The sequence below is a fragment of the Tenrec ecaudatus genome, chromosome 13, assembly GCF_050624435.1.
Source record: "Tenrec ecaudatus isolate mTenEca1 chromosome 13, mTenEca1.hap1, whole genome shotgun sequence".
In the NCBI taxonomy this organism is placed as follows: Eukaryota; Metazoa; Chordata; class Mammalia; order Afrosoricida; family Tenrecidae; genus Tenrec; species Tenrec ecaudatus.
This window is the reverse complement of record NC_134542.1, coordinates 105,398,533-105,686,890: the sequence shown is the minus strand read 5'-3', so window position 1 is coordinate 105,686,890 and position 288,358 is coordinate 105,398,533. Positions and strand designations below refer to the sequence as shown.

At 41.6% G+C, this 288,358-nt stretch overlaps 1 pseudogene; it reads left to right on the top strand.

Moving 5' to 3' along the window:
* The first annotated feature begins 147,870 nt into the window (after nucleotides 1–147,870).
* On the top strand, nucleotides 147,871–279,092 carry LOC142424057 (small ubiquitin-related modifier 1-like; annotated as a pseudogene).
* The last annotated feature ends 9,266 nt before the right edge of the window (nucleotides 279,093–288,358 follow it).

The window sequence follows — 288,358 nt, the reverse complement described above, 5'->3', positions numbered from 1 at the left end:
GGCAATATATGGTTCATGGCTGGAAGGTAGACTTTCTACCCTTTTGTTTGGGAATTAGTCTCTAAGACTTGCTTAATTGGTGTCTCTCCTTATAGCAGTGGACTCATTCAATATTTGTCCTTTTGTAATTAACTAACTTCACTTGGCATGATGGTTTCCAGGTCCTTCTGTGTTATGTGGTGTTTCCGGCTTCCATCACTGCTTTTTAGAGATGCATAGTCTTTCACTATGTGTATGTGCCGTAGTTTCTTGTGGTGGAAAGTCCAGCCCCCCACAACTAATCGTGGGTTCGATAGGCACAATTGTATGGTTTAAATTACTTATATATATGGAGCGAGGATGGGGAGAGGAAGGGGAAGCCGACGAGAGGCCAAAGGGAACCTTTATTGCTAACCAAGGCTTATAGATGTTTGGCACAGCAGGTGCAACAAAGGGCTCAGGCATAGGAACAATTATAAGGATGATGCCGCACCACGCAGTGCCCTGTTATGATGTGCATAGGCCATTTTGAGTAGGAGACAGCTTGATGGGAACGAAGAGCTCACAGCAAAGAGATCTCAACCAGTCCATCAACCATCAATCCCATAATTTTGGAGAAGCTGTCATCAGCTTCTCCTCACACTAGGATGTTTCAGCCTTAAGTCAAAGGGACTATATCAGTTCCTTAAATCTGTCTCAAGTGAGTTTGAGGTAAAGTCCACTTAATGAATGGGGTTTCCACATGGAATCCTTCTAATGTGTTCAATGAAGATATTAAAGATTTTTCTAAAAATAAATTACAGTTGTGTGCTATAATGCTTGTTTTCTTATGATTAAATTTTCTTGATAAAATATTTTATTTATTCATTTAAACTTATAGAATTTATTATGAAAAAATACCAAATTAAAATGTGAACTATCTAAATGAAATTAGAGGAGTCAATTTTCATAATTTTACATTCATTGTTGAAACAACTCAGTTCACGGAATCATTTACTTTTCTAGAGATTTTCTGTGGTAGAAATTATGGTATACAATTAAAATCTTAGGACCCCATATCCACTAAAAATTTTAGAGTTCAGTTAATCTCATTCCACGAATATACCATATATTATCTTTTCATTCCAATGTAAAATTGTTAAATAATGGTTGAACTTTAAAAGAAATTTTATCAACCCCCTGGACCAGGTGGCTTCTCAGGAGAATTCTGCCAAGTATTCAGGGAAGAACTGATAGCAATCCCACACAAATTCTTCCAGAACATAGAAAAAGGCAGCAAGCTCCTGAACTACTTTTACAAAGCTACTATAACTCTGATACCAAAACAAGGCAAGGATCCCACAACAATCAAGAATTACAGACCAATATTCCTAATGAAAATCAATGCAAAAATCCTTCACAAAATACTGACCAATAGAATACAAAAGTACATAAAACAAATAATTCACCCTGACAAAGTAGGATTCATACCAGGAATGCAGGGGTGGTTCAGCATATGAAAGACCATTAGTATCATTCGCCACATTGATGAAAAATTGTAAGAACCACATGATAATAGCGATAGATGTGGAAATATATTTGACAACATCCAACAATGATTTCTGTTTCAGACACTCAAGAAGATAGGAATGGAATGAAAATTCTTCAATATAATACAAGTTATACATGAAAAAACAAAAGCCAACATGGTAGTCAATGGAGAAAAGATTAAAACAATCTCACTGAAAAAGGGGACCAGACAAGGATGCCCCTTGTCCCCACTCTTATTTAACATTATATTGGAGGTGTTAGCTAACAGCATAAGGCAAAGAAAATACATCAAAGGTATTCAGCTGGAGAAGGAAGAGGTGAAACTATTGTTATTTGCAGATGATATGATTTCATATACAGAAAATCCCAAAAGCTCCACAAAGGAAGAACTGGAAGCAATAGAGGAATATGGCAGAGTGGGAGGATACAAGATCAACAAACAGAAGTCTATCAGACTGTTATACACATTGGACAAGACCACAGAAGAGGGGATCAAAAAGGTGGTACCCTTTACAATAGCCAAGCACAAATTGAAATATCTAGGGATATGCGTGAATAAAATATCAAAAGATGTATATGAGGAAAACTACCAAACACTATTACAAGAAACCAAGAGCGACTTCAACAAATGGAATAATATCCCATGCTCCTGGATTGGAAGACTCAATATAGCAAAGATGCCAGTTCTGCCCAAGGCACTAAATAAGCTTAATGCAATTCCGATACAGTTATCATAATCTTTCTTCAAAGAATTGGAAAAACTGATAACCAACTTCATATGGAGAGGGAAGAAGCCCAGAATTAGTAGATAACTCCTCAAGAAGAAGGACAGAGTGGGAGGGCTTGCTTTACTAGACTTCAGCACCTATTATACAGCCACAGTGGTCAAAACCACATGGTATTGGTTTAATGACAGATACTCAGACCAATGGAAAATAAAATCATCAGTATACACACAGTTGATCTTTTATAGGGCCAAAAAAAAATCCAATGGAAAGCAGATGTCCTTTTTAACAAGTGATGCTGGAAAAAATGGATATCTACCTGCAGAAAAATGAAACAAGACCCTTATCTCACTTCATGCACAAGAATAAACTCAAGGTTAATCACAGGCCTGGAGGTAAAATCCCAAACTATCTTGAGAAAATGTCCAAAGTATGTGAGACAAACTCTATCCATCATCAGTTCCAAGGAACATTCTGCCTGTGCATCTTCCAAGATAGAGTTGATTGTTCTTCTGCAAGTCGTATCATGGACTTTCAATATCCTTTGCTGTTGTTAGGTGACAATGAGTTGGCTTCGACCCATAGCAACCCTAGCCACAACAGAACCAAACCGTGAATACTGTGCCATACTCACAATTGTTCCTGTGCCTGAGTCCATTGATGCAGCCACTGTGTCAGTCCATCACATTGAAGGCCTTCCTCTCCTTCGCTCCCCTTCTACTTTACAAAACAAGATGTCCTTCTCCAGGCAACGAGTCCAAAGTATGTAAGATGAAGTCTTGCCATCCTCGTCTCTAAGGAACATTCTGACCTTGCGTCTTCTATTATAGATTGGTTTGTCCTATTAGCCGTCCATGGTATTTTCAATATTCTTCTCCAGCACCACAATTAAAACACATCACTTCTTCAGTGTTTCTTATTCCATGTCTGACTTTCAGATGCATGCAATGCAATGGAGAACACTAGGGCTTGAGTCAAGCACACGTTAATACTCAAAGGAACATCCGTGCTCTTCAATACTCTGAAAAGGTCTTGTGCAGCAGATTTACCTCAAAAGTAAATCCATCCATATTTGGACTGCTGATGTTTGACTAAGCACCAAAATTCTTTAAAGGAGAAAGCTATTGTCTCTTTAACAAACGATGCTGGCCAAACTGGATAACCATTTGCACAAAAATGACACAGTATTCCTATCTCATACCCCATACAAAAATTCTCCCTTGATGGATCAAAAACGTGAATATAAAATCTAAGACTAAAAGTCACCAAACAGAAAATAGAAACGAACTCAGTGGTCCTAATAGATGATGTAAACACACTATCAAATACAAATAATATTGCACAGACAGTAGAAGATAAAGTGGGCGACTTGGACCTCCTAAAAATTAAGCAGTTATGCGCTTAAGACTTCACTAAAAAAAAGTAAGAAGATAACTGGGGGGAAAGTTTAACAACAGCATATCTGTCAAAATACAATCTTCAAAATTTATGGAAACCTTTAAGACCTCAACGACAGCAGAAACAAGCAATCCAATTAAAAATTGGTAGAGGTCATGAACAGACATTCCACCAAATAATATATTCAGGCAGCCAATAAACATGAAGCAATACTCTTGGTCATTCCTTTCTACAAAACTCACTACTATTGAGTTAATGCTGACTCAGTGGCCCTCTGTGGGCTTTCAAGACTGTAACTGGCTATGGGAGTAGAAAGCCCAGTCTTTCTTCCGCAGAACTGCTGGTGGTTTCTAACTGCTGACCATGTGGATCACAGCCCAGTTCGTAACCACTACATCACCAGGGCTCCTGGAGACAGGCAAATACAAATAACAATAAAACATGATCTAATCCCAACATTGGTAGCAATATACACACAAAAAATCCAGAAAACAAATGCTGAAGAGGATATTGAGAGACAGAATCCCTGTACATAGTTGGTGAGACTGTAAAACTGCAACTACTCGGGAAAACAGTGTGCGCTTCCTTTAAAAGTTGGAAATAGAAATACCATGCGATCCAGCAAGCTCACAGCTAGGCATAACCTACAGGAACAAGAGCAAACACATAGACATTACACACCCACAGTCATCACAGCACTAGGCATGACAGCATAAAAACGTAAAACACCTAAGTGAGGCCCATCAACAGATAAGTGGATGAAGAACTATGGCACCGCACGCCGTGCTAAAGCATAACCGAATGCGCGAAACACCGCAGAGCAAAGAAACATGAAAGACATTATGTTCAGTGAAACTGTCAACCACAACAGGGCATGGGACTACCATATATCAAAAAGTCAACAAAAGTGTTTTACACGGAGAGAAACATTCTTAGATTCCTGGAGATGGGAAAAGAAAGAAGGGCAACTGCCTGATTAGAACACTTGCTAATTTGGGTGAGGGGCAAGCAAGCAAGATACAATAGAGAGAGAGGTCAGCACAAAAAGATGATGGCAAAGAAAGACCCCGAGGAACTCCAGTTAAAGGCAAATGTCTTTACATACACAATCCTGTAACGGCAATAATACTTATCTAAATGGAAACATAGACTTGCAAGGTGAGCAGGTCAGAAAGGGCTATTGAGAGTATACTCACAATGATATATTTCTACATGTGTGTAACGTGTGTTGTAAATATACACATGCACATAGTAGAACATACAACGGAAAAATTATGAAAATAGCAGGAACCAAACACTTTGAGGGAATGAGTCACTTATCCTGGGAGCTCAGGATTGGAGGACATCAAATTTACATAGCACACCAAGAGAGTGTTCCGTGGCCTAACCTGGTAAGCAGCAACTGGGGTTTTAAAGCTCATGAGCAGCCTTCTAAGGTGCAATGACTGGTCTCTCCCCATCTAGAAGGACGAAAATAGAAAGCCACACAGGAACATTTAGCTCAGTGGACTAATGGGGCAGCCACACATCAGTCTCCATAATGCTGAGACCAGAACTAGATGCACTGTCTTCCGATGGTCCACTGCGATGCTAACACTCATATGACCTTGGTTTGATCCAATAGTTTACATTGAAATGAAAAAATATTCTATGAAGCAGTATCAGTATATCTATAATTTACAGGCATAACCATTTCTAATTTGTAAATACCTTCACTTTCTATATCATAATCATTTTTTTTACTACAGAAAGAAATGGATGCAGAATTTGAGACAAATTCTATTGTGTGTGTATTGCGGTCCGTGAATGTAACATTAAGTTACCAGCACAAGTTGCACCCAGTAAACTCTAGCATTCTATAAGAGAAGCCTCTCCTGACACACTGAGTTTTTAAAAGGAATTTAATTTGGGGGATGTCTTTAAAAAAATCAAAAACAAACTCACTTCCTGTGAATCAATTCTAACTCACAGTGACCCTATGCGACAGAGTAGAACTTCCCCCTGGGTGTCTGAGACTGTAGGTTTAAGAGAATAGAAAGCCTCCTAACTTCTCCCTAGGGTTTTAACCACTGACTTTGCTCGTAGAACCCCAACACAAATCACACCATTCCATGGAAATAGCTTTAGGAATTTATATATCCTTTTCTTGTTATGTTTTGCAAGCATTTGTTTTGGCACTTCACTTAGTTGTTGTCATTTCACTTTGACTAAGTAACAAAAGTTAGGCCGCTTTTAAAATTCAGTTCTACCATAGCAAATAAAATTGAATAATTAAAAAGCTTAAATGTATAAAGAAGTAACATTTATAAAATGTACAGATTTTTACAATGGTACAAAAATTTACATTTGAAAATGACTAAGTAGGAACACATTTTTGGAGAGCAGACTTGAAAATAAGTGTACCTTCAAGGCGGTTAGAAATAATTTCATTCATTTGCCATGCAGTCTTTGCTAGCGGGCCCTTCTCAGAGAGGCTTCTCATCGCAAATGAACACTTAAAATCCGTGCCGTCTTTCCGTGCCTTGATGGTGAGTCTTCACAGCTCACTAGACAAATGTGGATATCAGACAGACCAAGATAAACTCTGGACGAGCGGATCTATAGACACAGGAACTGGACCAATAGCTCCTGGGGTGTTTAGCGGGAGAAGTTGGGGCAGATGAAGAGCCAATAACCAGGAGCACAAGAGGGAAGAAAGTGGTCTAAAATTGATTGTGGTGATCATTGTACACCTCTTCCTAAGATTATTAAAATATTGAGTTGCATGATTTGTGAGTTGTATGACAATAAAACTCTTAACTTAAAATTTTCTAGAAGCATGATACAATTACAAGGTCATGCTGAACCTGAAGGTGCACTTTGGTTCACTTAGCAGACGCAGGTGAGTCAAACTCACCTGATCATCATGCCACTGGTGTGCTCCTATGTGACCAACGTGAAAGGACTTAATGTGAAATTCAAAAGAAACCATATAATTGTTATCATGTACAAAATTTATAAAGTGGTGCCAGTATCGTTTAGTGCCGTGCCAGTTCCCTTGTATTATAGCACTCACTGTTCCTTATAGCCTGTCTGCTCACCTTTATGAACCTTTGCTGTGGACAAGGAGTGCCGCTATTTTATTGGTATATTTAAGATACTTAACAGGGTTACTGCATGTACTGGGCCAATGGTCCCTGCTTAACATGACTGAAGGGATGGACAAACAAGAGATACGAGGGGTACCAAAAAAGTGGGTTTTTTAAATCTATATATTTACATTATTTTTACAAACCAATCTTACGACCTTCAAAGTACTCTCCATCACACTTGAGATATTTATCAAATCTGCAATTCCATTCTTGGAAACACTTTTCAAACTCATCTGCTTGTATGGCTGACAGGACCTCCCACCTTTTTTTCTTCACCTCTTTACATCATCAAATCACTGTCCTTTCATGTCCCTATGCATTTACCGTACTAAAAGAAGTTGCATGGAGTGAGGTTAGGTGAGTAAGGTTTGTAAGGAAAGAGAGACATGCTGGGTTTTTGTTTTTTTTTTGCCAAAACTGGTGCATGACCAGGTGCATTGTCGTGGTGGCAAATCCAGTTCCCCATCTGCCATGAATCAGGCCTTTTTGTCCCACATTTTTATGTAATCGTTTCAGAACCTCTAAATAGAAAGCTTGATTAACAGTCTGACCTTTGAGTCGATATTTTCATCCATTTGGGAAGTTAACACACATCCAGAACCAGGTTTGTTATCAATTGACATTTCACCTGTTTTGAAATGAGGATTGCCTTCTTCCCATAGTGCTATCTTTGTAAGCTATGTTCAAAATCACAACAGTTTCTGCAGCATTTTTCCTGAGCAGGAAACAAAATTTCACAGCTGCAAGCCTTTCTCTTAAATTGGCCATCACAAAAAAAATGAGGTTAGAACAAAACTGCTGTCATGAAAAAGTTCACTGTGATCAAAGAAACTTCCCAGGGAATGCCACTGGGTGCACTAACTCAGAGCAAGTTGCCCGATGCTCACCTAGCAGGAAAAACACACACTATGAAAGGTCTGCCCCACACAATTCCAGTTTTTGGGGGGTACCCTGTCATATGTGTAGAAAAGCCTATGTATAATCATGAGAGACTATTCTGTACTGACTGACCATCAATAACAACACCAGGCCAAATATCTGGGAGGAACTCAGACCTGCTGGTTTCCCCTTTCTTTTTCCTTCTCCTTCATTTATTAGGATATTGTTTATCAATCCAATTTAGAGATCTTTATTTTCTCACAATGAAATATGAAACATAGAGTAGGAATTGAAATTTAAAAAGAAACTCTGTGCAGATCAAATAAACCTACTTCAGGCCAGGCTGGATCACCTATATTTAACTGTGGAAATAAGTTATGGTTCTTTTTACACAGGTGAGAAATTAGGTCATTTGGGTGTGTGCTAGTCCAGGTTGACTAGAGAAACAAATCCAAGGACACTTATAAGTGTATAAGAGAGAACTTTATATCAAAGAGCAATTGTATATTAAGAAAACATAACAGCCCAGTCTGGACAAAGTCCATAAGTCTGATATTAGCCCACATGCCCAATACTGGTCTATAAATTCCTCTTCAGACTCACACAGCACATGCAATGATGCCAAATGCAGGAAGATCACTGGCTGGTGGGTGTAAAGTCTTACAGATCCAATGCCAGGAAATGCTTCTCAGCACAGGCTCCTCTGGCTCTCTGAGTGTGGTTCCTCAACAGAAAGAGGAAGCTGAGAAAGAGAGTGTGTCCCACCTCCTCTAAGAAAAAAATCGTATCATTGTGAATGAAGAGGAGTGTGGAGTGGAGACCCAAAGCCCGTCCGTAGGCAACTGGACATCCCCTTACAGAAGGGTCATGGGTAGATGACGAGCCAGTCAGGGTTCAGTGTAGCACCAATGAAGTATACAACTTTCCTCCAGTTCTTTAATGCTTCCTCCCTACCACTACTATGGCCCCAATTTTACCTTACAAATCTGGCTAGACCAGAGGATGCATACTGGTACAGACAAGAGCTGGAAGCACAGGGAATCCGGGACAGATAAACCCTCCAGACCAATAATGAGAGTAGTGATACCAGGAGGGTAAGGGTAAGGTAGGGGAGAAAAGGGGAACCAATCACAATGATCTACATATAACCCCCTTCTGGGGATGAACAGCAGAAAAGTGGGTAAAGGGAGATATTGGCCAGTGTAAGACTTGACAAAATAATAATAATTTACAAATTATCAAGGGTTCACACAGGAGGGAGGGAGGAGAGGGAAGGCAAAAATGAGAATCTGATAGGAAGGGCTCAAGTAGAAAGAAAATGTTTTGAAACTGATTATGGCAACAAATGTACTGTACTTGATAAAACGGATGGATGGATGAATTGTGAGAAGAATTGTATGAGCCCCCAATAAAATGATTTTTAAAAGAGAGAGAGAGGAAGTTCCCAGAATCCTCATGAGAAGGTCACACCCACACAAAAGCACCATCGGCTACAACCTGATTGACAGACTAGACTCTATCCCTTCACTCATAATACCCTCAAGTTGACTCGAGATTACGTAACTACCACAAGGTGTTATCTCCAGAATCACCTTTTCAAAGGTGGTCCCCAATGGAGCCGCTAAGTGTTCCTTCCCTCAATTCATCTCTCTTCATTCCAAGTTATACTGTTAGTTTTTACTTCTATATAGTGTAAATTACCATGAGAAATATTTTGACCAAATTCCTCCATATTTTGAAAGCAGGGTCCTAGTTGGCTGCTCACTTCTGCCCCCCCAGAACTACAGAGTCTGGCTTGGCTGACAGTGTCAACTGTGTGTGATATGCACTGGCAGCATTCCATGTTCTCCCACCATACACACAAGCCTGAACCTAGCCATGAGAGATTCTGGGGAGTTACCCTAGTCAGCCAGTCTAGAGTCTACTTCCCTGTGTGTGAGCCACTACTTGCTCTAGAACTAAAGCTGTCATGCAGTTCTGACAACACGTGTTGGAATGTATCTCAGCAGTGTCAGTGCTGGTGTCACCAATACAATTATGATTGTGAGACACTCTGGGTGGTCTTCCTTCCCTAAAGCACCATTTGGTGTGGGAAGGACACCATGGTGGATTCAATGCCTCTTCCAGTAAGCATCCCCTCTGCCAGATCCCTGGTCTTCTTTCCTACTATCATCTTTCTAATTTCTCCTTTCAGACAACGGAACTTCAATTTCCAGACTCAATTTGCATGAAATAAACAGTCAACAAGCCCCAAACCATGTATTTGTATGATAATGAGACCTTCCCACTGGCAATCCCTATGGTCAGATTATGAATTGTCAAGCCTGGCCCGATGGGACCAGAGCTCAAGTCAATGATCTAGCACTTCCTGGAGGGCAGGCACTTCAGACACAGGGAGTAAGGAGGTAGCTGAATAACTGGATGAGGGCTCATGGGGTCAAGTTTATCAATTTTCCCCAATGAGTATGCTAACTCTAAGTCACTGTCCTAGGAGAGCTACCCAGGACCGAAGTTGATATCTTTCTCTTGGGTGGGATTAATTGCTTAAAGTGGGTTTCCTCAGGTGCTACAAGAGGCCTACCAAATCCAGGAGTTTACTGTTCACACCTCCCTATTGTCTCCTGTTCCCCCAACTCCCATCCTCACCCATATTAAAGAAAAGAACTTGATCCCCCCGTTCTGCTAGATGGTGAATTATATAAATTAAAATGAGTATGCTCTCTACAGCCCTGGAAGACATGGCCTGCTGTCAATAGAGGAGCAGGAAGAGTCACTATGTGTGTGTGTGGCCAAGCCTACCTTCAACACCAACAGTTGTTGGTTCCTTCTCTGAAACCAGGTGTCAAAGCCAAACTCAAAGAGATCTACTGAGCAACCCAGGAAACACCAGCAACAGCTACAAATAAGAAAAGCATTTTGTACCTTGGCTGTGATCAGATGAGGTCTGAAGACCTTCACGTGGAGACCTATAAACCTTGACTACATGCTTCTAAGAGTTGCGGAGACGAGAGACAAGAGCGCTTCTGTCCCAGAGAAGAGGGGACCACATAGGTGCCAGGAGAGAGTGTTTAAGTCCATCCATCTATTATTAGTATAAAAAGAGTGAATGTTAATGGCTTCTATCAGCAATCCATGTTCATGGATAAAATGCAATGAAAAGATAATTGAATTTTCCCATGAATTTTTTTCAAGGCCCCTTGTATTTGTATTTTAATTGTGGTTGCCTTTGATAAGCATATGAAATGCCAAGCGAATGCCCAAATAAGATGGACAAGCTTGAAATCAAAGTGTCCTTTTGATAAAATGCATCATCATTGGACCTGAACAACACACACCCTCTCTGTTGGCCCCACTTTCCAGAGCTGAGGCAGCTGGGACAGAGGTGCAAGGTCTTAGCATCATCCTTCTCACCAGTCCTCATGGAAGCAATAGGGACTTTCTTTGAAAAGCAAGCCTGCTGTTTTTGTGGGTGCTTTGAGGGTAGGATAGCCTGTTCTTTAGCATTTTTCTATTAAAATGAGATATAAAATATGATAGGTAAAAAGTATTGTTAGTAGGGTTCCAATTCATATACACATGAGTTTATTCCAAACAAAATATGTTTAAACATGTCTGCAATCAGTGGACGGCTGCACCTGAGTTCTATCACTAATGCACTCGTCTTAGTCTTGTTAGGGGCCCTCTGAAAACAACGGGCCAATCAAAACAGTGTCTTCAGAGGGGATTGGCTGGACCAGTTAAATGCAAGCCAGAAAGGTGTATGCTCAGAAGGTGTTTTTGTTGTGGAGTTTTTTTGAGGGGGGTGGGGGGAGTCAACTGATTGTTTGTTTGTTTTTAATTATTATCTTACTCCAAAGGTGTAATCTTGATAGATTTTTCTCAAAGAATGCAGAATGACTAACGGGGTTACTATAAAGACATTTGAAGAAAATTAAAAACTGTCTTGGTAAGAATTTGCACTGATAATTTTTTTGTCCATCACAAAAATAAACCTGCTTATTTTTTAAGGATGGCAAAGCCTATTTTAGGGTCATATTGTTGGAAAGCCCTACATCTACCCCTCAATGCCATCAAGTATGATGACTCATAGCGACCCCCTTTGTGTTTCAGAGTCTGTAACTCGATTATGTAGCAAGCCCAGTCTTGCCCAAGATTCAGCGCATGGAAGCCAAGACTTGCATGGCCATGTATGAGACAAGTTTGAGAATCAACTCAACAGCCACACCAGACCAGAACCACGAGAAAATCAAACCGTTTGCTATTCAAGAAGTAAAGAGGCAGAAACAATGAGAGAGTGGCTCAGCATCAAAAGCATGAACGTCAGATTCAGGCTCATCAGCGACAGTGTGAAGCCAGTGTTCGAGAACCGCATCAGCTGCAGAGAGCAATATGTCACCTGCTAGTGAAACTAAAGGAGTTTGACAAGGAACACAGCTAAGAAGGAACAGAATGGAGACAGGGATCTGCGGGAACAGAACCAGGGAGTCTGGATGCCTTAGCCCTTCAACACAGAGCCGGATTTCCAAATGCTATCCTATCCTCAGTTTGCCTTTCACTGAGTCCTAACAATGGGAAACTTTGGTGACTGGATTTGGCTTTTTAAAATGTGTCATTCTCTTCTCTTCAGCTTATGCCACAGTCTTAGATCAGCTAGCTCAGCGAGACGATCGCCTGCCTGCCTTCTGGGTGTTTTGCATTTGTGTGCGTGTTTGATTTAAAGAAAAGGCGAAGGGATGGCTGGGCCATGTTGGCAAATGGCATCTTGCAGTAATTCCCTAAGGTGATTCTGTATATTAACCTGGAAACTTTTGTTCTTTAGAAACTGATACTTGAGCAAGTGTTAGAGAAATAAGGTTCAATGTGATTAAACAAAACAACAACCAAAGAACAATTTTTACATTAAAGGATCAATAAAATATCCTGTAACCTGGAAAGTAATAAAGAAAGCCCAGTATTTCTCCAATGGACCCTATATCCCTGTTACTGACACTTCAGACTTTTTCCCCCAAAAAACATAAAGAAATGGAAAAGAAACGTGGTTGGAGTGGCTCAAGGGTGCCAACACCGCCATTTGGATGTGGTGCAAAAGGAAGAAGGCGGAAGTCTTCAGGGAAGGGTTAGGGAGATTGAATCACGGCTTTCAGAAGTGAGCAGCTCTAGAGGAAGGAACAAAGCTTCACAGTTTAGTCTGATGAAGGCTTGGATGAGTTTGTAGCAATGGTTTTCACTCACCCTCGTGTATAATAAAGAAGATTTAGAAATATCGTGGCCCATTAACAGTCTGCATTTTAAATCCCATCGCATATTTCAAAGTGATGTATTCTCCAATAGCTGAAATTCACACTCAGAGGAGGAGGTGCCATGATTGAAGACGTGTCTATTCTGCTTTCATAAAATGCAGCGGGCACAGATGGTGTTGGACAAGAGGGGCAGGCCGGACCTGGCCAGACTGGCTCTCCAGGGCTGCCATGAGCAGCAGCATCTACACTCACTGCCATTTCTTTCCAGAGAGTGATTTGACCCTCTGCCCAAATGCCCATGTCCTTCAATGCAAATGTAAAGTTCCAGACAGCTCTCTGAAAGGCACTGAGCCTTTGAATGGCGTGGACTCTATGGGTTTCTCTCTAGCTCAGCACCGTAGCCTGCCTCCCACCCAGCAGGACTGGTTTACCCATTGTGTGTATTTCCCAGAGTAGTCTTGGTTACGCAGACAATGGGCCTTTGATGGGGTCTTTCTGGGCCCTGTCTGTGCTCCCGCCCTACAAGCCACTGCCTAGGCCCCTCCCCTTCACCTTCCAAAGCCACCCCTTTCAGCCACTACTGCGAGTCACAGTGACAGCAATTTCAAACACATAGTCTCCTTTCCACAGTTATAAACTGCACAAGACTCTGGACTGAAGTTTTTCACAGCTCACTGGGTAGTAAAACCCGTGCTGAGCTGGCGTAAGTCTATTTACAATGTATATGCATCCTGCATAGGATGACTATAGTCCCATTTCCCTTTAACATGTTTCATGGCTGGCGGGCCCCAGACCCTGTTGTAGGTTCCATATGCAGCCAGAGAGGACGCGTGCATATACTTTTCTAAAATACGAGAACATCTGTCTTCGGAAACCTATCGAACCCCAGGAGTTTCAAACAAGGGACATGTGGGACTGGTCTAACTTTACACTTACTGCGACTCCGAGGGAACTTCAAAACACTTCTGGGGAAAAACATCATCTTGTTTTTCTTTTTATGAAAACCTTTGATTATAAATTAGGTGACGGTTTCCTCAATCATCGTGCTTACATTCAATACTCTGTACACATTTTGTTTCCACTGCTACAGTGGCGTCTGCTCCACGCACTATCACTTCTCCCACCTCCTCCCTGGGCTGCTCGCTTCCTCACCTTTCTGTTCTTACCTTCTGAACCTTTCCCTTGGCTGCATGCTGCCCTGTTAGGGGTGAGGCCAGTTACAGAGCTGCATGGTGAGCTCCTAAGGGTCTTTAGAGGGCTCCCACCATCGGTCTCTATTCAACAAGAAAATCTAGTTTCTTTTATGGTTTGGGGATTTGTTCCTCATTGTCCTCCCACTCTGTGTGGTGTTTTTAAGAAAAGATCAGAGCAGGCTCCATGGAGTTCTGGTTTGCGGGGTGTGCAGGCTAAGGATTGCCTGTTCCTTTAGTCTACTGGACTCGATGGGTCTTCAGCGTTTCCTCATTCTGCTTTCCTCCCAATGAGGAGAAACGACTTGTTTCTCTTATGGGGCTGCTCACCAAAGTCGGATGTGCAGTAGTGTCTCGCGTGGCCAGCGTTGTCAGTTGACCCTGCTCGTTCTCTTCCCAGCTTTGGGGGAGGTGGCAGACTGCTTTCTGCAGGGGGAGTGCCTTCCACAGCAGCCAGGACCTGTGCTGAAGGACCTTTTTCTGGAACTGAGGAAAGGTACCTGTGCTCAGACCACAGCGGCCAGGAGTCTTCCTCAAAAAATGACTCTTGGGAATTGAGTTAGGCTCTGGAGAAGCAAAACCAGTGATGCTTGTATGTACATATAAAGAAGGACATGTATATCAAGAAAGTATTTCACACAATTATAGCAGCGTTTGGCCCGGTCTGGTTCAAGTGTATGGGTCAAATGTCATGTTTGAGGTTTTTCTCGATCATGTAACTGCTGGGACTGATGAAACAGAAAACAAGAAAATGAACTAATAAGCAGGAAGACACCAGGCCTGTAGAAGAAGTAGATCAACCCATGATCAATAGAGCAGGCTCATGGCTGCAGACTCAATTGAATCCAAGGCTGGCAGGCCCTATGGCAGGCCACTCATAACGCCCAGGGTTGGCAGACAACATGGTGAACCACTGGTACCCAAGAACTGGAGAACAGTGCAAGATCAAGGCCAGCAAGGAAAGAGGCAAGTCTTCCCACTGAGTTTGCCTTAACAGGAGTAAGCCACAACCCTGAGGAAACTTTCTTTTAATTGTAGCAGTGCTGGGACCTGAGTAAGGAAGCTGAACTCTTTGATCCTCTCACAAATGTTTTGCTACTCACCAGCAGACTATACTGTGGAGTTGTTTATATTATTTTAGATCACAGAGAGGAAGCCTCCTCTGCCAAACAACTGACAGTCCCAGCCCAGCCAGGTTGACACAAAACCTTTAGGAATTAGCACACAGACCAGAGATCCCTCTCCCCTCAAAGGGCCAGCAGGCATAATTCAGAGGTGTGACTGTTGTGTCATTTCTAAAAAGTTCTACGTTTACTTGGAATTATATCCTAATTTTCCCATGTGGTATCAAGTTTAACAGCATGCCCTATGTTGGTGGCTTCCTCTCCTTGCATTCAGCATCTCTTTTTCTCTAGGGCAACCTGAAAGAAAGAAAAGAAAAAAAAAAAGCCAAATCCTGTGATTGTGTCTATACACCAATTCATGTTTACTCCACGTGTCCAAAGAAATGCACCAGAGGATTTTATAGGACAATAATCTTGCAGAAACAGATCAGCAGGACTTCTTCCTGAGGGCTGCAGGATGGGTTTGAATCACCAACCTTGTAATCAGCAGGCAATCTCAACCTGCTTGCTTCCCCCAATGATCTCCAGGTGCTCCTGAGACCTTCTACAGACAAAATTGACCCTGACCTCTTTGTCTCAGAGCATGCTCTAAGGAAACCCAACTCTCATCCACAAATCAAGTATAATTATGACATATCTGCTTCAACTCATTTTTTGAGGGGGGTGTTAAGCTGTGGATGTTGGGCCTGAGGTCAAATATACTTTATAAAAATCAACATGATATTTTGTTTGGTTTTAAGAAAAAAGTTATTATTTCATTTGAGCTTATTCCATATGCAATGTGATTAGTGCTGTCCTCATTTCCATGGAAACATTTTCTCAAGCTGATTGTGGAGGGAATGCTGCTGAGTCTGGAAAGATTCCATCTGCATATAATAGGAGTAATTAATCTTGCATCACTCCTCCAGCAGGCTTATAAATATCCATTACTGAAGCACTAAGGAGCAGTGCCTGCTTCAGCAAAAATAACATCCAGGGCCAACTCTGATACTCTCCAATGAACTGTGTCTGCTTTTCGCTTGAGTAAAATAAAGGGCCTTACAGAATGAATTTCATACACTTCTAGGGAAACCGAAGCACGCTTCAATAAGCGAAGTGCCAAAATAGTAGCCCTGGCTGGGAGAATTAGCAAGGAAAATGAATGTGACGTTTTGTGGGCTCTGTGCAGAGTGGGCTTCAGCCAAGTTGGAACCTCGGGGCACAGACAGCTGAGCTCCAGCCAGAAAGGAAGGTACTGGGCTCTAAAACTATTCAGAGGTTGACCTGGTTCTGAGATCTTTTGTACCTTCTGTGTTTACATTTACACACTCAAGCATTTCAGGAGAGTGATAAGTTGCTCAGTGACGGGAGCTTCTATGGCCCCACTGCCTGTGAAGGTCTGGGAATGCATGTGGGAATCCAGAGAAGGGAGGAAGCAGATGTCCTCCTCTCCGTTCACATACCACCACACGGAATACATAAATGCTGAGGGTTATCGATACATGGGGTGGGTTTTCTTTCATGCACGAGGCACCACTGAAATGAAAATTCAACCTTTGAAAAATAACTAATTTCTAACAACACTGTATTTGCATGGTATAAATTATACTCCACCAGAAAGATACAGCAGTCATTCAGGAACTAGCAAAGCTGTTTCCCCAAACCAGAGTGCTCAGAATTATGCAGAGTAGTAGACAAATCTGTGATAGTCTGAGACTGGACATGATCTTCTGAGAAAGTAATATATCAATAAAAACGTTAGGTCGACTATTTTGACAGTTCCCAGGTTATGAATGAGATTCATTCAAGTGTATTTGGAATTTATAGGTAGGGCAGATTAGGTATATATAGTTCTTATTTAGCCTTATGCTAGTGCAAGAAAAGGTTTGAAACCCTATTCTAATATTTTAAATGCTACATGTGCAAGTGAATGTGATTATGATGATTAATTTGTTGCAAGTAGAGATTTGTTCAATCATTTCAAAGTGAGAGCAAATTTGCATAACATTAACAGCAAGCAAGAATTATTGAGAAACTGAATTATGTAATCTGTATGTGCCTTAAACACTAAGATTTTAACACTTTACCTAGTATTATAAATGTGTACAACTATCATTTACCTGTATAGAAGTAAATTCTTTTCAAATATGTATCAAAGATTTGGAAACTGCTGATGTCTGTTAGGCCAGGTTGCCTACCAAAGGGGTTGCGACTCACAGGTTGAAAACTGCTGCCTCACAGGACTTGGAAGCCAACAAAGGCTAAGGGGCATGCTCCAATTCAAACTAGGTCAGGTGGGTAGGTATACCTGGGTTGGTCCAAACTAAGCCATGTGAGCTTAGTTCAACCAATGGGGTCAGCCAATAATGTTGACACAGGTCCCAACCAAAGACCTCAATGCCGGAACTTTGAGAGCACTGCTATTTTTTTCCCAGCTGCTCTCCTGCCTTCTGTTCAGCTGTGCTGCAGTCTCTCTCTCTCTCTCTCTCTCTCTCTCTCTCTCTCTCTCTCTCTCTCTCTCTCTCTCTCTCTCTCTGACCTCAGGCCAACACATGTGGGTGTATAGTGCCATGAGGTTGTGTGTGTTCAGTGACTGTAAAACCTGAGCCTTCTGTCTGCTATAAAAACCCTCTTGAGCCACAAACTAGGCGTCAGTGTGAGTTCTTTCTCATGTGAAACCAAGAACCCAGGTATTTCCCACCCACTGAAGAAACCTAACAATCAACATGCTTTGAGAATTACTGGTGATTGGAAGGCAAACGTTGGAAACAACGAGGAGGAGCAGGAGCTGGAAAGTCAGCCTTTGTGATAGAACCAAAGCTGGAGATCATATGATGGAATTTTGCAAAAACAATGACTTGTTCACAGCAAATCTCTTTTTCCAACAACACAAAAGGTAACATTGTGTTGATACACATTGACTTCTCCAGAAGGAACACACAAAAATCAAATTGACTACATCTGTGGGAGAGACGATGGAGATGCTTGATCTCAGCAGCTAAAACTAGACCAGGGGCTGACTGTGGAACAGATCATCAATTGCTTGTCTATAAGTTCAAGATAAACTAAAAAAAAAAAAAAAGTGGAAACAAGTCCACAGGAGCCAAAATACGACCTTGAGTCTATGCCACCGGAATCTGAGAGCATTTCAAGAACAGAATTGCTACACTGAACGCTAATGCCAGAAGACTTGATGAGCGGTGGGAGGACATCAGGACTATTATTCGTGAAGAAAGCAAGGGTCTTTAAAAAGACAGGCAAGAAGGACCAAAATGAATATCAAAAGAGACTCAAACTTGCTCTTAGTAATCAATCAGTAGCCAAAGCGAATGCAAGGAAGGAGGAACTCCAGGAGCTGAATGGAAAAGTTCCAAGGGCAGCTCAGGAAGACGAAGAAAAACATTATAAAGAAATGTACAAAGACCGAGAATTAGAAAACCAAAGGGGCAGAATACACTCAGCATGTCAGCAGCACTGGAAGCATTCCAAAACTTCTAGTCCATCTCAAGAAATTTGGAAGGCAGCCATCCAGCCAATCAACTGGAGGAGGTCCATGTTTGTGCCCAATCCAAAGAAATGTGACCCAGCAGAATGCAGGAATTTAATAATAATATTAGAATCACATGCAAGTTAAAGTTTGTGAAGATAATTCAAAGATGGTTGCAGAGTACATTGACAGGGAGGGAGCTCCTAAAAGTTCAAGTCGGATTCAAAAGAGGATATGCTAGGTATATATCACAACATTCTTCTGTGGTGGCTAACATTTTTAAATGACCCAACGGCCCAGGATAACAGCTTTAGACAAGTCAGACATGACTCAAACTCTAGAGGACCCAGCCACAGGCATCAGGAACTGATCCTGTTGTTCAGCTCGTGATCTGGCTCTGACCAGTCAGGTGACGAGAGCAGGACCAGACAGAACCCAAGACCAAGTCCAGGGACATTAACACAGAAGCCCTTCCTCTTGTTCTGGGCCCAGTTCTGGGCAAGTAAGGGGAGGGAGCATTTGCATGAAGCCATGACTGCAATAAAAGAACCGAATCTCAGGGTTAGAGACAGTGGAATGAATGTCAAATTTCTAAAAGAGAGACCGAAACACAGAGAGGAAAATAGAGATCATTTGATGCAACCGAGATGATAGTTTGCATTGATTGAGCAGTAGGAGACACCTGAGTTATGTGTAAAGAACGGGACGCAGGGTCGGAGTCAGATATACACCCCCAATGCCTAGGTGGGTCTGAAAATCTTTGCAGTCAGTGTGGCCCCTTAGAACCTGGGAGAGCAGGGCCCACAGAAGTCAAGTGCCTGCCATGATGACAGGGAGCACGCTGCCCAGCTGAGGAGAGAAGGTGGCCCCTCAGTATGCTCTTTTCATTTTATGTTCTACATTGTCCTTTGTATTTTCATCACTTCAGCCAATAAATGCTTCAATAGGCCAACCGTGCCAATGTAGAAGCAAAGTGGATGCTACCAGCATGGGTGAAATTAAGCTTGATCACATACCAGTCTTTCAGGTCTCTTTTAGATCTTCAAAGGCTCCATCTTCCTGTTTCATCTAGGACATTTAAAAACACACCCAAAGAATATTCTTTCAAGTATACTGCCACTGCCTCTACGTTATCATTATCCTGTCTATTAATTACTGTTATGAGTCCCATTGGCATGCGTGCTCCCTGTTTCCATGTGCCATCCGATCCCGTCCCCAGTGCCTCAGCTGTGCAAGTACTGCTGGAAGCAAATGTCCACACACAACTGCAGGCACGCAGATATCCATCCCAGGGCAGTGCCAGCGCAGATCTGAGGGTAACTGAGCAGGTTGAGGAGCAGGTGAGTCGATCAAAGGCAGATACACAGATTTATCTCTCCTGAAGGATTAGAAGGCACTTCCCAGGAGCTTATGAGAAAACAAAGGGCAATTAATGCCTTCTCTCAGTTATGCCTAAGGAGGTTCAGTCTGAGAAGAACAAAAAAGGGGCGAGTGCTTTAAAGAGGAAGGCTGAGGCCGGCACGAACAACAAAGGCATCGGTCACCTGCTGTGATCTGAGCGAGCACACTCATAGAGTGCTCCAAAAGAACGGAGCCAACAACCAGAATGTGCACCTGGACCCGACCAGGTCTGGCAAACACCTGGGTGGATTTATTTCCTACAGAACTTAGTTGATAGTCCAAGTGCCAAATTTTCTACAAATCACCTTAGAGTAAGGTTTCCCCCCTTATGAAGAGGCAAGCACCACCAAGACAGAGCCCAGGTCTAGCTCACCCCCCTGAAAAATTCCAAGGCCCAGAAGACACCTAACCTAAAACATAAGAGGCTTAGTAAAAACGGAATTGAATTAAGGACAAAAAGGAAATCATTTTAAAGACCCAGAATCTTAGCAAATTGGGACTGATGAAGCCAGCAGCTAACTGAAAATGCAAATGGGAGCCTGGCAGAGTCAGAATTCTGAAAACACAGCCCTCTCCGCATTCAACCACACTTCCTTCCCGTCGATGCTGAAGGAGTCCCACCGTGGTCCAGGTCTCCTGGCCCCCTACACTCCATGTGCTCCGCGCAGAGGTAAATCTTGATATTTGTATTTTAAAACATGTATTCCTAATTTCTAGAAGTTCTTTAAAGGAATTAGGTGAAAGTGGGTTACAGCATACCTGAACAGGAAGAGTAGCTGGGATGGAAGGTTTGGCTCAATGCCAGGGTACAGAGATGTTTATTCCTGGACAGGCCTGTGGGTAACCTGAAGCCATAGCTACCCCTCTGCACTAGGAAGGAAACTCCAGGTCAGAGGGGACTAGTATTAAATCTGTAGAAATAGGAACAGTATTTTCAAAAACAAAACTATGAGAGGCAAAACACAACTTAGAGTATATCCCATCTGAATTTGGGGGCCATCTCAAGAATAGATTTAGCACATGGAACACTAATGACCAAAAAACAAATAAATTGTGGGATGATATCCAAAAAAAAAGTCATACATGAAGAGACAAAAAGATTATTAAAGAATTTATTGTTTTTTACTTTGTTTTATTTTATTCAGTTTTTGTATTTTCTTCTAACACTTTTGTTTATATCTAGTTCTCTCCCACCCTCTAGATATTATGTATTGCCCCAGGCAAAATCAGGTAGGCTTGTAGATTTGGGCACACCCACCACAACAAGGAGTTTTTCTCCTTTTTTCCACTGAGTACGCAGATCTGCCCACACTTACACTACTATAACAAGAGAAGTCAGGCCCCCACACCCAAGCCATACCTATTTTCTCTCTCATTCTCTTCCCTGCACATCCATACTTTCTTGTCCTTATTTTTCTCATCTTTTCCTTTCTTGTGCATCTTTTTCATTTTCTCTCCTTTTCTTGCCTTTTTCTTCTCTTTTACTCCATTCTTCTTTAATATAGTTATTCTTCTAAGTATATGTACAGAAATCCTCTTCTGGTTTGTATATTTGCTTATACTTTTCTCCTGCTCTATATGTTACCTCTTTCTGTTTTTTCTCTTTTTCTTTGTAAAATATATTTCCATGAAATCTATTTTATTGTCTCTCTTAAAATTCATATTCCCATATATTTATGGATCTGTTACCCACCCTGGTGGCTGCTTAATATTACTATCATTAATTTTGTTTTAGTCTATCTCTTTTCACTTCCCCACTTCCCTCATTTCCTCAGTCTCTCCTTTTTCTTCATTTCACTATTGTATGTTTACTGGATCCTATTAGACAGCCCCCATATCACCTGACAGAGGTAACCACCCCAACACGACACAGCAGATTACATACCACTAATCCCTGCATCACACTGCCAAGGAAATTAGCAGTCAACCATAGTAAACACAAATGATCAAGACAAACAAACATACACAACCCCAAGCCCAAGAGAGTATTCTGAAAAAGAGACTGTGGAACTCTCAGAAACAGAATCCAAGAGAATGATGTTTAAGATGTGGGAAACACTCATGAGAACAATGGAAGAAATTGAAAGGCCAAAATTCTAAAAACAAAAGGAATCTCAGAATATAAACTGAGATAAGAAAATTAGGCAACATAATAAAAGACCTGAGGAATAGAATGAGAGAAAAGAAAAATAGCGGCAGTGAGCAAAAAGACAATCGCTCTGACCACAGTCTATGAGAAACACAATAAGCAAAAAAGAGAAGGAATCCAAAGAAGTCTGGCAATGATACGGGACACTATTAAGATGAATACTTTTCATCTCATCAGAGACCTAGAACAAAGGAGGGAAATCCATGAGAAAGGGAGGGAAATGCTATGAGAAACCATGGAAGAAACCTTGCCCAACATCACAAAGCAAAGGAAATTATTCAACAACCTGAGATAAACCCAAATAGAATAGGTCTCAAAAGTAAAAATCATGACATTTTTTATAGTCAGACTCTCCAATTTCAAGGGAAAAATCAGAATCCTGAGGGCAATTAGAGGGAAAGTCATCTACAAAGGAAAAGAAACAGAAGACCTAATTATCAGGATTGGAGATGAAAATGGTGACATCGCAATGGCTCCAAATGTAATAAAAAGAATAAAAGTACACTATTATGAAAGACGACTCCAACTTTGTTAATATAGAAGAAATGGACTAGTATCTACAAACACACCGTCTACCCAAATTAATGCAGGCCGATGTAGAAAACCTGAACAGACACATACCAATAGAATAAATAAAGAAGGCCATCAAGTAACTTCTTAACAAGAAAAGCTCAGGACAAGCTGACTTCACAGGGAAATTCTCCCAACTATTCAGTGAAGAGCTGTCACCAATTCTATACAGATTATTCCAGAATATATAAAGGGACAGCAAATTTCCAAACTCATTCTATGAAGCAAGCATTATCCTGATACTGACACTAGACAAAGATACCACAAAGACAGAAAACTATAGACCAATAGTCCTCATGAATATAAGCACAAAAATTTTCAACAAAATTCTGATTCAAAGGATCCAACAACATATCAAAATAATAATTCATAATGACCAAGCAGGAGTCATGCCAGGGATGCAAGAATGGTTCAATGTTTTTTAAAACAAGTGCTTTAATCCACCATATTAAGAAGACAAAGAATAAAAAACAACCTGAGCTTACCAAAAGATGTAGTAAAAGCATTTGACATTACCCAACACCTATTTCTAATTTTTTTAAAAATTCAATAAAATGGGAAAATCATTAATATATTAAAGGCAATATACTAAAATCCAATGACAAACATTATACTCAATGGGGGAAAACTGAAACATTTCCTTGAGAATAGAAACTACAGAAAAATGTCTCCATAAACACTCTTATTAATCATAGTACTAGAAGACTTAACCACAGCCATGAGACAAAAAAAATTAAGTGAATACAAATGGGAAAAGAAGTGAAATTCTCACTATTTGCAGACAATATGATTTTATAGCGAGAGAACCTTAAAGACTCAACCAAAAAAAAAAGGAAGAAGATAGAAAGAAGGACTGTTAGAAACAATTGAGGGATTTGGTAATGTAGCAAGGCACAAAATTAACAACCAGGAATTAATTGGTTTCCTATATACCAGTAATGCAAGCTCTGAAAAAGATACCCCGCAAAATACCATTTACAATAACCACACAAAAATGAAATTCTTAGGAATAAACCTAGCCAAAGAAACAAAAAATCCACACAAGTGAAAATGCAGAACATTATTATAAGAAACCAAAAGAGATCTATACAAATGTAAGAATATCCCCGTGTTCGTGCATACGAAGACAAACTACTGTGAACATGCCAGTACTACCTAATGCTGTCTACAAACACAGCGTAATTCCCATCCAAATCTCAACTTTATTCTTTAAAGACATTGAAAAACTAATTACCAACTTCAGATGGAAAAAAGTCTATGATAAGCAAAGTCGGAGGCCTTGCACAATCTGACACTGGAAGTGGCCCAGAGTGTTCCCCGTTTTTGGTGGCTGTGAGGGATGGGGTTTATACTCGAGTCCCCTATCCTGTACGGTCTCCTAGGTGATTGTGTTGCCGTAATACATACATGGTTGAATAGTCCTTTCTGGTTGATAACTTCTTATGTGACTTTCTATCTCCCAAGGTATGAGAAATGCCTGCAGATGAAAGGAAACCATACCTAAAACTAATGTGTGGAAAATTATAAAATACTGTCATTTCTATGTTCATTTCTTGGGAAATCTCAATTAGCAATAGAAATATTATCCTATTCTTAAAGATTATCAAGCTTGACAAACATACCTCAGGTAGAAATTATTTCTCAGACTATGACTTTGGATGAAAATAATAATCAGTTATTTATCAAGGGTTCATGAAAGTGGGTGGGGGAGGGATGGAAAAAAGAGTAGCTGATACCAAGGGCTCAAGTAGAAATAAAATGTTTTGAAAATGATGATGGCAACATATGTACAAATGTGTTTGATACAATTGATGTATGGATTCTTATAAGAGTTGTAAGAGTCCTCAGTAAAATGATTTACTGTATATACTCAAGTGTAAGCTGACCTGAATATCAGCCAAGGCACCTAATTTTACCAGAAAAATTGCATAAAAAGTGTACTGAAAAACTTGGTTTATACACGAGTATATGTGATATATTTTTTTAAGAAGAAGAATATTACTTTGGAATATTTTTGGCTTTCAACATTTCAAAAGGCCCAACCAATTTAGAGGCAATTAATCAGCATCTTCTCTCTGATTCTAGTCCAAATCTCAAAGATTGTCTCATTGAAAGTCTAAAAAATAACTGTTCTAAAATCCATTTGTCAAAAGTATTCATGTGAATAAAAAATGACCCAAGCAAGACATTTTGAAACTGTGGGGTGAATTTGGATCTTTAATTAATTCTGAACCTTGTTCCACTGAAGCCAGATGGTAATGTACTTAGGGAAAGACTAGAACTAAATTAACATTAAGTTCCAAAAGTACAAAAGAAACCCTGTCCTTTTGAAGAGTAAAGAGCTTAAAAGTGCCCACTGAGCACCAGCATCTGCTGTATTTTGCCTTTTTGTGGTCTGCATTGTCATCACACACATCACACACAAAATTAGACTCCAGTAGTGGTCAGATGAAGACAAGTCCCCAAAATGAATGTGCATTACTTTCATTCCGATTCTGCAAAATTTGTGTAGAATATACAACACATAATAAGACACCCACTCCTGGCCTGCACCCCAGTTGTTCTCAACCAGGGTAATTTTGATCCCAGGGAACATCCGGCAATGTCTGTAGACATTTTTAGTTGTAACTATTGGGGGACTGTTATAAGCATATAGACTAGGGGTGATGTTAAACATTCTACAACGTATTTGGGGTGCTCTAGCCGAACCTGACAATTATACCAAGTGTGAAAACCAGTCCTGGAAACCTAAGATGAAGTCAAATTGGGTGGAACAAACCTCGTTCCACACAACAGTTGTGACCTATGCAAAGTTCATCTTCCTTTCCCTTTCCGAATGGCCTTTGAAAGCTCATAAAACACAAGTAAAGCTCATTCTGATATTATTTTTAAGCCAAGGTCCACCTGATATCATCAATGACATGTTTTGTTCCACAACTCCTGAATGGGGCTTGAATTTCTGGTGGCTCCCTGTCAATATATTCCTGTCATTGTTGTTGCAATCTTCAGCAAAATTGTACTTGCATGGGACATTAAGGATATTGTTCTATTATATATGCATTCTTTGGGGCTACCTTTCTTTGGAATGGGTACAAATATGAATCTCTTCCAGTCAGTTGGTGAAGTAATTGTCTTACACATGTCCTGATATAGTTGAGTGAATGCTTCCAGTGCTTCATCAGCTTGTTGATACATTTCTATTGGTATTCCATAAATTCCTGGAGCCTTGGTTTTGGCTAATCCCTTCAGTGCAGCTTGGACTTCTTCATTCAATGCCATTGATTATTGATGGAGGCTATCAGATAATTAAACTCCCTGAAACTGGACTGGATTAACAACAGCACAAACATCTATATTATATATGTGGACTTTCCAGAAATCAAAGTGGATATGTCTGTGGAAAGAGAGAATGGGGATGCTCAATATCTGCAGCTAAATCAAGGCCAATGGCCAACAATGGAATAGACCACCAATTGCTTATATGTAAGTTCAGGTTGGAGCTGACGGAAATTAAAATAAATCCACAAGAGCCAACATGCAACCTGAGTATATCCCACCTGAGTTCTGAGAACATCTCAAGAACAAATTTTACACATTGAACACTAATGACAGAGAATCTGATGAGCCATGGCAGGAAATCATACATGAAGAAAGCAAAGGTTCATATAAGAACATTTAGTCCTTACATCATGGCCCTGCTTGATATTCGCCCTCAGGAAAGGAACACAGAAGATATGGGTGCTCTAGTAAAATGTGGTGAAGAAATTAGATGGTGCCCAATTATCAGATAAAATAATTTCTGGGGTCTCAAAGACTTGTTTCCAAACAAGCAGCCATCTAAGTTTGATGTTAACTAAGTCCACATTAAAGAAGCACACCACATCAGTTACCAAAGGACTGTAAATCATATATTCTAAAGTCGAAGGAAGGATTAGTATTAGAGCCGAATTTGTCAGAATCTGGTTTGCAGAAGGCTATAGTCGACAGTAGGAGCCCAAGATACATTTGTGGGAACTGCATAGGAAATCTGCCTCTGGTGATTTCCCTCTATACAGAATAGAGGGATGGGAGGAAAGTGGTTACTAAACAGTTTACATTGGAGAGATGACTATAGAAGATCAAAAACATAAGCCTGACTTGAATGGTTAAAATCTTGTCAGTTGAGTTCCACCCTCTGATATATGTTAGGCCTAATCTGGTTTTCCACATTTTCTATATTTGTTGTTGTTGTTTGTTTGTTCATATTGGGGTTTATCTCAGATGTGTTATATCATTGGGGGTCACCCTCTTGAATTTGTGTTATGTTTTTCTGTTTACAATATATCAAACCCAGGATTGATGAACCTATTGGGACAGCAGGTAGAATAAGGGTTTCAGGGGTACAGTTGGGGGGGGGGCAGAGGTAAAAAGGTGGCCAATGTCAAGGAGTTCAAGAAGAAAAAAATGTTTTGAAATTGATTGTGGTAGCAATTGTACAATAGTGTTTGATGTGATGGAACTATGAAATGATATGATATCTTTATTAACTCCAATAAAATGGTTTTGAAACAAAGAAGAGAATAAAGAAAGAAAGGACAAGTATGGATGTCAGAAGTGACTCTGTGACTTGCTCTTAATCTTAGAGTAGCTAAGGTAAACGGAAAAAATAATGAAGTAAAAGAGCTGAACAGAAAATTTCAAAGTGGAGCTCAAGAATTAAATTGCAAAGAATTAGTTAGAAAACCAAAAAGGAAGAAACCCCTTCCCCCCACCAACCAAAAAAAAAACTAAAGAGAAAATTCAAGCCTCAAGTGGCAATATTGAAAGAAATTGTGGTAAAGCATTGACCAATGCAGGCCACACCAAAAGAATATGGAAAGAATACAGACTCACTGTACCAAAAAAAACTAGTTGACATTCAACCATTTTATGAGATAGCATATGATTAAGAACCAATGGCTCTGAAGAAGTCCACAATGCACTGTAAGGATTAGCCACAAACAAAGCCCCAGGCATTGATGGGATGCTAACAGAAATGTTTCAATAAACTGGCAAAGCACTGGAAGCATTTACTCATCTATGCCAGGAAATTTGTAAGACAGCTACTTGGCCAGGTGACTGAGGGAGATCCATATTGGTCCTTATTCTAAGGAAAGGTGACAGAAAGTTCACATTGTAGAACAATATCACTGATGTTACATGTAAGCAACATTTGGCTGAAGATCATCAAACAGCAGTTTCAGCAGTACATTGACAGGAAGCTGCTAGAAATCCAGGCCAGATTAAGAAGCGGCTGCAGAGCAAGGAATACCATGGCTGACATCAGGTAGATTTTGACTGAAAGAGACTCCCAGAAAGAGGCTTAAGTGTGCTTTACTGAATAATGCAAAGCCAATAGATGTGCAGACCATAACATACTATGGATAGCCTTGAGAAGAATGTGCATTCCGGAACAATAATTTGTGTTCATACAGAACCTTTACTTAGATCAGTGGTTCTCAACCTTCCTAATGCCGTGACCCCTTAATACAGTTTTTCACGTATGGTGACCCACAACTATAAAATTATTTTCATTGCTACTTCATAACTATAATTTTGCTGTTATAAATCAGGCAAGCCCTGTGAAAGGGTCGTTTGATCCCCCAAAGGAGGCGTGATTCACAGGTTGAGAACCACTGACTTAGACCAAGAGACAGTTGTTCAAACATAAGAAAATACTACTTGGTTTATAATCAAGAAAGTTGTGCGTTGATGTTGTATCCTCTCATCATAGTTTTCGGTCTGTATGCTGAGCAAATAATAAAGAAGCTGGATTATATGGATTGTAATGTGGTATCAGATTGGAGGAAGACTTGTTAACAACATGCAGTTAGCACAACCTGGCTTGCTGAAAGTGAAGTGGACCTGAAGCATTTGCTGATGAAGATCAAGGATTGTAGCCTCAGTATGGATTACAACTCAAGGTAAAGAAAACAAAAATTCTCACAAATAGACTAGTGGGTAACATCATGATAAACTAAGAAAAGATTGAAGTTGTCAAGGATTTTGTCTTACTTGGATCCACAGTCAATGTTTATAAAACCAGCAGTCAAGAGATCCAATGACACATTGCACCCAGTAAACCTCTTGCATGGGACCCCTTTAAAGTATTGGAAAGCAACGATGTTACTCTGAGTACTAACGTGAGCCTAATCCAAACCATGGTGTTTTTAATCACCTCTTCTTCAAGTGAAAGTTGGACACTGAGTAAGGAAGACTGAGGAAGAATTGATGCACTTGAATTATGGTGCTGGAAAAGAATATTGAAAGTACCATGCACTGCCAAAAGAAGAAACATATCTGTCTTAGAAGATATACAACCAGAATGCTCCTTAGAGCCAAAGATGACAAAACTTTGTCTCATGTACTTTGGATTTATTGTCAGGAGAGACTATTCCCTTGAAAAGACATCATACTTAGTAAAGAAGAGGGTCACTGAAAAGGCACAAGACCCTTTACAAGATGGATTAACACAGTAGCTGCAATAGTGGACTCAACTATAACAACAATTTTGAGGATGGCGCAGTACTGGGTAGTATTTCGTTTTTTTGTACAGAGGGTCTCGTAACACTAGTAACTGGAACCACCTCGAGGGTACCTAACAACATGAGCAGATTTGCTTGAAAGGATTCATATAGTTAACTATATTATCCATTATCTGGTAATACTGGTCACAGTATTTTCTAAAAAATCTCCTCTTCAAAATATTTTCTTGTTGATTTAGACTTCCTAACACTCTTTTGGCCCCTCTTCAGTGCTCTTTTTTATGACTCAGTTGCCCAGTGGGGAGAGCTCAGGTATCAACCATTGGGCCTGCTGTGGTTTCATTCGTGTTTAATTAATTCAAGCTGTGGACCGTTTTCAAGTTGCTGCCCATGTTGGCAGACTGTTCCTGGGCCATCAAGTCCTGGGGCTGGGAGAGTCCTTGAAGCGATATTTCACATGGGAAATTCTCCTTCGGTGTTCAGAGCCTTTCTCAGTACAATATCTTTTCCCCATATTGCTATGTTTGAGAAGACCTGCACTAATGGTGAAATGTTTACTCACTCACAGTTGGCAGATGGCTTCTGTAGGACCATGGCCTGGGCACTGAAGCATGCTTCCTGCTCCTGTTAAAGAATGACAGATGTGTACAAATGTACTTCACACAATTGATGTATGGATGGATGATGATAAGAGTTATATGAGCCCCAATAAAATGATTAAAAAAAAGAATGACCGCTGTGTTTGTGCATCCCAATTGGGAGCTGCTCACACCCACAGTATCAGACAAGTGACCCTGAAGGCACTACAGACCAGTCTGAGGGATTGCCCCTCCCGAGTTTACCTCTGTCACAGCTCACTTTCTAAGCCAGTGTTTATGCCATCTGTCATCGCTTAGATTAAGGAGCCTGTCAGGGCATTAGAGAAGTAAATTCTGAAAACCTTCCTAATACTAGGCCTGCTGTTTAAGGCTGTGTGTCAACTTGGCTGGACTTTGACTCTCAGTGGTCTGCCAGTTATGATTTCTTCATCTCCTGTAACAAAATCTGATATAAAACATTTCACCTCCATGACGAGGTCTCATACGCAATCAGTTCACAGACGGTTTAGTCATGTGTGGGACTGGCCCCCAAGGTAGAGGGTAGGTAACAATATATTGCTATACCATTAATGTTAGGTGCCCTTGAGTTGGCTCTGATTCAGAGTGCCACTCTGTAACAGAATAGACACTGCCCGGTTCTCTGCCATCCTGTGTTTGTCCATTGTATGTCACTGTGTCAAGCCATCTCATTGAGTATATTCCTATTTCATTTACCCTCTGATTTACCTTTCATAAAGGCAGTTCTCTCCTAATAGCATGTTCAAAGTATTGGAAATAAGGTCTTCAAATCCTCGCCTCCACACAGCATTCTGGCTGCACTGCCTCCAAGACAGATTTGTTTGCGTCTCTGGCAGTCCATGATATTTCCATATTCTTTGCCAAAGTAACGGACAGGGTACCCTTTGCTCAGAAGTAAGCTCTCTTATGCTCATTGCAGCATAGTTCACAATCATAAGTAGCTAGAAACAGCTCAAATGTCCATCAGTAGAAGAATGGGTAAAGAAATCCTTGTAAATACACACAATGGGATAATGTGCATCTCTGAAAATCAGTGATGAAACCATAAACATGTCATGGCATGGAAGAACCCAGAAACCATTATGCTGAGTGAAGTTAGTCAATCACAAAAGGACAAATATTGCATGAGTTCCTTCTAGAAGAATAAACACCAAGATGAAGGCAAGTTTTTGTTCCCAGGTTATACAATCGTCTAATCCAATTTCCCAAGCAATACGGTAGAGATTGCCTACTGCCCATGAACCATACATCAGCCTCTGTATACATACATCTTCAAAACAACTTGGACAGAGGAGACAACACCCCAATGATTGGGGAGAGAGAGAAAACAATCCAGTTGCCACCATATAACATCATTCTAAGGTCACCATAAATCAACAGACACTCCTACAAGAGTTATCAAACAAACCTTACTAAAAAATTAAAGACCAGGGAGGGGGCATGAACGTGTCCGAGAATGCAATTAGACTTCTGTTGTTGGGTAAACTTGGTGGAGCAACTTCCCAATGGGGAAAAGTGCTTAATAATACTTCTATATAACCCAAGGGGGAGAATATGCCCGGTCCTCTGGTACTATGGACTTAATAGAACACTTTTGACAATTTCTCTCTAGCCCTTGCTAACCTAGGTCATGTGCTATATATTACTGGGACTTTAGACTCTGTCCCTTGGAGTCACACAACAAACTACATAGGCCACACAAGAAGAATTCCATGTGAAAACCCCACTAAGGAAACTGGGTTTTGCCTCAAATGCACCTGTAGTAGATTTAAGGAAACCTACTCCATAGGACGTAAGGGTGAAACACCTTAGTGTATGAAGAAGCAGATGACTGCTTTCTCAAGATTACGGAATTGTTGGTCTGTGGACTTTGGTTCAGATCTCTTCCTTTGAGGATGTTCAATGAATGGTGCCGGGTACTAGATATATTTATGATTCAATGCCCTCCTTGCTTTCTTATGACATATATTAATCTGGTAGGCATGGTCTGACTTGGTGACTATTACTGAAAGCTCCGCATTGTTTGTGAAAATAATGTCTAGTCACTTAAGATTTTAATGTGTACAAGAATTTACGTCTTGAGATATGAAGCCCGCCTATATTTGTATAATTTCCTTTTCTCAATAGTGTTTTAAATTCTATACCATTGACTAAATTAATGACACTATCAATAGAATCAACTTATGTTTCAGGGGCATAATTGATAATGTTCTCTATCATAAAATGAAAATGATGTCTTTAAACTGACTCAGAGACATATAAACTATAGAGCTTTGGATGGATTTGGGCATTTAATTCTTAACCCCAATCTAAGAACAATTCGTTTTTCTGACATGACCCTGCTTGATATGCTCTGCGTCATGAAGAGATCACTGAAGATATGGGTTCTATACCAAAGTATTGTTGGGGGGGAAACAAACAGATGGTGCCAACTATCAGAAAGAATAGCATCTGGGATCTTAAACGTTTGTCTTAAAACAAGCAGCCATCTAAGTGAGGTGTCAACTAAGTCCACATAGAAGAAGGACAACAACCTTTGTTCCAAGGATTCCTATGATCCAAGGATTATAAATAATAAAATCCAACTTTAGAGGAGGGAATGGTACCAGAGTTTAAATTGTGAATGCCCAGTTTGCAGAAAACTATATATGACAGTAGAGGCTCAAATTCCATTTGCAGGGTCCCCATGTGGGTTAAGCTTTCAGTGAATTCCTTCTGAACAGAGCCCCGGGATGTAATGAGCCTTATTATCAGACAGAAAGCATTTTAAACTCGACTATGACAGAAGTTATTGTTATTGCCAGGTGCCAAGGAGTCACTTCTGACCCATATCAACACTATGCACAACCGAATGAAACACTTCCCAGCCCTGAGTCATCAGCACAATTGTTCCAATGCATGATCACATTGTTACAGCCACTGTGTCAAACCATCTCGTTGAGGGCTTTACTCTTTTTTTCTGTCCCTCTGCTTTACCAAGCATGATGTCCTTCTGCGGGGACTGATCTCTCTTGACATGTCCAAAGTACATGAGATGAAGTTTCAAAATCCCTGCCTCTGACGAGCAGTCCAGATATACTTCTTCTAACATAGATTTGTTTGTTCTTTTGGCTGCCCATGATACTTTCAATAATCTCTGCCTGTACTATATTTCAAATGCACCGATTCTTCTTCACTCTCCCTTTTTCATTGTCCAACTTTCACATGCGTATGAAACCATTTAAAATACCATGGCTTTACACATTAGTCCTCAAAGTAATACACTTACTTCTCAACACTTTAAAGATGTCTTATACTCCAGATGTAGCCAATGCAACACATTATTTTATTTCTCTTTTATTTTTTTAATCTCTTGGCTGCTGCTTTCCATGAGCATTCATTGTGAATCCAAGCAAGAAAAATTCCTTAACCACTTCAATCTTTTCTCTGATTATCATATTGCCTATTGGTCTAGTAGCGAGGAGTTTGGTTCTCTTTATATTTGGTGGAAATCCACACTGAAGGCTGTATACTTGATTCTCATCAGCAAGTGCTTCAAGTCCTCCTTACTTTCAGCCAGCAAAGTTGTGTCATCTGTGTACTTGGATTGTTAATAAGACTGATACCAAACCTGATACCACACTCTTTTTCATGTAATCTAGCTTATCTGATTATTTGCTTAGCATTTAAATTAAATAAGTATAGGAAGAAGAAATAATAACTCCGATGCCCACCTTTCCTGATTTTAAACCATGGAGTACCCCGCTGTTGTGTTTGCACAATTGCCTTTTGATCCATGAACAAGTTCCATCTGAGCACAATGAAGTGTTCTTGGACCCCATTCTTCCAAGGCTATCCACAGTTTGTTCACAAAGTCAAATGCTTTAGCATTTGATAAAACACAAGTAAACATCTTTCTGGTATTCTGTGCTTTCGGCAAAGATCCACCTGTCATCAGCAATAATGTCCCTATTCCACATCCTCTTCTGAATCTAGCATGAATTTCTGGTAGCTCTAGGTTAATCCACTGCTGAAACTACTGTTGGATGATCTTCAGTAGCATTTTACTTACTAATGATATTAATGATGTTATTCTATAATATATGCCTTTGGGGGGAGTCGCCTTTCTTTGAATGGAGTAGCAATATAGACCTCTCCCAGTCAGTTGGCCATTCTTTCCAGCAAAGCAGCTGTGGGTTTCAGATTGCTACCCTTGCAGTTAGCAGCCCAATGCACAACTTACTATGCTACCAAGTACCTGGAAAAAAACTTCGATGAAGGACAGAAAACTAGATAGAAACTCAACAATGACAAAAAGAACAAAACAATAAAATCAATGTACTTGACCTCATAGACATACACAGAATACTCCACCCAACAATACACCATGCATTCTTATCTAGTGCATATTAAACATTCCCCAGAATCTACCAGGTGTTATGCTACAAATCAAGCAGCAATAATCTTAAAAACATCAAAATACTACAAAATTTCTCCTCACGTGGGAATATTAAATGGGGGAAACATTAATTATATGGAAACAGAATATCACTCTGCTTTAAAACTACTGAAAGAAGAAAGTAAAGGGTGAAAAATAATTCAATCAAACAAGAATGAAAACACAACATACCAAAATCTTTGGGACAGAGGAAATGTAGTTCTCAGAGGCAGTTTGTAATAATGAACACACACATTAATATAGAAATAAAGAGCCAAAATATAAGACCATGGCCCAATATCTCCAATCATTAGAAAAAGAAGAGCAAAATAAACCTATAGTTAACATAAAAAAGAAAAAATGAAGATTAGAGCAAAAATGTATGAAATAGAAGAACAATATAAAGAATCAACAACACAAAAAGTTGGTTTTACTAAGGATTAACAAAATCAACAAACCATTGGGAAATCTAAAAAAACTAATAGAAGATGGAAATGAGACAACTAAGAAATGAAATGGACAACATTATAATAGAGCCAACTGAAATAAATATTACAATAATAGAATACTATGAATAATTCTATGAATGATACAATAAATTTGAAAACCTATAAGAAATGGATAAATATCTGGAAACACACTGTCTACATAAACTAATATCAACTGAGATAGAAATATTTAACAGCCCCAGAATTAAGAAAAAATTAAAGAGCTCATAAACCCTCATCCCCTCAATCCCTCTGGCTCAGACAGCTTCACTGAAAAAGTCTGCCATACGTGCAGAGAAGAACTACACCAATTTGGTCAAGCTACTTCAGAATATAGAAAATGATGTTACATTCATGAATTCATTATCTGATGTGAGCACAACCCTAACACAAAAGCAGACAAATACATCACTAAGAAAGAAAATTAAAGCCCAATATCTCCCATGAATATCAATACACAAATTCTGAACAAAATTCCAGTGAAAAGAATCCAACAACGTATTTTTTTAAATACATCATGACCAACTGGGATTTGTACCAGTTATGCCAGAATATACTACCATTAGGAAATGAATGCATCTAATGAAGAAATGCTCACGATCGTTGGTCAGTTGAGAAAGGCAAATTAAAGCAACTATGAGATGTCGCTTCACAGCATAAATAGCAAAGTTAGAAACAAGTGTTGGCAAGTGTGTAGAGAGACTGCTAGTGGAACTGTAAGCATTACAACCATTGTGAAAAGTAGTATGTTACTTCCTCCAAAAGTTGAGAACGGAAATACCATATAACCCATCAATCCCTCCACTTTGTACATAGCCTACATAAGAACCATGTCACGAATAGAGATATGCGCACCCATGTTCACCACAGCACTATTGACAGCAGCAAAAAGATGGACACAACTCAAATATCCATCACTGAAAGAATGGATAAAAATCTCTTGTCCATGGACACTCTGGAATTCTACATGTTAATGAATTAACAAGGAACCTGCAAAGACCTTATAACATGGTTGGAAATGGTAGACAACATGCTAAATGAAATTAATCACAAAAGGACACATATCCATATTGTAAAATACCACACTAAATAGTGGAGGACAGATACATATTAACTCAGGGGAAGGGGAGGCAGAGGGAGGTCGGCAAAAAAATGACCAAAGGTTGTTTTATGTCAACTTGGGTAGACTAGAATTCGCCCATGATATTACCTAACATAATGTGGTCAACTCCATGATGGGATCTTCTGTGAAGCAGCCAAGAAGTGGTGGGGCTAATAGACCTCCTTAATCTGGTTATAGCCTTGATACGAGTGAGGAGGTTTCATTCAGGGTGTGGCCTACTCTAATTATAAAGTGAGCAAACTAGCGCATTCCTACTGCCATATTTGGATCCTGCATCTGGCTCGTCAACATCCTGTTATACTGCCTGCTGATCCTTGGAGCCATCAGCATACTGCTACCCTGGGATTCATTCCGCGGACCTCAAATTGATTCAGCTCAGAATCCACCAGCCTGTGCTCTCGCCTCATCTTTCTACTTCCTTGTGTTAGTCCGGGTTGACTAAAGAAACAAATCCAAGGATACGAATACGTGTATAAGGAAGAGCTTAATATTAATAAGCAACTGTATATCAAGAAAATGTCACAGCCATCCAGATCCACTCCATCAATCCGATATTAGCCCATATGTCCAATACATAAATTCCTCTTCAGACTCATGCTGCACATGCAATGATGGTGAATGCAGGGAGATCATTGGCCGGTGGGTGAAAAGTCTTGTGGATCCAAGGCTAGTGGAAGCATCTCAGCGCTAACCCAGGTCTCTGCCACGTGGCTCACTCAGGTCTCCATGTGGCTCCCCATAACTTGTGAACAGGAAGATGAAGCAGAGAGAGAGAACGTTTCCAAAATCCTCAGGATAAGACCATGCCCACAAGGAGGCATCATCAGGCTGTGATCTGACTGACTGGCTAACTCCCCCCACCCCCTATACTTATTTATCAAGTGGACATGAAATTATGTAACTACCACATTCCTGTTGGCCAGCTCCTGCACTTGAGGAGTCAGAAACTTTCCGTTTTCATCTGACCCAAGGACTTGAACCTCACTGGACTTACTCATTTCTGCAATGGTGTGAGTCATCTCTTTCTGTATGCATACAGCACTGCTTCTGCTTCTCTAGAGAACACAACCTAACGCAATGATGAAGGAAAAAGAAGATTCTGAGAAGAGTACAACAGCGAAAAGCAGCAGAAGGAAATACTGTTTTGCAAGGAAGCTCCAACAAGTTCATGGGGAAAAATCATCTCATTCCATTTTTCCATGAACTTGCTGAAGCTCCCTTGCATGCACAATACTACACTAACAATAATCCACAAGTGGGTATATAGGTAGACATGCAAGACTATACCCACATATATGTATAAGTTTCACAGAGGACATTTCTGTATATGTGTTTACCTAAGCTGCAAATATATCCATGAATATGGCTGAGTAACTAGGGGCTGAAGTTATAACAATGTCTTAACTATAACTAAACACCCAAATTGAATGAATCACTGGGCCCAAGTCTTCAAGAACATAGTCTTAGGGAGCACCAAGATCAATTGGCATAGCATCACAGAAATAGTGTTCTTACTCTTATTTTGGTAAATGGAGAATGGGGTCTTTAAAATGTGTGAGCGGTTTTGTAAAGGACAAATATTTGTTCCTCCCGCTCCACACTGAAGAAGAATAGAAAGAATTGAAGGCCCATGAAAACAATTAGTCCATTTGAACCTCAGCTTTCACAACTCGAGGACAAAAAGAACTAGATGATACTAACAGTGACCACTGAAGGACACTCTGAAAGGCATCTCACTGGCAGGTTCTGGATAGAGTGGGAGAAAAATGGAAAACACAATTCAAGATCATGACAACGACTAAGTTTACTGTTCAGAGAGAGACTGATAGTCATCCTTCAGGCATGGAACTAAACTTGCACTTCTGGCTCAATTTTTAACCCAACAATAGCAAAGTCTATAAGGCAAACAGTAACACTAGGGAGGGACCCAATCCATAGAATAATCAAACACTTAATCTCAAAGGGGCAGCATTTCCCCCAGGACAAAGTTCAGAAGCTTGAAAAGGGTAGGAAACAAGGAAGAATGAAACAGGAAATATAAGAAGTGGCATATTGCTTACTTTCTGTGGATTGCAATCAATGACATGGAGAAATAGATATATAATTATACACAGACACACACACGGGGCCCCCCCAAAATGGACAAATCTATGTATTTAATTTTTAATATAACAACCTTATAACCTTCAAAGTACTCTCCATTATACTTAATACATTTATCAAATCTGTGATTCCATTGTTGGAAACACTTTTCAAACTCATCTGGAGGACTGACAGCACCTCCTTCATTTTTTTCTTCACCTCTTCTAAGTCATCAAATTGCTGTCCTTTCATGAAGAAAGCAAGGTCAGATAAGGTGGTAGGACAAGAGAGGCATGATGTTTGTTGTTTGTTTTAAATCATTTTATTGCGGGCTCTTACAAATCTTGTTATAAGCCATATGTCAATTGTATCCGACATATCTGTACAAATATTGCCATTGTTCTTTTCTAGACATTTACTTTCCATTGAGCCCTTGGGATCAGCTCCTTCTTCCCTCCCCAGCCCCACCCAACCCTTGTGACCCCTTGATAGATTATAGATTGTTATTTTTTTCAAATCTCACCGACCACCGTCTCTCTTCCCCTCTGGTTCCTGCTGTTCTTCCCCATGCTGTTTTTGGCCCCAAACTGGCGCACTGAGATGGCTGCTTGAGCAGGTGCATTGTCCTGGTGGCAAAACCAGTCCCCCATCTGCCACAAGTCAGCCCTTTTTTGTCACACAGTGTTATGCTATCTTTTCAGAACCTCTAAATAGAAAGCTTGATTAATAGTCTGACCTGGTGGAATGAACTCCAAATGAACTACAAGTAGACATTTTTGTCCATTTGGGAAGTTGATGGATGTCCAGAAAGAGGTTTATCATCGATCAATATTTCACCCTTTTTTTGAAATGAGAAAACCACTCATACACTTGAGTTTTTCCCATAGTGCTGTCCTTGTAAGCTGTGTTCCTGAGGCATTTTTCCTGAGCAGGAAACAGAATTTCACAGCCGCGCGCTGTTCTTTTAAATTGGCCCTCCTAAAAAGCGAGGTTTGAGTGAAACTGGGTGCACTACTCAAAGTGAGTTGCTCGATGCTTGCCTGGTGGGAAGAAATGCATACTAGGGAAGCTCCCCTCAGCAGAACCATTTTATCCCTCGTGTGTGTGTGTGTGTGTGCGTGTGTAACTCTAGTATGCTCTGTAAACTTTCACCCAATTCATAAACGTTTTTAAAGAATTGGGAATTAAAAGTGTGAGCAACAGAGAAGGGAAATGTCTCACCACAAAACCCACAAACAGTTGAGAAAACAATGGGGTTTGTCCCATGCTCCAGGCATGGATGAAGATGCGCATTCTCTTGTGGTGCTATGAGGTGAGAGAGTCGGGAACATGGATGACACTACTCTCCTACAGACAAGAACAAACACAAGGAGCAAGTCTCTGAGACTTCAGAACATGCAGGAACTCCTTCACGGCACCTTCTTTGATAAATCTAATTCTCTCTAACATCAAAGTGGCTGCTGGTTTCCCGGGAGCGCATGCTCTCAGTGGTAGGAGGCACACTGCATCACCCAAGGAAAATTCCTTCTGTGAGAGGGGTCTCTGTCCATACAGAACAAGCGACTTATTGTGTTGTCGTCGTCAGCAGCAGCAGCAGCAGCAGCAGCAGTAGCAGCAAGAGCACCCAAGTCATGGACAAAGTTTGGCCATTTGAAAAAAAGGAACTCCTCTGCACCTGTCACACCGTGCACCTGTCACACCGCATGTCTTCTTCTGTTTAGCCACTTTAAACTGGTCTCAGACCACACAAACTCTGCGCACATGTGAAGAGAGTGCCCCCTTTAGGAATTCTTGCTTTCTCTTTCATAATAGTCCCACAAGTTATTTGGGACTAGGTACCAGCCAACTTGAGCAAGGGGTCCAGGTGGATGTCGGGTTAATGCATTGTTGTTGTTGCTGCTGCTGTTAGGTGCTGCCCAGGCAGTTCCAATTCACAGTGACATCATGCACCATAGAAGGAGACATTGTCTGGTCCTACACTGTCCTCACAATGGTTTGCTATGTTGGAGGCCACTGATATGTTGTTGCCCATGGTCACATTACGTGGTTACCCACACTCTGCTAAATATCCCATATTGGATTTCTTATGTGCCGACAATCTCTTTATTTGTGAATTCTCCATTCTGATTTGGGTGAAAGTTTACTGAGAAATTGGCTTTGCTTGAACAATTCATACACACACTAAGTGCCACCCCCAGAGTGCAACACACGCTTCCCAAATCTTCCCTGTGGGTATGCTTCCTTTCCTGGTGTCGGAGATTTGTCCCTGAGAAAATGCTCCCTTTTTCATCTTTTTCAGCTTGATAATTCTGAGGAGTATTTACCTCGCTGGTGATATTGTCACCTAGTGTTGTTGTGGTTAGGTGCCATTGAGTCCGTTCCAACCCACAGTGACCATGCTAGCATCAAGTGGATAAGATGACACGCGCTGTGCCCTCCTCTTTCCTCTGCCACCCCTGTTATCGCCCAATGGGCACATGAACAGAGTGGATATGGTGGCAGGGATGGAGGTTATGCATGGGCACAGCAACATGGACTTCCACTCACCAAGGCTGACTTGGCCACTACCACTGCTGAGTGCCCCATTTGCCAGCAGCAGAAACCAACATTAAGTCCAATATATGGGACAATTCCTCAGGGAGATCAACCAGCAATTGGTGGCAGGTTGATTACAAAGGACCACTTCCATCATGGAGGGGACAGCGTTTTGTTCTTACTGGAATAGACACCTACTCTGGATATGGATTTGCCTTCCCTGCACGTGATGCTTCTGCCAAAACTACTATTCGTGGACTTACAGAATGCCTCATCCACTGGCATGACATCCCACATAGCATTGCTTCAGATCAAGGAACTCACTTCACAGCAAATACAGTGCGGCAATGGGCCCATTCCCATAGAATCCACTGGTCGTATCACGTTCCTCATCATCCTGAAGCTGCCGGCTTGATAGAACGATGGAATGGACTCCTAAAGACACAATCAACTAGGTGGCAACAACTTGCAGGGCTGGGGCAATGTTCTCCAGGAAGCTGTATATGCTCTAAACCAGTGGCCAATATATGGTGCTGTGTTCCCAATAGCCAGAATTCATGGGTCCAGGAACCAAGGGGTGGAAGCTGGAGTGGCACCACTCACTATTACTCCTAGTGATCCCCTTGCAGCATTTTTGCTTTCTGTCCCAGCAACCCTGTCTTCCTCAGGCCTCGAGGTCCTGGTCCTTAAGGAAGGAACTCTCCCACCTGGAAATACAGCACGGATTCCACTGAACTGGCAGCTGAGAATGCCGCCTGGTCACTTTGGGCTTCTCATGCCTTTGGATCAACAGGTCAGGAAAAGTGTCACTGTACTAAGTGGTGTGATTGATCCTTATTACCAAGTAGAAATTGGACTGGTGTTACATAATGGAGGTAAAGAAGAATATATCTGGAATCCAGGAGATCCCATAGGCCGACTCAGTGCTACCATGCCCTGTGATTAAAGTAAATGGTAAGGTACAGTAACCCAATCCTGAATGAAGGTCTGGGTCACCCCACTCCTGGTACCAAAATGTGTTAGACAGGGTTCTCTAGAGAGACAAAACCAGATTGCTAATAATTTTATAAAGATAGACAGATATATAACACAAGAAATGAACCATTAAATTATATTCAGATATATATATATATATACATATATATATATGAAATGAACAGTTAAATTATAAAGCAGTACAAGTGTCCCAGAGCAACTCACTCCCATGAAAGAGTTGTGAGACACTGGCAGTCCTTCAAGTCTTGAGGGCCACCAGGTAGTCTTCTGTAGAGAAATTTAGGCTACCCGGCCACAGGCAGCAAACAGCAAGGCAGGTCACCAACCGTCAGCCAGGTCACCAACAGTCGGTCTCCAGCTCCAGAGATGTACATTCCAATTCTCTGGTGAGGCAGGTCTTAAAGGGGCCTCAAATTACAGTGACACAGTCCACAGGTTATGTGTCCCACAGGTAGTGTAGCTTGCAAATTGAGGCACGGAACAAGGAAGGCAGCCTCACATTGGTCCGATGATCAAAGAGCGAAAGACAAGAAAGGCGAGGCTTGCCAAGCCATTTATCTCTCCACTCTTCAATTAATCTCACATGTGTTCATCGGCCAGTCTGGCACAATAAACTGACTATCTCAGTGACTCTATGCACAACAGACGAAACACTTCCCAGCCCTGTGTCATCCTCACATCTGTTCCTATGCTTGAACGCACTGTTGCAGCCACTGTGTCAATCCATCTCCTGCAGGACCTTCCTCTTTCTCACTGCCCTTCTACTTTACCCAGCATGCGGCCCTTCTCCAGGGCCTGGTGTCTCCTGACAGCATGTCCAAAGTATGGAAGATGAAGTCTCACCTTCCCTTACTCTAAGGAGCACTCTGGTCCTACTCTTTCCAATACAGGTTTGTTGGCCTTTTGGCAGGCAAGGTGACAAAATGGTTATGCATTGGGCTGCAAACTGCAAGGTTACCGGTTCGTAACCACAGGTCACTTTGTGGGAGGATGACCAGACTTTCTACTCCCATAAAGAGTTACAGTATTACAAATTCACAAGGGCAGGTTTACTCTGTCCTATAGGGTCACTATGAGTCAGTACCAACCCAACAGCAGTAAATTTGTTTGTTTGGCTTTGGTTTTAACAGCACACGATACTTTCAATATTCTTCTCCAGCATCACAATTCGAACACATTGCTTCTTCTTTGGTCTTCCTTCTTCAATGCCCAAATTTCCCATGCATATAAAGCAAATGAAAACACCATAGCTTGACTGAGGCACACCTTAGTCCTCAAAGCAACACCTTTGCTTTTCAAGATTCTAAAGAAGTCTTGTGCCGCATATTTACCCTGTGGTATTCTCACCAGTTCGGAGAACCAATATCTGATTTTTTATTGAATTCATTGAACCAGTTGTTAGAATGAGACCTGTAGTCAGGATTCTCTCTAAGGTGGGCATCTGGGCAGCCCTCCACTATGGAAATTACAAATTTACATTCCTTGCTCCTTTTGAACCTTCACCAGTGCAACTGCTAAGCACACATAGTAATGTTCATTACATTCATGGGCATAAAAAGTTAGACAGAAATGTTTATAATATTTATTCATTTCATAAAACTTATTTTTGATGAAATAGTACATTTTTATTCTTTTGCATTTGTTGTCTGAGTAAGAAAACATATTCTGTACAGAGCAAAGGTGCCAAACAACCAGAGGGTGACATACTGTCAACCATTTCAGTTGTATGTTACATCCCAAGTTCCCACAAGGAACTACGCAATTCCTGACAGTGTTCAAAGAGCTAAAAATATTGTCAAAACAATTACTGTAAGTTCAGCAAAAGTTGAAAGGAGCTTTCCAAAGATGAACACAATGCGTTCAGAGAAGAGAAATCATCTGTTTCTAATATAGCAAACACAATGACCATTGTCTAGTTGGCTTACCTCCAAAGGAATAAGATCCTGCTCCTCCAGTGAAAAAATGGTGCAGGAAAAATCACACAACTGATGATGTTTGGATAAAAGCGAAGAGTCTTACAATTGAGGATGCCAATCAAGAAGCAACATGGAAATACCTTTTTTTTGGTAATCATTTTATTGAGGGCTTTTACAATTGTTATTTTAAGCTATACATCAATTGTATCAGGCATATTTGTACATACAACGCCATCATTCTTTTCTAGACAATCACTTTCTATTGAACCCTTGGTATCAGATCCTCTTCCCCCACCCCACACTCATGGCCCATTGATAGATTATAAATTATTGTTCTTTTCATATTTCACACTGAACACTGTCTCACTTCCCCCACAGTTTCCATTGTTCTCTCCCCTGGAGAGGTGTGTGTGGTTGTGTATTGATCATTATGATCAGCTCCCCCTTCTTCCCCTCCCTGCCCCCCTACACACCTGGTATCGCTATTCCCATTCCTGCTCCAGGGCTGCATGAGTCGTGAGCTCTTATCTAAGCCTGTGTACATGCTCTGGTCTTGTCCAAAGTTAAAGGCATCACTGGGACCATGGTGGTGGAAGGTGGAAATATCTTAAATAATAGTTTTAGTGTTTTTGTTCAGATATTATTTGATATATTTTCTTTAATATTTAAAAATTTTCTTATATCAAAGTCTAGTTTTGCGTATCTTTTTTATTTCTCTTATTAACTGTATGGAATAATAAACTACCTTTTGGTGTGTCTTTTTTTATACTTAAAACAGTCCTTAGGACAGCAGACCAGTTGTTAAATTATAAGAATCCCACCACTGGATTTACCCAATGTAACATGGCATTTGACCTACAGACTATTGTTTCCATGAACATTAATTGTGGATCCAATCAACTGTCCACAATCAATTGATTATCCACAATCAATTGTCACCTTATAGACCCATCTATTATTTGACTGAAAATTGAGCTACTGGAATGAGTTCAGTTCTGTGCCTGAAGGGTGTCTAAGAGTCATACAGTTTCAGACACCTCATCAGTTTCTACAAGACCAGTAAGTCTGATCTGATTTATTTTTCTGCTGTTGGTCCACAGTGTCTTTCTGCTCTATCCAGAACAGTTTACTGTGCTCCCTTTCAGAGCTGTGAGCAATAGTAGTCAGGCTCCATTTAGTTCTTCTGGTTTCAGTCATAGGGTTCACATGGTTCATTCGTCCAGTGGACTAATTGTTTCCTTGCATTCTGATTTTCTGCACTCCTCTTCGTTCTGGATGGGAAAAGACCAGTAGTGGCACCTTAAGAGATTCTAGGATTCCATTCGCCACTCACCAAAGGTAGAAGCCCCTGTACTATTGTCCTTGCTCATTCTTCATGTCTGGAATGGAATTCTCCACTGTGGTTCAATTGTTAGCCTAACAATAGGCAGGTCTGTAGGTGAAATAGTAACACTATTGATGTGTGTGTACGCATACCTTAGAACAATTGATCATTTGGGATCAAGGAGGCAGGACTCAAGGACAAAGTTCAGAAAGGTTAATGTGTTGGCCTGGGTAGACTAGGGAAACAAATTCATAGACACTCATGTGTATAAGAAAGAGCTTTATAAAATAGTAATTGTACATTAAGAAAACATCCCAGCCCAATCCAGATCAAGTCCCTAAGTCCGATATTAGACTATATCTCTGAGACCAATCTATAAAGATCTCTTCAGACTCAGGAAACACATGTAATTACAGCGAATGCAGGAAGATCACAGATCAGTGCGTGGGAAGTCTTGTGGATCCAGTAGTGCTGTAAGCATCTCAGCTCTGGCAGGGTCTCTTCGTGGCTCCTCCAGCTCAGGGGACTAGCATAGCTCCATGTGTCTTATCAGCTGCAATTTCTCCCAGAGAGTGATCCTGCATCTTACTTCCAGCAAGCTATTTCTCTCCTAAGCACCTCCAAATGAGGTCATCAATTTATGACCTGATTGATGGGCTAAACTCCTCCCCTTCACTCTTAATCCTCTCAAATTGACAATAGATTATATAACTACCACAGTGAGGAAATAAGGAAAAATGGAGTCAAAAAACAGGAAGGAGGTAGGATTGGGTGATGGTACATTGAGAGTATTAAATAAATGAGATGAAACAAAATGTGTATGAATCATTGAAGATAAAAGCATCTATTCTGTCAACTTTCACTCAGTTCACAATAAAGAATTAAAAAGGTAAGATGTAGAACATTTTCTTTGTGGACTGTGGAAATCCAGTTGATCTTTGTGTTCCCCAAGACTACAATGACTCATTCCTCAAGTTCCTGGGTTATAGCTAGGCTGTTTTCATAACTTTTCCCCCATACGCTCCACTGTAGTCATGAATAGATTTACCAACCCCCCAATTCCGCTGTTCTAATGTATAGTGACCCATCAGCTAGAGCAGAACCGCTCCTTAAAGGGTTGGAGGCTGTAAAATGGAAGCTCATCACCTCATTTTTTCCCAAGAAGCAGCCAGTGAGTTTCAATTGCCAAATTAATCCACTGTGCCAATAGGGCCCCTTAAATATATGTATAGCACATATGAATACATATGCAACAATATTCTCCGTCAAGCCTAAATGTATTTGTGGATATAGTTCCATTTGTCTTCCCATCCTTCTGCTTGCAGGTCACTCTATCTGCTCCTAACCAGCTGCTGCAGTTCTTGCAGGATGCAACATGCGATAATATGACTTTCGTTGCTTTAACGTTTGTGCTCACAGTGACTTTCCTTGCCTTCATACTGTTGTGCTGACTTGCTCCTTACTGCCTTTCCCATTGCCCAGATTAATATCTGTCTGCATAACAGCTTTTACCTAGTTGATGACTTCCCTCTCCTTCCCCCACTGCACACCACCCCACCGCCCCTACTGACCTTTAAAGAATGTGTCTATTTCTGTGTATGAGCCATTTTTATCGTAGCATCTCATACAATATTTGTTCTTTTGTCGTTGACTAATGTCACTCAGTTTATTGTCTTCTGGGTTTATCTATGTTATGGGATTTTTTTTACACATTCAATTTTATAATTTAATGATGTGTAGTGTTCTATTGTGTGTATATGCCATGATTTATGTACCTACTCATTCCTCAATTGGCTTTTTGGTCATTTCCATCCCTTTGCTGTTGTGAATAATACTAAGAAGAACATGTATATGGATATATTTGTTTATGTCACAGCTTATTTCTCAAGATTCATAGCTAGTAGGCTAGTAGTGGTATTGCTGGATTATATGGTCATTTCTTATCATTTTTTTTTAAAGATCATCCCATACCGGTTTTCAAGTGGTTGTGCCATTTTGGAGTTCTGACAGCCCGGTATGAGGGTTCTAGTTCCTCCACACCCTCACTAGCAGGTGCTGTTTGTGCATTATTTTTGAACTTTGCTATTGATGTTGAGGTGAGATCTCAATTTTAAATTGATTTGCATCTCTCGGCTAATGAAGTCTCTCTGGTGGCATAATGGGTTACGTGTTCAGCTGCAAATTGTAAGGCGAAGGCTCAAACACATCAGTTGTTATGCAGGAGAAATTTTAGGCATTCTGCTCCTGTGAAGATTTACAGCCTCAGAAACCCACAGGGGAATGTCGACTCTGCCCTACAGAGTTACTATGAGTCAGAATCAACCCACGGCAATGAGAAAGGATTGCGATCATTTCTTCATATGTTTCTTGGCTGCCTGTATATGTATCACAAAGATTATATAATGTATCACAAAGATTATATAAAGGAGACGATTCACCCAGTTGGAGAAGCAGCCAAGGTACAAATCCATGGGTCAGATGTTATGATGGAGGTGTCTCCTCTCTTGCATATCTGAAGGGGCTAATAAAGCCAAAGTCAATAGGAAGACAAAGGCTTATGGTTGAAAAGTGAATATAATGCAAGGTCAGCAGATAAGATAGCAAGTCACTTATGACACCCAGAATTGCCAAGTAATATGGTATGTCATTGATTCAAGCCAAAGAACTGGAGGTTAACAAACCAACTGCAGAATCTAGACAGAGCCAAAGAAAAAGAGTTTTTTCATAGCATCTACTTACTATTGGAGCAGAGCTCATTGTGGGGAATGTCTAGGTCTTAACTGCCAAATCACTATGAATCTTGGCCCAGACAACTCAATATAAAACTGCAACTATTACTCTTAGTATAAATCTCATTACTCATGATGTATTTTTAAAACATTTTTTTGGATTCTATTAGCTAGAACTTTGTTGATAAATCTTGCTATTTGTTATGTCTACAGCTAACTTTTTAGTTGTGTGTGTATGTGACTCATTTTGATATCGGGGCTGTTTTTCATTCATAGAATGAGCTTTGGTGTATTTTCTCCTTTTCTGTCCTCTAGTTTTAGTAGAATTGATATGAGTTCTCTGAATGTTTCGTAGCGTTTATCAGTGAAGCAGTCGAGGCAGGAATACTCTGTTGGAATTTGTGAGGTGGGGGTGTTTTGTTTTTTTATGACCTATTCAATTTCTTCTGTTGTGATGGGTTGACTCAAATTATCTACGGTACTTCATATTGCACTAATTTGGGTAGATAGTGTATTTCTAGGAATACATTCATTTCTTCTGCAATGAGGCAATTCTGATTCATAACAACCCTAAAAGACAGATAAGAACTGCTCTTTGGGGCTTATGGGAGCACACAGCCTAACCTTTCTCCCACAAATTTGTTTGACCACAGTTTTTTACAGTGTTCTTTATTAACCTATTTATTTAAATATATAGTATTATGGCATCACCTATTTCATTTTTCATTTGCATCAGTCATTTTTTCCCTTAGTTGAATTTGTGTTTCATCAATTGTATTGTTTCTAGAACCATCTTCTAGTCTAGTTAATTCTATTGTTCACCTGTTTAATTCATTTCTGCTCAAAGTTTTATTGTTTCCTTTCTTCTCAAAATGATCCATAGTACATGTGATAGGTTTATTGTGCCAACCTGGCCAATAGAAACATGTGGGATCAATAAGGTTAATTGGAGGTTTGATTGGAGGGCAAAGAGATAAATGGATCAGCAAGCCCTCCCTGTTCTCTCTCTTGCTCTCTGGTGATCAGACCAGGATGTAGCTGCTAGTTCTCTGCCTCAACTTGTGAGCTACATTACCCATGGGACACCCAACCTGTGGATCATGTTGCTAGAGCATGAGGTTCCTTTGAGAACTGCTTTGCCATGCTACTGGTGTATACATCACTTGAGCTTGGGACTGTCGGATCCTGTCATCGGCTGAGTGTTGGTAACCCATCCTGCTGTTTGGTGCCTGTGGCCAGACTGCCTACATTGCTTTATGGAAGATTCGGCCGTATGCTTTTTTGACCTTGGGCCGAGTAACCTTCGTGAGTTTAAGGACTGCCAGCATATTAACTGTTCCATGGAAGTGAGTTTCACTGAGCCCTCTGTACTGTTGTGTGGACTGATTAGCTGTCATATTCCTTTGTGATATAAGTGCCCTGGCTTTGTTTCTCTGGAGAACCAAGTCTAGCATAGTACAGAAAAGGAAAAATACATCCAAGCTCATTCTGTGATGACTATAGACTTCTTGGCTGTTCATTTCTCTAATTATTGGAGTTGTTAGGTTAAGTTATTGATATTACGTCTTTATTCTTTTTTGGGGGGGAGAGTGTATTTATTGCTACAAATTGTCATTTGAACATTGCTTTTGCTGTGTCCCAAAGATTTAGTATGTAACGATTTCATTATCATTTGATTCAAATAATTTTTTATCTTCTACTATCTAGTAGTTTTTAAGAAGGGTGTTATTCCATTTCCACATATTTTATTTCCTTTCCTTAATTCCTGTTGTTGATTTCTAAATTATAGAATTGTGATCTGATGAGATGACTTGTAGTGTTTCAATATTGTTACATCTATTGAAGCTTGCTTTGTGGCATAGTGCATGGTCTCTCCTAAAGACTATTTCATGGGTTATATTGTGCGGTGGGTTCTGTATATGCCTATGAGGTCAAGTTGATTAGTTGTGTTATTTAGATCTCATGTTTCTTTGGTTACTTTCTCTCTAGTTTTTCTAACCTTTGTTGGAAGTAAGGGGAATCCCAAAAAGGAACCATAAAAGGAGGGGAAAAAAAGAAGAAAGACAAGACAAAAACAGTGGGGTGAGAAAAGAACTAAGAAGAAGGAAAATACACAGAGAGAACAAGAGAGACAGCCCAGTACTGATCACTAGCAGCTACATCAGGAACGCAGTATTCGCTCCATGGGAGCAAGGACCAGTGATCAATAGAGGAGGAAGTAAGCATCTATTGCTAGTAGAGGAGACAGAGGCACACAGGATAAAATGGAAGGGAGGGAGGGAAGGGAAAGAGGAAAGGGGGAGGGGAGGGAGGGAGGGAGGGATAAAGGAAAGAAGGAAGAAAGGAAGGACCAGAGGGAGGAGAGGAAGGGCCAAGAGAAATGGAGCAAAAAAGTGATGATAAAAGGGAAAGAAGAGGAAAGAAATAAAAAAGAAAGATAAATTGAAAAGCAATAAGGTACAGCACTGGCAGTTGGCAGAGGTGGCAGGTTAAAGGATCGCTGTTTGTGGTGTGCTGTAGTGGGTCGCACAGGGAGGTGCACATCCTTGATCACGGGAGTCCTGTAAGCTAATGGGGGACAACAGATCTCTTTGGTCACAGACTACTGATGTCATTGCTAATGCAGTCCTGGGTGAGCAGAGCTGGTTAACTGCTTCCTGCTCTGACCGGAGTGCTGCTTGCAGTAATACAAAATGGCCTTTCTGTTTCACGGGGCAGTTGACCATTCCTTCTGCTTCCTTTATTGCAGTTTTCATTTAACCTCTCTCTCTCGTTGGTATTTTATCTACTTTCTTATCCTTTCCTTTGGCACTCTGGGTTCCAAGATTGGCATCCACATCCATTTCACTTAGATATTGGAGTCTTCGTTGTAGAGGGTTGGGGTGTCCTGGTTCATTGCCTTGGATTCTCTGCTCTGTGATTATTTCTTCAGAGCTCCAAATGAAGCAGAAACTATCTAGAAAGAGAAGAGCCTAACTAACTACAACTCTCGCAGCAGACATCATGGCCCACCAGGCTGGGGTCCTGTTTGCCAAGGAAGCCCATTGGATTATTACCCTGACCTCCTTTGTTTACTTTTTGCCAGCTTTAGCAGAAATTCATATTGAACAGAGTTGGCCAGTCAAAGGCAAATATTCTCCACAACCTCAAATCACCTAGAAAGTTCTATGTTAGGACTTGTCTCTGACTAGTCTTTTCTGTTATTTCCCCATAAAAATGAAAAGAAAAAAAATTATATTGTGTTAGGATTTATGAGGTAAGTCTTGAATAAATCCTTGAAGTTACCCAGAATTACTCAGAGTGAAAACATCTTGTAAATACATATTTTAAGAGGATTTCATGATTAATCCCAAACCCTTATCTTCAATGCTGATTTCTCATCCAAGCCTAAAACCTGTATGTTCAACTCACCCTGGGTATTTCCACTCTGATTCTAAAGGCCCAAATAAAGTGCATTTCTTTCCATACCATCCATTTTCTTCCTTTGGGTTTCCATTTCATAAATCGAATCTCCATTGGCCCACTTACTCAAGCCAAAAATCTGGTCATCATCTTGAATCTGATTCCAATCAATCCTCCAATCTTGTCAAGTTTGCCAGTCATCTACTTTTTCTTCATGTTCATGGTTACTGTCTTAAAAAACAACCTCTACTCTCTTCCTTAATATAAAAGCTTCCTCACCAGTTTCTCTGCCTCCAGTCTTGGTCCTTCCCTTCATTTTTCCATACTAATGAAGAGTGAGCTTCCTCAAGCAAAAACTCTTATCAAATCATTCCATTTCTCACAACATTGGGGTTCTTCAATGTTCTCCTAATGACCAAACTCTTAATGTAGCTCTTGGGCATTCATGAAACCAGTATTGTTGAGCCTCTTATCTGGGCCAGGCCCTGAGAATTAAGGTTCCCTGAGCAGACTTACCATACTCCTCACTTCGTGAAGCTCAAGCTATTTGGGAGCTAGAACTAAACACACAATCGTACCAAATGACAGCTAATAACAGGCTGTGATCAGTACGGTAGGTGGAAAGATTATGTGAGTGAGAGTATGTAGCAGGAAGGGTCAGAAGAACTTTGCCAAGGAAGTGAGGAGATGGTGGGAGGTGTTTTCTAGGCAGAGAAAACATAATTTGTAAAATCCCTCTGACAGGAAAAAGTATGCATTTGAGAAACTAGTCCCCCCCCAAAAAAAAAAATCCAACAAACTGAAGTGGAGAGGCAAGGCAAATGATGGTGTGTGGTTACACTACAGAGGTAGATATGAATGAGAGCATGTTGGGTCACGAGTCATAGAGAAAAGATTGTCCAATTGTCCCTCGTGAGCAACTGTAGAATTGAGACTGGCTTTCTGGAGGATATTGAGATTTCAGGAGTAAGGGGGCTTCAGAAATTTGGGGGAAAGGTGCATTTACACATGAAGAGTTTGAAGTCTCCATGTATGAGCCTGATTCTTGGACATACTGAATTTTCAGTGGTTAGGTTTACCCTAGAAAATATTCACAATAGTCTGCCAACATGTCATATGGTGGAGGCTTGCATATTGTTGGATGCCAGGGTATTTCAAAGAGTGGGCAGGTTTGGGCACAACTTCCAGGAAGAAGACAAATGAGGAAGAGGTAAAAAGTGGCAGGCCATATCCATCCCAGATGGAGCAGAAGGGGGGTGTTTGGTTGATTGCATTGGAAGATCATTTTTCCTCTATTTGCTCTTGAGTAATCTCGGGGCATGACATGGAGATATTTAAGTTCACGAGAAAGGGACTCCGTTTCTATCTCACAGTAATAATGGCTGACCCTGCAGCAATACCTAGGTAGCAGTGTTTTAAGGACATACGAGCACAACTTCATTCCATCCTCATGACAGACATTATGAAGTGGGTGATATGGAAGATAACAGTCTGAGGTGACTCCATGTCTTTCCCAAGGTCAGCTCCCTCACAAGTGGCAGGGCAGGGATTGTCACTTGACATTCAGTTACAGAGCATATGGAACGGCAGCTCCCAGGCCAGTGGACATGGCTGTGGCAAGCAGCAGCACTCAGTTCATACTACTCCATCAGTGAAGGAGGCTCTCACGTAGCTCTCATTCTGTGCCTTTACTGACTCACCCTTAGATTTCACAACGCTATCAACATCGAAACACAATAGGAAGAACTAGTACAAGCACAGCCAATATTAGAACTGGCCCATCAAACAGTATGACAGGAGTCTGTTCTGCTCTGACACCAGCAATAGTCACTTTGCTGATTTTGATGGTATTCATGTGAAAAATGCCCCACGGAGGCTTTGGAATTTGATCCTCTAAGCCAGACCCTTCAGGAGTCTTCAATGTCCTTTAATAGCCTCATGCCCCAGGGGGGGATGAAAAAGCTGGGGGGTGGCAGGCCTCCCTCCTCCAGGCAACTGCCCCAGACAGTCACAAGGAGAGAGCGAGACTGCCTGGGACCTACAGATGACCTTACTCAGCAAGACTCCACACTTTCACTGCGTTCATTAAAAGGGCCAATTTTTCACCGAAACATCCCTGGGAAAAGATAACCAAAAGGCCCATGCTTCAGGTTGCCCAGGGAACCATAAGCATGTGTGGCATCTGTGGGAAGTGGCATATTAGTTGTGCAGGACAGAGAAATGTTGCTGGGCCTTAACCACTCTGTCTGTGGCATAGGGAGGATTGTAGAGGTCCTGATACCTTCCCGAAGAATATTTGTTCTCTTGGAGGGTAGACGAAATGGGAAGCATGGTGGGCAGTTCGCAGCAGGTGCACCCAGACAGGCTTCCCAAGTTGTAAACCCATAATCATAGGTCACCGTGTGGGGACTCTTTGAAGTGAGGGGCTTTCTTGTTGCTCCTGTAATGGATACAATTTGGCTGCGATAGCAAATGCAGATAGTAAAATTTTAATTAACAAATCAAAGCTTGTATCTGGAGCCTTTAGAACTCTGGCCAACAGTTTGCTTGGATCTCAAGGGCTATTGTCAGAGCTGAAGAGAAGACAGCACAGCCTTTGTACTGCACACAACTTACAACTTCTCCCCGGTGATGGTGCTCCCCGATAAGACTCCCAGGAGGCTGATTGTTGGGGAAGAGGCTTTTAGGCCTCTCAGCAAGAAAGCAGCCTTTCAGAAGGACCTTTGACATGTTTGCTACAATTTAACTCCATCTTCAAAGCACACGTCAATTCTCACAAAAGTGACTATAAGGAGATCCCATAACTGCTTAAGTTGGCAGGCAACACATCCAAGTCCAAAAAAATAATCAACCCTCATTTTTCATTGGAAGCCAATTATAGACTCAGAAGTCCCTGGGTGATAAAAATGGTTAAATGCTTGGCTTCTCACTGAAGGGTAGAAGGTTCACACCTACCTAGAATTACTTCAAAAGAAAGCCCAAGCAATTGTGTATTTCAGTTCTAATAACACACACAGGTGAACCATGCATGAGTCGGGGTCAACTCACAGGGAACGATTAACTTGTAGGTGTTTAAGCTGGCTTAGTTTCTTTGTATAAAGATGGCTAGCACATACATTAAAAGATGGTCTATATCATTGGTCATTACCCACTGCTGTGGAATCATTTTTGACTCATGTCATTTTTGACAGAATAGAGTTGCCTATAAGGCTTCCAGGGCTACACATCTTTACGGAAGCAGATTGCCGCATCTTCCTCTCAATTAGCAGCCAAGAGCTTTACCCACTGTGCCACCAGGGATCCTCGTTAGTCTTTAACTACCATCTTCCCTTCCCTCCAGCCGCCCCCACCCCCAAAACTAGAAATAATCATTAGGGAGCTGTAAATGAAAACCAACATGCGATATCACTTAAGCCCTACGAGAGTGGCTATGAAGTCCCTAGATAGTAACCCATGAGGCTGCTACCTGAAAGATTGGCGAATAGAGTCAATCCTGAGACATCTCAGAAGAAATTTCCTGATAATCTACTTTAAAAAAAAATCAACGATTGAAAACTGTCTGGGATACAGTTCTACTTATGAGGTCATCATGAGGCAATTAGTTTTCATTGTAGGCTCAGCCTTATGAGAGACAGGAAGAGAAAGTAACATGAAGTACTGACAGTAACAACTTACTTCCATACAGTCTTAACAATTCAACAGAGAAACAGAGTAGATGTTGTCATCCACTTAATTGCAATTAGGAAATTTGTAACTAAAGGCTAAGAATATGCTTTGACTTCTGGTTCACATGGAACTTCTGTGAATAAAGCAAGAGGAAATAATAGGAACCAAAACATAACTGGTATGTAATTAAAATGCCCGTATCCAAATTATATAAATCTATTCAAAATTATCAAGATGAAATCTCTGGTTATTTTCATGTCCTTTTTTATTATTTGCTCGAGCTTTAAATTTTTTTTTACAATTGATATAATACCCATTTACTACAGCAATTAATTGATCTCTTGAAGACAAAGACTGACTAATCCTGGTGTGTGTCTCCCAAAGTTAATTAACTCAAGGTGTATTAGAGTGGGTTACTCTGGATGGAAGGGAGGAGGAATGTGCTTGGCTGGGTTTCACACAGAAGATGAAGTGGGCCTGAAATAGAACTACGTAGAACAAGGGGTTCGCCTCCAGGAAGCATCTACAAGACACCAACGCAGGAGTGCAGGCAGTTGACCTGCAGACTTCTTGATTGGAGGGGGATGTGGAAAACGCTCCTGTGGAAAATGCATCATTGCTGATTTCCGTTTCCTAGGATTCTAACTCTTCTTCTAGAGTCTGTCTGATTGTATGATGTTCATGAAGACTCTGCGGTCTAGAGAGGATAGGAAGAGGCAAGAATCCAAGAGCAACATTTTTGCAACATTTAATTAAATGTAAATATATGTACATATATTAATAACTATGAAAGTAGAGAATAAAAACAAAAAAATTTCCCTGGAATTAAAAATTCAGGCGTTATAAGGTTTTAAAGAACAAACCTACTCTGACTTGAAGGGAATGTGCCTTGCAGTCTATGACTCAGTGGGTCCTGGGTTGTACAAATAGCTCAAGCACTCACCTGATCACCAAAGACATAGAGGTTTGAGCTCACCAAAGGCACCTCAGAATCAATCCAGGTAGATCTACTTCCTAAAGATCAGTCATTGGAAACCCTATGGAGCAATTCTACTTTGACACACATAGGATTGCCGTAAATCAGAATCAATCTGACTCCATGGCAAATATATAAATGAGACTTTGATGACTTTAATCAACTGTGTGTGGGCGTGGGCAATAGTATGAAAAGTGAATTAGGCTGGATTGGCTAGAAAAACAAATTCAGTGACACTCATATATGTATAAGAAAGAATTTTCTATCAAGAAGTCATTATATATCAAGAAGACACCCAACCCAGTCCAACTCAAGTCCCTAATTCCAACACCAGTCCATAAATTCCTCTTCAGACTAATGTAGTCAGATGCAATGACACAGAATGCAGGAAGATCTCAGGCCATGTGTCAGTGGAAATGTGACAGGCCACTGGCAGCTCTCAGGGTCAGTGGCAGAGTCCCAGCAAGCAGGAAGGTGAAGGGCCAAAGAGATGGAGATTCCAAGTTACCCCCACTTAAAAGAAGGGCACACTCTCAAGGAAGCATCATCAGGCTGTGACCTAATAGGTTAGATTTCAATCCTACACTTTCACACAAATCCAAGTTGACATAAAATCATCTGACTACCACAGACCACCTCTTGTCAACTTGATACCTTTACATGACTTAACTATACATAATCTCATTACAAAGACAATAGTAATATCATATTTTGCTTAACAGGATACAATTAACACATGAAAATGCACCATCCCCACTTAAATCTTATATTTCATAAATGAACAAACCAAAAACTCCTGTACCTAACAATTGTAGTTCTGTGAACACCTACACTTGAACCCTATCCTACTATCAATATCTTCCCCAACCTATGAAAACCAATTCATGCCTTTATATCCCCCCATTTGGGGTATCCAATTTCTAAATTGCCCCTTTCTATCAAACTACTGCTCTGAGGAGATAAGCATGTTCTTTGATGTGAAGAATCTTCACTCCAATTTCCTCATCCAAAAGCAAAGTCAAATCAGGGCAGGGAATCCACCAAAGTCAGCAAACAATGGCACCAATTCACAGGCTCAAAAATCTTATATTCCTCAGTTGGGTTCTGGTCACCTCAATATTGACCACATTGCCTCAGGACCACAAGCTGCTTCACAGAATCTCAATGACCCTGCCCTTTTGGGTTAGGTTATGCCTTAGACTCAATTCCATTCAATTCTTTAAATTTAAGACAGGAAAGCCCATTTTCAGATCTCATCTAGTCCTTGTGAACCAGGTACACGGGTATCAGTGGCCAGACTCAACTTGTCTCTCCAATGCTACATTTCCACCACTTCCATTCAACAAGTGGATCCAAGTGGTCACCTACCAAGCATTTCAGGACACTTGAATGCCCCCTTTAATGTTCAATCCTAGAAGGGGGAGTTCCTTTAGGGTTCCAGACTTTCCGAGCTTAGGGGGAAACTTGCTACTCAAAATTCAAAAAGTGAAATAGCCATGTATTTTCTTCAATGGTCCAACAGCTAAGTCCTTCAAATGCAAATGTCCTTGCATTCAAAGCACTGGGTGGTGGTTACCTTTCCTAAGCCTTCTTCACAGGCAATTCCTAGTAACCATTTAACAGATACAATTTAATGTCTGAAGGCAGGGAGCTTGCAAACTCTCTGTAATTCTTACTAATAGTCATTTCTATCACATGTTATCTCACTAACAGTAGGTAGAAGAAATCAACATAATCCTTATATAGCCAGATCCTAAACACAATTTTTAAAAGTCAAATTCAGTCCTTTCTTATCTAAATTATCCCATTCATGTGAAACATGGCCTTAAGCCTCTGGCAGTATTAACCTAGGGTTAGGTCTTCTGTTAGCCTGTCAGGCCTTTTGACAAGGCAGCATTTTGCAGTCTAACCTTGCATTCCTCCAAGGGCTCACACACACCCTTTATTCTTTGCCAATCTCCCTCTCATTATATACTACCCTGCCTTTCACCCAAATTCTTGAAACCTACTTGACTCTCTATTTGAAAGTCCTTAACCACACTGTTCCCTCTTTTTACTTTGTAATTGTATTCATTACAAATTGATATCGCTGGTTTCCTATTTTCAGTTTTGTGGGTTTGTTTTACTTTGGCTACATCTACATTTGGGTTAACATCTGGCCAACTTTGTCATATTTTCTCCTAACTTCAGGTTTACTCCTATTGTTGGTTCTCTGCCCTAAGAACTCCCTTTAACATTTCTTGTAAAGTTGGTCTGGTTTTTACAAATTCTTTTAATGTCTGTTAATCTTGAACTATCCTAATTTTGCCATTGCATTTTATGAAAATTTGACTATGGATATGGTTGCTGGTAAGCCCTGGTATCACAGTGGGACATGCATTGGACTGATAACTTCAAGGTCAGGAATTCAAATCCTCAACAGCTCCAAACGACAGGATGAGACTGTATGCCCCTATAAATATTTGCAGCTTCTAAAGCCCAAAGGAGCTGTTCTATGTCTGATAAGATCACGAGTTGGGATTGACATGTTGCAAGTGGGTTTATGATTCTTGGTTGGCAAATTTGTTCTTTCAGCGTTTTATATATGTCATTCCATCACCTTCTTACTTGCATGGTATCTGCTGAGAAATCAGAGGTTAGTCTTATTGTTTCTCCTATGTAAATAACCTTTTATTTTTCTCAAACTGCTCTTGGCATTTCTTCCCTGTCTTTGGTCTTAGAAAATGTCTTGCTATATCTTGGTAATTTTTTCTTGGATATGTCCTGTTTGAGTTCTTTCTATTCTTAGATACATATTTTCGTGTCTTTCATGTCAGGGAAGTTTTCTTCTAACAATTCCTTGAAAATTTTCTCTAATTTTTCTAATTGTTTGCTTGTTTGTTTGTTTGTTTTTTCTCCTGCTGTCTTAGAATTCCAATCACATAATGTCATTCTTCTTGATTGCTGTGTTAGTCTGGGTTGACTAGAGAAACGAATCTAGAGACACTCAGATATGTGTAAGAGGAAGCTTTATATCAAAGAGCAATTGTATATTGAGCAAACACCCCAGCCCCAGCCAGATCAAGTTCATAAGTCTGATAATAGCCTGTATGTCCAATACTAGTCCATACATTCCTCTTTTGACTCACACAGCACATGCAACGATCCCAGAAGCAGGAAGTTCACAGGCCAGTGGGTGAAAAGTCTCATTGGAAGCATCTCAGCCCTGGTATGGTTCTCACATGGCTCCTCCAGCTCCAGGGCTCTGGCTGCCATCAGTGTGGCTCCATGTGGTTTGTCAACAGAAATGTGAAGCAGAGAGAGTGGGTCTGACCAGGGAGGAAGAGGAAAACTCCCAGAATCTTATGAGAAGGACACACCCACAGGAGACATCAATAAGGTTGTAACCTGATTGACAGGCTAGACTTCACCCCTATAACCTATTTAACAAGTTAACATGAAATTATGTAACTACTACAATTGGGTTCCACAAAATTCTTATTTTTCGTTGAAGCTTTTTGTTCTCTTTTCTTATTGTTCCTCTAGCAGATTAGCATAGAGAGATCTATCTTCAAGCTCACTAGTTTGACCTTCCATGGATCCAGTTCTACCTCTTTGCCCTTTCAATGTATTATCTAATTCTGAAATCTTAAGACTAATATTTTTCTGTGTTTTTTAATTTATCAGTTATTTAGTCAATTTGTTCTTCTAGTGTTTTCCTGAGTTCTAATTTTTTGACAATTTCCCTTGACGTCTTCTGCAGATTTTTAAAAAATCATTTTATTGGGGGCTCTTACAACATTCTCATACATTAATTGTATCAACCATATTTGTACATATGTTGCCATTATAATTTCCAAAACATTTTCTACTTGAGCCCTTGGAATAAGCTTCTCTTTTTCACCTCCCTCCCACCATTGTGAATCCTTGATCAAACTTATTTTAACATATCTTACACTGTCCATTGTCTCCCTTCACCCACATTTCTGTTCTTCATCCCCTTTGGGGGGAGGGGTCTATATGTACAACCTTGTGATGGGTTCCCCTTTTCTCCTCCTTCCCCTCGTGATATCGCTAGACTCCCACTACTGTTCCTGTGGGGGTTATCTGTCCTGAATTGCATGTGTCGGGAGCTCTTATCTGTGCCAATGTATGTACTCTGGTCTAGCCGGATTTGTAAGATACAACTGGGTCATGGTAGTGGGGGAGAGGAAGCATTCAGGAACTAGAGGAATAATGGGTGATTCACTGGTGCTATACTACACCTCGGTTGAATCATCCCTGCATTATAACCCTTCTGTGGGGGGATCCAGTTGTCTACAGATAGGCTTTGGGTCTCCACTCCAACCCCCTTTATTCACATCAATATACCATATATACTCGAGTAAATGCCAACCCGAATATCAGCAGAGGCACCTAATTTTACCACAAAAATGGCATTAAAAATATGCTGGAAAACTCTGCTTATACGTGAGAATACATGGTAGTTTTTGTTTGGGTACTTTTGATACCTGATACTTGATCCCGTCAACACCTCATGATCACACAGTCTGGTGTGCTTCTTCCATGTTGGCTTATTTGCTTCCCTGCTAGATGGCTGCTTGTTTAACTTCAAACCTTTAAGAACGTGGATGCTGTATCTTTTGATAGCCAGGCACCATCTGGTCCGTTCACCACATTTGCTTATGCACCCATTATGTCTTCAGTGATCGTGGCAGGAAGGTGAGTATCAAAGAGTGTCAGGTTATCAGAACAAAGTGTTCTTGTGTTAAGGGAGGTCCTGAGTAGAGGCCCAAAGTCCATCTGCTATCTTAATACTTAACACATAAATATATGTATATTGACCTCTATTGCTTTCAATATAAATTAATATATTTACATAGATACATGCCTATCACTATACCTCTATAAATAGCTTTTGCCTCCTACTTCTTTCCACTATTTACTTTCATCATCATCTGATCCCACTATCATGCTCACCCTCCATTCGGCTCTCAGTAGTTCCTCTTGGATGCATTGCTCTTGATCAACCCCACCTGGCATTATATGTCCTCCTCACCATCAATTTTTTATCTCTTGTTGTTCCCTTATCTTTGAGTTTGTGGCTCCCCACTCCCCCTCCCTATCCCCTCCTCTTCTATGTGCCCCTGGAACTGCAATCCCATTGTTTTCTCCACAGGATTGTTCATCCTGACTATTTTATATAGATAGACATAGGGGAAAATAAAAACAAAAATATAATAAAACAAACAAACAAACCAAGAAAAAATAGACAGTTCCAGGTCTGTCTGCTGACCCTTATGTATGTTTTCCAATCAAGTCTATTGAGGTGCCAAGTCCTCTCTCCCAAGTCAGAAGTCTCTTTTCAGGATTCCTGGAGACTTGGTTACTTTGCTCCCCTTGCTGCCCCGTTGCACTCCTTTCTACAGATTTCTTGATCTTTTCCTTAATCCATTGAAAGAGTCAAAAGAAATTATTTATCAGGTAACAACAGTGCCATTTCTTCCTCTCAAAAATATTCTGCCTGTTTTTTGATTACTTGTTTGCACCACTTTATCTTGTTTCTTCATGTGAACTGAAGCTCTGTTTTGTCCCTGAGACTGTGGTTTTGTTGTGTTTGTATTTAATTGATAATGTATGCTGGTGTGTTCTTAGGGACTCACCACTTGTCTCCTTGTGGCTGTGATAGAGAATGTACATTCATGCTTAGTTCTTTGCTCACTGTTCATGTGACATTTCTGAGGGCAGGTTTGGCTTGTACCTATCAATTATTAGGTTGTACAGGAGCAGTTAGTGGCCATTGCTTTGTTTCTGGGGTTGCAGAAAGTACAGGTATGGCTGGGCCTTGTAAAAGCACTTGCTGTCACCTATAAAGTGAGACAAGAAAGAAAGAAAGAAAGAAAGAAAGAAAGAAAGAAAGAAAGAAAGAAAGAAAGAAAGAGAAAAAGCCACAGCAAAAACAAAAATAATAAACAAAAGGCAAAAAAAAACAGTAAGAAAAAAAGAATTTGATAACTAAAAGAGGAAATAAAGAAAGGAAGACCCGCAAAAATAGCCCAATTCAAAAAATCAGAAAGCAACAAGTGTTGGAGGGGCTGTGGTGAGATAAGCACTCTCATCCGCTGCTGGTGGACCTGTGGGTATGTACGGCCATTATGAAAATCAATTTGGAAATTTCTAAAACTGATGGAAATTGAGCTACCATGCGACCCAGAAATCCCCCTACTGGGCATATACCCAGAAGAGGCAAGAAACAAACCACGGCCAGACATCTGTGCTTCAATGTTCATTGCAGCACAGTTCACAATGGCAAGGAGTTGGAAACAACCCAAATTCCCATCAACAGATGAATGGATTAAAAAGCTGTGGTACATACATACAATGGAGTACTACGCATTGCTAAAAGCAATGATGAATGCACAAAGCATGTCACCGCATGGGAAGAACTGGAAGAAATGATGCTAAGCGACATAAGCCAAGCACAAAAGGACACGTACAACATGAATCTGCTGAGGTAAGTTTATATATATATAAAGGAAGAACAGAAAGGTAAATTCAAAAGGGGCACAGGGAAAAAGCTACTGTATACAAACACTCCAGGGGTGAGGTCCAGGTAGTATGGCAGGGACCAGACCAAATCCAGGGGAACATATGGTAGCCAACTAAAAAGGAGGGAGGGGAAAGGAAATGGATTAAAAAGAGAGATGTATGGTGTGGGAATAGGGCACTAATCCACCCAAGGGGAGGGTATTGTTTGTGTCTCCACAGGGAAAAGGGAACCAAATTAAATCCGGTGTTCTGGGATGTGAATGCAGCATGTCAGCATGCAGAGGGGAGCCAATGGAAGGGCCTGCGGGCTCCACCACAATATTAGCCATATGGACAACTGCCCCTCTCCCTTGAAGAATTTACGTTAGAGGACGACTCTGAAGCTACAGCTAGGGACATGTCTGATCACTGTCCTGTCCAGCAGGACATCATCAACGTGGACCTGAAAGAGGGACTGGGAATGAAGATGGGCAAGGGCGCGAGAAATGGAGGCAAGACAGGAATCTGATCAAGCCTCATTTATTGAGTTGAGAGCAGAGGTTTAAATAGCCAGCGAGGGGTCTGGCACCATTACGTCACATGTAAAATAGGGTACAGCTGAGGTAGCCAATAGTTGTGCATCTTTAAACAAGGAAGGGGTGGCGGGCAACTGATCAAACAGGTAAGTATGCTAATGAAGCATTCCTGGTGAGCCTGGGGGGAGATGCCATCAGTCATGTATTGACCAATGGGCATAGCAGCTGCTAGTGAAAGATCACCAATCCTAGCAAGGGTCAGGGCAGCCACCTTCTGGTGGGAAAGGAACAAAGGGCAGAAAAACCTCTGGGCAGTTTGTATGGCGAGAGTAGATTCAATGGCTAAAATCCAGGGTGGGGAGACACGCAGCTCCCGACAGATCACAATACGTGGGAGCAAATTAATGGGAAGGAAGAAAGAGTGGAGCACATCCTGGATCCCCAGGCCTGGAGGACAGTATCCCCGCTCCAAACAACCAATGCACAGTGTGGACCACATGGTTGATCCCACTATGAGACACAATGTCCCTCACTGACCCATGACCCTACAGGGGACAAAACTAGTCCAGTCTGGCCCCACAACACTGAGGCAAACCACTAAAGGTGTGCGGCAGAACCACGGGGGGAGCAGAGCAGGGAGCTCCCGAGGGAGTACAAAGGATAGACTTTGGGCCCAGAGTGTGACACCCCATCAGAATTGACTGGAGGACACGCCTAGAGGTAAAAAATCAGACCTTGATTTATGTTCTTTTTTTAAAAAAAAATCTTAAAATTAATTTATGCTTCTCTGTGTCATTGGTTTTCTTTTTTTTAATCATTGTTGTGTTCTCTTTTGTCGCTTTGTCTTTCCATGCCTTATTTTTTGGTGCATATTATTATATCTGCAGATCGATCTAGATAAGATAGACTGGATGAAGAGTCTGGAGGAGAAAACAATGGGACCGATGGTTCTGGTGGGGACATGGGAGAGTGTGTGGGAGGAGGGAAGGAGGTGGTGCTGACCAACCCAGGGACAGGGGAGCAACAAGTGATCCAAAATTAGTGGCAAGGAGGGTGTGAGAGGCCTGGTAGGGATTCAGCAAGGGCAAGGTAACCGAGAGAAATTACTGAAACCCAAATGAAGGCTAAGCATGATAGTGGGACAAGAGGAACGTAAAAGAAGATAGAGGAAAGAACTAGAAGGCAAAGGACATTTATAGAGGTATAAATACAGGCAGGTACATATGTAAATATATGTATATAGGATGGTAGGGAAATACAGCTACATGCATATATTTATAGGTTTAGTATGAAGGCAGGAAACAGACATTGGACCTCCACTCAAGTACTTCCTCAATGCAAGAACACTTTGTTCTATTAAATTGACATTCCATATTGCTCACCTTCCTCACACGATCCCTGAAGACAAATGTGTGCATAAGCAAATGTGGTGAGGAAAGCTGATTGTGCCCAGCTATCAAAAGATATAGCATCTGTGGCCTTAAAGTCTTCTAGCTCACAAGCATTAAATCCCACATGGAAGAAGCACACCAGCTTCTGTGACCACAAGGTATAGAAGGGACCAGGTATTAGACATCAAACAACAAAAAATCATATCAGTGGGTGTCCACCTTCCTGATATGATCACTGAAGATAAATATGTGCATAAGCAAATGTGGCGAAGAAAACTGATGGTGCCCGACTATCTAAAGATATAGTATCTGGGGTCTTAATGGCTTAAAGATAAACAAGTGGCCATCTAGCACAGAAGCAGCAAAGCCTACATGGAAGGAGCACACCAGCCTGTGTTACCATGAGGTGTCGAAGGGATCAGGTATCAGGCATCAAGAACAAAAAATCATATCATAGCAAATAAAGGCGAGTGCAGACTAGAGACTCAAAGCCCATCTGTAGGCAACTGGACACCCCTTTACTGGAGGGTCACAGGGAGGAGACGCACCAGTCAGGATGCAGGGTAGCAACGATGAAACATACAACTTTCCTCTAGTTCTTAAATGCTTCCTCCCCCCACTATCATGATCCCAATTCTACCTTACAAATCTGGCTAGACCAGAGGATGTACATTGGTACAGATAGCAACTGGAAACAGAGGGAAACCAGGACACATGAACACTTTCAGGACCAGTCATGAGAGTGGCAATACCTGGAGGGTGGAGGGAAGGTGGGGTAGAAAGGGGGAACCGATTATAAGGATCTACATATAACCTCCTTCCTAGGAGATGGACAACAGAAAAGTGGGTAAAGGGAGACATAAGACAGTGTAAGATATTACAAAATAATAATTTACAAATTATCTGGTTCATGAGGGAGGGGGTTGTTGGGAGGGAAGGGGATAAATGAGGAGCTGATATCAAGGGCTCAAATAGAAAGAAAGTGTTCCGAGAATGATGATGACAACAAATGTACAAATGTGCTTGACACAATGGATGGATGGATGGATTGTGATAAGAATTGTATGAGCCCCCAGTTAAATGATTTTTTAAAAAGAAAATAAAGAACAAGAATGTAGAAACGAAGAAGAAAGGAATATGAAAACAATGGAAGAGAAAAGATAAAGGGGGAAATAAAAAAAGATGGGGTAAATCATTACCACTGGACCATTGTGAGTCATAGCAACCCCATAGGAAAACAGAACTGTGCTGGAGGTGGTTTCCGATATTGTGCCTCTTTATCAGACTAGACGCCCTCATCTTTCATCTGTGCAGAGGCTGGTGGTCTCAAATGGTTGACTTTGTGGCTAGCAGCCCAGTGTGTAGTCCACTACGCCACCACGACTCCTCGGGGATCAGAAAAGAAAGTAGAAGAGGAAAATTAAGAAACAAGGGAAGGGAAAAAAGAAAAGCGAAGCCAAAGCAAAGAAAGGAACATGGAAGCAGAAGAGAAAAGGATAAGAAACAAGAGAAGGGAAAGGAAAACAAAGAAGAAAACGGTGGGAGGAGTTCTCTGCTTTCACCTTCCTGCTGGGGAGCCATGCTGGGACCTGCGAGCCCTGTGATGCTTCCACCGCCATTGGATCCACAAGACTTTTCACCCACCACCCGGGGTCTTCCTGCATTCTGCACCATTGCTGGGGCTGCATGCGTTTGAACGGGATTTATGGACTGCTATCAGAATTATGGGCTTGATCTGGATGGGGCTGCAATGTTTTCCTGATATAAAGCTACTTCTTGAAATAAAGCTCATATATATATATATATATATATATATATATATATATATATGAGTGTCTTGGGTTTGTTTCTTTACTCAGCCCAGCTTAACACATTTGGTAGCTTGGGAGAAGGGTACAAGAGAAACGAATCATGAAGGTGGAGAGTGAATGCTTGTTTGACCTCTGCCTTGTTTCAGTGTTTCTTCTTTGGCTGGCTGGAGGTCAGATATGTGTGTGCAGTTTACTGGGTTGTTTTCTGGAAAGAACTTGGGAAATTACAGTTGGTTCTTTGATTTGGTTGTTGTCTTTACTTTATTCCTATTTGAAATGATGAAAATGAGTGTGATCAATGTAAATTTTGAGCAGAGAGGGAACAATTACCCTTTGAACTCTGGGAGTTGCTGCTTAGTCCAAATGGCTGAAAGAATGATGCAGCCAGAGGCCCAAGACCATATTTCATTTGAATGGGATAGTTTAGATAATGATTGAGTTTGATTATTTTAAGAGTTCAGGATCTGACTCTACTAGGTTTATACTGATTTCTTCTACTTACAGTTAATGATATAATGTGTGTTAGAAATGATTATTGTGAAATATGAATAGCGAGTTCGCACACCCACTGCCTTCAGACATTAAATTAGATCTTTAAATAGGACACACCTGCAAAGAAGGCTCTGAAAATATAAGCTTCACCAGTGCCTTCAGTGCTTAGTACATTTGCATTAAAAAGACTTGCTGAAATAGCTGTTGACAGAATGAAGAAATAAAAAGGAGAGCTCTGCTCTTTGAATTTTGAACTAGGAATTTGCACCTACAGCTGGAAAAATCTGGAGCCATGAAGAATTTCCCTTCTCTAGGACTGAAATTTAAAGAGTAGCTGCAGGCAGTCTGAAAAGCTCACTCAGTGACTACCTGAACCCACTTGTTGAGTGGAAGTGGGAGAAATGCAGCAATAGAGAGATGGGTTGAATCCAGCCGCTGACACCCGTGGACTAGAGAAGACAAGAGTGGTTGGCTGGTCTGCACTTTAAAGAGATATGTGGAAGCTGAGTCTATGGCATGACCTAGCCCCAGGGGGCTAGGGTTGTTGAGATTTTGTGAAGGAACCAATGGTCAAAGGGTGAGGCAGTCAATGGGTACACTGGTGAGGCTAAGTGAGGCAGCCCACCCCCAGTTGACCAAAACCCGACCAGATGCAGATGAGATTTTTGAGCCTGTGAACTGGTGCATATTGCCGCTGACTTTATGGATGGCCTGTCCTGATTTGACTTTGCTTATGGATGCAGACTTCACAAGGGTCCAACTGGAATAAAGATTCTTCACATCAAAGAATATGCTTGCCTCCTCAGAGCACTGGTTTGGTATAAATGGGCAGTATAGAAATTGGATACCCAAAATGGGAGTGAATAAAGGAATGAAGTGGCTGGCTTACAATCTTTCATGGGTAGGGAAATACGTTCATAAGATTATAGTTTTATGGTGTAGGTGTTCACGTAACTGCAATAGAATGCCTTTGTCTTGTTCACATAGGATGTTATGTTTAAATAAGGCTGACACAGATTGAATTGTACGCATTTTAGTTTTATCCTGATAGGCACAAATATAATTTTACTATTATCTTTGTTTTAAAATGTATGCTAAAGGGTTGTGTAAACGTGTCAGGTTGTTAAGGGGTGGTCTGTGGTACTTACATAATTCCGTGTCCCCTTGAAGATATAAAGTGTAGGGGTGGAGTTTAGTCTGTCCATCAGGTCACAGCCTGACGGTGCCTCCTTGTGGGCGTGACCTCCTCATTAGGAAGGTCCTGAAAACCTCTCTCTCTCTCTGTTTTCCACTTCATGCTGGCAAACCAAGTTGAGACCTGCAAGTCTTGTGATGCTTCCACCACCATTTGATCCTCGACACTCTCACCCACGGCCCTGTGATCTTCCTGCACTCTGCATCATTGTTTGTGATGAGTCTGAGGTGGGATTTATAGACTGAACTAGGACTTATGGACTAGTATCGAACTTACGAACTTGATCTGGACTGGGCCTGAATGTTTTCCTGATATATAACTACTTCTTCGTATAAAGCTCTGTGTTAGGCAAGGTTGACTAGAGAAACAAACCCAGAGACACTCATACATATGTAAGAAATAGCTTTATACCTATATCCTCTCTAGTTGCTTTTATCCAGATTATCCTTCTGATTAATATTCAATTAACCTCTCTTTCTTGTCCTCTGAAGCCCAAGGTCCCAGGATTCTCATCTATATATATTTCCTTTGATCTCTAGTATCTCTCTTGTAGAGGGTATGTGTCTCATGTTTGCTGAATTTGCCTTCTAACTAGAAGTCATATTTGCCTGTTTAGTACAAAAGAAACACACACTATTTATCCTTTTGTGACTGATTCCATGTAACAGTGTTTCCAAGGTCCATCCATGTTGCCACATGTATCAAGACTCATTTTACTTTATGGCTCAGAAATATTCCACTGATTGTTTGTAACATATTTTGTTTATCCATTTATTTGTTAATGGGTATTTGGATTGTTTATTCCTTTTGACTAGCATGAACAATTCTAAAATGAACATTTGTATACACATTTCTGTTTGTCTCCGGCTTTAATTGCTTTGGGGGGATAACGCTGCTGAGTCGCATGGTAATCCGAACTTTAATATCTGGAGAAACTGGAAGACTATATTCCAGAGAGCCTATGCTATCAGCATTGGGTGTGTTTTCCAATTCCTCCACAGTCTCTCCAACAAGTCTTGGTTTCCTTTTTTTTTTTAATCATAGCCATCTTAATGGGAATGAGGTGATATCACATTGTGGTTTTGATTGTAACCTCCTTAACAGCAAATGCCTCCAGTAGTCACCTCATGCTTTGGTGGCTTGCATACTGCTGCAATGCTGAGAGCTATGTGATCAATATTTAAAATACCAACAAGATTACCTGTGGTTTCAGCAGAACTTCCAGACTAAGAACAGACTACCCTGGAGAAAGAAGAGGTGGCCCACTTCAGAGGGATTCAATACTGAATACCTTATGAACAGCAACAGAACACTATCAGATCTAGTGCCAGAAAATGATCCCTGAAGTTGGAAAGGATTCAAAATATGATTGGGGAAGATCTGCATCCTTTCACACAGTAGAGTTAATGTTAAAGTTGTAGATGGAATAAGCTTTCCAGACCTTCATTTGCTGATGGGCCATGAGTCAAAATGAGCAGAAACAGCTGCAAAGATCCATTAATAATCAGAATTTGAAATGTATGGAGTATGAATCAAGGAGAGTTGGAAATCATCAGACGTATAGAACCATAAAGCTGGATATTTATAGGCATTAGTGAACTGAAATGAACTGGTATTGGCCATTTTGAACCAGATAATTCTATGGTTTAATATGGTGGGAATGACAGATTCAAGAGGAATGGTGTCACATTCATGCATCATCAAAAATAATATTTCAAGATTTATCTTGAAGTGAAATGCTGTCTGTGATAGGATAATATCTACATGCACACAAAGAAGTCCAGTTAATGTAACTATTATTTAAAATTATATGCCATTCCCTAAAACTAGTGATGAGTACATGTAAGAATTCATCCTATTTCTTCAAAGACGCAATGATAATTACTGGCAACTGAAACGCAAAAGTTAGAAACAAATAGGAAGTAGTTGTAAAATACAACCTTGGTGATAGACATTAAGCTGGGCATCATGTGATAGAATTCTGTACAACCAACTTCTTCGTTGCAAATACCTTTTTCCAGCAAGATAAATGGCGATTACACACATGGGCCTTGCTAGAGCAAGAACACAGGAATCAAATTGACTACATCTGTAGCAAGAAGTGATGGAGAAGCTCAATCTCACCAATTAAAACAAGACTGACTGTGGAACAGAACCTCAATTGCCCATTTGTAAGTTCAGGTTAAAGTAAAAGAAAATTGAAAGACATTCACAAGAACCATATTTTGACCTTGAGTGTGTCATACCTGAATTTCGAAAATATCTCAAGAACAAATTTGGTCTGTCTCTCATCTCTTTGGGGATGTGCCCAGCAATGGTATTGTTGGGTTGTTTACTATTCCTATTTCCAGTTGTCTTAGGAATCTTTCACGGTGGTTCTATGTATTTACAAGCCCACCAGCAATGTGTGAGTGTTCCAATCTCCCTACACCCTCTTTAGCATTTGCTGTTCTGTTTTTTTATTATATATTTTAATTGGGCTATGATTGTGGCTATAAGACGCTATCGCATCATAGTTTGGGTTTGCATTTCTCGAATGGCTGGTGAACAACAGCATTTCCTCCTGCTCTTGTTGGCCATTCTGGTGTCATCCTTTGTGAGTTGTCTACTCAGGTCATTTGCCCACCTTTGTGATTTGTTTTTTGTTATTTTTCTTGTGATAATTGAATGGTTCAAACCTTGTCATTTGATATCCCTTTGGATATACTTTGAGCGTATATCGTTATAATAGTAGCAGTTACATAATTTCATGTCAACTTGAATATATGTAAAAGTGTAGGGTGATGTCAAACCTGTCGATCAGGTCACAGCGTGGACATGGCTCTCCCATAAGGAGCACCCTGGGAACCGCCCTTTTCTCTCTCTGCCTACACCTTCCTGCTGGCTGACCCTGATTCCTGCCAGGCCCCTGGATGTGTCCACCGCCACTGGATCCACACAAGTCTGCACCCATCAACTTATGATTTCTGTGCATTGTGCATCATTGCTTGTGACTGTGTGAGTCTGAAGAGGGACTTACAGACTAGTATTGGACTTGGGGACTTGAGTTGGACTGGGCTGGGATGTTTTCTTGATGTATAATTACTTCTTGATAGAAAGCTCTTCCTTATACTGTTACTGAATGTGTTTCTCTCGTCAACCCCGCCTAACATATTATCACAGGTTGGTGGATGCAAAGTTGTGGGTGAAGACCTCTGCCATATCATATTCTTTTTTTTTTTTAAAAAGTTTTTATTATTAAAAGATCATTTTTGGGAGGCTCTTACAAATATTGTCACAATCCATACATCAATTGCATCAGGCATGTTTGTACATATGTTGTCTTCATTCTTTTCTAGACATTTACTTTCTTTTTTTAATCATCTTATTGGGGCTCTTACAACTCTTATCACAATCTATACATCCATCTATTGTGTCAAGAACATTTGTACATTTGTAGCCATCATCATCCTCAAAACATTTGCTTTCTACTTGAGTCCTTGGTATCAGATCCTCATTTTTCCCTCCCTCCCCCACCCTTCCTCCCTTAAATATTTATAAATTATTATTAAATTTTCATATCTTACACTGTCCGATGTTTTTCTTAATGTAGTAGGGAAAGGTATCCCCAAACCGGAGGTCCTTTCAGCATGCTTTCCTCTTCTGGATATGAAAATTCTTACTGTACTAATAGCCTGTAGTTTCCTTCAAAGAGATATTATGCATTATGATTTGCCCAAAATCATGTAACCAGTTTAGGACAGAGTTGAGGTTAGAACTCAAGGCTCCTGTGTTCTAAGCTCTTTCCCAGGGTCAGGCTTCTTGTATCATTTCTAAGGCAGTAAGGGAGGAGGAGGGACGCAGAACTCCCTATGGAGGGAAACTAGATGTGATGGCCGAGGAGGAGGAGCCGGGGCAGAGAGTGTAACCCCTGGAAGTCCGGGCGGAGTGACACAATTGCTTCCTTACTTAGTCATCTGGAGATCAGGCGTCCTGCTCTCCAAGTGTCTGCCTGACCAAAGGTGTCAGCTTTTTCTGCAGGCCGCTTAGAATTTGCAGGGTTGACTACAATGCAGTGGTTACGTGTTGGGCTGCAATCCACATGGTTGGCAGTTTGAAACCACCAACAGCTCCACAAGAGAAAGACTTGACTTTCTACTCCCGTAAACAGTTACAGTCTCAGAAACCCACTCGGTGGCAGTGCGCTTTCCTGTCAGGGAAAATGTCACGTCAAAGAGAAAAGGCTTTTTGCAGTGCGTAAGTGAACAACGCTATTATCCAGAGCTATTGTGCTGAAGGAGCAAGCTCTAGAGTTCTAAGAAGGAACCCTGTGACCAGCTTTCTTTGAATCATCAGAAGTAAAGAGGGATGAGGATGTAGACAAATCTGAATGAATATGGTGTGCAATGCCATGGTTTGTAGGCAAGGGAAGATTGTCCAGTAAATAAAGGTAAGCACGAGTTTATGTGTGCTTTTTTATGGATCTGTTTTTCACCACATATTTGATGTTCATGGATTATAAATTTGTTAGAAGGCTTTGACTCTGTCGGAAGGTGTTATGGGGTTGGGCCAAAGACAGATGCCAACTATTCCTAGAAGCAGAATCTTTAATGACGTGGAAAAATGTGTAATTGTTCATCCAGAAAGAGCTTCAAAATGTTTGTGAGGAAATTCCATTATCTTTTAATTCCCTTTTCCCCAAACGTTTTGAAGCTCGCTTATATCAATTTGTAAGTAAACAAAAGCCTGTGCTTACCTTCCTAATTGGATAATCAAACACCGATTGTAGGGTTTTGTGATGTTTATCAAATTAAAGCAGATACAACAATACACAAAAGAAAGAGTGTAGGTAAGTAGAATTAAAATGTCCAATGTTGGTGGTTCAAAACTACCAGTCCTTCTGTGGGAGAAAGATGGAGCTGTCTGCTGTCCGCTGAGCTAGTCTCAGAAACCCTGTATAAGTTGAAATTGACTCATTGGAAGGGAGGGTTAGAATTTTGGGGAAAAATCCCTTCCTTGTTTGGAAAAGAGTAAAAGAATTCATTTATATTAGACTTTAAAAAATTGAGGAAGCAAACTATAATTTATATGACAGCTCTTCAAAGAACAGTAAAACAGCATGCAACTAACAAACTGATAAGGGTAGGAAGTGACTGAAAAAAAGATGAACCTCAAAAGAGCAAAAAAGGCAAAGAAAAGGAACATAGTGAGGGGTGCAGTTAGAAAATAAATCACAAAATAGTGGATTTAACCCAATCTATTATTAATTGCACTAAATGTAAGGGGGTATTTCCTTTAAAGGCAAAGCTTATCAGACTGAATGAGAAAAAATTCTGATGCTGACAAAAGACATTCCAAGTGCCAAACAGTCGAAAGAAAAGAAATGGAGGAGTGGTGTCTTATACACAGCAGCCAAAAGAAAGGTGAGACTGATGCACCAATAGCAGGCACTCTACGGCAAGAAGAACCCCAAAAGCTAAAGAGAAATATTTCATGATTCATAAAAATTATTAGTTTCATTTCTCCCTTGCTTTTCTTTCAATCAGGAAGGAAGCAAGCCACAGGATGAGTAAAGATAGTTGCAAACATCTATGTGACAAAGAACATTCAAATCAGAGTTATATAGAGAATGCCTACAGGTAAGTAAGAAAAACACTGACAGAACCATCAAAAGTGGGCAAAATCTGCCAAAGCATTTCCCAGAAACATGTATCCAATGGCCAGCAAACATACACAAAGGTGGTCAATTTTCTTACTCATCAGAAAAAAAATTCAAATTAAACCAAAATGGCATCTCAGCCTCCTCACCTCAATAGCTAAACTTAAAAAACCCGTATCAAGTGTTAGCAAGGACTGCAAGCAATGGAACCCTCATGCCCTGCTGGGTGGGTGTCTCTATTGATACAAAAGTTGTGAAGGCTAGCTGCGAGTGTTTCCCAGATTTGGACCTGGACTTACCTCTTGATTAAGCAACTGCACCCCAGGTGTGTGTCAACAGAAATCTGTGCATGCGTTAGGCATGTTAACAAGAACTTAATTCATAGTACTCCAAAGTAGGTCATCAAAGTACCTATTAATTATAGACTGGATAAATATATCACCGTATATTTATATAATGGAACTCTGTTCAGAAATAAAAATGAATGAACTTCTATAACATGTGGAAAACTGAATGAATCACAGTGCTGCCACCTTCAACCTCCCAGGTGGATCTCACCAATGTGTGTTGAGCAAAAGAAGCTAGACACACAAAGAACACATACTGTGTTATTACATTTATTTAAGTTTAAAATCTGATGGTGGTAAGACAAGAGACTGATTACCTTAGGGGCAAATAGGACACGAGGGCAACTTTGGGGGCATTCTATTTCTTGTTCTACAAGCTGATGACATAGGTAAGTTCAGTTTGCTAAAATTCTTTGAGCTATTAAAAAAAATCCTCCCAAATCACTGCCACTGAGTCTCTGCTGACTCATAACAACCCTGTAGGACAGGGTAGAACTTCCCCTATGGGTCCAAGACTTCAACTCTTTATGGGAGTGGAAAACCCTGTTTTCTCTCCCGCAGAGTAGCTGGTGGTTTCAAACCATTAATCTTGTGGATCACAGCCCAATGTGTAACCACTAAGCCACCAGGATTCCTACACATATATCATTTTCCTGTACAGATGTTACCCTCAAATTAAACAAACAGTTATTTTCAGTAAACCTAATGTGATATTGCAAGAAGTAGGATCCCTAGAAACCAACGCTTCTTCATAACCAATGTGAGCAACCGGAAGGCTAGGTCAGCCTTTCCTCCAAGGAGCATGGACGTTCTGAAAGCTTACCTTCTCAACCACATCCCTGAACTATCACTTCCACTTGGATTCATGTTAGACCAGTCATCCGGTCCTGAGACTGCAAGTCAAGCCAAGTCTGAGGAAAGTGAAGCTTAATGAGTAGATATTAGCAAAAAGTCCAAGGCTTTTTAGTGTAGCTGTACTCTATTTGGAGGAGGCTTGGTGGTGCAGTGGTTACGCATTGGGCTGCGATCCACGTGGTTGGCAGTTCAAAACCACCAGCAGCTCTGTAGGAGAAACACTGGGCTATCCACTCCTATAACCAGTCACAGTCGGGAAAACCTACAGGAGGTGCTATAAGTCAGCATTGACTCGATAGCAGTGAGTTTGGTTTGGTTTTTGGTATTCTCATTTGTGTTGAAAAAGTCTCCAGTAAATGAATGGAATGGAATTGCCTCTCCAGTAAATGAATGGAATGGAATAGCCTCTGTTAGAAAATGTAGTCATAATTATGACTCTGACTTATAGTCAATTAAGATGACCCTTACAGCCATAATTCCTCATGTGATGTACTCTAATTCTGGACTCTATGCTTGTGGCTATGTCCCCCCTTTGGAGGGTGTCCTCTACTGCACAAATGGACAGGATTAGGGATGGATTATGATCTGAATGTAGTACAGTGTCTGAACCAAGCCACACCTTTTGTTTCCTTGGAGCATCTTTAAGACTATGCACATGATGGTATGACTACAGACACCATCCATTGTTTCCCTTGGATGGCGTACATATGCTGGTATGGCTGTAAAGTTCTCGGACATATCACTTGGAAAGTTTTTCCTCTATTGCCTTACTGAGCTTTGGCAGAAAAAAACCTGCTGTGGTTTTGGAACATTTTCGGCTTCTGGTTCTGGACTCTGCACTTAGCTTGCCTCTGCCTGACCTTTGGACTTGGGACAGAATAACACCCAACACCATGTCAGACATGTCCTTAAAGTTTCATGAGTTGCTGAGTGACGCTACAGTGAATCACAGAACCCAGAGACGAGAGGGAATATGGTCAAGAAAGAGGTAAAGGAAAAAGGGAGAAGAATTGCATCTTGGAAAAGTTGGACATTTGAGACATTTTTATCTCCAACTCATTGGAACTAGTCTAGTATTAATTATTCTCAAAGAACTTATCACCGCAGCACCTGTGGCACATCTAAGAATGGTTTTCTTAGCCCACTTCCTAGCACTTGTTTACTAGACAAGTGGTCAAGTTAATGACCTCAACTTATTGAAGTATAAAACTCTATTGGGAATTGGTTTGGTTCCTTGATTGGCTAGGTTTGGTGTGGAGTCCGCATTGGGGAAGAGAATTTGATGCCTAAAGCCTACCTGGCTGTGGTCTAGGTGGTGGGCTGAGGGCTCTGGCTGCCATGCCTAGATTTTTCCAAGTCAGTCTGCAGAGCTCTTAAGGTCACTCTGTAGCACAGTGGCAGTTATAGGACTTCATTGTATTGATCACTAGAGACTCAAGCTGGGCAGCTGTGTCGATTGTGATGTGGGTCCATGGACATTTGCTATGGTTCTTCTAGAGGAAGTAGGCAGAGTGCCAGGGAATTTCTTCTACTCTTTGCCCAGAGTCCTAGGTCATCTCTATCCTGTCCAGTTGAACTATACATTTACTGCTGGGGCTGCTCTCTCAAGACCTACACTCTCGTCAATGGCAGGAGTGCCACAGTTTAGAAGCAAAGAGACAGGGGGGAAATTCCAAGGACCCTGGTGTGTCAGCACTGGTTGAGGTTGTAATGAGGATGGGACAGGGCTCTATTGCATAAAACAACTCAGAGCGACAGGGTACAACCACCCCTTTAGTTTCTAAAGCTGGAAGTCTTTATGGGAACACAGAGCTCCATCCATCACCTAGGGAGCAGCTGATGGTTCTGAAGTGCCAGCCTTGTGTAACCTAACATCTAACCCATCACCCCACCAGGTCCCTCCTCATCAACAATCTTGCTACCAGAACAGGGATTGTGTGCTATAAATTTAAGGAACTCCATCCTAAATCCAGACCCCCTCTCTAGACCCAGATCCCCAGGATTACTGCCCTCAGAGTTTCCCCAGCTATTATTAGAGTCTCTGCACTAGGCAGCTCAAAGGGTATCTAGCCATGATCCCTGCATCACTGTCAAAAGTTTGAAAAATGTGACCCTTACCCATCTGGATTTTAAGCCACACCCACAGGTTCAAGTCTGCACTCTTGTAGTCTCACCTCCCCCTGCTCCAACACTGGGAAGGACTGCAATGATATACTGACTGGTCATAGCCTCTAAAAATGCCACATGCTCTCAGAGCCCAGGGTCTGCTATATGCCCTCAATCACCACCATGTCCACCTTTCACCAGATGAAGTTTGGCTCCAGCCTCGCTAGCCACACTGCCCTGGTTTCATTTCCTTTGGGCAGAGTCATCCCTATTATCTTGAGACAGTGGGAAGGCATTGAAAAATACAAAATTGATTACAGCCGTTCTTCCGGACCCTGTGGAGCCTGGTCCTTGACAAGAAGGGTGGACAGGGATCGTTGAAGATAGAGGTACAGGAAAGGATAGGGGGATAGCAAAGGAAGGGCAGTGTCTTTTTATAAAGACATAGGCTTTGATGCCAGAGCCAGGACCTCAACCCCATAACAAAGGACTGGAAGGCAGAAAAGTGCGAGGCAGAAAAGAGGGCTAGGCTGAGTCTTGGCTAGCTGAAGCAGCAGAAAGATGTTCTAAGAACTTCGCAGTCTTGCTGTTTCATTAAGCTTTGTGCTGGGTGAGGCTGCAGTTGCTGCTTCTATGATAGCCTCAAGTCATTGAGCCTATCACCTATAGCCTAGAGATCAGAGGATGCAAAAGGCAAAACCTATTGGAACAGGAGGTGCTTACACAGGCCAGTGGGGGAAGGGCTGTGACCCCCACACTGGGGAAGCCCCTAAGTCCCTTCGAGGATATGAAGTAGTGACTTTGATGGCTGTGGCAAAGATTAAATGGGAAAAAAACATACAGAAAGTGCTTAGCACGGAGCCGACCTAGTAAGGGAGACAGAGTGTATCTCATCTGCTCTTTGAAGTCTCTTCTTTTAGATTCTCCCTTTTTTATCAAGTCTCAGATGGTTAAAAAAAATGTCTGTCTGTATTCACTGACAGAGTTGTCCCCTACTGGAGTGGTGCTCAGCCCTGCCTCGTGGAAGAGTCCTGCTTCAATCCTTGAACTCACGCTGTGTCTTCAGAGCCAGTCCTTCTCACACTTCATCTAAGACCTTGACAATGCAGTGGTCTGTGAGGGCATGGAGTGGGGGCTTGGGGTTGAACTGCAATGAGTTCAGCGTAGATGAGGCAGATGAAGGGCTTTCTTAGGCAGCCCGGTACCCAATTTGTGGTCCATTGGGGACACGAACTGGCATTCAGCTGCTAACTGAAAGGATGGTTGCTTGAGTTCTCAGAGAGGAACCTCAGAAGAAGATCCACTTCTGAAAGCCAGCCATGAAAACGCACTGTGGACCCAGCTCTATTCTGACACCCATCTGGTTACCCTGACCAGGATTGACTCAGAAAGAAAATGTATAAATTATCAAGGGTTCAGGAGGAAGGCAGGGGCGAAAAATGAGGAGTTATATCAAGGGCTAAAATAGAAAGAAAATGTTTTGAGAATGATGATGGCAACACAGATGTATGGATTGTGATAAGAGCAGTACGAGTCCCCAGTAAAATGATATTTTTAACTACTGGTTTGGTTTTAGGTTTTGGTGTAATGGCTAATTAGGATGAGAAATCAGTGGACCCACAAGAAAAACATTGCAATAAAGCCTCCTGTCTTTCAAATCTTGGCAGAGTTGGACCTCTTTTATTCCATTACAGCTTTGCGTTTCAACATCATGCAGCAAAGTATCAATGAAATTCAAAGTATTCTAAGGTAGAACCAAATGCCCCATAACCTGGTCAATCTGGTTTTATACTTTTCAGGAATCTGACCTTGAAACAAGTCCTCCTCCTTGGGTCAATGCTTTTATTAGGTTGACATCAGGGGATGAAAAGGGTTGGCTACATTATATTTTCTGCCTGCCAGGGAGTCTGTGAAAACCATTTTCATCTTTGCTAAGAAGTAAAATATTTATATCTTTAATAAACACGATGACTGAGGCATAACCATGCTTATAAATAGCTATCGCAGAAATGTGCATACACACCCCACTGAAATAAAAGTAATAGGAGGACTTCAAGCACAAGGCTCTAATCCTTTGAGAGCCCTTGCCTATGAGGTAACAGATCACAGCCCCATAATCTTTGAAGCAGCTCTGCCCTTCCCAAAAGTCCCCAGGTCACACTGAGGTCTCTAAAGCTTATATCACTACCCCTCTTTTCCCCATCAACTATGCCTGCTTCACGTAAGAGGTCAGCGGCATGTGGTTGTCCAAGTGCTGAGTGTCAAGCAGAGAGGTGAAGGCATAATGACCAGGGGAGTGTGAAGCTGGTTGTGTTGAAGGCAGAAGTATTGGCTTGTGTGCCTTTCCAGTATAGACACATTATCTAGGATGGTCAGAATTTCTAGGTCCTAACTGTAGCATCATTTAAACATCTATCCCCCTAGCCTAACTGCTCACCTGCCAGGGTAGGATAAAGCAGCAACGGAACCTAAAGCATCACTGGGGATCTCAGATTACAGAACTGGAATCTGAGTAAAATGTGAAGGGCTCAGGACACTTTTACCCACAAGTCTCCACTCTTCACTGCCATTGTTCATAAAGTAGAAGAAAATGTGTGTTGGCACCAGAAACAGTATGTGACCCAAATCCTCTGGGCTCAGCATTGCAGTCCATGCTGGATAGAGGCAAGAAGCTCTCAGGATACAGGCTCTAAGACCACTGGTGTTATTTACAGAGACATTTCACTGTCATGGAGTAACGGGTAAACACAGTTCACTAAAGAAGACACCTGCTTGTAGTTCTTTGGGAGATGGCAAAGTCCCAACACACTTCTCTACTTATGTGTGGTATTGAGTGCCTGCTCCGGTCACATGAACACATCATCTCTCGAGACAGATGGGGATAAGTCCCATAAATCCCTCTGGTTCCCTGATTTATAGGTAGAGCAGGCTTCAAGGTGACCTTCATTCACATCCAGAAATTGATCTTGTGCTTTTTCATATGTGATTGAGTGGAGTAAGGGGTGATATAAAGAAACTCAAACCATACATATATTAACTGACGGAAAATAAGAGAGTAGGCTCACAAAAACCCCAGTATTGCTACTAGGGTTCCATTTCAAACATGCACAATGTTGTTTGTTTAATGTTTAACACATTTAAAATCTCATTAGACCTGTAAAACACCTCAAAAGATGGATGAACCTGGTAGACAGTACGCTGAGTGAAATTAGTCCATCGTGAAAGGTCAAATGCTGTATGAGATCACTATTATTGAAAACCAAGCAAATATTTTCCCACTGAAATAAATGTTCTTGGATGGCTACCATGAGTGGTGGGGCAAGGAACAGGAGGTCCCCGGCTATGATAAGATGCTGTTGTTAAGTGCTGTCAAGTCCGGTTTGGCTCACAGGGATACAGCAGCACAAAGCACCCTCGAGTCCTGAGCCATCTTCACCAGTGCAGTGTGTATACTCATTGTTGCAGTCGCTGTGCCGATTAAGCTCCTTTTTGTTGTTCTTCTGCTCAACCAAGTATTTACCTGCTCTGAGGACTGATTTCTCCTGATAACATGCCCAAAGCACTGGGATGAAATCTTGCTATACTCACTTCCAAGGAACAATCTGGCTGTTCTTCTTTCCAGATTTGTTTGTTCTTCTAGTGGTCCGTGGTACTGTCAACATTCCTACACCAGCACCATAATTCAAATGTGTTTATTCTTCTTGGGTCTTCCTTGTTCAATATCCAACTTTCACGTGCAGACGAGGTGATTGAAAATACTATGGCTTGAATCAGGTGTAACTTAGTCCTCACAGTGATGCCCACTCTCTTGAAAACTTCAAAGAGATCTTGGGGAGAAGATCTGCCTAAAGCAAAGCAATATGTCGCTTGATTTCTTGACTGCTACCTCCACGATTACTGATGGTGGATCCTAGCATTATGAAATTATTGACCACTTCAACCTTTTTTCTGTTCATCTTGATGTCTCGATGCTACCCATTGGTCCAGTTATAAGGGTTTTGATTTTCTTTACATTAAGTTACAATTAATACTACAGGCTATAATGTTTTATCCTCATCAGCAAGTGCTTCAAATCCTCCTCACTTTCATCAAGCCGGGTTGTGTTAGCAGCATATCAAAGGTTGTTAATAAGTTTACTTCTAATCATGATGCCACATTCTTCTATAGTCTAGCTTCTCAGATTATCTGTTCAACATATATATTGAATGATTAAGGGTTACAACCCTGAAACACACCTTCCTGGTTTTAAACCATTCAGTATTCCCTTGTTCTATTTGAAAGATTGACTTTGGGTCCATGTAAATTCTATGTGAGCACAATTTAGTATTATGGTATCCCCATTCATTTCATGGTATGCATAGTTTGTTATGATCTACACAGTCAGGTGCTTGTGCATAGTCAATAAGATATAAACGAATACCTTTCTTATGTTCTCTGCTTTGAGCCAAGATTTATTTGACATGAGCAATAGATCTCTTATGCTGTGTCCTCTTTTGAATCCAGCTCAATTTTCTGGAAGCCCTCTGTCTATGTACTGCAACAACCATTGTTGAATTATCTTCAGCAAAATTTTACTCACATGTGTGATTATGTTGGTCAATAATTTCTGCATTCCATTACATATATTTTAACTTGGGTGAAGAGGAAAACAATATACAATAAAAAAGAGAAATTGGTGGAAATGATGAATGGAGGGAAAGCACTAGAAATAGCATAAGAGTTATAGGAAAGAATATAATATACTTAGTACACTCCTGTAATATTTTTGAGTTAACCTATAGGTAGGCACAAAGGTTAAATGGTGTGGAAGGGAGCATGGGAGTATTTTTACAAACATATGAAAGTTTGATAGAAGATCTTTAGACATGGGCATATACCTTTTCTGCAACTATATCAATGAATGTGGCATCGCATGCAGCAGGCCAAGTTTGGAAATCTCAGACATAACCAAACACCTTGAGTGAAGGAGTCTTGGCCTGAGGGATTTAGACCATTGTATTGTGTGTGTGTGTTGTGGCAGGCGGTAGATGGGGTGAGGTGGGTAACTTGAATCAATTAGTATAGCATGAAGACATTATTATATTCTACTTTGATGAGTTATATCTGGCTTCTTGAAGGTCAGGAGCAATCACCTAAGATGCAACTATTGGTATATCACTGTCTGAAGAGAAGAAGAATGGTGAATATTAAAGACACGAATAACCCCAGCTTCCCTCTCAGTGATTCTACACACAGCTAGCCTGCCCTGGTGTCCTACATGGGACTGTAGGAACACCCACCCACCCACCCCCACTGTAATGCTACATACAGCGCAAGGCAGCTATACCAGTGAACTCCACCACTCAATACTGTGGTGGGACCTGACGTCTGGCTGCTGTGATCTTGCCTTTAAGAGTAATCCAACCCTGCCTCTGTGGAACCCTACATCAAGTAGGCACACCACCCTACTATCTTGAGGAAGAGTTGGATCTCCTCCAGCCCCACGGACAGGCGATCAAGCCCCAGTTATCTCCTTACCTACCACTCTACTTCTTCCTCCTTTATTCTCTTGCCGGTCTATCTTTCCCACTGCAGTCGGTCTCAGTGGGCTCAGGTTTATTTTGTTTTTTCTCTTTCTTTCTTCTTTTCCCTCTATTTCCTCTTCTCTTCCTCTCTTTCCTGTCATATGCCACTACTGGCTTCCAGGCCACTACCCTCCACCCAGGGAAAATCAACCCAAATTGCAGGGGAACTCCAGCCTGCCCTCTATGGGAGTGCTGCACACCACACAGGCAGCTGTAACAGCCCTCTACAGTGCTCTGTGCTGTTGAGGAAACCTCTGTCGGAGCTCTATGGGGATCTTGCCAACTAGGGCAATTCCACCCAGCACCACTGGGTCCCTGCACCAAAAGGGCACACCAACGTGCCATCTTGGGGCAGAGTTTAACCCATCCTTCCCCACACTTAAGCAATCAGGGATCAGCTATCTCTTTATTCTTTATATTCCTTCTCTCTTTACCATCACAGCCAATCAGTGAGCACAGTTGTTTTTCTTTCCCTTTCTTTATCACTTTTTTCTTTTTTCTTTCTTTCTTCTTTCTTCCTTTGTTCTCTTATCTCTCTCTGCTTGTATGATTCTCTGCTCTCCCTCTCTTTCCTTCCACATGCTACTGTTGGATTCCAGACCCCTACCCTCTGCCTAGGGCAACTCTGTCCACCCAGCAGGGAGAGCTCCAGCCTACCCCTGCGACAGTGCTGCATAGGGCACAGCACAGGGTTCAGCAATATCTTTATCTATTGTTATAAATTTTCCTTCCTTTGCTTTTTCTTCCTTATTTCTTTTTGATGTTCTTTTACATTTTCTTCTTTTCTCCTTTTCTTCTATCTCTTCTCTCTTTCATGCCACAGTCTCAGCAGATTCAGTTTTCCTCTTTGCTGTTTTCTTTTTTAGTTTTCACTTTTGTTTAGTCTGTGCATTTTGTGTGTGTGTGTGTGTGTGTGAATGGGTGTTAGTTTGCTTGGCATTCTTGCTCCAGTCTTTGTTTTCTTCTTTCTCTCTTTTTCTTCTCCTCTCCCTCTCTTTCCTTTCACAAGCCACAAACAGCCTCCAGGCCACTCCCCTCCACCTAGGGAAAGTCTGAAGGCCCAACTGGGGGAGCTCCTGGCCACACTTGTTGGCTTTGCACACGGTTTGGGAAATCATGCCAGTCCTCCTACATACACCGAATAGCAGGGGACTCTCCCCTTCAAACGGTGGGGGACCTCCCCCCTGAAGGAAAGGCCCTCCAAGTGACTGGGTGGAAATCCTGCCCACCAGTGGTGGAGATTCACCATGCTACAAGAACATCCACCCAACCTCCAAGGCCATCTCTCTGACTAGGGTAATTCTGCCTGAAAGTTACGGTGATTTGCACCAAGGAGAATATATCCACATGCTCTCCTCAGCACTCCAGATGCAGAAGGAAACACCGCATGCCACCCAAGGTGCTCCAAGCACCTCAGTACAACTACCAGCAGGTAGTTTGTAGAAGCAATCATATGAGTTCCCTAAGAGAGATACCAGTGATCTTTGACTCTGAAAAGTGGCTCCAGGATCCCCTAAAACAACACATAAAGAGCAGCCAGCCCTACCACTCTCAACAAAAAATCAGTAGAAACAGAAGACAATGCTGGAAGAAGTCATAAACCTAACAATGTACATAGAAGAAGCAGATATTGACCTGCCACATAGAGAAATTTTCAGAATGCTGCTTGGAGTCATACAGGATATGAGGGAAGCAGTACAGAAAAAGGATGAAATGATTGAGGAAATAAAGGCAAAGCACCAAATGGAAATATAAGACTTAAGGAATGAAATAACAAAATCCAGTGGCAAATTGACAGACTTTGTCAATAGATTTAATGAGACAGAGAATCACACCAGCGACCCAGAGGATAACCAAGAAGACCTCAATAAATGGGAAAAGCAGTCAAATAAGGCAATTGGAGAAGCTCAAGAACACTTGAGAGCCATGACTGATTCTATGAAAAGGAACAATATTGAATAATTAGACTACCGGAACAAGACCCAACAAAGAAGTCAACATAAAAAAATAGTGAGGGAATTCTTAGAGGAAAACTTCCCCAGCTTAATAAATGAAAATCAAGCAACCTTTTAGGGGACTGAAAGAACACTAGCCAGACTGAGTCCCTAGAAGAAGTCACCTAGACACATAATAGTCAAATTATCTTATTATGAGAAAAAGGAGATCATAAAAGCAGCTAGGGAAAAGCAAATAGTCACAAATAAAGGTACCCCAATAAGAGTATGTTAAGACCTATCAGCAGACATGATGAAGAAGAAGAGGGAATGGAGTTACATTTTCCAAAAATTGAAGGAAAACAATGCAAACCCAAGAACACTATGCCCAACCAGATTATCTATTAAGATAGGTGGAGAAATAAGACTCTTCCCAGACAAGGAAAACTCACAGAATACATAAAAAGAAACCCAGCACTACAAAAGATCCTTGCTGATCCAGTACGGGCAGAAGATCAACACTCACCAAGGGCAAATAAGAGAGAATCACATAGAATAACTCCACCCATAGGGGGACAAAAAGAAAACAGCCCTCAGGATAGCACTGGCTCAATAGTAGAAAGAAGACAAAAATAAACCACACACACAACACAAGCTGATAAGATAGGTAGATAGAAAACTACCCAACACAAAAGGTACAATATGACATCAGAGTCCACAGATGGATGTACTAGCACTGAAAATCAATGGCCTGAACTCGGGCATTAAAAGGCAGAGGCTAACAGACTGGCTCAGAAAGCACAAACTATTGATCTGCTGCCTATAGGAGACACATCTCAAGCTTGCAGACAAAAAAACAGGTTGAGAATTAAAGACTGGAGAAAAATATATCAAGCAAATGGAAATGCAAAAACGCAGGGGTAGTGATCATAATATCTGACAAAATTGATCTCAAGATACAGGCCATAACAAGAGACAAGGTGGGGGTGTATATAATGCTTAAGGGAACAGTAGACCAAGAACCAGTGAGCATAATAAACATATATGCGCCCAATGAGAGACCTGCGAAATTTGTAAATCAAACACTCCAAAAGATGAAAAAAGAAATCACAGGCTTAACAATTATAGATGGTGACTTTAATACACCACTCTGAAAAAGACAGATTACTGGGTGGGGAAAAAACTCAACAAGGAGGCTACAGATCTAAGTAGCAGACTTGGAAAACTTGTCTTGATAGATATTTTCAGAGCTTTCCACCCAAATGCAAAGAATTCACATTCTTTTCAAGCCCACGTGGCACATATTTGAAAATAGACCACATGCTGGGACACAAGTCAAATGGGTAAATTCACAAGTCAAATGGGTAAATTCAAGCACATAGAGATTATACAGATCTCTCTCTCTCTCTCTCTCTCTCTCTCTCTCTCTCTCTCTCTCTCTCTCTCTCTCTCTCTCTCTCTCTCTCTCTGATCGCGGTGCCATATGGCTGGAAATGAACAGAATAGTGAAGGAAACAAGGGAAAACAATTGGAGGATGAATATTCTCTATTGAAAAAGAGTGGGTATGGACCCATATCAGAGATGAAATCAAGAAGTTTCTAGAAACCTATGAGAATGAAAACACGATGTACCAAAAACTGAGGGATACTTCAAAGGCATTTATCCGAGGAAGGCTGATAGCAATAAATGCACACATGAAAAAAGAAGAGAGACTCGTGGATGATACACTGGCACAAAACTTACACCAGTAAAAGCAGAGTCAACAGAACAATCCTACTAATCACAAGAGGATAGATATAATAAAAATCAGAGCTGAGATACAGGAGAGGGAAAACAAGAAAACTATGGGAAAAATTAATTCTGCTAAAATTTTGGTTCTTTGAAATAATTAACAGAATTGATGAACCGCAGGCAAACCTAACCAAAGAAAGGAAGGAATTAACAGCAATTGCAGGGATGAAGGATGAGACGGGACATCACAATGAACCATAATGAAATCAAAAGGATAATTACACTGTACTATGAAGGCCTGTACTCTAATGAATACAACAACTTGGAAGACATGGACAAATATTTGGAAACACAATCCCTTACTAGACTATCCCAGATGGATGTCAAGAACCTCAACAGACCCTTACCATTGGAAGAAATAGACAAGGTTATTAAGGGATTACCAACCAAAAAATCCCCTGGGCCAGATGGCTTCACGGGAGTATTCTACCTAGCATCCAGGGAAGGAATGACACCAATGCTAGACAAATTCTTCCAGAACATAGAAAAAGATGGAAAATTCCCAAACTCTTTCTATAAAGCTAGTATAACTTTGATACTTAAAGCGGGCAAAGATCCCACAAGAATTGAGAACTACAGATCAATACCCCTAATGAACACCAATGCAAAAATCCTTAACAAAATACTGGCCAATAGAATACAAAAACATATAAAAAATAATTCACTGTGACCAAGTGGGATTCATACCAGGGATGCAAAGATGATTCAGCAGACGAAAGACCATCAGTATTATTCACCACATTGGCAGGAAAAATGAAAAGAAACACATGATAATACTGACAGATGCGGAAAAAGCTTTCGACAACATTCAACACGCATTCCTGTTTAAGACACACAAGAAGATAGAAATAGAAGGATAATACCTTAATATTATATAATCTATATGTGTAAAACCAACAGTCACCATGGTATTCAATGGAGAAGAGACAAAAACAATTCCAATGAGGCGACCAGACAAGGATGCCCCTTGTCACCACTCCTATTTAACTTCATACTGGAAGTCCTAGCTAACAACATAAGACAAAGAAAGACATCAAAGGCATTCATCTGGGGAAAAGAGGTGAAATTATCATTATTCGCAGATTATATGATTCTATACATAGAAAATCCCCTAAATTCCACAAGTGGAGTGTTGGAAGCAATAAAGGAAAATGGCAGAGTTACAGGATACAAGATCAACAAACAGAAGTCTATCAGTCTGCTATACACATTGGACAAGACCACAGAAGAAGGGATTCAAAAAGGGTTACCCTTCATAATACCCAAGTACAAATTGAAATATCTAGGGATATACCTGACTTAGAAAATGAAAGATATACAGATCCCACTTCTCTATTTGTGACTCCTCTGTATTTGTATCCTTTCCTATTTCTTGTAGCCTATAAAATTATAAAACATTACTACAAGAAATCAAGAGTGACTTCAACAAATGGAAGAACATCCCATGTTCATAGATTGGAAGACTCAATATAGCAAAGATGTCAGTTCTGCCCAAGGCACTACATAAACTCAATGTTATCCACATACTAATACCACCATCCTTCTTCAAAGAATTGAAAAAACTGATTAACAACTACATGTGGAGGAGGAAGAAGACCAGAATTAGCGGAGAACTCCTCCAGAAGGACAAGGTGGGAGGGTTTGGCTCTACCTGACTTTAGCATGTATTACACGGCCACAGTAGGCAAAACAGTGTGTTATTAGTATAATCACAAATATTCAGACCAATGAAAAAGAGTTGAAGATCAAGAAATAAAAACATCATCATACAGACAACTGATCATTGATAAGGGCCCCCAAAATATCAAACGGGAAGCAGATGTCCTCTTCAATAAATGGTACTGGAAAAAATGGATATATACCTGCAGAAAAATGAAGCAAGACCCTTACCTCACTTGTGCATAAGAATAAACTCAAGGTGGATCACAGAGCTTGAGGTAAAACCCCAAACAATTAGGGCCATCAATGAGAGAATTGGGACAAACTTGAGAACCTTGGCACAGGGATTACATAGGCTACAAGAAATAGGGAAGGATAAAAATACAGAGGAGTCACAAATAGACAAGTGGGATATACTAAAGATAAGTCACCTGTGTACATTGAAAGAATTCACCAAGAGAGTAATAAGAGAGCCCACTGACTGGGAAAACACCTTTAGCAATGACACATCAGACAAAGGCCTTATTACTAAAATCTACAATACTTTTCAAGCTTTCAATAAGAGAAAAACTAACTACCCACTGAGGAGGTGGGTAAAGGATTTGATCAGAAGTTTCAGTGGCTGAAATCTGAATGGCCAATAAACATATGAGAAAATGTTCCCAATCATCAGCCATAAGAGAAATTTGCAAATTAAAACAACTATGAGATACCACCTAACACCCTCAAAGATAGCCCAATTCAAAAAGTCAGAAAGCAACAAGTGTTGGAGGGCTGTGGTGAGACAGGAACTCTCATCCACTGCTGGTGGACCTTTAGGTATGTACAGCTACTATGGAAATAGATTTGGCGATTTCTGAAATAGATGGAAATTGAGCTACCATACGACCCAGAAATTCCCCTACTGGGAATATACCCAGAAGAGGCAAGAAACAAACCACAGACAGACATCTGTGCTCCAATGTTCATTGCAGCACAGTTCACAATTACAAGGAGTTGGAAACAACCCAAATTTCCATCAACTGATGAGTTGATTAAAAATTTGTGGTACATACATACAATGGAGTACTAAGCATTGCTAAAAAGCAGTGATGAACGCATGAAGCATATCTCCGTGTGAGAAGAACTGGAAGAAATTATACTAAATGAAGAAAACCACGCATAATAGGACAAGTACAGCATGAGTCTGCCGAGGTAAGTTTTTTTAAAAAGAAAAGAAAAATGCAAAAGGGGCACAGGGGAACAGCTACTGTATACAAACCATCCAGGGGTGAGGTCCAGGTAGTATGGCAGGGCCAGACCAAATCTAGGGGTACGTATGGTAGCCAACTGAAATGGAGGGAGTGGGGAGGAAAGGAAAATAAAAAGAGATAGAGATGTGTGGCGGCGGGGATAAAGCACTGACCCACCCAAGAGTAGGTTATTGTTTGTGTCTCTACAGGGAAAGAGGGGCCGGACTTCAATCCGGTGTTCCGGGATGCCAATGCAGCATGCTGGCACGGAGAGGGGAGCAGGTGGAGGGGCCTGACTGCTTGGCTCCAATCCTAGCTACGTGGACAAATGCCCCTCCTCCCCAGGAGTATTTACTTTAGTGGATGACATTGAAGCTGCAGCTCGGGGAGAGGGACATGTCTGATCAGAGCACATGGGAGGAGAGAGAGTGGAGCACAACCTGGCCCACCAGGCCTGGAGGATGATATACCCATTCTGAACAGCCAATGCACAGAGTGGACCATATAGCTGATCCCACTAGGAGACACAATGTCCCTCCTTGATCCATGGCCCTACAGGGGACAATACTGGAGACTCAGTGTCAGGATTGGCCCTGTCTGACCCTACCACTCTGAGGCAAAGCACGAAGGGCATGCAGCAGAGTAATGGGGGGACCAGAGCAGGGAGCTTATGAGGGAGTGCAAAGGATAGACTGTGGGCCCAGAGCATGGCATCCCATCGGAGGACACACCAAGAGGTCAAAAATCAGACCTTGATCTATTGACAGGCTTTTTTTTATTTCCTTTTTATTTTTGTAATTAAAATATTCTTTTATCAGTCATTGGCTTTCTTTTTTGTTGTCATCGTTGTGTTCTCTTTTATTGCTTTGTCTTGCTATGCCTTGTTTTTTGGTACATATTATTATCTCTACAGATCTATCTAGATAAGATAGGCTGGATGAACAGTCTGGAGGAGAAAACAACGGGACTGATGGTTCCGGGGGGACATGGGAGAGGGGGAGGTGGGGGAAATGAGGTGATGTTGACCAACTCAGGGACAGGGGAGCAACAAGTCATCCAAAATTAGTGGCAAGGAGGGTGTGAGAGGCCTGGTAGGGATTCAGCAAAGCCAATGTAACTGAGAGAAATTACTGGAAGCCAAATGAAGGCTGAGCATGATAGTGGGACAAGAGGAAGGGAAATAGAGGAAATAACGAGGAGGCAAGGGGCATTTATAGAGGTCTAAATACCGGCATGTACATATGTAAATATATTTATATAGGATGATTTGGGAAATAGATTTACATGCATATATTTATAGGTTTAGTATTAAGGCAGTAGATGGCCATTTGGCCTCCACTTAAGTACTTACTCAATGCAAGAACACTTTGTTCTAATAAATTGGCATTCCATGATGCATACTTTTCCAACATGATCACTGAAGACAAATGTGTGCATAAGCAAAGGTAGTGAAGAAAGCTGATGGTGCCTGGCTATCAAAAGATATAGCATCTGGGGTCTTAAAGACTTGCAGGTAAACAACCAGCCATCTAGCTCAGAAGCAACAAATCCCACATGGAAGAAACACACCAGCCTGTGTGACCATGAGGTGTCGAAGGGATCAGGTATCAGGCATCAAAGAACAAAAAAATCAAATCATTGTGAATGAGGGGGAGTGCAGAGTGGAGACCCAAAGCCCATCTGTAGGTAACAGACACCCCCTTACAGAAGAAGTGTTGCAGGGAGGAGATAAACCAGTCAGTGTGCAGTGTAGCAAAAATGAAACATACAACTTTCCTCTAATTCTTAAATGTCTCCTTCCCCCCACTGTCATGATCCCAATTCTACCTTACAAATTTGACTAGACCAGAGAATGTACACTGGTATTGATAGGAACCAGAAACACAGGGAATACAGGACAGATGATCCCTTCAGGACCAGTGGTGAGAGTGGTTACACCTAGAGGGTGGAGGGAATGTGGGGTAGAAAGGGGGAACCAATTATAAGAATCTACAGATAACCTCCTCTGTGGGGGATAGACAACAGAAAAGTGGGTGAAGGGAGACATTGAACAGTGTAAGACATGACAAAATAATAAAAATTTATACGTTATCAAGGATTTATAAAGGAGGGGGCCCGGCGAGGGAGGGGAAAAACTGAGGAGATGATGCCAAGGGATTAAGTGGATAGAAAATGTTTTGAGAATGATGAGGGTAACAAATGTACAAATGTGCTTGACACAATTGATGTATGTATGGATTGTAATAAGAGTTGTATGTGCCCCCAATAAAATGATTTAAATAAATAAAGACACATGGAGACATGGAAAATATTAGACCAGCAGACTAAAGGACTACACAAACACCAGTCTCCATGACCCTGAGACCGGAAGAACTAGAGAGTGTCCAGTTACCACTATAAAATGCTTTGAAAGAAATAGCTTTAGACAGTTCAGGGAAGAGTTTGAGAAAAATATGTTTTAAAACTTGAAATCATAGAATATTCCTGGTTTACTCATTGGATAGACTCATGAACCTCCAAGACTATGGCTTTCAGTCATCTTTCAGGTTTGGAAATGAATTCACCCCCATAGCTTAATTTTCAGCTAAACAATAATCAGGCCTATACTGTAGAATCCTATAGGCAAAATACTCAATGATATGAGAAGCATCAAACAAAGAGGGAAAGAATACAGGGTCACTGTACAAAAAAAGAATTCATCAATATCCAACCATTTCAAGATATATCAGCATCTTATCAAGAACTAATGGTACTGAAGGAAGAAGTTCAAACTTCACTGGAGACAGTAGTCAAAAGTAAGTCTTCATGTGTTGACAGTGCATTGTTTCATTAAACTGATACAGCACTTAAAGAAGCACTTACTCATCTATGCCAAGAAATCTAGACATGCCAGAAATTCAAGATGGATTCAGAAGAATACATTAGAGAATACCAGAAAGGTGTTGACTTGTGTTTTGCATGTGATATTGATTAGGCAAAGGCATTCAACTGGATCATAACTAATTATGGATAACATTGCAAGAACGGGAATTCCAGAACACTCCACTGTGTTCATACAGAAACTTACAGTGACCAAGAGACAATTGTTTGAACAGAACATGAAAGTAAATAAAACCATAAATACTGTATTGTTTAAAATGAAAAAAATAAGTGTGTGTGTTTCTGGCTTATATCTTCTCACCATACTTAATCAATCTATATATGCCGAGCAAATAATGAAGAAGCTAGAATATACTATATATCAGAATCGAAGAAATCTTATTAATAATTTATGATATGCAGATAACTCAATCTTACTTACTGAAACTAAGGAGGCCCAGAAGCACTTACTGATGGAGATAAAAAAAATGTCAGCCTTCAGTATGGATTACAACTCTACGTCAAGAAAACAAAATTGTCACAACTGGACCATCAGACAACAAAATAATACATGGACTTAAAACCAACCTCTGCCATGGAGTGAATGTCAACTCATAGCAACCCTGTAGGACAGGCTAGAACTGCCCCCTTGAGTTTCTGAGACTGTAACTGTTTACAGGAGAAGAAAGTCTCACATGTAAGCATTCATTTAAAAAAATTAAATGACATATTGCATTGGGAAATGTTGCCATGCAAGACTTCTTAGAAATGTCAAAGAGAAAAGATATCACTTGGAGGATTAAGGTATGTCTGACTCATGGCAGGATATTTTTATCATCTCATACACATGTTGTGGAAGTTAGGGATTGTGTCAACTAGACACTTCTAGCTAGGGTTGGGGTTAAACTTGTCAATCAAGTCACAGCCTGATGACATCTACTTGATGTCCTAAACATTGCGGCATAAGAATGAAAGACACTGGGAATTACCCTCTCTCTCTTGCTACTTCATCTTCCTGCTTGCTGGAAATCTGTCTGCCTGAAGGGGTGTTTCCATGTAGGCCGCCATGTTTCCACTGACTTTGAAGTCACATGGCTCTGAACCCACTGGCCTGTGCTTTTCCCACTCACAAGTGCATCGTTCGGCATCACTTCATTTGGCTACCTGATTCTGAAGAGGAGCCAGTGGCATTGTATGCAGTACAGGGCTCTGGCAGCAAGAAGTGTCAGCCAGCAAGAAGCTGAAGGCAGAGAGGGAGTGGTTCCCAAGGCCCTCCTTATGAAAGAACCACGCCCACAAGGAGGCGTCATCAGGCTGTGACCTGCTTGACAGGTTGATTACCACCCCTATGCTTTTATATCTTCAAGTTGACAAGAAATTATATAACTACCACATTAGCAAAGAAGAAAAAATGGAAATTGAAAATACAGGGATGGAGTGGGGTAAGTGAAGAGACTGCAATGAATGAAAAAAAATTTAAGTGTATGAATTATTGAATGTAAAACTGATCATACACTCTGTGAATATGTATACAATTAAAAATTATAAGTAAATTTCTTAATTCTATTTTTAAAGTTTTTAAAAATTATTTTACTGGGAGTTCTTAGAGCTCTTATAACATTCCATATATCAGATTTATCAAGCATATTTTTCATATTTCCATCATCATTTTTGTAAACATTTATTTTCCTTTTGAGATCTTGATATCAGCTCCTCTTTTTTTTCCTCCCTTCCCTTCTCCCAACTTTATGACCCCTTGATAAATTATAATTTATTATTGTTTTCATATCTTATACCAATAATTAATTTTTAATAAAACATGTTTGTACATGTTCATTAAATTAGTGGATGGCTACAGACAAGTTCTCTCAGTAATGCACTATTTTTGTCACATTAAGGTGCCTTTAGAAAAAGAAAAAATACTTTGATGCTACAGAAATAAATTGTTTTGAGGTCATGAATAAAATCAAATTTATAATAAAACTTAAGTGGACATCTTCCTAAATCATGGAAGCAAATTTATACGATGGCCGCCCTACATAAAACAATAGTGATTTTAGCTGGATTTGGCCTTTTCAGGAAAGCTGGGAAGACATCAAATATGAGCCAAGATAGGGAAGATCATCAACCTCAGTGAAGCAAGAAACTGAAAAATGAAGAAATTGTGATTGGAAGCCAGAAACCATTGGAAGAAGACTGCAGGATTACTATTTATGTGATTGTTATTGAAGTTGGGGATCTCAGCGCAACATTTTCAATGTTAATTTAACATCTTGGTTTCAGCAAGCTATCAACTTGATGTATGCTGAAAGGGTGGCTCAAATTGCTGATATTCCAGACATATTTTAAACAAGGTGAAAGAAAATGAAGATGAGTTTTTGGAAGGGGACAAATTATGACAAGGATCTTCTTTATCCATAGGCTGTGGGAGCTGGGGAAGCCACGTCAGGTGGTAGGCTTCAATTCAAGTACCAAGAGTTGGAGATCAGACAGAGACAAATCAGTTTAAGGTCTGGAGCCAGAAGTGATTAAATGTCTAAAAGGCCATGCAACTCTCTTTGCTTCTGCGCATGCTCAGTCAAGACGGGGAGGTCACAAAAAGAATGGCTTAATGGAGGTGTGGTTTTTGCCTTCTGCAGACCAAGAAAACAAAAGGTGGGGACTTTAGTCTCATCCTTTCAGGAGGTAGAGACTCAAAATGCATCCATCTCACCTCACTGCTATGTATTAGCACAACAGGATTCGCTCCAAAATGGGATTATAACCACAGGCATTGAGCCTAGAATCTCATAAATTTTAGATGCTTGAGTATTCATTAAGTTAAAAACAATTTACTTTTGTTTGTTGAACTAACTGAATCTAAAATTCATCCTTTATAGCTTTAGGTAACTCTTAGACTTGTTCTCCCTTAACTAAGGAACATGATTCAAATTTTCCTTAAATTTAAGTATAATTGAGAAGAGAGAGAAATACAATAGGTCACAGAAAATTTGGAAGTGGTCAAGATAGGTAGATAGCCTGGGTGTTGAAGAAACTGGCATGGGGCTACATCTGACGCCCTTCAGCCCCCAAGAAAGATTGCCACAAGGCAGAGGTCAGATGTGCCTCTATCTACCACCCTTTTTACAGTATGCTGACACTCTGCTTCTGTGACTGAGTTCGATAATTCATTGCAATGACTACACAGAATTCACAAATGATGCTGTGTTAGTCTGGGCTGACTAGAGAAACAAATCCAGAGTCTCTCACCTCTCTATCTATCTATCTATCTATCTATCTATCTATCTATCTATCTATCTATCTATATGTTATATATGAGAGCTTTATATCAAAGTGTAATTGTATATTAAGAAAGCATCCCAGCCCAGTCCAGTTCAAGTCTACAAGTCCAATATTAGCCCATATGTCCAATACCAGTCTATAACTTCCTCTTTAGACTCACACAACATACGCCATGATGCCAAATTCAGGAAGATCACAGCAATGTTTGGAAAGTCTTGTGGATTCAGTGGCGGTGGAAGCATCTTAGCCCTGGTGTGGGTCTCCACATGGCTCCTCCAGCTCCAGGGATCTGGCTCCATCAGCGTAGCTCCATGTGGTTTGTCAGCAGGAAAACAAAGCAGAGAGACAGTGTGCTTCCTATAGGAAGAAAGACAGGAGTTCCCAGAATCCTCAGCAGAAGGCCATGCCTACACAGAGGCATTAATGACTATGACCTGATTGACAGGCTAGACTCCACCCATTTGCTGAAGTTGACAGGAGAGTATGTAACTGCCACAGATGTTTATGACTATGGGGTTTATTTGGAAAGTTTTTGTTATTGTTAGGTGCCATTGAGTTGCTTCTGACCCATATTGACCCGATGCACAATAGAACAAAGCACTGTTGGTCCATGCCACCCTCACAATTGTTCCTATGTTTGTGCCATTGTTGTAGCCACTATGTCACTCTTGAGGAACTTCCTCTTTTTCACTGCCTTTGTATCATACAAAGCATGATATCCTTCTCCAGGTACTGTTCTCTCCTGACAAGAAGTCCAAAGCAGGAAAGTTAACAGATTACCATTCAGGTGAGAAATAATCAGGATACAGTCAATCATTCAGGACAATTTCTTCTCTGCTGTGCCCAACGACAGTGCTCTCTCTGACCCTAAATCTTTTAGCCTTTGTCTTGCTCAGGCAATGCTATGGAACTCTTTAAAAGCTGCCAAAAGATGTCTAATGGGTATATGATTTCACTGGAAGACTCAACAAGAAGGCACTCAGTTATAGCTCTGTGCATCAGTAATATAATTCCCCGTTAGGTGTCCCCAATTAAGTTCCTGGAGGAACCCTACTCCACAAGCTAGCCTCTTTCCCTAAAACACTCCGTTTTCCTTGCTCTGTGGACTGGGAAATCCACTGCTTTCTCTCATGCTCCAGCTTCTAGTTCTGCTACCATTGATGCTCCTCTTCCACTCCACTGGAGTCACAGCTCTCTGCTTGACCCAGGAGGTTCAATACCCAGGAATCTCAGGTCAAAGTGTGCACTACTCTCCTGGCTCTTCCTGTTTTTGGCAAAGAAATCCCCCTTTCCTGATTCTGATATAACTCATTTTATACTCTGGAAGATGATGATCAAAATTAACTCTGTTAACAATCACTTACAGCTAAATCACAGAATTCATTCAATATACTACTGCCCCCCTCCTCTTCTTGCCCAAGAAAATGAAGGTCATTTTGTGGGAGTATCACAGGTTATGGCTAGAAGATCTATATTAAATAATTCACTGCATTCTAGTTTGAATAATATTTCCAAAGGTGGGAAATGGTGTTCAAGACCTTATCAATGAGTATTCATATCAGCCACCAGATGACTAATCTACCCAGGGGAAATTGGTTAGTATGAAAATAACAAAAATGTCAAGAATGATAAAATTAATTAATAAAGCTTATTGAGAATTTGGCATTACTGGTTAGTGGACAGCCAAGCAACACATAGTTTCAAAGAGAGAGGTTGTAATATAATCTTATCCAAACTATCTCAATATATTAATTTATTCTCTAGCATCCCTATAGAAATTATCCAATGTATACATTAAAAGCAGTTCATTCTATATTTGAAAACCATGTACTTAGCTATTTATTTTCTTTTTTTAATAAATTATTTTACTGGGGGCTCTTACAGCTCTTACAACAATCCATATACCAATTGTATCAAGCACATTTGTACATATGTTGTCATCATGATTTTCAAAGCATTTTCTTTCTACTTGAGCCCTTGATATCAGCTTCTCTTTTTTCCCTCCCTCCTCCCCCATACCCTTGTGAACCCTTGATAAATTATAAATTATTATTTTCATATCTTACAACACTCTCTGTTTCCCTTCACCCACATTTCTGTTGTTCTGGGGTGGGGGTGGGGTGTTGTAAGTTGATCATTGTGATCAGTTCCCTTTTCTCCTCCTTCTCCCCACCGCGTTCCCCCTACCCCCATGATATTGCTACTCCCATTAGTATTCCTGAGGGGTATATCTGACTGGATTCCATGTGTCAAGAGCTCTTATCTGTACCAGTGTACATGCTCCTATCTAGCTAGATTTGTAAGGTAGAACTGGGGTCATGCTAGCAGGCGAGGAGGGGAGGAAACATTAAAGAACTAGAGAAATGTTGTGTGTTTCATCTGTGCTATACTGCGCTCTGGCTGACTTGTCCCTTCCTTGTGACCCTTCTGTGAGGGGATGTCCAATTGTCCACAGACATACTTTGGGTTTCCTCTCTGATCCCCCTTGTTCACACCTAGACATTTCTAATACATTAATGCAATGACTGAGGGATGCAAACAGTTAATGCATTCAGCTGCTAATGAAAAGGTTTGCAGCTCAAATCCATTAGCAGTGCCTCAGGAGAAAGGCCTGGCAATCTACTTGCTAAACATCAATAGTGGAAATTCAAGGAAGAACACTTCTACTCTAAGAAACAAGTTCTCATGAGTCAGAGATGACTGTAGAGCAACTGTTAGGCATTTCTTATATAGAGAAAATTCTCTCTCTGAAATGTTACAAGGGAAAAAGTTTAGTTCCTTCTTGGCTAGAGTCTTCTGTTTCAATATAATAGCGCATATTCCTTCCATTGTCTGCAGACTAAAATTCATTTCTGTTTCCTCATCTGATTTGGTTTCAAGAAGCCTATCTCATTCCTTCATTTTGCTTTTGAGGTTGTTAGTTAATTGTGCCAACCTGACCAATAAACACATGTGGGGTTAATTGAAGGGTGGAGGGATAAATGGCTCCGCGAGCCTCACCTTTCTAGTTCTCTGGTCTCTTGCTTTCCGATGGTGGGCGGGTGCAGCTACCTTAGCTAGTTCCCTGCTTCAGCTGGCATGGCTCACTTCCTGCAAGACATCCCCAAGGAGAAGCCACATGGACCTACTCAGATACAACCCTGGGTGCTGGAGCAGCCCTGTGGAGACCCCTGCCAGTGCTGAAATGCTTACACATTCACTGATTTGACTTTCCTCCTGCAGTCAGTGTCATTGTGTGTGTTTTGTGAGATGGAGGAGGACTTTGTGGGTATGGGTTAATGTTGAAATAGTGGGCTTGGGCAGCACTGAGTTGGGATGTTTTCTTGATGTGCACTTAACCTTTATATAAAACTCTGTCTTATACATGAGTTTCTGTGGGTTTGTTTCTCTAAAGTACCCAGACTAACACAGCTCTTGAACTCATACCATCCCTAGAATTGAATTCAGTAATCTGACCCACTCAGAATGTTCTTCCTACGGTCTAGAAACATGTCCAATATTAATAAGTCCTGGGTTGATCATCTGAGAGAGGCTGTGGTTGGTTAAGACTCCTTTATATAAGTGAAATGAGAACAATTCTTTCTGTCTTTCATGTGTACTGAATATGTGGACCAGGAGACTTTTAAAAATATGAATACTTATTTATGTTTAGTTTGATTTACTAAAACATTTCTAAAATATCAATAATCTTTGTAATTCAAGTTCTTAAGTAAAAAGCAATCCTGTTGTCTTCTGTTTGCATAGTTGTTTTAATATTAGCAAATTAACTGTAATATTAAAAAGAACTATTAAACTATCTGCTTAATTTAGAACCTTGTGATCGGGTTATTCAAACATGATAAATAATTCATTTTGACATAGTAAATATGCGTTAAACAAATATTTATGAATACTCTTCCTAGTTATTTAGGAATATGCATTTATGAGTTCCACATTTCTAGACCTTTAGTAAGGAACTTGGTCAGCTGTAAGAATCTTATGTAGGGACGACAATAATCCTATGATTCCCTTAGATGTTTGAAAAACTGTAGAAGATTATCCCAAGAAAATAAATGTTCACAAATACCCTGGACTTTTAATTAAAGCGATCAACTTTCCTGTTTCTCCAACTCTCCAAATTCTGGGTCCTGGCTGGCCAGGGAAGTCCATGGAAAATGACCTGTAGTCAGTCTAAGATATAAATGGGGAAAGAATAAAAATAATAAAGCATAGGGACAGGACACTGTGGATATCTTCTCTTCCAGATGGCCCTCTGCTCCCAAGTTCCAAAAACAAGGGAGCTTTACGTCTGACTTATTTCCGGACCCTCCTTGTTGAACTATATTAATAGATAAACAGATTCTCCCAAAGGTTAGTAACTCAATGTTACTCTTGCTTTTTAATGCCACATTGCTAATTATGAACACAGCACGCTCAACCTCTTTCATATGTTGCCAAGATCAGTGTTGGATAAAGGAAAAATGCGCCCACTCACTAGTTCATTGATGTTCATGACATTGAAATACTGAGTTTTGTAAACCACATTCAATAAAATAAAGTGCATTCTGACATCTTGTGTAGACAGTCTATTCTTGTTGCCATTGTACTGATTCTGACTCATAGTTACAATAAAGCCTTCCACAGCGACAATTGCGAGGATAGCGCAGGGCCAGGCAATGTGTTCTGTTCTACATAAAGTCATACAGGACTCCATGTTTTCTGTATAAATTGCATCATTTGTTGTATAAGGCTTTTAAAAATAGTTTTATTGATATATAATTTATGAACAATATAATGAATGAATACATTAAAAGGAGTTGTGCAAACATCTCCACAATCGTTTTAGAACATGTTCTTCATTTTTGTACTCATTATTAGCTCCTCATCTACTGCCCCCCCAACCTCCATAACCCTTGAAACTTTTACCTAACTATTGTCTCTGTAGATTTACCTATCTTAAATTTCCTGTAAAGAAAATCATACCAACCATGTGCAACAATAACAAAATACAACACAGAAATCCTTAATCATAAATAAATCAGAAAATAACAAAAACTAGAAAAAATGTATAATGTATTAAAAGGAAAAATTAATAAGGTGTTAAAATATAACCTAATTATATGTGCAGGAATTCACTTTCTGATGCACTCTGGCTGAGGGAAATTCTACTCATATCCCTGGTATCTGGGAATTCAAGAGGCTTAACCCCAAGGGGACTCTGAAAATTTGGACTTTGTCGTCCATAGCCTTCTGCAAACCAGGTGCTCAGAATTTAAGCTTTCATATGATTCCCTTCTCTGATCTTAGGTTTTATTATTTACAATTCTTGGATTACACTATCTGATGTGCTGCTTCTTCGTAGGCTTGGTGACTCATATAAGTTCTTTATGACAGGTTGTTACGACCCCTTTGATATTATATAACCTTCATAATCCTGAAGAAACAGATATCAAAAAGGTAGCCAATAGGTGAAAGGTCACACAGAAGATCAAGGATTAAGTCAGTTTTAAGAGGAAAGGTTCCAATTTCATTATTTATTCCCCAGTGAGATTACAGAGCATAGTGTAAGATTCTGCTACATTTAGATTCAAATTAATATCTATCATTAGCCAGTGGAGCAATTACTTTTATGTGTCAGTTTGGCTAGGTTATGGTACTCAGTTTTTTGGTCAAACAGGCTTTGTTAAGATATTTTGTAGATATGATTAACTTATATAATTATTTGATTCCAAGTAAAGGAGATTACCCTTGATATTGATATTTTGTTGATCAAACCTGTTGAAAGCATTAAGAGCAAAATCTGAGATTCTTGGCAAAAAAAAGGAATTTTCCCTCAAGTTAGTAACATGAAAACTTTGCCTGAAATGCCAACCTGCTCGCTTTAGGTGACCATGTGTTCTGCACTCCAAGGCTTCTTTCTGAGTGAGCAGCATTGCGGTTAGCACAGCACGTTAGCTGGGGTCTGTAAGCTCCTTCATAAGCACAAGGGAGCTCAAAGTTTCCAGTAGACAGGAGAGATTTCACTTGAACCGATCACCAAGATTGCATAGCATCACACAACAAGGTTAGAGCAACGGTCTGTTTATTATAATTTGTCAGAAAGTAAAATAGGTGGAAGCCATGCACTAGTTCCAGGGAGGACAAAAACCCTTAAACCAGGCAGCGCTCTCAAACCAAACTGTGTGGAAGCTGTGGAGAAGCCAGGGATAGAGGCCATCTTCTGTGGAGGGCTGGGTAGGGATGTCATGAGTTAACCAACAAACCATCCATCCAAACTTCTACCTCAGGATGCTTACAAAATCCCCAGGGCATGGGCACATGAAACTAGCTGCTTTGAGTCATCAGGTCCAGACCTCGAAGATCAAAGATCTGTTTAGGGCAAAAGGAAGTTTGAATTTGACAGGATTTTCCTGGACATGTTCTAAACAGGAATAATGTAACAGGCCAGGAGCAACAAAGTCTACGGCCTGCAGCCCTTAGGAACACAGAGGCTAGGTACATTGGGTACATTCTTCAGGGTTCACAGTGGGGTTGGCTTAAAGAAAACCCACAAGAATGCAAGCCAACCTGCAATACAACAACCCCTAAAGCTGGGGTAAGAGTTGGAGTGAAACCGCAGAGCAGAGGAGACCTGTCGGAGATTAAAGTAGGACAATAAATTCCTTGCTGTGCACCTTGTGTGCGTTGACGCTTTGACAGGAAGAATCTGCTGCAGTATTGTAAAGGACTATCTTCACCCCACAGGTTATGGGGAAAAGAACCAAGGAGTTCAACGTGAAGAATTACCTGTTATTGCTGCCTTATGTGTGAAGATTCTGGCTAAGGATTAAAGACAATCCCAAAGCTGCCAACAACCTACAGTAAATGAATCATGAATCCACAAGAAGGGGAAGAAAGAATTTCACAAAGATTTCCTCTATCATTCTGGGACCCTTTGTAGGTAAAGCAAAGTGTGAATACATGTGTGATACCAAAGGGAATCTTTGGTGCCCGACATGAAAATCTTAAATACGACTGTAACTTTGCCGTGGTCCTAGGAATCTCTTTCTGTGGACTATAAAGGACTTTGTCTTATTAATAATTCTATTTCTGGCACTAGAGAGGGACCAGCCTCAAATCATCCAAAGGAATTTGATTGGTTGCTCGTTTGCTTGCCTACTTGAACCCAAACGCTCCTGTACACGTTCGACAGAAAGCAAAGAACTGAAGTAACTGTTGACCCAGCAGACGTAAGTTCTTGTTCCTGGTGATAACCCCCGAGAAGAAAAATCACTCCTCAGAAGAGGCAACTGAAATAGTTTCTGAGTTTTCCCAGCCTCCCCAGAGGATAGACTTGATGATGGCCTCGTTTTGTTTCCCTTCTGTGGTATCCGATGCTGTGATCTCTCAGCTGAAGACTATTATTCTAATGAAAAACACTTCCAGGAAATCAGTCCAAGTCAGACTTAATTGGACGTGGAAAAGAATTCCAAATGCACATGGTGTCCATCGGAAATTATGATCGGCTTCAGCTTTCAACTACCCAGATCTGAAGATGTCATAGTGCTTTGAAGGAAAGAGGGAGGGCTGGTTTTTGTTTTTGTTTTGTTTTTCAATTTCTTATAAGGATAAATAAAAAAGAAGAAAGAGCCATCCTTCCCCTAAGGGTAGAAAATCATTCTGATCCACAGAATTACAAATTGTGAGTGGGCAGCACCTGGCTATGCACCGAAACTAATGAGGCCCGGGCTCTGGTGGCCACATGCGCCTCTGAAGTTTCCCGGGAAGAACCCAGTCTGAACAGGAAGGGATGCATCAGGCCTCTGGGAAGGGCCCTGAAGCTTGAGCATGGGAGGTCCAGGGGGGTTCAGGTATATCCTCCTAAATCCACCTCTCCTCGTCTCCACCTGCTCACAAGCTTTCTGCTGATCCACATCAAAGTGCAGATCCACATCAAAGGGAGGAGTCAGATCCTTCCCATCTGACCTCACTTGATTTTTCAAGTCTAGCTTCTACTCCCACGCCCAGCACCAAGTTCCTCACCTTAGAAATGCTTTACCCCTTTCATGGCCAATCTTTCTATCTACCCCTTCTGCCCCAGGAGGTAGCAGAAACCCAGCTTCTTGGAGCAAAACAAGACATAACCCGCACCACTGCTGACTTACAAGATAAAAATAAAATGTTCTCTGTGATACCAAGATATGAAAGCTTCCTCTCTCTCAGTTCTCAGAGGCCCAGCAAAAGCCCCTCCTGATTGGACCTTTTACTGAGCTTAACATTAAAGATGAACAGTTCAGTCAGGCATAAAGTTCCCTCACAGTCTCTGCCACCAAGCCGATTTCAACTCAGAGAAGTCTACAGACTATGAAGAAATACCTAGGTAAATGTTATCTTCTCTTTGGGGTTTGATGAATGAATTCTTCCATCAGAGGCAACAATTTGTGCAAAGAAGTTAAAGTATAAAGCCATCTCAGTAGCTCTAAGGCCCTAAGGTAGCTTCAAAAGGCTAGTAGGGAAGGATGCCAGAGGTGAGGTTACAGAGTATAGTATCAATCATTCGCTAACCACTCATACTATTTCCACCTTCTGAATGGACTTAATTCAAGCGTGACAAATTTGCAGGTATTGGACAAAATATGATTGGTTCCTGGATTTTCTGTCTTGCCCACAAGAACAGAGAAGGAGGAAATCCCATGGCCTGTCAACAAACTGGCCTAAGTCTATCTGTCCCTCAATAAAGAGCTCAAGGAAAGGAAGGGGGGTTCTAATATCTCAGGAAGGCCTTCCGGTGCTTCATTTTTAACAGTCTTGTAGCACACACCCAGTCAAGAAAATGACAAAAGCTGCAGGTAGAAAGAACAAGCCTTCTGCAGCATCTGCTTCATAGATGAAATCTGCCATGAGACCAGCTAGATTGGAGGGCACACACCATGAGCTGAGGCAGAAAACACAGGAAGAGGATTGGGTTGGGGGAAGATGATTGATGCATTTTCAGAGAAAGACTGAAAGAGGATAAACTAGGGCTGGTAGTCAGGGTTCTGGAGAAAAGTCAGATTTGAGAGAAAAACATGGGCATCAGCGTGCCTAGAAGTGCCTGAATGGGCAGTGGTTTTAGAAAAGAAAGAGGATTAACACCAGAATTCTGAAGAATCCCAACATTTAAGGGATCAGTCATCAGACAGAAGCCGCAGGACAATGTCCGAGCACCTCAGAGATGGAGCAACAGTGTCAAATACCCGGAGTGCTGGCACACACCAAGAATTCTGATGACTCTGACCATTGGAAGGACTACAAGATCTCACATCAGACTCCAGGGAGCAGTCACACAGCTGTGTTTGAATGATGAAAGGGAAGTAAAGAAGCAGATTAAAAATGATCGTACATGTAGTAACAGATGAAACACAAGGTCACAGTGTCCATTGAACAATAAATAAAGGAGGAAATAAACACTAGGAAAGAAGCAACAAGAAATCTGTCATGGTTGAATCTGTGACCATCTATATTAAGATCAGGAGATAGGCATATTTACCATTGAAAATCAGGTACCCCAGAAATCTAAGATTATTTGAAATTGAAGAAACACTATTCAGTGATATAATTATAAAGTTTCTCACACAATGAATGCAATAAATCAGATCATTAAATACACTGAAAAGAAAGTATATGATACTCTGGCTTTAAATTTTTGGTAATCTAGAAAAATAGAACTTGTTCAAATTTTTCAGTTTTTTTTTTCTCACAAAGCTAAAGGAAAGACCAAGAATATAAAAACTTCTGGCTCACTGTGTTTAACCACAAGGATTTTTATCAACAGAAAAGACATTGATGATGAAAAGATTAATTAAGATAGATTATCACATGATTCATGGGTTTGTATCCTAGAGAATACAAAATTCAGAAACCTCCTTCAACCCTCTCAGTTTCCATGAGCTAATGAAAAATGATTAATTCAACTCTATGCCCTAGAGGTTAAGAAAAATGTAATAAAGAGAAGAAAAGTCTCCTTCAAAACAAGCTACACATCCTCACATGTTTATCTTCCACTTGAGTTCAAAAGGTGGATTGGGGAAAGAAGAAGACTTCGTTTTCAGAGAGAGACTGAAAAGAAAGAAGCCAGGAGTGATGGTCAGGGCTACAGAGAAAGGTCGGATTTGAGGAAGCATTGCTGGGAATAGGGAGGTAAATCTTGATGGATCAGCTGAGCTGGAGGTTCTTTCATGGTTTTGGCACTTAACGAGAGAGAGAGCTAGAAATAGGTGTCTTACATTTCTCAAAGAAATAGAAACAGATATATATTTTATATTTACATCCAGATTCATATTTATCAGGGAGAAGGAGATAGGAAGAGAGTAGATTTTGCAAAGAGAGCAAGCACTGTACTTCAAATAATTGGCACATGTAATTTGGGAACTGGCACATGTAAATTCCATTGATCACATGATGGGCTCTCAATTCCTAATATCATTAATCCTAAAATCCATAGGTCAGGCACAGGAAGAGTGTACAATGAAAAGAAAGAGAGCTAGTTATGTCAAAATATCTATTTATAATCTGGAGGCCAAATGCACCCTAAGTAACTTCCATTTTCAACTGACTCATTGGTTATATTACATAGAATGTGATTATATTGTAAAAAGCAACTAGTCTAATGTTTTGGCCAAACCACTGGCAATCATAGCCTAGACAATTTGATACAATAAATTAACCATCAAAGAAGGTGATGATATTGTTAGTTGCAGTTTAGGTAGATTAGCTCATGATTTAATGTATAACAGAATGAGGTTTTCCTGGTCCTGTGCCATCTTCCTGGTCATGGCTATCTATGTTTGAGTCCATGATAGTGGCCAATGTGTCAACATACCTAATTGTGAACTGCATCTATTTTGGATCCTCTACTTTACTACCCATGATGTGTTTGTATAGAGATGGGCCTTTTCCAATTACATGTCCAAAGGAAGTAACCCAAAATCTCATCATTCTTGCTTCCAAGGCACATTCTGGTAGTATTTCTTCTAAGACTATTTTCATTCTTCTAACATCCTATGGTAAAAGGGATATATTCTTTGCCAACCCCGCAATTCAAATTCTTCCTTTTTCATTGTTTAGCTTCCACAACAATAAATAGCAAGGGGATTAAATAGCAAGGGCTTGAGTCCTGCTCAGCTTAGTCATCAGAGTGATATCTAAGCCTTTTAATGCTTTAAAGAGGTCTTTTGCAGCATATTTGCTCAATGTAATACATTGTCTGATTTCATAGCTATTGTTTCCATGGATGTTGATTGTTGATCCTAGTAAAGATAAATAATTAACAATGTGGATGCTAGCAATAGATAAAAGATCCTTCCAATTGGCTTTTCTTCCCCGAAATTCCCTGCCTAGTTCCATAATTCTGTTCAGTTATCTTCCCTAAGATGCTCTTTTCATGCTGTCACTCTGCAGCTCTAACTACTTCAAAGAAGATCTGTTTCCATCCAAACTTCTAGTCCCAGCATTAAAGAGTCTCCAAATTCTGTGGATTCTTTAGTCAACTACACTGAGCTTCCCATCAACCCCTCTAAAACTCCATCACAGGAACTTCCGGAAAGATGACAAGCTAGGTAAATGTGCTACATAGACCCTCTACAACAAAGACACTGGAGACCTACTGAAACAGATATAGTTGATCATTTTGGAACCCTAAGCTTCAAAGGAAAGGATAGATGAGTAGATTAGATACCAAGCAGGAGAAGAAGCTGAACAGAAATTGCTAAAAAAAAAAAAAAAAAAAAGGAGACATACAGGTGACTTGTCAGATAGCCTGGTATTACATGACCATCTTGAACTTTCGTAAGCAGTCTTCAACCAACACACTGGAAGCTAACAAGTAGAAAGACTGGATCTGTCCTTGTTCCCCACCAGAAACATGGTCAGCCTCCACTTTGATCCACCCAGTGACCAGTGAAATCTCTCCCACCCTCCTGCATCGTCCCTGTTCTGCCTCAGGATGTACTGCGTGTTCCTGGATTGGGAGATGAATGCACCATTCCTGCATCAGGAAGCATGTGAACTCTCCCTTATTATAGTTGTTGTTTGTTAGGTGCCATCAAGCCAGTTTCAACCCACAGCAACCCTATGCACAACAGAACAAAGCATCGCCCATGGCTGCACCATCCTCACAATTGTTCCTATTCTTGAGCCCATTGTTGCAACCACTATGGCAACCCATCTCATTGAGGACCTTCCTCTTTTTTGCTGCCCCTCTACTTTACCGAGCTTGATGTCCTTTAACAGAGACTTCCTCTTTTCATTTAGTCTATCCTTGTTTTCAGTATACTTTCCTTTTTTATTTCTTCTTTTTAGTTATTAAATACTTATTCCTGATACTGTTTACCTACAAGCATTCTCCTGCTTGTTTGTAAAAGTTTTTATACTTTTAACTTCTCTTTTGACTGTTTCCTAAATTTTTTATCTTGTCCCATATCCCCATTTTGGCCCACCCATTGTGAGACATAAACCAAGCACACATAGTCTAGACACATGTATATCTCCTGCAGCCAGACCTACTGGGAGAGATCTGCTACCCACTCTTATACCACCAGATTATTGATTGATGGCTGAAAATATCAACTAAAACTTCTTCACATGTGTTATATGGACAGAAATCAGAACAATACGCATTCACATTCTCTACTACACCCACCCGGGTGGTCAGAAGTTAAGATTTAACCAACATGCAATCATAAATCAAATGTAAGTATACAAACATCACAATTTCTAAAGCACAGTAGACAGTTTCAATTCACAAGAAGAAACAAGACAAATCAACTGTAACAACTGTTACAAGCAATACACAGAGCCAGAAGACTTCTCATTTGCATTTAATGATATTGGAATATAATCGAATTGTATTAAGGTTCCTTTAATATATTGAGAGAAAGGTTGACTGAAACCAAAGGAAACAAACAAAACAAAAATCTTGAGAAACATCCAGGAACAAACCAGAAAAAATAAATGAAAAATTACAAAAATAGTAACTAGAAATCTAAAGATTAATATTAAGACTTCAGAAATAGATGATGCACTGAAAGAACAAAGAAGCAGAGTTGAATCAATGAAAAGATAAGCAAAGTGGCTTGAAAACAAATTGCTCGATACTAATCTGCTAGAAATACAATCCCAAAATTATAACAAAAAAAATCTAAAGCAAGACTAAGAAATATGTGGAGCAGTATGAAGTTAGCTGTTGCGTGATAGGGCTTCCAATTTTTTTTTAAAAAAATAGAGAAAATTATATGAAAAATTGTTGAAAGAAAACTTCCTTAATATCATGAAAGATGAGAAGTTATGCATTCAAGAAGCTGAATGAACCCCAAACAGGATAGCCCTCCAAATGAAAATCACCACTACATATCATAATCAAACTTGCAAAATGCAAACCCAAAATAAAAATCCTGAAAGCAGCTCTGGAAAAACAAAAAGTTTCTTCCAAAGCAGAACCAATACGACTAAGCTCTGATTTCTCAGCAGGGTCACCAAAAATTAACAGGTTTCAGCATAGCTTCCAGACTAAGATCAGACAATAAAGAAGGGTACAGCTCCCCACTTCTGAAAAAGAAGCCCCTGAAGACTGTATGCATATGCCAGAGGGAAAAAAAAACAATTACATACAATGGCCAGAAATTAGAATAATCTCAAATCTCAGCAGAAAGCATGCAAGAAAGAAGATAATGAATGGCATGTATAAAGTCCTGACAGGAAAATATTGTCCACCTAGAATCTGGTACCCAGAAAAATTATTTTTTAAAAGACTATCATTAAAAAAAATACTCAAGGAAGTACCATGGCCAAAAAGTCAACATTGCACAAGTCTCAAACCAACATACCAGACAATTCCTCACAAAAAACAGCACATAGAGAGCATCATCCAAAACAACTAAGGAATACAGGCAGAAACTGATACAAAGAAATTAAACATGACACACATACACACTCACTCACAATGTGCCCCAAAATGGCAGTAATTAAGACATACAAATCAATACTCTCTATAGATGTCAATGGACTAAATGAACCACTAAAGAGACAGAGTAGTAGAATAGATAAAAAAACAAATCCAATATGCTACCTACAAGAAACATATCACAGAAACATAGACATGAACAGACTAAAAATTAGAGGCTGAACAAAAGCTTACTAAGCAAACAGCTGGAGTAGAAATATTAATCTCTGAGAAACTAGACTTCAAGGCAAATAACATAATAAGTGACAAGAACAGACACTACATAATGATCAAGGGAACAATAGTCCAAGAAGATACAACTACAATAAAGATATGCACCCAATGAAAGATCCTCGAAATATATCAATTAAATCCTCACAGAATTGAAAAAGGATGTATATATACCTTGACAATAATAACAGGGGATTTCAATATGCCACTCTCAAGGAAAGACAGACATCAAGAAAGAAACTCAATAAAGAAACAAAGGAGCTCAGCTGCACAATCAATAAAATTGACCGCATAGATATATAAAGAATGCTCCACCCAACAGAAATACAGTATACATTCTCCTACAACACACACGGAACGGTCTCAAAAACAGACCACATCCTAGGCCACAAAGCGCCAACAAATTCAAAGACATTCAGAATCCTACAACCCATCTTCTCAGATCATAAGGCTATGAAACTCGAAATCAACAATAAAGCCCAGAAAAACATAAAGACAAACACATGGAAACTGAACAACATAATACTCTGAAAGAAAATAAAAGAGGGGAACATCCTTGAGACAAATGAGAATGAAAACACACCATTTCAAAACCTTTGGCACACAGTAAAAACATTAATCAGAGGCCAATTTATAGCAATCAATACACACACACATGAATAAAGAGGAGAAATCCAAAAATCAACGTTTTAACACACCTTCAAGAGCTGGAACAGAGACAACATAAACCTCCAATAAAAGAAGGAATTCATACAAACCAAAGCAGAAATTAAACAATATAGAAAACAAAACACAAAGGGAAAAAATCAACAAAACAAGGAGTTGGGGCTTTGAAAGGATTAACAAAATAGAGATACCACTAGCAAACTTAACAAAGGGGGGAAAAGCTGCAAATACCCAGCAAAACAGAAGAAAGGGGTGACTTTACAACAGATTCAAATGGGAAAAAAAGAATAACAGTATACTATTATGAAAAGCTTTATTCAAACAAATTCAACAACCTAGAAGAAATGGACAGATACCTGCAAACACATCATCCACTCAAATTAATGCAGACAGATATTGAAAACTCAAGAGACCGATAGGAAAAGAAGCAATACAGCAGGTTATTTGGAAATTCCAACAAAGAAAAGCCCAGAACCAGGTCGTTTCACAGGGGAATTCAGAAAAGATTTGACACTTCAATGTGACACAGAAGACATAAAAAGACAACAAATACCCAAACTTATTTTATGAAGTCAGAATAACACTGATACCCAAAACAGGCAAAGATTTCATAAAGTAAAAAATGATAGACCAATATCCCTCAAAAACATAGATACTAAAATCCTCAACAAAATCCTGACCAGTAAGAATATAGCAACATATCAACAAAAAAAATAATTCGCCATGACCAAGTGAGGCTCATTCCAGGGATTCAGAGATAGTCCAACATTTGAAAAACAAGCAGTGTATTTCACCACATAAAAAAAGCAATGTGTTCATTGCGGCACAGTTCACAATTGCAAGGAGTTGGAAGCAACCCAAATTTCCATCAACTGACGATTGGATTAAAAAACTGTGGTATATACATACAATGGAGTACTACGCATCACTAAAAAGCAGTGATGAACGTATGAGGCACATAGCGGCATGGGAAGAACTGGAGGAAATCATGCTAAGCGAGGTAAGTCAGGCACAAAAGGACAAGTACAACATGAGCCCGCTGAGGTAAGAATTAAAAATTTTTTTAAAAAGCAAAAGTGGCATAGGGAAAAAAGCTACTGTATACAAACATTTTAGGGGTGAAGACTGTGTAGTATGGACGAGACCAGACCAAAACCAGGGATGTACATGGTAGACAATGGTGGAGGAGGTGGGGAAAGGAAAACAAAAGGATGAATACAAGGAAGAAAAGGGTAGTGGGGTCAGGGGGCATTAATCCACCCAAGGGGAGGGTATTGTTTATATCTCCACAGGGAAAGTGGGACCAGACTTCAACCCAGTGTCGCAAGGTGTCAATGCAATATCCCAGCATGGAGTAGGGAACCAGTGGAGAGGTCTGGGAGGCTGGCCCCAGCACCATAAATTAAGTGGATTCCTGCCCCTCCCCCGAAAAGAATTTGTTCCAAAGGACGACATTGACTCTGCAGCTCCAGGAGATGAACATATCTGATGAGAGCACACGGGAGAAGATGAAGGGGCAGGAGGAGAGAGTGGAGCACAGCCTGGCCCACCAGGCCGTGATGATGATGTTCCTGAGTAGAGCAGCCAGTCCACAGAGAGAACAACACGGCTGGCCCCACTATGAGAAATGATGCCAATCAGTGACTAAGGGTGATACAGGGGACAGCACCAGAGACACAGTGTGGGAATTGCACCTGACCTGATCCCACCACACCGAGGCAAATCACTGGGGGAGTGCAGCGGAACAGCAAGGGAATGGAGTGGCAAGGTCCCCAGGGAATGCTGAAAGTGGACTTTGGGGCCAGGGCGTGGTGCCCCAACAGACTGGACTGGAAAACGCTCCTAAGGGCCAACAAACGATCCCTGAACTAACTACAAGCTTTTCTCTTGTGAACTGTTTTGTTCTGTTCTTTGTCAGTGGTTTGTTTTTGTTGTTTTGTTGTCTGGTTGTATACTGTTGCTTTGTTTTCCTCTGTCTTGTTTTCGTGCATATTAGGACAGGCTGGATGAACTATCTGGAGGAAAAACAATGGGACATACATTTCCGGGGGGACTTGGGGTAGGGGGGTGGGGGAGGAAAGGAAGTGGTGTTAACAAACCCAGGGACAAGGGAAAAACATGGGACCCCAAATGGTAGAGAGTAGGGAGTGGGAGGCCTGGTGGGAAATGATCAAGGGTAAGGTTGCTTAGAGAAGAGGTATACTCTAGCCCAGGTGGCGACGAAGCATGGTAGTAGGGCAGGAGGAAAGTCAAGGGAGATGGAGGAAAGAGCTAGGAGTCAAAGGGCATTTATGGAGGTCTAGACAAAGACATGTACATGCAAATATATATAGGAGGATGGGGAAATAGATCTATGTGTCTATATTTATAGGTCAAGTATTAAGGTGGCGGAAGGACCTTGGGCCTCTACTCAAACACTCCCTCAATGCATGAATACTTTTTTTTATTAAATTGGAACTCTATGATGCTCACTCTCCCGACACAACGGCTGGAGCCAAAGTGGGTGAACAAGTAAATGTGGTGAAGAAAGCTGATGGTGCCCGGCTATCAAAAGAGATAGTGACTGGGGTCTTAAAGGCTTGAAGATAAACAAGCGGCCATCTAGCTCAGAAGCAACAAAGTCCACATGGAAGAACACATCAGCCTGTGTGATCGAGTGGTCCCAAAGGGATCAGTTACCAGGCATCAAAGAACAAAAAATCATATCATTGACTGCACACCTCCATGATAGGATCGCTGAAGACAAATGGTTGCATAAGCAAACGTGGTGAAGAAAGCTGATGGTGCCCGGCTATCAAAAGAGATAGTGTCTGGGGTCTTAAAGGCTTGAAGGTGAACAAGCGGCCATCTAGCTCAGAAGCAAATAAGCCCACATGGAAGAAGCACACTGGCCAGTGCGATCACGAGGTGCCAAGGGAGCAGGTATAAGGCATCATGCAAAAAATATATATATATAAGTGTGTGTATGTATGTGTATATATGGGTATATGTATGTATGTATATATATACCATATTAAATGAAGGGGGAAGTGCAGAGTGGAGACCCAAGGCCCAAGTGTCGGCCAATGGAGATCCCCTCATAGAGGGGTTTAGGAAAGGAGATGGGTTAATTAGGGTGTGAGGTAGTATCGATGAAGAACACAGCTTTCCCCCAGATCCTGGATGCTTCCTCACCCCAACTACCATGATCCGAATTCTACCTTGCAGGGCTGGATAGGACAGAGGCTGTACACTGGTACATATGAGGGCTGGAGGTACAGGGAATCCAGGGTGGATGATACCTTCAGGACCAAGGGTGTGAGGGACGATGCTGGGAGAGTGGAGGGTGAGTGGGTTGGAAAGGGGGAACTGATTACAAGGATCCACATGTGACCTCTTCCCTGGGAGAGGGACAGCAGAGAAGGGGCGAAGGGAGACTCCGGATAGGGCAAGATATGACAAAATAACGATGTATAAATTACCAAGGGCACATAAGGGAGGGGGGAAAGGGGAGGGAGGGGAAGAAAAAAAAAGAGGACCTGATGCAAGGGGCTTAAGTGGAGAGCAAATGCCTTGAGAATGATTGGGGCAGGGAATGTATGGATGTGCTTTATACAATCGATGTATGTATATGTATGGATGGTGATAAGAGTTGTATGAGTCCCTAATAAAATGTAAAAAAAGAAAAGAGGAGAAAAAATGATTAGGGCAAAGACTGTACAGATGTGCTTTATACAATTGATGTATGTATATGTATGAACTGTGATAAGAATTGTATGAGCCCCAATAAATTGTTAAAAAAATGCAAAGTCAAAAATATTCTAAAATAAAATAATTGACATAAAAAACAAAGCAATGAATAAAAACAACATGATAATATCAATAGAGACAGAAAATGCATTTGATGATATTCAACACATATTTTATATCAGAGCACTCAACAAAATAGGAATAGAAGGGAAATTTCTCAACGTAATAAAATCCACATATGAAAAACCAACAGCCAACATCATACTAAATGGGGAAAACCTAGAAACACTTACACTGAAAACAGGAATCAGAAAAAGATGCCCCCATCGCAACTCATATTCAACATCATGCTGGTAGTCTTAGCTAGAGCCATCAGACAACAAACAGAAATCAAAGGAATACAAGTAGACAAAGAAGAATTGAAACTCTCACCATTCACAGATGATATGATCTTATATAGAGAAAACCCAAAAGTTTCCACAAAAAGCCTACTGGAAATAATCAAGGAATTTGTCAAAATAACAGGTTACAAAATTAACAACCAGAACTCAATCGGTTCCTGTATGCCAGTGAAGAAAGCTCCAAAAGAGACATTAAGAAAACAATACCATTCACAATCACCATCAAAAGATGAAATATGGAGGAGTAAATGTAGCTAAAGGAACAAAAGACCTATACAGAGAAAATTACATAACATTACTACAAGAAACTGAAAAAGACCTACATAAATGGAATAATAGCCCGTGTTCCTGAATAGGCAGACTTAATACGGTGAAAATATCAATATTACCTAAAACAACCTACATATACAATGCAATCCTCATACAAATTCCAAATACATTTTTAAAAAGAAATGGAAAACTAATTACTAATTTCATATGGGCAGGCAAAAGACCCAGGATAAGCAAAGAACTTCTTAAAAAGAAGATCTAGGAGACCTTACACTACCTGACCTAAAACCCTACTACATAGCCATGATAGTCAAATCAGTCTGGTGCTGGCACAACAAAAGATAAACAGACCAATGGATCAAAACAGAAATCCCAAACATAAATGAATCAGCCTACAGGTAATTAATCTTCAACAAAGGACCTAGAAACACCAATGGGAAAAAGACAATCTCTTCAAAAAAATTGCGAAAGACAAATTGAATTTCCATATGCAGAAGATTGAAACAAGACCCATATCTCTCCCCATGCACAAAAATGAACTCAAGATGGATTAATGACCGAAATTTAAACCCTAAAGTAATCAGGATCATCAATGAGAAAGCTGGAACAAACTTAAAGGGTCTTATTGGAGGGCATACATAGACTCCCAAATATAATGAAGGGGGCACACAGAGCCAATGACAAGATAGATGACTGGGACATGCTGAAATTATAGCACTTATGCACATCAAAAGACTTCATTGAGAGAAAAAAAAATGAGAGCCCACAGATTGGCAAAAAAAAATTATCAACAACACATCAGACGAGGGTCTAATTTCCAAAATATACAGAACTCTACAACCATTCGATAATAACGAATGAGCCAATTAAGAAGTGGGAAAAGGACATGAACTAACACTTCAGCAAAAATAAAGTCCAAATGTCTTACCAACACATGAAAGAATGTTCACGATCACGAACCATTGGGGAGATATCAATTAAAACAACGAGATACCACTGTGCCCACAATGCTAGCCCAATTCAAAAAACAGAAAACAACAAATGATGGAGATGATGTGGAGAGACTAGAACTTGTATGCACCGGTGGTGGACTTGTAAATACACACAACCACCATAGAAAAAATATGGCAATACTTAGAGCAACGGGGAAGTGAAACTCCACACACGCCAGCAATAACACTATGAAGCATACACTCCAAAGAAATGAGACACAATGCAAGTGAATGGATGCTCTCCCATGTTCACAGCTGCACAGAAATGAGAAGCAGCCCAAAGCCCAACAGTGGAATAATGGATAAAGAAACTATCATATATACACAAAATACAATACTATGAATCCCTAAAAGACAATGATGAAATACTGCATAACATTGAAGGACCTGGAAACCATTACCCTGAGTGAAGTCAGTCAATTACAAAAAAACAAATCTTGTAAGAGTCCACTACTATAAGGATAAACATCAAGTAAACAAATCTTAGGAACCAAATCCCAAACAAAGGGGCAGAAATTCTGCCTACTAACCACTAGTCAGACATTCATAAGAGGTGATCTCACATTGGATGGGGTGGCTACTTAAAGAAGGGGGGAAAGGGAGATGATCATCTACTTATTGCTATACAACAAATCAACAGGTCCTCCACAGAAATGAGAGGAGAACCTTGCGGGTAAGTCAAATTAAAACCAGGAGAGGGGAGCATCTGCCTTTGAAAGAAGGCACTGAAGGCATGGTGGGTCAATGGGGAGGTGCAACCTCACTTTGGAAAGGATGCTGAACAATAATATAGAGAACCTAAGGAGAGAACAAAGCACAGTTTTAAGATCCTAGGATGACACTTTGGATAAGTTTCTACCCAACCCTCAGTGAGCCACACCATCTCATGGGTTGCAGCTTGCAGTTGGATTAAACTCACCTAAATGCCTCATATCAACAGTACCTGTACAACAGTGGACAGACTATGGTTATCAATGCAATTGCCTTATACTTCAAGGGGATGATTGACCATGTTTTTATTTGTGTTAGGGTATTTTTCCCCCTTTTCATTTCTAGCTTTGTTTGTTTGTTTTTATTTTCTTTGGTTGTTGTTCTTGTTGGCTTTGGTTTTTGTCATAATGACCGCCACAGTAAACCAGAATTGTTCACATTCCATGGACAAGCAGATGGATTCTGGTATCACACTTAATTTTAACCCCCAATTCAAGAACAGTTCATTTTTATAACATGACCCTGCTCCATACTCACCCTCAAGAAAATATCACTGAAGATAAGGGTGCTGAGGCACTTAGTTTATTGTGCCAACCTGGCCAATAAACACATATGGGGTTAATTGAAGGGTTGAGGGAGAAATGGCTTGGTGAGCCTCACCTTTCTAGTTCTCAGGTCTCTTGCTTTCTGATGGTAGAATCAGGGTGCAGCTGCCTTGGCCAGTTCCCTGCTTCAGCTTGCAAGGCTCACTTCCTGCAAGACATTCCTGAGGAGAAGCCACATGGACCTACTCTGATAGTCCTGGGTGCTGGAGCAGTCCTGTGGAGACCCCTGCCAGAGCTGAAATGCTCACACATTCACTGATTCTGCTTTCCTCCTGCAGTTGGCCTCATTGTGTGTGTTTTGTGAGATGGAGGAGGACTTTGTGGATTGGTGTTGGACATATGGGTTAATGTTGGACTTGTCGGCTTGGGTAGCACTGGGTTGGGATGTTTTCTTGATGTGCACATAACCTTTATATAAAACTCTGCCTTATACATGAGTTTCTGTGGATTTGTTTCTCTAAAGTACCCAAACTAACACATTATGGTACCTTGGGAGTGGGGTACTGGGGAAACAAATCATAAGATGGAGAGTAGATGTTTGTTTGACCTCTCCCTCATGGCAGTTTTTCTTCTTTGTCTAGCCAGAGGTCAGATAAAGCCACACTGTTTACTGAGTTGTTTTCTGGGGGAAATATGGGAAGTAGGAAAATAGAAAGCTTGTAAGCCCACTTGCTTTCAGATATTAAAATGTGATCTTTAGATGGGTTTAGGCCATGCATATAAAGAAAGCTTTAAAAAGATATGCTCTCCCCTCCCCCCCCCCCCCCCCCCCAGTGCTTTGGAGTACTCAGGAACCAATGGTCTTTGTCAGAAACTGGAAAAAATCTAGAACCATGAAGAAAACTCCCCTCTAGGACTGAATGTTAAAGGGAGCCTGAGAGCAGGCTAAAATGCTTGCTAGGTGACTGCCTGGCAGTCCACTACTTGTTGAGTGGAAGTGGGAGAAATGAAGCAATAAAGAGATAGGTCGAGTTTGGCCACTGACACCTGTGGACTTGGTTTACAGGGAGAAGATGAGAACGGGTTGACAGGTCTAAGATTCATGACCTAGCACGAGGAGGGTAGGCTTGTTGAGTATTGGTAAGAGGCCATGATCTAAAGGCAAGGCAACTAATGGGCACCCTGTGAGGGGCTGAGTGAGGCAGCCCACATTTAGTTGACCAGAACCCAACCAGATGGAGATTTTTGAGCCTGTGAAATGGTGCATATTGTTGCTGACTTTACGGATGGCCTGTCCAGATTGGATTTTGCTTATGGATACAAACTTCACAAGGTTTCAACTGGAATGAAGTTTCTTCATGTCAAAAAATGATTGTCTCCTCAGAGCACTGGGTTGATGTAAGTGGGCAGTATATAAATTGGATACCCAAAATTGGGGATATAAAGGCATGAAATGGTTGGCTTACAAACTTTCATAGGTGGGGGGACATTCACAGGATTATAGGATTAAGGTGTAGATGTTACTTAATTGCAATTGTAAGGCCAAAGAATTACATATACGTGCCAAGTTGGCAAGGGGTGGGTTGAGGTAGTTAGTTTATTGTGCCAACCTGGCCAATAAACACATGTGTGGTCAATTGAAGGGTAGAGGGATAAACGACTCAGTGAGCCTCTCCTTTCTAGTTCTCGAGTCTCTTGCTTTGTGATAGTTGGATCAGGGTGCAGCTGCCTTAGCCAGTTCCCTGCTTCAGCTGGCAAGGCTGACTTCCTGCAAGACATCCCCAAAGAGAAGCCACATGGACCTACAATGATGCAGCCCTGGGTGCTGGAGCAGCTGTGTGGAGACCCCTGCCAGCACCGAGATGCTTACACATTCACTGATTCTGCTTTCCTCCTGCAGTCGGCCTCATTGTGTGTGTTTTGTGAGATGAAGGAGGACTTTGTGGATTGGTGTCTGGCATATGAACTAATGTTGGACTTGTCAGCTTGGGCAGCACTGGGTTGGGATCTTTTCTTGATGTACACTTACCCTATATGTAAAACTCTCTCTTATACATATGAGTTTCTGTAGATTTGTTTATCTAAAATACCCAGACTAGCACAGGTGTTAAGTGTGGTGAAGAAAGCAGATGGTGCCTGGCTATCAATTGGAATAGTGTCTGAGGTCTTAAAACCTTGAATCCAAACAAACAGCCATCTAAGTGAGGCATAAACTTAGTCCACACAGAAAGGCACACTAGCTTATGTGATCCAAAGATGACAATACAAACTGAATTATGACAGAGAAATTTGTCAGAGCTTAAATTGTGAACACCCAATTTGTAAAAGGCCGTGGAAAACAATGGGAGCCCCCAATCCATCTGCAGATGATCTAGTCAGTTTAAGTATCCTGCAGATCCCCTCTGACCACAGTTGAGAGATCCAAACAGCTTTCTTTTCAGACAGAGACTGTTGTAAACTTGATCATGGTGGATCAAACGACAGAATGTTTATAGTTTAAATTTTTCTTGTTGTTCCATGGCAGAAATTTCTTCTCTGGCTCTTTAAATACTGTTGGTGGTCTTTTCTTTCTTGCTCTATTTTTATCTTTATATTATTATTACTTTCTTTTTCTTGTTTGTTGGTTATTGTTTCTGTTAGGTTTTCCAGTTTATGAAACACAGAAGGAATTCATGCATAGAGACAATAGTTGACATAATGGGGTGGAGAGGAGGAGGGAATTGCGGGAGCAAACAATGAATTGGGGGGACCACTAGAACTGATTGTGATGATGTACATACAACTCTTTTAAAAGGTTACTTAACAATGTAAGTGTATGCTATATGAACTTTATATCAAGAACACTACTTAAAACACAGAAACCAAAGTTGAAAAAAATACCTTGTACATAGCTTCAAAGCATTGTCAGATACTGTAAAACAGCAAGTTGCATTAAATTAGAGAAATAAGTTAATCCTCTATGCCACTTATAGTCAGCTAGAGGCTTGTAGAGCTTAGGGGAAAGGGGGCTAGGATTTGGTGCCTGCAATGCCTCACCAGAGGATACAATTTAAAAGAAGACAACTCTTTAGACCAGGATCTTCAATGTTCAAATATTCAGCTTCGCCTCTTACCAGGTTTGTGACTGAACTTCAATTTCCTCAATTGTAGATGGAGATAATGAACTACCAGCGTGATACGGAGCTTGTACAGACTAAATCAGATCTGTCAAATGCTTAGTGTCTGGCATAAGGTAGGAGTTTAATACAAATGAGTGATTCTTGTTAATGTTTGTTTAGTACCTCACATTAGCATTATGTATTCCCTACCCTGTAGTTTCTAAATATAACTATGGTGTGACGGCAGACTCACTGGTTCATTTTATAGACATCAATTTGTGGATCCCAGTGATTTTGGTCTAGTTGGCCCAGTATGAGGACAAGAATCTGTGTTTCTAGAAAGTGTCTCAGGCATTCATAATGTGTAGCCATGGTTTGAAATCCCTTCTATAGCCAATGTACATTCATACCCACATAGTCACCAATGTACAAACTCACATGCACGCAAGCATGCATACACCCATTCACACAGGTAAAGACTCATATCATACATTCAAATCGATCAAAAGAATTTTTAAAATATAATTTGAAACGAAAAAAGAAATATTTAGTCTTGCTTAAAATATGAGAGGATCTTCAAACAGGTTATGGAAAATTTTCTTTTTTTTTTTGGCCTTCCCATGGCAGTGGGTACTGTTTAATCCCCAAACTGAAGCTCAGGCAGCGGGGAGGCAAATGCAGGGCAGGGCCCAGAATCCGAAGTTCAGAATGTCCAAAAGTCACAGCAGGTTTTCCTGCTGCGACCAAAACTCAAGTCAGGGAGTAGAAGTATGGTTTTTCCTGTGCTGTGCGGCCGGAAAATTTTCATTGTCTTTTTTTTCCACAAATTTTTTAAGCTTCTTATGTGAGTGTATTGGCTTATTTTTCCCTAACCTCTGTTAAGATTTGAAGTGGCCTCAAGTCTTAAGTACTGCAGGAGTAAACTGAGAATGTCTCCTTATGACTCTAAAACAAGTCGTGTTCTTGTTGTCGTTGCTAGGTGCTGCTGACTCAGCTCCAGCCCATAGCGACTGTCTGCACAAAAGAAGCAAACACTGCATGGTCTTGGGCCATCCTCACCATTGTTCCTGTACCTGAGCACAGGAACGAATTGCTCTACAGCACTCTGGAGAGACTCATTTTGGTGGAATGCAGTGGAGAGGTCTAGCATCTGGACAGGCATTCCCCATGATGGCACACATCTGTCTCTTTGGGACAACCAGAATACTTTCTTCCAGTTCCCCTCCAGATGTTTGAGGATGTGAAGACAGAGCCCAGAGGCTGAACAATTTATCAAGTTTCATCAACTAATTAAAACCCAAAATCCAGCAGAGTGCTTATTGAATTCCTGAGGTTCATCATTTCAATATGTCCAGGTTTTGACTTAGAAGGTGCCTCCACATTGTCCTTTGGTTTAACTGAACTTCAGTCAAACTATAGGCTTTTTTGTTCCCTCCACTTTATATCCCACTCCCACCCAGAACAAGCATGAAGTGACTGCTTTGGTATGCATGTACAAAGGAACATCCAGGAGCAGGTACATCAGTGAACAGTTATCTGGCTTCTGCATAATTCAAATTAAGCTATTATCATTCAACTTCCCAGCCTATTTTGCCTTCTTAAGATTGTTGAAATTTAATTCAAAAGCCAAAAATGTATGTTGGCTGGACTTGAAGAGAAACTGTCAATTGCAAACACATGGCTTAGCAATGTTTCAGATGCCAGGGAGACATTTGGTACTGTTGATTAAGTGGAATAATTACAAGAAACATCATTCAAATTCCTTGCCCTTGCACACAAACACATGTACAAATTTTAAAAGATATCTTTTTTAAATGCACAAAGAGAAATATCTGTGATGAAAATGTTTAACATTTAAATTTTAGTTTCTTAATATGGAAACTAAATTTTGGATTGAATTTTTACAGATGTCAATGAAAAAATGCTGTATAAAACAAGATGATCTACAATTAGGATATTGTTAGCTTCAGGTGCAATTTGGGAAATTAGGGACATTAAAATTAAGGCCATATACAACCCAGCACTAACATACCTTTAGGTCATGAAGAAAATTAAACAATTCAAACTTCTTTGCAGGAGACACGTCTGTTCCATCAGTCAAGGATGCCTGTGGGTACCAAACTGGAGCCAAATAAAATGCTTGCACTGAGGAAAAACAGCCACCCATCCTAGGAAGGACAAGGGGGAGGGGTGGCCCAAGATTGCCTAATACGTCCTACAACATTGCAGGTTGGAAACACTTTTTTTATTGGCAAGGATCCAAGAGGCTTAGTTTTTCCAAGTGACTCTGAAGAGAGGAGGGATCTTGGCAGACTCCATTCATATGTGGTGAAGTTTGACAAAGAAGGTTGTTCCCTTTCATGCGGTAAATGAAAATGTGCTTCTCAGAAATCCCTGGAACAGCTGCTGTGGGCCAGTGGACCATGCTGTGTTCTTGAAGCTTGTGTGACAGTGCCCGCCATGACAATAGCTGGAGGCTGGTGGTGTCAGGCGAGACTAAACTGGCCCACAACCGAGCTCGGGTTTTGATTTTTCTGCTAACTTCTAATGGTTCACTTGGTCGCCCTGGCTCTCCATTTCCCCTCCTAACCTTTTATAACTAAAGGTCCTTTGCAGGAGGAATGCCCAGGAGAACTATGCTTCATTTCCTCTCCCTTTATTCTTGTCAATAAGCACTGCTCTACTAATTAAGTTAATTTGCATATGAGCAGCTTCCCAAATCCCTTGGGCAAGTGTCTTGAGAAGGCGGGGATGGTTGCATGATGCAGGCTAAGAGGTGGCCCTAAGGGGATCTCCTACCAGTTCATTGCCATTGAGTCAATTCCAACTCACAATGGGGTCCTGACAGGGCAATGTGGAACTGTCCCACAGGGCTCTGACACTGTAAATTCTTACAAGAGCACACACCCTCATCTCTCTCCCACGGAGGGGCTGGTGGCTTGGAAACGCTTTATCTTATTATTAGAGGCCAATGCTTCACTGCCATACCATCAAAGCTCCTTAAAGACATTATATGCATATTTTGTATTTATAACCCATTGTGTAACTTTTTTTTTCTGAGGTTCAGCCTGACAGGGATTGGATTGAGAATAAGAACATTTAACTTTATTAGGGAATAAACTCAATTTACCAATAAAAAGTACAGGGACTGTACCCCCGGCACCAGGCTGACTGGTTCTTCAATGAAGCAGCTGGGTCAGCCTTGCCTAGAATTGCCTATGAAACATTCAACCCAGAAAATTTCAATACATATAGCAGGGACTCGCAGGAATCTCTGCTTGGGGAGTCCCCATGCCCATGGACTGGTGAAAGACCGGACATCTTGTGCTAAAGAGAACATCTTGATTATGTTTTATGAAGAATTTTCCAAACATTTTTCCCTGCCTCATCTTTCCTTTTGTAGGGCACTTGGTGTGTACTGAGAAATTCTGGCATGTAATCAATAATATTGGAAAAGAATCTGCAGGTTAACAAGAAACACTGCTTGGTTTCAAATATGAAATGTATGTGGAGGTAGAGGATGATAGGTATTCTCAGCTGTTTTTTATTTCCAGGTGGATCCTCCCTGGGGTGTACCTTAACTTTTATTTCTCCTTATCACCTCCCAGAAGAGAAAAAATAAATAAACTCTCCGTAATGAAATCAATTAAACAAGAAAGCATAAGATGTTGTTGAATACTGTTGAATTTTGAGGGGCCACAACCTGATGTTTATTAATATTTTTTCACCCCTCAAGAAAAAATTTTTGCTTCTCGGGAGACAATATATCTGCCACTGAAAATGTACATTTTAATTGAAGTTTGTTTTTAAATAAATGTGCTGCGCTAAAGGGGATATGTCTGGGCCACATTCTTTGCTTTGATAGGTGGCAGGAGGAAGATATTGCTGTGGCAGAAATTAGGATTGGGTCCTATTGTTTCTATAGCTTCTAAGTAAATCAACAGTGAGCTTTCCAATGTCTGATATATAAAACAGATGTAATGATTATTAATATGGAGAGGTGAGACAGGATAAGATTTAAGACTAGGGTGCAAATCTTAGCTCTACAGTGGGAATACCCCACTGAGATGCTATGAATATTTAATCATGTGATGCATGGGAAGTGCTAAGGAAATACAGAGTACCTAATTAACTTTCATCTGATCTTCCATTAATTCATTTTTATTATAACACTGCTAATTTGATTACTTAATTTAAGCATGTCCGTGTGTGGTAAGAAACCCCTTTAATCTTTTATTTTTAATATTTTTCTTGAGGAAAGGGAAAACTCTTCTCTTTAAGGAAATATATATAATAGGTTTTTTTTTTAACCTGTCACTTTGCCATACTGAGAAGATTTGCATGTGGTTGTGATGCTGGCAGCCATGGTACCAGTATTTCAGGTACCAGCAGGATCATCCACACTGGACGGGCTTCAACAGAACCTCTAGAGCAAGACAGAGTAGGGAAAAGGACAGGGCAATCTACTTCTTAAAAGAAAAGTCCGGTCTTTATTAAGAGCAGAAGTGGAATAGTTTCTAAAATAGTGCTGGAGCATTAGTCAGTGAGAGCATAATATTCATATTCCTATAAGGAAACCCAGTTAATATGACTTCTATTGAATTTTATGCACCAACCACTAAAAACAAAGATGAAGAAATTAACGATTTCTACCAACTTCTGCAGTCTGAAATTGATCTCACATGCAATAATGATGCATTGATAATTATTGGTAATTGGAATGTGAAAGTTGGAAAATTTTTAAAAGGATCAGCTGTTGGAAAACGTGGTCCCTTTAATTTTCTATATGTAGATTTTGTGGACATTTGATTGTCATGCTTCGGTTTCTTGAGAAGAGACCCTGTGCATGAGAGTGATGAGGCTGGTTTGGAAAGAGTTCACGTTTCGGAGGCCCTGAGGGACTGCTCAGTTCTGTTCCGGAGGCTTACTCACAGTCAGAATCGACTCGATGGCAGTGGATTTCATTTGGGGCTTTTGGTCTTCTCAAGCTTTTCTCACAGTGAAAGAATGAAAGCAAAACTTGACTCAAGTTCCAATAAAGAAGTATGCTCTGGGTAAAAAAATTGAACAATGTAAGAAACTTTAAAAGAATATAGAGTTAGCATATCACAGTGAATATATCAGAGAATTTGTAAATGTTTAAATATTTCAAGAGTGAGATGGTATTGACGAAAGAAGCCCAAGATTCACTGGGGACATTGGTGTGAAATAAGGCTCCAGATAGCAACAGATTATCAATTAAAATATTTCAACAAATGCATATAGTGTTAGAAGTGCTCACTCCTCTATACCAGGACATTTAGGAGACAACTAACTACCTTGCTAACCGACTAGAAGAGATCCACTAAAAGAGACCCAACAGGATGTGGAAATTATCAAACAGTACCATTAATATCACACACAAGTAAAAATTTTTGTGAAAACAATTGAGAAGAAGTTGAAGTTCAACGAACTGCCATAATCAGTAGAAAGCCTGGAACAAGGAATATCATTCTGGACACCAGCTGGATCTTGGCCGAAACAGAGAATACCAGAAGATACTTACCTGTGTTTCATTGACAATGCAAAAGCATTATTCAACTGTGCAAAGCAGGACTAGCATGCATCATATTGTAGATGTTCCAGAACTCTTAATACTCATGTGGAGTAGTGAGACTCATATACACAGACTAAGAGGCAGTTGTTTAGATAGAAAAGGATACATTTTGAGTGGTGTAAAATTAACAAAAATGTACATCAGCATTGTGTCCCTTCTATAGTTTTTTAGTAAATATGCTGAGCAAAAGTACAAGAAGTTCGACTATATGAAAAAAAAAATCAGCATCAGGAATAGAGAAAGACACACTGACAAACTGTGATATGCAAATGACAGAACCTTGCTTGTTGGTAGCTATGAAAACTTGAAGCACTTAGTAAAAAAGGTCAAAGACACAACTTTCCTTAACAAAAGTTATTTTATATCTCAACATAAAACAAAGCAAAAATGCTCACAAGTGGATCAATAAGCAATAGCATGATAAATGGAGAAGATATTAACATTATCAAGAATTTCATTGTGGTCAAATCTACAATTAATAACCAAAGAATCAGCAGTCAAGAAGTCAAGTGACATATTGGACTGGGAAAATCTGTTATCGAACTCATTTTGAAAGTGTTAATGAGCCAAGATGTCACTATGAAGACTCAGGAATGTCTAATCCAAGCCATGTACTTTCAATGGCCTCATATGTGTGAGAAAGATAGACACTGAATCAGAAGCCTAAACAAGAAGAGATGTTTTTTTAATTATGGTTCTGGTGAAGAATATTAAAATAGACTACGTGACAGGGGCAGGAAAAGGACTTCTGCCTGCTAAGGGAATGAACACTCTGTTTGCTAGGAATTAATAGTACATATATACCCGTGTATAAGCCCAGTTTTTGAGCACATTTTTAATGCAGTTTTTTGTGGCAAAATTAGGTGCCTCCGCTGATAGTGGGTTGGCTTATACTCAAGTGTATAAAGTATGCATGTTCGGGGAGAGAGTATTTTGCCTGCTCAGAATGCAAACAAGGAGCCCAGAGATAACAAGCCTGGTAAATGTCTCAACTTTGAGGTCAAGCTGTGTAGATATCCTGAGACATCTTATCCAGGTATATATAAGACTCAAGACAGCCTGACAGAAATTTGTAGCTGGAGATAAATTACAAAGAAATATGTAGGTCCCAGGTAAGAAGTCAAGAAAGTGGCTTCTATGGAACGACTGAGCCTACCCTTTGCACTTTCAAAAACAAGGAACATTCCCTTAGACAAAATCTTTTCTCACCTCTTCTTGGAAACCCGCTTCATCTCTTTGAAGTGTTTCTATGCTTATTTGAACTTTTGATTAACTCTTTTCTTCATGTGTGAGTGCTTGAGCATGGCTGGTCTGGCTCCTTACAAGTCACAGGAGCGGATTCCCCTATGGACAAGAGCCCAGGATTTGCAGCAGGTCCAAGCATTCGTCTGTGAGACATCATAGAGGCACATCCGGGCCAGCGAAATGCGACAAGGTCTCTGTGGTTCCCAAGGTCAGCCATTGGGGAAATAAGCCTCCCGTGTTGCAAATCTGTATGCTCCATTTTGATCTGTTTTCTCTCACTTCCTCTCTTTAACTTATTCTCTCTCTCTCCCCTTTTTCCTCACTTAGGGGACTGAGAGAAGGTAAGTCTCTCACCAGTCTGAAAAGGACACTGAATTAGATTGTTTATAAATCCATATGTCCATGGTCTGAAAAGAGTCAATTAAGGTATGTCCAGAAGTCAAATCTGTGGGCCACTGTCTACCCAAGCCCCTGCCCCATCAGAATTTATGGAGCCCCTGTTTGCCTTTGAGTCCTCAAGCTGAAACTTCCATGATCTCAGGTACCTTATGAGCCCTATTGAGTGGTAAGAGAGCCAGAGGGAAAATTCCAGTTACTCTAAATTCTGTAATGAATTACTGGGTGCTTTGAGAGCCATTACACTAGAGAGCTGGGTTAAAAGCCTTCAGTGAGGCATTTTCAAGGAATGGATTCCCTAGCGCAAGGAGAATTACTTGCAGTCTTAAAGAAAGCCTGCACTAAGACGGATCATGTTGGCTTTTACTAAACTCTTGAGTTAGCCTGTGGTAGGGAGTGGGAAGTATTCAAGTCTTACTGTTTTTCTATAACTCAGGGTATGGCCTTACACCCATCAACTACAAAGCCCATGATAATAGGTCATCAGTTATGGAAATCCTGGGGAAGATAAATCCCTTATGAGTTTCTTAAGCCTGCTTGGTGCTGGTGGGCATTTATCTAAACTTAATCTGTTCCACTTAGAGTGTTACCAAGAAGCTAGAAAATATAATTTGCATTACACTGTAGGTTTGGTCTTAATGAGAGGAATCTGGCTGTGGAGAAGTTGTGAACAATGGAAGGAGAAAGCTGGTGTGTACGCAGCAGTTTCTGCCTGAAGAGGGGACACAGTCTTCCCCAGAAAGAGAAGGGAAGTTACCAGAGGGGACCACCCGTAGGTGTTCCTTCCAGAGTTAATTTGTACTAGAGTTCTCTCCCCAGGATGATGGCTCCTGGAACTCAATCACATTTATCTTTTTGTCATATTATTTAACAGAGCATGACCATATCCCGGACTTCTGGGAAGATGGCGACTGAGTAACACATACCAGATGGACGCAGCAGAAAATCAGCCCAGGAGTGTTACTTAGAGGGAAATTCAACACTACTGGTTCGCAGGAGAAGCATCATAAAGATAAATAGGCACAGACTCACAAAGTTTTGAGGGGCTGGGGGCTTTGGCTAACCACAGTGGAGGCTGGCTAGGGCTTAACCTTAGCCCTGCCACTGTCTCAACTGGAGCCAGGACCATTTGGAGCTGGTGCAGGAGCTTAATTTCAACACAGCCACATCTTGTGGCCACCTCAGGTCAGGGATTAAACCCTTGCAGCCCCATGAGCAGGGATCAGGGCTAAGCTATATTGTTACTTTTGTTTCCCCCTCTTCTCACTATCCCCCACAGTCTCAATGGACTTAGTTCTTTTTCTCCTCTTTGTCTCTTCCCTGTTCTCTCACACACCACTGCCAACCGCCAGACCACTCCCCTCAGCCTAGGGCATTTACGCCTGCCCCTACCCCGTTAGGTGAACTCCACCCTGTGCACTGTAGCCCGAGGCTGGGGAAAGCCTGGATAACCTCCACCAGGGGATACTCCACCCAACTTCTTATAGGGTAATTCCTGCCTGTGTGGCAGGGGGTACTCCTATTTATCCTCTGTTGTCCCAACTTCCTACCACCTACCTTAGTACCTCAGAAAGCCAAAAGCAGCTTGGCCAACACCCGTCAACATTCCAAGCTGCTGTAGGAACCTCTGCCCAACTTCTGCCAAAGGCACTGTATAAGTTTAATGCAATCCCGATACATTTACCCTCATTTGTCTTCAAAGAAATGGAAAAACTGATTGCCAACTTCACATGGAGAGGGAAGAAGCCCAGAATTAGCAGAAAACTCCTCAAGAAGAAGGACACCGTGGGAGGACTTGCTTTACCTGACTTTAGCACATACTGTGCAGCCACAGTTGTCAAAACTGCATGGTATTGGTACAATGACAGATACTCAGACCAATGGAAAAGAACTGAAAACCCAGAAATAAAATCATCAGCATACAGACAACTGATCTTTGATAAGGGTCTAAAAATATCCAAAGGAAAGCAGGTGCCCTCTTTAACAAGTGGTGCTGGAAAAAATGGATATTTACCTGCAGAAAAATGACGCAAGAACCTTATCTCACTCCACGCACAGGAATAAACTCAAGGTGGATCACAAACCTTGAAGTTAAACCCCAATCTATTAAGGCCATCAATGAGGGAATTGGGACCATCTTGAGAGCTTTGGTAAATAGGGAAGCACACAAACACAGAGGAGGCACAAATTGACAAATGGGATATACTGAAGATAAAACACCTGTGTACTTCTAAAGAATTCACCAAGACAGTAATAAGAGAGCCCATGGATTGGGAAAACATCTTTATCAATGACACATCAGACAAAGGCCTTATTTCTAAAATGTACAATACTCTGCTAGCTTTCAAAAAGAAAAAAAAAACTAATTGCCCACTGAGGAGGTGGGCAAAGGACCTGAACAGAAGTTTCACAGGGGCAGAAATCTGAATAGCCAACAAATATATGAGAAAATGTTCTCAATCTTTAGTGATAGAGAAATGCAAATTAAAACAACAATGAGATACCATCTAACACCCTCAAAGATAGCCCAATTCAAAAAATCAGAAAGCAACAAGTATTGGATGGACTGTGGGGAGACAGAACTCTCATCCGCTGCCGGTGGGCCTGTAAGTATGTACAGCCACTATGAAAAATCGATCTGGCAATATCTAAAACAGATAGAAATCGAGTTATCATACAACCCAGCAACCACTCTACTGGGTATATACCCAGAAGAGGCAAGAAACAGACCAAGGCCAGACATCTGTGCTCCAATGTTCATTGCGGCACAGTTCACAATTGCAGAGTTGAAAACCACCCAAATTCCCATCAACTGATGAGTGGACTAAAAAGCTGTGGTACATACATACAATGGAGTACTATGCAGTGCTAAAAAGCAGTGATGAACATATGAAGCACATCACTGCATGAGAAGAACTGGAAGAAATCATGCTAAGCAAAATAATTCAAGTACAAAAGGACAAGTACAACATGAGTCCGCTGAGGTAAGCTTTAAAAAAAATGCAAAAGGTGCATAAGGGGAAAGCTACTACATACAAACATTCCTGGGGTGAGGACCAGGTAGTATGGCAGGGACCAGATCAAATACAGGGATACATATAGTAGACAACAAAAAAGAGGTGGGGAAAGGAAAAAAAGAAACAGGTAGTGGGGGCACAGGACACCAACCCACCCAAGGGTTTATATCTCCACAGGGAAATGGGACCAGACTTCAACCCTGTGCTCCAAGATGTGAATGCAACATGCCGGCATGGTATAGGGAACCAGTGGTAAGGTATGAGGGGCTGGCCCCAATACCAACTATGTGGACACCTTCACCTTCCCCCAGAAGAATTTATCTCAGAGGACGCACTGAATCTGCAGCTCCGGGAGAGGGACATGTCTGACTAGAGCACACGGGAGCAGATGAAGGGGGAGGAGGAGAGAATGGATAACATCCTGGCCCACCAGGCCTTGAGGATGATGTTCCTGCTCGGAGAAGCCAGTCCACAGAGAGGACCATATGGCCGGCCCCCCATGAGACACGATGTCCCTCACTGACCCCATAGTCCTACAGAGGACAACACTGGAGACAGTGAGGGAACTGTGCCTGATCTGATCCCACCACACCAAGGCCAAACACTAAGGGGATGCAACAGAACAGCAAGTGGCGAGGTCCCCAGGGAATGCCGAAGGTGGACTTTGGGGCCAGGGTAGTACCCCAACAGACTGGACTGGGAAATAGTCCTAAAGGCAACCAAACAGTCCTGGAACAAGCTTTTATTTCTTGTTGTGTTTTGTTTTGCTTTCCCATTGGTTTGTGGTTGTTGTTTATTGTTACTTGGTTTTGCTCTGTCTTGTTTTTGTGCATGTTTTTATCTCTACAGGTCTGTCTAAATAAGATAGACTGGATGAACAATCTGGAGGAGAAAATAATGGGACCGACAGTTCCAGGGGGATCATGGGAAAGGGGAAGGGGGGAGGAAAGGTAGTGTCAACAAACCCAAGGACAAAGGAACACAAGTGATCCAAATCGGTGCTGAGGAGGGTGTAGGAGGCCTGGTAGGGTGTGATCAAGGGTAATGTAACCAAGAGGAATTACTGAAACCCAAATGAAGACTGAGCATCATAGTAGGACAAGAGGAAAGTGAAAGGAAATAGAGGAAAGAGCTAGGAGGCAAAGAGCATTTATAGAAGTTTAAAAGCATGTACATATGTAAATATATTTATATATGAGGATGGGGAAATAGATATATGTGAATATATTTATAGGTTTTGTATTAAGGTAGCAGATTGACATTGGGCCTCCACTCAAGTACTCTCTCAATGCAAGAATACTTTCTTCTATTCGACTGGCATTCTATGATGCTCACCTTCCTGACACAATTGCTGAAGACAAAGCGGGTGAATAAGCAAATGTGGTGAAGAAAGCTAATGGTGCCTGGCTATCAAAAGATATAGTGTCTGGGGTCTTAAATACTTGAAGGTAAACAAGAGGCCATCTAGCTTAGAAGCAACAAAGCCCACATGGAAGAAGCACACCAGCCTGTGCAATCACGAGGTGTCAAAGGGATCAAGTGTCAGGCATCATCAGAACAAAAAAATCATATCATTGTGAATGTTGGGAGGAGGGCAGATTGGAGACCCAAAGCCCATTTGTAAGCCACTGGTCATTCCAGAAGGGTATCAAGGGAGTAGACAAGCCATTCAGAGTGCGATATAGCAACGATGAAACACACAACTTTCCTCTAGTTCCTAAATGCTTCCTCCTCCCCACCCACCTCCCAAAATCATGATCCCAATTCTACCTTACAAACCTGGCTAGACCAGATGATGTAAACTGGTACATATAGAAACTAAAAACACAGGACATCCAGGACAGATGATCCCTTCAGGACCAGTGATGTGAGTGGTGATACTGGGAGGGTGAAAGGAGAGGGGGTTGGAAAGGGGGAACCGATTACAAGGATCTACATATAACCTCCTTCCTGGGGGATGGACAACAGAAAAGTGGGTGAAGGGAGACTTTGGACTGTGCAAGATATCACAAAATAATAATTTATCAAGGGATCATGAGGGAGGGGGCATCAGGGAGGGAGGGGGAAAATGAGGCGTTGATGCCAGGGGCTTAGGTGGAGAGCAAATGTTTTGAAATGATGAGGGCAATGAATTTACAAATGTGCTTTACACAATTGATGTATGTATAGATTGTGATAAGAGTTGTATGAGTCCCTAATAAAATGATTTTTCTTAAAAAAATAATTCAATTAGAAAGAAAAGAAAACAAAAAAGAATGACCACATCCCTTGAGATGCCTACTGAAACATTGGAAAACCCCAGAATTTTCTTCAGATAGCTTGAAGTGGAAGAAAATGATTTCCCTTGTAACACTGCCTAGCCTTTATATCAATTGGAGATTCTAAGGCCTGGCCATTCAATGGATCTCTGGGTTCCAGTACTATATGGCAGTTAGCTTTGTCGAAAGGAAGGCAAATGGAGTGAAGCACCTTATGCATGAGACATTTGCTCCTTAGAGAGCATTGAGGCCTGTGCAATAGTAGTTCCCCTAGCAGTCCAAGCCCCCGAGAAATGTCTTCCCACCGAGTACTCCCTTCCCTGGAGGCATGGTACCAGAACTGACCAACAAGAACATGTTACCACCAAGGAGGTTTCTAGGCAGCAACCAAGGGACGGCACTGGGGGAGCAGTTAATTGAGAGCCTCAATTCCTGCAGATCCTCTAAGTCTTCCAGTGAGAGGGAACGGAGCCATAGGATGGGAAAGAGAAAGATGGAGAGCGAGAGACCTGAGTGCTCATAACTGAGAGGGAACAGAGCCATAGAATGGGAAAGAGAAAGATCGAGAGCGAGAGACCTGAGTGTCATAACTGCAGACACTTGGTCCATCCTCTTTATGTCTGCTGTCTGTTTGGCAAAAATGGAAATTCAAGGGGAATTCCAGCTGAGGAGAGGGAGGCTCAAGAGTATGTGCAGACCTGACTTATAGAAGAAATGAAGGCAATTCGGATTAAACGTGTACATTTTTCAAAAGTGAACCAAAGAAGTCCAGGGCCAGGATCAAAGCCGAGCAGTTTTCAGAAACCACCTAGTAAAGAAAATTCAAAGATATACCAGTATAAATCTAGAAACATCTGAGGAGGAAGTTGGTTTGAATCCCCGTTTTATGAATCAGTCTTCTACAGAAATTTGCAGGACACTCCAGTGCATGGGACCCCCAAAGTGACCCAAATGAGCTCATAACGGCAGCAATCTTAGAGTACAGCAACCAGGATTTAGTGGAGGAAAAGAAAGAACACCGAAAAGCCAAAATTTTGGAGCTTCTATTACAGGCAGAGTTAGCCCTAGGTCTCTCCAGGGTGATGGCTTGGCCCACCCCACACATTCCAACCTCAGGGAGTGACAGCTGTGAGAACCCTGACTGTGTCCAATATGAGCATGATCAAGAGGCCCTCCCCAAAACACAAGGTGGGAGGGAGGTCTCCCTCCACCTGTGTCCAGTGTGGGATACCAAGGTACCGAGCTCAGAAGTGTCCCAAGAGCATCTTGCTGGTGACAGATTCTGTTGACTGATAGGGCCCAGGGTCCCCAGCTCCTCCCAGCAGCACTGTTAACATCAAACACAAGGAGTCAGGAGGATGTGTGGACAATCCCGGGTCGTGTCTGCTTTATTCTGGACACAGGAATTACTTATTGGGTATTAAAATATTTTGTGGCCTTTTGACGTCCTCCTACTGCCATGATGTTGACCGTACTGGACTGCCAGCCAAGTGGTGACTTACCACAACTCAGCCCCGTATCAGGAGGGTGCTTTATTTCCACATCGGTCTTCAGTTGTTCCTGAAGCTCCTGCTGCTCTTTTGAGAAGAGGGTTCTTTTTTACTTAAATTAGGGCCTCAGACGACTCTCACACCTGAACCTAGCAGGCTGTTAATGAATAAAACCTCTGAGGGAGGTGATTTCCCACAAGACCTCCATGCTTGCTCCAGGTGGCCCCACCAAGTGTCCTAGTGTGTAGATGACCTGTGAAGCTGTTAATGGCCAGTCTTATGCTGCTTCTGTACCAAACACCAAAGCTGTGTCATATTTCATAAGAGAAAAGGGGGGTTAAAGTGTCCAAAGGAAAAGCACAGTTGCTCGTTCTTTCTAACATAAGCCCTAGGTACTGTCCACAGTACCTACAATTTACTTTAGAACCAGGAAAAAGGAAAGTGTCACATGATAGAATCAAAGCCATTTGTTCTATCTCTAGCCCAAGAACTACAAAACTGAGCGGGTTGGGGAGTGGGACAAGGCTGGCTATTGTGGAATCTGGGTTCCCACGTTCGATAACATTGCTAACCCTCTTGATGAGTCCTCAAGAGAGAGGACCTAGAAAGATGAATTAAAAGAGTGCCCACAAAAGGCCCATCAACCTCTCAAAAAGGTCTTAATGAGAACTCCAGCCTAGGTCTGCCCGACGGAGAAAAGTCCTCTCCTCTCTGTTCCAGAGGTGGGGGAAAGTGGCTGTCGGCTTGGTGCTCCAATTTATGAGACCCCAGCCACATCTGTCTAAGAACCTAGACACGGCTGCAACCGGTGGGCCCCACTGCCTGAAGGTAGGTAAGGTCATGAAAGAAGGCCCCCCAGTTGAAATCTATGGGAAGATTGCAGTCAGGGTTTCAAACTCCTTATGGTCTGAGATAGTTAGAGTTTATTGTGCCAACCTGGCCGATAAACACATGTGGGGTTAATTGAAGTGCAGAGAGATAAATAGCTCAGTGAGCCTCGCCTTTCTAGTTCTTGGGTCTCTTGCTTTATGATGTAAGGCAGGGTGCAGCTGCCTTGGTCACTTCCCTGATTCAGCTGGCAAGGTTCACTTCTTGAAAGACATCCCCAAGGGGAAGCTGCATGGACCTACCCCGATGTAGCCCTGGGTACTGGAGCAGCCATGTGGAGACCCCTGCCAGCACTGAGATGCTTAAATGTTCACTGATTCAGCTTTCCTCTTGTAGTTGGCATCATAGTGTGTGTTTTGTGAAATAAGGGAGGACTTTGTGGATTGGTGTCAGACATATGGGTTCATGTTGGACTTGTGGGCTTGGGCAGCACTGGGTTGGGATGTTTTCTTGATGTGCAATTACCCTTTATATAAAACTCTCTCTTATACATGAGTTTCTGTAGATTTGTTTCTCTAAAATACCCAGACTGACACATGGTCCTTACTATTAAATTAGGGAAGTAGATGGCTCTCCAATTCGAGAATTTTCCAGTACTAATTAATATTGCTAGAGAACCTATATGTAGTTTTGGAAGTGTGCAACATTATTCCACCTATCATTTCACCTGGTCCAGCAGTAGAAATTCAGATGTTCATCGTGAGCACAATTATGAGGAGGCTTTGCAGTGCACTTATGTCAAGAGGCCAGATTTAAGAGCCTGTTAGAGGAGGCAGATGATTTAGGGTTTGCCCCTGGCAGCAGTTTGGTCATAAATGGGAGAAAGCACGCAGGCTGTGCTGTGGTGTCCCTCACAGAAGTCATTGAAAGCTTTGCCTCTGAGTCCTTCAGTCAAAAAGAGAGAACTAATTGCCCTCACAAGAACCTTGGAGCTGGCAGGAGAAAGTATTCAGATTTACTCAAATAGTAAATATCCTTGCTGAATTATTCATGCCCACAAGAGAATATAGAGAGGGAATCATTGTCAGCTAAAAACACCCCCACTGAGTATGGGTCTGAACTCCACAGGCTTCTAAAAGAGTACACCTTCCATGGCAATGGCAGGGGGAAACTGAAAGGTCAACCTAGATGTAAAGTCAGCCAGAGAACACTTGTTAAAGAACATCTTCTTGCCTCAGTTCTCCAACCCTCGTCCCTGGAGGAAGGTGAGAAGCCCCATAGTCAAAAGAAAAGCAGTGGGTGCAAGATCAAGGAAGGTCAAAGAAGTACCAGGTTGGTGGGTAAAGAGGAGAAAACTTACATTCCAGTATGCCTTGCATGGAAATTCCTGACCAGCCTTCACCTGGCCTTCCATGCTAGCTCAGGAGCACTAGTCCACCTGGCCCAATGATTGTCAGCCATCAAGGAGTTAAGAGAACTTCTCAAGAAAGTGACTCAGGCTTGTGTGAGCCAGAGAAGAGAGACAAGAAGGAGTTCACCTGAAACAACTTAACTCTTTGCTGATATTTAGTTAAAAATTGTCCCATTCTGTGATTACTTAGCTTATTATGTATAAATTAGCTGGATTATTTTAAGAGAAAAGAAATCAGAAAGATGCAGTAAGTTGCATGTCTCATAATAGAATATCTAGTTATGCTAGAATATAAAAGGTGATAAAGGAAACTTGAAATTGTCCAATAAATTGTACAAAGTTGAAAGGAAACTAGAAGGAAGAATGAATGTGTTCATTAAAAAGAAAGGGAAAGGGAGGGAATACAATATAATATAACACAATAAGAGAAACATGAAAGTCTGTAAGAATCAATCTTCATTAACTTCCACAATCAACAAGTATCTTTTATTAAAGTAGCCAGCAGGACTAGAATAAAGTCAATTAACCATATGATTTCAGCTGACTCATAAAAAGTCTTGACATTGTTCTCTCAGAGACAGGGACATCAGTCCATCTGGATCCTAAAGATAACATCTGAAGTCTGGAGAGTGTGATCAGCAGAAAGATTAACCCTTCAGGGGTCTGCTCGACCTTGTCCCTACCCCAAAGGTGACCTCAGCCACCCTCATTTCTACCTCCTTTCTCTCCTCTGGACTTAGCGTCTTGAGATGAGCTATAAAGGTGGCATCAGGGTAAAGCTCTAGTGATGAATCACTGTCTTTGCTCTTTAATTCAGTAGAGATAGACTGCATGAGTCCACACATTCCAGTTTTATTTACTGAGCTGACTCTTACCCCTTCCAGAGCCCTTGCTTTTGATAATCCTACTATTAGTTTTGGGCACGTGCCTATCTAACATCCTAGCAATGTGTGTGTCTTCCAGGCTTCAGCAGTTCCACATAAAGATGATGACTATGAGCTGAAGTCAGCCAGTTCGTTTACAAAGCATCAATCAGGTTGTTGCAGCAGATCTTGTCCAAACTAATTTGATAGTTCTCTCTGACAAAAAAAGTCATTTTTGTGCTTATTATTGTCTCTGCATGTCTATCTAGCTAAGATAGGCGGGATAAACAATCTGGAGGAGAAAACAACAGGATCGATGGTTCCAGTGAGACACCGGAGGGGAAAAGGAAGCGGGTATTAACAAACCCAGGGACAAGGGAACAAGTGATCTCAAACTGATGGCAAGGACTGCGTCGGATGCCTGGTAGGGCTTGATCAAGAGCAATGTAACTGAGAGCAATTACTTCCCTGAATGAAGGTTGAACACGATAGTGCGACAAGAGGAAGCTAAAAGGAAATAGAGGAAAGAACTAGGAGGAAAGAACTCATAGAGGTCTAAATATAGGTATGTACATATGTAAATATCTTTATATCTAACAATAGGAAAATAGATCTATGTACATATATTTATTTATTTATTTTTTTTTTTTTTTTCGTTTTTGTTTTTTTTTTTTAACAATTTATTGGGGCTGATACAATTCTTTACACAGTTCATACATATACATACATCAATTGTATAAAGCACATCTGTACAGTCTTTGCCCTAATCATTTTTTTTTCTCTTTTCTTCTTTTACATTTTATTAGGGACTCCAACAACTCTTACCACAATCCATACATATACGTACATCAATTGTATAAAGCACATCCATACATTCCCTGCCCCAATCATTCTCAAGGCATTTGCTCTCCACTTAAGCCCCTTGCATCAGGTCCTCTTTTCCCCCCCGCCCCTCCCTCCCCTTTCCCCCCTCCCTCATATGCCCTTGGTAATTCATACCTCGTTATTTTGTCATATATTGCCCTATTCGGGGTCTCCCTTCCCCCCTTCTCTGCTGTCCCTCTCCCAGGGAAGAGGTCACATGTGGATCCTTGTAATCAGTTCCCCCTTTCCAACCCACTCACCCTCCACTCTCCCAGCATCGTCCCTCACACCCTTGGTCCTGAAGGTATCATCCACCCTGGATTCCCTGTACCTCCAACCCTCATATGTACCAGTGTACAGCCTCTGTCCTATCCAGCCCTGCAAGGTAGAATTCGGATCATGGTAGTTGGGGGGAGGAAGCATCCAGGATCTGGGGGAAAGCTGTGTTCTTCATCAATACTACCTCACACCCTAGTTAACCCATCTCCTCTCCTAAGCCCCTCTATGAGGGGATCTCCATTGGCCGACACTTGGGCCTTGGGTCTCCACTCTGCACTTCCCCCTTCATTTAATATAATATATATATACACATACATATATACATATACACATATATACACATACATACACACACATATCTTTTTTTTTTTTTTTTTTGCATGATGCCTTATATCTGGTCCCTTGGGCACCTCGTGATCGCACTGGCCGGTGTGCTTCTTCCATGTGGGCTTATTTGTTTCTGAGCGAGATGGCCGCTTGTTCACCTTCAAGCCTTTAAGACCCCAGACACTATCTCTTTTGATAGCCGGGCACCATCAGCTTTCTTCACCACATTTGCTTGTGCACCCATTTGTCTTCAGCGATCCTATCATGGAGGTGTGCAGTCAATGATATGATTTTTTGTTCTTTGATGCCTGGTAACTGATCCCTTTGGGACCACTCGATCACACAGGCTGGTGTGTTCTTCCATGTGGACTTTGTTGCTTCTGAGCTAGATGGCCGCTTGTTTATCTTCAAGCCTTTAAGACCCCAGTCACTATCTCTTTTGATAGCCGGGCACCATCAGCTTTCTTCACCACATTTACTTGTTCACACACTTTGGCTCCAGCCGTTGTGTCGGGAGAGTGAGCATCATAGAGTTCCAATTTAATAAAAGAAGGTATTCATGCATAGAGGGAGTGTTTGAGTAGAGGCCCAAGGTCCTTCCGCCACCTTAATACTTGACCTATAAATATAGACACAAAGATCTATTTCCCCAACCTCCTATATATATATGCATGTACATGTCTTTGTCTAGACCTCCATGAATGCCCTTTGACTCCTAGCTCTTTCCTCCATCTCCCTTGACCTTCCTCCTGCCCTACTACCATGCTTCATCGCCCCCTGGGCTAGAGTATACCTCTTCTCTAAGCAACCTTACCCTTGATCATTTCCCATCAGGCCTGCCACTCCCCCTTCTCTACCCTTTGGGGTCCCATGTTTTTCCCTTGTCCCTGGGTTTGTTAACACCACTTCCTTACCCCCCCCTACCCCCCACCCCAAGTCCCCCCGGAACTGTCGGTCCCGTTGTTTTTCATCCAGATAGTTCATCCAGCCTGTCCTATTCAGACAGACCTGTGGGGTCACTAACATGCACGAAAACTAGACAGAGGAACACAAAGCGACAGTATACAACCAGACAACAATACAACCAAAACAAACCACTGAAAAAGAACAGAACAAAACAGTTCACAAGAGAAAAGCTTGTAGTTAGTTCAGGGATCTTTGCTGGCCCTTAGGAGCGTTTTCCAGTCCAGTCTGTTGGGGCACCACGCCCTGGCCCCAAAGTCCGCTTTCAGCATTCCCTGGGGACCTTGCCACTCCATTCCCTTGCTGTTCCGCTGCACTCCCCCAGTGCATTGCCTCGGTGTGGTGGGATCAGGTCAGGTGCAATTCCCACACTGTGTCTCCGGTGCTGTCCCCTGTATCGCCCTTAGTCACTGAGGGGCATCATGTCTCATAGTAGGGCCAGCCATGTTGTTCTCTCTGTGGACTGACTGCTCTACTCAGGAACATCATCATCACGGCCTGGTGGGCCAGGCTGTGCTCCACTCTCTCCTCCTGCCCCTTCATCTGCTCCCGTGTGCTCTGATCAAATATGTCCATCTCCCATAGCTGCAGGGTCAATGTCGTCCTTTGGAACAAGTTCTTTTCGGGGGAGGGGCAGGAATCCACTTAATTTATGGTGCTGGGGCCAGCCTCCCAGACCTCTCCACCGGTTCCGTCCTCCACGCCGGGATATTGCATTCACACCTTGCGACACTGGGTTGAAGTCTGGTCCCACTTTCCCTGTGGAGATATAAACCATACCCTCCCCTTGGGTGGATTAATGCCCCATTTCTGTCATGCTGATTGTACTTACCTCAGGGGACTCATGTTGTACCTGTCCCTTTGGGTCTGGCTTACCTCGCTTAACATAATTCCTTCCAGCTCTTCCCATGAAATAACGTGTTTCATGTGCTCATCGGTGCTTTTTAGTGCTGCATAATACTCCATTGTGTGTATGTGCCAAAGTTTGCTAATCCACTCGTCTATCGATGGAAACTTAGGCTGTTTCCAAGTCTTTGCTATTGTGAATTGTGCCGCAATAAACATTGGAGCGCATATGACTGGTCGTGTTTTATTTGCCGCTTCAACCGGGTATATGCCCAGTAGAGGGATGGCTGGGTCGTAAGGTAGATCAATTTCCATTTTCTTTAGGTATCGCCAGATTGCTTTCCACAGTGTCTGTACAAATCTGCACGACCACCAGCAGTGGAGGAGGGTTCCTATTTCACCACAGCCCCTCCAACATTTGTTGCTCTCTGATTTACTGATCTGAGCTATCCTGAGGGGTGTTAGGTGGTATGTCATGGTTGTTTTGATTTGCATTTCTCTTATGGCAAGGGACTTCGAGCACTTTCTCATATATTTATTGGCCATATTGATCTCCTCTCTAGTGAAAGTTCTTCTCATTTCTTTTGCCCACTTCCTTAGGGGGTTAACTGTTTTCCTCTTTTTGCAGGTCATGATGGTGTTGTAGATTTTAGTAATGAGCCCTTTGTCTGACGTGTCATTACTAAAAATCTTCTCCCAGTCTGTGGGTTGCCTTGTCACCCTCTTGGCAAAGTCTTTCGAGGTGCACAGGTGTTTTATTCTTATTAGACCCCATTTGTCGATTTCCAGATCACCTGTGTGTGTCCCCTTCCCTGTTGCAGTGAGCCTATGTGCTCCCTGGGCCAGTGCTCTGAGATTAGTCCCGATTCCCTCCTTAATGGTCCTGATGGTTTGGGGTTTGACTTCTAGATCTGTGATCCACCTTGAGTGTATTCTTGTGCATGGGGTGAGGTAGACGTCTTGTTTCAACTTTCTACATGTGGATATCCATTGTTTCCAGCACCACTTATTAAAGAGGGCATCTGCTTCCCACTTGACGTTTTTGGGACCCTTGTCGAAGATCAGTTGTCTATATGCTGATGATTTTACTCCTGGGCTTTCTATTCTTTTCCACTGGTCTGAGTGTCTATCATTGTGCCAGTACCATGCTGTTTTGACCACTGTAGCTGTGTAGTAGGCATTAAAATCAGGTAGGGCGAGTCCTCCAATTGTGTCCTTCTTCTTGAGGAGTTCTCTGCTAATTCTGGGTTTCTTCCCTCTCCATATGAAGTTGGTGGTCAGTTTTTCCAATTCTTTGAAGAAGGTTGATGGTAATTGGATTGGTATAGCATTGAACTTGTAGAGTGCTTTAGGAAGAACTGTCATCTTTACTATGTTCAGCCTACCTAACCATGAGCAGGGGAGCTTCATCCATTTGTGAAGGTCACTTTTGGTTTCCTGTAATAGGGTTTTATAATTATGCTTATATAGGTCTTTAGTATTTTTTGTTAAGTATATTCCTAGGTATTTCAGTTTGTTCTTGGCTACTGTGAAGGGTACTTCCCTCTTAATCGCCTCTTCCATGGCCCTGTCCGATGTGTATAGAAACCCTACCGACTTCTGTTTATTGATCTTGTATCCTGCTACTCTTCCGTATTCCTCTATTGCTGTAAGTATTCCAACTGTGGAGTTTTGGGGGTCTTCAATGTATAGGATCATGTCATCTGCAAATAACGATAGTTTCACCTCCTCCTCTCCCAACTGGATCCCTTTGATGTCCTTCCGCTGTCTTATGTTGTTAGCCAGAACCTCCAAAACGATATTGAATAGAAGAGGGGACAGGGGGCATCCTTGTCTTGTACCCTTTTTCAGTGGTATTGTTCTTGTCTTTTCTCCATTGACTATGATGTTGGCTGTTGGTCTTTCATAGATAGCTTGTATGAGCTTGAGGAACTTACCTTCCAATCCTATCTTCATGAGTGTTTTGATTAGGAATGGATGCTGGATGTTGTCAAATGCTTTTTCTGCATCTATGGATATTATCATATGGTTTTTATCCTTTTTCTTCTCGATGTGGTGAATGATATTGATGGATTTTCGGATGTTAAACCATCCCTGCATCGCTGGGATGAATCCTACTTGGTCGTGGTGAATGATATGTTTGATGTTCCTTTGTATTCTATTGGCCAATATTTTGTTAAGGATTTTTGCATCTATGTTCATTAGAGATATTGGTCTATAATTCTCTACGCTTGTGGGGTCTTTTCCCTGTTTGGGTATCAAAGTAATGCTGGCTTCGTAAAATGAGTTTGGGAGCTTGCCGTTCTTTTCTATGTTATGGAATACTTTGTGGAGGATCGGTGTCAGCTCTTCCCTGAATGTTTGGTAAAATTCTGCTGTGTAGCCATCTGGCCCTGGGGCCTTTTTCCTTGGTAGGTTTTTGATGACACTCTCTATTTCTTCCTTCGCTATGGGTTTGTTGAGGTTCTTGATCTCTGTCTCAGATAATCTAGGGATAGATTGTTTTTCTAAATATTTATCCATGTCTTCCAGGTTTCTGAATTCATTAGAATACAAACCTTCATAGTACTTTGTGATTATCCTTTTTATCTCATTGGGGTCTGTTGTTATTGCCCCCGATTCATCCCTCATCCTGGCTATTGATGATTGTTCCTTTCTATCTTTGGTAAGCTTTGCCAGGGGAGTGTCAATTTTATTAATTCGTTCATAAAACCAGCTTCTAGTTGCGTTAATCCTTTGCATTGTTCTTTTGTCTTCCCACTGGTTTAACTCCGCCCTGATTTTTATTATTTCTTTTCTCTTGCTATTGGAGGGGTAGTTCTGTTGACTCTGTTCTAGTTGTTGGAGGTTTTGTGTTAACATATCTGTCATACGCCTTTCTTCTTTTTTCATGTATGCATTCAGTGATATCAAGCTACCTCTGATAACTGCCTTTGCAGTGTCCCATAAGTTTTGATATGTTGTATGCTCGTTCTCATTAGTTTCTAGAAATTTCCTGATATCCTCTCTGATCTGGACCTTAACCCATTCATGTCGCAGGAGATCGTTGTTTATTCTCCAATTGGTGGCCCTTGCTTTTCTGGGTGCCCTTCTATTAATCTCCAGCTTTATGGCATGGTGGTCTGAGAAAGACGTCTGGATAATATCTATGTGTTTGAATTTACTCAGGCTGGCCTTGTGCCCCAGCATGTGATCTATTCTTGAGAAAGATCCGTGTGGATTGGAGAAGAATGTGAAACCTTTTGCTTTTGGATGAAAGGCTCTATAGATGTCTATCAGGCCCTGTTGCCTAATTACATTGTTTAGCTCTCTGGCCTCTTTGCTGAGCTTCTTTCCCTGTGACCTGTCTTTCTCTGATAGTGGAGTGTTGAAGTCCCCCACTATTATTGTTGTTTCCGTGATTTCTTCTGTCATTTTTTTAATAGTTTGTTTGACGAAATTTGCCGCACCATTATTAGGTGCGTAAATATTCAGTATGCTTATTGCTTCCTGGTTTACTGAGCCTTTGAGCATTATGTAATGTCCCTCTTTGTCTCTTTTTATGTTTTGGATCTTGAGATCCATTTTGTCGGAGATTAAGATAGCCACTCCTGCCTTCTTGGAGTTACCATTTGCTTGGTAAACTTTCTGCCAGCCCTTTATTCTCAGCATATGCTTGTCTGCTTGCTTAAGGTGTGTCTCTTGCAGGCAGCAGATTGATGGGTTATGTTTTCTAATCCAATCCTCCAGCCTCTTTCTTTTAACATATGAATTGAGCCCATTTGTATTCAAAGTGATTATTACAATCTCTGGCTTCATGGTTGCCATATTCTGTTTTGTGTTTTGGGTCTTTGCCTATCTTCCTTCATATCAGTGTACTGCGTTTGAGTGGAGGGTTTCTATCCTGTCCTCTTTTCCATCTGAGACCGTGTTGTCCTGGTACGTGTTGCTGGCATGTTGGCTTCTAGATGGAGATGGGCTATATGGTGGTCTCCTGGAGGTTCTAGTTGGAGCTTGATCTTCTGGCCATAGTGAGTCAGCCAGTATGTTCTGCAGGGTCGGGTGACTTGCAGTATATTTTTTGAGTTCTTCCTTGTCCTGGAAGACCCTTATCTTACCCTCTATCTTAATGGATAACTTGGCAGGGTATAGGATTCTGGGGGAGGCATTTTTATCTTTCAGAATTTGGAAGATGCTGCTCCATTCTCTCCTCCTCTTCATGGTTTCAGCTGATAAGTCTGAGCATACCCTTACCTGCGCTCCTTTGTATGTGACTGTCTTCCTTTCTCTTGATGCTCGTAGAATTTTCTCTTTTTCCTCTAAGTTGGATAATTTTACAATTATATGCCTTGGCGTGTTCTTCTTGGTGTTTAGCTTAGCCGGCGTCCTCTCTGCTTCCTGTATGAGAGTCGGATTCTCCTTTGTTAGGTTGGGGAAATTTTCTTCCAGGAATTCCTTTGCTATCTTGGCGGTCGATTTGTGTGTTATGTTGTGTTCCGGTAGACCGATTATTCGAATATTATTCCTCTTCATAGCATCTGTCATTGATCTCAGGCTGTCTTCTGTTTCTTTAATTTTCCTATCTGATTGTTTTTCTCGCTTGCTTCGTTTGTTTTGAGCGTCCTCGAGTTCACTGATACGGTTCTCAGCCTCCTCAAGCCTAGATATAGCTTCTGTGACCTTTTGTGTGGCCTCTGCTACCTCCTCTGTTAGTTTCTGCAGTTCCTTTTGGTGGATAGTATTCATCCCCTCTATTGTGGACTTCATCCCCTCTATTGTGCATTTCATCCCTTCTATCGTTGCATCCTTATTTTGGTTTGCTTCTCTTAGCTCCTGTATTACTGCAAGCAGAGTTCTGAAGATTTCCTTTTGTGGCTGATCTATATCTGTTTCTTCTATGAGTGACGTTAGGTCTGTTAAAGTGCCTCGTTTTTCTGATTTTTTTGTTGGGAGTGATGTGGTCTGTTGATTTTTCCTTGATCCTTTAATAGGCCCCATGCTTCTGGGAGACAGGAGTAACCTTATTGTGTGGAGGCTCAGGCCACTGTGCCGTCTCCTGGGGTGGCTGGGGCGGGCTGCGGCAGGCTTAGGGCTGGCACTGGGGACCCAACAGGGCCCCAGGTGGTGAGAGCTGGCTGGAGCTCACTGAGGGCTCCTCAGGGACTGCAAAGCCGAGACTGCAGGTGGAGTGTTTGATCTGCCCAGGCTGTGAGCGGGCCCCTTGGATAGCTGCGTAGGCAGCTGCGGGACACTGCAGGGAACAATGGTGTTCGCTCTCCGCCCTTTTGGCGCGAAACCGCAGGGGGTAATGGCGCCGGCAAAGGAGGCTTGGCGCGAAACCGCAGGGGGCAATGGCGCCCTTCCTCTGCTCAGGCTCAGAGTCGCGGCCACCGGGGTCCCCGCAGCACCCTGGGGAGGGCACCTACTCTTGTGCCTTGCGCAGGGGGGGGCCCTTGGTGGGCAGACTCAGCAGCGCGGGGCGCGGCGCTCCACGGAAGCTCAGGGTCCGGGACAGGTGTTGGTTGGGCTATGGCTCCTGTTGGCGGGAAGTGCTCAGCGCAGGGTCCCCGCCAGGAGTGGAGCTGGCGCTAGGCTGCCAGGGGCTGGCGGGGGCGGGCGGGGGTGGGAGGCCAGCGCACGGAGGGCAGGTGGAGAGGTCCGCGGCAGCGGTGCGGGTGGATGGTCCCCCGTGGGGGTCGCCAGACAACCCGCGGGTCCGCTCCCCTGAGCTTGGATGAATGGAGGGAGGGAGGTGGGCCCGAGGGCAGATCGCTGCTCTGTGGGGAGAGGGGAACTGCGGGAGAGGAAAGCTTCTCTCCCAGTGGGGATCCGCGATAGGGAGTGGGGAGTGGGCCGCTGGAGTAGGCAGGGCAGGCAAGTGGCTCTGGGCTAGGCGCCGGGTTTGGGGATGGAGCCTAAGCCGGTCGCCAGTGAGCTCACGGCAGCTTAGTGGCCAGAGATGTCCCACTAGTCCGGTCCTCTTTCACCTAGACCCCTGCTCCGGACAAATACGTGGGGTAGGACTGGTGTGCTGTCCCAGGGGGGATATTTCACTCACCAGACTCTTACTATTCAGCTACCTGGTCGCCAATCCCGCTTTGTTTGGAGGAGCTCTCAGAGTATGCGGGTGTCCCTGTCGGCCATCTTCCCCCTCCTTCTCAAGTCCCCTGTACATATATTTAAATATTAAAGTAGCAGACACATTGGGCCTTTACTCAAGTACTCCCTCAATGCAAAAATACTTTGTTCTGACAACTTGACATTACATGATGGCAAAATGTGTGCATAAGCAAATATGAAGAAAGCTGATGGCACCCAGCTATCAAAAGATATAGCATCTGGGGTCTTCAAGGCTTGAAGATAGACAAGTGGCCATCTAGCTCAGAAGCAACAAAGCCCAAATGGAAGAAGCATACCAGCCTATGTTGTGATCATGAGGTGGCATAGGATCAAGTATCAAGCATTGAAGTTCCATAACAAAAAAACCTTATCAATGTGAATGAGGGGGAGGGAAGAGTGGAGACCCAAATCCTATCTGTCTACAATTGGACATCCACTTATGGAAAAGTCACAAAGAAGAGACAAGCCAGTCAGGGAGCAGAATAGCATGAAACACACAACTTTCCTCTCATTCTTTAATGCTTCCCGACTGCCGACCCTCTGATCATGACCCCAATTCTACCTTATAAATCTGGTTAGACCAGAGCATGTACACAGGTACAGATAAGAGCTGGAAACATAGGGAATCCAGGCGAGGTAAACCCCTCAGGACCAATAATGAGAGTAGTGATACCAGGAGGGTAAGGAGAATGTAAGGGAGAAAGGGGAAACCGATCACAATGATCTACATATAACCTCCCAGGAGGATGGACAACAGAAAAGAGGGTGAAAGGAGACATCAGTCAGTGTAAGACAGGAAAAAATAATAATAAGTTATAAATTATCAAGGATTCATAAGGGAGGGAGTGTGGGGAAGGAGGGGAAAATGAGGAGCTGATTGATGAAGGACTCAGATAGAAAGAAAATGTTTTGAAAATGATGAGGGCAACGAATGTACAAATGTGCTTGACACGATGGATAGATGGATGGATGGATGGATGGATGGATGGATGGATGGATGGATGGATGGATGGATTGTGATAAGAGCTGTATGAGCCTCGAATAAAATGATCTTTTAAAAGCCATTCCATCATCCCCATTGAATCCCTAGACAAAATAGACCATATTTTTCCTATAGGTAACTCTCCTCTCGGACCGGACAGGTCCAGGTGTTAATTGTCTGTCCATGTTGGTCTGCTCAGGCCATCATGACTTCATGACTCCAGTGGAGAGTTGAAATAAATCAACAATTAAAAACTACCAGCTCTAGCTAGAGACCAGTCTGCTCTTTGGTGATTCATCTTCTCCAGCAGACAGGAGTGAAACGATCATCTGGGCACGCAGAGAACAGATTGTAAGGCCACAGCCTCCTTTTCAGCAGGAAGCAGCCTGGTCTTTGTCCTGTTCCCCAAAGAATTCTGGGTCTAGTTCTCTTCAGGGTGAATGACAGGAACAAGACAGGGACTTCTGCCTGCTAAGGGAATGAACATGCTGCTTGCTAAGAACGAATATTCTGTGTGCTGAGGGAATGAACACACTTTTGCTAGGGAAAAATGGAATGTTTGTTATGGGAGTGAATATTCTTCCTGCTAAGAGAATAAACAATGGGCCTGGAGAACAGGCCTAGTAAATGTCTCAATGTTCAGGTCAGGCTGGGTAGGCATCCTGAGACATCATACCCAGATTTATAGGGTAAGATAAGACTCAAGACATCCGAAAAGCAAATGTTTTGAGAATGATGAGGGCAATGGAGGTACTCATGTGCTTTACACAATTGATGTACGTATGCATTGTGATAAGAGCTGTATGAGCCCCTAATAAAATGATTTTAAAAACACATGAAAATGACAACAACAAAAGAAGACTCAAGACATCCTGATACAAATTTGTAGCCTGAGATAAATCAGAAAGAAATATGTAGAACACCCAAGGACGAACATAGTAACTGATTAGAAAGTGGTTTTTGAGGTGTCGTGCTGTGGGGATATAGAATGGTCTCTGAATCCCAGAAGGAGATCCTGCCTGGCTCAGGTCGCTGCAGAAGAGAGCCCGCTGGGATAAAGCAACCCTCATCATGTCTGACCAGGAGGGAAAAGCTTCAACTGAAGACTTGGGCGATTAGAAGGAAGGAGAATATATCAAACTCAAAGCCACTGGCCAGGAAAGCAGGGAGATTGACTTCAAAGTGAAAACGACATTTCAAGTTCCAGTGAATGCCCTCGGGTTTCTCTTTGCAGGTCATCACACTCCAAGAGAACTGGGGACGGAGGAAGAAGATGTGATTGCAGCTTATCGAGACACACAGTGGGTCATTGAACAATTTAGATGTTCTTTTTTTTTCCCCCTTAACCCTTTTTTTATTTTTAAAAATAATCCTTTGGAATGTGGCGTTCAGAATGGAACTGAAAACCGGCATCTCTCTTGCAAACACGGGCCTTTCGAATCCCAGTGCTCATTGTTCGTGAGTGTTGTTCTTATTGGGCTGACTTGTGGTGATCAAGCCTAGGGCCCCTTCAAAATCCCCCTACTCGTCTTAAAACTGATGTGTGTGCACAGAGAGGTCACCTTGTCCAGGGCTGTGCGTTTGTAGGCCGCTAGGGTAAATGAGACCCACCCTTGCAAGTGTACACAATAGCGTTCTGATTGGCCCTGAAGTTCTAGTGTGTGATTGCTTCACTCCTGGGCTGTGACGTTCAGTGGGATATGGAAGTTTTCCAAAGAACTGAATGGTGGGAAATGATCTTTCCTTAACTTTTGAAGCTACTTTAAACATTTGAGGGGCTGGACCAAAGGAAGGGGAACATTCGGTTGGAGTCCTGGTGGCAAACAATAAAAAGAGTGACTAACTCCAAAGATGGCTTTTCTGAAGAGACAAAGCATTTTAAGATGAAAATGAAAATCTTGTCAGGAGATCCCAGAAGAGTTCTAAATTTCATTCGCAATTAATAAAGCTGTTCATGCAGAGGTGTATTCAACAGAACACTGCTCTTTTCTATTTTATTTGTATGTTTTGGCTTGGGATATGGGTTTTAAATTGACATTGTTTGTATCAACTTCATTAAAATAAAAAATATTTGCAAAAACTGTACTAATGTTCATTTTCTTTTTAATTGTATAGAAAGAAAAATATAAAATGCCTAAACCATTAGATTTTCCTGGATATTACTGGAAGAAATTGTTTATACATGGCACAAGTACATTTTTTTCTTCAGCACTATAAAGTAATAGTGTTAATGACTTGAAACACTGTAAGTTCTGGCAGTGTCTTCTGGATCAGGGTTTAAATAAGGCCACAGATCATTTTAAATGTTAGTTTCTGGGTTTTTTTTAAACCTGACAATATATACTGCATATATACAATGTAGTTACCCAAAAATGAAGAATGCCAATTTTTTTAAAAAGAAAGTGGTTTCTCCGGAGCTATTAGACCATCCCTTTAAAATCAAGGAACATTCCCCTAGACAAAATCCACTCTACCTTTGTGAGGGAGACCTGCTTCACTCTCTAAAAGAGAGGCATATCTTATCTACTCTTAAAGGGTCTTCTCTCAACTCATGAGGGGACCCGCTTCATCTCTTTTTAAGTGTTTCTATGCTTAAATAAACTTTGGCTTAACTTTTTGATGCTTCCTGTGTGTGAATGTGGCTTACCTGTGGCTCCTTAGAATCCACATGAGTGGAGCTTGCTAGTTCCCGCATGGACAACAGCCCAGTGCTGGCAACATGACCAGGCATTCCTTTGCAGGATCAAAGGTCACACTATGGACTGACAGAGAACAAATGAATATAATCAGAATTATAGCCAGAATGCTCCTTAAAAGAAACTATAGAAAGATTTCTCTTACATATGTTGGACCGGTTATCAAGAGGGATCAATATTTGGAGATGAACATCAATCAAGGGGGTACCCAAAGAAAACCGGAATTCCTGCTCACCACCCAAAAGCTATGTATTTAATTTTTTTACAAAATAATTTTATCACCTTCAAAGTATTCTCCATTACACGTAATACATTTGCCAAATCTGAGATTCATGCTTGGAAACATTTTTCAAGCTCATTTGTTTGGATGGTGAATAGCACCTCCCTCATTTTTTCCTTCACCTCTTCTACATCATCAAATCACTGTCCTTTCATGTCCCTCTGCATTCCAGGAAACAATAAGAAGTCACACAGAGCGAGATCAGGTAGGTAAGGTACCTGGGGTAAGAGAGGCATGCTCAGGGTTTTTTTTTTTTTTGCCAAAAACTGATACACTGAGATGGCTGTGTGAGCATGTGCATTGTCGTGGTGCCAAACCATTCCCCTGTCTGCCACAAATCAGGCCTTGTTTGTCTCACACTGTTATGCAATCTTTTCAGAACCTCTGGGGGGGGCGGGAAGCTTAATTAATAGTCTGACCTGGTGGAATGAACTCCAAATGCATTATGAGTTGGCATTTTCGTCCATTTGGGAAGTTGACAGGCATCCAGAATGAGGTTTGTCATCAATTGACATTTCACCTTTTTTAAAATGAGAAAACCACTCATACACTTGAATTTTTCCCATAGTGCTATCCTTGTAAGCTATGTTCAACATCACAACTGTTTCTGCAGCATTTTGTACCAAGCAGGAAACAAAAGTTCACAACTGCATATTGTTTTCTTAAATTGGCCATCACAAAAAATGAGGTTTGAGCGAAACCACTTTTATGAAAAGATTCACTGTGACCAGAAAGAACCTTCCCAGGTGACACCACTGAATGCACTAACTCAGAGTGAGTGCTTAATGCGGGAAAAATGCATACTAAAAAAAAGCTCTGCTCCACAGGAGAAACACAAAGGGTGGAGAGGGAGAACAGGACATCCTGGCTCTCAAAGCCCCGAGGATGATGTTCCTGCTCAGAGCAGACAACACACAGGGAGGACTGTAGGTTCGGCCCCACCATAGGACATGGTGTCCCTCACTGAACCATGGCACTGTGAGAGACAGCACTGGAGACACAGCACAGGTATAGTGTACGGTCTGGCCCCACCATGCTGGGGTGAGGCACTGAGGGCATGCAGCAGAGCAGCAGGGGGAGCAGACTGATGAAAACACCAGGGAACACCGAAAATAGACTTTGGAGACAGAATGTGGCACCCCATCAGACTCAACTGGAAAACGCTCATAAAGGCCAACAAACAGACCTTGAACTATTTATAGGCTTCTCTGTTTTTGTCAGTTGCTTTCTTTTTGTTATTTTGCATTTGCTTTTTTGCTGCTGTTATTATTTTGTTGGCTTTGACTTTGTCTTTGCCTGGTTTTTGCACTTATTAATGTATCTGCATGTCTATCTAGATAAGATAGGCAGGATTAACAATTTGGAGACAAAAAGAATGGAACCAATGGTTCCTGGGGTACATGGGGTAAGGGGGGGAGGGGGGAGAAAGAAAATGGTGGGGGGAGAGACCAACCCAGGGACAAGGGAACAACAAATGATCTAAAATCAGTGGCGAGGAGGGTATAAGAGATCTGGTAAGATTTGATCAAGGGCAATGTAACTGAGAGGAATTACTAGAACCCAAATAAAGGCTAAGCTTGATAGTGGGGCAAGAGGAAAGTAAAAGGAAATAGAGGAAAGAACTAGGAGGCAAAAGGCATTTATAGAGGTCTAAATAAGGCATGTACATATGCAAGTATATTTATATATGAGGATAGGGAAATAGATCTATGTGCACATATTTATAGGTTTAGTATTAAGGTCGCAGATGGACATTGGGCCTCTACTCAAGTACTCAAGTAATTGTTCTATTAAACTGGCATTGCATGATGCTCACCTTCCCAACATGATTGCTGAAGACAAAGCAGGTGAATAAGCAAATGTGGCGAAGAAAGCTGATGGTGCCCGGCTGTCAAAAGATATAGTGTCTCGGGTCTTAAAGACTTGAAGGTAAACAAGCAGCCATCTACCTCAGAAGCAACAAAGCCCACATGGAAGCACACCAGCCTGTGTGATCACGAGGTGTCAAAGGGATCAGATATCAGGCATCAAAGAACAAAAAATCATATCATTGTGAATGGGGGGAGTACAGAGTGGGGATCCATAGCCCATCTGTAGACAACTGGACATCCCCTTACAGAAGGGTTGCGGGGAGGAGATGACCCAGTCAGTGTGCAGTGCAGAAATGATGAAACATGTACCTTTCCTCTAGTTCTTCAATGCCTCTTCCCCCCACTACCATGATCCCAATCCTACCTTATAAATCGGGCTAGACCAGAGGATGTACACTGTTACAGATAGGAACTAGAAACACAGGGAATCCAGGACAGATGAACCCTTCAGGACCAGAGTGAGAGTGGTATTACGTGGAGTGTGGAGGAAAAGTAGGGTAGAAAGGGGGAACCGATTACAAGGATGTACATATAACCCCCTCCCCAGGGGATAGACAACAGAAAAGTGGGTGAAGGGAAAAGTCAAACAGTGTAAGACATGACAAAATAATAATAATGTATAAATTTTCAAGGGTTCAAGAGGGAGGTAGGAACAGAGAGGGAGGGGGAAAATTAGGAGCTGGTACCAAGGTCTCGAGTAGAAAGCAAATGTTTTGAGAATGATGATGGCAACAAATGTACAAATGTGTCTGACACAATGGATGGACGAATGGATGGATGGATGGATGGATGGATGGATGGATGGATGGATGGATGGATGGATGGGTGGGTGGATTGTGATAAGAGTTGTATGAGCCCCCAATAAAAAGAATTTTAAAGAAAGAAAGAAAGAAAAAGAGAGCTCTGCTCTGCCCAGTGCAAGTCCAGGGTTTTTGGGGTACCCTCTCGTACTTAGTAAAGTAGATGGTCAGTGAAAGCAAGGAGACCCTCAAGAAGATGGGTTGGCACAGTGGTTGCGACAGGGACTCAAACATAGTATGATTATGAATATGGTACAGAACCAAGCAGGGCTTCATTGTTTCCATTCTGACATAGGGTCACTATGTGTCAGACTCAATCAATGCCTCCTAACAACATAACAACAGCATTCTGTGCTTATAAAGCAGATCTTTTAACCAGACAACCCGATGACACTGTTTGGTCTTTTCTTCTCCTTTTATACTTTCCTTCATAGCAATAAAGTTCTAACTCTCTTGATGTGTTTAAATATTTAGGCTTTGTTTTCCTTCAAGCATTTGGATTTAGTATTAATACTATGAAAAGCACATTCACTTATTTTTCTAAAACAAGATATAAAGCAAGGAAGCTAACCAAACTAAGCAAGGAAGCGAAGAAACTTAGCCCATGTGTTTTCCCTAAGGCTATTTTTGAAAACATTCTTGTTGCTTTCCACCTGTGCCCTAGCAGGATTGCATAGCGCTGTTCTGTGGCAATAGAGACAAGAGAACATTGCCTCCTCTCAAATGGAAAAGAGCGAAATGAACACCGCCCTTGACTTTTTCGGACAGATGCTGAAAGTTAAAGGAAATACTAGGCTTCAGATCCACTACTGCCCATGACCCCAGGCCAGGGATTTCTCTCAAAGGCAGGAGCCCTGGTGCCATAGAAAGGCAAGTAGAGTGGAAAGGCATAGGACCTTGGATGGGCAATCAGAGGACCTAGTTACTCTCCTAGCTCTGTTGACTAGGTATATTCTGAGAACATGGCTTTGCCTCCTTATGCTTACATATACTCACTTTGAACAGGGACAGATTTAGACTGAACAATTTCTAAGTTCTCTTCAAGAGAAAATGATATGAAAGATTAAGAGACTTACTAAGACAATATAAGCTGAAACAAGGATAAGTAATATTGTGACTTTGTGTTCTCCTTTGTGTGTGTGTGTATGCGTGTTCTCCTTTTAACTTAAGATTGTGAACCCATGAACTATGTGAACTATGAAATAAACATATAATGGACCCAGTGCAGAGACAAGAAAAACTATCCTAAATACAAAAATAGAGAAATAATATCCTGTGATCCCATCACTCCCTCTTTCAAGACATGTATGGAGACACATCACCCGCAAGTTGGCTTCAAACACCTCCCCAGTCCTCCTCATGACATGTGAGTACAGGCCTGGACCATGGCAACTGAGAGCTTACCACAGTCTCCCTCCTATTTGTTAAGTGGAAGTGAAGATCTGAAATGGCAGGGTTGATGGAAGAAGAATGTGAGTGTCTGAATCATCACTGGAGAGACGCCACTAAGAGAGACGCCTGACTACCTTGGACTGTGGTGTGAGCAAGAAATGTGTGAATCCACTGAGATGTCAGGGTTTGTTATGGTAACAAAGCTTATCTTATCCAGACTGTGTGAGCAAGCCAGACATAAAAGCAAAGAGAAAAGACACTCCAAAGACAAATGGAGCAATTGCCCATCCAAGTAATGTCCAAAGTGTAGGTCCTTAGCCTAGTCTTTGGCTGTGATGCCTAGCAAAGTTGTCCATGAGATAGAAATTGGTACAATTCACCTAACATCCCTGTTCGTATTCAGTGCTCAACAAACATCCTTCTGATTGTGATTTAGTATTCCCATAGCTTTTGTTGATAGGGAGAAAATGTCAGATCCGAGGATTTTTATTTCAAATATTCCTACAACAGTGTTTAATTAATCACAGTACCAAATTGTAACTTCTGGCACAGTCACAGCCCCTTCCTGGGAAAATTATCTTATCCAAAGACCAGACTGGGAAGCCAACTCAGACAGTCTTGTTCTGAACCATGTGTTCCCCAAGTCATGGTCTAATTAATGATTCATCCATTCACTTGTTTGTTCATATTTCCATTCATTTACTCAACAAATATTCATTTAGTGCCAATATGTACTTGTGATAGACACTGTGAATGTAGTATTGAAAAACAATAAAGCACCTGGCCCCAATCTGAACTACCTGTACAGCACCCCCTCCCTGAAGAAGACGTCAGTTCAGATGACAGCACTAAAACTACAGCTAGGGGAGAGGGACATGTCTGATCAGAACACACAGGAGAAAATGAAGGGAGAGGAAATGAGAGTGGAGCACATCCTGGCCCACCAAGACCTGAGGATGATATTTCTGCTCAGAGCAGCCAATGCACTGAGAGGACCATAGGGCCAGCCCCACCTCGAAGTACGATGTCCCTTACTGACCCATAGCACTATGGGGGACAACACTGAATACACAATGCGGGAATTGTACCCGATCTGACCCTATCACACCGAGGTGAAACACTAAGGGCATGCAACAGAACAGAAAGGGGAGCAGAGCAATAAAGTCCCCAGGGAATACCAAAAATAGACTTTGAGGCCGGGGCATGGTACCCCATCAGTCTTGACTGAAAAATACCCCCTAAAGGTCAACAAATAGACCTTAAGCTATTTACAGGATTTTCTTTTCTTTTTGTCATTGGTTTTAGTTGTTGTTGTTTTGATCATTTTTTGTTGCTTTGTTTCGCTGTCTTGTTTTGTGCATATTATTATCTCTGCAGGTCTATGTAGATAAGATAGATGAGATAAAAAATCTGGAGGAGAAAGCAATGGGACCAATGGTTTGTGGGGGGCAGGGACATGGGAGAGGGAGAAACAGGAGAAAGGGAGTGGGTGTTGACAAATCCAGGGACAAGGGAACAACAAGAGATCTCAAATGGATGGTGAAGAGGATGCAGAAGGCCTGGTAGGGCTTAATCAAGGGCAACATAACCGTGACGAATTACTGAAACCCAATTGAAGGCTGAACGTGATAGTGGGATGAGAGGAAAGTAAAATGATATTAGAAAAAAGAACTAGGAGACAAGAGGTATTTATACAGGTCTAAATACAGGCATGTACATATGTAAATATATTTATATTTGATGATAGGTAAATAGATCTATGTACATATATTTGTAGGTTTCATATTAAGGTAGCAGATGGACATTGGGCCTCTACTCAAGTACTCCCTCAACACAAGTACACTCTGTTCTATTAACCTGGCATTCCACAATGCTCACCTTCCCAACACAATCACTGAAGTCAAAGAGGGAGCAATGTGGTGAAGAAAGCTGATGGTATCTGGCTATCAAAAGATATAGGATCTGGGGTCTTAAAGGCTTGAAGATAAACAAGCGGCAATCTAGCTAAGAAGCAACAAAGCCCACATGGAAGAAGCACAGCAGCCTGTGTGATCATGAGGTATCAATAGAATCAAGTATCAGGCACCAAAGAACAAAAAATCATATCATTGTGAATGAGGGTGAGTGTGGAGTGGAAACCCAAAGCCCATCTTTAGGCAACTGAACATTCCCTTACAGAAGGGTCTCAGGAAGGAGATGAGCCAGTCAGGGTGCAGTATAGCATCGATGAAACATACAACTTTCTTCTAGTTCTTTAATGCTTCCTCCCTCGACCAGAGGATGTACACTGATACAGATAAGAGCTGGAAAAACAGGGTATCCAGGACAGATAAACCCCTCAGAACCAATAATGAGATTAGTGATATCAGGAGGGAGAAGAGGGGCGGGGAAAGGGGCAACTGATCATGGTGATCTACATATAACGCCCTACCTGGGGGATAGACAACAGAAAAGTGGATGAAGGGAGATATCAGACAGTGAAAGTTGTGAAAATTGATAATAATTATAACTTATCAAGGGTTTGTGGGGGTGGGGAGAATGAGGAGCTGATACCTAGGGCTCAAGTAGAAAGAAAATGTTTTGAGAATGATGATGGCAACAAATGTACAAATGTGCTTGACACAGTGGATGTATGTGTGGATTGTGGTAAGAGTTGTATTAGCCCCCAATACAATGATTTTTTTAAAGAAAAACAATAAAGCCATCTGTTCTGCAAAAGAGAGAAGAAAAATGTTGAGAGGTGAAAGGGCAAGCTATTGGGAGGTTTGATAAGTTGTTGAATATGAAATTGATCATCTGACATGTAAATCCCCTTATTCACAACTGATAACTATATAACCTACCAAATGGCAACAAGTGCTCAGCGGAAGAATAAGGATGTGGGACAGTGGAAGGAGGGGACTGCTATGCCTATGAGAGGGGTTTTGAAAAATCATTTGAGCAAGTAACTGACAGAGTGAGTGAGACGGCTATGGATGATGCTTTTCCTGGTCCAGGGAAAGTGGTTGCAAATGCCTTGAGCTGGAACAAGCTTATCTTGCTCAAGAAACTGCAAGAGTAGAATGATTGTGGTAAATATGATCAGTGGGATCATAACAGGGAAGAACATGGAAGACCTTGTACACCAGGGTTTAAACTCTAGCTTTCCTTGAGTATAATAGGTACTCTACTGAAAATAGATAGTAGGTAGGAACGGGTGACACAGAGACACCCTAGGAAATAATTGCAATAATACAGGTAAGAGATAATGGTGACATCTATGGGCTGTTGTTAGGGGCCACATCAAATCGATTCTGACCCATCGTGATAAACAACCTAACGCACAACAGGAAAACCCACTACCCAGTCTGATGCCATGCTCACAGTTGTTCCTATGCTTGAGGCCATTGTTGAAGCCACAATGTCAATCCATCTCCTTGAGGGCCTTCCCCTCGCTTGCTGTGCCTCCACTTTAACAAGCACAGCATAGTGGATCAAATGCTTGGTCTTGGGGTTCTGAACAGGTTAATACAAAGAGACTGAGGTAATGTGCTTTAAAAGTAATAGCCCAAAACTCCCAAGGTAGAGAGGCCAAGCTACAGAGGGAAGAGAGCCTCATCCTGGGTTCCTGAGTCTTGACCTCAATCCTTGGTCTGACTCCTAGTCAACAGCCCTCCCTTTGGAGTACAGAACTCTGTCTGCATAAGCCCCAGAAAATCTGCCTTAGTTCAAGGATCAGTCAGTTATTGCAGCATAACAAACCACCCTGAAGCTCAGTGTTTTACATAACTGTGCTGTCCTCCTCCTGCTCACAGAGCTGCAAGTCAGCTAGAGAAGTGCTGGTTTGGACGTTAGCTACAGGAAAGCTGGCTAGGCTGAAGAGGCAGCAGCCACCTGAAGACACATTTGCTTCATAGTGGAAGCTACAAGCTATCAGAGGGCAAGAAGAACAACACAGTACCTCCTTAGGCCCAGACTTAGACCTGGCATGTCATCATTTCCTTCCACATCCCTTTTACCTCCTGTCACCAAACCCAGCCCAACACCATTGGGAACGGGATATACTTACTGGGAAGAAGTATGAACATCGTGGAATCGGGAAGGCCACAGAGAGGGTAGATTTCCTCACTTTCCATCCTGAGGAGCTCTGCCCATTTTGGACCTCACATTTCCACTGTCTCCACTCTGACTCACAGTTGCCCCATGTGGACCAGTATAGGTCTATGTGAACTAGTTTAGACCTGTTCTTCCACTGTTTTTAACAGCTGGATTTTTGGAAGTAGATTGCCGGAAATTTCTTCTGACATGCCTCTGGGTGGATTTGAACACCCAACTTTTAGGTTGGCAATTGAGTGTGTTAATCTTCTCCAGACTTCCCTAAAATTGGACAATCAGAAGAACAACTTTCCTACATGGCTGCAGGCTAGATTTTCCAAGGAGTGCTTAAAAATTCTAAAGCACAGGTACCCGACAAACCAATTACGTCAAAAAGTGTCAGCATGGGTCCAGCCATCAGACTGCCGGAAGGTCTCTGGGATAATCAGACAGAAGAACCACCCGGGGTAAGGTTAAGTACCACAGAGTGGCCTGGTTTCTGGGAGTCAGGAATGGGGTCTGCTGCCCCACCCATGGGCACTGCTGTTCTGTCAGAGCAATAAAGCTGTGAAGACAGGAAAATTAGTTATTATTATGTAAGATTTCTTAGATCCTATTTTCTTATGAGCTGTAGGAACTGGTGCATCCTTGAAAGTACCTCTTGACCCCTAGCCTGTCTGCACACTGAAGGAGCACACTGTCGGCAGCAGAAGGTCTTAGCTCCCAATGAAGAGGGGTGTCTGCCCAGAGTGGTGCAGCAGGGAGACAAAGGAAAGAGCACATATTGAAACCATTTGGAGAGCTGCTGGTGGATTTGAACTGCTGATGCTGCAGCTAATATCCAAATGCTTAAACCACTGCAGCACCCAGCCTCTTTCCAGCAAGTAAGGGTGGACCAAAGAAGCAGAAAAGAAAGGGCAGAAAATGAGGTGCCACCATCGCCTGGTGGTCTATTTCTTTTTGTCTGCCTGCCTGCCAGACAAGAGGCCTTTCACCAACAGTCAGACCATCAGTGTTAAAGGTCATTGCCACAACACTCTCCACTATGACCTGCCCTAGAACCCCCTCTCAAGCCATCTGGGCCGTAGCAGACCCATATTCTCCCCATTACCTTGTTCCTTGTGCTGGAAAAATTCACAATCTTGGTCATAGTTCAAATACCACTGGCAAGGGGCAACACGTGAACTTGGGTGAAAGAGAGATCAAGACTGATAGCGCTGAGTCTTTCCTACCTAAGTGGTCCTGTTAGTTTATCACCCAAAGGCTAAGCATGGCTTTGAAAAGTCATAAAACCTCTGTCCTCAATTATGATCAACAGGCAGGAAAGTGCTTCGACTTGATCCAAGGCCTTGGGGAAGAGCTTAGAGCAGTTAATGCAGCCCAGCCACCAGGAAAGAGGCCCGTGATATCAATGGGGTTTAGTTTCAAACCTGAGGCTTTGGAGCCTTGATCTAGCTAATTGGTTTCATGTGCTAGGCTTCAGTGGGCGGTGACTGGTGGCTGATGGACACAGATGCTTGGCCTGCGTTATATCATCAGGAAACCTTATGTGACCCTCACAGGCTGTGTCTCTTACCGTGGGTACTGCCAGCTGTGAGAGCAGATCACATCCAAAAAAAGAGCATAAAGGAGTCCCCCATCTTTCCCTCCAGCACGAAAGAAAGGAAGAAGGGGCTTACGAGTTGTGATTTCTTTTTTTTTCCCCTAGGGCAGATGTGGAATGTTTGTTTATTTGATAATATAAGGGGGCTTCAGAAAGTTCACGAACACTCCTACATTTGTAGTGAGGTTGTAAACATGTACAATCATTGTGAAAGCAGTATGGTGCTGCCTGAAACAACTGGGACTAGAAGTACTATACAACCCAGAGATACCTCAAAGACGTTTTGGGCATATACCCCCATAAAGTAAGACAAAGAATATGAAAAGACATATGCGCTCATTTCACATTAGCAAGAGGATGGAAATAGTCCAAATGTCTATCAGTTGAACGGTGGATAAAGGAACTCTGATATAAAGAAACACAATGAAACACTATGCGTCCGTATAAAACAGGGCTGAAACCACAAAATATCTCATGACACAGATGGATCTAGAAGCCCTCAGTATAACATGTCCAAAGTCTGTGAGATGAAGTCTTGCCACCCTCATTTATAAGGACCTTTCTGGCTGTACTTCTTCAGGATATATTTGTTTGTTCTTATGGCAGACCATGGTACTTCCAATATTCTTTGCTGACACCATAATTCAAACTCATGCATCCTTGTACAATCTTCTTTATTTATTGTCCAACTTTCACATGCATATGACGTGACTGAAAATACTACGGCTTGGGTCAGGTATACCTTAGATCTCAAAGCAACTTTCTTGCTTCTTAAAATTTAATCATGCACATAAAGTAAAGCTTTGGGGATTTTCATTGGCTCAGATCAATTATAGTCAATGCCGTGCTACTGGTAACATGAATATAAAACCCAAGTTTTCATTAAAGAAATTCATGGTCTAGTAGGTGGTCCAGAGAAGCAAACCAGAAATTACAAGATAGCAGAATAGGTTGCTATGACAAATATTTGCCTAAATTCATAGGGCATCAGACTCAATGTGTGAGTGGAGATGGGTGAGTTAATTAGATTCCAGGGAATAATGGTTTCTTTGTATTGAGTCCAGGTCTTTTGATTTAGAGAGGTGAAGCAGTAGTTATTGAAAGCACAGTACTGAAACCATATTGTTTGAATCTGGATTCCTCCACTTACATGCCATCTGACCTCAGGTAATTATAAACCTCCATTCCTCCACCTTGTTCATCTATAAAATATGAATAGTAATCATGATAGTCTTGTATGGTGAGTCAATGAGTCAATGCATGTAAAGCACTTAGGAAAGTACCTGATATGCAGAAACCACACACTTGATTCAAATGTTACAGAGCAGGGAGAGGAAGGAAATGAGGGGTCAGAGGTGAGCAGACTCGGCAGCAGTGGTTTCAGTGACTGGTGAGTGAGACTGCCAGGGAGCGGATAAAGAGGGGGGAAACATGGAGAGTGGATAACCAATGCAAATATCTCAAATGTTGACTTTTCACACATTCTGCAGAACCACCTAAGTTTGGACTTTTTTGTGTTTTCATTCATTTGGGTTTTTAATTATATTATTATATCAGTATTATTTTTCCCAGTCCCACAATTATACTTGTATTAGTCAGTGTTATTGATTATACTCTTTGTGTTGTACCACCATTATTGATAACCTTTCCAAAATTTAAAAGAAGAGAAAAAAACAAAAAGACAGAAAAAGCGGGGGGGGCGGGGGCTTGTTAGTAGTTCAAGGTCTGTTTGTTGACCTTTAGGTGTGTTTTCTGCACAAGTCTGATGGGGTGCCACATCCTGGCCCCAGAGTCCATCCTTTATACTCCCTTGGGACCTCCGTGCTCTGCTTCCCCCACCGCTCCATTGCACGCCCCCAATGTTTTGCCTCAGTGTGGTGGGGTCAGCTCAGTCCCTCATCCCACACTGTCTCCGGTGCTGTCCCGTGTAGGTCCATGGGTCAATGCAGATGTCGCATCTTGCTGTGGGGCCAACTATATGGTCCTCTCTGTACATTGGGCCTTCTGAGCCGGGCTATCGTCCTCTGAGCTTGGTGGCCCAGGTGTGCTCCACTCCGTTCTTCCTCCTTCCTTTGCTTCAGCCTCCTACTGGGTGTGGTGTGGTAGGTCAGTTCCTTTCCCACACCAGATGACCTATTTCCATTTTGTGTGGTACTCCCTTCCATGGTGGAGATCGGGATGATTCTGGTTAGGGCCGGCGTATGGTCCAGTCTTTGTGGATTCCTCCGCACGTTTCGCTGCCCTCCTGGTTTGGCATGTCATAGTGGGGTCTGTATGCACGTTCCAGTTCTGTGGGGACACAGCCAATACTCTCCCCCGAGGTGGGTTAGTGCCCTGTTCCCCCCATGACATCAAGCCAGTTTCTCCCTGCCCCTCTTCTCCCTCCACCTGCCCCCCTTCCTCTTCTTTATGTTGGACTCTCATGTACCTCCCTAGGTGTGGCTTGCCTTCCTTCCAACTATCTATGCTTCCACCCATTTACTGCGAGATAGGGGTTTATTCCTCTATTCCTGGCATGCTGATTGTACTTAACTCAGGGGACTCATGTTATACCTGTCCTTTTGAGTCTGACTTACCTTGCTTAACATGATTCCTTCCAACTCTTCCCACGAAAGTACATGTTTCATGTGATCTTCGTGCTTTTCAGTGCTGCATAGTACTCCATTGTGTGTATGTACCAAAGTTTACTAATCCACTCATCTATCGATGGAAAGTTAGGCTGTTTCCAAGTCTTTGTGATTGTGAATTGTGCCGCAAAAAAACATTGGGGCACAGATGACTGGTCGTGTTTTATTTGCTGCTTCCACTGGGTATATGCCCAGTAGCGGGATGGCTGGATCATAAGGTAGATCAATTTCCATTTTCTTTAAGTATCGCCAGATTGCTTTCCAACGTGGCTGTACAAATCTACACTATCACCAGCAGTGGAGGAGGGTTCCTACTTCACCACAGCCCCTCCAACACTTGCTGCTCTCTTATTTGCTGATCTGGGCTAGCCTCAGGGGTGTTAGGTGTTATCTCATGGTTGTTTTGATTTGCATTGCTCTTATGCTAGGGATTTCAAACGCTTTCTCATATGCTTATTGGCCGTATGGGTCTCCTTACTAGTGAAAGTTCTTTTCAGTTCTTTTGCCCACTTCCTTAGGGGGGTAACTGCTTTACTCTTTTTGCAGGTCATGATGGTGTTGTAGATTTTAGTAATGAGCCCTTTGTTCGATGTGTCATTACTAAATATACTCTCCCAGTCTGTGGGTTGTCTTGTCACCCTCATGGTGAAGTCTTTTGAAGTACACAGGTGCTTTATTCTTATTAGATCCCATTTGTCGATTTCCAGTTCACCTATGTGTGTACCCTTCCCTATTGCAGTGAGCCTATGAGTTCCCTAGGCCAGTGCTCTGAGATTAGTCCCAATTCCCTTCTTGATGGTCCTGATGGTTTGGGGGTTAGCTTCTAGGTCTGTAATCCACTTTGAGTTTATTCTTGTGCGTGGGGTGAGGTAAAAGTCTTGTTTCATCTTTCTACATATGGATATCCATTGTTTCCAGTACCACTTATTAAAAAGGGCACCCACTTCCCACTTGATGGTTTAGGGACCCTTTTCAAAGATAAGTTGTCTATATGCTGATGGTTTTATTCTTGGGCTTTCTATTCTTTTCCATTAGTCTGAGTGTCTGTCGTTGTGCCGGTACCATGCTGTTTTGACCACTGTAGCTGTGTAATAGGCATTAAAATAGGGTAAGGCGAGTCCTCCAACTGTGTCCTTCTTCTTGAGGAGTTATCTGCTAATTCTGGGTTTCTTCCCTCTCCATATGAAATTGGTGGTCAGTTTTTCCAATTCTTTGAAGAAGGTTGGTGGTATTTGAATTGGTATAGCATTGAACTTATAAAGTGCTTTAGGTAGGATTGTCATCTTTACTATGTCAAGCCTTCCAATTCACGAGCAGGGGGTGTTCTTCCATTTGTGGAGGTCGCTTTTGGTTTCCTGTAGTAGGGTCTTTATAGTTTTCCTTGAATAGTTCTTTAGTATTTTTTGTTAAATATATTCCTAGGTATTTCAATATGTTCTTACCTAGTGTGAAGGGTACTTTCTTCTTAATCCCCTCTTCCATGGTCCTGTTCGATGTGTATAAAAAACCTACTGACTTCGGTTTCTTGTTCTTGTATCCTGCCACTCTTCCATATTCCTCTATCACTGTAAGTACTCCAGCTGTGGAGGTTTGGGGGTCTCCAATGTACAGGATCATGTCATCTAAAAATAGAGATAGTTTCACCCCCTCCTCTCCCATTTGGATCCCTTTGATGTCCTCCCATGGTCTTATGTTAGCCAGAACCTCCACAACACTATTGAATAGAAGTAGAGACAGGGAATCCTTGTTTTGTACCCTTTTTCAGTGGGATTGTTTTTGTCTTTTTCTCCATTAACTATGATGTTGGCCATTGGTCTTTGATAAATAGCTTGTATCAGCTTGAGGAATTTACCTTCCAATCCTATCTTCATGAGTGTCTTGATTAGGAATGGGTGCTGGATGTTGTCAAATGCTTTTTCTGCATCTATGGATATTATCATATGGTTTTATCCCTTTTCTTCTTTGTGTGGTGTAGAATATTGATGGATTTTCGGATGTTAAACAATCCCTGCATCCCTGGGATGAATCCCTGGTCATGGTGGATGATATGTTTTATATACTTTTGTATTCTATTGGCCAATATTTTGTTAAGGATTTTTGCATCTATGTTCATTAGAGATATTGGTCAGTAAATCTCTATACCTGTGGGGTCTTTGCCCTTTCTGGTATCAAAGTAATGCTGGCTTCATAAAATGATTTTGAGAGTTTACCATCCTCTTCTATGTTATGGAATACTTTGTGGAGGCTCGGTTTCAACTCTTCCCTGAATACTTAGTAGAATTCTACTGTGAAGCCATCTGACCCTGGGGCTTTTTTTGTTGGTAGGTTCTTGACCCTATTTCTTCTTTCACTATTGGTTTGTGGAGGTTCTTGATCTCTGTCTGAGATAATCTAGGGAAAGACTGTTTTTCTAAATATTTATCCATGTCTTCCATGTTTCTGAATTAATTAGAATACAGACCTTCATAGTACTTTATGATTATCCTTTTAATCTATTTGGGGTCTGTTATTGCCCCTGTTTCATCCCTCATCCTGGCTATTGATATTTTCCCCTTTCTATCCTTGGTAAGCTTTGCCAGAAGGATGTCAATTTTGTTAATTCGTTTATAGAACCAGCTTTTAGCTGCATTTATCTTTGCATTGTTCTCTTATATTCCCACTGGTTTAACTCTTCCCTGATTTTTATTATTTCTTTTCTCTTGCTATTGGAGGGGTTGTTCTGCTGACTCTGCTATAGTTGTCAGAGGATTTGTGTTAACATATCTGTCATACACCTCTCTTCTTTTTTCATATATGCATTTAATGATATCAAGCTATCTCTGATAACTGCCTTCGCAGTGTCCCATAAGTTTTGATGCTTTGTATTCTCATTCTTATTAGTTCCTAGAAAAATTCTAATCTCCTTTCTAATCTGGTCTGTACCCATTCATGTCGCAGGAGATCGTTGCTCATCCTCCAATTGTTTGCCCTTGCTTTTCTGGACATCCTCTTATTAATCTCCCACTCTATGGCATGGTGATCAGAGAACGATGTCTGGATAATATCTATGTGTTTGAATTTACTCAGGCTGGACTTGTGTCCCAGCATGTGGTCTATTCTAGAAAAATATCCATATGGACTTGAGAAGAATGTGAAATCCTTTGCATTTGGATGGGAAGTTCTATAAATGTTGCCTACATTGTTTAGCTCTGTGGCCTATTTGCTGAGCTTCTTTCCCAGTGATTTGTCTTTCTGATAGCAGAGTGCTAAAGTCACCTACTAAGATTGTTGAATCCGTGTTTTCTTCTTCATGTTTTTAATCGTTTGTTTGACGAAATTTGTCACTCCATTATTTGGAGCGTAAATATTCAATATGCTAAGTGCTTCTTGGTTTACTGAACCTTTGATCATTATGTAGTGTCCCTCTTTGTCTTTTTTTATGGTTTGGACCTTAAGGTCCATGTTGTCGGAGATTAAGCTAGCCACCCCAGCCTTTTTAGAATTATAATTTGATTGGTACACTTTCTGCCAACTCTTTATTCTTAGCATATTCTTGTCTGTGCACTTAAGATGTGTCTCTTGCAGGCAACAGATTGATGGATTATGTTTTCTGAGCCAGTCCTCAAGCCTTTTTCTTTTAATGTATGAATTGAGTCCATTGGAATTCAGAGTTATTATCATTATCTGTGGATTCATAGTTGTCATACACTGTTTTGTGGTTTGTGTCTTTATCTATCTCGTGCCATATAAGTGTGCTATGTTTGAGTGGAGAGTTCTGTCTTGTCTTCTTTTCCATCTGAGACTCTGTTCAGGTAATTGTTGCTGGCATGTTGGCTTCTAGATGGAGATGGGCTATATGGTGGTCTCCTGTTTGTTCTTGGTGGAGGTTGATCCTCTGGCCATAGTGAGTCAGCCAGTATCTTCTACAGGGTCTGTTGTCTTGAAGCCAATTCTTTGAGTCTAACCTTGTCATGGAAGACCCTTATCTCACCATCTATATTAATGGATAACTTGGCAGGTACAAGATTCTGGGGGAGGAGTTTTTTTTCTTTCAGCTTTTGGAACATGTTGCTCCATTCTTTCCTCCTCTTCATGGTATCTGCTGATAGGTCTAAGCATAGTTTTACCTGCGCTCCTTTGTATGTGACTGTCTTCATTTCTCTTGCTGCTCCTAAAATTTTCTCTTTTTCCTCAAAGTTGGATATTTTTACTATTATGTGTTTTGGCATGTTCTTTTTGGGGTCTAGTTTAGCTAGCGTCCTTTCTGCTTCCTATATGAGTGCCTGGTTCTCCCTTGCTAGGGTGGGAAAGTTTTTTCCAGAAATTCCTTTACTATCTTGGCTGTCGACTTGTGTGTTGTGTTGTGCTCCGGTAGACCAATTATTAGAATATTATCCCTCTTTATAGCATCTGTCATTGATCTCAGGCTATCTTCTGTTTCTTTAATTTTCCTATCTGACTTCTGACTTCTCCCTTGCTTAGGTCTTTTTGCATATCGTCAAGATCACTGATACTCTTCGCTGCCTACTCAAGTCTACTCTTAAATTCTCTGACCTTGTGTGTGGCTTCTGCTACCTCCTCTGTTAGATCCTGCAGATCCCTTTGGTGGGTGGACTTCATCCCCTCTATTGTGGACTTCATCTCCTCTATCATTGCATCCTTATTCTGGATGCTTCCCTCAGCTCCAAGCAGACTTCTGAGGATTTCCTTCTGTGACAGATCTGTATTTGTTTCTTCTGTGAGAGACATTAGCTCTGCTACTATGTTTCGTCTCTTTGGTTTTTTGTTGGGAGTTATATGGTCTGTTGATTTTTCCTCGATCCTTTCATATGCCCATGTTACTGGGAGGCCAAGGGAACCTTATCTGTGTTACTGTTAAGGATTCTTTCAGGTGAGAGCCTATGACCTACTATGAGGATGGGTCAGACTGCTGTATAGGCAGAGTTCCCCGAAGGCTTAGTGACCCACAGTGGTGAGATGTTCCAGCAATTGGAGTAGTGGCTGGAGCCTCAGTGAGTGACCCCCAGGCTGCTTTGACATGGTCTGTCAGGGTACCCTTAGCAGCCCTTTTTTGTTTAGTAATAAAAAAGAAAAAGTTTTAAAGTTAAAAATTGAAAAATAAGTTTTTTTTAATTTGGGAGGAAAAAGAAAAAAATGGAGAGAAAGAAAGCGAAGCTATAAAAGAGGAGAGAAGAGAAATGATAACAGTGAAAGTGGAAGGAGAAAAAAGAAATAGAAGGAAAATCTATAGAAAGGGGACAGAAGAGAAGTAATAGCAATAATGAAGAAGGAGGAAGAGAGAAGAAAACACAGAAAGTAAAAGAAGAAAAGAAATGCCAGCATGTGATAAAAGATGTACCATATATATTCCTGTATAAGCTGAGTTTTTCATCACAAAAAAATATACTGAAAAACTGGGGTTTGGCTTGTGCACAGGTCAGTGGTACCCCAGCAAGGTGTAAGATCTCGCGGGTGATTGCCATTCCTCCGCTGTTCATTCAAAGCCCTGCTGATACTGCAGGGCTTTGAATGTTTGCTTACTCACATCTAACCAATCAGAGCCATCCTATGATGTGCATGGCTCCAATTCGCAGAAGCACCTGTGGTGATTCACTTATGCTGGCAGCTGAACCAGTAAGGATGTGTCTGTGGCTACGCATCATCTATTCCCTCTGGTCTCTGTATTAATTCACATCCTGCATCCCCCACACGCACAGACTCCTCCCTCCTCCCAGTTAACAAGTTGCGGGGACTGGGCATTACCTTGAAAGTTCTTTTTCAAAGTCTTGTTTTTTTAATCCTATTAGAAATGGATACCCTTGAACCAAAACAAAAAAGCTGGACATATGAGGCTGGTTTCAAAATGAAGGTTGTGTCAAGAGCAGAAGAGAGCAATAACAGTATTGCAAGTAGGGAATTCTGTGTTGACAAAAAGCAACTGAGGGAGTGGAGGAAAATGAAGGCTGACTTGGAACAGATTCCAAAAGCTAAAAAAGCTCGTCATGGTTTAACGTCTTTTTATGGGGCTCTAGAAAGTGAATTCCATAAATGGGTTTATGGAGTGTCATCAAAATGGTTACTGCATAACACGCATGAAAATCCGCATACATGCTCTACAAATGACTAAGGATGATAAATATAAAGCACCAGGCATTGAAAAATTTGCTGCATCAGCAGGATGGTGTACTCGCTTCATGAATTGCCCTAGGTATGTTTGAGACAAAGAACAAAGATTTCCCAGAAATTGCCACAAGACCTTAAACAAAAAATTATGTCATTCCAGTCATTTATTATAAAACAAAGAAGGATTTACAATTATGACCTGGCAGATATTGGGAATATGGATGAAACTGGCATGACTTTTGATCTTCCAAGCAACAGAACTGTGGCAAGTTTAGGGGGAAAAAAAACATTTTTTTTCAAAACCACAGGAAATGAAATAAACACTTTACAGTTGTTCTATCATGTTTCGCTAATGGAACTAAGCTGCATCCTGTCATTATTTTTAAAAGAAAGACCTTGCCTAAAAAGATCAATTTCCCACCAAGAAAACTGTGCATGCACATGTTAAAGGCTGGATGGATGAAGATGGAACAAAAGGCTGGAAAAAATGTGTAACCAATGACCAGGAGCAGCCTTAAGAAAAAGTCATCATTAATTGTTTGGGATATGTTCAGAGCCCACCTATCGGATGACAAAAAATTTGGCAAAATCTAGTAGTTACTTTAGCCGTTATTCCAGGTGTGCTTACATCTATACTGCAGCCTCTGGATGTATCTTTGAATACGCCTTTTAAAGACCGTGTGCGAAGGATGTGGCATGACTGGATGTCATCTGGTCAAGCCCGACTAACAAAAGAAGGAAATCTCATGAAATCTGACATACAGTTAATAGCAATGTGGGTTCAAGATGCATGGGAAGACATTCCAGAAGACATGGTGTGACATGCCTTCCAGAAATGTAGTATTAGTGATGCCATGGATGGCAGTGAAGACTGTGTTTCGTATGAAAATGACAGCATTGATGGTGATGACGGCGTCTACGATGGCCTCACATCAGCTGAAGCTCTGCATTGGAATACGGATGATGATGAGGAACCCAGTTTTAAAGAATTTTAACTCTTTACATTTTAGCTTGGTTGCTGATTGAGCTCAGGGAATAGTACTCTTAAAATATCATTGTTGATGCCTTATTGTTTTGTTGAACCTATTTTCCACTTACTGTGCTGGTTTACTAATGTTATATGACTTGTCCTTTTATTTATGTTTTTATTTAAAATAATATTTAAATACATTACCCCACTGCTGTCTCAATTTTTAGTAATTTTATTTTCATTTGTCTTGATTATTGAAAGTCACCAAGAGCTTCTGCATTTTCCACCCTAGGCTTATACTCGAGTCAATCATTTTTTCTGGTTTCCTAGGTAATAATTAGGTATCTCAGCTTATACTCGGGTCGGCTTATATTCAAGTATATTTTATACATATATAAATTATATATACATATAATTTATACATAATTTTATATATATATAAATCCCCCCCTTCTTTTTCTTCCAAGATCTAGTTATGCCTAATTGATCTGGGCTCCAGATCCAGGATATGTGGGCAGAAAATGCTCTTCAGATCAGCAAGCACTCCCAGTTCGCTGCAGACCTGTAGAGTTGAGCCTGTGGGGAGAGGGGGTACGCGGGGGGGGGGGGGGGGGGGGGGGGGGGAAGCCCCACAGGACAGGCCTCCTGCAGTGGGCGGAAAGGGCTGGGGCCCGCAAGGAGTGCTGCGGGAGGCACAGGCCACAGTGCCTGCCTCCTGTGCTGGCTGGGAAGGGCTGGGGCAGGCTTAGAAGCTGGCGCTGGGGAGCCCAAAGGGCACCGCATTGTTGAGAGCCCACCAGAGTGCACAAGTGACTCCGGTGGAGACCGCAATGCCGCGTCCTAGGCTACCTAGCAGGCAGGCAGGCGCTTATCGCTTGAGCTGCAGGCCCTGTGAGCGGTGCAGGCTCCTCCTCAGCAACGTGGTCCTAGCCAGATAGGACAGCGGTGGCTCTAGCGGGAAACAGTGGGCAATGGTACCTACCCTCTGCCCTGGGAGGAATGTGGCTGCAGCAGTCTCAGAGTTCGAAGCCCGGCCACTAGAATCCCCTCAGCACACTGGGGCGTGCAAAGCTGCTTCGGCAAGAGTGCAAGGCGCTGTTGCTCATGCTCCCAGGAGGCAGGAGTGCCCACTGTTCTGCCCGGGCTGTCAGCGCTGGAAGGGGCACCCCGCGGGCAGGCAGGTTTGGCGCATCGCACCGGGCTGCGGGTACAGGGCTCCACAATGATGCAGGCCGGCCTGAAGTGGCTCCGGCGGAAACAGAGTGTCGGGGGTATAAGCAGGATGGACTTCAGTTGCTGCGGGTGGGAAGTGCACAGCTCAGGTTCCCGGCAGGGAGTGGAGCAGGAGCTAAGCTGATGGGGGCGGGCGGCCAGGCAATCAGGGTGCCGGGGGAGAGGTCCCAGGCAGCAATGGGGGTGGATGGTCCCCCGTGGGGGTCATCCAGGCAGCCCCCGGTAGATTGCAGGTCAGTTTCCCGGGCCTTGGATGAATGGAGGGAGGGGCACAGGCCCAAGGGCAGATGGCTGCCACATGGCGAGAGGGGAACCATGGGAAAGGGAAGTTTCTCTCCTAGTGGGGACCCACAAGTGGGCAACTGCTGTAGGGGGTTCTGCCACCTCTGCGCGTGTCTCGGCAGAGCTGGGTGCCAGGTCCCAGTCTGGGGATGGAGTGGCCCTATAGCTAGTCACGGCTGTGGTGGCGGCAGCCTACTGACCTGAGGTGTCCCACGAATCGGGTCCTGGATCTCCGAGGCCCTGCTCAGGACAAATACGTGGGGTGGGTGTGGGGTGCTATCCTGAGGCCCTGCTCAAGACAAACACGTGGGGTGGGGGTGGAGGGCTATGTGGGGGGACCAGACTCCTACCACTTGACTAGCTGGGCACCAAACCCGCCTTGTTCAAAAGAGCTCTGAGTATGCGGGTCCCCTGGTCCTCCACCTTCCTGACTAATATTTGGCCTTTTATGATTGACTAACGTCACTCAGCATAATGGTTTCCAGGTCCTTCTGTGTTATGTAGTGTTTCATCCTTTCATCACTGCTTTTTCCGGATGCATAGTATTCCACTGTGTCTCTGTACCATGGTTTCTTTATCCAGTCTTCCACTGTGGGCCATTTGGGCTGCTTCCAGTTTCTTGCTATTGTGAACTGTGCTGCTATCATCTGGGAGAGCACATATCCACCCATGTCGTGTCTCTTAGTTCTTTGGAGTATATGCCTCAGTGGTATTGCTGGATACTATGGCATTTCAATTCTCAGTTGCTTTAAGGATGGCCATATCATTTTCTATAGTGGTTGTATGTATTAAAGGTTCATCAATAATGTATACAAGTTCCATCCTCTCTGCATCCTCTCCAGAATTGGTTGTTTCCTGTTATTTCGGCTTGGGCTTGCATTGACGGTGTAAAGTGGTATCTCATTGTGATTTTAATTTGCTTCTCCATGATGGCTAGTGATAGTGAGCATTCTTTCATATGCTTGTTAGCCCCTTGTACTTTATTGCATGTCTTTTTCTCTATGTCTTAATTCGTCATTTTCTTATTGAGCTATTGCAGAATTCTGTATATTTGGTAATTAGACCCTTGTCTGATGTGTTGTTGGTAAATTTTTTCCCAGTATGTGGACTTTCATTTTACTTTCCCGATGAAGTCTTTTGATGCACATCAGTGATGTGATTTCAGCATGTCCCAGTCATCTCTCTTGACTTATGCTGCACGTGCCTCTTGCATTACACTTGGTACTCTGGTGCTCTCTGTGTTTATGTTTTCTTTTGGTTTTTAATGATAGATGAGTTTTAGGCATACTTCCAGGCCCAAGGAAAGAACCTCTTCTGAAAAAGAGAACAAAATATAAGATAATATTTGATGCAATCTTTTTGCTTCTTTGAGCCTTTAATTTTTGTAATTTAAATACATTTAAATTAGTATTTGATAGTAATGCTTAAAGTAATAAGACTTATTTCAGTGGTTACTATTTTGATTAAGCTTATTTAATGTTTTATCTCATTTGATCAACTTATAATAATAAAATCATATATTTTTTCCTTTCAGAAGTAAATCAGAGACTGAACAAATGAATTAATCACTTGAGCTCACTAATAAGTACTATCAGTATAGAATCCTACAACCATCTGTCAGTATGTTGTACCCTGATGGCTTGCACATCACTGCAATGCTGGAAATTATGCCACTGATATTTCAAATAGGATTGGTTTTAGTGGAGCTTCCAGTCTAAGACAGAATAAGAAGGTGATTCTGGTGACTGACTTCTAAAATTAGCCATTGAAGACCCTACATATTATAGAATTTTGTCTGTGACTTTGACTTGCTTATTTTGGCTGCATCACCAGGTGGGACTGATTGCTGAGAAAGGATATCAAGTTTGGGGAGGTAGAGAGCCAATGAAAGTAAAGAACACTGTCGATGCAAGGAATTGACACAGGGACCACAACAATAGATGCAAACATACCAACCAGCCTGAAAATGGTGCAGGGCCGAGCAATATTTCATTTTGTTGTGCCTGAGGTAACCTTGAGTCAGAGCCAGCTAGACAGCAATAAATGACAACATGATCTCAGAGCAAGATAAGACCTTGACCCCGAGAGGAAAGCTTCCCTATTCTATGTGCATGCTACCCTGCAATGAGAGTTTGGCCTTGTTGTTTTTTTTTTATTATAATGGATATCATGCAGCTCCCCAAACAGAAAAACTAATAGGAGGAGGAGGAGAAGAAGAAGCAGAAGCAGAAGCAGAAGCAGAAGCAGAAGAAGAAGAAGAAGAAGAAGAAGAAGAAGAAGGAGAAGAAGAAGAGTTTGCATCCCTGAGTTTTCAGTGAAAAAGCTTAAGCAAAATGCTGCCTATAAGTAGCGTTCAAAGGCTGCTGCAAAGTCCTAGGGCAGCGCTCACTATGGGTAGCTGGCAGTCACGGAGAAGCTGGTAGGTCTGCACCAACCAGCCCTGCAGAGAAAACAGCTGCTCATCATACATGCAGACAATGTGTGGAGCCCACTTCAAAGTCACAGAGCATGTGTTCACCACCAAAGGAAAACATTCTGGAAAGAAATCCATAAATAAGCCTTGAGTGGAAGACACGTTCAACATTTTTGTGTTGCTCTATTGAAAAGCAGAACTTTCCCCCCTTTTTTTCTCTTACTGATCCTGAGCCAATAAAGCTATTGACATCATTTTTAAAAGCTGAGTACCAGAAATACATTTTTTAAGTGAATGCCTTTGGAACCGCAATGCTGGTGCATGAGAAGGAAAGCAGTGACCTCATCTGGTGGGCAGAATTCCACTACTGTCCCCTTCCAGGCACTGCAAGAGAGAAATGCTGGACAGCGTGGCTCAGGGACAGCACCAGGTACCAAAGCAGACAAGATCTTAAGAGAAAAGGCCAATTCCAGGATGTGCTGCCTCAGAGGGCCCGGCCAAAAGTCCAGCAATGACCGATTAGTGAAGACCACCTCAGCACTCCATGAGAGCCACTGACACTTACCAAATATCCTCGCTACGTGCAAAGTCAAGTTCGGAATGTTTTGTGGTTTCAAAAGCCTTCAGTGTCCATATCAGCGCCGACAGATAAGAAACTTTTCACCAAATTACCCTGGTGTTTATATAGATTCATTTTAAGGGTCGGGACCTTGCTGAATTAGAAGTGTTTCTCTAACTTACATTTAAATAAAACACTTCCTGTAACCCTCCAAAAGCAGGTTTGCCCAGTGAAATAGTGGTCACACCTCTCCCTGCAATGAAGAGGCCATGTGGATCTCTCTTTCAGTCAAGCTCCTGACCAAGGCTCTGGCCTCCGCTGCTGGAAATAACAAAGGAACGAAGTGACTGTTGACAACTTTACAAATGTCAATATGCTCAGCAGAAGGCAGAGGGGTGGACATAGCAGGCCTGTGAGAACTTCCTGCGGCCAAGCCTCACACCCTTGAAGAACTGAGTGACCCATCCATGCTGCCTCCTGGGGGTCACCCAGAGAAAAGGAAGGAGCTGAGCATTGGCTTCAGAAAGTGAGCTGCTCGCTGGGCAGCACCTGACTGCAGAGCAGCCTGCTCTCAGGGTTTCTGAACTGGAGCTCACCAGAAATAAACACCCCAAAGAGCCCGGAAAAGTCTGAGAGAACATCAATTGTTAGGAAAAAATATCCCAGACTGAGCCAAGAGGCTTCAAGGACCCAAGAGAAAGGATAGTTGTCTGATAGATGGATAGTCCCCTAGGTAGGCTCCCTGAGGTGAACAAGCAGAAAGGCCAGGGCAGTCATTGGACTGAGGAGGGAATAGCCAACAGGGGGGCTTCTTGTAGTTGAAAGGGGCTTCGCAGGCTTTGAGGACTGTCTTGTCTCTTGATTTCTGACCAAAAGTCAACCACAGGCAGGAATGAAAGACTGAAATTTGCTGACAGGTTCCTTTGATTTCTTCAGTAACTCAGTTTGCAGTATTGGTGATAGCTGCATCAAGTTGGCGGCCCACTCAGGGCTATCTCATACACGACCCTCGGGACCCACAGGGAAGTCAACTTGGTTCCACTCAGAGCCATCCTTTCAAGGGTTTCTCAGTTGGCACCACTTTGTGGGAGCGGTTTGCCTCACCTGTTTCCTTCTGGCTGTTTCATTGCTTATCCAACAGAAGCACCAGGGGTATTTGTCCACTGAAATTCCCTTCGCATCAGAGACATATACCAGCCGCCATCACCACATGGGTGGTGGCTGTGCAAGAGGTGCCTTGGCCAGGGATGGAACTTAGCCCCCAGTATAGACGGTGACATATCTGCCACTGAGCCATCCCTGCTCTCAGCTCACAATGGGAGGCTAAAACTAGGCAGTCACTAAGCATACACCTGAGTCAGATTTCTTATGCATTGGCCCATTCAACTTTGAAATGTGTAAAGCCCACCACACCATCATTGTCTGAGGCACATGGTTAACGTGTAAGGCAGCTTTGTAGACCTAGTGAGGCTGACTACAGCTTTATTTCAGGAATATTGGCATTATCAACTCAATGAATGTTTGAGTGGATCTTAGAACATACAGGTTGCACAAGTTGTTAAAGATCCTCTAGTCTCTAACTCTATAGAGGAAACAGGAACCCAAAAGCTGAAGGCCATTGTCAAAAGCCAAATATTTGTTCAGTCAAATATGTGTTTACTGTCTGTATTCATTTTCTATGCTACTATGATAAATCAACACTAGTTTGCTGGCTTAAAACAACACTCACAGTCCAAGAGGGTCAGAAACCTTGTATCGTGCGATTTGACTGGGCTTTTGCTCTGGGTTTCAATGGGCCAAGATGAAGGAGAAAGCAGGGTTGCGTTTCCTTCTGGAGGCTCTGGGAGAGATTCCACCTCTGTGCTCATTGAGGTTGCTGGTAGGATCCAGTTCCTATGGCTGTCGGCTTGAGCCTCCTCATTTCTCACTGGTTATCATCTGGAAGCCACTCTCAGATCCTTAAAGCTCCTTCCTTCTGCTTCCTCAAATCAGCACATTGAGTCCCTCTCACACTTTGAATCTCTTGTACTTCTTCTCCCTCGTCTCTTTAACTCAAGCAGGAGGAAGTTCTCCACTTTTAAGGGCTTGTGTGATTAGATTGGACCCACCTGGATCATCTAGAATAATCTCCGAATTTTAAACTGTATCATCTTAATCACACAAAAGTCCCTCTTGCGACATAATGTCACACCGTCGCGGTTTCCCAGAGTAGGGCAAGAACACTTTTGGTGGCCATTCTGTCAGAGGAGACCGTGTTAGACGTAAAACAAATGTTCAGCCACACAAATGCCTCCAGGTGCTCATGAAAAGTCTCACAGCTCTTTATCAAATATGCTTCACGATGGAGATTTGTCAGCCAAGTAATACTCCCCACTCGGCACCACCTAAGGCCATCCATAGGCAACGTGGGACCATGTCGGACGTCCTTGGGGGATTGTTTTGGTAGCCTCTCTTGAGTATTTTGGGAGGGAGATTGTGAGTTCTTAGGACATTCAACACACAGATGTCCAAATATCAATACTGAAATCTTACTGCAAGTCATCTGTTAATTTAGGAGTTATTTCACAGACATTTATGGAGAGCCAACTACAAACAGGCAGGCAATAGAGAAAAGATTTGCGGGTTTGCAGTATGTTGAATTACATGCAATGCAGGTCCTTTGATTAATATGCATAAATTAATTGACCCTATTTGGGCCCAGGTTAGCCTTCATGGCCCTGTATACACTAAATATTCATAAGAGTAGGCAGTATCTGGGGCACAGTGGACAGCCCTGCCCCACAGGCCCATTGGACGGGGATGACCAGCAGGAATGAAGGGTCTTGGCCTCCAAAGCAGAAATGAAGGACCCAACGCCACTTCACCTGTGTATTTGGGCTCCAGTATCATTCTTGACCTCTAGGAACCAGCATGGAGGCTCAGTGTGGGACAGCTGACTGACCAGGGTATCCTATATGTGGTTGGGGCAGCAGGCACTCAGCCTTCATTGTCCTGTGTTTTCAGAGCATGCAGTATCCCCAGGGAAGCCCTCATAGGAGTATCTCCATACAGACCAGCATGTCAAACTCTGAAATTATTTTTTTAAGTAGAGCAATTATTCACCTTTCAAAAGGATATGGCACTCAATATGAAATATCTTTAAATATCTCTTTAAATATGGGATATGGGACACTTTAGAAACAGGCTTTTAAAAGCTGGGAGGGACCTTGAAGACCAATTTTTAATTTTAAAATAAAAAAATCAGGGGCCGAAAGTACAGAGCTCTTTGCCCCAGAAGCAAGACAAACCTCAAGATGCAGACATTGGTCCTCAGCATATCAGATTTCTTACCCAAAAATTAATGTGAGCAAACTAGAAAATATGTACACCTGCTCATATCATGAGCCAGATGACAGCCAACAAAATACAGATTGTCTCAGGCAAGGATCAGTGTTGGGGAATTGGCAGGATGAGGGCAGCCATTAGAATGAAAGCCAAGAACCAAGTCCTGGACCAGGTCTCCAGTTGACAAATTATGTTGACTTTACCAAGTGATTCTGAACTCATGTCCCTAGTTTGTAAAATAAGTATTGGGCTGTGTTAGTCATGTAGACTACAGAAACAAATTCATAGACACCCATATGTGTATAAGACAGAACTTTATGTCAAAGAGTAACTGTATATTAAGAAAACATCCTAGCCCAGTCCAGTTCAAGTCCATAAGTTCAATATTAGCCTATATGGCCAATACCAGTCTATAAACTCCTCTTCAGACTCAGCAGCACATACAATGACACCAAATACAGGAAGATCACAGGCCAGAGGGGGAAAGTCCTATGGATCCAGTGGCAGTGGAGGCATCACAGCATTGGCAGGGGTCTTCACGTGGCTCCTCCAGCTCCAGGGTTCTGACTCCATCACATAGCTCCATCTAACTTGTGAACAGGAATGTCAAGTAGCGAGTGTGTACCACCTTCAGGAAAGAAGACAGGAGTCTCCAGAATCCTCAGGAGAAGGTCATGCCCACCCAAAGGCATTATTGGCTATGGCCTGATTGGCAGGCTAGACTCCACACCTCTGCAAGTTGACAGGAGATTATCTAACTGCCACATGGACTAAATTGGCACCAAAGCCTTTCTCATCTCTAGTACCCATGATTTACTATGGAAAGATTTGTGAGCTTAGTTCAATTTTCACATGCCAAATCCAAAATTAAAATACAGAAGTATATGTACTGATAAGTTCTGGTTTAACTTGTTCTGCACAAGGAGCCACTTGGAGCTGAGACCTGAAAAGTTTGAGAAAAGGAATGTCTGTCAATAATGAGCTAACCTTTGCCAGTGCACTAAGGCATAGGGTGAGAGGTGGAGCAAGCATGGGGTGGAAAATTAGGGAATCAGTGGTTTCAATGGATGTCAAAGCAGCATGGACCGACTAAAACCCCACAGAACTCACCTGTGAGACCCTTGAACCCCACAGTCAGCAAATTCCTCAAAGTCTCCCATCATAGTCAAGGATAAATTGGCAGGATACATGTGAAGGATGGAAGCTATGTTCCTGCTGCTGCACTTGAAATTGAGCCTTATTAAGAAATGTGGAGATGATGGGAGCAGTGGGCATTCTCTGACCTCTTGCCAACCACCTGACTCAATCCATGTCCCTACTGAGAAAGTGCTGGGCTAGTGCCCTAGTGATCTTCTCATAACCCCAGATGATGGACAGGACAGTCGTTATTCTTATTACAAATAAGGAATCCCTGAGTGGTGGGAAAATTCAACTTTCTCGACTACTAACCAAAATATCAAAGGTTCAAGTTCACTCAGAGAAAGCTATAAGAATGTCCTGGCAATCTATTTCCAAAAAAATCTACCATGGAAAACCTTGTAGAGAGAATTTGTGATGGACGGTGTCCTAGTGAACTTCAACACCCAATACTTCTACAGCAATGACCCAAGAAACCCAGTCAAACAGACACAGGAGATAATCATGAATCTCACACATCAAGTGAAAGGATAAAGATTTAGCTTAAGTACAGATGGGGAAATAATCTGAACATATGAGGACAAATTCCAAGCAGGCCACTCTGCCATCTGTTCAGACACACTGGGCTATTTGGGGATACCAAGCACAGTGACCAGTGAGAAGAAGACAGCTACATGGAACCCCAGTAATGAATATACCATACACAAATCAAGAAAGATGCATGCTGAGCACAATGTGAGCTAGAAGTAAAGGAGAAAATTACAGGGGAAAAGGCATGAATCCCAGTACCACAGGTGATAATGGAATAGGGGGAAATCCAGTAAGGAGGGGCAAAACCATTCATCATGCCTAGAGTTGGCAGCTAGAGACTAGACTTCTCATGCCACACCCACTTTCCTTGTGAAACCAATTAGCCAACTGTACTCACCCAGGCCTGCACCCCCACCAATACCGTAACACTTTGTTCTTCTTTCCCAGTCACTCCCATATCACCATCCTAATGACCAGTGGTGCCTTATCCACCCACCCAGCAGCCAGTGAAGCCCCCTGACCTGTTCCATTTGCATGAATTCTCTCCCCTTCACCACACCTCTTCCCCCACCCTGCCACCCCATTACCCACTCATGGCCACTCACTGTTTGATGCCCCCAGCTTCCCATATACCTTCAGACTACCACCTCCACATTCAGCATTGTATGCTCACATGGACCAGCATGCACACCTCAGAACTGGGCACCCACCCACTTTGCAGACCATGCCTCACAGACTGATACCTCCAACAAGCGTCTGATGCAAAAACTGCATTTTTTTTCTTTCTTCCTTCTTTTTATCTCTTTTGCCATTGTTTTTATTCTCTCTTTGTTTCCCTCTTTCCTTTGATTGTCTTTTTTAAAAAAAAACTCATCCAGAGGAGTAAGGACATATCATCATCAGCCAAACCCAACACAGGCTGCCACCAAGCCCTCCTGCATCACTGGGACAATGATATACAGCCACACACATGAGGCAAAGATTTTAAAGCAGACTTGAGTTACTTAGTTTATTGTGCCAACCTGGCCGATAAACACATGTGGGGTTAATTGAAGGGCAGAAGGATAAAGGGCTCGGTGAGCCTCGCCTTTCTAGTTCTCGGGTCTCTTGCTTTCTGATGGTCAGACCAGGGTGCAGCTGCCTTAGCAGTTCCCTGCTTCCGCTGGCAAGGCTTGCCAGCTCACTTCCTGTAAGACGTCCCTGAGGAGAAGCCTGGACCTACCCCGATGCAGCCCTGGGTGCTGGAGCACCCGTGTGGAGACCCCTGCCAGCGCTGAGATGCTTACACACTCACTGACTTGGCTTTCTTCCTGAAGTTGGCATCATTACATCTGTTTTGTGAGAGGGAGGAGGACTTTGTGGATTGGTGTTGGACATATGGGTTAATAGGTTAATGTTGGACTTTTGGGTTTGGGCAGCACTGAGCTGGGATATTTTCATGATGTGCACTTACCCTTTATATAAAACTCTGTCTTATACATGAGTTTCTGTGGGTTTGTTTCTCTAAAGTACCCAGACGAATACAAGACTAAAAATTCAAGGGTTAAAAAATACATATCACACAAATAGCAAGCAAAAGAGAACAGGGGAAATGTTAATTTCTAATTTTTAAAAATGATACCAAGTCAAAAACTAAAAAATAGGTGTTAATTGATAGCTAATGGGAATGAGTTAATTCAAAATGAGAACATAGGCATAATTAATATCTGTACACCCAACAGAAAGGAAAAAAAGACACTGCCAGCAAGTCTATTTCAACTGATCAAGACTCTATAGGAAAGGATGAAATTGCCCTATGGATATCTGAGTGGTAAATTTTGATGGGAGAAAAAGCTTCATCTTTCTCCTGCAGAGCGGCCGGTGAGTTTAAACTGCTGACCCTATGGTTAACAACGCAATGTGTAACACACTACATCACCAGGGCTCCTAATAAAAAGACCCCCAGAATGCATAAATCAAACATTGACAAATTTTAAAAAAATAAACAACCGTTCGTAGGGATCTCCAATTTACCACACAAGAACTCAAAAAAAAAAAAAAAAAAAAAAAAACCTCAACAAAGAAACATAAGATTTAAACAAATTACCGGTTTCACTTCAAAAACATGTATAGAACACTCCACTCAGCAAAATCACAGCACTGTGTTCTTTTCCAGTGTACGTGGAACATACTTGACAATAGACCATATGTTAGGTTACAAAGCAAACCTCAAGAAATTTTTAAAAGTAGAAATACCGTGTATACTGGAGTATAAGCTGACCCGAATATCAGCCAAGACACCTAATTTTACCACAAAAACTGCATTAAAAATGTGCTGAGAGGCATCAAAGAACAAAAAATCATATCATTGGCTGCACACCTCCATGATACGATCACCGAAGACAAATGGGTGCATAAGCAAATGTGGTGAAGAAAGCTGATGGTGCCCGACTATCAAAAGAGATAGTGTCTGGGGTCTTAAAGGCTTGAAGGTGAACAAGCGGCCATCTAGCTCAGAAGCAATAAAGCCCACATGGAAGAAGCACACCGGCCAGTGCGATCACAAGGTGCCAAAGGGACCAGGTAGAAGGCATCATGCAAATGGGCTTTGGGTCTCTCTCTCTCTCTCTCTCTCACTGGAGATCCCCTCACAGAGGGGTTTATGAGAGGAGATGAGTCAGTCAGGGTGCGATGTAGTACCAATGAAGAACACAGCTTTCCCCCAGATCCTGGAAGCTTCCTGCCCCCAACTACCATGATCCGAATTCTACCTTGCAGGACTGGATAGGGCAGAGGTTGTACACTGGTGCAAATGGGAGCTGGAGGCACAGGGAATCCAGGGTGGACGATACCTTCAGGACCAGGGGTGTGAGGGGCGATACTGGGAGAGTAGAGGGTGAGTGGGTTGGAAAGGGGGAACCGATTACAAGGATCCACATGTGACCTCCTCCCTGGGAGACAGACAGCAGAGAAGGGGGGGAAGAGAGACTCTGGATAGGGCAAGATATGACAAAATAGCAACCTATAAATTATCAAGGGCTCATGAGGGAGGGGGGAGCGGGGAGGGAGGGGAAAAAAAGAGGACCTGATGCAAAGGGCTTAAGTGGAGAGCAAATGCTTTGAAAATGATTAGGGCAAAGAATGTACAGATGTGCTTTATACAATTGATATATGTATATGTGTGGATTGTGATAAGAGTTGTATGAGCCCCTAATAAAATGTTTTTAAAAATGTGCTTAGAAACTCAGTTTATACGCAAGTATATACCATAATACAAAGTACATTCTTTCATCGCTTTCAGGAAAATTAAAAACCAGTAACAGGAAGAAAAAGTAAAAGCATTAAATGCATAAAGCCTTTCTTTAAAACTACTGGGTAATTGAATAAATAAAACATTTTTAAATTTTTAATTACTAGAATCAATTGATAGTGAAAATATAGCGAACTAAAGTCTTTGTGACACAGCAAAAGCAGTGCTGAAAGAGTAAGCATTAAACAGACACATCAAAACAGAAGAATCCAAATTCATACCAAACCTAACAGCTCCAGTTTAAAATATATATATATACATATACATACACTAATATATATATGAAAGCATATATATATATATATATATACACAGAGGCCAAAAGATGGAAAATAATAAAAATTAGAAATGAAAAAGAAAGCAATATAATAAAAGAATAAACAAAAATAGAATTTAAAAAATAATATTGAAATTCACAAACCACTGAAAAAAATAGCAAAGGAACAGAAAGAGAAGATTCAAACAGCAGAACCTGAAATGAAATAAGTGTTGACACAACAGAACCAACTGAAATGAAGCAAAACAAAAAAAGATCTTTTAGAAGAACTGTGTTCTATCATAGTTGAAAATTGAAAAGAAATAAGCATATTTTAAGAACACAATTCTTACTTAAATACAGACTGAGGCAAAAAAATATGAACAGACTCATAACAAAAGAAGAAATTGAACAGGTCATAAAACAACTCCCAACAAAAATAAAACTCCTGACGTAGATGGCTTTATGGACAAAAATCTACCAAACACTCAGAGAAGAGTTAACACCAATTCTACTCAAACTTTTCCAGAATACAGAGCAGGAAAAAATGCTCCCAAATTTATTCTATGACGTAAGTATAACTCTAATGCCAAAGGCAAGCAAAGGTGTCACAAAGAAAAAAATGATAGACCAGTATCCCTTATGAGCATGAACACAAAAATCCTCAACAAACTCCTAGCCAATATAACCCAATACTATATCAGAAAAATAATAGATTCTGACCAAAATGGGAGTCATACAAGGTATGCAAGATTATTTTAACATTGGAAAAACAATGTGTAATCCACTACATTAAAAAATTTAGAGGGGGAGGAGCGGGGAGGGAGGGGGGAGGAAATGAGGAGCTCAAGTAGAAAGCAAATGTTTTGAGAATGATGATGGCAAAATATGTACAAATGTGCTTGACACAATGGATGGATGGATGGATGAATGGATGGATTGTGATAAAATTTATACAAGCCCCCAATAAAATGATCTTTAAAGAAAATTGGAGGGGGACAAAAGGAATCACACCCAATAAAAGACACACAAAAAAATTTTTTAACGAAAAGGGCTACATACATCTAGCAATCGAGGCTAGAAAGGCATTTAATAAAATCCAACATACATTTTGATAAAAGTTCTCAAATATAGATCTGTAAGAATAGAAAGGAAATTATTCAGCATGATAAAGGGTATAGACGCCAAACCAATGGCCATCACTAGTCTCAGGAAAGAGTCTGAAAGCATTCCCATTGCCAACAGGAACCAGTCCAAGATGCCCCTTGGCCCCACTCCATGGTTATATTGCATTGGAAGTTCTAACCAGAGTCACAGGCAAGAAAGGAAAATAAAAAGCAGACAAACTGATAAAGAAGAAGCAAGATTATTTCTATTTGGACATGATATGATCCTCTAGGGCGCTCTGGTGGCATAAATCCCAGAGACTGAACAAGAAAGCTACTGAAACTAATAGTAAGATTCAGCAAAATGGCCGGATATAAGATCAACATATAAAGTCAGTCCGACTTTTCTACATTCACAAAATAAATGCATACGTACCTGAGCTGAGAAAAAGATAGAATGAATAAGAAATTGGCTGCTTATAAGAAGCAAAACTTGGAAAATACTCTAAAAATAAAAGTAGGGAAGAAAATATACCAGGTTAATGACTATCATTTTAAGTGTGTTCTTTTTGGTTTTCTTGTCTTTCTTTCTTTCTTATTTAACTTTGCCCTGGAAGTTGTGCCAATCTTTTTTTAAATTTTTATTAAAAGATCATTTTATTGGGGGCTCTTACAGCTCTTATAACAATCCATACATCAATTGGATCAAACACATTATTGCATATGTTGCCATCATCATTTCCTAAACATTTCCTTTCTATTTGAGCCCTTGGTATCGGTTCCTCTTTATTCCCTCTCACCACCCCCCTGCTACCCTTGTGACCCCTTGATAAATTATGTTACTATTATTTTCATATCTTATACTGACCACTGTCTCCCTTCCACCATGATTTCTGTTGTTCATCCCCTTGTGGGGGTGGGGAGGGGTGAGAGTTATACGTCAGTCATTGTGCTTGGTTCCCCTTTCTTCTCCTCCTCCCCCCACCTTACTCCTACCCTCCTGGTATTGCTTTTCCCATTCCTGTTCCTGGAGTCCATATGTCATGAGCTCTTAGCTCTTATCTATAGCTGTGTACATGCTCCAGGCTAGCCCACAGTGAAAGGCAGGACTGGGGTCATGATAGTGGGGGGTGAGGAAGCCTCCAGGAACCAAAGGAATATTGTGTTTCATCGGTACTGTAGGGGGTGGGAGGAGGACCAAAAAAGTTAGGGGAGGCAAGGTACTAGGAGGTTTGAGAAATTGTTTACATTTTTTAATCCAAAAATGTTTATCTGAAATGAAAACTCCCATCCAATTTTCAATTGGCTTTTTCAATTCAATTTTCAAAAAGAAAATTAAAATTAAATTCTCCATGCCAACCAGGGCAGATTACCAATAAACAAGGTCAGCACAGGCTTTTTATGTTTATTTCCTAATCTGTACGGCACAATTTCACCTGTAATTCTAGTTAGTACAGATCAGTAAGTTTGAAGAGAGGCTTTGATTCTGTAGGGTGCTGCTGCAGGATTTTCCGCTGTGTGCCTAGCATACCGAGAAGCAGAATCTCTAATATGGTGAAGGGAAAAAAAAAGTGAAATTGTTCACTACATAGTAGTAGGTAAGTGTAAATAAGCCCTGGTTGCCTTGATTATTCAGATAATCCAATGCCGGCTCTTTCCCAGGGACCTTCCCAGTGGCAGCCACCTCCCTCCAGCTGCTTCCCCAGAGTCCAAAATGATCCCTCCCTGACTAGCTGTCCTGACCCTGGCTCTCCACTTCTTCTTCTGAGCCCAAGGGGTGCTCACCCTCTCCTCCCTTCCTCTCCCCGTTTTCTCCTCCCCTTCAGTCCTCTTCAGGTGTAAAGGGATGTGCTAACCTGGCTTCTTTTCCTCTCGCCCTCCCCCTGAACAAGGTGCTGTCTCCTACGTGAGAGAGGGAAGAGGCTGTGACTGCTAAGCAACCACACCTTGTACAACACTGTGGGTTGTGGTGTTTCATTCTTGTCTAGGTGAGCAGGGCGTGAGAAGCTGTGGTCAAAATGGTTCCGGTCAGGAATCCCCCTCTGGACTCTAAGTAAACAGAGTGCCCAGTATCATTTCTATCAGGGTCTATCATCCCAGGCTTTCAGACTGAAGAGAGCCACTGCTCTCACCCAAGCATCTGGAATCCCCACTGCCCCCACTTGCGCCCTGGGAAATGAAGCCACCCCTATCATCAAATGAAAGGGATGGCATGCGCCTCTAAAACCCTTGATATTTCTGATAGATTGTGAAAGAAAATCAAGGAACATAAAAATATCTCTTGAAATCCCATGAGTGTTAATAAAGAATCTCAAGTACATTTAAGGGTCCTGGGAATCCTATCCTGTATTTAAGCATAATAAAGTTTAAGACCCCAATATTCTAGCTTCCAATGAAGTACCTGTGGAACCTTCTCATTTCGGCGGGGTGTATGGGCAGAGGAGCTAAGTCCTTTGCTGCTGCCGAGTTCACGGTCTCAGCTAAAGGTGGAAACCTTCCAGGTGTCCATCTAGTAAGTCACTACTGGTTCATATTCTTGCAATATCTTCCAATTTCCGGTTTCTGAGGCTCTGGTCTTTCCGTCTGATGTGGTTTTCCAAAATATAACTAAGCCCCAAAGAGCATCTCTCATTTCAAACCACAGCTCAAGGCTGTTTTCCAGAAGGGAAGGTAAACTCTGCTGGGAACTTCCTCCTCTGACTTTCATCTCAATGACCAGCTAACTTAATCCACCTTCCAAGGAGACCTTGGAAGCAGGGCCAAGGAGGTGGAGCGCTCTCTGAGGAAAAAACTTGTACTCCTTGAACGTGGCCTCTCCTAATACCAAGCTTCTCGAGGGCTTGGCCATTGTGTGTTTAATTCTTTTATGAGCCTGAGCGACATAGGTGTCCTTTTAATATGAGAGAAATTACTCGGTCATGCCCCCACCCCCTTGGGTGATGATTTCCAAAGTTTCTCTTTGAGGAAGTTGGATGATTTTGTGTCAGCTAGACACTCCTAGCTATGGGTGAAGTCAAACCTGTCTATCAAGTTTCATCCTAATCTAATGACACCCTCTTGATGGCAAAATCCTTTTGGTGGAAAGAGTGTGGGACACTGGACAAGGCTCTCTCTGCTTGCTGGGGCTCTGCCACAGACCCTGAGAATGCCATGTTCTGACATGTTTCCACCAACCTTATATCCACATGACTGTGCCCGTGGCCTGTGGTCTTCCTGGTCCTGCATCATTTCATGTGGCAGCACGAGCCTTCGAAAGGGACTTATGGACTAGGATCAGACTTATGGACTTGAGTTGGGGAGGGCTGGAATGCCTTTTTCATATCAAATTACTTTCTGATATAAAGCTCTTTCTTATACATAGATGAGTGTCGCCGGTTTGTTTCTCTAGACCACGGAGCCGAACACTCTTCAAAGCTTGGTTTTCTAATCTGATTATAAAGATAACATATGCAGTCAAGCAAATACAGAACTTAAACCACATGACATCCAATTTTCTCATGGCTAAGTGAATACATTTTGCAACAATAAACGAGTATTTCTAGTTTATCCCGCTCCTGCCAAGAAAGCAGTCCTCCATCTCCATTCCTTTCTGCTGTTTGGATTTGGAAACAAAGCCTGCAAGTGAAGACACATACATATTGGAATTGAGTCTGCTGGAGGCTTTCAACCTTCAGTTGCAGGTGCCAAAGAATCGCTCCACAGAAAGAATTTCTTAGCTGTGATTTGGAAAAGAACTGCTCATGTCATTGTTTATTTTGTAGCACTTGGGTGGATTCTTGGGTATTACTCAACAATGCCTATGAATCTGACCTTTGTGGATGACTGGGTGATAGTAGTGTCATTGTTTTAAAGGCTGGCTAATAACATTGACTGGCTCACTCAGAGCCAGTTAATTAGAAGGAAGAGCTCATAATGGCATCTTTATGATATACAGCCATGCGATAAGATAGAGACATAATGAGAACTCTTTTCTTCTGGAAAAGATTAAAGACATAAAATCCTGGCTTGGGAAAATAAAAGATGCTTTGTCCCTTTACAATAAATGACCAGATGTCTTTATTTAGAGAGAATCAGACCTAATGTCGTAGGACCAGTGTTGTATCTGTCTTTTTATTGTGTTTTGAAGGGTTTGGTTAGTTTGGTTTCATTGTTTGGGGGGGAGGGGATTTTGGGGGGGCTGGAGGGGTTGGGTTGGGTTATCCCTCTATTTCCTGTCCTGCATGTATGTGGCTACCTTTAAAAGGACCCAAGCTCTTCCTGTGGCTTGCCTTCCTCTCCTAGAAAGTGGGAGCCACACTGAGAAGTGGGAAAGAAGGTGACCAGCATACCAGTCCTTCTCAAGGAGTAAGTCAAAGAATCTATTACCTGGAGCACTGGTCTCACGCCAATTTAAAACTAGGTGGCAAACACTAAAGCTTGCTATAACCCAGACCTATCTCCCTGCTGGTCCTCCACTGTGAAATTTCTGGATCTCCTCCTACAAACAGACTGTCACCAAGCCAACTCAACCCCATGTTCCAAGTCCATGTCCCATGTTCAGCTCCATGGGGTTTTCCAGGTCTGGTTTTGCAAAAGTTGATCACCAGGCCTTTTTTATGAGGCAGTTCTGAGGATACTCACACTTCCAACCTACTGTTCAGCCTCCAAGTGTGCTAACCATGTGTGCCACCCAGAGCTGAGTTCTCGCCTCCGACAAGAATCCGTCAGGTGGACACCTCAACCCTGTCATGGGAACAGGAATGAAAATCCAGAGTTTTAGGATTCAGGAAGAGAAGTGTTTGTTCTTCTTCCAGTCCTTCTTTAGAGGAAAGAATTTTGTTAGACATCTGTCTTCTTTATTCAGCAATTCAATCTTGGTGGAAGATGAAAGGTAGAAGGTGTTAACTGAAAGCTAGAGGCTTTGAATCTGTCTCGAACTAACTAGGCAACTGCCTGGGAGCAAAGTCATTTCCCTTCTAAAGGGCTATAGCTTCCTGATAAATTTAGAAGACTGTGTGGAAGATTGACTCTAATTCCTGAAGGTAAAGACAATATCCATTGTGTCTGACTTTAGATCGCCAGCTCCTTGGACTGTACCTGGCCTGTAGCAGGCCCTCAGTAAAAAGTGCAGAATAAATCAGTGAAAGTGTGCACAAGCCAAGCAACCTCAAATGGTCCTCTCTGGCCCTAAGATTTGGGGGGAGTTCATCTCAATAGCTCAGCCTGAACAGATCACACCGGTCCAAGGCACCAGTGACTCTGTTCACTCTGCCTAGATTTTCAGACCTCTTCTGATGTCGCCATAGAAAACCAAATTTGTTTTCTTTTTAAAAAGGAGGAGAAACAAATCACATTTAGGACTACTAATTTCTAAACCTCATGTGACAACAACAGGCTCGACATGTGGACTCAAAAAATGCCATCCAAAACGCATGTGTGACAGTTATCAGGGTTTTGACTTTATACAAGCTATCTGAGCTCTCTGAGGCTCAATTTCCCCATCTGTCATGTTGGATAACAACATAATAATCCCATAAACACACCAACACCTACACAGATTTGTACACATGTAAACATACACAAATCTGCAATCTCATTCACACAGGGTTGTTTTGATGATTCAGTGGGAAAAATATCTGGGAAAGCATTTTGTAGCAAAAAGTACAACCACGTGTCAGTTACAATATAGGCTCATTATGCTATAGGCCAAACTGGTCAAAATGGACTGGTGACAAATGCACAATTACTGTTGCCCCCTCAAATATGACTGGGTAAGACATCTCAGGGACGTGTCAGGCATTTCTGACACTTCTTTTAATTTTGAACATCAAAAACTAACACCTGTAATAACACCCTGATGGCTTTCATACCCACAGACAAAAAACATAAGGATTCCGTTCCACTGCATATATGCACTGAGGAAGAATATCCCGAAGAAGGAATGTGAGATTGGGTGGAATCCCAAGGTTTAAAATAAAAATATAATTATTCAGGAAAAAACAAAACTAATATTTATTAAGTACATCATGTTGCCCAGATGTTTTAAATACACCATCTTCCCTATTACTCACGAACGATGAAACTTGAACTGTTTTCCTTCATGTCTATGTAAACTAACTTGACGGACTTGAGTTATTTGCCCAAAGTCACAGAGAGGAGCTGACCCCAGTTTGACAGGGCTAATGCCGCGTCTCTCCTCTAGCCTGCCTTCTTGGGGGAGCTCGGGGAGCACAAGAAAGGCTACTCATAAAAATAGCACCTTCTCTGCAAAAATCTAAAACCTGGTTTCTTGGAGAACCATAGAGGATCACAACCAAGCATTTTCTACCTACAATTTTACAAACTGGAAACAGTCTTACTTCATTTATTCCTGTCTCTTGTCTCTTTTGATCTAAGCGGACAGAATTTCTACTAAGGTGGTTAAGTAGACGCATCAGTCACAAAGCATAAACTCTTTAGTGGAAGATTCTGTAGTGTAATGTTAACAAAGAGGGTAAGTAAGTAAATCCACCTGTATTGCAAACTTCAAGGATCAATGTAAATCCAAATCCCAGCTGGAAATGGACCCATGCTTCCTTTTTCCACATTTCTACCCCTCAATGTCTGTTGTTTCTATGTTAGTTCCTTTTTCTGACTAAACCACTTAGAATCAGACCAGTCCTCATTCCCTGCTCTCCTAAGCCAGGTCAAAACTTTCCTGGTCATATAAGACCAGGTGCGTAGGAAGCAGCTAGAGCAGTGGTCCCCAACCTTCCTAATGCCACTGACACCCTTTAATACAGTTCCTCATGTAGTAGTGACACCCCAACCATACAATTATTTTTGTTCCAGCTACATAAACTGTAATTTTGCTACTGTTATGAACCGGGCGACCCCTGTGAAAGAGTCAATCGATCCCAAAAGAGGTCACGACCCACAGGTTGAGAACCTCTGGGCTATAGGCTTAAGGAGCCTGCACAATTTTCTGTGCTTAGACCCAGCTGTGCCATCCAGCTAGCTAGTGAGCTATCCATATACCATCTGTCACCCGTCCACTTGTACTATGTCAGAATCTAGAAAGACCCCATCCTTCTTTATCAACTTCCCAGATAACCTTTATCACCCAGTCACCAATAGCTCGGTCTACACTATTGCCAGTCCCTGCTAGCTCATTGCCCTTATGAACTCATTAGTTCCCTATAATTGTTCTCAGAATGTATGGAGCTGTATTAGTCTGGGTACTTTAGAGAAACAAATCCACAGAAACTCATGAATAAGAGAGAGTTTTATATAAAGGTTAAGTGTACATCAAGAAAACATCCCAACCCAGTGATGCCCAAGCCCACAAGTCCAACATTAACCCATTAACCCATAGGTCCAACACCAATCCACAAAATCCTACTCCAGCTCACAAAACAGACGCAATGGTGCCGACTGTAGAAGGAAAGCCGAATCAGTGAATGTGTAAGCATCTCAAGGCTGGCAAGGGTCTCCACATGGGAGCTCTAGCACCTAGAGCTGCATCAGGGTAGGTCCATGCGGCTTCTCCTCAGGGTTGTCTTGCAGGAAGTCAGCCTTGCAAACTGAAGCAGGGAACTGCTAAGGCAGTTGCACCCTGGTCCGACCATCACAAAGCAAGAGACCAGAGAACTAGAGAGGTGAGGCTCACGGAGCCATTTATAACCTCTGCCCTTCAATTAACCCCACATGTGTTTATCGGCCAAGTTGGCACAATAAACTAACTAACTCAATCCACCCCTTGCCAACTTGGCACCTGTACATCATTCTTTAGCCTCACAATTGCAATTAAGTAACACCTACACCTTAATCCTATAATCCTGTCAATATTTTCTCCCACTTATGAAAGTTTGTAAGCCAACCACTTCATGCCTTTTACCCTCCCCCCAATTTTGGGTATCCAATTTATATACTAACCACTTACATCAACCAATTGCTCTGAAAAGACAATAATTTTTCGACATGAAGAATCCTCATTCCAGTTGGAACCTTGTGAAGTCTGCATCCATAAGCAAAGTCAAATCCGGACAGGCCATGCATAAATTCAGCAACAATATGCACCAGTTGACAGGCTCAAAAATCTCCATCTGGTCGTGTTCTGGTCTACTCGATATGGGCTGCCTCACTCAGCCTCCACAGGGTGCCCATTGGTAACCTGGCCTTTAGACCATGGGCTTTCACCAATACTCAGCAAGCCTAGCCCTCTCGTGCTAGGTCATGACCTTTAGACCAGCCTACCCGCTCTCATCTTCTCCTTTTTTTTCCTGTAAACCTAGTCCACAGGTGTCAGTGGCCAAACTTCACCCATCTCTTTATTGCTGCATTTCTCCCACTTCCACTCAACAAGTAGATCTAGGTGGTCACCTAGCAAGCATTTCAGCCTGCTCACAGGTTCCCTTTAACATTCACTCACAGAGAGTTTTCTTCATGATTCCAGATTTTTTTCCAGCTTTTGACAAAGACTACTGGTTCCTGAGTACTCCAAAGCACTGGGTGTGGCATATCTTTTCAAAGCTTTTTTACAAGCATGGCCTAAACTCATCTAAAGACCAAATTTTAATGGCTGAAAGCAAGTAGATTTACAAACTTTCTGTTTTCCTACTTCCCATATTTTCCCCAGAAAACAATAGAGTGTGGCTTTATCTGACCTCTGGCTAGACAAAGAAGAAAAATTTCCATGAGGGAGAGGTCAAACATCTACTGTCCATCTTATGATTTGTTTCTCCGGTACCCCACTCCTAAGGTACCATAATGTGTTAGTCTGGGTGCTTTAGAGAAACAAATCCACAGAAACTCAAGCATAAGAGAGAGTTTTATGTAAAGGTTAAGTGTGCATTAAGAAAACATCCCAACCCATTGCTGCCCAAGCCCACAAGTCCAACATTAACCCATATGTCCGACACCAATCCACAAAGTCCTCCTCCAGCTCACAAAACACATACTATGATGCCGATTGCAGGAGGAACGCTGAATCAGTGAATGTGTAAGCATCTCAGAGCTGGCAGGCATCTCCACATGGGTGCTCCAGATCCCAGGGCTGCATCAGGGTTGGTCCTTGTGGCTTCTCCTTGGGGATGTCTTGCAGGAAGTCAGCCTTGCAAGCAGAAGCAGGGAACTAAGGCAGTTGCACCCTTGTGCAAGCATCACAAAGCAAGAGACCAGAGAACTAGAGAGGTGAGGCTCATTGAGCCATTTATCCCTCTGCCCTTCAATTAACCCCACATGTGTTTATCTGCCAGGTTGGTACAATAAACTAACTAACTCAGGAGATATATTACTTATGCATAAATTAGTCATTTATTATTACCAGAAAGAATATAAGTGTCACAATGTTTCAGGAACAGTCAGGGAGCTCTTGGTACAGGGTCTCCATTGCCCCTAGGAACATGCCGCTCCTTTTGCTATATTTGGATGCTCTCTATGATCCAAGAGGCCCCCTAAAGAGTACTCCCAGGTTATGTCCTCTAGACATTGGGGGCCTCACTGAATATATATAATTTGGGTCAATGTATACGTATGATCAATCCAATCAATTAACATGCACAATGGCATAGGGCTTTCTTTCCTTCCTGAAGTTACTTCACCAAATGTGGGGCCTCCTCAGCTGCTACTTGCCTGCAAATTTTGGATAACAAAGATATACTGACTACTCGAGTATCTTCAGGAACCTATGTAACTCCAAAAGGACCACCTTGAGTTACTGTGCCCCTCATGTGGCGATGACACTTGTAAAAGTTCCTGGGCATGCTTTCTTCATCTGTACAACAAAATTCTCCAAATCTTTTGGTGCTGATTTCAGAACTTAAAATGTACATTCCTCCTGAACGTTCTTAGGAGTAATAAGTGGAAATCATGCTGCCCCTTCAACATCTAGCTTAGACCTTTCAGGTAAATATCCGTTACTTACAAGTCCAAATGAGCGGTCAAAGATAATCCAGACAAGTGCTTTTCCACCTTTTCTAAAAAGCCACTCTTTGTCTAAGGTCCACTAACATGTTTGCTCTTTTTTTTTTTTAAGCCTCAGTAGAAGTACGTTTCATGTTCACGTTTCTAGCAACATTCTGTCTATGGTATTAGATGTTTCCCCTATAGGATTCCTCATTTCTTTCTGAGCCCTGTTAAAAGAGCCTTTAAAGTCCCTAATTCTACTAACACTCTCTTCGGGGTAATCTAAGTCTTTACTGTGAATGAAGCACAGCAAAGTTCCTACAGCTTCTACCCAAGTACATCCATATTTTGGACATTTATTACAGGAGCACCCCCACTTCTCAATATCAGGTTTTGTCTTAGTTTCCTAGTACTTTTGTTACATAAATATCCAAGTAAGTAGCTTCGACAATAACAGGGACACGCAGTGAGGAGATTATGTGGCCTGAAACACCCCCCACCCCACCCCCAGTAGCCGGAGAAGCCAAGAAGGGAGCAAACAGAGCAGCAATTGGAGCAAAGCAAATCCACGAAACCCCTAAAGAGCCCCAAAATAACCTTCAGGTTTAGAGGGGCAGCCTGAAACTCCCCCAGGACTAGGGGGAGAGACTCCTTTCTTTTTCTGGGGTGGGGGTGGGGGTGTTTTTTCTTTTTACTCTCCTTTTCTTTTTCAACCTTTTGTTTTCTTATTGTTCAGACTAGGACATTGCTGGTTTACCTACTTATATAAGCACACATGGGAAGCAAGCTTGGAGAGAAAGCAATGGGGCCAATGGCCCCAGAGGGTTTTGGGGGAAGGTGGGGTTGGGTGGGGGGGGCGGTGAGCAAACAATGCCATAGACAGGAGAACCACCAGGGAATTAAAACCAACATCTAGGAGGTTTCAGAGCTCCTGTAGAGGTATTGGCCTATGTATATATATTTATAAGGCAACACATTGAGGGTATGGATGGACCTTGGGCCTCAGCTCATACCCTCCCTCAATACAAGAACACTTTGTTCTAACAAAATGGTATTTGGTGATGCTCACAGGTCCCTCTCGACATGATCCCTAAAGAAAAAATAGGTGCATAAACAGATGAGGAAGACAGCAGATGGTGCCCGACTATTAAAAGCTATAGCATCTGGGGTCTTAAAAGCTTGAAGTTACAAGTGGCCATCCAACAGTGAAGCAACAAGCCCACATGGAAGAAGCACAGCGACCAGTGTGATCATGAGGTGTCTTTGGGACTGGGTAACAGGCATCAGAAGATTCATAACAAACAACAAACTAACAAACAAAAATGCATTGGTGAGAATGACGGGGGTCAGAGCAGAGACCCAAAGTCCATCTGTGGACAATGGAACATCCCCCCACAAAGGGGTCGCAGGGAGGGGATGAGTCAACCAGGGTGCAGTATAGCACTGATGGATCATGCAATATACTTTTGGTTCCTTGAGGCTTCCTCACCCCCCACTATCATGACCCCAGTTCTGCTTCCCACTCTGGACTGTACCAGAGCATGTACATAGATATAAGCAAGAGAAAAAGCTCATGGCACATGGAACCCCGGAACAAGAATTGGAATAGCGATATCGAAAGGGTAGAGGGCAGGGGGCGAGTTAGGGAGGAAGGGAGTAGCTATTGCAATGAATGGCACATAGCCACACACACACCCCTCCATGGGGAAGAACAACAGAAACCAGAAGGGAAGGAAGACACGGTCAATCTGAGATATGGAAATAATAGCAATCTATAATCTATAATCTATCAAGGGGCCATGAGGGTGGTGGCGGGAACTGATCCCAAGGGCTCAATAGAATTAAATGTTTAGAAAAGAATGCTGGCAATGTATGTACTAATATGTCTGATACAATTGATGTATGTATGGATTGTAACAAGTGTTGTAAGAGACCCCAATAAAATGATCTTAATTTTTTTTAAGTCCTTTTTCTCACAGTTCTAAAAGACCAAATGAGTCTCTTGTCAGTCCCTCCCTTGCAGGCAACCCTGGCTCTTCTTTGGTTCCTTAACTCACTGCCATTGAGTCGAAGCTGACTTACAGAGACCATGACAATCTTCGGATGGCATCCATATTCACCTAGTTGTCTTGTTTCTGTGTCTAATCTGCTAATTGGTGACTAGGTCTTTGGTATGCCCTACACTGATATGAGCACACTAACATAACATTAGATTGATTATGGAAATTCATGACATATCCATAGCAATATATTCAAAAAAGCTCCTGCACAGTTACCCAGTGTGGAAAAGGATAGGGATGTATGGTAGTCTGGGTTAACTAGAGAAACAAATTCATAGACACTCATATGTGTGTAAGTGATAACTTAATATCAAAGAGAAATTGTACATTAAGAAAACATCCAAGTCCAGTCCAAATCAAGTTCATAAGTCCGATATTACCCCATATGGTGATACTCGTCCATAAAGTCCTTATTAGGCTCACGCAACCATACAATGAAACTAAATGCAGGAAGATCACAACTCAGTGGGTGGAAAGTCTTGTGGATCCAGTGATGGTGGAAGCAACTTGGGAAATAATATTTTGTACAAGTCAAACACAGTCTTTGCACATTCTATATTGTTGCAAAATGTGAAGGTAAGTTGAAGAGTTTTGCTACAGAATCATGGAAACCTTAATTAAACAAAAATATCACATATGAAGCTATTACTTCTTGGCATGTCCTTCATATAGGTCTATATATTCTGAAGTGTCTCCATCTCGCTAATCCTTCCACCAAAGAATGCTACATTCTTTAATTTCCACTACATTAAAATGTCGATTTGGACATCCTAGAGGATAGCAAATCATGTTTCCTTTAAATGTTATTTGAATTTGGAAGCAAAATCTAGTCTGAAGAGGTAAAATCAGAACTGTAGGCTCAATGGTGTAATGCTTCCCAGGGAATTTCTCTGCACTTAGTACCTTCAAAGAATGAGCATTGTCTCGGGGGGGATTTATTTGGTGTAACTTTCTTCATATTTTTTCTCACCAATTCAATTTTCTTAAAACTTCATAATAAACCATCATAATCATCCAGTATCCTTTGAGGAAAAAAATATCTATTAAGATTACCAACTTGGGATTCTAAAAATCAGCACAAGAACCTCTTAGCTGACCTCTCTGCTTGAATTTAGCCACCCAGCAATCCCTTAGAAGCCCCTATTAGCTGGACTCTGTTTTCAAGATCACTGAAAGAGACTAAAGCATATATATTACTCAGAGAATTTATCTGCAGCCACCACACTGCAAAGACATGTTTGAACCCATTTTGTTTGGAATAAACAAGTGCACATACCAGCTGGAACCCTAGTAGCAGTGTTTGTTTGTTTGTTTTACGTACCACCACATTGTGTGGCCTCGGTTACATAACAAGACAAGAAAAGGCAAATAGAGGCGATCGCAGTTTGTTAGTGGTTACTGAAGGTGGGAGGGGGAGTTGCTTATGGAATATTGACTTTCATTTTATGGTGGTGGAAAACTCACATTGATTAAGATTAAGTTCTGACATCAGTTAATTTCCTTTCTGTTGACAAGTTGTGTACTTTAAAAAAGTTGCATTACCAATATGTTTATAACAAAGGCAAACAGAGAGAGAGAGAGAGATTAACGTTTCTTGGTTTAGAGGTTTAGAGTCATAGTTTCTTGTACCATAGTAGTTAATTGGTCTAAAATGTATTTAGTGACTCTATCTACTTCCTAGTGTATTACGTAAAACAGTGTTTTCCAAGATGGGAGATAGCACTCCAGGAGTGCTAACATAATATGGGTGGCCTGCACAAGCAGACATCTACACTTTATCCTGGATTCTGAGATATTGTCTGGTCATGCTGAGCAATTAACTTTCATGGGTGTTTGCTGAGGTCTTATGGTTTTTCTTATTTTCTATAAAGGAGGCAATAGGCCAAATAACTTTGGGAACCCATAGTGAAGACCCTGGATCTTAAAAGCTTACAAAACATTGAGGTTTGGACCAGAAGAACTAGATTTTGCCTAGCTGTCGGTATGGAGCATTTGATGCAAGATTCTACAGAAGAAGCCTTATAGAATATTTATTTTCTGGAGCATGGCAGCTAGATGAAACCTTGAAACTATTTCCCTGAGATAGTCTTTAAACCTTAAACAAATATATATATATATATATCCCCTTGAAGTCTTCTTGAAGCCAACCAATAGAGTCAAGGCAAGATGGCAAACTAAGCAAACACATTACCTAGACCCTCTACAATAGACACAACAAATGAAATAAATATGGATGATAATTCTGGAACACTGTCCGAAGGAAGGATAGAGAAGTAGATTGAATACTCACTAGTAGAAAAAGCTGAACAAAAATGCTGAGAGAAAATATAGTCCAAGTGGGTGAATTGTCAACTGGCCTGACACAATGTGACCATTTAAAAAATTTGCAAGCAATATTAAGTGATTCGCTCCACTTGCCAGACAGCATAATGCTAACACTGGTGGCTGGTATGCAAGAGGCGTGATCCTCCCATTGGCTCCCACACCTTTCTGCTGACCAGAAATATGACTGGTTCCCACCCTCACCCAAGCAGAAGTCAAAGACACAATACCCTGCTTTACTGAAGGTCATATGCCCCATGGGTCTGGTACTGGGTGCATACTAGTCCCACGTCTCATTGAACCCCACATCTCATGACCTCCAACTCATTGAACAAGCAGAACATGCAGTTGTGGATGGAAAACTGCCCCCAGAAACCCTGGGCAAGTATGAATTCCCTCCATAATTAGCTGCCCTTTCTCCAGCTTATTTCCAGGCCCAACACATTCTTTCAGGATCAGAAGCTTGACCCAAGACACTCTCCAGAACAGCAAGAACCCCACCTATGACCAGCCATCCCTCTCGCTCACTTGTCCACACCCAGTGACCTCGATGGTCAGCAGAGGATACAGACTCATACCAGATGTCCCAACCTCCACTACCAGTGTTCTCCAATAGTGTTGTTCTTTTTTTTGCATTCTTTTTCTTTCAATTCCCTTCAGTTTTTTTCTTTTTCCTTTCATTTTGTCTGTTTCTGTTTTCTTTGCTCTCTCCCTTTATTTGGCTCCTTTTCTCTTATTTTATCTATTCTTCTTTCAGTCTATCTTAAAGCTCCGCAACATAGAAACCCCACAAACAAAATGAACATAACAAAGAAAATTATGTGGAAGAAACCAGCAACATCACACACACAAACCAAAAGTGCAGCATCACTGCATGTCTCTCAATAATGCCACTGGATGTAAATAGATTAAATACACTGGCCAAGAGAAACAAAGCAGTAGAACAGACAAGACAACAGGATCCATAAACATACTGTCAACAAGAGACAAACTTTAGACACAAAGACAAAAATAGACTGAAAAACCAAAGAACAGAAAAAAATAACAAGTCAATTAAGAGAGCAGGAATGCAAATATTTGTTTCTAATTAGATAAACTTTTAGGCAAAAACAACATAGACCATTTATAAAATTCTTAAAGGGTCAAATGAGCAAGAGGACATACCCATAATAAATATCTTTCACCCATTGAAAGACCACCACGTATCGGTCAGTTTGTCAGACTGTAATCGCTTGTGTGTTGCTGTGATGCTGGACGCTAGGTCACTGGTATTCCAAATGCCAGCAGGGCCATCCAAACGGAATGGGCTTCAGCAAAGCTTCCAGACTAAGAACGGATTAGGAAGAAGGACTTGGCTACCCACTTTGGAGATAGTAGCCCATGAAAACCTTATGAGTAACATGGAAACAGTGTGAGAAACTGAAGGCTTAACAGAAGCAGTGCATTGTTGTAGATAGTGCCAGAGGACGGGTCCCTGAGGTCAGAAGGCTCTCAAAACGTGACTGGGAAGGAGCGGCTTTTTCAAAGCAGAGCCCACCATAATGACCGGAATGGAGTAAAGCCTGAAGGAGTGGAGCCTTCACAAGCTTCATTTGCTGTTAGGGTACAACTGAAAGTGTGAAGAAACAGCTATAAAAATCTAGTAAGTTGAACTTGGAGTGTACAAAGTGTGAATCTAGGAAAATTAGAAATCATAACAAATGAAATGGAATGCATAATCCTGGATATGTATAATCAATATCCTGGACATTGGTGAAGTGAAATGGACTAGTCTCGGCCATTTTGAATCAGAAAATCATAGTCTACTATGCTGGGGATGACACAATCAAGAGGAATGGTGTGGTGTTCACAGACAAAAGGCCATTTCAAGGTCTATTTTGAAGTGCAATAAAGTATGTGATAGGATTACAACTATTTTTCAAATGTATGCACCAAAAATGAAAATTAGTGATAGAGAAATTGATAAATTCTGCCAATACTTTCTGAGAATGATCTCACATGCTATAAAGATTCACTGGTAAATATTGGTGATTGGATTGCAAAAGTTGGAGACATAAATCCTTTCATGCTGTGACTCTCATTTCTCTAGAATATACAGTGATGCCTTGGTTTTCTAACTCATTCGTTCCAAATTCGTATTCAAACACTGACCAGTTCAAGAGCTGACCACATTCTTTATCCCATAAGAAATAATGGACCCCAATTAATTGGTTCTGAGGCCCAACAATTTTTTCCAGGACTTTAATACAAAGTTAACAGGCGTGGGCTGTGGAAATGCCCCCCCCCCACCAAAAAAATCTCAATATAATAAATACAGTGCATTAAATGTGAAACACAAGGCAGCAAACAATATTAAACAATTTTTGTACAGGTGCATTACCTTACCAGGAGGCTTCCTGGCATACCAGGAGATGAATTGGAGGAGGAGTAAGGCTATTTTTTGGAAGGAGAGTTTCTTTCCATCATACCTGCTGGCTGAACACTTTCTGGCTCTTTTCTTTTTGGTCTTTCTTCACTTTTTCTCACTAAAAATCTGTCTAATGACAGCTGCCTCTGCCTTCTTTTCAAAATATCCCTAAATAAGAGGCAGCATTTTCATTTGCCAGGCTCACAATTGTGTCTATCGTTGACTTCTCTGCGTGATGTTCAGTCCAGAAAGTGGTCACTCCATCCATGTAGCACTTGTTTAATTAGTAATGAACTGGGAGCCTCCGTTCTCTGGTCCTCCTTCTCAGGTGATGTTTCCTCAGAGACCGTCTGTACTACATCTGAAGACCAGGGAGTTCTTCAGAGGGGAGCTCTGCACTGCGGTCCTTTGCTAACTCCTCCAAATCCTCTCCAGCAATCACCAGACCACTGAGCAGCCCAGACATACAAGATCCTCCATAATAGGCTCCTTCTCAGAACTCTCAAAGTCTGTCTTCTGGCCACACCTTCGCCAGGCAGAGTTCATGGTCCTCTAAGAGACATCTGTCGATATGGCGTAATGCACTGGAGGGCTGGGCCTGGAAAACCATTTTTCCAGAAATCTTGAAGTATCAACTGGCAGTGGCCTGGGTTATGGTCTACTTTTTTTTTTTTAATTAGCCATGGCTTACTGGTAGGAATTGTATTCAAAGGCAAGAACATAGGTGTGATAAAGGAGCATTTGTCATCCAACTTGCCCTTCAAGCCTAGAAGATGAGCAAGTGTATTGTCCATTAAGATGAAGGAGTGATTTTTTTTTTGCATCACTCCCAGTCTTTTATTAAGCCAGGCACATTTAAAATATTTTCTGCATATAAAATGGCTTGCTTGAAGTTCAGTGCTTCAGTGTTCAAAACTCGGTATTTTGTGCTTCATCACATTTCAAGGCTGTTTTACTACTCAATTTTACGGGCACATTTTTTTCTCCTGCAAATATATATTTTTTCACACTAAGAACCAAACACTTCATGTACCCACTCGCTGAAAAGCTGCCTGGTCACCCATGTTTATTATTTGCCCTCCATATCACATTTACTTTTCATTTTGCTTTCTTTTTAAAACCATGTGGGTTTCAGACTGGTATACTGGTATACTAACCCCACTAGCATTCCCACACAGTGGAGTGAGCCTCTCTTTCGGAGGCTTGTGGCCTGGCAGTGCCACTTCCTCTTTGGGAATGGGGGCACTTATTTGCCAAAAAAAAGTCTGATTTTGTCCCAGTTGAACACTTGCTGGGGAACAAAGCCCTCCGCCTCCAGGCATTCAGTGAATCCAGCCACACATTCATCGGCTTCATCCATATTTGCGTTTGTCCCTACCTCTTGCCTCGCGACACTGTGGATGCCTGTTCTTCAGGTTTGTTTTATTTTTCTAACCAGCCATGGCTGACCTTGAACACTTTGGCCTACTCAGGACTCGCCCCCACAGCAATGTTCATTGGATCACTGTGGAGGCTTTTAGACTCTCTGCTTATCACTGTCTGGGATGCACTATCACCAGAGAGTGGTTTCTGATTTATCCAAATTAACACTAACTTTTCAACCCCTTAGATGGTCTAGGTTCTTTGTGTCTTGGTTAATAATTTCACACCTTTTCCTACATTAACCGTGTTAGGCACATATTTCCCCCCAAATAATGTTGATAATGTCAACTTAACCATGTTGCCAAGTCAGTCAAGCAGCGACGTAATTCAATGGTTTCTTTCTTTTAACTCTTTCATGGTTCTCACGGCTTTCTTCTTAGCTTTACCACTGGTACTCACACTAGCAAAAAGATAGGAAAAAACATAAATACCCATCAACAGAAGAATGGCTAAAGGAAGAAATTCTAATAACTATTCATGATGGACCGCTAAGCCATGCTGTTAAAGAATAATGATGAACCTGTGAAACACCTATTAACATGCGTGAACCTGAAGAGCAGTATGCTAAATGGAATTGATTAATCAAAAAAGGACAAATATTGTGCAAGACTACAATTGCAAAATGTCAAGAAAAGTTCTTCACACAAAAAGAAACAGCCTTTAAGGGTTAAAAGGAAGGGAGGGAACAGGAAGACAAACTACTGGTTCAAGAGTAGCCCCGTGTTACTTTGAGTGAAAGGGAAGGAAACATAAAATAAGAAGGAGGTGAGCAAAAAAAATTATATATATAACAGCATTATATATCTATATCTATAACTATATCTATATCTTGGAGAAGATACACGGAGAAGTGCGAGAGTGTAAAGCAACAGAGACAAATGCTGTTATTTGCACAATCCTGCAATAACACTGATCTAGGAATAGAGGCACAGACAGCCCCCCAGGTTGACTACAAGAGTGTGGGAGTAAGAGTAGGAATATACCCCCAAATATATGTAGGTTGGCAGAGCATATTCCGACATAGGTATTGAACTTAACTTTTGTGCAAATACATCCATGATTATGGTAGAGCCTGTGGGAGGAAAGTTACAAAGCTTCTTGAGCATAATCAAACACAGTGAGGACATGAGTTAGGCCTGGGTGTTCAGAACCATGGTCTTAAGGAACATCGAGGTCTACTGACATAGCATAATCTACAAAGATGATGCTCTACATTCAACTTTCATGAGTGGCAAGTGAGTGCCACTTTCGTGAGTGGCAAGTGGAAGCCATGTAAGGTACAACTATTGATCTCTCCCTGTCTGGAGTGGAGAAAATTGAAGACACATGGAAACAGGTAGTTAAATATATTTGTGGGCCACACAAACATCTGTTTCCGTAACCTTGAGACTAGAAAAACGACATTGTGCCCAGATAGCACTACCAACAGCTCTGAAAGTGATCTTATGAAAAGATTATAGAGGCAAAAGCAGGATACTAAATGCCAGGGTTTTTAAAATAAAACTGAACAACTTGTGCAGACATTGTTGAATGGGAACTTATAAATATTCACCAGAAACATAATCAAATATTTTTGAGATGAGGGTAAAATCTATAGATTCTGTTTACTGAGATTATCAGTGTTATTCCCTCCTACTCTCTTCATCTGGTTAATACCTACATCACCGTTGAATCACAGTTTAAGCTTCTCTTCTCCTGCAAGGACTTCCCCACCATGTCACTCCTTGCATAGCTCTACAGCACGTCTTTCCTGTAGCATGCTCATAAAGTCTTGCAATGACTTGCTTACTTGCCTTGACAACGACTGTAGAGTCATAGTTCGGGCCCATCACGGGCACTCATTGAATATAGAGAGGATGAGTGTGTGGAAACCTGGACTCACGCACCAGGCTTGTCCTTGAAACTGCCACAGTCAGTCACTTTCCAAGTGGTTAAATGTGAAATTTTACTACTATTATTAATAATAACATATAATAAAAACTTTCATGCTTTATTTTTTCTTTTAAAAATTATTTTATTTTTGGTGAATATATATATATATATCAAAACATACTCCCATTCAATAATTGCTATATATACTATTGTATAATATTAGTTAAATACCTCATAATGTTTCAATATTCTGATTCTGGTCAATTCTGCTTTAATTTTCTTGCCCTCATTAATGTTGACTCACCACCCCTCCAAACTTCCTATCTATGCTTTAGAGATACTGATTTTAAGCATTTTAAGTGTTTAATTCATTAGCATTAAATATACTTACCATGTCATGCTACTATCACAACAATTAATTTCCAACGATTTTATATCATCCCAAACAGAAACCCATTACCCACTCAACAGGAACTCCAAATCCTCCCTTCTCCAGTTCCTGGTACCACTAATAAACTTTAGCTCTATGCAGTTGCTTGTTCTGGCTATTTCATGTAAGTTGGATGATACAATTATATGTCCTTTCCTCTTTGACTTATTTTACTAAGCATAATGTTTTCAATAGTCATTCATATTGTAGAACGTAGAACTTTATTTCTCTTTATGACTGAATATTCCATTGTCTCTATAATAGTTATATTTTCTTGGTACCATATGATTACAGATTATGCATGTTTGATATATATTGATTCCTATATTTTAACTCAGAACTGACTCATTCTTTATGGAGTAACTGGCAAGGAACAGTCAGATATAAATAGCTTACATGAAAAACCAAACAAAAGGGAATCCTCTCTGACCATAGCCTTGGTACCGTGCAGAGTGCGTCGGGAAGTGGATGATTGCAGATGTAGTTAGCTTCAAATTCAATACCTTATCATTCGATCATCTTTTTACTCATTTTCATTCTTTTGTTTTATTTATAAATCATTTTATTGGGGCTCATTTTAAATGTATTCTAGTTTTAAATATTTTCTACTTTCTTTTCTATTAAGGTTTCAGTTTGTTGTGTGTGGTTAGTCTTTTGTTTTGTTGCATGTTTTTCTATATATGAAATCCAGGATAACTAAGTCTACAGAGACAGTAATTGGATTAATGGTTGGCATTTATTGGGGGAGGGTGAGGGATATGGCAGGGAAGATTGGGGGGGATAAGGAGCTAATAGAAACAAGTACAAGAAAAAAAAGAAAATGTTCTAAAATTGATTATGGTAATGATTATACAATTCTTGACATGATTGAATGATTGAATTGTATGATGTGGATTATATGCTAATACTGATATAACTGTTTTGGGTGGTTTTTTTTTAAGATAACAGTTGTAACTAATAAAAGTGAATAGATTCAAAAGGCCATATGAGCTACTTATATTTATTTAGGCCTGGTTATATTCACCCTAGGAGTCATCCTAAGCCCTGTAAGGAACTAGTTCTTATCTTAGTTAAAGCCAAGGTGAGCTCATTTTAGAACTCTTAGTTTTTGTCTCATTTTTATCCAGCATTTGTTGATATACTTTTTTTTAGCACTACCACTAGGTCTTTGGAGTACAACATTGAGACAAAACATGGACCATCCCCCAATGTGCCTATAGTCAAACTTGCATAAAGGGAATTATTAAAATTATGAGATTGACATATGAAAATACAAAAATAAGAAGGGCAAGGACAAATCCTTAAGAAGGACTTCTATATAGTTGGTGGGGAGAGAAGAATCTAAGAAGAAGTAATGACAAAGAGAAAGGAAAAGGAGGACACCACTGACAGAGACAATCAGGGTCTGGTTTCATTTATTCACTCAACTGCATGTTCAGGCATTGTACCAGATACTTGGGACACAAAGAAGACACGGTGGGGCCTTAAAATCCAGGAACCAGTGCCTGACAAGGATCTTGAGAGAGTCAAGCTCAAACTTACTGACATCCAGTAGAATCTGACTCAGTGACACATTAGGACAGAGGAGAACTGCTCCTGTGAGTTTCTGAGACTATAAAGTTTTACAGGAGTAAAAAGCCTAATATTTCTCCCATGGAGGGGCTGGTGGCTTTGAACTATTGTCCTTGTGATAAGCAGACCAATATATATCCCACTATGTGACTAGTGTAACCCACTGAGCCAGGGCTCCTGACTTGAGAGTGTAGGTGTATGAAGATGTCTCGGGCTTGTTAATAAATACTTGGTGAATTCATTTTAGTAAGAGGTGATTGACTCACACTCACTGGATGTCATATAAAAGGTAGCAAAATTCTGTGAGACAGTGGGTCATGTATGCCATTTGCTTCATGATTGCTTGGAATAATTTTCATTAGGTCAATTATTCAGAAGGTTAATAAGTATCTCATGTAAGCATATTTTTACCCATGAACCCAAGGTATGACTCAAAACATATGAAATTCTCAACATTCTCTGCAAAACACTTTCCACAGTGTTCCTCTATTGCTCTCCAACATTACTCCCCTACCCACAAAAAGACCTGAACCTAACAACATTCACAGAAGAAGCAGATGGTGAACTGCCACAGAAAAAAATTTCAGAATGCTGCTTAGAGTCACAAAGGATATCAGGGAATAAATACAGAAAAAAGAATGAAACAATTAGAGAATATAGAGTCTACATATCAATGGGAAATACAAGAATTGTCATCCAAATTGTATATATATATATATATATATATATATATAATCAATATGATATAATGCATTAGTTGGACAACAAATAAAACACGTGATCATCTCAATCAGGACAGAGAAGGCATTTGTCAAAACCAGAACACTTTCATGATAAGAACATTCAATAGTATCAGAATAGAAGGGAAATTCCTCAGCCTGACAAAAAGCATTTATGAAAAATCCCACAATTAACATTATATCTAATGGAAAAGGACTGAAAGTGTTTCCTTTAAGATAGGAATTGAGACAAAGAGGCCCGCCCATGGTTTTCCCACTGCTGCTGGCCCCCACCCACAATCAGTGACTTTTCCGCCACTGCAAGCCTCCGCCTGCCTTCCACAGCTTTTCTTGCCACCGCTGTCCACAGGTCCCCCACTGATCCAACCAGGCCAAGCCTAGAACTATGGTTTCCCTGCCTGCCTGGCCCAACTCTGTGGTTATCCCACCAACTTGGCCTGGCCTTACACATGGTTTTCCTACCACCACCAGCCCAGGCCTACTGCCTGTGGCTTCTCTGCTGCTGCCAGCCCCAGACTGCTGCCTAACACTTCCCACCACCAGCAGACCCCATGCTGCCAGCTTGAACAGCAATCAGCTTGAACAGTGTCACCCTTGCTGCTCACAAACACCACCACCCCCACCTCCCCTCCCACCTAAACCTCCTACACTGCTCGAGAGGGCTACCCAATATGTTCTCCAAATAGGTAATCCCAGCTGTCTAGGGAGAGAATAAAACCCTAGTGAGATAGAGAAGCAGCACGATCTTACAGCACAGATGAGTACAGGTAATCCTTAGAATCATTCTTACTAGCCTCCTAGAGAGATAACTCAAGGCTCTTAGACTTGCAGGAAAATGGTGCTAACTCTACCAAAATGACACACAGACAACAACCCACATCCGCAAACTCTACAAGAAAGCAAGAGAAACAAAATGCAATGTCAGAAGAGGACCTGAACCTAACAACATTCACAGAAGAAGCAGATGGTGAACTGCCACAGAAAGAAATCTTCAGAATGCTGCTTAGAGTCACAAAGGATATCAGGGAATCAATACAGAAAAAAATAATGAAACAATTAGAGAATATAGAGTCTACATATCAATGGGAAATACAAGAATTAAGGGACAAGGCAACAGAATCAAAGAGCAAGGTAAAAGACCTTAACAACAGGCTTGAAAAAGCAGAGAACCATGTCAGTGGTGTCAAAGATAGCCAAGCATATTTCAACAAACAGGAAAGGCAACCAAACAAGATAATGAAAGAAGCTGAAGAAAACCTGAGGAAAAATGAGCGATGGTATGAAGAGGAACATTTGAGTAATTGGAATACCAGAACATGACATAACAAAGAAACCAACCGCCAAAATAGTAAGGGAATTCCTGGAAGAAACTTGCCCCAATTTAATGAATGAGAATCAGACAATCATTCAGGAAGCAGAGAGGATACCAATTAGACTGAACCCCAAGAAAATTACACCAAGGCATACAGTAGTCAAAATATCCAACTTTGAGGAAAAGGAGAAAATTATAAGAGCAGCTAGAGAAAAAAAAGGCAGTCACTTATAAAGGTACTCATAGAGTAGTATCTACCAAAAGATGAAAGGGAATAACGGAAAACCAAGAACCCTCTATCCTACCAAACTACCCATCAACATAGAGAGGTAAGAATATTCCCAGAAAAGGAAAAATTCAGAGAATATGTTAAAAACAAACAACCAGAACTACAAAACCTTCTTGCCAACTCACTTTGGACAGATCAACATTTACAGAGAACAAACATTAAACCACCACATAGTGCCAATACTATCCAGAAGTCAATGCACTGAAAACAACCCCCCAAATGACATTGACCCAATGGTGAAAAGAAGGCGAGAATGAATTATCCACACACATACACAACACACCGCTAAGGAGGGAAATACCTAACATAAAAGGTACAAGATGAGAGCAAAGAATCCACATATGGATGCTAACTCTGAATATCAATGGTCTGAATTCACCCATTAAAAGACAAAGGTTATTGGACTGGATTAGGAAACAAAATCCATCAATCTGTTGTCTGCAAAAGACACATCTTAAGCTCACAGACAAAAATAGGTTGAGAATCAAAGGCTGGAGAAAAATATACAAGTAAATAGAAAAATTTTAAATAAACTGCTGCAATCCTAATCTCTGAAAAAATTTGATCTCAAGGTATAGGGCATAACAAGAGATACAGATGAGCACTATATAATGCTCAAAGGACCAGTAGATAAAGAGCAAGTGAGCATAATAAATATATGGGCACCTAATGAGAGACTTATAAAATTCATCAATCAAATCCTTCAAAAGATGAAAAAAGAAATCACAGGTTCAACAATCATAGTAAGTGATTTTAATCCACCGTTCCCCAAGAAAGGTAGATCAGTAGGAAAGAAGTTCAACAAAGAGACTACAGAACTAAACTCTATAATTAGGCAATTCAACCTGTTACACATATTTAGAGTTCTCCAACCACATGAAAATGAATCACATTCTTTTCAAGTTCACATGGCATTTATTCAAAAATAGATCACATGCTGCAACACAAGTCAAGCTTGAGCAAATTTAAAAGTGTAGAGGTCATTCAGACTTACTTCCCTCACCATTACGCTATAAAGGAGGAAATCAACAAAAGAAACAAGAAAAAACAAGGGAAAATAGTTGGAGGATGAATTACTTGCTCTTTCAAAATGAGTGGATATTGGCCCAAATTAGAGATGAAATTAGGAAGATTTTAGAAATTAATGAGAATGAGAATGCAACGTACCAAAACCTATGGGATACAGCAAAGGCAGTTATCAGAAGTTGTTTGATAGCAATAAATGCACATAGGAAGAAGGAAAAAAGACTTATGGTCAATGCTTTATCACAAAACCTACAGAAATTAGAACAGAGTCTACAGAATAAGCCCTCTAATAGCAAAAGAAAATAAATAACAAAAATCAGGGGGAAGATAAATGAGTGGGAAAATACAATATCAATGCAGTAAACAGTTCATTCTTCAAAAGTATTAACTGAACCATCAAACCATTGGCAAACCAAACCAAAGGAGCAGACATCAATATCCAGGATGAGGGATAAAACCAGATGAAATTAAAAGATTAATTACACAGTATCATGAAGGTCCATATGCCAATAAAATACAACAACTTGGGAGACATGGAAAAATGATCCTTCTCCAGATTATCCGAGTAGATGTCAAAAATGAACAGACCCAAAGCAAAAGAAGAAATAGATAAGGTTATCGAGGAACAACCAACTAAAAAAATGTCCCAGCCCAGATGGTTTCAGAGGAGAATCCTACCAAAAAGTCATGGAAGAGTTGACACCAATTCGACACAAGCTCTTCTAGAACATAGAAAAGAATGCCAAATCCCCAGTCTATGAAGATTGTATAACATTGATACCAAAACCAGGTAATGATCCCACAAGAATAGAGAACTATAAATTGCTGTCTCTCATGAAAATTGATGTAAAAATTCTTAACAAAATTTTGGTCAATAGAATACAAAAGTATATAAAATGAATAATTCATCATGACCAAATGGGATTCATTACAGGGATGCAGGGATGGTTCACCATTTGAAAGTCCGTTAACATTATCGATCACATTGACAAAAAGCATAGGGACCACATGATAATGTCCATAGATACAGAAAAAGCACTTGACAAAGTTCAAAACCCATTCCTGATTAAGACACTCAAGAAGACAGGATTGAAAGGAAAATACCTCAATATAATATAAGCTGTGTGTGTGTGTGTGTTGTACAGGGTTCTCTAGAAAAACAAAATCAGAATGCTAATAATTATATATGTATTTATACAGATACATATATGTATAACATAAGAAATAAAGTTAATAAAATTATAAAGCAGTACAAATGACTCAGTGCAACTCACTCCCATGAGACAGTGGTGATACACTGGCAGTCCCTCAAGTCTTGAAGGCTGCCGGGTAGTCCTCTGTAGAGCAATTCAGGCTATCCAGGCACAGGGAGCAAACAGGAAGGCAGGTCACCAACAGTCAACCAGATGACAGGGTCCAACAGTCCCCAGTTCAAGAGATGTAAATTCCCATAGTGTGGCGAAGCAGGTCTTGAAGGAACCTGAAATTACAGTGACACGGTCCACGGGTTAGGTGTCCCACAGGTAGTGTAGCTTGTAAACTGAGGCAAAGAACAAGCAAGGCAGCTGCACACTGGTCCCATGATCAAACAGCAAGAGACAAGAAAGGAGAGACTCACTGAGCCTTTTGTCTCTCCGCCCTTCAATTAATCACAGATGTGTTTATTGGCCAGGTTGACACAATAAACTAACTACCTCAATGTGAAAAACTAATAGTCAGTGTTATAATCAATGGAGAAAAGACTAAAACATCACCACTGAAAAAGGGGACCAGACAATGATGCCCCTGTTCCCATTTTTATTCAACATTGTCCTGGAGATCCTAGCTAATAACATAAGGCAACAGAAGGACATCAGAAATATTTGACTGGGGAAAGAAGAAATGAAACCATTGTTATGTGCATATGGTATGATTCTATATATTGAAATCCCCCAAAGCTCCACAATAGAAGTACTGGAAGTGAGAGAGGAATATGGTAGAGTGTCAGGATGCAAGATCAACAAGCCGAAGGAAATTGGATTACATTATACAACTGATGGGATTATAAAGAGATCAAGACAGTAGTACCCTTCACAATAGCCAAACATAAATTGAGATAACTAGGAATATACCTAACCAAAAAATAAAATAAAGATCTGTATGAGGAAAACTACAGAACATTATTACAAGAAACCAAAAGCGACTTTCACAAATGGAAGACTATCTCATGCTAGTGATTCAGAAGACTCAATATTGTAAAGACGTCAATCCTGCCCTAGGTACTATATAAGCTCAGTGCAATCCTGATGCAAATACCAGCATCTTCAACTCCATATAGTGTGCTAGGCAGGGTTCTCTAGAGAAATAAAATCATGACACTTATGAATATATATATCATGATCGACTTATGCAGCGAGAAGAAATATAATAGTCCACACAACAACAGTACGGAGGGTTTAGTTCAACTCAATTTTGTGAAACAGTTAATATACTGGAAGTCCTTCAACTCATGGGCTGCAGGGTCCAAGGTCAAGGAAACAGACAGCAGAGTCCTCCCTCGGGTAAGGCAAGCAGAGTGTGCCCACACAGTAGTGAGGGTCCCCAACAGTCAGTAGCTCAGGAGTTTGTCAAAACAGGCCTGGATACAGAATACAAGCAACGCACGGCAACAGGATCCACGAGCCTCAAGCTCAAGGGATGTATGTACCACCAGCAAGACAAAGCAGGTCTCAAAGGAACCTCAGGCTCTAGTGACATGATCCACTGGTTCACTTGGCCCACAGGCAATGTAGCTCACAGTTTGAGGCAGAGAACTAACTAAAGCAGCAGAACACTCGAGCATGCTTCAACATCATCAGAGGGCAAGAAAAAGGAGGGCAGGCCTTGCAGAGCCATTTATCTCCTGGCCCTTCAATCAAACTTCGGCCGGATTAATCCACATGTTCCTATTGGCCACATTTGCACAATAAATCTATCACATATGGAAAGGGAAGAAGCCCAGAACTGGCAAAGAACTCCTCAAAAGGAAGATTAAATTGTGAGGGTTTGTATTACCTGACTTTAAAACTATTATACATCTTGTGTGATCAAAGAGCATGGTACTAGTATAATGATAGATACATGGATCAATGAATAGGAACAGAAAATCCAGAAATAAAATCAGCAGCATACAGGCAACTGATTTTCAATAAGAGTTAAAAAAAAAAAAAAACCGTCAAATGGGAAGTGGATGCCCTCTTTAACAAATGGTGCTGGGAAAACTACCTGCAGAAAAATTAAGCAAGAGCCTTACCTCACTCTATGCCCAAAACAAATTCAAAGTGGATCACAGACCTTGAGGTAAAATCTCAAACTATCGGGATCATAAAGGAGAGAATTGGGACAAACCTAAGAACCTGGGTGCAGGGAATACATGGGCTATCAGAAATAAGGAAGGATACACACAAGGAGGAAGTTGAAATAGACAAGTGGGACATACTAAAGATAAAATACTTGCGTACATTGAAAGACTTCATCAAGAGACCCCACAGACTGGGAGAAGATCATTATCAGAGACATATCAGACAATAGACTTATTACATATAGCCACTGTGGAAAGTGATTTGGAAATACTTAAAACAGATGGAAATCAAGTTACCATGCAACCCAGCAATCCCCCTGCAGGGAATATACCCAGAAGAAATTAAAAATGGGCCGTGGCCAAACAGCTGCACTCCACTGATTATCGTCGCACAGTTCACAATCACCAAGAATTGGAAGCAGCTTAAATTTCCATCAACAGACAAGCGGATTGAAAAAACTCTGGTATACACAAACAATGGAGTATTCCACCTCCCTAAAAAGCAGTGATGAAAAGATGAAGCATCTCACTCGTGGAAAGCGTTGGAGGATACTATGCTGAGTGCAGTCATCCAAGCACAAAGGGGCAGTACAACATGAGTCCACTGAAGTAAGTTCAAACATCAGAACAGGCATAGGGGAAACTGTATATAATACACAGTTCCGGGCTATGGACCAGATACTCTGGCATGAGTCAGACTAAACCCAATGATGCATACTGCAGCAAAAAAAATAAAAAGAAGAAATTAAAAAGATGCACATAGCACCTGTGCTGAAAGACATCGTTCCCCCACCTTCTCATATGCCTTCTGTGATACCCACCTTCTCGACACGATCGCTGAAGACAAAATGGGTGCAGAAGCGAATGAGGTGAAGAAATCTGATGGTGCCCAGCTATCAAAAGATATAGCATCTTAAAGCGATCTTATAAGGATCTAAAGGTTTGAAGATAAACAAGTGGCCTTCTAACTGGGAAGCAACAAACCCACATGGAAGAAGCACACCAGCCTGTGTGACCACAAGGTGTCGACAGGATCAGGTATCAGACACAGAAGACCCCAAACAAACAGTCATATTGATGCAAATGAGGGGGGCAGAGTGAAGACCCAAAGCCCATCTGTAGCCAATTGGACATCCCCTCACAGAAGGGTCTCGAGGAATGGAGGAGCCTGCCAGGGTGCAGTACAGCACTGACAAAACACATAACATCCCTCTAGTTCTTTCATGATTCTTCTCCCCCACTATCATGATCCCATTTATACCTTAGACCAGAGCATGTATACTGGTACAGGTAAGAGGTCTCGACACAGGAATCCAGGGCAGATAAAACCCTCAGGAACAGTAATGGGAGTAGAGACACCATGAGAGTGGGGAGAAAGGTGAGGGGAGAAAGTGGGAACCGATTGCAATGATGAAGTTTTAACACACATACCCTGTGATGAACAATAGAAACACGGGTGAAGGGAGACAGTGAACAGTGTAAAATATGAAAATAATAATCATTTATAATTTATCAAGGGTTCAGTGGGGTCGGAGGGTGGGGGAGGAAGGGGACAAAAGATGAGCTGATACCAAGGGCCGAAGTAGAAAGAAAATGTTTTAAAACGGATGTTCACAACACATGTACAAATGTGCTTGATACAATGGATGTATGGATTGTTATAAGAACTGTAAGAGGCCCCAATAAAATGATTTATTAAAATAAACACTAAGAAACGAACTGTGCAACCACGCTCTGGCAGGTTCCTCGGCCGCGCCCCCATTTCCTCAGCCACCAGCCGGGTCCCAGCATTCGGGGCCCCTGGGCAGGCACGCTTTGGTCCTGAGCTGGTCAGCACAGCCCGAGAACGGAGCGTGGCCTCCGCCCTGCGCCCGCCCGGCCCGCGCTGGGTCCCCTTGACCGGCTGCCGCCTGGCCGCTTTTCGGGGATAAACATTTCTTAGTGTTTTAGTTGTTTGCTTTCTTGGGGTTTGGGGTTTTCTTTAGAGTTTTGGTTTTTTTTTTTTGAGGAAGGTTGGGGAATATTTAAGGATACTTCATATGGTTTGTCTTTCATTTAAGGTGTTTATTTAGGACTTCTAAGCTGTTTCTTAAGGCTTTTAAAATGTTTTATGACTCTTAGGGTATCTTGGGTGTTGCATGGTGTGATAAAAAAAAAAGAAACGAACTGTGGGGAGATTTTAAAAGTGACTTGTAGGGGTAGTGAATTATTTAATGTGACTCTTCTAGGCAAGATCTCCAACTCCCACCAAACACCCTTTTCCTGCGTGGAACTGTTAGGTTGCTAGAGTGCTTGACCTTGGTTCTTGCTGCGACCGCTGAATGAATTCTCGCAGCAGAGGCACTTTTGAAAATCCAAGTGACTTGTATGAGGGAAAGTCAGTTCCAGGTGTGACAGTCTCTAAAGGTACATGCTACTTCTGGAAAGCATACAAGACTTCATGGAGACCATGTGGGAGCTGGCGACTGAAGATGGAAAACCTGTGTAAGGAATCCCTGCAACGGGAGCGTGGAACCTTCTTAGGAAGCCAAGAGCAGCCGCAATCAGACATGCAAGAGGAAGCTCACCCTCCGTTTGCAGGGTGTCCGGGACCAAGAGAAGATAGGGGTGGGGAAAGGGCTCCGTCTTCCTGTGGCCAGCTTGTATCCCCACTGGCTGGGACTGAGGGTTGAGTGTACTGGTTGATCTTATTGGCTGAGGTTAGGTGAACCTGTGTGATGTCGTATTGCTGGTACCTAGCATTGTGTGTGGGCCCAGGTTGGCTTCCATCTGGGCCTAGGTAACTTGTGTCTGAGTATGTCCCATTTGGATTTTCCCAAAAGTGTCTAATTAGTGTGCCTGATGTCTTTCCAGCCCCTTTATTGTGCCATGGGTAGCTAATTTTCACTGGCGCAGGCATTCGGGCACACAATCCCCCTTTCTCCCTAACCTAGCGACCTATGCGGACTGATAAGAAGGTGGGGGGAAGATACTAATAGGATTCACTTAAGAGTAATTGTGAACATGAGAAGCAGGAGGAGGAATTTAATTGCCAGCGAGAACCAGGAGTGTAGAACATCCTCTGTATCCCAGACCCCTGCACAGTGAACTTCCTGGGTCTAGAAGACAGCTGTGACACCAGAGGAGGGGCAGCAGGACCAGGAGCCCGAGCATGAAACACAATGCTGGGCTTGCCAACTGCAGAGTCAATGACTGAGTGAGTGCTTTATTGCACAAGGCTGGCCCCCTCTGGGCGCTTAATTGGGGAAGACGGGCCCCCTCTGGGCGCTTAATTGGGGAAACTGGGCGTGCTGATCCACAGAACTAGAGCTGAGTGCTTCAAAGGCTGGGGCTTACTGGAGTGGGGTGCTGCTAGGGACTTAATTCTGAGAGCTGGGTGTGCTCACCCAGGGAGCATGAGCTGAATGCATTTGTACTGAGGCTCACAGAGGGATGCTATGCTCCTTTGGAGATTTATTATCAGACCCGAAATATCTCTGTAATATGCCCTGATAACTGTATCCTGAATATTTCCTCACTTGCATTACAACCTGTCAACCTCCTTAACGAACCCTTTGTTTGCGATTCCTATGAGTTCTGTATAGCCATTGCAATGGCTACTAGAGCTGAGAGATGAAATAGAGAATAATAATTGGGACAACACACGATTGTCCAACCCCTTTTGTGGAAGTGATTGAAAGTGCCACCTGGTTTCTTCCTCTTGGGTTTCAAACGTTTAAAACACATCATATGTTTTCATTCTCATAGAGAAAATATTAGAAGAATTTTCATCACATAATGATGTTAAAATTTTTGAAGGAAGTAAAACTCATGTAAGACTAAATCACTGTCATAATGCTGTGATTGGGAGAGTTGACCTTCGCATGTGCTAGATGAAGATGAGATTCCGTCACTTGTACTCACCTGCTCTGGGAAGACAAGCAATGACAACCGAGTCATTACAGAGCCATTCAGAGCTTTCAACACTTGCGAGACCAGATTCCTGACGCCTAGCAAACAAAGGCCCATTCTTTCCCTTACATGTTGGATAGCCAAGTGTCTTAGGAAAAAGACAAGTATCTATCAGTAGATTAACATTCAGGAAAGGTCAGTATTCGGAAGAGGGGGCAAAAGTCAGACAAGCTGCTCCATTGAAGTGCTGCAGAAATTCAAAGGCTAATAATAACAGGTGCCACGCTGCAACATGATGCTCTATCTAGCTAGGAGTCATGCTGGTGACGCAGCAGTGTAGAGAACAGGTGTAAGGGTGCAGCCAAGGCATACAGAATTGCCCTGTTTTGTCCCTAAACTGACCTACCCCACCCCCATCCTCTCCCTCCAGGCTGATGCTTTCCCAGTTACTCAGCCCAGTCAAAAAAGTTTAGCAATTTCTCTTCAGCACTAATCTCTCTGATGCAGCCCCATGGTGTGTTCAGCAACATGAAAGATTGATGCAGTTTATTAAAGGTATATGTGCCAAACCACAGTGGCAGTGCCCCAAGGTATAACTACCTCTTCAGTCAACTCTTACATCCTTCCACAGGAATGGGCTCCTCCTGGTTAAGGAGGTCATCTTGACCTCCTAATTTCACATCAGATACTAATCTGAGTGGGGTGGAGGAGACCACATTAATACCTTAAGCTTGTAGGTGACATTCAAGACTCAACTCAATGACAATGAGGAAGACCTGGGTTCTCTACGCAGAACATGCTGTTGCTGTTGAGTTGATGTTGTTGTTGTTAGGTGTCACCAAGGTGGTTCTAGTCCATAGTAATCCTATGACCCACAAAGAGAAACACTCCCCAGGCCGGCACCATCCTCACAATTCTCCCTATGCTTGAGCCCATTGTTGCTGTCAGGGAGTCAATCCTTCTCTTGGAGGGCCTTCCCTTCCTGCGCGGCCCCTCCACTTTACCAAGCATGATGTCCTTCTCCAGGGCCTGGGCTCTCCTAACAACGTGGCCAAAGTATGGAAGTTGCCATTATTGCCTCTAAGGAGCACTCTGGACATACTTTTTCCAAGATATTTGGTTTGTCCTTTTAGAAGTCCATGGTCCTTTCAATATTATTAGCATGCTCATTATTCACTGTCTAACTTTCACATGCACATGAAACAATGGAAAATACTGTGACTTGGATCCGGCATACCTTAGTCCTCAAAGTAACATCCTTGCTTTCTAAAGCTCTATAGAAGTCTTGTACAGCAAATGTACCTAATGCAACTCTCCTTTCCATCTCTTGCCCGTTGCTTCCAGGAGCATAGATTCTGAATCCAAGCAAGACAAAATACTTCACAACATCAACCTTTTCTCCATTATCACAATGTTACTTATTGGTCCAGTTTGGTCTTCTTTACATTGAGTTTTATGTGATCCATGGTGAAGGCTGCATACCTTGATCTTCATCAGCAAGTACTTCAAGTCTTCTTCCCTTTCAGCCAGCAAGGTTGTGTTATCTGCATATCACAGGCTATTATATTAATAAGTCTTCCTCCAATCCTGATGCCACATAGTTCTTCATATAATCCAGTGTCTCTGATTATTGCTCAGCATAAAGATGGGATAATTATGGTGAGAGGATACAACCCTGTCACACACTTTTCCTTCCTTTAAATCATGCAGTATTCCCTTGTTTGGTTTGTGCTACTGCCTCTTGAGGCATGTACAAGTTTCACATTAGTACAAGGACGCTTTCTGGAACTCCCAATCTTCTCAAAATTACCCACAGCTTGCTCTGATCCACCGTCAAATGCCCTGTCTTAGTCAATAAACAGAGCCAATACTCCCTGGTGTGAGCCAAGATCCATCTTACATCAGCAGTGGCATCCCTTCTTCCATGCTCTCTTCTGACTCGGCCTGAACCGCCGGCAGCTCTCTGTCAGTGAATTGCTACAACTGTTGTTGGATGATCTTAAGCAAAAGCTTACTTGATATTAGTAATACTGTTTCTATAAGTTGGGCATTCTGCTGGTTTAGTTTAATTTAGTCACCTTTCTTTAGAATGGGTACAAATGTGGATCTCTTTCAGTCAGTTGACCAAATAGCTGACCTCCAAACTTCCTGACATAGAGGAGGGAGGGCAGCCGGTGCTGCATCAGCTCGTTTCAATAGTTCAATGGGTATTCCATCAATTCCTTGTTTTGGACTAATGCTTTCAGTAGAGTTTGCGCTTCTTTCAGCAGCAATGGTTCATGCTCTCCTGAAATGGTGGAATGTTGACTAATTCTTTTTGGTACAGTGACTTTGTGTATTTTTTCCATCTTCCTTGGATGCTTCCTGCATCATATTGTGCCCCCAGAATCTTTCAAATTCAGCGATCTGAATTTTTTTTCTTGAATTCTTTCAGAATCAGACATGCTTAGTAAGTTCTTCCCTTTCGGTTTCCTAATGTTATGTCTTTGCACATTTCATTATAATACTTATCCTTGTCTTGTCTGGCCTTTGAACTTTTCTTTTGGCTCTTTGATACCATCATTTCTTCCACTTGCTTTAGCTACTCAAATTCAGAGGAAGTTTCAGAGTCTCTTCTGACATATATCTTTAATGTTTTGCAGCAATTCAAAGGCAAACAATAACAAGCTCCAAGATACAACATCTTCGATCTTTGGTTTCTTTCTTGTCTTTTTAATGACCTTTTGCTTTCCTTTTCAATGATGTTCCTGATGTCTTCTTGGACTGCATCGGGTTTTCTGTCTTTGTGTTCATTGCAGCAAATCTGTGCTTGAAATGTTCACGAAATTCAGGTGGGATATTTTGGCTCTCATGAACTTGTTTTAAGTTTCTTCAGTGTTTTTTTTTAATTAAATACTTTTACTGGGGAATCTTACATCTCTTATCACAATCCATGCATTCATCCAGTGTGTCAAGCACATTTGTACATATATTGCCATCATCATTTTCAAAGCATTTTTTTTTACTTGAGCCCTTGGAATCGGTTACTCATTTTCCCCCTTCCTTTCCCACCTTCCCTCCCTCATGAACCCTTGATAAGTTATAGATTATTATTTTCATATCTTACATCATTTTCTGTCACCCTTCACTCATTTTTCTGTTGTTTATCCCCCTAGGACGGGGTTATATGTTGATCCTTGTGATCAACTCCCCCTTTCTCCCCTTACCTTCCCCTTATCCTCCTTGTATCTCTATTCTCATTGTTGGTCCTGAGGGGTTTATCTATCCTGGATTCCCTGTGTTGTTGGATCTTATCTGCAGCAGTGTACATGCTCTGGTATATCCTATTTATAAGGTAGACTTGGGGTCATGATAGTGGTGGGGAGGAAGCATTAAAGAATAGAAGAAAGTTGTATGTTTCATTGGTGCTATACTGCACCCTGACTGGCTTGTCTCTTCTTTGTGACCATTATGTAAGGTGATCTCCAATTATCTACAGATGGGCTTTGGGTCTCCACCCCACCCCACCCCCATTCACATTGGTATGATTTTGTTCTGGGTCTTACATGCCTGATATCCGATCCCCATCAACACCTCATGATCATACAGGCTGGTGTGCTTCTTCCATATGGGCATTCTTGCTTCTCAGCTAGATGACCACTTGCTTATCTTCAAGCCTTTAAGACCACAGATGCTATATTTTTTGATAGCCTGGCACCATCACCTTTCTTCACCACATCTGCTATGCACCCCCCTTTGTCTTTAGCAATCATGTCAGGAAGGTGAGCATCACAGAATGCCGGATTATTAGAACAAAGTGTTCTTGTGTTGAGGGAGTACTTGAGTGGAGGCCAAATGTCGATCTGCTACCTTAATTCTTAATATAGAAATATCAGTACATAGATCCATTTTCCTGTTATTATATATAAAGATATTTACATATGTACATGCCTGAATTTAGACCTCTATAAATGCCCTTTGCCTCCTAGTACTTTCCTTTATTTCCTTTTACTTTCCTCTTGTCTTACTGTCACGTTCAGTCTTCATTCAGGTTTAGTAATTTCTTGCTGTTACATTGCCTTTGATGAAACCCCAATAGGCATCCTGCGTACTTCTCTCCATTGATTTTCATTCACTTGTTGTTCCCTTGTCCCTGGGTTTTAATATGAATTTACATATGATCAATTGATAGTCTTTTCCACCGTCTGCTCCTGACTTGGTTTTAGCTACTGATATTGAGGTTCTCAATCTCTTCCCAAAATATAGTGAATTGGAGTTCTGTGTATTCCATCTGGAGAATCCCACGTATAGTCACCTTTTGTGTTGTTCATATCAAATGCTTTTTTGCAACGAGTCATTATTTTGCAAATTCTACCATGCTATATCCAGCTTCATTTCTATCACCAAGTCCTACTATTCCTTCCTCTTTCTTTCCAACGTTTGCCTTCTAATCACCAGTAATTATCAACTCATCTGGATTGCATGTGCGATCAATTTTGACTGACGTTGTTGGTAGAATTCTTCACTTTCTTCATCACTAGCTTTGTGATTGTGAATAAATTTGAGTAATAGTTGTATTCATTGGTTTATCCTTGGGGGTTGATATATACAATCATATCACACAGCATTGTACTTCATGGTTGACTTTGAAATGTCCTTTTTAATAATGAATGCCATGCCATTTATTTTGAAATTCCTAGCATAGTAAATCATATGGTTTTCTAATTCACAATAGTTAGTACCAGTCTATTTCTGTTCACTAATGCCTAGGATATTGATATTAATACATTATATTTGCAATTTTCCAAAATTTGTACTTTGCACATTCCAAGTTCTCATCATTAGCACATTTTTTTCAGCTCTTTCTCCTTACCTTAAGTTGTGCCCCATCATCACATATATGCTCCCAAAGGCTTCACTCCCACAGGTTTTACCTAACTCGTGTTGCCTGGTTGACTACACATTTTAAATTGCATTTTATGGCTTGCACAAAAAAAGTCAATAATGTAGCAAAATTCATTACACCTGTTGATTGTACCTCTTATTCACCAGTGACCAATATTGGAAGTTCAAAAATTCAGTTGTGAAAACGAGGGGCTACATGGCAGAAGCACACCAGCCTGTGCGATCACAAGGTGTCTAAGGGATCAGGTGTAAGGCATCATCAGAAAAAAAAAATCTTACCATGGTGAATGAAGTTGGAAGTGCAGAGTGGAGACCCAAAGCCCATTTGTCGGCCACTGGAGATCCCCTTAAAGAGGGGTCTAGGGGAGGAGATAAGTCAGTCAGGGTGCGATGTAGCACCGATGAAGAATACAGCTTTCCTCCAGTTCCTAAATGCTTCCTCCCCCCCAACTACCATGATCCAAATTCTACCGTGCAAGTCTTGATAGAGCAGAGGATGTACACTGGTACAGATATGAGATGGAGGCACGGGGAATCCAGGACAGATGATACCTTCAGGACCAGGGGTGTGAGGGGCGATACTGGGAGGGTAGATGGTGAGTGAGTTGGAAAGAGGGAACCAATTACAAGGATCTACATGTGACCTCCTCCCTGGGGGATGGACAACAGAAAAGGGGGGGAGGGAGATGTCAGACAGGACAAGATATGACAAAAATAATAATTTATAAATTATCAAGGGCTTATGAGGGAGGGGGGAATGGGGAGGGAGGGATAAAAAAAAGCCGAGGGCTTAAGTGGAGAGCAAATGCATTGAAAATGATGAGAGCAAAGAATGTACAGATGTACTTTATACAATTGATGTATGTATGGTGATAAGAGTTGTATGAGTCCCTACTAAAATATTAACAAAAAGAGTTGTATGAGCCCCTAATAAAATGATTTTTTTAAATCAAAAAGAAAATGAGGAGCTAAAATGATCCATGCTATCTGCTTCAAGCCATGTTTTATCATCATACCTGGAGGAACGTGCTAATATCTCACTCATTTTCCCTCTAGCTCTGGGGATTTAATGAAGCAATGTAGGAAAATGAAGTCACTATGGTGAATTGTGAGTTTTGGGTTCTCTTCTGATCTATCTGATATCTATTCCTGTGCTTCCTCATAACTTAGTCATCTGCTTTATGTTAGCTTGTTTTATTGGAGAGGAATCAGTTTCTAATCTGAAGCCCAGGGAAGAAAGAAAAAGCCGACTCACCCCAAGGTCTCACTGAAGATGGTTGGGCTGCGGAACAATCTGGGAACTTGTTTACAATGCAGAAGTTCACATGAAAAGAGAAACTCAAAGATTTATGATACAGAATGTGAATCAGATGGAACTGAAGCATATATTACCCCACTGCCATTGAGCTGATTCCATGCAAACAATCTCATCTTTCTCCCAGGGAGCTACTAGTGGGTTTGAACCACTGATTTTACTGGTTAGCAGTCCAATGCCTAACCCAAAGGGCCACTGGGGCTCCCTGACACATTGTAGGGAAAGATGAAAGGAAAATATCTGTTGCGAAGTATAGGAGTCAAATTTTACTGAGACGCAGTCTAGAAACATACAGCACAAATGTAGTTCACACACACATCAGTCACAAATTTTGTGCTTGGTACAAGATTCATTGGCAGATTCATAAACAGGCCCCCAAACTAGCATGAGTCTTATTTTCCCACACTCTGGCAGACACTAATAGATTTATTCTGCAGACACTAATAAATTTACTGTGGTGGGAAGGACAACTTCCTCACCCTAGCTGAGCCAATATTTAGTCTCAGGCTCTTGGAACAAAACATATATTATGTCAACTGAGCCACCATGTACATGAAAAAATAGTCAGGCATGGCCTTGGAGCTAAACAAAAAGGGAAAGTTCAGTCCCCGTTGCCTTTCTATCTCCCACCCAACAGGACCCCTAAGCCACAGCCCCTCTTAACATCCAGAGACACAACACACACTCCTCACCCTCACTTAACCCTTCCCTCAGATTACAGCCAGGGGAACCTCCCCCAGAGCCTCCCTTTCCACCAGACAGCAGGCAAGCATTGTCTAAGGCAGGAGTGGAGAGACTCCTTTTTGCCAAGGGCCATTTGGGTGTTCATGCATCCTTCTTGAGCCTTACAACAAGATACACTTAAAATTAGCCAGTTCATGCTTCCTCCGCCCAACTACCATGATCCAAGTCTACCTTGCAGGACTGGATAGGGCAGAGGCTGTACACTGGTACATATGAGGGCTGGAGGTACAGGGAATCCAGGGTGGATGATACCTTCAGGACCAAGGGTGTGAGGGGTGATGCTGGGAGAGTGGAGGGTGAGTGGGTTGGAAAGAGGGAACTGATTACAAGGATCCACATGTGACCTCCTCCCTGGGAGACGGATGGCAGAGAAGGGGGGGAAGGGAGACTCCAGATAGGGCAAGATATGACAAAATAACAATCTATAAATTATCAAGGGCTCATGAGGGAGGGGGGAGGGGGGAAGGAGGGGAAAAAAAGAGGACCTGATGCAAAGGGCTTAAGTGGAGAGCAAATGCTTTGAAAATGATTAGGGCAAAGAATGTACGGATGTGCTTTATACAATTGATGTGTGTATATGTATGGATTGTGATAAGAGTTGTATGAGCCCCTAATAAAATGTAAAAAAAAATTAGCCAGTTCTATTTGGTCAAACGTTTAATTAACTTACTCCTAATGTGATGGCTGGAATGGCTTCTCTTTGGTGAGTCATGTGATCTAGGCTGGGGGTCCAAGTGAGCGCTTCTTCTGCCTGCTGGCTCTCCTCTCCAATTCTGACTCTTTGTGTTTCAATTAGGAAGTTAGTGGCCCAAGTGGAGAGGTCATTCCGCTTCTATATTGTTGGCTCCCCCCTCCCACCCACCCCCTACACACACACTCGATTCAGTGTAATGAAGAGAGGAATGACCCCACAAAACTGAGAAAAGGGCCTAGTCCCAGCCTGGCCCTTCCAGATGATGGTCAACAGCTAGGCCGGGCAACTTTACTCATCCAAATATTTTTTGTTTTCACTGGTACAGTAGGTGATTGTACCTAGTTTCTATTTGAATGCATAGTTGACAGGGACATGACAGGACAGAGCCTTCTGCCTGCCAGGGAATAAACACTGTTTGCTAAATAACAAATATTTTGTGTGCTAAGGGAGTGAGATCCTGTAAAGCTAGGAGAATTAACAGTGGACCCAGAGATAACAAGCCTGGTAAATGTCTCAACTCAGAGGTCAGGCTGAGTGGGCATCCTCAACTGTCTCACCCAGATTTACAATGCAAATAAGACTTGAGACATCCTGACACAGAACTGTCACCTGAGATGGATGTATGAGACCCAAGGATGAACCAAGTAACTAATGAGAGAGCCGCCTTGTCATCTGCATAGCTGCTATACCACTCCCCTTGGGAAGTGCCCTTTAAAAATCAGAAGCCTCCCCCCCCCCCCCCCCCCGCCCTCTCACCTTGCTGAAGGGGTCTGCTCCATTCTCAGAGTGAGCTGCACTTTATCTGTGCTTGTAGTGTCTTCCTCACCTCACAAGGGGCCTCCTTTCATGTCTTTTGAAGTGAATAGTTATCGAAGCAAACTTTGGCTCAACTCCGGTGCTGCAATGCATTTGTGAGTTTGTGTGGCTTATCTCTGTCCCCTTACAAACCACACTGGTGTGGAACATGCTAGTTCTCCTATGGACAACAGCCTGGTGCTAAAAAGCAGGACCTGGCATTTCTCTGAAGGCCCAAATGTCACATGTGGGGGCTTGTCCAGGATAGGAAAAAATTGTCAGATTTGTTGACTCTAGGGTTAAGCTACCAGAGAAAAAACAAATCTCTGTTGCATATCTTTATACTTAGTTTTAAGGTAGATTCTATGTTCTCTCAATTATGTCTCTCTCTCTCTCTCTCTCTCTCTCTCTCTCTCTCTCTCTCTCTCTCTTTCTCTCTCTCTCTCTCTCTCTCTCTCTCTCTCTCTCTCTCTCTCTCTCTCTCTCTCTCTCTCTCTCTCTCTCCTAAATTTGTTTATGAGGCACAGAGGCTAGAATCCCTCTGTACTCTGAAGAAAAGAGAGCACTCCATGGACCCAAAGTAGCTCAGGTGTGTCCAGGGGTTGAATCAGTTGGTCACTGTCAGCCTGTGACCCTCCCACATCAGAGAAGAGCTCATTCTAAGCACCACATGGAGCAAGCCTTCTTCTACTTGTTTCCTGTGTGGGGATGCATGACCAAGTTGTGAGTGCCCTGAAAGAGTCCTGGTGGCAACCAATCCTGTGGACTGATGGGGCCCTGGACCCCCAGATTCTTCCAGAAACACCATTGACTTCAAACTCAAGAAGCCATAGGTATGTGGGGACATTGGTGATAAGTCTCTCCAATTTTGGGGGGATATTGGGGCTGTGTATTCAGTACTAACAATCTTTGGATGGCCTTTTGACTTCTCATTAACAGGCTACCAACTAACAGGTTTCTTCCCCTTCCTTTCTCCTGCACCTGGAAGGGTTCTTTATTCTCACAACCCCTTTTTAAAGCTTCTTTAGAACCTCCATTGTACATTTAGGAAGAGATTTCTTATTTAAATCAGATGGTCAGATGATTTCCACACCAGAACCTAACAGGCTGTTAATTATTAAAGCCTCAAAGGGAGTAGATTTCCCAGCAGCCCTTCATGACATTGACCCTCAGGTTTGGGTAGATGGGAAGTCCAACAGTAATTATTAAACCCGGATCTGGGGCAAGCTGCCTTAAGAGGCATCAGTACAGGCTTGTGCCTCGAACAATCTCAGGTCTTACAGAAACACCATTCCCAGGTAATGCTGTCACTTTAGCAGTCCAAAGTCCACGTGGGAAAACGGAGGGTAGAAAAGGACCTGAAGGCACTCATGATGGTAAGTTCCTTTCTTATCAATACCTCTCCATGAAAGCTCCCAACCCCTTTTTGCCTTTGCAGGGATTCTGAGTGTGGACGGAGTGCCCAATATCAGTGAAATGCCCTCCTCCCACCAGGGTTCTCTGATTTTTGGAATTATTTGCAGGGAGAGGCTTTCCTTGCTCCAGCTAACACAACCAAGTGTCCTGTTGCAATCTGTAGAAGACATGTTAAATTGTAGCCAGTCCCATGATGCCTCTGTTTGAGATAGCAAAACTGTGTTAACTTCTTTATAAGAAGAGGGGTTTAACGTGCCCAAAGGAAAGGCACAGTTGTGCTTGCAGCATGTGCAGTATGTGGGATTTCTTTTGAACCGGGAGAAAGAATCCACATTATTGGTTCTATCACTAGTCCCCAAGTTAAAGACCATGAGAGAGTGTGGGGGCATGGCCAGCCATTGCAGAGTCTGGATTCCCAGCTTCAGTAACACTGCTAAGCGTCTCTATCTCAAAGGGAGAGTTAGAAGAGCTTCAATAGGGCAGCACCTCTGAAAAGGTCTATGCGCCTCTCAAAGAGGCGCTGAGGAGAGCTCCGGCACTGGGTGCGCATGACTTTCAAAGGCCATTTTCCTCCAGGTTACAGCGGAAAACCAAGCAGCTGTCAATGTGCCGCTCCGGTTTACAGACCCTGGGCCGTGGCCAGTGGCACACCTGCATATAGTTGCAGCCAGTTGGCCTCACTCCTTTAAACGTGTGGCAGGTGCTGCCATCCCGGTCAGAGGCCCAAAGTTGACGTTTATGAGAAAGATTGCAGTTAGGGCTTCACACTCCTTGTGGGCCTTGCTGTTAAATCAAGGAAGTAGGTGACTCTTTAATTCTAGAATGCTAAAGCGCCCATCATGCAACACCATCAATCCAGTTTCCCTACTGTTAATCTGGAACACAGTTGTGAGGAGGCTTTGTGGTTAATTTACCCAAGAGGCCCGATTTCAAGGTCCAGATCACATGGGCGGCAGCAGTTCAGTCAGAAACAGAAAACCCATGCAGGCTAGGCAGTGGAGTCCCTCACACAAGAGAAAGCTCCCCGTTGCCTCCAGGGCCTTCAACCCAGAGGGCAGAACTAAATGCCCTCACATGAGCCTTATTGCTGGCAGAAAGAATGGATTCAGATGTACTCACAAGATCAAAGAAGGGTCAATGAAGTAATTAGTCGGCTAAAGAAGAGGAACCTTGCAGTCCTGCAAGCCTGGCCTAGACATTCCTGACCAGCCTTCACCAGGCATTGCACACTAGCCGGGCAACACTAGCCAGATTGTCCCAGAGAGTGTCCATGATCAGAAGGTCCAGAGGACTTTCAGGAAAACCAGACAGATTTAACCCCTGTAGCTGGAGGACGCTTCCCTTCCCTTTCACAAGCAGCTGCTTCAGTACCTAGTGCTTGTGAGGAGAGACAAGAAAAGGATGACTCCGAATTCATTATCATTTGCTGACACGTAGTTAAAAGTGATCTAATTTTCACATTCAATGGTGGCTTGGCTTGTAATGTGTAAATTGGCTGGAAAAGTAAAGGAGATAGAAAGTGATTCGTTTTAAAGCAGAATGTCCAGTTGTGCCAGCTTATGAAAGATGCTTAAAGGGAAATGTCTGGTTGAGCCAGCTTATGAAAGATGATAAAAGAGAATTGAAAATAAACAGAAAGTTGTTTGGAAGGAAGTTAAATAGAAGAGTGAATGTGTTCACTAACAAGAAAGAGGAAAAGGATGAATTACAGTATAAGAAATATGAAAGTCTGTACTAATTAATCCTCATGACTGCCATAACTTATCTTCCCTTAAAATTAACCAGAAGAAATGTTTAAAGTAAAGTAATCATATAGTTCCAGTTGAGTCGTAAAGAGCCTCAAAGTTGTCTCTCAGGCATAGAGTAAAGCCAGTCCATCTTAACCCTAAAGGTGACTTTTAAATCCTGAAGAGAGTGACCGGCAAAAAGAATAAATACCAGGACCTTCCACTCCACCTCATTCTCACCCACCTCTCCCTCGAACTCAGTGGCTTGAGATGAGCTGTTCAGGAAGTTTAGGAAAGTCATTACCTGCCACTTTCTCTCGGAGTAAAGGTGCGTGTGATAAATGTCTCTGACCTGTAGCAAGCAGATCAGTAGAAGCAGCTGTGTAAATCCACACATTCCAGATCTTTCCCTAAGTTAGGTCTTAGATCTTGGACGGCCCTTGCTTTCAATAATCCTAGTACTGATTTTTTGGCCCATTCCTGTTTAACAACTTGGAAAAGTCTGTGTCTTCCAGGCTTCAGCAGCCCCACATTCAGAGACTGATTCTAAGTGAATATCCGGCAATTCCCTTGCAATGCATCATCAGGCAATGGCAGCCAGCCCTGGTCTGAGCCAGCTGAGAGCATTTTCGCATAGGGGACTCTCCACCCCTGATGGGAGCTTCCTCTCTTGAATTTTTTGTTTCCTCAGGCTGTCAGGACTCTAGTGGTGGATCAAAGGCACAGCCACAGTTCAAGGCTGACAGAGGGGAATGTCCTCTTTCAATCTTTGCAAAAGAGATCCGTTTGCTGTGCAAGGACTCCTTTCCCCCAGGCAAGGAGAGGAGTACAGGGTAGGGTCGAGAAGAGAAGAGACTCTAACAGCACCCCTGTACTATCGGCAGGAAGTAGCCATATCAGTCTTGCTGTCCACTATCTTGAAAGCATTCTGAGCCCTGTTCTCCTCAGAAGAGATGACATGAACTTCTGCTTGCTAAATAATGAATATTCTGTGTACTGAGGGAGCAAGCATTCAACGAACGAAGAGAATAAACATTGAACCCTGAGATGACCAGCCTGGTAAAAGTCTCAGCTCTGAGATCTGGCTCAGTGGGCATCTCAAAGCATCTCCCTCAGATCTACAACTCAGGAGAAGACTCGTGACATCAGGACACGGAATTATCAGATGAGATGAATTAGAATGAAATATAAGAGACACCAGGACTTAGTAACTAATTAGAAAGCTGCCTGATCATCTGTGTCACTGCATGTCTGCTCCCCTTTGAAAGTGCCTTTTAAGAGCCAAAGCCTTCCCTCCCCCTTCTCCCACCTTGCAGAGGGAGACCCGCTTTTCTCTCTGAGTGAAGCAAACTTTAAGCTGTGCTTAAAGTGTCTCCCTCACCTCATGCGGAAGGCCCACTTCATTTCTCTTGAAGTGACCCCATGCTTAAGTAAACTTTGCCTTCACATTTCTTTGCTGCCATGTGCTTGTGTCAATGGCGCTTATCTCGGGCCTCTTTCAAGCCCCACCAGTGTGGCACTTGCCAGTTCCCCATGGACAGACAACAACCGAGTGTTGAAAAGTGGATCTGCCATTCCTCTTCAGGATGGACCATTGCAGGAATATGGAAAATCAGGAGTGTCCTGAAGGGACGGCCAGGAGACAGGAAAGCCCTTGAGAGGAGTGTCACATAAAGTGTCAGATGACCAAGTATACTGGAATACAGGCTTTAAAACAAATGAAGGATTAGTATACAAGTGCAGCTCAATGTTGCATGGGACAGACATACTAAAATATTGTTCACTGTTTATCTGAAATAAAATTGCACAGGAATCTGGATTGATTTTTTTTAAGTTTTATAGGCAATAATGCATGTAGCATACAAATTCAATCATTCAATCATAGTAAGAGTTGTATAATCATCACCATGCTCAATTTTAGAACATTTATTCTCTTTTTTAATTCATTGTTGCTAATTCACATTTCCTCCCAGCCTCCCTGTTCTATATCCAAGAAACCTTACTCCAATAGATGTCTCTATAGATTTACCTATCCTGGGTTTCATACACAGAAATACATACAAAAATAAATATATAACAACAATAACAAAAGAACACAGAGGAAAACCTCAATTAAAAAGAAAGAAGAAAAGATTAAAACTAGAAATAATTTTAAATGGGTCAAAAGGAAGATGTTAAAATTTCAAGCTAACTGTATCTGCAATAATCTGCTTCCCAGTGCCCTCTGCCTGATAGTGAGGCTATTCACACCCCTGGTCTATGGTCAGAGGGGGTTCACCAGAGGCTTACTCCACGTGTATTTACTCTTTTGTTGTTGTTGTTTGTTTGTTTTTCCTTAAATGATATTACTTTCAAATGAGCCAAAAAGGAGATCAAATCATATTATGTTTTAACCTAACTACATTTGCCATTATCAACTTTAAAATCCTATCTGTCTGACAACTAGGCTATTACATCTCTCTCTACTATGCACAAAGGGGATTCACCAGAGCCTTAATCCATGTGTGGAACAGTAAATGGATTTGTGGACTCTACTTTCATCCATGTTGTTTTTGTGGTTGCTAGGTTCCATTTAGTTGGCTCTGACCCACAGCAACCCCCTGCACAACAAAACGAAACATTGCCTGGTCCTGCCCCGTCCCCAAAATTGTTCCTATGCCTGAGACCATGTTGCAAGCACTGTGTCAATACAGTAGACTCCCAGGACTCCACCACATCAGTCCTCAATATTCTTGGATTTCCATGCGAAAGGTCGAGAAAATCTTGCATTGAAGCTCAAACAAACATCGGAATCTGACCAGATGCACGTGACTTTGTAAACAAAAGCAGTGAGGGTTTCTGTCACTTGTCATTAGTTGGTGTTGATAGTACACGTTGTTTAAACTTTTTGCTGCTGTGTTCCAAGCATTTTGCTATAATTTTCTTAGTTTTGTGCATTTTTTGCACTGTTTTTAGATATAAAAACCTGGGTGCTAAGAAAGAGTTTTATTTTTTTAAAACATTTTATAAGGGGCTCATACAACTCTTATCACAATCCATACATATACATACATCAATTGTATAAAGCACATCCGCACATTCCCTGCCCCAATCATTCTCAAAGCATTTGCTCTCCACTAAGAAAGAGTTTTTTTAAAAGAATAATCATGGTAAGGAATTGGCTAACCATGTCATTGGTATTATTGATGATAATTTAGTAAACCCTTTTAGAAAAGTTAAGGAAACACCAACAGCAGACCACATGAGGCAGATTTTTTTTAAGAGAAAGCTAGCAAAAGTCCTAGTGAAAAAAAAGACAAAAAAGGGAGAGAAAAAACTCCTGAAAGCAGCTACCAGTTGATTTTATGGAAGGGGCTTCCCCTTCCGAACAATGAATCCCTCTCCACATTCATGTCCACAGATCCAGATCCTCATCAATCTCAAGGTATGGGCCATGCTGTAGTTGTTAAAAACTTTGGAATTATGAAGGGTTCATGAGGGAGGGGGGAGGAGAAAGGAGGGGGGAAGTGAGGATCTGATATTAAAGGCTCAAGTAGAACGCAAATGTTTTGAGAATGATGAGGACAATAAATATACAAATGTCCTTGACACAGTGGATGGGTGGATGGGTGGATGGGTGGATGGATGGATGGATGGATGGATGGATGGATGAATGGATGGATGAATGGATGGATGGATGGATGGATTGTGATAAGAATTGTACAAGCCCCCAATAAAATAATTTTTTAAAAACCAAATAAAACAAATGAAAAACCCTAGCAGGTTGCATAGCAGTGATTACTACAGTCCTGTTATATTACCTTAATCCCACTAGTCTGAAGTATATGTCAATCTGGAAGTATCTGCAAGTAGTAGTGTTAGCTCTTGGGATTGGGACTGTGTTGTTTGAATTCTACAGTGTCCTTAAAAATACTGCTAATAAAAAACTAAGTCAAAAAAAGAATAACGGAGACGTTGGACAGGGCAAGATATGACAAAATAATAATTTATAAATTGTCAAGGGTTCATTAAGTAAAGGGGAGCGGGGAGGGAGGGGGAAAATGAGGAGCTGATACCAGGGGCTTAAGTGGAGAGCAAATGTTTTGAGAATGATGAGGGTAACGCATGTATAAATGTGCTGTATACAATTGATGTATGTATGGATTGTGATAAGAGTTGTATGAGCCTCCAATAAAATGATTTTTTAAATTGTTTTAATGTGCTTCTTATTTAAATTATAGTATTTAACTCTGAACTTATTTACTTTGAAATTTCTGTGTAATGTTTTGTTAAAAAGGCAAGGTCTGGTCAAAATGTGGTGGTTGAGAATGAATTCATCTGTTTTCAGTTATTTCTTATGGGAAAAATTCATTTGGAACTCGGCTGCATCGCATCTCAATGCTCCTTCTAGAAGAGACTGGTGTCGAGGTCCAGGGTATTTGTACTTCCCTTTGTGGGCCTTCCTCTCCTTTAATGCCCTTGGACTTTACCAGGCATGATGTCCTTATGCCGGGCCTGGTCTCTCCTGACAACATGTCCAAATTATGCAAGATGAAGTCTCACCACCCTTGCCTTGAAGGAGCACTGTGATCACACTTCTTCCGACACAGATTCGTTTAGCCTTTTAGCAGGACATGCACTTTTACTATTCTTCTCCAGCACCACAATTCAAATGCATTGATTCTTCCTTATTCAATGTCCAACTGTCACATGCATATGAGGCCATGGAAAATACCATGGGTGGGGTCAGTCACACCTTAGTCCTCAAAGTTAATATCTTTGTTTTCAATACTCTAAAGAGATCTTGTGCAGCAGATTTACCTAATGAAATGTGTCCCTTTTTTTATCGCTTGAGTGCTGCTATCTGAGAATTGGTTGTGGATTTAAGCAAGACAAAATATTTGACAACTTCAATCTTTTCTCCATTTAACGTGATGTTATCTATCAGTCCAGTTCTAAGGATTTTGGTCTTCTCTACATTGAGTTGTAATCCTTACTGAAGGCTACAATTCGTGATCTTCATCCATAGTCCTCTGTGAACCAGGTATTCACAATTTAAACTCGTTTAGTATTCCCTCCTTTGAATTCGGATGTTATTATTTACAATCCTTGGATCACATAGACAGGTGTGTTTCTTTCATGTGGATTTAGTTGACACATCACTTATATGGCTGTTTATTTTAATTCAAGCCTATAAGACCCCAGATGCTATTCTTTCTGACAGCTGGGCACCATCTAGTTTCTTCACACTTTGCTTTAGCACCCATATCTTCTTTTTGTGTTTATTTTCTCCATTGCTTTTCTGTATTCCAAATTGTTTTTTTCTGCTCTGATCTTTATGATTTCTTTTCTTCTGTTGTAGGATTTATGTTGTTGCCCTTGCTCTAGTGTTGTAGGTGTTGTATAAGGTACTGATTTTGGATTTCTCTGCTTTTCTCATGTGTGCATTAATTGCTATAAATCGTCCTCAGATAATTACTTTTGCTGTGCCCCAATGGTTTTAGTGTGATGTGTTATAGTTCCTGTTTGTTTCAAGGAATTTTTAAATTTAATCCTTTATTGATCTATTACCCAACCATAGTTAAGTACTATGCTGTTCCATGTGTTTGTCTTTATGGTCCAATTCTTTCTTTTTTTTTTTTTGACCATTTAATTGCTGAACACAAGAGTTTATTGCTGTTTTCTTAACCACTTATACAAAACTAGATTTTCTGAAAAACAAAAAGAATCTCCTCAATCTCTTTAAGGGAACCGAGATTAGCAAGAGGCTACAGCTAGTTGCTTAACCTTATCGGTGGTTTTGAGGAAGCCATGTATATATAAATAGCTAGTCAGCCTCCCTTGGGACAGAGCGCCCCCAATGAAGTCCCTAGCCCCTGGTGTGGGCTCAGTCCTGAGAGGTCACCACCATTTCCAATTAGATACACATGGGAGACAGGTGGAAGGCCAGTGGTGTGGGCCTCATCCTCTAGGTCTCTGTTGTGTTCTGGGTGGGCAAGAACTGGCTGCAGCTTCTTGGTGACCCTGGGATGTGTGCGGCTGCTGGTCCTGGTGTTTCTAGGATTGACTCAGAGGCAAGCAGGATCTGTGCAGCGTTCTCTCTGTGCACCATCACCTGGCTAGGAGCTGTGCTGGGGCTCAGAGCATTGGGTGCAGGAATCCTGGGGTCTTTATCCAGGCGACAGCCCATGCCAGTCGGTCTTCTTGTGCCCTCATAGTCTCCCCTGCTGGCAGGCTCAATGGACTGCCACTGCACTTCACCCCAGTCAGCCCTCTTACAACTTGGGCATGGTTTACAGGCCATTGGGCATTCCAACGACATTTCCTCTGGACCTATGCACCTGAAAGCTTGAAAGAGGTAGCAGCAGAACTACAAGAGGCTGAGTTTGGGGCAGGGGCAGCGGTCCAATTCTTTCTATTGTTCATTTCCAGTTTCATACCATTGTAATCTGAGAAAATGGATGGTAGCTATCAATGTTTTTTAGTTTTCTGAGGCTTTCCTTGTGACCTAACATGTGATCTACTCTAGAGTATGAGTAGTATTCACTGGAGAAGAATGCATACTCTGTTGTTGAGTGAAATGCTCTGTGTATGTCTCAGAGGTCAAGTTGGTTGAAAGTGGAGTTTAGATCTTCTGTGTCTTTCTTGATAAACTGTCTTTCTCTGAGAGTGATCTGTTGATGTCTCCAGCTAGTATTGGTCAGGCATTCTTTTTTTTTTTTCAAACTCTGTGAGCATTTGATCCATGTATTTTTAGGGTCTTTCATTGGGCGAATATGTTTATTAAGATGACATGTTCTTGGTGTTTTATTCTTTTAATCATTTTGTAATGTGCAATCTTGTCTCACATGATGTTATTTGCCTTCAAGTCCATTTTATTCTAAAATAATAGTGCCACTCATGCCTGTGTATGGTTCCCATTTGGTTGGCAGATTTTTCACCATACTTTGATTTTTAGTCTATTTTTGTCTTCAAGTTTAAGGTATGTCTCTTGTAAACAACATATGATGGTATAACCAAAAAATGGAATTATTTTAAAGCTATGTATTTAAGTTTTTTTTACAAAACAACCCATCACCTTCAAAGTATTCTCCATTGCGCTTATACATCTGTCAAATCTGTAATTCTGTTCTTGGAAACATTTTTCAAACTCATCTGCTTTGATGGTTGACAGCACCTCCCTAGATTGTTTCTTTATCTCTTCTAAGTCATCAAATTGCTTTCTTTGATGTCCCTTTTCATTCACAGAAACTAAAAGAAGTCCCATACAGTGAGGTCAAGTGAGTAAAGTGTGTGGGGAAAGAAAGGCTTTTTTTTTTTTTTTGCCAAAAAACAGGAGCACTGAGATGGCTATGTGAGCAGGTGCATTGTTGTGGTGGCAAAACCAGTGCCCATCTGCAACAAATCAGGCCTTTATTTGTCTCACACTGTTATGCAATCTTTTCAGAACCTCTAAATAGAGCTTGGTTAACATTCTGACCTGGTGGAATGGACTCCAAATGCACCATGAGTCAACATTTTTGTCGATTCAGGAAGGTGATGGATGTCCAAAATGAGCTTTGTCATCAATTGACATTTCACCTTTTTTGAAACAAGAAAACCACTCACACACTTGAGTTTTTCCCGTAATACTATCCTTGAAAGTTGTGTTCAACATCACAGCAGTTTCTGCAGCATTTTTCCTGAGCAGGAAACAAAATGCCACAGCTACATGCTGTTCCGGTATAAGGCCATCACAAAAATCGAGGTTTGAGTAAAACTGCTTTTACAAAAAAATTCACTGTGACCAGAAAAAAACCTTCCCAGTTGACACCACTGGGTGCACAAACTCAGAGGAAATTGCTCGATGATTGCCTAGAGGGAAAAATGCACATTACGAAAGCTCCTCCACATAGAGAATTTTTTCTGTTTGGGGGCCAGTAGCCCCTCATATAGATGGATCTTGCTAATATCAGTCTTTTGATTGGCGCATTTAAATCAATTAGCACTCAGTGTCATTGACATATATAGGTGTGTTGCTGCCATGTTGTCATTGCTGTGTTTATGCTTGATTTCTTTGTCCTCGCCCCCCGCCCTTGGTGACTTCATTGATGTGGTTGTCTTGAGTGCTACTTTCATGATATTGCTCTCAAGGGGTGTTTTCAGGTTTGTCTACTCTTATCGAGTCTCTGTCCATGAGGAGTCAGTAAATATTGTTTGCAATGCTTGTTTTCTCTTTCCCTGGAAATACCTTTATTTCTTCCTTTTATTGGAAGAATAATGTAGCTGGATATAAGATTCTTGTTTGACACTTGCTTTTTGTTTTGTTTTGTTGTTTTCTTTGAGAATTTTATTTATGCCGCTCCATTGTCGTCTTACATCGTTTCCACTGAAAAGTCTGAGCTTGCCCTTATCAGTTCTCTACTAGATGACTGTTTTTTTGCCATTGTTGTTGTTTGGCTCAAGCTGCTCGCAGGAGTCTCTCTTTTCTTTGAAACTGGAGAGTTTGACTATGACGTGTCACAATGTTTGTCTTTAGGGAGCTGTCCTATTTGGGATTCTCTCAGCTTCTTGAATAGTTGTTTTCTCCTCCTTTGTGATGTTTATGATCTCCAAGAAGAAAATCAACCTTCTTCTTGATTTCTCATACTATTTTTTCTATGGGTTTTTGTTTTGTTTGTTTGTTTCTCCTTGTTTTAAGATTCCAGCGAGACATAGGTTGTTTCTCATGATAATGTCACACATCAATTTCTCAGGTTTTCTTCAAATTCCTACACTTTTTGTTGAATAGTTTTATTGTTTATTGTAGTCAAGGCCTTTTATCTCACAGATTTTATTTTCCTCCTCTTTAATTCTAGTCCTCAGATCTTTTTCCATGTTGTGTAATTCTGTAGTCTCGTTGCTTGTCTATGGGGCTCCTCTTGGCTTAAGGATTTTGGTTTTTTAATTTCCTCCATTGCTCTCACAAGTGCTCCCCACGTCTCTAGAATGGGCCTAAACATAGGTCTTCTGAATTCTGTATCTGGTAGTTCCATGGCCTCTTCTTCAGAGTACTATATTGGATCTGGGTGATTTTCAGTATTTCATGTTTGTTTTTCTTGATGTTTTTTATTTATTGTGGTTGAGTGCATTTTCTTGGCATTGTGGTACAGCTGTTAGTGGTGTTTGAGCTACTTGGGTCATGTAGAGGTAGTTGAGTCTGTTTAGTGAGGTGGGAGGGGCCTAATAGGATTTAGAAAGTATATGTATGTGAAATGTAAAAAAGAAAAGAGAGATTTGTAAGTGGGGAAAGTTGGGAAGAAAAAGATTGGGACTAAAATCAAAGTAGTGATAGTAAGAAAAAGTGGTTGTCTGGATAGTCCAACAAATGTATAAAAATAATAGAAAATGTATTTTAAGAGGCATAATCAAATAAATATTTTACAAGGAAAAAGACAGAGTACAGAAAGAACCATAGGTGGATATTCAGGGAGGTAAACGACAATAGATACAATAGCCTTGAGTGTGACCTGGATAGGGATGCTAACTTCTGTTGCTATGACAATGTGAATGTGGGCGGGTCAGTGGAAAGAAGCCCTTGTTTGAGTGGGTGTGCCAGAATCTAAAGGACTGCCTCTTTTTTGTTTGTGGGGAATAAGTATTCTCTGGAGGGTGGGACTACACTGGAAGAAGAAATGGAAGAGAACTTTAAAAATACAGTGACAGTATTGTAATAGAACAAAAATACAAAGTCCAAAGAAAGTAATAAAATAATAATAAAACTGCCTTATGGGTGGTCCTGCTGCAAGATAGTGTTGTTTTGTGTATATATGTGCTGCGTGGGAAACAGCACTGGGGAACAAAGCAGGACAGAAGAAGGAAGTAGGGGGGAAGCTGAAAAATTTAGCTTGTGTACTGATTATGTCTAGACCAAGCTTTCCATGTAGAGCTGTCTTCCAGGGGCCAGCAAGGTAAGCGATTTGGCTGGTTGAGTTGCCTTAGGGACGAGGAAAAATAGGCTATGTCACAGAAGACCAGAGCTCGCAGAAGCAGCTTGTGCTCCTGGTCAATGGTATAGGAGAGTCTGTCAGCAGGCATGGCTGCATTCCTGCTTTAATAAATTTGTGTCTGGTTCTCTTTAAGTTCTCATTTCTAGGAGGTGCAGAATATCCCTCCTAAGGGAATGTCTCTGGTAGATGCTGAGGGTCTGACTTGGAGATTTTTGTCTGGTTTTGGTTTTGTCTTAATTTGCTAAATCTGGCAACCCTGTGCCCATCCCCAACCTATTAGGGCTAACATATATTTACACCTTCCCAGCAGCAGGACCAGTAACAAGTATTTTCTAAGTAAAAGAAATGACATATGAATTTAGAATTTACTTCTGGAGGAAGATGACTGTAACATCCATAGCTTCTACAGAAGTCTGACAACATATACGAACTTCACAGATCCCCTTTCTGCCTATATAGGGTGCTTCAGGACAAGGGCAGCCTCTAGCCTAAGGACGTGCCTCTTGACTGATCCTAGTTAGTGTTTTTCTCAAAGTTAGAGAAGAAAAACACTTTTTAAAGCTCCGACATCTCTCAGACATCTATGATTAATTTTATTGGGTCTCAGATTTGTTTTAATCTTTTTATAAGGTCTCAGGTCTGGATTTGACTATCTTATTTAGAGACTGAACCTTATGGTATTTTGGAGTTTGTATTTCTCTTTAGAGAGGACAGATGGGGCCTAGAGTTGTTTTCAAAGTCATTTAACATCCATTACCTCATTTTGTGTTCATACACTGGGAGAGAGGATGGTACTAAGCAGTAAGCAACAGGTTTGGCTGCACACTGTGATCACTGGGGGAGATTTTTAAAATCCTGATGCCCAGGACCTATCTATGACCACCCAGTCAGATTCTCTGGGGACAAGGAACCTGATGGAACTATAAGGGAAAGCTCTCTAGGTGATTCCAAGAGATTGAGAACATGGGTACAGAGGAGAGATTATCCATGTGCTCTCCGAGCCATCAGCAGCAGTATCCAATGGAACTTGTTAGAACTGAAAATTCCTGGCCCCATTCCCAACCTCCTGAATCAAACACTCTGGCTGTGGTTCTTCAGGTAGATGATTCTGATGTGTGCTAAAGTTTGGGGACTAGGATGTAGTATTAAAAGCTTAGGCTTTGGTAATTAAAATAATCTGACTCCAATGCTAATACCTGTCCTATCACCAATTTCTTCTCAAAACTCACCAGAATGTAGCTAGTTCACCTGTGTTCTTCTCCCCGCCCCCCCAGAGTTTTCAACCTTCAGAATTAAAAACTTGCTCCCCAAAGAAGTAATGTCAAGCATGTGTCAGATCACACAAAGGGAATCTTAGGAACAGAGAACTGCTCTTCATGGCCACTGTCAGCCTTGTACAAAGTCCAATCATAGACCTGTGAAGGAAACCCTTGAATACAAAAGAGTTTGCTACCTTTAATTCTCCTCTCACTTTTCCTCACTCAAATTCATTGCCACCCCTTTCATGAAAAATTCAGAGTTTTAATCGTGAAGGCTAAATTGGGTCTCAGTGGCAAGAACACCAGTCTGGAAGGGAAGATGACATGGGAAAAGAGCAAATAGATATGAAGTGAGAAATCTCAGAGAGCTCTGTATCCAAAATTAAGTCACCAGTTAGATAATTGGGTATTCTATTAGCTCAATTCTAGAATCATAGTTTATTCTGGCTAAGATCTATCTCTAGTATTTGAAATTTAGAGAACAAAGTTTGAAAAAGACTGAATTATAATCAGTCAATATGGATTTTCCAGCCATAATCCCTTATGTGATATAAAATAATTCTGGATTACATACGTCTGCATGCCTCTCTTTGGGAGGACATTATCTGCTAACAAACAGGACTAAATTGGATGAGATTGAGTTCTGTTCTTAGTAGAGGGTATAAATCAGATCATGCTCTTTGTTTAATGGTTATCTTAGTTACTATTACTTACAATGGGTATAATGTATTGTATACCACAGCTGACAGGAGAAAGAAAATTACTTCTGGAATGTTCTGAGGGAGAAAAACTGGCTGATTAAGATTAGTAGGAGGTCAATGCTTATCAGAAACATCTTGTCAGAGGCCTCAGAGCATACATGTATAAATAAGATACAGTCCGGAGGTGAAGAGTAAATTGTTACACTTGGGTGAAACTTTATTGCACCATGTAAATCCTGCCACATGATGTTGGCTTGCATTAGTCTAGTAAAAAAGATAGGGGAAGATAGTGATAGGATTCACTTTTGAGTAATTGTGAACAGGATTTCCTGAAATGTCATCCTGTTGCATATAAAATGAGCCCACCGAGTAGCAGGGGGTGTGATCTCATCACTGGCAAGAGCCAAGAGTGGAGCACATCATCTGACCCCAGCACTGGTTTACCCCTGCCTAACTTTCAGACTCTGGACTGAATTGCGCTCCCCACCACTTAAGGCATTTCCTTGAACTTCTGTGAATTCTGTGGGACATTGCAGTGATTCAAGAACCTAGAAACATGAGGAAATATACTCAAGGAGGAGGGGGGCGGGGGGAAGGAATGGAGAGGACCATTATCATGCAAGAGTTAGACTTCTGGAATTTTTCAATCTCCAACTTCTTGGGACTATTTAGATATTGACTCTTATAAAAGAAATTATAAGTACAAGGACCATAAAAGAGAAAGTATATTTAGATACAGGAAACACCTAGAAAGTGGAAAAGGACTTCAATGAGAAAGAGAAGAGATGAAGATAAATTCTATCCAAATGCCTGTAAGGAATAGACTCTAAGACCAGCCTTCTATGAAAGGAAAACATTTAGAGTTTAATAAAAATGAATTCAAGGCTTTTAGTGTAATAGATGAGATCTAAGTCTACTATAAGGATGATTAAAAATGATTACATTGACTATTTGCAAAGGAAATGTACCTGTTCAAGTTTCAGTTCCCAGCGATAAATGAGCCAATGGTAATTCTCAGGTTAAAAGAAAAAGAATGGAGGAAATGATGCTGTATGTGATCAATTAAAAACTGGTAAGCATAACTCAGAATAACACAATGCATCACACAATGCCCTATGCAAATTGTCCTCTAACAACCTTTTTTTAATGATCATATTTTAGTAAAAGGACTGGAATGGCCAATAGAAACTTTAAAATGTTTCTTTTTTAAAGATACAGATCTGAAAAAGACAAACACAATTCCTAGTGGTCAAGAAAAGACTTCAAATCACCCAGGGAATGCATGGTAATTGAGCCCAAATGACAAACGAAAGATTTAAGTAGTTGTTGTAGCGTATATGAAACCTATGTATAGAATGAAACAAAAATGCTTATTGAAGAATTTGCTTAGATTAAGTATTCAAGCTGCTTGGCCAATTTCATTATCTAACCATGCCATTTTTATCTGAGTTATGTAATGCTCTACTAAATGTTGAATAGGGTAGGAATGTGGAGGAATGTTCTGGTTTAGTAAAATCACATGCCAGAATATTGTCCCACCTGGGAGGTTCAGGACCTCTTTGAAGATGTTACGGTAGCTTCCATTATTCCTGTGTTAGTCCAGGTAATCTAGAGAAACAAATCCAGGGAGACTCATATGTGTGTCAGAGGAGTTTTGTATCAGAGAGTAATTGTACATTTAGAAAACATCCCAGTCCAGTCCAGATCAAGTCCATAAGTCCAATATTAGCCCATATGTCCAATACTAGTCCATAAATTCTTCTTTAGACTCATACAGGCATGCAATAATGTTGACTGCAGAAAAATCACAGGCCAGTGGGTAGAAAGTTGTATGGATCCAGTGGTGGTAGAAGCATCTCAGTGCTAGCAGGGGCCCCCACGTGGCTCCTCCAGCTCCCAGGGCTCTCACTGCATCAGTGTAGCTCCATCATGCTTGTCTTTAGTAATGTCTTGCATGGAAATGAGCATGCATCCTGCCTCCAGAGAGCTCTTTATCTCCTTAGTATCTCCAAACTAGGTCATCAAGCTGTGACCTAATTGACAGGCTAAACTCCACCCCTTCACTCTTAAGTCTCGAATTGACAGCAGATATGTAATTACCACAATTCCTGCAGTAGTAGACAGTTCCCTTATGCATTTGCATTTAAAAGTCAAATGAGAAAGGCTTTCAAGTTAGCAGGTTGAGAAATGGGGAATTAAGAGAGAAAATTATTGGGGTTCTAGATCCTAATTGTGGCAATTTGTAAAACCACTCTGATTCAATGTCCTAGAACAAGCTTGCATCCTAGAAAGTGAATGGTAAATCAGCCAGAGAATAGTTGTTTACAGGGATTCTGTCAGTATCCTAAACAGAATAGGCTGGAAAACTAAGCCTTTTTCCAGGATATTAGCTTCTGACTCCTCAGAACCTATAGCAAATTTTCTAACTACCCTGTGTTCAATCTCAGTCTTGGCTAAGTATGTGACTTTGAGCAAATTACTTATCTTCTTTAAGTTTCTATTCCCCTGTATATTATATGGAAATAATGATGATAATTATGAAAATGTCCTTGTAGGATTACACCAATGCATTTTTTAGCAAAAGACTTAATTCGTGAAGAAGCATCCAAATATTTGAAAGATGATTATACAATAAGGTCATGTTAAATATAAAATAATAAAGATGAATTCAAACAAACAACTGCAGAAATATAATTTAACAGTAAATGTAGACACAGAGACGGAGCCTCTAAAACTCAGAAATGTTCCCACTTGAAGTCAACTATTCATTCAGATTTAAGAGCAGCTGAAGTTTTCAACATCAGACATGAACTAGAGATGAATGTCTGGACACTTTGTCTTAGTAATGCCATGTTCAGTCTCTTCTCTAGATTCCTGGATCTACTATTCATTTCCTTTTTACTTGGATTAGTTTCACCATTTCCTTTCTTTAATTTAACTAATTATCTATAGACTAATGTGGACCAGAGAAATACATTTTTATTTTATTTTCTCAAAACGTGGACAAAATTATGTTTCCCATCAGAGCTTTGCCAGAATCTTAACCAGCCAAACTGCTCTTTTCTGGGCATACATTTTGCACACAAAGCCGCTCCTGAACCTGTGGTTGTGGGAGAAAGTCGGTGTTCTCTTGAACAACTCTCCCATTACAACAATCCTTTGTCAGCACCAGCGTCTAGTGACGGTGCATTTACTTGACTGGAGAAAAGCACCCTGCAGGTCTCCTGTCCAGCCTGCGAGACTCACAGGGCAACACTAAAAAGACATCTTGGGTCAGTAATGGATGACTCCTTGAAGAGTTGCCAAATTTCACAAATAACACATTTGGAGAAATTACTTCACTCAGAGATCATTGATTACGGCTGAGTCAAAATTTTCTTTAATGATGAAAGGACAAAAAGGTCCTTGATATTGCATATTCTTCCCCACACATGCACACAAAGTGGACAATTACAAAGACCTCAAATATGGAAAGAATATCAAATGCAACAGGAGGAATGCCTTGTTTGTCATGAACTAAGCTTCTCATAAGGTCCCAGAGGTCTCTGCAGGACCTCTGTTAGGAAAATGAGAACAACAGTGATGCCTAACCGACACCGTGCAATCGTAGTCTGCCATTCTAGTTTGAAGGTGGGGCACAAGAGCATGAATCATACTATGACCTTTGTCTTTGGCCAGGGTTCCCTAAAATGAATAGTCCAAACAGCAAAGTTAGTAAGTGTCTTCCTTAACTAGTGATCTGTTATGCCAGTTGACAAACATTAGTAACCATTTGCCTTTATACAAGAACACACGAAGTAACTTTTAGTGAAATGTGAAGAAGTACACTGACATCTGTACATGTAAGTGCTTATATCATAGCTCTATTACATACATGAGGACACTGGTGGGAGAGTTCTCGTCTTGCATGCAGGAACCATTGCTTTCATTCCCAGCCGCTGCACCTCACCACTATCACCATCTGTCGCTCAGTGGAGATTAGTGTGTTGCTATGATACTGAACAGGGAAATGCAGGGGCATTTCCCAAGCTGGACTAGGAAGGTCTGGGGATCTACTTCCAAAACACAGCCAATAAAAATCCTGATGGAGCACACATTCTGTACACAACCTATCATGGGGATGGCACAGAACCAGGAAGCATTGTATTTCATGGCACGAAGGATTGCCATGGTTCAGTGACAGACTTGAGAGCAGGTCACACAATCATGGGTTGAGCAGAAAGTCAACTAACTGCGACTTGTCCTGGGGAGTTGCCTAAAGCTCTGGGAAAAAGAAGATTTTGGTGTTAGTGGTGGTACGTGTGTGGGGTGGGAGGAGGGGTGGGGGCCAGGTAAAAGGAAGCAAAAGAATGGAAGCTGATTGTGGTAGCAATTGGACAATACTGCTTGAAGTGGTTGGACCGTGGTGTTAGGTAGGATTCTCTAAAGAAACAAAATCAGGGCACTTATGATTTTATATATGTGTATACAGATAGGTTTATACAAGGAGAGGGAATATACCAGCTAATTAGTCCACACAGTAGTACAGAGGGCTTAGTTCAACTCACCTTTGTGGAACAATTAATATACTGAAAGTCCTTCTACCCATGTGGGCTGCCAGATCCAAGGTCAAGAAAGCAGCCAATGGCATCTTCCCTCAGGCAAGGCAGGCAGAGTCTGCCCACAGGCAGCAGACAGCAGGGCAGATCAGCAACAGCCAGTAGCTCAAGAGCTTATTGAAGCAGGCCCTGATGGGATCTCAAACTCAAGCATGGCCCCAGGATCCACAAGCCTCAAGCTCAAGTAATATGTGCAGGTCTAGAAGGAGCCTCAAGTTCTAGCAACAAGATCCCTGAGTTGGGTTGGCGTGTGGTGTAGCATACAGGTTGAGGCAGAGAACTAACTAAAGAAGCAGCACACTAGTCTGATCCCTAGGGAGCAAAAGAGACATGGTGTCCCTGCATCATCATTTTTCTAGGTCACCTTCCAATCAAGCTGGGACCTGATCAAACTCCGTCCACATGTTTCCGTGGGCCTAGTTGGCACAACAAACCTAACTATTACAACTATGGAATGATAAGATATATGTATTAACTCCAAATTAATCATAATTTTTAATGATAAAAATACTATTTAAAGAAAAAATTTATTTTTGGCCTCTTGCCTTAGCATGACCATTTTAACTTCAAATCAATCAGGAAGTTTAAATTATAAAATCAATTATGCTAGATCATGTTCACACTTTAGGTGGATGTCCTTGACTCTGTTGACTATTCCTTTCTGCTTAACTATTAAACAGAATCTTTAGCCAACAATGAACATTATCATTCATCACTGTTTGGCACATGGAATGCGTGGAAATTTTTTTTAATATGTCATTTGAACATTTAAGAATTATGACTCCCCCTGAAGTAAAATTACTCAATTGTAGTTAAAAATTGAATGAGTAGTTAATAAATTTTATAATAAAGATATGTTTACTTCAATTGATGAAGGAATGGTTATTTTGAGAAACGCCTGCGGTCATTTCAGGCCAAAGTTTGTCTAACACTCTGTGAACCGTGTGTGTAAAGAGATTTGAGTGATTTCAAGAACCTGGAGCACTCATTCCTAGTTAGAGCTCCTCTCCTCGTGTAGCAAGAATTCCTGAGAATTGGAGAAAGAACCTGGCTGGCAGAGATTAACAGTTACTTGCCTATCTTATGGGTGAAATCTTGACACTTCCCTGGCCTGTTCTCCCTTTTTTATATCCTGGGTCACATGCTCATATCCACTGTTTGCTCTCCCTCCTGGATCTCTCCACCTCTACACTAGCTCTGCTTCTCCCTCACCTTGGTTACCCTCATCCATTTCCTACATCCTCAAAGCCTTAGCGGACCAGCTTCCCCATTGCTGCGACTTCTGGTCAGGACCTGACCAAAAAATTGCACATAAGAGAGTCGAGGAACATGAAATGTCTCTACACATTGCTCACTTTCCTACCCATTCTTTCTCTTCCTCTCTACACTTTCCCTTTCGTTGCCACTGTCTGGCCTGCACCAGCTGAAGCTGCCTTCCGGGGGCCTTTGCTTACCAAGGAATGGATCACCTGCCCGTTCTATAACCTACTGAAGGCCTGAAAGAGCGTCCTGGCCCTGAAAGTGAGAAATGGGAACTTGGAGCCAGGGTCCGTCAGAGAACCAGATGATCTTTGTTGCCATCACATTTTCTCCTTGCCGTGGATTATCTAAACCGGGTGCTGTGATGGAAAGAACACTGACCGGGACTGAGGAAACCCAGCCTGGGATTTTATGTTTCCACTTTACTTTCAAACCTGTTATTATTTTGCATCAACATTAGTTTATTTACACTTGTTTCCCTTCCCTCTAGATTCCACAGAAACAACCCAATGAGCTCAGATGGTGTGAGATGGTAGTAGTGGTAGTGATGGTGATAGTGGTACGTCTACCTGTACGTCTCTGTACATCTGTTTCAATATTCTTTGGTGATGGTCACACAGAACATGCTTAAAGTTCAGTGAATTATTACAAAAGCAACTCAGGACCGGAACCAGGAAGCAAGCAGGCTCCTGAGAAGCAAAGAGGAACATCCCTCCCTTCTTCAGACACAGCAACTCCTCTACGCCATGCAAGCAAGCCAGTCAGCCCTCCCTTCCTTCTGTGCACATCCTCTCTAGGCTGTGGAGACATCCCTCCCAAGTTCCCTAAAACCTTGGCCCCCTCAGAACATGTTCCCCTTCAATTTCCTAAGGACTGGCCTCCCTGACTTTCGTCTCCCTGACCTACCTTGTCCATTGGGAACTCCTAGACCCAGGGGAAGATTGATACCAAGACACACAAAGATCTCTAAGAAATGATGGATCCGCCGATGTTGAAAGGAGATAAGAACCTTCCTTTAGAAGTGAAAGACAGTGAGTTTGGACTTCTGCCTTACTAAATGTTGAGAGAATAAACGTCTTTTATAGTGTTTCCGCTATAACTGTACTTGATGAACTAAGCAGTATCCTGAGGTTCCAATTTATCTACAGACGATTCTAGCTGAAGTCCTTATCCTAATTACCACTTCATAAGTAACTATAACTGTATATACGAGGACACTTCAAACGTTTCATGGAAAAATAGAATTTAAATATCATTTTTAAGCCCATGGTACATTCCTATGAGTGTATATGAGGAGGTACAAAAAAAACCCAGAATTGTGCTCAGTGGAGTGGAGCTTTCGTAGTATGTATTTTTCCCATTAGGTGAGCATCAAGCAATTTGCTCTGAGTTAGTGTACCCAGTGGCATTGCCTCGGAAGGTTCTCTCTGGTCACAGTGAATTTTTTTTCATAAAAGGGGTCACTGAAACATCGCTTTTTGTGATGGCTGATTTAAGAGAACAGCGCACAGCTGTGAAATTTTGTTTCTTGCTGGGGAAAATGCCACAGAAATTATTGTGATGTTAAACAGAGTTTACAAGGACAGCATTATAGGGAAAACTCAAGTGTACGAGGAGTTTTCTCATTTCAAAAAGGGTGAAATGTCCACTGTTGACAAGCTTCATTCTGGATTCCATCAACTTCCAAAAAGGACAAAAATGTCAACTCATGGTGCATTTGGAGTTTGTCCACCAGGTCAGACTGGTAATCAAGTTTTCTATTTAGAGGTCCTGAAAAGATTGAGTAGCCCTGTGAGACAAAAACGGCCTGACTTGTGGCAGATGGGGGACTGGTTTTGCCACTACCACAAGGCATCTGCTCACACAGCCATCTCAGTGTGGCAGGCTTTTGGCAAAAATATAGCAAGTCTCTCTTACCTCACACACCTTACTCACTTGACCTCACTCTATGTGACTTCTTTTTGCTTCTGCGAATGACGAGGGACATGAAAGGACAGAGATTTGACAACTGGAAGAGGGGAAGAACAAAACGAGGGAGGGGCTGTCAGCCATCCAAACAGATTAGTTTGAAAAATGTATCCAAGAATGGAGTCTCAGCTATGACAAATGCATAAAGCGTAATGGAGAGTACTTTGTTGTTGTTTTAAATCATTTTATTGGGGGCTCTTACAGCACTTATCACTGTCCAGGCATGCATCCATGTGCCAAGCACGTTTGTTCATATGTTGCCATCTTCATTCTCAAAACATTTTCTTTTTACTTGAGCCCTTAGTATCAGCTCTTTATTTGTTCCCTCCCTCCCTCATGAACCCTTGATAATTTATTAACTTTTTCATGTCTTACACTGCTGTCTCCCTTCACCTGCCTTTATGTTGTTTGTCCACCTCAGGGCGGGGAAGGTATATGTCAATCACTGTGATCAGCTGCCCCTCTATTCTCCCACCTTCCCCTTAGCCATGGAGAGTACATTGATGGTGATAAGGTTGTTTTGTAAAAGAAAAAAATTAAATACATAGCTTTGGGGGGAAAAATTCCAGATTTTTTTTTTGGTATCTCCTCATATGACCTCAGGCCAATTCTATGAAGTAGGTGAAGATAATTATTTCCATTTTCCAAACTGAAGCCTAAATGCTTCAGTTTGGTCACCAAAAAATTAATTACTTGCCTTGGATTCGATTTCACCGGAAGCAAAGTTGGAATCCATCCTGAATCTCCTGCTTCACAAGCAAGCTTCATTAGGCGTCTGTCCCTGAAGCCTCCATTCTATTTGTGGAAAATCTCTGAAAAATCTGGTCAAAGAAAGAAAAGAAAAACAGCAACTCAGAAAAGTGTGTGTGTGTGTGTGTGTGTGTGTATTAAAATCAGTTGGAAGAAGAAATCAAATTGAGGCCACCCAGTCCTGAGCTACAATTGGAATGTAAAATTGAGTCCTGAGTTTGTTGTGGTCAGTATAGGATATACTTTTGAATCTTCAGGTTAATTTTGAGAAACCAGCTTTTTTCTGCTGTGGAGATTTGAGGTAATAATAATAATGTCTGGTGATCTAATCCAGCTAAGGTGTACATTTTCTTGCACCCCAGTTTATGTCACTTATCATGTGATTCCCAGGGGCAGGAAAAGTCTCCATGTTCAGGCTTCTACTGCCCCATAAAAACCACAGAAAGGAGCTGAAGATATACAAGAATCAAACAGGTACCTAGGAATTAGAAAATTAGGCAGAAAATAAAAGGGAGAGTAAAAGGGAGAAAATAACAGGGGTTGTAAATAGAGGATTCTAGAAAAGTTATGTTTTTATATTTGGTGTAAAGGCCTTGTGTTTTTGTTTGTTTGTTATTTAATCTGCTTGGAGGTTTCTCTGTTAAACTACACTTAGCTTGTGTATGTTGTTGAGTTGATTTGTTTTCTGGAATCTCTCCCAGCCATTGCCTATTTGATATTACTCTCTTGAGCACATTCCTTCATTCACCTGCCACCTGTCTGCTTACTCTTGAACTCCTCTCAGTGAAATAAATTTCCCTTTCAATTCTCACTTCAATTCAAACCAACGGGTGTATTCTCTGGGAGAGGGAGTGTGAAACATGAAGGAAGAAGCTATAACTTGGATTGTGCTAAATAAATGTATATTCAATTAAACAAATATTTGCCAAGCTTTGGGTATGTTAGAAATAGTGCTATACATTGAGATTTCAAGGATGAATAAGGCACATCCCTACTCATTCAACAAACTCACAATTGAATAGAAGTGTGTGTATTGTTGCTATAGAATTCTTACCAAGAAACCAAGCCTTGAGCAAAGACAGTGGAATGAATGGCATGGCATGGCATGACATGGCATGACATGAATAAGGGAAGAATTTAAGGATGGGTGAATTTTCAGAGGGACAGTCATTACCTATTTAGCACCCTTTCAACTGTCCCAGTTCTTTGCTAACAATCCTGATCTTGTTCAAGTATCCATCCAAATGAAATAGAACCCCTAAGGATAACATCTGATTAGTTTAAGCCAATCATGGTAGTTCCTTTTATCTGGCCAGAAGTTGACATTTTTGACCAAGGAGAGGGGGAGAGATAAAGTCTACTGGGGAACTTCTAAGCAAATTTCCTTATTCTTATGAAGAAATACACATTCTTTCTCTGAATCTTCTTGTTCGTACATATTGACTAGAGGATTATCATCGTGTGATCATGTGTGTGAAGGGTTACTTGCTAAGGACATGGGCAGTTGGTTACCTGGCGTTTCTGTCCCTGGATAGGTAAATGGGCATGTGTGGGCATGGAAATTTACCTACACCTCTGTGAGCACCTAAGAACATAGATTAAGTTACATCCACATGTTTTATCTCTCATGAAATCTACACTTCAGTGTCTGGCACATAGAAAACACCACATAAATGTCTCTGAAAATCAGACATAGCAATACTACTTATAATCTTTTAATTAAATCATATGAACCACTGTCCTCAAGTCAATTCCAATTCATAGTGACAATATAGAAGAGTAAAACTGATCCTTTGGATTTGTGAAATTGTAAACTTTAATGAGAACACACAAGCTCCTCTTTCTTTCTTTTTAATCATTTTATTGGGACTCATACAATTCTTATCACAATCCATACATACATCCATTGTGTCAAGAACATATGTACATTTGTTGCCATCATCATTCTCAAAACATTTGCCTTCTACTTGAACCCTTAATATCTGCTGCTCATTTTCCCCCTCCCTCCCCACTCCCCCCTACCTCAGGAACCCTTCATCATTCATATATTATTATTATTTTGTCATATATTACACTGTCTGACGTCTCCCCCTGCCCTTTCTCTGCTGTCCCTCCCCCAGGGAGGAGGCTATATGTAGATTCCTGTAATCAGTTCCCCCTTTCTACCCCACATTCTCTCCACCCTCCAGGTATCGCCACTCTCATCACTGGTTCTGGAGGAGTCATCTGTCCTGGATTCCCTGTGTTTCCAGTTGCTATCTGTACCTATGTATATCCTCTGGTCTAGCCAGATTTGAAAGGTAGAATTGGGATCATTATAGTGGGGAGAGGAAGTATTTAAGAACTAGAGGAAAGTTATATGTTTCAGCATTGCTACCCTACACCCTGCCTGGTTCATCTCCTCCCCACAACACCTCAGCAAGGGGTATCCGGTTGGCTACCATTGGGATTTGAGTCTCCACTCTGCACTCACCCACAGTTCCAATGATAAATGATTTTTTGTTCCTTGATGCTTGATACCTGATCCCTTCGACAGCTCGTGGTCACACAGGCTGGTGTGTTTCTTCCATGTGGGCTTTGTTGCTTCTGAGCTATATGGCCACTTGTTTATCTTCGACAGGCTCCTCTTTCTCTGAGGAGTGACTGGTGGACTTAAACCGTGGACCCTGCAGCCCAATGCTTTTCAGATAGTGCCACAGGGATCCTAAAACCCTACGTTTTTATTGCTGTCAAGTTGATTTCAATTCTTAGTGACCTATAGGGCAAAAAAAAAAACTGTTGTTATTGGTTTCTAAAACTAAATTTTTATCTTTCTCCCTCAGAGTGGCTTTTGATTTTGAACTTTTGACCTTGCAGTTAACAGCCCAACTCACAACCCACTCTGCCACCAGAGCTCTTAAAATCATATGTGAGTATGTAATATTATAATTGATATAGGCTGTCTTGCTTTTTGTAATTTCTCAAAACCCAAAACCAATAGGCACATGTGGTTGTTTACATTTAACTTAGTTAAAATTTTAGATCAGAAGAACTAAAAGCAGGGTCATCACTAGAAGGAAAACAAAGCCAAAATAATAATAGTAACGATGGAATATAAAAGAAGTCAGAATGGCGTACAGGGTTCTCCTGGAGACACTCTACACCTTGAACCAGGTCTGTTCCCTGAGATCACCTTTGAACCGTGCAGCACACAAAATAAAGAAGATTACCTGTGGAATCATTTCCCTTCTTTAAAAAGAGAAAAGTCCATCTGAGACCAGAGAGTCAGCAATTACTCAAAAGCAGAATTGAGAATAACAGGAAAAAGAGGGGGCTGAAGAGAAGCAAACTGTACTCAGTAAGGAGAGCGTGGACACATTGTGAAAAATGCAACTAATGTTGCCCATCTGTGGGGAAATTGTCAAATGGAAACCTAACTTGTACAAACTTTTACCACTCTAAAATATTGTGTGTAAAAAAAGAGAGAGAATAAGAGTCAGCCTCTGAAGATCAACAGTCTGTGCATAGAAGAAAAAATAAGCCATGTCTCCCCTCTGTATGCCTGGGAGTTCTTAGAACCACAGTATACCCTGCTTCCTGTCCACAGGCCAACCCAGAGTAAGTATTAATCAGCTACCGTGGTGAACTAAGTGTCTGAATGGTGGAAGAACTAACAAGATGAACTTTTTCCAAGCAGAGGGACATGATCTGAAGATGACAGGTGAGAGATAGTGTGAGGGAATCAGATGGGACCAGAATCTTCTCTTGCAAAACGTTCTGGCCCAAGTCCCAGAAACAAAAAGGAAGGCCAAACAGCACACATGTGGCAACAGGGGAACAGGGAGAAAAGTTCTTACTTGCAGTCACGCAGATAACGTTGGGAGACAGGCCAAAACACTCATAACAGATGAAGAGGAACAACGGAGGGGGAAGATGGTGGGGGCAGAGAAAGCCAGCGGCATAGCCCTTCTGAAATTTCCTTTGACAAAGTTCACAACAGCACAACATTCTCAAAATAGCATGAACGTTCTAATGTAGCACCTAATTTTTAAATGTTTGTTAGATTAACTCATTTAAAAATTACTGGAAAAAATGTTCTTCAAAGGTGGGTACTGATATTCTCAAAGATCTTTGGTAATAAAAGGTCAGTTTGTATTACAGGAACAGAGATGATATCTTCTTCTTACTCAGTGGTTCTGAACCTTTCTAATGCCGTGAAACTTTAATACAGTTACTCATGTGGTGGTGACCCCCCACAACCATAAACTTTTTTTCCGTTACTACTTCATACCTGTAATTTTACTACTGTTATGAATTGGCTGTCCCCTGTGAAATGGTCGTTTGACCCCCAAAGGGGTCATGACCCACAGGTTGTGAACCACTGTTCTTACCAAAGAGCAAGGAGCAACACATGTCAACTATATTAGATGGGGTTCTCTAGAGAAACAAAATGAAGACACTTACAATTTTACATATATTACATAGATAGCATATACAATAAGAAATAAACAGCTAATCTATAGAGCAGTACAAATGGCTCAGTGCAATTCACTTCCATGAGACAGCTAATATACACTGGCACTCCTTCAAGTCTTGAGGGCCACAGGGTACAAGTCAAGGAAGTAGACAACTGAGTCCTCTGTAGAGCAGTTCAGGTTATCCAGGCACAGGCAGCAAACAGCAAGGCAGGTCACTAACAGTCAGCCAGGTGACAGGGTCGGACAGTCCCCAGCTCAAGCGATGTATACTCCAGTAGCGTGACGAAACAGGTCTTGAAGGAACCTCAAACTACAGTGACACAGTCCACGGGTTAGGTGTCCCACAGATAGTGTAACTCACAAGTTCAGGCAGAGAACAAGCTAAAGCAGCCGCATACTGGTCTAATCATTAAAGAGAAAGAGACAAGAAAGGCAAGTCTCATCAAGCCATTTATCTCTCCGCCCTTCAATTAATCCCACATGTGTTTATTGGCCAGGTTAGCACAATAAACCTACCTATCACATTAACACAGAAGGAAAATTGTGCCCTATCCACCTCAACTTTGGGTGAGACCACCCAATCACACACAGAAATCCCAACAACAGCAAGGAGTGACACAGTGTAATATACAGTCTCAGAAACCCACAAGGGCAGTTCTACTCTGTCCTGTAGGGTCTGTATCTATATTCACTGTCTTTGGGTTGTTTCTGGTTCATAAGGGCCCTATAGCACAGAGTATAACTGTCCTTGTAGGTTTCTGAGACTATAGCTCTTTATAGGAATAGAAAGCTTCATTATCACCTGAGAAAAAGTTGGTGGTTTCGAAATGCTGACCTTGTGGTTAGCAGCCCAACTACTATGCCAACATGGCTCCTTCTGTACAGAAAACCTTATTTCCTTTAAGTTAATTCTGACTCATAGTGACCCTATAGGACAGGATAAAATTGGCCCCTGTGGGTTTCCAAAGCTGTAAAGTGTTACAGGAGCAGATAGCCTCCTTTTTCTTCCTTGGGACAACTGATGGATAGAACTGTCAGTGTTTGGTTACCAGTCCAACACTTACCTGGAAGGACCACTGGGATCCTTAATGTATAGTACAGTGGTTCCCAACCTGTGGATTGTGACCCCCTTTGGGGGTCAAACGACCCTTTCACAGGGGTCACCTGATTCATAACAGTAGCAAAATTACAGTTATGAAGTAGCAATGAAAATAATTTTATGGTGGGGGGTCACCACAACATGAAGAACTGTATTAAAGGGTTGTAGCATTAGGAAGGTTGAGAACCACTGATGTAGCATTAAACAAAACAAAATAAAAACCCAAATTACTGCCATTGAGTCTCTGCAGACTTTTAGAGATCCTACAGGACAAGGTAAAGCTACCCCTGTGAGTTTCTGGGCCTGTAACTCTCTATGGTAGTAGAAAAACCAGTCTCTCTCCCTTGGAACAATTGGTAGCTTCTAACTTCTGACCTCATGTTTAGAAGCCCAACATGTAACCACTGCCACCAGAATTCTTAATCACGATCTATTTATATGATGGAAAACACAGCAAATTATCACAAGATCATAATTGGTTTGTGTTAGTCTGGGTTGAATAGAGAAACAAATTCATAGATACTCATATGTGTATAAGAAAGAGCTTTAAATACAAGAGCAATTGAATATTGAGAAAACATCCCATCTCAGTCCAGATCAAGTCCATAGTCAGTATTAGTCCATATGTTCAATACCAATCTATACAGTCCTCTTAAGACTCATACTACACATGTAATGACACTGAATGCAGGAAGATTACAGGCCAGTGGGTGGAGAGTCTTGTGGATCCAGTGGCAGTGGAAGAATCTCAGCTCTGGCAGCGGGTCTCCACATGGCTTCTTCAGCTCCAGGACTCTAACGTAGCTCCATGTGTCTTCTCAACAGGAATGTCTCACAGGGAGTGAGCTTGTGTCCCATCTCTAGCGAAGCTATATATTTCCTTAGCACTTCCAAATGAGGTCATCAAGCTGCAACCTGATTGACAGGCTAAACTCGACCCCTTTACTTTTAAGTCTCAAATTAACAGCAGATCATGTAACAACCACATGGTTGTAGGTCACTTCATCCCCGCTGCAAGTGGGCCTATGAAACTAGGGAAACGGTCACGATTTGGATGCACACACAATTGCAGGGGAAAAAATTTACAGGATTGCCTCTGGGACTTTCACCACCAGGTAATGTGAAGATTGAGGTGTGACTCCTATGACTACACAGCCCTGAGTCACAGCCCCAAGACCGTAACAATGTTTAAAATAATTTTATTGGCATACACTCAAATATGTCATAAAATTTAATCACACTAAGAACAGCTGTGCAACCATCACCATCAATCCGTTTTAGAGCATTACTTTCATACTCATAGCTCCCCATCCCTTCAGCCTGCCCTGCTGGGCCCCAAGGTAGTTATTAATCTACTTACTGTCTCTATAGGTTTACTTATCCAGGTTTTCATATACAGAAATCATACAAAGCACAAATGGAAAGCAAACAACAATAACGAAAAGAAAAACCACAATAACTACATAAAATATAGATAAACCACAATTGAAACAACTTAAATGGGTCAAAAAGGAAATCAAATAAGATATTATATTTTAACCTAAGAACACCTGCCATAATGCATTTTACCGTGCCTTCTGTCTGATGACAAGGCTACTCATACACCTGGACTGTGTTCAAAAGGGATTCACCAGAGGCTTAATCCATGAGTGGACACAAAATAAGTAATAGGCTGCTATTTTCAGTAAATCATTAAGGGCACACCAGACAACTACCACAATATTAATCTATTTCCAAACAAATGTTCTTTCTGAGGGCACAACTGTGTCTCCCTGCTTTCCTGAACTTGTCATGGTCAATTGCCCAGGTCAGAAATAACTTATATAGAGTCTGAAGTTATGTCAAGATTCAAAATGAAGTTAGGCTCCCATTGTACACAACAGCTGTCCAGAAACCAAATATGTTAGAATTTAACCTCTAATGCATTCAGTGATGAATATCTCGTTGTCATGTCATTAGAAATGTTGGGTCTGTGATTTTTCACCCACAAAGCAACTTGGGAACTTGCTGAAACACTCTAAGCTCCCTGTGTCTCTCCAAGGGCTCTACTAAACCCTTGCCAGGTCAAGCGTCACAGCATCTGTCATCCCTTCCAGTCCCCAAAATACAAGACTCACAGCAAGCAGTAATTTTCCCAGGCTGCTATCTAAAAGTGGTCACGGAGAGTCTCTGAGAACTATTCACAAGAATTCATACTGAAGTTCCCCTCTCTGCTGTCTTCCCTGCTCCTACAGTTCAGGAACTGAGTGACTACATCCGCCACCCCCTTCCCCCTTCTCTCCAGTTCCACAACTACTAGTGTGGTTACCACAGATAATTAGATAATAATTTGTATCAATTGAATTGCCAATGGGAGTTTTACATGTGACAGAATGCAGTTCCCCAGAGCATAACTGGCAGCCTCTGCAAGATTGTAATGGAGTGGCACAGTAGTACAGCCAGGGGGAAATTCCATTCCAGTCAGCCCCAAACCCACTCTGCTAATCAGTACCCTTCCCTGGGGAACAGCCCAGCACACACCAAATACCATGGCACCCCACAAGCCCATTATAAAAGGAGAGCACGTGATTGTTTTTTAAACAAAAAAATAAAGAACCCTCTTAATTCCAGGCTGTGGTCCTTTGTGTAACTTTGAATATTAGCCACCAGAACTCTCTCCTTTATCATGTTAACATAACAACTCTAATCTCCAGAGCACAGTGTAGAACACTAACATAACAAAAAATGAAAAGGGTTCTGACAGCTATAGCCCAAGTTTATTGGCTATACCCGTTCTGAGCTCCACAAAGAATCTTTAAAGGGCTGAAAATTGTGGCCAGACAGTCCAGATCAGGCCTGTGCTTGTGCTGCAGAAACACCCGAACCAAGCCAGTGGCAAACCTACAGTCACCTGCCTTACCCCAGACTCCGAGGCCCCTCACTGCCAGTGACAACTGAGTCACCGAGGCACCCTGCCTACATAGCAGTCTGACTCACCACCATGGTAGGCCACTGGTAGTCCTCAAAAACACACCAGTCACACAGAGAAAGAGCTCAGGGTTCCTTGGTCTCCAGAAGCATGGCACATATTTCCAAAATGACACACAAACAGCAACATACTCCAACACCATTAACAAGAAAAGAAGAAAAACAAAAGTCAACAGCAGAGGAAGTCATAAACCTAATGATGCTCATAGAAGAATCAGACACTGATCTGCCACAAAAAGAAATCTTCAGAATGCTGTTTGGAGAAATACAGGATATGAGGGATGCAGCACAGCATAAGGATGCAATTTTAGAGGTGATGAAGTCCACTATAGAGGGGATAAGGTCCATGCATCATAGGAAAATTCAAGAACTAATGTATGAGATAACAGATGCAAAACACAAGATCACAGACCTCACCAACAGACTAGAAGTAGAGAATCATACCAGCGGCCTCGAGGACATTCAGGCAGACTTCAACAAATGGGAAAGACAGTTAAACAAGATCACCAAAGATGCGGTAGGAAACCTGACATCAATGACAGATGCTTTGAAGAGAAACAATATTTGAATAATTGGTCTACCAGAACAAGACACAATGAAAAGTCAACAGCAAAGTTAGTGAGGGAATTTCTGGAAGCAAACTTCCTCACCTTAATGAATGAGAATCAGACTCTCAAAGAGGAAGCAGAGAGGACACCCATTAGACTAAATCCCAAGAAGTCCCCAAGGCACATAATAGTTAAATTATCCAACTTTGAGGAAAAAGAGAAATTTTTAAGAGCAGCAAAAGAGAAAAGGGCAGTCACATACAATGATGTTCAGGCAAGAATATGCTCAGACTATAAGCATGAAAAAGAAGAGAAAGTGGAGTAACATCTTCCAAAAGCTGAAAGAAAAAACAGCAGCCTTAGAATCGTCTACCATGCCAAAATGTTTATTAAGATAGACAGTGAAGTAAGAGTCTTCCAGGACAAGGAAAACTCAAAAAAATATGCCATAAGACACCCAATCCTGTGGAAAACCCTTGCTGACTCACCACCAGGCAAAATCAAGAGACTGCCACATACCACAACTCCCCCAGAAGTCAACTCATGGAAAATAATTGCCAAGATTAAATTGCCTCAGAGAGAAGTGGCAAGAATGAAGCCCCCCTCACAAAGACAGCACACTGATATGAATAGAAATAGAAAACACCCAATAGGAAACACCCAACACAACATGCTCAAGATGACAGCAATGAATCCAGAGATGGTGATAATAACTCTGAATGTCAAGGGCCTCAACTCCTCCATTAAAAGACAAAGTTAGATGACTGGCTCAGAAAACATAACTCATTAATATGTTCCCTGCAAGACATACATCTTAAACTCGCAGATAAAAATAGACTAGGAATACAAGGCTGGGAGAAAATATACCACAGTCACTGCACCTTTAAAAAGGCAGACATTGCGAGGGAAGGAGAGTGAGTGGAGCACATCCTGGCCCACCAAACCCCGAGGATGATATTCCTGCTCAGAGCAGCCAATGCACAGAAAGGACCATAAGACCAACCCCACCACTACATGCAATGTCCCTCACTGACCCATAGCACTACAGGGGAAAACACTAGAGACAAAGTGTGGGCATGGTAACTGATCTGACCCCACCACACCAGGGTGAAACACTAAGGATGTGCAACAGAGCAGCAAGGGGAGCAAAGCAACAAAGTCACAGAGGAATACAAAAAGGAGACTTTGGGGCCAGGGCATAGCAACTCATCAGACTTGATTGGTCAACCAATAGGGAACTATTTATATAGGCATTTATTTATTTATTTATTTATTTATTTATTGCTGTTGGTTGTTTTTTGTTTTTCTTGTTGATTTGTTTTTTCTTTTGTTGTTTTCTTTTGCTCTTTCTTGTTTTTGTGCTTATTAATGTCTCTGCATGTCTATCTAGATAAGATAGACCAGACAAGCAATCTGGAAGTAAAAACAATGGGGCTAAAAGTTCCCGGGGACAGGGGAGAGGGAGAGGCAGGAGAAAGGAATTGGTGGGGGGGGGGGTGTTAAACAAACCCAGGGACAAGTGAACACCAGTGATCTAAAATTGATGGTGAGGAGGGTGTAGGAATCCTAGTGGGGTTTGATCAAGAGCAATGTACCCAAGAGGAATTACTGAAACCCAAATAATGGCCAAACATGATAGTGGGACAAAAGAAAAGTAAAAGGAAATAGAGGAAAGAATTAGGAGGCAAAAGACATTTATAGAGGTCTAAATACCAACATACATATATGTAAATATATTTATTATAATGATAGGGAAATAGATCTATATACCTATGTTTATATGTTAAGTATTAAGGCAGCAGACAGACATTGGACCTCCATTTATGTACTCCCTCAACACAAGAACACTTTGCTCTAGTAACCCAGCATTCTGTGATGCTTACCTCCACAACACAATCACTGAAGACAAAATGGGTGCAGAAGTTGAGCTACCTTATGACCCAGCTATCACTCTACTGGACATATACCCAGAAGAGGTAAGAAATAGACCATGACCAGTGGTTTATTGTGCCACAATGTTTATGGTGGCACAAAACAACCTAAATTTCCATTGATACATGGGTGAATTAGAAAACTCTGGCATACACGTAATGGAGTACTATGTATCACTAAAAATCACTGATGATCGCATGAAGCACACCACCTCATGGGAAGAGTTGAGGAAATTATGCTAAGTGAAGTTACCCATCATGAAAGGACAAGTACAACATGAATCCACTGAGATAAGTATAATCAGCACAGTAGGTATAGAAGAAAAGCCACTTATCTCACACTATACAGGTTTAGGTACAGGCAGTCAGGTGGGGGACAGGCCAAATCCAAAGATGTACATGTCATTCCAACATTAAGAAAGGGAAAGGGGGGAGGGAGAAAGTGGAGGAAGGTGGGGAAGACAGGCACTTGGGGAGCAGGGCACTAACCCACCTAGGGGGAGAGTATTGGTTATGTCCCCACAGAATTGGGAGTGTGCAAGCAGAATCCACCACAGTGCACCAAACTTTGAGGGCAATGTAATCACTCATGAACAGTGGGATACAGGGCCGGGCCCAATCAGAAACAAACTGAACCCCTCCCTAGAAGTATGTGCTACAGCTACAAAGGACCACACTAAACTTACTGTTTGTGGGGAGGGGCCGGCCTGCCACACCCATCTGGAAGCAAATAAGAAGGAAAAAGAGAGCGTGAGGTTCTAGACCACATATGAGCACACCAAGCACTATGGATGACATCCCTTCACGGAGCTCCTAAGGCACAGAGAGGACCATAGGGCTGACAGCATCTTGAGACATCATGACCTCTCTCTAGAACAAACTGCAACCAAGGATAACACTGGGGACACATCGGTGAAGCGTGAGTCCAGTCTGAACCCCCACAGTGGGGCAAACCAAGAAGGAAACAAAACAGATCAGCAACGGGAGCAAAGCCAAGTCACAAAATCCCTGAGGAGCCCCCCAAATAGACTTCAGGCTAGGAAGAGCAGTTCCTGGAACTCCCCAGGACCAGTGGGGAGATAGTCATAAAGGTCAGCCGACAGACCTGGAATTGTCTATGCTTTTGCAGGGTTTTTTCGCTAGGGATTTTTTTCAATTTCTTTTTTGTCTCTTTTTATCCAATTTTTTGTTTCGTTTTGAATTATCTACATAATGTTGATTTCTCTACCTCTATAAGACAGGCGTGAGAATTAAGCCCAGGGAGAAATCAATGGAACCAAAGGTTCTGGAGGGACTTAGAAGGAGGATGGGGCTGGTGAAGGGAGCTATGAGCAAACACCATAGGTGGGGGAAAACTAGGAAGCTAAAATCAACAATGTGAAAGACTTCTAGATCCTGGGGGTGCTGGAGTAACAGCAGCCTAACTGAGAGGAATTATTAAGAGGCAGAAGAAGGGTAAGTGTGATGGTGGGGCAAGAGGAAGGTAAAAGGAAACAGAGGAAAGATCTAAGAAGCAAAGCTATGGATAGAGGTATAAGCATAGGTGTGCACTTATGTAAATATATTCATTCTTAAAAATAGAGATATTGACACAGATATATATATAGCAATACACTGAGGAAGTAGATGGACTTTGGGCCTCTGCTCAAGCCATCCCTCAACACAAGAACACTTTGTTCTAACAACCTGGCATTCTGTGGTGCTCACCCTCTCGACACAATCACTGAACACAAAATGGATGCACAAGCAAATGTGTTGAAGAAAGCTGATGGCACCCAGCTATCAAAAGATATAGTATCTGGGGTCTTGAAGCCTTGAAGTCAAACAAGCAGCCATCTAGCAAAGAAGCAACAAGCCCAAATGAAAGAAGCACACCAGCCTGTGTGATCATGAAGTGTGATGTGCAGTATTATTGTGCCAACCTGGCTAATCAGACCTAGGGGATTAATAAAGTCACAGTTTGTTTGGAGGAAAAAGAGATAAATGGCATGTCCAGGCCTGCCCCCCTCTCTCTTGTTCTCTGATGATTGGACCGGCATATAGGTGCTTTAGCTAATTCTCTGCCTCAACTTATGAGCTACACTACCTGTGGGACAGCCCACCCATGAATCATGTTGCTAGAGCTCGAGGTTCCTTCGAGACCCGCTGCTGGTGTATACATCGCTTAAGCTTAAGGCTGACAGATCCGGTCATCTTGCGTTGCTTAAGTTCAATATCCCATCCAGGCCTACTTGCTAAGCTCCTGAGCTGCTGACTGTTGGTGACCCACCCTGATGTTTGCTGCCTGTAGCTGAACGGCCTGCATTGCCCTAGGAAAGACTCAGATATCTGCTTCCTTGACCTTGGACCCTTATGGGTTGAAAGACTTCCAGTATATTAACTGTTCCATAGAAGTGAGTTGAACTGAGCCCTCTGTAATGCTGTGTGGACTAATTAGCTGTTATATTCCTTTGTGATATATATATATATATAATCTCCTGGTTTATTTCTCTAGAGAACCCTAATACAATTGGTACTGGGTGTGGTTCAAGAGAAACAAAATCATAAATATGGGCTTGTCAGATAGGCTCTCCAGCCTGATTAGGCTCAACAGCACTGATAGTGCTATCTCTATTCCCCTCCTGGTTAGTAATGTCTTGCAGGGAGTGAGCATGTGTCCTACCTCCAGTGAGCTATTTTTCTCCTGAGCACCTCCAAATGAGATCATCCACACCTTCACTCTTAAGTCTCAAATTGACAACAGATTATATAACTACCACATGAGGTATTGATAGGATCAGGTAATGGGTATCAGAAAACCCAAAACAAACAAACACATTGTTGAAAAGAAGGGGGTTTGGAGCAGAGAATGAAAACCCATCTGTAGACAATGGCTTGCCAAGGAAGGGATGAGTCAACCAGGGTGCAGTATAGCACCAGTGAAACACAATATACCTCTCGTTCCTTGAGGCTTCTTCACCCCTCACTACCATGATCCCAGTCCTGACTTTCACTGCAGGCTAGGCCGGAGCATGTACACATGGGGCACATGGAATCCAGTTAGATAAAGCTCTCAGGAACATAAATGGGAGTAGCAATACTAGGGTGGTAGGGGGGACATGGAGATAGGAGGGGGGAAGAAATCTCAGGGGAAGGGAGACAGCAGGCAGTTTAAGATATGAAAATAATAGCTTATAATTTATCTAGGGGGCATGAAGGCAGGAGTTGGGGAGGGAGGGTAAAGAGAGGAGCTGACACCAAAGGCTCAAATAGAATGTAAATGATTAGAAAATAATGATGGCAACATATGTACAAATATGCTTGATACAATAGCTGTATGGATTATTGTAAGAGGCTCCAATAAAATGATATTTTTAAAAAAAGAAGAGGAAGAAAAGATCGATTTAATTCAGTATTTCCATCTCGCATGTTCTTCTTTATCTGTCCTCCCTAGGCTATCATTGCTCAAAGGTGCACACACAGAGTTAGAGGCCCCTCTGCAATACCTCTCCAGAAAGTTTCAGTGGAAGTTCCGTGAAGGCACATTGTCCTGTGGCTCACCACAGCTACACAGCAGGTATCCAGTGATTCAGCACTGCATTTAAGAGAGTACAAATTCTTCCCTGGGGTACAAAGGCAGAGTAACAAAAGAGCCACCCTTTGCAAGAGTATTTTGTGGTGGCAAAGGATCTCCGACCCTTTGCAACATATGTGCTCCAGAAGTAGAATTTCAAATTATGGAAAATGGAGTGAGGGAAGGGCCAAACTTGGAGACCGTGATGTTCTTCCTCCTGTCTTCTGGACAACTATTGTGATTTGATTAAAAGCAAAGCAAATGTCAACCCTGTGGGAAGAGCTCCTGAGTTGGTGAGTCTGGCTCTTCATCAATTTACAAACACAGAACAGAGAACAACAAATGCTGGAGGGGTGCGGGGATACTGGAACACTCAAACACTGCTGGTAGCCTTGTACAGATGTACAACCATTGTGGAAAGCAATATGGCTGGACCTAAAACAACAGGCAATAAAAATGCCATTCAACCAGCAATATTTCTGCTGGGCATATACCCAAATAAATAAGAAACAGAACATGAACAGATCTGTATTCTTCCATTTTCATTCCACACAGTTCACAATATCAGGAAACTGGAAACAGTCAAAACCCCAATTGGAAGAAGAATGGAAAAAGAAACTCTGGTATATACACACAATGGAATACTGTGCATCCCTTAAAAATAGCAATGAGACCAGCAAACACCTCATGATGTGGACAGACCTGGAAGCCATTTTGCTGAGTAAAGTTAGTCAGTCACAGAAGGACAAATATTGCAATGAGTCCACTACTAGAAACATAAACACTAAGATGAAGATAAGCTTCTACTCCCAGGTTATGCAATCTCCTAATCTAGTCTATGTAACAAGGTAGGGAGTCTGTGTCGTGCCCATGAACCATATATCACCTCCTCTAAATGTACGTCTGAAAGCCCACTGTGTTACTCTGAGTACTTTAGAGAAATAAATCCACAAAAACTCATGTATAAGAGAGTTTTATATAAAGGGTAAGTGCACATCAAGGAAACATCCCCAACCCAGTGCTGCCCAAGCCCACAAGTCCAACATGAACCTATTAAACCATATGTCCAACACCAATCCACAAAGTCCTCCTCCATCTCCCAAAACACACGCAATGATACCGACTACAGGAGGAAAGCCGTGTCGGTGAATGTGCAAGCATCTCAGTGTTGGCAGGGGTCTCCACACGGATGCTCCAGCACCCAGGGCTGCATCAGGATAGGTCCATGTGGCTTTTCCTCAGGGATGTCTTGCAGGAAGTGAGCCATGCCAGCTGAAGCAGGGACCTGGCTAAGGCAGTTCACCCTGGCCCAACCATCACAAAGCAAGAGACCCAAGAACTCAAATGGCAAGGCTCACCAAGCCATTTATCCCTCCGCACTTCAATTAACTCCACATGTATTTATCTGCCAGGTTGGCAAAATAAACTAAGTACCTCACCCACTTCAACAGAAGAGACTTCACCTCAGCTGGGGTCAGATTTTTAAGATGCAGGGAAAGGGAGAATTTGCTGGTATACAAAATTGTGCTAAGGTCACCCCAAATCAACAGACACTCCTAACAGAGCGATAAGCAATCCCTAGTGGAAATTCAAGCCAAGATGTGGGGAGAGGAGCAAAAATGTCTCAGAGCAGGTGAGTATATTTCTGTTGATGGACAAACTGAGAGGAACAATCTCCCTTGTTGGGGTGGAGGTGGGGGACTTAACAATACTTATATAGAATCCAAGGGGAGAAAGTGCCCGGTACTATGTTCCTAAATTGGACACTCGAGGCACACAACATCCTTCACAGACCACAACAAAGAGACTCAGTGTGGAAACCACTCGATGACCTGGGCTTTAGCTCAAACTCGCCTGTCGCCCTTAGACTTAAGGCTGAAATTCCCTTGTGTGAGGGGTAGCATACAACTGCTATCCCAGGGCTACAGAGCTGGTGGTTGCTGGACTTCGATTTGAATCTCTATCCTTTAGGCTACCCATTGAATGAATGGTGGGTCAGGACTATCAAATACTTACCATTGTAATGGCCTCCTTTCTTTCTTATGGCATGTATTAATCTAGTAGGCGAATGAATGTTTTTGAAAGTTTTACCATATCACCCACCCCCATTATTTGTGTAAATTGTGTCCAGTAGCTTAAGATTTTAATCTATACAAGTCAACAATTCATGTATTGCAGATTATAGCTTTAAATATATAGAATTACCTTATGCCCAGGGGATGGTTGATAATGTTCTCTAACATAAAATTATAATGATGTCTACAAAGTGAATCAGAGACATACATAAACTGTAAATACATGAATGGTTTGGGGCCTCACATGTAATTCTAGCCCGAATCTAAGAAGAATTACCATATATAGTCATGTATTAAGCCGAGTTTTTAAGCACAAAAAATGTGCTGTAAAACTGGGGTTCGGCTTATACACGGGTCAGTGGTACCCCAGCGAGGTGTAACATCTCACGGGTGATTGCCATTGCTCCGCTGTTCATTCAAAGCCCCGCTGACACTGCAGGGCTTTGAATGTCTGTTTACTCACATCTATCCAATCAGAGCCATCCTATGACGTGGACAGCTCCAATTCGCAGAAGCACCCATAGTGATTCACTTACGCCTGCAGCTGAACTGGTAAGGATGTGTCTGTGGCTGTGCTCCGTCTCTCCCCTCTGGGCTCTGTGTTAATTCACATCCTGCATTTCCCACCCTTGGCTTACACACGAGTCAATCAGTTTTTCTGGTTTCCCAGGTAATAATTAGGTACCTTGGCTTAAATTCGAGTACATACGATAGTTCTTATGATATGGCTTTGCTTGATGCTTACCTTCATAAAGAGATCTCTGAAGACATAGATGCTATAGCAAAGTGTGGCAAAGAAACTAGATGGTGCCGAGCTATCAGAACCAAAAGTGTCTGAGATCTTAAAGTTTTGTATTCAAACTAGCAGCCACCAAAGTGCGGCATCAACTACGTCCACATAAAAGAAGCACATTCTCTTGTCTGATCTAAGGATTATAAATAATAATAATCCAAATCTGGAGGGAATACTATTAGAGCTTAAATGGTGGACACCTGGTTTACATAAGGCTATGGACGACAGTGGAAGCTCAAAATCCATTTGTAGGGTCTACACAGGATTGAGCCTCTGGTTTTCTCTTTCTTTTCTTCTTTCTGTTCTTTTCTTCTCCCCTCCTTTTCCATTATCTCTGTGCCTTTTTTTCTACCGCTGTTTTGTCTGGCTATATTAATCCTCCCCACATTGTTCAATATAGCCAACTACCCTCACATAAACTAGCGACCCACATACCATTAACAACTGCAGCATGAGTCCACAGAAGCAAGAGTCAATTGCAGTACACACACACACAGCAAGAAAAGCAAGCACTATCAACCAAACCCCACCAAACTTAGTATATAAAAACAGGCTCTGAAATTACCAGAAAAAATAGAGATTAGAATTTAAGTGCCTTCAACAGATGGAGGAAATAAATGAAATTTTAGTTGCAGAAGCAGAGAATTATTTAACATAGTTCTTCTAGCCAAAGCCTCTAACTCCCACCAAATGGCCTTTCTGGCATGGATATAATAAGAAAGTGGGGGAAGATGATGATAGAACTGACCTGTGAGTAACTGTGAACAGGATTCCTTGTAATCCCGTCCTTCTGTGGATGAAATGAGTCTCCTGAGAAGCAAGAGGAAGAATCTCATTACCAGCAAGAACCATGAGTGGAGTGTATCCTCTAGACCAGAGATATCTGCAAAGTGAAACTCCTGGGTCAAGAAGACAGCAGTGACATCAGAAGAGCAGCAACAGAACCAGGTATCAGAGCATGAAACACAATGGTGAAATTCCCCATCTACAGAGCAAGTGCAGCTGAGTGATTTTGATGCAGAAGGCTGGTTTGTGGAATAGGATGCCTGTGGGCACTTTATTGGGCACTGGGCTTGCTGCTCGTGGAAGTGACCTGAGTACCTTCTAGTTGAAGCTTACTAGAGTTGGGGTGCATCTGGGCACCTAATTTGGGGAGCTGGGTTTGATTATCCATGGAGCTTGAGCTGAATGCCTTCAGGTTGAGCTTCCAGCAGAGTGGTATACCCCTTTGGACATTTATTAACCTAGACCTATAGACCTAGAAGAGCTGGAAACGACCCTGAACAGTTTTCGCTAGCATTACAACTTGTTAACTTCCTTAATAAACTCTTTAATCATGATTTTTTCTGCAGGTGTGGTATAGCCATTATAACGGAGATTATAATGGATATTAGATCCTGTAGAGATAAAATGGAGAACATTAATTAAGAAAACACAATAAAAACCCTACGCAAGGAAGAATTCCAGAAGATTTTTTAAAGATAACAGAATTAGACAACATGATAAAAATGCCTCAGCAATATAATAAGGGGAAAGGAAATCTAATTAGTGAGCTCAAAGATGATTCTTCTGACAACAACCAACAAGAGAAACAAGTAACAAAGAAAACAGGATCCTAAGAAAGTCTGAGAGGAGCAATCTATGTCTATATGAAGAGTCTCTTTGTCGCTACAGTATTTTAAATTCTATACCATTTTCTAGTTTAATGATAATGATTATTATAATTATAAAGGCCCCATAAACTCACTGCAATCAAGTCAGTTCTGATTCATAAGCGACCTTTTGGAGAGAACTTATATTACCTTTCAAAAAGTTGATAAAGCAGCCACTAAAGTAGAACAGGGATACATATGAATCTTAGAAACATGAATGAATTTTGAGCTTACAAAACAGTAAACCCTAACCTAAGAACAACCAGTTCTTATGATGCAGCCCTGCTTGATATTTATACTCAGGAAGGGACCACTGAAGATATGGATACTGTAGCAAAGTGTGGTGAAGAAACCAGATGGTGCCCCACTATAAGAAAGTATAGCGCCTGGCATCTTAAAAGTTTCTCTTAAAATAAACAGCAATCCACATGAAGTGTCAGCTAAGCCTACATGGAGGAAGCACACAAGGCTGTGTGAATCAAGGATTGTAAATGATAAAATCCAGGTCTGAAGGAGGGAATGGTGTCAGAGCTTGAATTCTGACTGTTTTTCAGAAAACTAGGGATTACAATGAAAGCCCAAAATCCACTTTTAGAGTTCTCGCATGAATTAAGCCCCCAGTGACCCTTCTCTGACCATTGAGCAGGAATGTGAATATCCTTGTCCTCGTACAGAATGCACTGAAAGATTAATGCAGACATAGAGTAAAATTTAACTTTGTCATTTGCTTTTCCTGTTGATTCATTTCACATTTGTTCCAGTTTTTATATTTTCCGTTTTCTTTTGGATTGGGATTTTTTCTGTTTGTTCTTGTTGTTGGTTTTTGTTGCCATTTTTGTTGGTGGCATGATTTTCTTTATGTGGAATCCAGAATAGGTAGACCTATAGACAGTATGGGAGGGGAGCTAATAATTAGTACAAGAATATAGAAAATGTCCTAAAAAATTGATGTGGTGATTATGCCACAAAACTCTTTTGAATATATTTAAACCATTGAATTGTATGGTCTGTGAATTTTATGTCAATAAAACTGTTAAACATTTTTAAGAAAAAAATTAATAGAATATATGTACATTGCAAACAAAAGCATCGTGTAGTGAAAGAAAGGATTGTTCACCTTTGTAAATAAGCAAGGGAGAAAGAACTAAAGCCTTCGCCTCATCTGAAAGATGTACTCATATTAGAGGATGAGATGTACACGGAGCTTAGGAAACCCTCAGGTGGGAAAACAAGCGCAGCCATCAAACCACTGAATACCCATAAAGTACCCCATTCCAACAAGAGCAGAAAACAATAATTCTCATTACTACTTCAGAGTTTTGTCATTTACAGGGACAATCGGTCATTATGTGATAGTCACTCAAAATAGAGATGGGAGTGTCTATCTTTCCTGTTACATGCCTTTGAAGGTTCTCTTATGTAAACATGGATGAGCAGACACTGGCTTTTAATTCAGTAAATCCATTTTCAATGCTTTAGTTGTTTTACTAATACGTTCTAAATTCTGTTGCAAAGGCTTTCCATAACTTTAATTCTGAATTGTGTTCGATGTGCAAATTTCTGGGCCTCTATATGATTTACCCTTGTTGTAGCTGTTGTTGCTTTTGTTGGTGGCAATAAGGTTGAACAAATAAAGGAGGCAAATGAGATAAAAAATTAAAATTAAGAAAGAACTGTAATTTCCATAAATCTGCAGCCATCTGCTTACTTGATGTAAAGAAGACCAAAATCCTCACAACTGGACTGATAGGCAATATCATCATAAACAGAGAAAAGGTCCAAGTTGTCAAGAATTTTGTCTTACTTCAACCTACGATCAATACTAGCAACAGTCAAAAGATCAAAAGAGATGGTACATTGGTTAATTCTGATGCAAAAGACCTCTTTAGAGTAATGAAAAGTGAGGATATTACTTTGAGGACTAAGGTGTGCCTGACCCAAACCATGGTATTTTCTATTGCATCATATGCATGTAAAATTTGGTCATTGAATAAAAAAGACAAGAGAAGAATCGATGCATTTGAATTGTGCTGGATATGAATATTGGAAAGCATCGTGGACTACTGAGAGGACAAACTGAGCTGTCTGGGAAGTAGTATGGCTAGAGTGCTCCTTAGAAGCACAAATGGCAAGACTTCATCTTACATACTGTGTTAGGCTGGGTGGACTAGAGAAACAAATCCAGGGAGACTCATCTGTGTACAAAAAAAGAGCTTTATCCCAAGAATTAACTATATATGAAGAAAGTGTCCCACCCACCCCAATCTAATTCAAGTCCATAATTCCAATGCTAATCCATAAGTCCCTCTTCTGACTCAAGAAGCCACATACAGTGATGTGGAATACAGGAACATTATAGACCAGTGGGTGCAGAGTTGTGTGGATCCAAGGTCGGTGGAAACATGGAAAGAAACATGGGCAGCTCTCAGGTTGTGGCAGGGTCTCCTCATGCAGGAAGGCGAAGGGGCAGAGAGAGAGAAAGAGACAAAGAGGCATCATCGGGCTGTGACTTTTATACGCTGTTATATGTCTACAAGTTGACATAAAATCATCTACCCACCACACAGACCTGTCTCTGGAGAAGAACATCATATCTGGTAGGGGGCAGCCAAAGAGGAAAGACCCTGAGGAGACGATTGACACCATGGCTGCAGCAATGGACTGGAGCCCAGGCACAACTGTGATGAAGGTGCAGGACCAGGCAGGGTTTCGGTCTGTTGGGCATGGTGTCACTATGGGTCAGAACCAACTCAGTGGCACCTGACAACAGCAGCAGCCACCTGGCCTTGTGTCGAAATGCAAAGGAAAATTATTCCTGAAGACTAATGGCAGAACAGGAGCCTCAGGTTGGGTTAAATGGAAAACTTCCCCCAAACTCTTCATGAGTCACGTGATGCAATTATTGTGATGTCATTTGATAAACAGCACTCATGTATTGTATTCTCCTCTGTGTTCTCAAACCCAACCAAACACCAAATTCACTGCCATGGAACTGATGCCAACTCACCACGACCCTATCGGGTAGGGCAGAATTGTCCCTGTGTGTTTCCAAGACAAACTCTTAATAGGAGTAGAAAGCCCTGTCTTTTCCTGGTTTACTTAAAAGAATTCATAAATCAGAATTTCATGCCTTGTTCTTATTTCTTGTTGACAAATAACAGCCAACAGATTGTGATGATTCATTAAGTCGTGTCATCTCCTTTAGCACTTGTTTTTTCATCTTTGTACCCATAGGTAGAATTGGGGTGTTCTTTAAGGTTTTTTTCTGCTCAAATCCAGACTAGAAAAAATGAGATTCAATGAGCAATAAATGATTCATTAGCCAAGCAAGGCCATTTATATCTTCATTTCTGTCAACTCAGGCAGAATTTTTCCCAATATTTTAAATTTCTCTCGATGATGCATAATAGAAACCATTGGGACAAATATTTAACTTTAAATAATATTTTGAAGTCTTATTGCTAGCAAAACAGATCCTTCGTGCCAGAGGTCGGTGAACTGCAGCTGGAGAGCCATGTGGGGCTCTTTCAGCAAATTCCTGTGACTCTGAAGTAAAATTGAAAAAATTGAAAGGACATTATTCAGATAATAGTAATTTCATTTATTTGTAAAAATAGGTTTATGGCCCTTGAATAATTTTTAAACTGTTTGAGAGACAGGATTGGCTCTTTGGTCTCAAACATTTGCCAATTCCTCCTTAGCCCATACCAAAAGCTAACTATACGCCTTTTCTTTTCAAAGAAGGACCTCACTATTCTGAGCACACAGATGGCTGGAAAGAGCCATAAGGAAAACTGAGAAGGGAGCAGTCTCCATTGTCAGCATCTCTACTGCCAGCATTTAGAAACGCGTGTTAATGAAAACATTTACAGCAATAGAGTCTTTGTGCTCATTCCTTGTCCTGCAAGCTCTAAAACTTACACTGAGATTATGTCTTCCTCTCATTTATTTAGTTAATCTCTGAGAGCAAAGAGGATTTAGTCAAACTAACCCATTCACCATCAGTCTAACTCATGTTGCCTGCAGCCCCGGCCAGTCAGCATGAAGACCATTGAATTGTGCTGCTGCAGGCATTGCTGGTGCCAAGTGGAAACATCATGCAGACCAGGCAAGGCAGAAACAGATGCACTCTGATCTCCCATGGGGTCAGTGTGGTGGGGATTTCATAGCATGTAACATTTGTGTATGCGCAATGTGTGCACACAGTGTGTGTACACCATGATCTATGAAATCGTTTAAGAAAACCAGGAGAAAAATGAGGTTTTCTACTCCCATGTGACTCCACACAGTAAAAATGCCACAACGTGCGTGCACACACAGCATTGTGGTTAGTAAAACAATTTGACACATACAGTTTCTTTGATTCTAAAAACAACCTGTAAGATAACACAAGGCAATTATTAAATATGGTATAATAAAAGTTCATTGTTTGCAAGCAACTAAAATCAGTTTTGGCTAACTTAAGCAAAAAGTTCGTTTATTTGGGAGACATAGAGGGGTTCATAGGATTGAATCCCTACAGGACCAGATTGAGGTAAATAAACTCATAGTGTTTGCCACTGAAACAGTAGGCTCCAGATACAAAAAGCTGGGAGAAGGCCTCCTGGGCTTCTCTCAGGTCAGCACCCACTCCTTGGGTGGGGTTATGGCAGTTACATAACTTGCTGTCAATCACATTGCAGCTTGATGACCTCATTTGGAGGAGCAACAGAGATAAATAGCTCACTAGAGGCCAAATACACACTCTCTGCTACACATTGCTGTTGACAAGTCACATGAAGTTACGCTGATGGATCCAGAGCCCTGCAGCTGGAAGAGCCACATGAAGACCCCTGCCAGCACTGAGATGCTTTCACTGTCACGGGATCCACAAGACTTTCCACCCACTGGCCTGTTATCTTTCTGCATTTGGCATCATTGAATGTGTTTTGTAAGTCCGAGGAGGAATTTATATATTGATATCAGACATATGGGCTAATCTCAGACTAATGGACTTGATCTGGACTGGGTTGGGATGTTTTCTCAAAATACAAGTGCTCTTTTATATAAAGCTTTTTCTTACACACATACGAGTATCTATGAATTTGTTTCTCTAGTCAACCCTGACTAACACAGGGGGTTGTGTCAAAGTTCCTGGACAGATAGTATCCTCCTGAGATAGAACAGTGGAGAGGATGCACTTGAGGCCTAAAGCCGAGAGAAGTTATTCCCCAAATTTAATTTGAGATGTTCTTATTAAAGAAACGTAATGCAGTCTTTTAGGTAGGGTTCTCCAGAGAAACAAAATCTGAGGAGATTAATCCACTATCAGTGAAATAGCTCACACTTGAGCAGATTAATCAAACTGTTCAAGCTGAAATGCCAGGTGGGGCTGCATCTGGAGCACTGCCTGGGGGAGATTCTTTATGAGATATTGCTAAGAGCCCCAGGAAACACCCCACTCCTGATACCAATTGTGTTAGGCAGAATTATCTAAAGAAACAAAACCAGGACATTTATGACTATATATATAACTTTATACAGCAAGAAGGAATATAACAGCTGATTAGTCCACACAGTAGTATAGAGGGTTCAGTTCAACTCACTTCCATGGAACAGTTAATATACTGGAAGTCTTTTAACTCACGTGGGTTGCTGGGTCCAAGGTCGAGGAAGCAGACAGTGGAGTCATCCGTCGGGCAAGGCAAGCAAAGTCTGCCCACAGGCAGCAAACAGGAGAGTGGGTTACCAACAGTGGGTAGGTAGCTTGGGAGCTTAACAAAGCAGGCCCTGATGGGATACTGAATTCAAGCAATGCAAGGCAACAGGATCCATCACCTTCAAGCTCAAGCAATGTCACACCAGCAGCATGGCAAAACAGGTCTCAAAGCAGGTCTAGCGACATGATCCACAGTTTGGTTTGACCCACAGTTCTTTGAGGCAAAGGACTAGCTAAAGTAGCAGCACTCTCCAGCACGCTCCAATCAATAGAGAGCAAGGTGAGGGAAGCGGAGGCTTGCTGAGACAGTTATCTCTTTGCCCTCCAATCAACTTCGACCTTATTTATCCCACATGTTCCTAGTGGCCAGGTTGGCACAATAAACCTATCACAGAAACTTTTGGGTCAAAACCAGGAATATTTCCAGATTTCACATATAAAGGGATTAAGGCTTGTACGGAGAAGTTCAATGGCTTATCCAGAGAATCATGGTATGTATTAAAGTCAGGGCTATAATTCAGGCCATGTGAGTGAAATCCAGTGAACTATATTATTATTTTACTTCTTATTCTATTTTAGATAGTATGAGAACAGAAAAGACCCCTTTGAAATAATCTTCCCCATAATTCTCCTATTCCAGATTTCACATTTCCTTCCAGATTTTTACAGAGCATGTTTTCTCAATCATAGCTTCCATCAGAGACTCGGTGACCTTCACATTGATCCCGGGGGATCCTCAGGCTGGCATGGCTTTATGGTGCAAATATCAAATCACAAACGAGAAGGCAGTTTTCTCTGGGGTCAGCTCTACCCGTAGGAACTTACACACAGTTGGCATGATTTTGTGAGGGTGTGAATTGATGGGTTATTAGACAGTGGAAGCAGATGGATATGGTTCTGTAGATGCATTCTTTATTGGTGTACTTATATACAAGAAAACAACACTTAATATCAAGTGTCTTCAGACCTACTTAAAAATATTTCAGAGTAGGAAATCGCAGATGGTAGTTAAGACAAAGGTCTGAAGTCTTGTGATAAAATATCAAGCACCCAGAGAACTAAGCCCACATATCATGATTCTGAAGGAATGATGTTAAGTCAAGAGAAATATATTCATTTGGATTTCTGTTTTCAAGAAGAGTACACAGTAATTCTGGACAGTTGGCTCTGGACTCATTGCTCATCTCCTTGCCTGGATGGCTGACAAGAAAGTAGGAATGATCCATGCCTGACAGAATAGAACTCTGAGAACCTCAATGTTAGAGGAAATTTGAAAATTAGAATGGAGAGACAGAAGAGTATGCCAGGATATTTAAGTGGTCAACAGTTTTACTGGGTTTCTAAATGGAGGTTTGGGGCATGGGTAATTTGGCAGTAGAATTTTTGCCTTCATGTGGGAAACCAAGCTTGCTTCCTGGCCACTGCACCTCAAGTGCAGTCACCATCCATCCACCTGAATGTTGCTACTTTGCAGAACTCCAGTGGCGTTTCTGCACTAAGAACTAAGAAGAAAAACCTAAACACCTGATTCCCAAAATGAATGAATGAACACCTTCTGGATCACAGTAGTCTGATACCTGGCCCGCCACGACAAGGAAGCACAGAAGCAGGCAACATTTCATTTTGTTGGCTATGGGGTTACCATGAGCAGAGGCCCAGGTAATGGCAGCTCACAAAGGCACCAGAGAGAAGTTTGGCTTTCTCTTTGCAATTACACTCTATTCAAGGAGAAGACCTCAAAGGGCCTTTGTTTCCCTCCTGAGTTCATGAGGGTGCACTCCGTAGTGGTTTATGTCCACATGAAGTAAAATAATCGACCTTATGTTCTGTTTGATTTTTGCCTATGAATAGTTAAGCCACATTGGACTTGGGTTGAAATTGGGTGAGATTTATTTCCCCCACCTAGCAGACACTCGGGGAAAGGGCATCTGTCCCTTCGGTTGTCCGTACAGTGACAAAGCTCATGGGTCAAGGGTATGCTCTGCCCACTGGAATAGAAGAGAGGCCATAGTACAAGTGAGACCCTAAACCTCAAATGAAACTTAAGGCAAATATTTATTAAGTCTGTGGTTTTGGTTAGTCTTTCACCTTAAATCATATTTGACTTGGGAACTCCTTTGTGCCTAAAGTAGGGGCCCTGTGGCATAAAGGCTATACTTCGGGCTACGAATAGCAAGGTCAGCCGTTCAAAACCATCAGCAGCTCTGAGGGAGAAAGACAAAGCCACTACTGCCCCAAGAGTTACTGTCTCAACAACCCCCACAGCTGCTCTACCCGTACTGTAAGGTCAGAAACGACTCAATCACTGGTTGGTTTGGGGGCTTTGGGGTGTTCCCCATAACAAGCAGTGTTTGTTCCAAAGCTGTTGGTCCTGGATCTCAGAGGACAGGCAGGGGCCAGGGTGAGGATGAGGAAACTAGTCTCAAGAAAGGGGTGTTTTATCCCTATAGCATTGATCTTTTGGAGACTCTGAAAGGCGAGCACTCTTGGAATCACAAGCCCATCATTTCAAAAACTTTATTAAGTCTCATGGAATCTTCTTTTTTAATTATTTATCTATGTCGTGACCTATATTTATTTTTAAAGAAAACATTCCTTAAATCTGAAACAGGACAAAGATAAGACAACAACTGAGATCGATGATCCAAATGAGGGAAGCAATTAAGTCTTATTAAATTCTTGTAGGTTTTCTCAGTTGTGAATTGTTAACTTTGTGCATTTTTCTTTCTGTCCTATTTGCCTAGATTTTGTGTTACCTTATTTGCCAAGACTTTGTGTGACTAAGAGATGTGATGGGTAAATTGGTGTTCTCTTTCGGTGTTGAACAGAGGTAATTCATTTTTGTGGGCAGATATAAGACCATATTGTTTTGTGGATATGGGGTGGAGTTACAGAAATATGTATATACATGGTATATATGTATATGTGTATATACACACACACATATATATATATATGATCTAATAGAGCTCTCTCTGGTGGTATATGTGAAATAAAATAAAAGCCTGTTTTGAAATGCTGTGTCCAGATTTTGACATTTAAAGGCAGTAATTCTATTTTTTAAAGAACTCAAGGCCACTATATGCCCATGATTTGGGTTGTTTACCATAAGGTCAATGATTAAACTAGTACGCAGGAGAAAGATGAGGCTTTCTATGCCTGTAAAGATTTATAGGCTCAGAATCACACATGGGGTAGTCCTTCTGGTTCTATAGGGCCATTATGTCAGAATTGATTTGATGGCACAGAGTTTTTACAAATGTGTACTTTTATATATATGGTTATGGATATGCTTTTATGTGTGTGTATATGCATATATATTCATAAACACGCACATATATAATAATGCATTGCATCACTGTTGTTGCTGGGACTTTCATTGGAATTTGAGGTGGTCTCACTGAGAACAGTGGGGTGTGGGCTGGAGGGAGGAAGTTGTGTGCAGGTGATAGGCCACAATTCCCCGTGTGTTTTGACATGTGGTACTCCTAGGTAAGATAGAATGTCTGTTCTTTACTCATGTAGTAGAAGCTAGCATTCCATTTACCAAGGATCCTATAGCACAGTGGTTCTCAACCTTCCTAATGCCACCACCCTTTCATACAGTTCCTCGTGTTGTGGTGGACCCCCCCCAAGCATAAAATTATTTTTCTTGCTACTTCATAACTGTCATTTTGCTACTGTTATGAATCATCATGTATATATCTGATATGTAGAATGTATTTTCATTGTTACAAATTAGACATCATTAAGGCATAGTGATTCATCACCAAAAATATGTCATTATATATTGTGAAATATTATTTCTAATGACCAATCAATGACATTTTGTCTTGTTCTTGAAGCATGGTGTAGCATGGGGAACTGTCTTCATTCTGGGTACTCATCTGTGGGCGTCTCGGTTCCTAAAACCATCACAAATACATCTTTGGACGGTCTTAGGTGACGCTTGTGAAAGGGTCGTTCAACCCCCCAAAAGGGTCGCGACCCCCAGGTTGAGAATATCAATGATGACTTCTGGCAAGATGGCGACCAGGTAGGTCGTTGGTCCTGCGAGCTCTTTGGAGATGGGTGAGTGGGAGATCAGTAGACCCAGATGGGGACCCAAGACTGTCGGTTAATCTTGGTGAGCCTAGAAAGCAACTTACCCAGCACCCCGCCCCCCTCAAACACACACACACACAGACACACACACATATCAGGGCAAAACATGAAGGAAGCAAAACAGAAGCAAGAGGAACAAAGAAATAAAGTCCCTTAGGAATCTGAAAAATAGACTTCAGACTTGGAGGGCAGGGCTTAGCACCTCATCAGACTCCACTGGAAAACATACATAAGGATCAGCAGACAGACCTGGAAGTATTTTTAAACAACTTCTTCTTCTTCATGTCTAGCTATATAAGACAGGCAAGATAAACAATCCCAAGGAGGAAACAATAGGACCAGTGGTTCCAGGGGGACAGGGGAGAGGGGGAGGAAGAGGAAAGGGTGGCAGGAACAACAAGGGATTTAAAATCTATGGCAAGGAGGGTGTAGGATGCCCATGGGATTTGATCAAGGGCAATGTAGCCAAGAGAAATTATTCAGAGCTGAATGAAGTTTGAACATGATAGTAGGACAGGAGAAAAGTAAAAGGAAATAGAGGAAAAGAACAAGGAGACAAAAGACATTTATAGATGTATAAATATAGGAATATATATGTTAATATATCAATATATAGCAATAGGGATATAGGCCTATATATATGTATATGTTAAGTATTAAGGAAGCAGACAGACATTGGGCCTACTCAAGAACTCCCTCAACACAAGAACACTTTGTTCCTGACACGATAGCTGAAGACAAAATGAATGCATAAGCAAATGTGGTAAAGAAAGCTGATGCCCAGATATTAAAAGATATAGCACCTGGTGTCTTAAAAGCTTGAAGTTAAATAAGCGGCCACCTAGTAGGGAAGCAACAAAGCCTACATGGTAGAAGCACACCAGATTGTGTGATCATGAGGTATCAACAGGATCAGGTATCAAGCATCAGAAGACCCAAAACAATCATGCCCATGTGTGAACAAGTGGGGTTGGAGTGGAGACCTATAGCCCATCTGTAGACAATTGGACATCTCCTCAGAAAAGAGTCACAAGGAAGGGACAAGTCATCCAGAGTGCAGTATAGCACTGATGAAACACACATTTCTCTAGTTCTTTAATTCCACCTGCCTCCCATTATCGTGACCCCAATTCTGCCTTACAAACCCGGCTAGACTGGAGCATGTACACTGGTACAAAGGAGAGCTCTCAACGCACAGAATCTAGTACAGATAACTCCCCCAGGAACAGTAATGGTAGTAACAATACCATGAAGGTAGGGGGAAGGTCGGGGGGAGAATGGAGAGAAAGGAGGAACAGATCACAAGGACTGACATATAACCCACCCCTGCCAGGGGGATGAACAATAGAAACATGGGTGAAGGAAGACAGCAGATGGTGTAAGATATGAAAATAATAATAATTCATAATTTATTAAGGTTTCACAGGGTGGGAGGGGTGGAAGGGAGAGAAAAAAAGAGCTGATACCAAGGACTCAAATAGAAATAAAATGTTTTGAAAATGATAATGGTAACATATGTAAAAATGTGCTTCATAAATTAATGTATGGATTGTTATAAGAGCTGTAAGAGCCCCCAATAAAACTATTTATAAAAAAAAGAGAGAACTCTCAAAAGAAGGAATCCAGGAGAGATAAACCCCTCAGGACCAGTAATGGGCATAGGGCTATTATGAGGGTAGGGAAGGTTGGGGGGAGAAGGGGGAGAAAGGAAGAACCAATCACAATGATCAATGTTTAACCCCACCTAACCCCCACTAAGGGGGATGAACAAGAGAAGTATGGGTGACAGGAGATAGCAGATAATGTAAGATATGAAAGTATTAATTTATAATTTATCAAGGGTTCACAAAAGTAGGAGGGTGGGAGAGGAGGAAAAAGGAGGAGTTGATACCAAGGGCTCAAGTAGAAAGAAAATGCTTTGAAAATGATGATGGCAACATATGCACAGATTTAACTGATACAATTGATGTATGGTTTGTTATAAGAGTTGTAAGAGCCCCCAATAAAATGATTAAAATAAAAAAGAGACTATCAATGGCTACCATTGAAGAACATTTTTCAGTAATTTCAAAATGGATTAACCTAATTAAAACAGTTTCAATCTTGTAGCTACTTCTGCTTGGTGGCGCTATATCGAGGATGTTTGCAGTTGTTAATTTCACAACAGGAAATAGCAGAAGGGAAACACAGGCAGCTCATGACCTTGTATCTGTTGGAGAGTGAACATATGACCTTCACAGAAAATGGCGCACACTTGGATGAAAGTTTTGCCTACCGGTTTGGCTAGGAATGGTGACTGAGAGCCCACCGTGGACTTCCCTCTTAACCTTAAGAGCAATTTATCTTTAGTTTCTGCTTTTAATTCTCTTCCATTAACAAATTTTGTAAACTTTAATTAAACAGCCGTTTTAAAGAGTACACTACAGTAGACACGATTAACTGTTTGATGGGTATAAAAAAACCTTTCTAAAGCAAAATTGTGAGGGACCAGACTTCACAACTGAATGGGTCCCAAGGAGCGGTTGTGTAATTGAAAGGAAAATTAAAGAAACATCAGGCAAGACATGAAAGGGCTCGCCTCTTTCGATGGCAGGATCAAGAGAGACAGCGAATATATTCTCTCACAGGCTTGTATAATCTCCGGCCTGCAAGCCACATCACACACATACATAACAGGAAGGGGAGGAGAGGCATACATGTACCAGTCAGGGGACTTGCTAGCGGTATACATGTAACAGGGAGATATATACCGAACAAGATGGGTGGGTTCTAGAGCTAAATGGTGACTTAACATTGGTCATCTCTGAGTTGGCTTGACCTTACCTGTCCCCGAGCTCTTCTCCGGGGAGCATGCTATGATCCTTATCAGAAGGCAGTGGGCCTTACTTAGGGTGGGAGGTCTGATCCCTCTTCATGGCAGACAGCCTTCAAGCAGTTGACCTTCAAGTGCATAGTAGCAACCACGTGCTTGCAAGCAGCATCTTAGAATTGGCATGATTACCGGAGGGGACATCGTGGAGAATAACTTTTAGCTAGGAGACTGAGACTGGGATTCATCTCCAACTCACGAAAGCAGAGCCCTTCTTCCACCAGAGGCTGTCTCCCAGACTCCTTAAAATATGAGCGTAGAGAATTTGCCCTCATCCACTCTCCTCCCAGTTCGCAGTTTCCCACACAAAAGATTTATTAAAATTATAATTTCTACCTCTGGATGATTCTGTAAATTGATTTTTCTGTTTCAAAGAGCTCAGTATAGATTTCATGAGTATGTTTAATTAAATTGTTTTACAATCATGAAAAATTAATGAATCATTTTGACAGATTTTTGTTTGTGTTTAGCAACCTTAGAATCCAAACATTTAGGAGTGACTTGACTTATATGTCACAGAATATGTTTCATTTAAGGGGAAAAAGAAAAGGGGGATTTATGTATGCATGTATGTATGTATGTATTTGTTTACTTTAAAATCATTTTATTAGGGGCTCATACAACTCTTTTCACAATCCATTCATACACATATCATTTATGTCCAGCACATTTGTTCATATGTTGCCATCATCATTCTCAAAACACCTGCTTTCTTTCTTTCTTTTTTTTAAATTAATAAATCTTTTTATTGGGGCTCATATAACTCTCATCACAATCTGTACATACAACAATTGAGCAAAGCACCCTTATACATTCGTTGCCCTCGTCATTCCCAAAATTCACCTTCTACTTGGGTTCCTGGAATCAGCTCGGTTTCCTTTTTTTCTCCCTCCCCCTCCCTCCCCGCTCCCCCCTTCCCCCTGCTCCCTTAATAGTTTATAAATAATTATTTTATCTTATCTTACACTGCCTGGCATCTCCCCTCACCCACCTTCCCATCGCCCATCTCCCAGAGAGGAGGTTACACATAGATCCCCAAGATCAGCTCTCCCTTTCTACACCCCCTTCCCTCCCAGTGTCGCCACTCCCACCGCTGGTGTTGAGGGGTTCATCCGTCCTAGATGCCCTGTGTTTCCAGATCCCTACTGCACCGTTGTACATCCTCTGGTATAACCAGGTCTGCAAGGTAGAATTGGGGTCATGATAATTGGGAGGGGAGGAAGCATTCAAGAACTAGAGGAAGGTTATGAGTTTCATTGTTGCTACACTGAACCCTGAGTGACTCATCTCCTCCCCATTACCCCTCTGGAAGGGATGTCCAGCTGTCTACAGATGGGCATTGGGTCCCCATCACGCACTCCCCCCCATTCACGGTGATGTAATCCCCACCTCTCTGACTTTGTTGTTTGAGACCTGGTCTCCTCTGCCCTTCGTGATCACCCAGGTTGGTATGCTGCTTCCGTGTGGGCTTTGTTGCTTCTATGCAGATGGCCGCTTGTTTGCTTTCAAGCTTTTAAGTCCCCAGATGCTATCTCTCTCAGTAGCCGGGCACCATCAGCTTTCCTCACCACACTTGCTTATGCACACCTTCGTCTTCAGCGTTTATGTGAGGAAGATTATCACACAATGATTGTTTTTGTTCCGTGGTGTCTGCTACCTGGTCCATTCAACACCTTGTATTCGCTTGGCTGCGTGCTTCTTCTCTGTGGGCTTTGTTGCTTCTGAGCTAGATGGCCGCTTGTTTGCCTTCAAGCTTTTAATACCCCAGACTCTATATCTTTTTGATAGCCAGGCACCATCAGCTTTCTTCACCACGTTTGCTTACACACATATCTGTCTTCAGTGATCATGTCGGGAAGGTGGGTATCATGCCATGACCATTTAACTGGGCGAGGTGCTATTGTATTGAGAGAGTGGGTGTGAGGCGGCCCAATGTCCATCTGCTACCCTACTACTGAACCTATAAATATATGCACATAAGTCTATTTCCCCCATAATCATAAATATATTTACATATGTATATGTCTGTACTTAGGCTTCTCTGTATGCACTTTGCCTCCTACTCCTTTCCTCTATTTCCTTATGCCTTCATTCTGGTTTCAGTAATTCCTCTCAGTTACCTTGCCCTTGGTCACTCCCTACCAGTCCTCCGATCCCTCCCTCCTCTGGTTTTGAACCACTCGTTGTTCCCTTGTCCCTGGGTTGGCCACACCTCCTCCCTTCCCCTACCTCCCATGCTCTCATGTCCCTCCAGGACCATTGGTCCCGTTATTTTCTTCTCACATTGTTTGTCCAGTCTATCTTGTCTAGGTGGACCTGCAGATATAGTAATATGTGCATACAAATGCAGATGACTTTGACAGCGCCCAAGTGGCACATATGAACATGGCTTTGACAGCAGCAACACCAACATGCTGATAAGCAGAAAAGCCACTAACATACAAAATTTACAAGGTAAAAAAAAAAAAGACAAAACAAAAAGATAGCAAAAAAAAAAAAGAAAAAAAACTGCTAGTAGTTCAAGGTCTGTTTGTTGGCCTTTAGGAGTGTTTTCCAGATGAAACTTGTGTGGTGCCACATTCTGGCCCCAAAGTCCATCCTTTATACTCCCTCGGGATCTCTTTGCTCTGCTTCCCCTGCTGCTCCATTGCACACCCCCAGTGTTTGCCTCAGTGTGGTGGAGTCAGCTCAGTCACACATCCCCCACTGTGTCTCAAGTGCTGTCCAGTGTAGGGCCATGGGTTGGTGCAGGATGTCGCATCTCGCAGTGTGGCCAGCTGTATGGTCCTCTCTGTACGATGGGCCCTTCGAGCTGGGCTATCGTCCTATAGGCTTGGTGGGCCCAGGTGTGCTCCGCTCCGTCCTTTGTCCTTCCTTTGCTTCAGCTTCCTTCTGGGTGTGGTGTGGTGGGTCAGTTCCTTTCCCACACCAGATGATCTATTTTCATTTTCTGTGGTACTCCCTTCGAATGTCAAAACACCTGCTTTCTACTTGAGCCCTTGATATCAGCTCCACACATTTCCCCTCCCTCCCTCCCCACTCCCCCTCCCCTGAACCCTTGATAATTTATAAATTATTATTATTTTATCATATCTTACACCATCCGACATCTCTCTCACCCACTTCTCCACTGTCCGTCCCCCAGGGAGGAAGTTATATGTAGACCTTGTTATCTGTCCCCCTAAAGGGGGGATTTTTTAAAGGAAAACACGAGTTTTTCCACTTTGCTCGGTCTGAACCTGTTGAGATTTTCCAGTGACTAGGATTAATTCTAGGGTTCTGATAATATCCCAGGTGCCACTGTGAGTCAAGTGCTCTACTGTTAACCAGAATGTTGGCAGTTTAGGCCTAATGGCCACTCTCAGATGGCTCGACCTATAAGTTCCCACTGAGTTTTGTCGTTTCAGAAACTTTGGAAAGCAGTTTCTACTCAACCCTATGAGGTCATTATGAGTCAGAATTGATTCAAAGACCAAGGTTTTTTTTTTTTACTCAAAATGTAGACACTCTTTTTTAAAAAATCTAGGAAAGCTAAGTTTAGATAAAATAAGTTAAAAAAAATTCTAAACAACCTTAAAATCACTAAACTCCATTTCAACAGTGCCTGTGGTACATAAATAAGTTTAAGATCTTTAAGTAATTTGCTGATATTAAATTGAGTTAACAAATATTTGTTATAATTGTAAGCTCATTTGACTCTAGTAATAAAAGAGCTGTATCCCGCTCAGCTGAAAAGCATGAGATGGTTAGGGATTATGTCGACTAGACACTCCTGAGTAAGGGTAGGGACAGGGCCCAATTTATAAATTGGGTCTCAGCCTGATGGCACCTCATTTAGTTGTAAACCTTTTTGTATAAGAGTGAGAGACACTAGAAACCCTCTCCCTCCCCCTCCCCCCTCCCCTTCCCCCTCTCCCTCTCCCTCTCCCTCCCCCTCTCCCTCTCCCTCTCTCTCTCCCTCCCCCTCTCTCTCTCACTCCCCCTCCCCCTCCCCCTCCCCCTCTCCCTCTCCCTCTCCCTCTCCCTCTCCCCACCTTCTTGCTCACTGAAGCTCTGCTTGCCTGCAGGCATGGGCCCTTGTGGGCTGCCCAGCTCTAACAGCTGTTGGCACCCTGCCATGTTCCCACCAACCTTGAATTTACCTGACTGTAGCCCTTGATCTTCCTACATCCTGCCTCACCTTTCTGCATCAACAGCCTGCAGCTGTGAGTCTGAAGAGGGCCCTGGCTTGCATCAGACTTAAGGACTTGAGTTGAACTAGGCCTTCTTGATATAAGATTACTTTGTACTTGATATAAAGCTCTTTCCTGTACATGTATGGGTTGGACCCCACTCTGTGGCACCTAACATACATGTATGAATGAGTGTCATTGATATAGTGGTCACAAGATGGTCAGTGAAACCACCAGCAGCCTCGTGATAAAGATTGGACTTTCTACTCCCATAAAGAGTTACTGTCTCGGAAACCTACAGGGGACTGCAGTGAATCAGTAATGACTCAATGGCAATGAGTTTGGTTTTTGGAGGAGTCCTGGTGGTAGAGTGGTTAGCACTAGACTACGATCCTCATGGTCAGCAATTTGAAACCACCAGCAGCTCCTCCAGAGAGAGACGGCTTTCTCTACTCCTGTAAACAGTTGGTCTCAGAAACTTACAGGAGATCACTATGAATCAGCATTGACTGGATAGCAGTGAGTTTGTTTCTAGTTTGGAGTTTTTTGGTTTTTGTGTTTTAGACAACTGAGGTAGTTAGTTTATTGTGCCAACCTGGCCGATAAACACATGTGGAATTAATTGAAGGGCGGAGAGATAAATGGCTCGGCGAGAATGGCCTTTCTTGTCTCTTGCTCTTTCATCATGAGACCAGTGTGCAGCTGCCTTGGTTGTTCTTTGCCTCAATTTCCAACCTACACTACCTGTGGGACACCTAACCCGTGGACTGTGTCGCTGTAATTTGAGGTTCCTTCAAGACCTGCTTCACCACACCATTGGAATTTACATCTCTTGAGCTGGGAACTGTCAGACCCTGCCATCTGGCTAACTGTTGATGACCTGCTTTGCTGTTTGCTGCCTGTGCCCAGATAGCCTGAATTGCTCTACAGAGGACTACCCAGCGGCCCTCAAGACTTAAAGGACTACCAGTGTCTCACAACTGTCTCACGGGAGTGAGTTGCACTGAGCCATTTGTACTGCTTTATAATTTAATTAACTGTTTATTTCTTACATCATACATCTATCTGTATACATAAATATATATAATTATTAGCATTATGATTTTGTTTCTCTAGGGAACCCTGCCTAACACAATAACCCAGCCTAACAATAGTGTGTTTAATTTTTCATTTATGTTAAAGGGTTATCATAAGCAACATGAAAAATATTAGTATGGTCTGTTAAAAAAAGTTTATTTGATATAGTAAAAATATTACCAGTGTGTTATTTCAAGGTGTTTTATTAAATAGCATACACAAAGGACTGATTTCCTGGCCATTAAAGTAACAAACTTCTCTTTGATCGTTGGTTTAAAGATTTAATTGATTCTTCAGATAACCCGGCTTCCAGTGTAGGTGTGGGTCCAAACCAGGTGGTCTTGAAAAACAATGTTTAGTTCATGTGTTATACCTTTAATCACTCTAATCCTTAACTTGTTGGTTTTTTAACTATCTGCTTAAGATGGATTCCTTTTATAACTTTGATACCTTTTCAGGTTAATACATCTTTATTCTTCCTTCATTTAAAATGTGTGTGCATTGTAATCAGTTATTGGAGTGTAGCATTTATAGGGTGAGAAAACAGCATGAAATGATTCAGTGTACAGTAGAGTACTGAATGAAGACCCCTGTAAGAACTGAGTGAAGAGTTTTAACATGAGATGAAAAGCTAGCAAGAAAACAAAATGGTTGGTAGTAAGTTTTTAATTTTGTTTCTACTGGAGGAAAAAGAGCAATTTTGTCTCAAGACAGAATGTCTGCTTGTATTGTAATGTAAGACATTGAATGCAAAATTAAGGGTACGTGGGACGTTGTAGGCTTGTGGGGGAAGTAACTTTTACTTGTTTGGTCTAGAATACAGGAAACAGTTAAATGTTTTAATAATTTTATATTAGAACAATGTTATTATATCATTCATAAGATGTAATAAAAACTGGTAGATTTTCCACTGCGAAATGCCATACAGATGCTAATAAAATAGGAGATCGTAGTATTGAAAAGGATGAGGTGAGGTAGACCCAAAGCCCTATGTCATGACAGGTTTATAATGATCAGTTTAAGTAAATGTAAATTATGTTAAATTTATTTGGCAGTGAAAACAAGGTTTAGAAAATAAAAGAAATCACTCCAAACAATTTGTCAATTACACAAATGAGGAACAAAAGGAAAGTTTAGTAGCTTAAGCCTGGCATCATACATGACGCTTTTAAGAGTAAGATCAATCACTATGTGTTAAGATCGTCTTCTTTAGTCCAGTATTCCTTCTGACTATGAGTTAACTTTATTTGTCTTTGTATGGGTTTAGAAATTTCCCAATCAAGTCATTTTTAAAATAATTGTATTGGGGGCTTGTACAGCTCTTAAAACACCCAGTCAAGTCTTTCATTTTAAAAATACTACTACAAAATAATCATGGATATCTCTAGTTTTGTCATCTACAGAAAAACTTTCACTTTACTGATCTACTAAGATATTTGACCCAAAAAATCAACAACAACAACAAAAAAGGATTATATTGAATTTATTAAAAAGGACTAATATCCTGAGCTTGGAGCCTGCCAGACTACATTAAGATTTTCAGAATTCTGAAAGGGTTCATGAATTACATTGGTCCTCAAACCATCAAGAATAGGATTAGCCACTGAATAGATGAATTGTTTCTGTAAGTTCTCTATATGGGAATATTATGGGAATTTTAAGAGTTTCCTTTCTGTATACAAAACAAACAAACAGAACCCCAACCCAAACTCACTACCATCCGGTTGGTTCCAGCTCATCGCAGCCCTCTGAGACAGAATAGAACATCTCCTGAGTTTCTGAGACTATAACGCAGTGGGAGTGGAAAGCCTCATCTTTCTCCAGCAGTGTGGCTGGAGGTTTTGAACTGCTGACCTTGCAGTTATCAGCACAACATGTAACCATAAGGAACTACTTTTCTCCTTTCATCTCTCCCAAATCACTTGACTTATGAGTTTAGATAACATGTTCTCCAATTGAAAGCTTCTATGAGCAAATTCAACAAATTTTTGAAAATCATCACTAGAGAAGCTAATGAAAATTAAGCTATCAGTTACAAAATAAAATAATAGTTGCTTTTCCTTCTAATTCCTGAAGAGATAAGTTTTGGGTCATAATGAATTAACATGCCCATATTCATGGACCTGTTCACACACAGCCAGAGGATTTTACAGAATGTAACTGTGCCGCTCCACCTAGTACAGAGGAATTGCAGGCCCGACTTTCAGCACCCAGCTATTGACCATGGGGGACTAGGTCGTCCCACCCATGTGGGCTGCAAGCAGCCAGAGAAAAGGTGTGCTCCTGCTTACCCGCAGCAGCAAGGGTCAAGCCACGTACAAAGAGAGAAAGTGGGAAGGACACAGTAAGCACAGGTAAGATACAGCTAGGTGTGCAGAGAGCCAGTCCCCTAGGGCGAGGTGAGCAAGGAGGCGGCTGGGGTAACACTCCTTATTATTGCGGGGCACTTAGGAAAGGGAGCGGAGTGAGGCTCCATCCAAGCCGCTTTCTAATTAGTTACTAAGTTCATCCTCGGATCTTCTAACACTTCCTTTATAACTTATTGTACACTACAATTCCATGTCAGGATGTTTCGAGTCTTATCTCCGGCTAGCTAACTGGTGTGGCGGTATCAAGCTTTCAGAGGCTGTAACTCAGGGTAAGATGCCTCAGGATGTCCACCCAGGCTAACCTTGACATTGAGCTGATTACCAGGCTTGTTCAACAAATCTCCTAGCCTGCAGTGTGCTCCTGCCTAGCAAGCCCAGGGTTCATTCCCTTAGCACGCAGGCGTCCCTGTAAGACCCACTACTGCAGCTGTTTAGAGTGGGGCTAGCCTCGCCTGCTTACTGTTCTGAGTCTGAGATGTTGTTTTTAAACCTTTGAACCTCTTGTTGTTGATATTTCTCTTCCACGTGGGATAGACCGCACGAGGCATTCCTTGGTGTTCTTCTTAAACTTGGGGGTTTGGAAAAACAAACAGTAATCCTGGTACCTAAATGTAATTGTGATTTGGGTGTTGGTCCAGAAAACCAGCAGGCCGTTTGCTCTGAGCACTGTGTTCAGTTGAAGCATTCCATTTAAGGGAACAGAGTCCAAGGAAAGAGTAAACAGCCAGTCGCTATGGGCTCCGGGCAGGCCAGTGACCACTGAATCTGATCACTGAGACAATGTCCCATATCTGTTGAGTGCAAGTAATCCATTTACTACCCCCTTATTTTTGCATCCCCAAAATCAGTTATTCAGGGGAGGCTTTGCCTCAGCTGTGTCAGTTTTTCGTTTGTGGGGAGTGGGTGGGGACCAAATAGTTCCCACAAAATAAATTGGCCCACATGGCCCTTATATAATAGATACTTATACCGTGATGTTCAGTGAATTTAAATGAGAATGCATGAACAGAGGAGACTATATATGAGACGGTGATGCCACTGTTGTTGGTAGTAAGCTAGGGAAGGG